The sequence below is a fragment of the Syngnathus leptorhynchus genome, chromosome 7, assembly GCF_054491065.1.
Source record: "Syngnathus leptorhynchus isolate UIUO chromosome 7, UIUO_Slep, whole genome shotgun sequence".
Lineage (NCBI taxonomy): Eukaryota > Metazoa > Chordata > Actinopteri > Syngnathiformes > Syngnathidae > Syngnathus > Syngnathus leptorhynchus.
Window position 1 is genome coordinate 15,909,458 of NC_141201.1, and position 263,361 is coordinate 16,172,818.

Genomic DNA, 263,361 nt, shown 5'->3' on the forward strand with positions numbered 1-263,361 from the left:
ACTCGACTCTTCATTGAATTTGTGGGGAAAAATAGTCACAAAAGCCCATATGGAGGAGATGTTGTGCCATTTGTGGTGTCCCTACATTTTTTGCCAAAGCATTATCAGATCTGATGTTAGGTATGCTCAAGTTCCTTAAAGAAATTTAATTTATGTCATGTCACTATATTTCTTCAGTTGTGAATTAAACGAATTCAAAGACAAAACCTGTAGCGTCATTCTGGGCAATTTATAATCTTGTTATTTGGGAGAATAAATGATCAGCACTCCAATTTCTGTCAAAATACCGAATTTAACACATTGAGAGAAGTAACAAACAAACATTGGAAATATAGTAGTTAAGATGAGACACTAAAATGCCACACCAAGCAGTTAAATAGTGTCAAATAAGGTTGTGCTTATTTCACTCCTATACTGCTCAGAGCCCATTGTGGGCATTATTGGATGCCATTTAGGTACTGTCTATCAGGTCTAAATTACTTTGTTGCCTTTCATAATAATGTAACTTGCGATTGTGTGTGATGAGAGTCACCCCGCTCACTCTTTGTTTGTACTTCTGCCCTCTAGGAAGAGATACAGATGCCTGCGCTCCCGCACCACCAGACTCAGGGACAGCTTCGTGCTCCAAGCTGTCCGGATCCTGAATTCCCTCCCCCCTCCACCCTCTGCTACATGACGTCCTGTTCTTTTGCGCTATGATCTGGCTGTCTGCTATTAGCGCGCTTGCTCCATTTTGCTGCTCTTATTTGTCTATTTATTTATTTATTGTTTATTATTTGGGTTATTTGCTTATTACTTATTTGTTGCTCTTGTCTGTTCGTTTTTACTCTTTGTGCTGTCTAGTCACCGTGGGACGGTGGGAAACGTAATTTTGATCTCTTTGTGTGCCTGGCATGTGAAGAAATTGACAATAAAGCGGATTTTGACTTTGACTTGTTTTTATTTATCCGCAATTTTGAGAAATGGCATATTGTTTTTATCTGAAGATGAAGAACGCAAACTCTGACATGGAATGTGCACATATGAAATCTTTGTTAAAAAGCAAAAGATAAATTAAAGACAGTTGACAACAACAAATATCCTTTAAGTAAGGCCTGTTACAAAAGGTCATAGATTTGTTACCTGAGATTGGATGTACTTTCAAAACCACGGATCAGTACTTCAATTTATCTCTTTGAAAACCAGAAATTATCCTCAGTGGAAATGACAGAGTAGTTTGATAAATGTTGTCTTAGAGGGGCAAATAGGGGAGGTGCTTTTTGCAAGGCAGGTGCAAAGCTTTTTGCATGAAGTAGAGGTAATTGATATGAGGTCATTGCGCTCTCAGCAAAATAGTTCAACACTGATGGAACTTTGTGAAACTATGTTCATTGATGCTATCTCAGTGTGAGTGAATAGTACTTCTGGAAGATTCAAAATTTTGAATCTCCATTCAGATCGTTCGCTCTGGAGTTCTGATAAATATGATCTCCTTTTACTTGTGTCCGATGCACTTCAGGGCTTCTGGAAAAAGCGAGAAAAAAATGCAATGCATCTTGGGTTGCCGACCCCTGTCCTCGACTATGTGCAGAATTATTAGGCAAGTGCGTATTTTGACCAAATGGTCATTTTTATGCATATTTTCCAACTCCATGGTGTACAAGCTTGAATGCTTACTCGATACAAGTCTATCAAGTGATATGTATGGATAAATATTGATATAAAATGAACTCCAAAACAAAAATAAATTAAAATTAACCTACTGCCAGTGTTATGAAGACACTTTCTTCAAGCAGTGGGACAGGAAAAAGTGTGCATCTTTCAAGAAGACCATTATTTTTATGCAGGACAAAGTTCTCCACTGTGTGGCTTGCTGGTAAAGGCCGTAAAGATGATATAATAAATACCTAAACTTGATTGAAAACTTGTAGCCCCTTCGTAAATGGAACAATTATGCTGAAAGAAAACAGTACAGCTCTGTGAACAATGTCTGGGAGGCTCTGGTTGTTGCTGCACAAAAGTTAATCATTAACAGATCATGAAGCTGACGGACTCCATTGATTTAAGACTTATAACTGCTGTTAAAAAGAAAGGTGGCTACATTCGTCACAGATTTTTTTAAATTCATGTCACTTTATAAATTTTGAGTTGTTTGTTTATTATACAGTGGAGCCTCGGTTTTTGAACGTCCCGATTCTCGAACAAATCTGTGTTTGAACAAAAAAAAATAAATCTAGATTTTTTTTATTCGGATGTCGGACGAAATTCGGTTGTCGAACCTCGGGAGATGAGCCGAGAGGACCCGCATTCCAACTGACTCCGTTCGATATTACATTCTCGTTACTCTGAGGATTGCATCAACTCTAATCATGCCTCCAAAGGAAGCAAGTGGGAGCAGTAAAGCCATCCTAAAACACAAATAAATAAAGACGCGTCACAACCACACTAGTGACACTCTGATGAAGGCGGAAGTACAAGCCGAAACATGTCAGGTAATGCAACCTAAAATATCTTGTTTGTGACAAAGGAACCAGTAAAATAGTTGACAAGTGAAAACAAAATGAACTTAGTACAAGTATTTGGATGATGTCCTCGTCCATGGCGGGTCCTTCCAGGCCGCTCTGAGGCTGGTGCTTGGGAGAATTGCGGCGGCTGGACTGAAGCTACATCCAGAAAAGTGCCACTTTATGCGGCGAGAGGTGTAGCTCCTGGGCCATCATGTAAACGGCGAAGGCATCAGCACGTTAGAGGAGAAGGTCAGTGCAATCAAAGACTGGCCAGTACCGAGAGACCAGAAGCAGCTTAAAAGCTTCTTGGGGCTGGCGTCCTACTACCTACGGTTCGTGAAAGGATTTTCTTGCATCAGCGCTCCTGTTCTCGCCCCACCGGATCCAGCGCTGTCTTTTGTGTTGGACACAGACGCTAGTAATGTCGGCATGGGGGGAGTGTTGTCGCAGGTGGCGCCAGATGGTGAGAGAGCGGTGGCCTACTTCAGCCGCACCTTCAGTAAGAGTGAACGCCGCTACTGTGTCACCAGACGTGGACTGCTGGCAGTTGTTTTGGCGGCACGTCACTTCAAATACTACCTGTGTGGCGTGCCATTCACCATCAGGACTGACCACACTGCCCTGCAGTGGTTAATGTCATTCAAGGAACCTGAGGGTCAAGTGGCACGGTGGCTGGAGGAGCTGCAGGCATTCCACTTCACTGTGGTGCATCGGGCTGAGGCTGCCTTTCCCGACGACCATGAGCTGTTGACCCCTGCACCTACTGCAACCGGCGGGATGCCAGGTAGTTGGATCTGTGTTCCGAGGGCGCTGCTGCAGGACCGTCGTGCTGCACCTTGGAAGCTGTGGATGCTGCGGAGTGGGCTGTGAAGCAGGAGGGGGACCGTGAGCTCGGCCCAGTGTGTCAGTGGGTTCAGAGTGGCAGGAGGCCACCCTGGGAGGGCGTGATGGACTCTCCGTTGCTACAAAGGGCCCGTGGAGCAAGTTCTCGGTGCTGCGCCTGAAGGATGGCGTGCTTCAGCGTGCGTGGAAGGAATCAGCCACCGGGGAGGAGAGGTGGAAGGTGGTGGTGCCCGGAGTTTTCCGAGAGGCGGTGCTGAGGGCCTGCCTCAGGGGCAACGGTTCGGGACACTTCGGCAGCGCGAAGACTCTCTGACGGCTGCGGCAAGGGGTCTTCTGGGGTCAGCATCGTCGAGACGTTGAGATCTTCTGCCGGCGTTGTATGTGCAGCCTACAAAGGGCCTCAGGACCAGTCGCACGCACCGCTTCAGCAACAGAGGGTTGGGGCGCCCATGGAAAGGGTTGCTGTGGACATCATGGGTCCTTTTCCCGTGACGGACAGAGGGAACCGTTATGTGCTGTGTGCGATGGATTACTTCACTAAGTGGCCAGAGACACGCACTTCCAGATCAGGAGGCAGAGACGGTGGCTGACGCGCTGCTGGAGGGCATGTTCTGTCAGTTTGGGACTGCTGAAATCAGCGCTATCACATCTCATGGGACTTTAACTTACTTGTCTCTTGGTTCGTTGCACTTTCCCGTCAATCTGCTGTTCGCAGACAAAGTAGGAGTAGGACTTTTAAGACTTTTAAGCCCAGTGAAGAATTCACTTTCAAGGACTTTCCTTATGAGGTTCTATTAATCTGGCTTGTTGACAGTTTGCAGCGCGTCGTCCTCCATCCACCAGTGACCAGGTATGTTGGGATCTGGGTCGTGGCACCAAAATGAGTTTCATAAATCATAAAATCAAAATAAATTCTCAACCCTATCATTTAGGCAAATGTCATTTTTCTCGAAATAATTCAGTTCTATTTATAGCAATTTAAAAATGCGCTCGTCATACATCGGTATGTAATATGCATGGGTGTGTGAGAACATTCATGTCAATATAGAGGCACTATATTGCATGAAGCATACTATGTACCTCTTTATGGAGTAATACCAAATGACTGTCTTGGCAGCACTGAGGTACTGTGCTGCAGCTGTGGAAACCTCTGCCAATTGCTCTGCAAGCCATCACTCATGCAGCCTGAGCAAGCCAACAGCTGACCACGCAACAAGGAGCACCATGCACACATGCACATTTAAAACTGACAAAAGAGTGATGTCATTAAATTTGACGGAACATGCTTTAACAGCTAAATTGGCCTAGTACTTTTGTGGTTGGTGTTAAGCCCACTTGTCTGCTGTGGGTTCTTTAAACATGCAAAGCAAGAAGTAGGAAACATAAATTTAAATTTATGACACAAGTTAAGCATACATCACAACATGTGTGCTGTAATGCTTTCCAAATCACTATTTGCCATGGTAACATTGTAACACTAACAACCTTGGCATCATTTTGTATGACATCATAGGCCAACAAAAAAAGTGATTTAAAACATGAATATCTTGTGTGCGCTGACATTTTCTGAACACCCGAAACAACCCTAATTCACTCAGCTCATGCTGGTACTGAACGAACTCTGGCGACCATCAACAATTGTGACAGACTGGTGACCAGCATTAGGAAGATGTGCCAAGCTGTTGTGGCTACATATGGATCTTTTGCACTCTACTGAGGTAAAATTGATAAAGGGCTACAATGTTTTCCCTCTACTGTAGGATAGTGGATTCATTCATTAGACAACGCAAAACTGTTTGAGTACCAGCACATGATTGGTTTTGGCACATTGATAATTAACACTATGCCAATTGGAGTTATTGAAGGTTTACATTTGGCTCCTTTATGAGCCATTACATTTTCATCGTGGACGGGTTTGGGTTTCCCTGTAATCCTAGGAGCTTGGTTTTCTGGAGCTTCATGGAAAAATCCCGTATGATGAAATCCGGACATGGGTTCCCTTCTCCCAGAGGTAGGTCACCGGGCCTGTGTCCAAATGCACATTCCATTGGGAGAAGGCCCCGGGGACGACCAGGGACAAGATGGACAGACTATGTTTTCTGGCTGGCCTAGAAACATCTTCCAAGCCAATTGGTCCTCTGAGGATGCCATCTGCTCTGCCCTCCACTCTGCCCTCACCCACTTGGAGAACAGAGACTCGTATGTGAGATTGCTGTTGGTGGACTTCAGTTCTGCATTCATCACCATTGTTCCACAGCGTCTCATCTGCAAACTCGACAAGCTGGGCCTGAGTACCTGCCTTTGCAACTGGCGACTGGACTTCCTCTGTCAGCGGCCTCAGGTAGTACGTGTTGGCGACAATTTCTCCGGCAGCATCACGCTGAGCACGGGGACCCCTCAAGGCTGCGTGCTCAGTCCGCTGCTCTTCACCCTGCTGACGCATGACTGCACCGCAACCTACAGCAGTAACTGCGTGCTGGAATATGCCGACGGCATGACTGTGGTGGGTCTCATCATCGGGGGCGACGAGACCCAATACAGGTCGGAGGTCAACCTTCTGGCCACGTGGTGCAGGAACAACAACCTCCTGCTGAACGTCAGCAAGACCAAGGAGATTGTTGTTGACTTCCGGAAGGGTCATGCCCAACACCTGCCGCTGACCATCGACGGTGCTGTGGTGGAGAGAGTGAGCAGCACTAGATTCCTGGGGGTCCACATCAGTGAGGACCTCTCCTGGACCACCAACGCTGCGTCACTGGCGAAGAAAGCTCAGCGCCGCCTGTACTTTCTGCGGAAACTCAGGCGAGCAAGTGCTCCTCCTGCCATCATGACCACATTCTACCGTGGCACCATTGAGAGCGTCCTCTCCAGTTGTATCACTGTGTGGGGTGGTGGCTGCACTGAATACAACATGAAGGCCCTGCAGCGCATAGTAAACACTGCTAGTAAGATCATTTAGGCTCCGCTCCCCTCCCTGAAGGACATTTACACCTCCCGTCTCAGAAATGCAATTTACAACGGGTTCGACGTCAGCATATGCGGAGCTTACGCGGCATTGTTTACATACCACTCCCCTCCCTGAAGGGCGTTTACGCCTCCCGTCTCACCCGCAAGGCGACCGCGATTGTGTGTGATGTTAGTCACCCTGCTCACTCTTTGTTTGATCTTCTGCCCTCTGGGAAGAGGTACAGATGCCTGTGCTCCCGCACCACCAGACTCGCCAACAGCTTCGTACTCCAATCCTGATCCTGAATTCTCTCCCCCCTCCACCCCGGCTTAAAGGAACAGAAGAGTTTGATCTTAAAGTAGTTCATTAGACATCCTGTGTATGAGAGTATGAAACTGTAAAGTGCTGAGTGTGTGACGGTGGAGACAAAACAAGATGTGTGCAAGGATGTGCACGAATGAAATGTTCCACAACAAACGATAACCCAGGAGCAGCAAGGAGGACAAGATGACCCAGGGGCAGCTGGTGGATAACAACTGGTGACCCTGTATGGAAAACTACAACCAGGAGGAGCGAGCAAGTGATTCTGCAGGAGAAGAAAGACCAATAAGAGCAAGCTAAAGTTAAATGCAGTATACACATAGCCAATAGAATAATGACAGAATGCCTTTGTTGATGTGCCATTTGCATATTGTGTAGTATAACTCATGGCTGGGCAACTCGGAAGTAGAGTACGTCTGCTGGTGGCAACAGAGGCGTACAGAGGTGTATTGAGAGGGACCCGAGACCCAGGTGATGTATTAAATTTGTGTGTTAGGAATAAATCCACTCGTGTGTGAAAATGCCGGCTTCCTGATACCTTTCTATTGCAGAACGAGCGCGCATATTGTTGGATGAGTGGCAGTTGGGTAAGGTCACAAATTGGAGTCAGATTAGTAACTTGAGTTTATGTTAAATTAGAAATTAATTCCAACAATTTATGGTGACCCCGACGTGATGCAAGAGATGTAAAAGAGTCTGGGACTCTAAAAGAAGTCTGGGACTTCGATAAAAACCACAAGAGTCTGGGACTCGGGGTCTGGGACCCACGTCCACACCAGGTGATGACCTGATAAAGACGCCACACGTCCGACCGTCTTTCCTCTTGGGCCCACAGTGAGACAAGGTAAGCAGATTCCTTTTCAAATTCTGCACATTGACAACGCTAAATTATAAGAGGTAGGATGAGCGGAACAGCAAAAGTGTGTAGTAGGGTATAAAATCTGGGATTTACCTACTAGAATAGTTTGGAACTATTCGCGGTTACGATACGGTTTAAAATCTGGGATTTACGTATCAGTACAATAGTGTGCACGTTAGTAGGGTATAAAATCTGGGATTTACCTACTAGAATAGTTTGGAACTATTCGTGGTTACGATACGGTTTAAAATCTGGGATTTACGTATCAGTGTGGAAGCGGTGTGAGTGTGAAAACTAAAATTGTTCTGCGTAAAAAGTGGTTGGGAGACACACGAGTGGATTTAAAGATGGCGAATAAGAGGAAGTGGGATAGTGGTCTCGGGTCCCTTCAAATTAAGGGTCCCTTCAAATTAAGGGTCCCCCAGGGTCCCTTCAAATTAAGGGTCCCTCAGGGTCCCTCTGTGGCACTTCAGACGAACGGACTGAAGTCTGGTCGGAGATTATGGGTCATTATGATAAACTGGAATCGCAGTTGATTAGTGTAATAAAAAGTAAGACAATTAAGAAGGAAAAAGAACGGTGTCAGAAGTTGTTTCTGAAATTAAACAAGGATGAATTGTTTCACGGAGAAAGAGCAAAATTAATATCCGAGATAGTCTAAAATGTAAAGATTGGAAAATAAGTGAAAGGCAGGATCCTGATCGAAATAAAAATCTAGATAAACGAATCAAACCCATGTAACAGAGTGGGAACCTGGCTGAGGAAAAAAAAAAAAAAAAAAAAGAAACGGAAATTAGCTTAAATGTACAGGAGATATTCGCGTTAAAAGGAAAAGTAAGAGAGAAACACTGAAGTTAAAATTTGCAAAATAAAAGGAAAATAATTACAAATAGCTTCTAAAAGTAAAATAGAGAATAAATCAGACAAGTAAGATGAGCAAAAAGGTGTTCTTAGTGTGCTCTTCGTGGTCTTTTATGTTGTGCGCCAAATGTGTGTGTAGCGTGTGTGTGCGTGCGTGTGCGCGCAGAGGATCCTCATGAATGAGTGTGTGGGTGTATGTGTGTGTGTGTGAGTGAGATGTGTGTCCTATGGAAGAAATTAGTCATGGAGAATGTTCAGGAGCCTGTTGAGCGATAATAGGGAAGTTGAGAAGTAGACGATGAGTATGTTTAAGTTGGTTGGAGAAACTAAGATGATCGAGGTGTGGCAGTAGAGAAAATAAGGTGTGTGGCAGTAGAGACTACAAAGTGTGTGACAGAAAGTGACTAGAAAGGTGGCTTGATAGGATGAGAATAAGAGACAACAAATGTTGTGTAGAAGACAGTGAAAGATGTTGAATGTGAACATGATGAAGGGGGAACAGTAAAGTAGGCCTGCCCTTTGAGAGGGTGAGATTGAGGACCGTGCCTGCGCGTAGTCGCGGGTCTGGGCTGTGCACGTGGGTCTGTGCTATGCTCGTGTGGGCGGTGGGCCGGCATCATGATTGTTGCAGGAAATGGCCAGCCTGTGAGCAATCAACATTGATGCCGCGTCCCCCCTCGCACGGGGGGTGCTATGGCTGCGGGTGAGGCAGAGAAAGTGTGAGTTTTTCAGAGAATGTTTGAAAAAGAGTGATGCACATTTGCATGAAGGATAAAAGGCGCTGATAAAAAAAAAAAAAAAAAGAGTATAACCAAAACGTCATCCTCTATGACGTTTGCGCAGCGTTATTTGTTGGTATTGTTTGTGAGCTGTGTCTCTGCTGTTTTTTGTGTTGTCTGTGTGCTGTCAGTATTATGTGTTAAAAGGATGAAATTGGCTAAAATAGGTAAATAAAAAGAATTTATTAGACTGTAGTCTATCTGATTTGCACCGCAAAACAAAAGCAATTTTGAAAGATGTGTCATATTAAATGATAATGTAATCGTATGTAGTAATACAACACCTTATATGGGTTCTCTAAGTTATATAAACATACATTTTGTAGAGCTTGTTTGACATGTGCTAAAGAGAATCCATAGGGTTATAATGCCTGATCATAATAGATGCATTCTCAAAATGGATTGAATTGTTTCAAAATTAACACTGAATGCCTTAACAGTGGCAAAAAACGTTATGTAAAGAAACAATGACGTTATTGCATGTTAGGTGGCCATCTTGGTTGCCGTTTTGTTAACTTTAACAATATGGTATTTGTGGGGACTAAGAGTCATAATGAATAGGGGAGAGATGAGTTGGCAATTTATATAGAACACTCCCAAAATTATGCTGCATTGTGTTGATTTAAAAAAGATCAATTTGGCCTTTGCAGTGTGATCCGCTGTGTTGCATCTGGCCTTGGAGAAAGTATGATGTTTATTTGTGTACTTTGTCAACAACCGATGTAGATGTTAACGAATGAAATTAATATCTAAAATGAATGTGGATTGAGACCACAGGTAAACACCCAGGCAGCTACCCTGAAGCTGAGATGATGTTCAGGACGGCGATGCTGAATGGCCTCCCAAATGAGGTGCAAGCGATTATGAGAATTGATCCAGACATTTTGATCTGTCCGGAACCGAGATTCAAGAGGCATTTGATACACCATTGCCGCATCTACATGGAAAAACCAAATAAAGATCAAAAGGAAACTGACGCTCTGGCGACTAGTTTGGTTAAACTACAGTTGGCGAAGTTGCATGGTGAGGCAAAACAAGAAAAGGTTAAACAAAAACAGATGTATCAGACTCCAGTGGGGGCTGGACGGGGCCGAGGCCAAGGGTTCCGTGGTGGATACAGAGGGCGTGATCGTGGCGCCCCCTGGGACGGGGGCGGAATTGGTTCGCTCCAGGGACTTGCTTTAACTGCGGGTCCCCTGATCACTGGGCACGAGATTGTAATGGCAACCCACCACCACCACCGGGGGCGGAGCAGCAGAACCAGCAAGCAGGGCCACCACACCAAAGGGGACCGCAGCAGCCTCGCCCGTGGCCACAGCCGAATCCACAGGGGCAGTATTACCACCAAGCTGACCCGTGGTACGGCCCGGACGAATAGGGGGGCCTGGGAAGCTCGGGAAGCACTGGCCAGGCAGAGCCAATGCTTCGGTTGACAGTGGCGGACACTCCGGTCCAGATGTTGGTGGACACTGGAGCAACACATTCATCGATCAACATGCCACTGCCAAGTACAGCGTTGTCGAAACGAGTTACAATGTTGGTCGGCTTCTCGGGACGTCCTCAGACTCTGCCCTTTACTCGGCCATTGAAAACGGAAATCACAAACACCGGACAGAAACTATATCATTCATATGTTCATGCAATGGACACACCCATCAATTTGATGGGCAGAGACATGTTGTCAGCATTGAGAGCCCAGATATTATGCGGCGAGAAGGGACTTACAGTGACATTTCCTGACGGACAGGTTCTGGAATGCTCCCAGCCTGTGACACCTCAGGGTCAGTGGTTGATGGCACCACTCCCCACAGTACCAGAAACGGCACGAATCTACTGGGCGAGATTGAATCCTGAGACTCCGTTTGGGGGAGGTGTCTACTCCACGTACCTCTTGTGGAAACCGTGGATCCAGGCATTAGCACCGTACCACCCCCCAGTGGATCCATTGCATTGCACTCTATATTATGATAGAGAATCAGATGAGATATATAGAGATGCGTTTGAAGAAATTGAGGGAGATGATTGGACATTACAATCACCATGCATCTTTGTGGGCCCCGAGGGGGTGGCAGCATATGTATTGACAGGGTCAACGGGAAGCGGTTCCTTCTGGTCATTGTGGATTCTTATTCACGCTGGCCGGAGGCGTATCCGTGTGCAAGGGAAGACACCACGTCAGTCATTAAAGCTTTGGTGAATCATTATATTCCAACACATGGTTTTCCTGCTTTAATCAGATCAGATAATGGGACACATTTTAACAACAAAGCAATGGCTAAAGTGGAGGCGCTGTTGGGGCTGAAGCATTGCTTTGGGTGTGTGTACCACCCCCAGAGCCAAGGCAAAGTTGAAAGGTTTAACAGGACTTTGAAAGACAAATTTGCTAAGATCATGGCTCAAACAAAAATGACGTGGTTGCAAGCTTTGCCCCTAGCCCTGTTGGTCGTCCGCCAAACTGTTCACAAAATAACAGGTTTTGCGCCATTCGAACTGTTGACTGGTCGCCTAATGCCAGGGCCTGCCTCCACCTTGGTCCCGCCGGCTGACGTACCGACACCTGATTTATCACACGCTGCATACTGGAAGTATCTTCATTCACTTGTATCCAGTGTGTCTACGCAGGTCGCAGACAAAGCGGTTGCAGATTCGTCGTCAGCATCACCGGAGTCGGACATCACTCCGTATGTCTACCTCCGGGTGCTTTCCCGGAAGTGGACTGAACCTCGCTGGAAAGGACCGTTTAGGGTTCTGGCTAGAACTTCACACGCCGTCCAATTGGAAACTAAAGGACAAAAGTGGTACCATTACTCACAGTTGCGCCAGGCCCCAGACTTTGTGCCTGCCAATGGTGAGCATAAAGGTTGACCGCCCGGACGGGCAGGTCAAGAGAGGGAACGTGACGATGGCGAGAATTGGATCAAAGTCGGACTCGAAACTGTCTGAACCAAGACGACGACGATGCAAATGTTTAACTTTATTGACTATTTTGCTTGCTGGCTTGTGCTTTGTGTGGACTATGTTGGCGTTTGAACATATGGTGCGGGATGACAGAAGTGATGGAGCGAAAGGAGAACGAGTGATGGTGTATCATTCCTGTAATGGAACGGTATGGTATGAAGCAGAGCAAGATGGTGGTAAAACGCTGACACAGACACAACAACTACTGCTAAATCTGAAGTGTAAACAACCGACACAGGTGAAAGCTTGGGTGACAATTTTCAACTGGACTCAACAATGGCTTGATTTGTTAGATAAATTGGACAATTATCAACCACGGTACCAGGACTGGGCCTTGGTACGCCCACAGGAAAGAAAAAGCCCATTTTTTACGGCAATGTTGCACAACAAAATTTCACCTGCCTAAAGTTAAATGGGACTGGCCCTGGGATTGGAAATATCCAGGAGTCATGGTGTAATGAAAATGTGTCTTTGCCAGGAGGAATCCCTCTCGCTCGTGCTGATGTTTGGCTGTGGTGTGGAGCGAAAAAAGAAAAGGGACATGCAAGAATGGTTGAATGCAGGAGACCCCACGTACATAGATGCAATTGGAGTTCCGAGAGGGGTCCCTGTTGAATACAAATTGGTGAATCAAGTGGCGGCAGGATGGGAGAGGATTTTCCTGCTCATTACAGTAAACAAAAATGTGGACCGGATTAATTATGTCCACTACAATGTCCAACGATTGGCGAACTTCACCACCTCGGCACTCCAGGCAGTGCATGAGCAATTAGCAGCCACGTCTCTTATGGCATTCCAAAATAGAATGGGTTTAGATATGGTGTTAGCGGAAAGAGGAGGAGTGTGTGGTATTTTTGGGGATCAGTGCTGTACTCTGATTCCCAACAATACATCTCCTGACGGTCGCCTTACTAAGGCATTGGAGGGTCTGCGCACGCTAAGTAACAAAATGAAGGAGCACTCAGGTGTGGACACCAGTTGGTACTCTGACTGGTTAAACGTCTTTGGCAAATATAAAAGCTTGATTGCATCAGTACTGATTTCTATCGCTGTGTTTGCCGCTATTATGGTGTTATGCGGATGTTGCTGTATTCCATGTATCAGATCATTAACTGTTAAGACAATTGAACGCACCTTGGGGCCACTCCCTCCGGGTGGCCAGTACATGATGATCCCTCAGAAGGACCCCCAGGAGGCGGAGACAGCTGTGGCCCTCCGAGAGTTCGGGATGTGAGTATGTGAAGGTGGCCTCAGGGACCTGAGGCCATGAGGAGGGAATGACATTTTCTACTGATTTTCTATTAGAATGAAATTTTTTACTGATTTTTAATTTTCTACTATTTTTTAATTGTTTACTGATTTTTAGCTTATGGCTATTGATTTTTAGCTCGTGTTTAACAATAAAACAAGGTATTCGAGTGATGACCTCAGTGGTCTGAGGTCATGAGAGGGAATAAAGGAACATGAGAGTTTGATCTTAAATTAGTTCATTAGACATCCTGTGTATGAGAGTATGAAACTGTAAAGTGCTGAGTGTGTGACGGTGGAGACAAAACAAGATATGTGTGCAAGGATGTGCACGAATGAAATGTTCCAGAACAAACAATAACCCAGGAGCAGCAAGGAGGACAAGATGACCCAGGGGCAGCTGGTGGATAACAACTGGTGACCCTGTATGGAAAACTACAACCAGGAGGAGCGAGCAAGTGATTCTGCAGGAGAAGAAAGACCAATAAGAGCAAGCTAAAGTTAAATGCAGTATACACATAGCCAATAGAATAATGACAGAATGCCTTTGTTGATGTGCCATTTGCTTATTGTGTAGTATAACTCATGGCTGGGCAACTCGGAAGTAGAGTACGTCTGCTGGTGGCAACAGAGGCGTACAGAGGTGTATTGAGAGGGACCCGAGACCCAGGTGATGTATTAGATTTGTGTGTTAGGAATAAATCCACTCGTGTGTGAAAATGCCGGCTTCCTGATACCTTTCTATTGCAGAACGAGCGCGCATATTGGTGGATGAGTGGCAGTTGGGTAAAGTCACAAATTGGAGTCAGATTAGTAACTTGAGTTTATGTTAAATTAGAAATTAATTCCAACAGGCTGCATGACATCCTGTTCTTTTGCGCTATATTCTGGCTGTCTGCTGTATGCACGCTTGCTCCATTTTGCTCCTCTTATTTATCTATTTATTTATTTATTTATTGTTTATTTATTTGGGTTATTTGCTTATTACTTATTCATCGCTCTTGTCTACTCGTTTTTACTCTTTGTGCTATTTGCTTGTATGTGTTGTGTAATGTGTCTAGTCACCGTGGGACGGTGGGAAACGTAATTTCGATCTCTTTGTGTGTCTTAACGTGAAGAAATTGACAATAAAGCTGACTTTGACTTTTTGACTTTGAAAGAACTGGACGAACAGCTGGAGAGAGGGAAGGCTTCAACGGGATTTGCACTGCCACGAAAAAGGAAGTTATGTCCATTTTTGCGCTCGGTGAACAGTGCCAGTCAATCCGAATATGGCCTTTGTGTCTGAGAACCTTTGACTGATGTGCCATGTCACTTTGATAATCTCTGTGAGAAGTTGAACATTTTCATTTTAAATGCAATCTTAAGGATTTGAAATCCCTCTTTCTTAATCCTGAATCTGGCTCACAATTGCAGGATACAGCTGGATACACTGCCAGTTATTTGAATCATGTTTGATTTTTAAGCACATACAGGCGTGCTTAAGATGTATGGCTTTATGATTCCATGCATTTTTGGGGGCTGCCATGATTCATACCCACAATGGGCTGGAGAGATTGTTTAGGTTACTTGACCCATATACACTGTGCAGAATCAGTAGGCAAATACAGTGGAGACACAGTTTTCGACCACAATCCGTTCCAGAAGGCTGTTCGAGAAGTGAATTTTTCGAATGGATCTGTTGGTGCGGTGGCGCGCCTATCAGAGAGATAGGCCAGGCCACTCAGGCCAGGAGTATGTGAGGAGGGAAAGACGATTGGTTTATATCAATTAACACCCGCCCCCACAGTCCGTATCAACCACACAGAGCACATGTGGAGGAAGGGGTGTGTTACTATGTCAGGTGCCGTTTGCTGTAGCTAGCAAGTGAGGATAATGGACTTCGAACTTGGTAAAAAAAAGAAGAAAGGTGGTACGGAGAGGGACAAAAAAAGAAAGGCACTGGTGGAGGACGTGGCCAAATGCAGAAAAGTTACGGATTTGTTCAGCCCCCCCCCCCCTTACACACACACACACACACACACACACACATATACACACACACACACACACACACACACACACACACACACACACACACACACACACACACACATGAATATTACATCAATAACACGTTTATCAAACCATCTGTGTCACTCCAATTCATTAAATCCATCGATCGTGCTTTATGTAAACAATGCAGCGTATGCGCCACATATGCTGACGTCGGACCCGTTGTACGTTGCATTTCTAATTATTCCACAGACCCATATAACGATATCTAAAGTATATTTCAAATAACTATCATATTAAAACAATATTATCAAACCATCTGTGTCACTCCAAATCATTAAATACATCAATCAAATTCCTCGTTCTTTATGTCAACAACGCCGCGCGTGGGCTTCAGAGATCTAGTATATAACTATATTGTAGCGTTAACAAAGTACCAGGAAAGACGTGGGTTTGGTAAACGGCTCTTTATTTAACAAAACAAGAGTTCAACGAGCCAACAACTACTGAACTTTCAGCCACGGAGGTGAAAGAAAGCTCCGTAGTGTGACCGGGCGTGCGTAAAAGCCATGTCATCCACCGTCCCCGGACAGCTCCCGTCGAGAAGGACCGGGCGTGCGTAAAAGCCATAATCGTTTTTCAAACCTTCTGTGTCACTCCAAATCATCAAATCCTTCAAACTCTTCGTCCTCCGTGTCACTTACAAACAAAGCCGCTAATGATGTCGGTAGTACGTGGGGCCCTTCGTCATCTTCGTCATCCCGTGATCGAATCCTTTGTCTTTTATGTAAAGAACCGCCGCGCGGCACGGGTGAGGTCACTTGCAGTTCAGATGACAGTAATCCCTTGCTACATCGCGTTTCATTTATCGCAGTTTTGCTACATCGCGGATTTTTTGAATTTTGAAAATTTGTAAAAATAATCACATATTAGTCGCTCCTGAGTATAAGTCGCCCCCCCACCCAAACTATGACAAAAAACGCAACTTATAGTTAAAAAATTACGGTATTTTGCTCCCCCCGTTTGAGAGATTTTGATATGTTTTTCCAGTACCACCCACAACAAAACCCAAAGAATGATTGTGTTCATGTGTGTGCGCACAAATGCGTTTGGTTTGTGCCCATGTTTTTAAGTGTGGGTGTGAACATGCACATGTGGGCAAGGCCAGGGTGGCCTGGTTACATGACTGACTCCTGGCCAGAAAAAATCTCCCAGTCTGAGCAGCACTTACTATTTCCAAATTCAAGCAAGTGTTCGAGTAAATGCAACGGGTTTGGAGATTAGGTCTTCCTTCTTATGAGCATTGCCAGTTCCCTGATGGATCATACCTGCCACGTCAAACTTCTTCCTGCTTCCTTGGGTAGAAAAGTTGTGCAACCTTCTTCAATACAAATTTCAGCCATTGAAACTAAACTTTGCCTTTCACATATATTAAAGTCAAAGGGATTTTGTGATGTCAGGAATGTATAATCGTTGTTAATTCATGCATTCGTTATCAATGTATCAGTGTCGTTATCTACCCCAAAAGAGAGCACTTGTGAAAAGAAAAACATCAGTGTTTCAATTTAATGTAATCACAAAGTGTCTACGTGAATATTTTTCAGTAATGCAAAAGCAGCAAAAATAATCCAGGAATTGTGTTCCCATCATTTCTCAAGGGCCAGGAATTTAATGTTTGTTGAGCAACAATACCCCAACTAAAGCACTTTCTGCAGTAAAAATACCAGTCAGTTTTTGGTGTGTTAAAGTCTTTTTTAACAAAGTCTGTAATCTCTTCCTTGTCACAGGTATAAATACAACACATTAGGCATGTCAAAAGTGACGACTATTTCCCTCTGCAGAAAGAAGTTTGCGGTGACTGTGAGGATGCTGTTAGGGTTTATAAACTATCTTGATCGTATGATTATGTTGAGATGTAGACTAGAATGATGAACCTTGTTTGAACCTTTTACCTTTCCTTGACCCTGAAAAGTTTAACCATTCAGTTGTTGAGACTTTCCAAATGGTGTGGAAACATCCTTGTTTAGATGCTCCACGAGGTTTTATTTCCACGACCTCGTAAAACAATAAACTGGGACCCTCTGCACTGATTGACCAGTTGCTGAGGTGACCACCAAACAGGCCAGATGTCACCCCCACCTTGGCCACTCTCACCCCCACCCTTCTTCTCTCAATAAATACTCTCTTGCATGAATCCAACGGCAGACTTTGTTCGAACATTGCTGTATCTACAGTAACGAACAAACTCTCCACTTGCAAGTGTTCAAAGGGCACACTGTCTCCCGTGTGGTTCTTGCAAAATAAGTTAGAGTCAGAACATCTCTAACATTTTGGTGCCGTGACCCGGATTCCAACATACCCACTGCTGATCGACGGAGGACGACGTGCTGCATTGTCGACAAGCCAGCGTCCATTAGGAGGACCTGGTAAAGAAAAGACCTGGCAAGAAAATTCTTCGCTGGGCCAGCATCTTAGGTCTGCCTTCGTCTGACAAGTGGATTGACGGGATCCGGCAGTGCAACGAACCAGGGGACAAGTAAGTTAAAGCCCTAAAATTGTGTAAACGCGTAAAAAGTTAAAGGTGCACAAGATACGGCTTTGGTTTGTCCGAGCTATGAGGTTTACGGTTTGGTTTGTCCAGGCTAAGAAACAGCTGGGGTTCTAGTCTCAGTGGAAGGAACAGGCTAAGAAAAAACAGAGCTTCTTTTTCTTAATTGGAGAAGGGCATAGATTCTTTTTTGTCCGTTTTTTCCCAGCTGTTTGGAAGGGTTATGCACCCATCCGAGATAGGCCTAAAAGTAAAAAAAGCGCTAAATTGTGTGGTTGAGTGTGTGACTGGTCGGATAACTTGACTAAGAGGCAATTTTGTTGAAGGGTCAATTTAATCCTGCATTGAGGATCCTCAAAAAAGAAAAACAAAAATTGAAAAAAAAATTGGAAAAATCTAAAAATACCAAGTTAAGATGGGAAATAAAAACGGTAAATCTCTAGCTCTTGAAGGAGATGAGAAGTACATGGCGAGTAGATTTCTTAATTGTATGCGATACATGCCAAAGCGGAAGAAAAAGTATGGAGTAGAAGGGAAGTTGAAAGTTGAAATGTGGGACGTAGTGGTAGATGTTTTGGAGGAGAGTGTGGCTAGGAAGCCAAAGGGATTGAGAAAGGAAAGAAAAGAGAGAGAGTTGCAATGTGCTAGAGTGTGGTTGAAAACTTCACAAGAGCGAAGAGAAGAAATTCAAAAGACCAAAAATGGAAAGATAAAAAGTGATGAGGCTGCCATTCCATTAAGATTTGAAAAAGAATTTAGGGTGCATAATGGCATCCCATTCAATGATGCAGCTGAGAGTGCTTATCAGCAACAGCTAAAAAATGCGCTCCTCACTGGTTCCCCCCCTGAATTAGACAACTGGGTGCGGAAACACTTGGTGGAAGCACACACTGCTTGTGTTACAACAACCATGCAGTGGGCCAGAGACGCTGACAAAGTGATCATGAAAGGCAAAAGTTCTGATGTATTTCATCTAGATGATGATAATCATCTAGATGAAAATGCAACAGTCTTCTTCCAAAGTTTCCAACGGGGCAGAGGAAGAGGTCAAAGCCAACAAAGTCGTAGGCCACCATACAATTCAAAATTCCCATCAGATTCTGACAACTGTTGGAACTGTGGGAAACGGGGACACTTTGCAAGAGAGTGTCGTCATGCAAAACAAGACCAATCAAAGGGTGGAGGAAGGGGCAGAGGAAAAGCCAAATTTTCAGCATAACGGGCTTCCTCCCCTTTGACCTCTCATGCTCCTACTTTTGGTTTAGAACATTTTTTTTTAGGTTATTAGAACTCCTGTACATGCAAGACGTATGACAATGCTGATTGTATGCCCAACGACAAATGACAAGGGGTCAAATTATGTGTGCACACTGAAGTTAAAATTTGCAAATCAAGTGGTAAAGAAATGAAACTTGTTTCTAAAAGATAAATAGAAAAATTAGAATGTGCTGTCCTCGCGTGCGTGGGTGGGACCATCTTCATGATCAACCGCAAGAAATGGCCAGCCTGTGACGAATCATTGATGCCAGGTCCCCTCCCCTCGCACCGAGAGCTGTGCATGTGTGTGCATATTTGTTAAACTGATAAAATTGGCTAAACCTGTGTGCAAAGAAATTTGTTAGACTGTGGTCTATCCAATTTGCACTGCAAAACAGAAACAATTTTGAAGAATAAAAATAAAAAAATACAAAAGAGAGGAAAAGAAAGAAATCTGTTTGTAGGCAGAAACTGGTTTACACTAGTGCTCATTAGTGTCTCACCCTGATGACAAATTCAAAAGACAGAGAAAACATGTTTTCTGGAATTGGATGAAGCAAAATTGTGGATTGCACACATTGCAAAACTAAATTTGAAAAAAAAAAATTATTTGTGTTGTAAGAGTCTACAAACCTCTATATTTTAGTTAAATCCGAGAGATTAAGTTGGTGAATTTAAAAAAAAAAAAAAAAAAAATCTGATTAATTCGCAAGCTGTTTTTTTTGTGTGTTGAGTTTTTCTTGGGGATTGGTGAATTGTTCTATCGGGAACATTAGGAATAATTACGAAAAGGGATTGTGTTGAGAATGGTATATGAATGTTGTGTGGAGGACTTGGATAACTTGAGACCAATGTGATGAAAAGACTCCTCTTTGGTGACTGTGTGTGAGATGCAAATGAGCAGGGACGAATGATTTCCTGAAAGAAAGGAAAATATAGGTTGAATGGTTGAAGTTGTTGGAGACTACTATGGGAAATTGGTAGAGCAACTTTGATGAAAGAGTGATTTTGTGCAAGTTAAATGCTAAGAAAACAAAAACAAAAAACCCAAAGAAAATGTTTTTGGATTGCTAATTACTAACGAAGCTATGAGGAAGTGGTGTGGGTGTTTAGAAGGGCACGCGCTTATGCGCTTCCCTGGCTCATCAAGATTTGTTTGACTGATCAAAGGAACCATTTGCTACAGGACTTAACTTCCAAATCTAACCGGGATCAGAGAATCTCCTTTAAACCAGGAGGCACCCCCTGTCATAAATGGTCTTTTGTCAGGAGGAATCTTTAGGAAGTGCTTGGATTCTCCTTGCAAGACTCCTGTTTTTCCAGTCCAAATGGCCAATAAAATTGATTGGCGAATGATACAAGATTTCCGAGTAGTAAATGAAGCAGCACCTAATGTGCCTGACCCACACACGCTTCTAAACACTTTTTAAGGCAGCAGCAATTGCGACACATGGGCCTTGCCATGTGTCGACAGGAGGGATGAGGTCCATCACACATCAACAATTCACTACCTTTGGTTTAGATCAGTCATGTCCAAAGTCCGGCCCGCGGGCCAATTGCGGCCCGTGGTCAAATTTCATCAGGCCCGCAGCCTCTGTGATAAAATCTTTAGTATGTGGCCCGCCGCCATTGTTGACCAGCGCTTTAATACACACGTACCAAAGCTATTTTATATTTATGCCGCAGAAATGTAATCTCGCGCGACCCGGCGTGATTTCACAGCGAGAACATGACTCCAGCTGTCCTGCTATGCGGAGCGTGGGCAAGTCAAATGCGGAAATAAACCCGTTGTAAAAAGGGTACGCGCGAACCGGCTGCGTGAACCCTGTGTGAAATGTTCATGAGGCGAAAATAATTTTAAACTCATGTAAATTTAAGGTATTTCATACAGTTTGTTCAATGTTATCGTATTTTATGTATTACTTATAACTCCTGTTTAAAATGTTCATGAGGCGAAAATAATTTTAAACTCATGTAAATTTAAGGTATTTCATACAGTTTGTTCAATGTTATCGGACTCTTCAGATATGAATGAAAGGCAGAATTTGTGTTTTTAGAGTTGTTCACATCTGCCTGAGTGGCTTAGATTTGGTTATTTTGTCATTTAAAAAATAAAGACAATTGGGAGAATGAAATTTGTTTTATAACAGTGTTTATTTGGATGAAATTGTAGTTAAAAAAATGTCCGAAAAAACTACTGGTCCCCGGGCCCCTTCACTTTATCAAATCTGGCCCTCCTTGCAAAAAGTTTGGACACCCCTGGTTTAGATGCTTACTTAATTTTTTTTGTAAAGCATGTCCTGTTTGTGTGAAACATAATCCACAAGGAAACATGAGATCTAAGAGAGGCTCATTTCCGAAACCAACTTACCCATTCCAAATCATGCACATGGATTTTATCGAACTCACACAAAGTGGACCTCACAAATACTGCCTAGTGATGATTGATGCATTTTCCAAATGGGTTGAAATAGTTCCATCTAAACGGGCAGATGCCTTAACAGTGGCAAAAGCCACTTGCAAAACCGTCATACCGGTTCATGGCATCCCGCAGATCATTTACAGTGACAATGGTCCACACTTTGTGAACCAAGTGGTACAAAACATGGCTGTACACCTTTATGGGTTATGCCAGATCTGGTTTTTATTATTTTCCTATTTCACCAAATTAAAGGTTTGTAGCAAAGTGTGGGCAAGTCGCTTTGTTTCTTACATTTATAGGTCCTATACATGTGCCTTGGTCCATGCATGACATGTATCTGAACATATAAGTGTGTCTGACCCCGTGAGAATGTGACGCTAATTTGGCATAAAATGACCTATTTCACAGTCTGTTAACTAAAGTTCACAAGACTCAACATGGCTCAACGGTCATGAAGATGATGTAAACTTTAAAAAAGAAAGCGGGGGCATAAATTCCTTACTGATGTCATCAGCAGTCACGGGATTGTTTTTCTTCTGAAGCCGTGAGTAAGTGGGCAGGTGCATGCATGCATACGTGTGAAAAGCTGATGTCTTGCACATTTTGGACCCCCCACAGTACCTCTACCTTTGCCAGACAATATCTTTCAGCAGACTGAGGCCTTGTTCTCTGCCAGGGATGCGGCCGTCTTGCCCCCATGCAAGGAGTTACCATGGTACTGAGATACACTGAAGCGAAACATTGTTGGTGTCTTCATAGTGTGGTGTTTGTACATTCCACAAAGCACTTTGTCTCAGCCAGGGAATTAACTGAGTCAATATTAAGGAGAGGAAAGCTACCCATCACTACATGCTCTCACTAAGCTGTATTTGTCGAAATGAAAAGGTCTTTGACAAACAATATGTCCTTCACACTAACACTACCCCTGCTGACATGATGAAAAAACAATTGGAAAATATACAGTATACTAGCCCAAGGGGATACTTGCAAAGGTCGGCGTCTTCTTCTATTTTTATGACTTGCACATTTCTTCTTTAAGCCTGGAAAACATTCCTTTCCAAGAATTGCCTGTATTTTCATTTTGTGGCGTAAGGTTGATCTGCATGAAACGTCAGCATGCAAGGGAAAACAAACAGTCAGACATAGAAGTCTTGACTTACGAGGTGTCAATCACTCGCGGGCACACTGGTGACCTGTTACATTGTTACCCCTAAAAAAAGCATCTCATTCAGAACGGACTGTTTTATTGGTGACTGGCGAGTATTGATCCCAGATAACGATATTAGGCCGATAGCGGCCTTTTTTTGTCGATACCAGCCTAAGGCAAAAAAATATTCTGTAAATCTCGTTTCGTAGTAGTTGGTTAGGACTATACTGCGACAAATTATCATCTGCATCAAAAAGAAAGGTCTTTGTTAATATTTTTGTCATTGTGTTAGGTGAACGTTTGGATAGAAAAAAAATACTGAAGGTTAGTTATTGGTGAGTCATAAAAGAGTGAGTAATAGTTTGGCAAAAAAAGTAGCAAAAACATTCCAAGTTGTTTGAAAATTGCGAAAATAGAGTGAATAAATGTACCACTTTGTGTGTGTGTGTGTTTGTGTGTGTGCGTGTGTGTGTTTGTGCGTGTGCGTGTGTTGTGTCCGCCATCTGTGCCCATGTGTATTGGAAGGCCACACAGCTCCGTGTGCTGCATTCGTGCTCCCGACCGAGCAGTCATGTTTATACAAAACAATAAGAGGATTTGCACACATATATGAACATGAAAAGGTGTACGTGTTTGTCTAACTTAACAAAATATGTACACGTTGCTGTTTCTGCCACTTCAGTCAGGATTGTATTCTAAACTTTGGTATAGAGTTCAAATCGATGTTTTCATCGAGCTTGGTGGAGGTGCGCGCATTGGCCAAGATCAGGTTTCATAACATTTTGAAGCAGAACATAATTTTTGTGTCATAAAGTAAAACATGCCACGAGTTCTCCCTCCCCTCTTTCATGTTTATGGAAGGTAAAGCTGTCCAAGTGGAACTCCCAATGAAGAAACGGATGACTCAGGATAGACACCACGTGCATCTTTTTGGACCAAGTTCAATGACTTTCTGTGAATGTCTGAAGTCTGTGATGAATGGAGTAAAGGTTGCCATTGTTTTCTTTTATTCTTTTTCACAGAGGTGCTACTAAGTGGACTTGTTGACAAATTGTAATGACTGAGCTGCTTTCTGCACAACAGTGGACAAACATGAAGGACAAAGGCATGGCTGTGTGGTCAAAACATGTCCCGCCATGCAATGCTGTATATGTGTCACTTTCAAACTAACACTTGGTGGATTCATTTTGTGTCTCTGACTTTCTGTCAAAATGTTTTTTTTTTTTTTTCCCCTGTCAGTCTTCAAATAGTTTACGCTCTGTCCAAAACTTTTTGAAAGTCAATCCCAATACGTCAAACCCTTTTCACTGAAGAATGTCTACATGCCCCTGTCTACAAACAGTTATAAATGATTCCTCCCATATTTTGTCACAGTTATGCTTGTGTTAGTTTTCCTCTTCTGAAGGATTCATATAATATGGAACATTAAAAAAAAAGAAAATTTTCACCAAACTGTTTTTTAACAATATATCAACAAAGATTCAAGATTCAGGAGTTTTTATTCGCCATGTTTGAGCGTGCCAAACAAGGAATTTGACTTCGGTACATCACAGCCTCTGTTCAACATTTAGGTGACTAACAACACTCGGGACATGTGAAAAATGACAAATATTCTCAAACATCCCCTGATCTTAAACTCCCGGGAGAGCAAGGAAAAACTCAAAACTCCAACTAGGGAAAATGAGAAACCTTGAGAAGAGACCACAGATGGGAGGGTCCCTCTTCCAGGATGACCAGGCTGCAATGGATGCATAGTACAAACAGTGTAGACAATTCACAAAAGGTGTGGAGATCAGGATGTTATTGCACAGCAATGACTCTGAGACTCGAAGAGTGGTGTGTTTTCATCAGAGCAACAGCATTCTATTCTGATGACAACCATGTCGCCAATGTACTGTATATACCTATATTTTAGAAAACATTTCAAGTTATGGGAGGCAAAGATCCTTAAAATGGATTAAAAGCTTCCTTTATTCCAGAACACAATGATTTTTTTTAGTCCTGCTGCAGTGTACCTCTTGCATGCTAAGCAAGTGCTAGTGTGGTGCGCTTGATGTTGACTACATTTAAAAAATCACATTCTGACACATTGTAATGACTCTAAAGTAAATGTTGCAAGCTGTGCATGCCATGTCCAATGGATTTGTAATTCAAATAACCTCCAAGATGTGTCAAACTATGTTTGATGCATGGAATGATGACTAAGTGCACTGAGTCCACTCTGGTTCTTGTTATGATGTTAGAGTGGCCAACTCATTCACAGCAGCATTCCTTTGCATATTCAGATCTCATCATTTTGCATCATAGTTTGTCTCTCACTGTACTAGTTTCAACCTTTATAGCAGGTAAAACTATCAGTCCTTTCCTGTCCCGTCCTGGCCTTTAGTCTCAGTACACTCGAATCCATTGTGGTTTACCTACCCCATTAAGATTGGTAAATTTGCCAGCTGACTATTTTTCATACTTGATGGTGATATTCAGTAACGGACAGGAAGAATGATAGAGACTACACAACAGGTCTGTCTTTTTGCCTGTGCGCATAAAAATGAATATGTTCCCATGTCTAATTGTTGCCATCCTGATTTTGAAACCTCCTATTGATGTAATCAATGAATAAATGAACACACATTTGGAAAAAGACCAGTGAGACTTCACATCCCATCACACATTTGAAGAAACTAAAGACTATAACTCATTGTGGTTAATCTTGGTTACATCAATATCAGTTTCAGAGTCACAATGATGCGAGTTTGTTACTTGAATTGCACATGTAAATCATGGGATTAAAATGATTATCATCTGCAAGTAAGTACTTTAGAAAGAATGTTTTATCTAACAGCAGAGAAAGGATTTATTCTGTGTGGTGATAACGCATTGCACATGAAGATGATGAGGACATTTTGGAACCGTCACATACAGGATTATGAAATTCTAATCTGATTTATAATCATGTCACATATATGGTTTGACTTTCAAAGCCATACTTATGCAATAACTATTCCACTGACTCACTGAGCTTGCAGGATTAGCATATACTTCTTGGAAAGGACTTCGCCCCACTAGGTCAATACCCTGGTTAAATCTTGAGTTTACATTTACCCTCTGACTCACGAAGGCCAGCCACAAGATTATGACCATTTACAAAATCTCTTGAGCTTCGATAAAAAAGACCTTTACATACCTCAAATTGTTGAATTTTGATCAAGACTGTCAACGAGTTATTGGTTTCAAGATACATATATTATTGTAGAAGTGCACTGCATCATACCACCATCCATCCATTAAACATAAAATGCGTGTTGGGAAAATGTAGAGATCTGGTAATTGAGTTTTTCCTCACTCTACCGCCTTGCAAGAACCACACTGTAGAGACAATATACCCATTTTTACATTTGCAAGCGGGGAGGGCCAGCATCACTTGATCACATCACAAAAGTGCTTGAAAGCAACTCCGAACTCTGCTCCCGCAGCAATCGTATTTATTCTCAACAAGGAAGATGGGGTGTGCAGAACATGTCTTTATCTTGTGAAAGTTTCAGATGGGGGTGTAAACTGGTTACAGCAAATTGCAGAGGTGATGTTTTCTCTATCTTTACAATGGTCAGTTAACAGATGTTTACACTCCCGGGTGGAGCCCAACTCAAGTTTACTGCAAGCACTTTCAGAATTAACAGTTCTAAATCAGCATTTCAAAATAATCATAAAATCTCTTCTCAAGGTTTCTCACTTCCCCTAGTCGGAGATTTGAGTTATTCCTTGCCCTCATGGGAGTTTAAGATCAGGGGATGGTTGAGAATATTGTCATTTGTCATTTTTACATGTCCTGACTTGTTAGTCACCTAAATGTTGAACAGAGACTGTGATGTAACAAAGTCATATTCCTTGTTTGGCACGCTCAAACATGGCGAATAAATTCTTCTTAAATCTTGAATCACTTTGCCTGAAATTAAACAATAAATTATAATTATTTAAACTATAAACATTCTTGACCAACTGCCATTTTATGCTGAAAAAAATAAATAAAATAAACATACACATTAAATTAAATAACAGTAATAAATAATATATATATTAATATATAATATATAAATAATAATAACAATAATAAATACTATTAAATTCAAAGTTATTAGCAACATTAACTCAGGAGCACAATATATAAAACGATTTAACCTACAAAGCAAAAATGAATAAAACAATTTGTGCTTCTTTTTAATCAAAACTTTGACAGTGTCTCCGGCAGCATCACGCTGAGCACGGGGGCCCCTCAAGGCTGCGTGCTCAGTCCGCTGCTCTTCACCCTGCTGACGCATGACTGCACTGCGACCTACGGCAGCAACCGCGTGCTGAAATATGCCGACGACACGACTGTGGTGGGTCTGATCACCGGTGGCGACGAGACTCACTACAGAACGGAGGTCGACCTTTTGGCCGCTTGGTGCAGGGACAACAACCTTCTGCTGAACGTCAACAAGACCAAGGAGATTATCATTGACTTCCGGAAGGGTCACGCCCACCACCTGCCGCTGACCGTCGACGGAGCTGTGGTGGAGAGAGTGAGTAGCACCAGATTCCTGGGGGTGCACATCAGTGAGGACCTCTCCTGGACCACCAACACTGCGTCGCTGGCGAAGAAGGCCCAGCGCCGCCTGTACTTTCTGCGGAAACTCAGGCGGGCAAGTGCTCCTCCCGTCGTCATGACCACATTCTACCGTGGCACCATTGAGAGCGTCCTCTCCAGCTGCATCGCTGTGTGGGGTGGTGGCTGCTCTGAGTACAACATGAAGGCCCTGCAGCGCATAGTGACCACTGCAAGTAAAATCATCGGGGCTCCACTCCCCTCCCTGAAGGAAGTTTACGCCTCCCGTCTCACCCGCAAAGCGGCTGCGATTGTGTGTGATGAGAGTCACCCCGCTCACTCTTTGTTTGTACTTCTGCCCTCTAGGAAGAGATACAGATGCCTGCGCTCCCGCACCACCAGATTTAGGGACAGCTTCGTGCTCCAAGCTGTCCGGATCCTGAATTCCCTCCCCCCTCCACCCTCTGCTACATGACGTCCTGTTCTTTTGCGCTATGATCTGGCTGTCTGCTATTAGCGCGCTTGCTCCATTTTGCTGCTCTAATTTGTCTATTTATTTATTTATTGTTTATTATTTGGGTTATTTGCTTATTACTTATTTGTTGCTCTTGTCTGTTCGTTTTTAATCTTTGTGCTGTTTGATGTGAGTGTTGTGTACTGTCTAGTCACCGTGGGACGGTGGGAAACGTAATTTCGATCTCTTTGTGTGCCTGGCATGTGAAGAAATTGACAATAAAGCGGACTTTGACTTTGATTATTATTTTTTTTCAATAAATGTCAATGTTGGCCCGCAACCTCGTTCAAGTTTCAAAGTTTTGCTCCCTGTGTGTTTGAGTGTGACACCCCTGGTCTATACTAGGACAAATGTATAGAGTGGACCAATGGAAGGAATCTGAACAAAGGAATACCCTCAACAGTGCTGTTCAAGACCCCATCGAAGAAATTGCTGATCGGGCACATCTCCCTAGACGCAGCTGGGGTGCCCTTAATAGGGCAAGATCAGGCGTATGTAGGACATTTTTATGCCATGGCCTTTAATTAACCTGTGGTGGCCAATTCGGCTGGAGTTTGTGTTTTCGTCCACCCCAAACTTAGGTGACACCCAAATTGATAACGGCTGTCTGGATTTTTCAGCGACAATCGGGATGAGGGAACCCTTAGTGTCCGCAAAAGTACTATCGTTCATCATCATTTGTCTTCGGGTTAACCATGCATCACCTAACCATGCATCACCTAAGAGTGTCTTTCCTTGTCATGTTAAAACAAAGCATAGCTACAAGCATTTTTTTTCTTGAACTGACATCACCCATCTGGTATGTTTTTAATGAGATGTGCAACTTTAGAGGCCATTTCAGTCCTACATACGGTGAAAATTCTCTCTTCATGTCAGTCCATGAAACACTCGGCAAAAATGTTAACCAGAGGGCAAACATGTCCCTGGAGCAGACAATATAACACTAATAGCGTTATGTCATAGATGTGTTGTTAGACGGAGTAAAAGATGAGAACACATTACAAAGAATGTGTGTATGAACTGTAATATACTGGCCATTGGCTTTTTTTCCCCAAAAATTTCTGTCTAAAGCAAACAGTACAGTAACTTTGAGTGTAAGGCATCTTTTGTATTGAATTGTAGCGCTGGGGTTTTACTTAATGTGGTTGGGCATCAGACAGTGGAAGAAATGTAAAGCCTCGCAATGTATTTTTAAATGATTTATAATTGAAAATAACTGCTGAAGGCAGGTTGCACCCTGCCAGAAGACATCACAAAACAAAACTCATCAAGAAGACCAAATATTACAGTTTGAAGACATACTATCTTGATCACATTTTGAGTCTGCTCACCGTATGACATATTTGTTAGTTTACAAATTAAAACATAAGTGTATGCGAGCTGATCTTCACTTCCACTCCATTGTTACTCAACAGCGGGCCTAATTTACATAATATCCACCCCCCACACACATTCTCCACCCATTACATGACCACTTCAATAAAGATCCAGAGCCGTTGTTAAGCGGCTGTCTGAATAATCATTCTGAAGCACGCAGAAACACGCATGCTCGGGGTGTGAAGCTGTCATATTTATCACCATTATTAAAATGTGACAACATGTAAAAGTTCCGCATTTTCGGGACGATAAGTCACAGTTTTTTCATAGTTTGGCCGAGGATGCGACTTATACTCAGGAGCAACTTGTGTGGCATTATTAACATATTATATCATTTCACATTTTAGTCTGACTGCCATTAGGTATCGGGATGAAATCCTGCACCAATAGTCAGACCCTACGCTGGTGCAGTAGGTCCTGGGTTCCTCCTGATCCATGACATTCCCGGCCTCATGTGGCAAGAGTATGCAGACAGTATATGGAGGATGAAGGAATTGACACAATTGAATGGCCCTCACGATCACCTGATCTAAACCCGAAAGAACACCTCTGGGACATAATGTTTCGGTCCATCAAACGCCGCCAGGTTGCTCCTCAGACTTTACAGGAGCTCACTGATGCCCTTAGACAGATCTTCGAGGACATCCCGCAAGACACCTTCCGTCGTCTCATTAGGAGCATGCCGCGACGTTGTCAAGCATGCATACAATCATGTGGGGGCCACACAAGATATTGAAAAGAATTTTGAGTTGCAGAAATCGAATTTAGGCAAAATGGACGAGCCTGCCACATCATTTTTTCACTTTGATTTTTAGGTGTCTATATACTGAGCCCTCTGTAGGCTGAAAACTTTTATTTCCATCAAAAGATGTGGCATCCTTTTGTTCCTGAGACATTAAACTGTCCATATCAGTATAGATATCCAACATTATTTTTTCACCATTGAAATCTGATGTGTTTTCAAAGTGTTCCTTTAATTTTTTTGAGCAGTGTAGTTTGCCAGGGAGCGGATATTCGCCAGATGAATTGATGGTAGGCAGAACGGAACCCTCGCTGCATCAGCTTCACAAGGGCTTCGGCGTGCTTGCCTTGCTGCCATCTTTGGCATGCTAGCTAGTAGAGCGCCGCCGCTCTGGCTAAAATCTCTGACATACAGTCTGGGTCAGAGAAAACTGGAGACAGTGGCCAGATCCCATTAAATACCACCTGTTGACTGACTGAAATCTTTATATATGCACAAACATAGTTGTTTAAGATGATCTGCATAATTTGTTAGTCTCTGTGGCTAAAACATTCAAATCTCATGTCATTTGAACATTACGTAAACACCATCACTCATCTATCTGGTATCTGATAATGGCGACCTAGTCAATTTTTTCTGAAATTGCTAAGTTTTCTAAACACGATACAATAAAGTGAGACAGTGCCTACAGCTGTAAATGTTTTTTTTTTTTTTATACAACGTACCGACTTTTTTCAGACAGTAATTTGTCCACTAATGAATCAAAGGGATGACGTAATTTAATGCAAGGCTGGAGTAAGACTGGGAGAAACAAAGTTGCCCTCATGAATGTCTTAGTATCTGTGCAATGTACTAGGAAATTATTATCATTAAAATGCCTCCCATGGAGCAATGATAGAGACTAACACACTCTAATGAGGCCTAATTCTGGGGTGTGTTTATTGCAGCTGTAATGGGAAGGTCAATGACACCTTTGATAAAACAGAACAGTTGTCAAACTCAACAACAAAGTGCTCTCAAACCTTCTGAACACAATCAGCCAGCCACATGATGTCATGCAGAAGGAGAAAGAAGACTATGGAAATTAAGTCAGCTGTCTAAATACAAGTTAATTACATGCTTCGTGTCTCATCCACATGGCAGTGCAAGAAACATAAAACATCCTTTGTTAAAAACACATCACCAATCACAATTCCAGAGACTGTGTGTATGCGTTAAGATGGAGTGTGTGACTGACAGACAAAAAATATAGCCAAACAATAGTAGTATATGACCAAATGTTTACCTTCTAATCATTTCAACCAAGTTTCCATGCACACATTTTGTCAAATAATTAATTTAACACAATGGTTAATGAAAGTATTGCATTCTAAGGAATAATTGTCAGCTGATGTTGGACCTTTAGGTTAGGGTTTGGGTCAGTCTTGGTATGATCACAGACGCCTGAGTCATTTTTAGGTATGTTCAGATTTTGACTTGCTTTTCATTTACATATTTCCACATGTTGCTGTGTGTGTGGCTGTGTGTGATGGGTGGAGTGTTTATCTCACAATGAAAGGGAAATGAGTGACAGAGGACAAGAGAAATCCCCTCCCCTTAATGCCAGAACCAGCACACTTGTTACTAGCCACACTGCATGTTGGCCAATGCTAACAGCTGCATTGCTCAAGTGAGTTTAATGATCGTTCATCATCCAAGCGCCCCACCCAGTCAATGTAGCCCAAAATCCCCTTTCTCACCCCCCCTACCCTCATCATTTTTCTCTCTCTCCGTTTCTTGAGCTGCACGTTCCAAGTAACAGAAGACTAATAAGACACACATGGAGTGCAGCCACGTGTTCATTTTGCTGCCTTGTCATGCGCTGAGCACTAACACCATCATTCTCATTTTCGATGACAACTCTGACATGTTTAGCCTTATAGTTGCTATACTCATGCCACTCTTTTGTACTCTTTTGCTTTCACATCGGCAATTACGTCATGTGTTTTTCTGTGATATTTTTTTAGCTGTGCACTGTGCCAATGTAAGATGACATTGCTCATTGCGTTTCATTGATGTTTGTGCTGTCATCTGTCATATTACATAACTGTAGAGATTACGTTGAGCCACTTTTGCTGCTCAATATGAATGTCTTTACTATTTCAGAGAGGATATTCCATAATATTAATTTTTCTTCACAATTAAGTACTGATGGAACTGTTTGGGCCAAATGTTTTCTTCTGCTTTGAACTTGTTTCATAGCTTGACACTTCTTTGCCCTTTAGACATATTGTTCAGAATCTTTGCTGATAATCAAATGAGACAGAAGAGGAATTTAATGTTAAATGAGTAATACTTCAATGACCAATCAGATAATCAGATTAATAGGGGCCAAAAGAGGGCATTAGTTGTGTCAATTTGAGCATGAACAAATGTTTGGCTGTTTTGTCAAAATCATATGCCTCCTCTGCCTTGTTGTCATGTAGGCTTAATTGAGCTCAAGCATTAGTCAGATTTTTACAAGTAATTTGTGATCAGAGGAATATTTGGTGGGGCAACTTAGAAACTATATGCCTTTAGAAAATGCAATGTAGCTATGGTATGCATGTGTTAAAACCGTGCTATAGCACAGATTAACCACTAACTTCTTCCAAATGTGCAGTGACACAGTGGAAGGTGACATCATCAATGCATAAACCATTTTGCGTTGGAGTTCTGCAGTGGAAAGTCCCTTGGTTTCTGTTTCTAGTGAGATGTGAACAAAATAATAACATGACACAAAAGACTGGCCTCTGACCTTGGCCACCTCAAGAGAGGCTGACTAAACATACAGACATGTTCCCACCATCCACTGCTGTACGTGTGTGAGTGCATGCATGCATGCGTGAGTACAAATGCCTACATGGATGTGTTCCCATCAAGTGGTCCCAGAGACTGCAACAGGTGCAGCTGATTAACAAATGCCCCTCTCTTAAAGGAATTTTGCGAGGGGGAAAAACATTATTCTGCTTCCGTCCCAGTGGGCATATTTGTTTTTAGTCCATTGGGCAACAGTCCAAGTAGAATAAGTAGATCTACAAAGACAAGTGTCACACCAAGCTCCAAACTTGACTCTGAAAATGACACAGATCTTCACTGAGTGGTAAAGGGAAATGTGCTTTCAGCAGTTAGCAAACATATTTTTCAAGGTTGTGTTAAACATATAATCATATCAATATAATATCTAGTATTGGAGTGCTTGTGTGGATTGGTGGGGGTGAGGAATGTGCAGGCACACTGCATGAACTTGTTTCTTCTAAGAGTTATGGAACAGGCCCAGGAAGGGAGTACGGGACGGTACGGAACGAAGGGAGTATGTTAGGTCTGAATATGATCAGACATTAAATCACATGCTGGAACAAAGAGGAGAAGACAACCAGGATGAGTTTACTCGCGAGGAGAACGATAGAGAAAGGAAGCTCAGTTACAATCTCCACCAGTTCTGAGTTCCTCCCCCACGTGCTCCTCCTTTTGATGTCTTGGATGCCCTGGCTACAGAGGCGTTGCTACACTAAAGGGAGGGGAGATAGTGGCTGTAGCAACGCTGATTAGCTAAGGAATGTAGTGTAGTGTGGATTGATCTTCTCGACCCCCACATTGGGAGTGCAGAGTCTGCTTTCTTCCCCCAACCAGTTGTCCTCTCCACAGGTGGCCGACTCCTGCTCGACTGTGATCAGATAACTTGAAGCACTTTGAATGTCGCTTACCTGTGGAACAACGCAACTAACCCCTTGCTAAGTTTAACTTCTTAGTAAACTAACACAACACATAATAATAATAATAATATCTAACCTTACTTAAACCTTTCAGCACATATTAAGTAAATGTAAGGTAACTGATATACAGTTCCTTAAACGAACATTGAGTAAATATGGGATAACTTTAATGTGACTTCTTCAAACTGTATATAACCAATTTTGATCATCTACAATCTATGAATCAAAGCTACAGTTAACTAAAAGGAATGAAGTCCCTTTAAACTGACAAAGAACATTTCGCCTATGCAAAGAAGCTCTGCTCATTGTCATTGAAGACTTCTTACAAAACAAACACAAAAGTAACATAAGGACAGGAAGGAAACATAAGGCTGACGGGGATCAAAAGACATTCCTTGAACCAAATAGAAAGCATTTAGTTTAAAGGAGAGTCGTAAACTCATAAAGATAAGGCCTCCTGGTCTGGCAGGCCAAGGCTTCCCCCGAGATTATTCCAACAGAGTACCAGACGATAACACCTCGAGGTCGGTGAACAAAGAACAATACCACGTCCAGGTGGTTGGGCTTCGAGAGGAAAACCCCCAACTCCTGACCACAGTGATGACACCTCGACGGGGAGGAGATGACCATCGACCAATCATCACACAATATTTTGCATGCTTTAATATTCATATTGTGTTTCTTTAAAACTGGGCAACCCGGAAGAATGTGTCGTCTTTTGGTGGTCACAGAAACACACGAGTTTTAGTGTGAGGGACCCGGGACCCAGGCCTGTATTAGTGCGCTTTGTTAGGAATAAACATTTGGTAAATTTGGTCTGATTGATCTACTGGTCTTCTCTTTGACAGAACGAACTCGCAAAATTGTTAGGTGCGCCAGTGTGTGGATTAGGACATAGAAACTTGTGTTAAGTGTTGATCGTAATTTGGAGTCAGATCAATAGCTAAAATCCGTATCCTAACAGTGGGTACAAACATTTTCAACAAATGGAAATTGAATATTCTCAAAAGAGTCAATATAGATAAAGAAAAGGTAATAACTGGTAACAGTGTACATGCAGAATTAGAGGCGAGCTTATAACAGTAAACCAGCTCTACCTCATGCCAAAAAGCCACTGCTCATCTCGCCCTCCTCCACTGTAGGCCAACGCCAGTGCAGCTTTCTTTGCCATGACAAGGAGCAGAGCTCATGGGAATACTAGTACAGTCTAATTTCTCTGGTAGGACGAACATCAAGGAGAGAAGTTTAAGACCAAATATTTTTTCTCTTCTTCTCCTGATCAACTATCCTCTTGTGAGGGATGTGTGAAGATGCATAATGTTATGTGGTTCACTTATATGTTTCTTGCTGAATTGGTTTGTTCTTTTCTTTTGGGCAGAAAATCTGTACCAAAATAGCACAATTTCTTCCCTTAACATTAATTGAATATATTTTACCTATATATACCTATATACTGTATTTCTGTTCCATTATTTTCCATGACGTTGATGTCATTTTCAATTTGATGAAAACAATATGCAGGTGGATTTGTGTATTTGGCTCAGGCCCTCTGAAAAAAAAAAAACACCAACTACAACGCAGCTCCCACCAAAAATAAAGTTTAAATAAATATAGTAAATAGTAATAAATTAAAAAATAAATTTGACACTTTTGCTCGATAGGATAGCTAAAGCATACACACATCAAGCATCATTCCCTTCTTTCGATCAAAATCAGCAAAGGTTTCTTTGATCAAAGGATCAAGATTATCCTGATCAACTATCCTCTTGTGAGGGATGTGTGAAGAGTTCATTGTCCCACCGAACTGTCATCTGTAAACATATTCAGTATTCACAATCGAAATTCCGTTTAAAGTCCCCAGTGCCAATGATCATCGTCACACACACATCTGGGTGTGGTGAAATTTGTCCTCTGCATTTAACCCATCCCCATGTGATTTTAATCCATCCTCTGGGGGAGGATTCCAACCCATAATGCTGAGTGCCAAGCAGGGAGGCAATGGGTTCTATTTTTATGGTCTTTAATATGACCCGGCCGGAGTTTGAACCCACAACCTTCCATTCTCAGGGCGGACACTCTACTACTAGGCCACTGAGCTGGTGAGCTGGTTTGTGTGTGATGTGGGCAACACTGGTCGGCCAAACCACGTGACGTTTAACAGAACAATAGCCTACTAAAATGCAACTTGACAAATGGAGCAGGAAAGGGTTGTGTTGAGTGTTCGTCTAACGTGTCTCACAAGTCATTTATCATAGTAAGACTAACTCAAAGAGCTTGCATCAACATACTTTACATAGTGGATAAAGCAACAGTGAGTCTAGCTTCTTTTAATCCTTCTTCTACTCTTTCGTCTTCTTTTTACTTTCCATCTGGATGCCTTGTGGCATCATCCTGCTCTTCACATGGTGCCACTTAGTACACTCTGCCAGACATCTGGTTTGGGAGAGGAGCCTCACAATTGTCTGTGGTGATGTTGTTATGTACGTGGCGTGCTGAGTTGGTCTCAAGTACACCATACATGATATGTAGAGGTGGGCTTCCTAATTTTTTGCTGATTGTGTATTTGGGTCTCTCACATTTTGTGTGTATTAGTCAAGCCCCACTTTAGCTCTGGAACAGAAAAAATTCTGGAACCGGGACCGGCTATCTCAAGGCTAGAAATCAGTTCTGCAAGTTTTTATCTCTTAAAACAAGTGTGGACTGTTACTACACTGAACCATCGCATTGTTTCTCTACTGTATCGACTCGAGTTGCATCATGTCAAAGTGAACCAAATCATATCAAACCATTCTGCCCTTCAAGATATTGTTATTCAATTGCGTCAAAATTTGCAAATCTATATACTGCATGTATCAAATTGGGCTTGTAACAGAGATTCCCAAACTGAGTTGACTCAGATAAGCATCACTCCCTCACTTCAATATTGTCCCTTGGCCCTAAGAGGCCACATAAAGTTGCCGAAGCAATATTTTTATTTTAGACAAGACTTTGGCTTAAGCACAAAAGTAGCAAATGAGCCATTCTAACGAATGAGTTTTTTTGCATAGAATGACCAAATACATGAAATATAGCCACAAGGCATAAATGCTGATAGCATGTTGACAGGAGAATACAGTCATTCAATGAAAACTTAAAAAGTAAACAAAACCCTAAATAATTTAGGTGACAGGACTGAGCTGTGATTTAACGCCCCCTGCCACTCCTACATCACTTCTGAATGATGTAACCCCATGGGAACCATGTAACTATTGCAACTATTCCAAGACTATCCAAGGTAGCAAGCAGTAAGTGAAAATCCACAAACACACAAAAAGTGTGAATTTGAACAAGTTGGTCAAGAAAACAAACTCAAAGTTGGAATAACAAGTAACGCAAATATGTGAGTTAAAAAAGACAAAAGAAATTTATAGGAAACTTATAACTTGAAAGAAATGTATAACTTATAAGATATATGAGGAACAAGTGCTGTTTTTCCACTGTTCAAAGTATAGTTTAATTTGAAAGTTAAATTTGGTCCTTAAATTTTTACATTATAAAATATGCAATCAGATGAATGTGCAGGACTCTTTTACTTAATAAATACATCGCAATGATTGGGGACAGTGATTCTTTGATTTACGAGTGCTCTGAGATGAGATACAAGACATCGATTGCCACATGGCCCATTTTTTGTTTTGATTTACTCGCAACAAAATTGAGACACAAGCACTAGATCATGACACTAAATTCCACAGCAGTTCTAAAAAGAGGCTTCTAAGATGAAGCTTTTAAGACAAAAGTTTCCAGTCAAACTAAACAAAGACAATGCGAATCCGAACCACATACCTGTCTGAAAAGTCTGCTAGTTTAATGCCAACACATACCACTTCTACACTATATAGTTATAGTATGTACACTTTTCACTTAGAAAACAGCCATTTAATGATTCTGTTTAGCAATTGAATATTTTACTTTTTTCCTCTCTTGGGGCCTTCACAGCTCCGAGAAAGTAACGATGAACCGAGTCAGTGATTTAAAACGTCATAAATACTCTTCATGGGCCTTTGACCTCTATTATACTTCAATACAGCCTTCGGGTTCGATTGCTGATCTTATTGGACTGGACACAAGAAGTTAATGACCATTATGGTAATATTTGAAGTGAAAGAACAATTTAGCATTTAAAAGTTTTGCTTGGATTTTATTTTTTAATCCAGAGATTAGCATTCTACAATTGGACGTTTAACAGACTACTTGATTTGTAGACTTTACTACTCCACAATAAGTGTAGAGGCGATTAGTCGACATATTCATGGCTCGAGGAGGAGGCAAATAAGAAATTTGGCAGAAATTAGTCCGTCATCTTAATTGATTTGAATTGTCCTCTATTTCCGGATATGCAGCTTTGATAAGTGAAGGAGAACCAGTAAACGGGAACAAAGCCAGCAGGATTTAGAGAATAGCGATTAAAGTGCAAGGAGACAGGGAATTATTCCACCGCACACAAAGAGGTCCGTGATTATTTGCAAACACCGCAAATTCACATCATGCAGTGGACCTTAACAATACAGAAGCTGCAGGACTAGAAAAAAACACCCTCCTCCAATTAATTAATTAACAAACTAACTAACTAACTAACTAACTAATTAACTAATTAATTAATTAGCTAATCATGTTTGTTATAGACATATCTTGACTGCCATACAAAACTTTAAACACTAGCGCTGATGCTAATGTTGCATTAAAGGGTAAGGCAAGCTGCTTCTGTACGTACTTCAATATAGTACCCCCACAGCACTGAGCAAGCTCTTGATGCTTGTGAATGCTGTATCGAGAAATAATTAGCAATAAAGAAACCAAAATCATTGTTTTGATCTTCTTTGGGCTCTAGGGATTTTCTGTCATCCCTCCCAAAATTTGTGAGGAGGAAGACTTCGATGGTTTCAGTGCACAGGAGGAAGATGAAGACGGCTCTCAGTGACTTTTACTGGTATTATTTTTTTTAACCAGCCTTGTTAGTGCTGTGCTACCGTGTTGCTGATTTTTTACCCCCGCGTCTCAGTGACTTTTACCTATATGTTTTTTTTAATCCAGCTCTATTAGTGCTGTGTTACTTCCGTGTTGCCGTGTTTGGAAAGAAATGTTAAGGTATGTTATTAAAACTTTAAAAAGGCTTTCTGTGTACCGTCTTTCTTTGTAAATAACTCGCGTGCACACTTCCGTGTTGCTGCGGTACTACTGCTGCGTCACAGGCAGCGTTTAGAAAGACATGTTAAAGTATGTTATTAAAACTTTAAAAAGGCTTTCTGTGTACTGTCTTTCTTTGTAAATAACTCATGCACACGTGCGGCTTATAGTCCGGTGCAGCTTATATAAAATAAAAACAAAAATATCCCCGAATTTTAGCTGTTGCTGTTTATAGTCCAGTGTGGCTTATAGCCCGAGAATTACGGTACATATCCATGATATATGGGCAATGGGAGTGAAAGTCATCAGTCTGAAAAACAAACACAATTTTATAAAATAGATACACGTGTTGTTTTCATCTGGTTCAGTGGAGGGAATTGCAGCTGACCTCCTCAGGTCAGAACACTTCATGGCCTTGAGCCCAAATAACTTTCAGTTAACCCCAAATTCACCTTCTCCGTGAACCTTCGCTTGCAATTACCTCTGATGGTTTAATGAGTCCTTAAAAGAAAGCCTAGAGAAAGAAAGCCTAACCTTCTTTCTTTCTTTCTTTCTTTCTTTCTTTCTTTCTTTCTTTCTTTCTTTCTTTCTTTCTTTCTTTCTTTCTTTCTTTCTTTCTTTCTTTCTTTCTTCACCCAATTTACCTGTGTACCATTATTCATTCATTCATTCATTCATTCATTGTCTAACAAATTTGGTTATTTATTCCTTCGAGCGTTTATTTGTCCATCCATCCATTTTCTGTGCCGCTTGTCCCGACGGGGGTCGGGGGCGTGATGGAGCCTATCCCAGCAGTCATCGGGCTGTAGGCAGGGGACACCCTGTACCGGTTGCCAGCCAATTGCAGGGCACACCGACACGAACAACCATCTGCACTCGCACTCATACCTCCGGGCAGTTTTTAGTGCTCAATCAGCCTATCATGGATGTTTTCGGGATGCGGAAGGAAACCGGACTGCCTGAAGAAAACCCATGCAGGCACCTTGAGAACATGCAAACTTCGCACAGGGAGGGCCGGAGGTGGAATCAAACCCGCACCCTCTGAACTGCGAGGCGGATGTGCTAACCACTGCGTCACCGTGCCGCCTCATTCGTTTGTTTGTTTATTTCTTTATCTATTCTTTATTTTATTTGTTTATTTTATTCATTCATTGTTTATTCTTATTTTCAGTGGTTTTGTGGTGCCCAAGTTAGAATATTTGATTATCTTTTTGACATTTAAAAATGAAAAAAAAAGAAAGCTATTCTTCTTTTCATGTGAGAATTCAAAAGAATGACGATTGAAATAATTTTAAACACAATTCCATTAGAATTCTATCCATTCATCTACTGTTCTTGTATGTATTGTTTTGTATATATATATAGGTCCCAGCACAAGTCTGGTGTGAGGGAGGTAGAGTCTATGTAAATCTGCGCAGAGGTGGGTATATCTTGTGTTGATATTTTCTCAGTGTGCACAGCATGGCAGATTAAAAAAGGATGTTTTGCGCCACTGTGGGCATGAACACAGCCATCTTAATTGTTTGCTAATCGAAGCGGCCCCTCTCATTCCTTTTAAATGTGGCACAGAGGTTTTCTGGAACCTCTACAGCCAATCATAATCCATTTCTGGATGAAACCTTTGAGTTGTTTAAACAATAAATTGTGCATTTGCCCTTTTTGAATGGAGAGGAATGGCAGAAATAGACAGAGCTCAAATCATTAAACTCATGTTTATTAATATTACGCTTTCACAAGGGCCACAACCGTACCAAAGTGCTTGACACAAAACATTAATGACACAATCAGAAATAATCAAACAAAATATTTTTCTCCAGTTGCAGTGTATTGGACCTGCCATTCTTCTTGTCTTATGATTATTGCTCCTCTGCGGAGGTCCGAGCACACTAGCTTTATCGTTTAAATTCATGATGACGCATATCTGAAATGGTCTAACAAAGGCAACAGCAGAAGTCACACTGATTTGCAGTTATGTAAAGTGTTGTGAATTCATGCATTGTGTTGGTTTTGTTCTTTGAACAAGGTGATGTTCATGCACGGCTCATTTTGTGCCCTAGTAAAAAACATCTGTGTCTTGAATTTGAAAAAAAAAAAAAATACATATCGTAATTTTCGGACTATAAGTCGCACCAGCCATAAAATGCACAATAAAGTGAAAAAAAACATATATAAGTCGCACCGGAGTATAAGTCGCACTTCTGGGGCAAATTTATTCGTCAAAATCCAACACCAAGAACAGACATGAACGAGCAACAACAGGCTAACGTGACATAAACACAAACAAAGAGCTGAGAACGGGCCTGACGTAACATTCAGAGTTATTCTAATAACTATTCCATAAATAACACGTTCATCAAACCATCTGTGTCACTCCAATTCATTAAATCAATCGATCGTCCTTTAAGTAAACAATGCCGCGTATGCGCGCCGTCTGACTTGTCGTGATTTGCATTTCTAATTATTCCACAGACCCATAAAACGATATATAAAGTATATTTCAAATAACTATCATATTGCAACAATATCAAACCATCTGTGTCACTCCAAATCATTAAATCCATCGATCAAATTCCTCGTCCTTTGTCAACAACGCCGCGCGTGGGCCCTGACGTCAGCCTCGTCGTTATTCCACAGATCTAGTATATAACTGTATTGTAGCGTTAACAAAGTACAAGCAAAGACATGGGTTTGGTAAACGGCTCTTTATTTAACAAAACAAGAGTTCAACGAGGCAACAACTACTAAACTTCCAGCCACGGAGGTGGAAGAGAGCTCCATAGAATAGCCATGTCCGAGCCCAGTCCACCGTCCCCGGACAGCCACCCGGCCGAGCGCCGGCCCCAGACTTCCATCCATGGAGGTGAAAGAAAGCTCCGTAGAGTATGACCGGGCGTGCGTAAAAGCCATGTCCGAGCCCCATCCACCGTCCCCGGACAGCCACCCAGTCGAGCGCCGCCCCCGACTTCCATCCACGGAGGTGAAAGAGAGCTCCGTCGCGTCGGACCGGGCGTGCGTAAAAGCCATAATAGTTTTTCAAACCTGTGTCACTCCAAATCATTAAATCCTTCAAACTCTTCGTCCTCCGTGTCACTTACAAACAAAGCCGCTAAAGATGCCGGTAGTGCGTGGGGCCCTTTGTCATCCCGTGATCGAATCTTTGTCTTCACCTTCACCTTCATCTTCTTCCGCTTATCCGGGGTCAGGTCGCGGGGGCAGCAGCTTTAGGTGGGACTCCCAGACCTCCCTCTCCCCAGCCACTTCCTCCAGCTCATCCCGGGGGATCCCAAGGCGTTCCCAGGTCAGCCGAGAGACGTAGTCTCTCCAGCGCGTCCTGGGTTATCCCCGGGGTCTCCAACCGGTGGGACATGCCCGGAACACTTCCCCAGGGAGGCGTCCAGGAGGCATCCAGATGAGATGCCCGAGCCACCTCATCTGGCTCCTCTCAATGTGGAGGAGCAGCGGCTCTACTCCGAGTCTCTCCTGGATGACCGAGCTTCTCACCCGATCTCTAAGGGAGAGCCCGGACACCCTGCGGAGGAAACTCATTTCAGCCGCTTGTATCCTGGATCTCGTTCTTTCGGTCACGACCCATAGCTCGTGACCATAGGTGAGGGTAGGTGCGTAGATCGACCGGTAAATCGAGAGCTTTGCCATTTGGCTCAGCTCTCTCTTCACCACGACGGACCGGTACAGAGTCCGCATTACTGCCGACGCTGCACCGATCCGCCTGTCGATCTCACGCTCCCTGCCCTCACTCGTGAACAAAACCCCAAGATACTTGAACTCCTCCACTTGGGGCAGGATCTCATCCCCGATCCGGAGAGGGCATTCCACCCTTTTCCGACCGAGGACCATGGACTCGGATTTGGAGGTGCTGACCCTCATCCCGACCGCTTCACACTCGGCTGCGAACCGCTCCAGTGAGAGCTGGAGATCACGGACTGAAGAAGCCAACAGCACCACGTCATCTGCAAAAAGCAGTGACGCGATGCTGAGGTCGCCAAACCGGACCCCCTCAACGCCTCGGCTGCGAACCGCTCCAGTGAGAGCTGGAGATCACGGACTGAAGAAGCCAACAGCACCACGTCATCTGCAAAAAGCAGTGACGCGATGCTGAGGTCCCCAAACCGGACCCCCTCAACGCCTCGGCTGCGCCTAGAAATTCTGTCCATAAAAATTATGAATAGAATTGGTGACAAAGGGCAGCCTTGGCGGAGTCCAACCCTCACTGGAAACGAATCCGACTTACTGCCGGAAATGCGGACCAAACTCTGGCATCGGTGATACAGGGAACGAACCGCCCTTATCAGTTGGCTCGGCACCCCGTACTCCCGAAGCACCCTCCAGAGAACCTCCCGAGGGACACGGTCGAACGCCTTCTCCAAGTCCACAAAGCACATGTGGACTGGTTGGGCGAACTCCCATGCACCCTCAAGGATCCTGCCGAGGGTGTAGAGCTGGTCCACTGTTCCACGGCCAGGACGAAAGCCACACTGCTCCTCCTGAATCCGAGGTTCGACCTCCCGACGGATCCTCCTCTCCAGCACCCCTGAATAGACCTTACCAGGGAGGCTGAGGAGTGTGATTCCCCTGTAATTGGAACACACCCTCCGGTCCCCCTTCTTAAAGAGGGGAACCACCACCCCAGTCTGCCAATCCAGAGGCACCGTCCCCGATGTCCACGCAATGCTGTAGAGGTGTGTCACCCATGACAGCCCCACAACATCCAGAGCCTTTAAGAACTCCGGGCGGATCTCATCCACCCCCGGGGCCTTGCCACCAAGGAGTTTTTTAACTGCCTCAGTGACTTCGACCTCCAAGATTGGAGAGTCCGCCTCAGAGTCCTCAGGCCCTGCTTCCACAATGGAAGGCGTGACGGTGGAATTGAGGAGGTCTTCAAAGTATTCCCCCCACCGACTCACGACATCCCGAGTCGAGGTCAGCAGCACACCATCTCCACTGTAAACAGTGTTGACCGTGCACTGCTTCCCCTTCCCGAGACGCCGGATGGTGGACAAGAATTTCCTCGAAGCCGTCCGGAAGTCATTCTCCATGGCCTCGCCAAACTCCTCCCACGCCCGAGTTTTTGCCTCAGCAACCGCCGAAGCCGCGTTCCGCTTGGCCATCCGGTACCTGTCAGCTGCCTCCGGAGTCCCGCAGGCCAAAAAGGCCCTATAGGACTCCTTCTTCAGCTTGACGGCATCCCTTACCGCCGGTGTCCACCAGCGGGTTCGGGGATTGCCGCCACGACAGGCACCAACAACCTTACGGCCACAGCTCCGGTCGGCTGCCTCAACAATGGAGGCGCGGAACAAGGTCCACTCGGACTCAATGTCCCCCGCCTCCCCCGGGACGTGGGAAAAGCTCTGCCGGAGGTGGGAGTTGAAGCTCTTCCTGACAGGGGATTCTGCCAGACGTTCCCAGCAGACCTCACAGAGCGTTTGGGTCTGCCAGGTCGGACCGGCATCTTCCCCCACCATCGGAGCCAACCCACCACCAGGTGGTGATCAGTTGACAGCTCCGCCCCTCTCTTCACCCGAGTGTCCAAAACATGCGGCCGCAAATCCGATGACACGACTACAAGGTCGATCAACGAACTGCGGCCTAGGGTGTCCTGGTGCCAAGTGCACACATGGACACCCTTATGCTTGAACATGGTGTTCATTATAGAAAATCCGTGTCGAGCAGAGAAGTCCAATAATAAAACACCGCTCGGGTTCAGATCGGGGGGCCGTTCCTCCCAATCACGCCCTTCCAGGTCTCACTGTCATTGCCCACGTGAGCATTGAAGTCACCCAGTAGAACGATGGAGTCCCCAGAAGGAGCGCTCTCCAGCACTTCCCGTCCCCCCACCCGAAGGCGGAGGGAGGCTACCCTCTCGCTCACCGGGGTGAACCCCAATGTGCAGGCGCCCAGCCGGGGGGCAATAAGTATGCCAACACCTGCTCGACGCCTCTCACCGTGGGCAACTCCAGAGTGGAAGAGAGTCCAGCCCCTCTCGAGAGGGCTTGTACCAGAGCCCAAACTATGTGTGGAGGCAAGTCCGACTATGTCTAGTCGGAACCTTTCTGCCTCACACACCAGCTCGAGCTCCTTTCCAGCCAGAGAGGTGACATTCCATGTCCCTAGAGCCAGCCTCTGCAGCCGGGGATCGGACCGCCAAGGTCCCCGCATTTGGCCGCCGCCCAGCTCACTATGCACCCGACCCCTTTGGCCCCTCCTATAGGTGGCGAGCCCATTGGAAGGGGGACCCACGTTTTCGTTTCTGGCTATGCCCGACCGGACCCCATGAGCGAAGGCCCGGCCACCAGGCGCTCGCCTCGAATCTTTGTCCTTTATGTAAACAACCGCCGCACTGCTAACGTCACTTGAAATTCAAATTATAGCAATCCCTTGCTACATCGCGGTTCGTTTATCATGGTTTCCCTTCTTATTTTATTTTTTTTATTTTGGAAAGTCGCTCCTCAGTATAAGTCGCCCCCCCCCCCCCCACCCAAACAAAGAAAAAAACGCGACTCATAGTCCGAAAATTACGGTAGTTTAAATTTTCACTAAAGAGGGGTTTGGTGAATGCACATCTGAAACTGGTGGGGTTCGGTACCTCTAACAAGATTAAGAACCACTGGACCTTCAAGGCATTTTTAGGTTTTTCTGTACTACAAAGCAGCTCTGTCAGATTAATAATGATAATTATCTAATAATCATTTATACACAATTTGACCATCACTTACTAAATTATCAACAATTAGAGACTTTAAAATAACTCAAGTATGTTTAAGGGAGGGGGACTATCAGTCCCAGCCCAAATGCAGGCTTGCTTGTAATTGCCGAAAAGTGTGTGTGCAATCCTCAAATATTCTTGAAACAAACATAGACTTTGAGAGCTAGATTGTAGCCTGCATGTGTAAACATATGTGTTAATTTGTTGCTCTGCTTGATTAATGGTGTTTTACTCTTGTCTGCAACAAAGTCTCAACACCATCATTCCAACATGAGCAGTCCTATTAAAGTCACAATTTTTAGAACAGTTTGACAAATGGAGACTGATTTCTCAGGAAGATAATATCATAAATACAGCAGAAGTCGATTGTAACGTGCAAATAAAGAAGGCAGGTTGTGGTTCTGAAAACAGCTGTGCACATTTGTTTAATGTTTAGTTGTTTAATGTGTGGGGTGGTGGCTGCTCTGAGTACAACATGAATGCCCTGCAGCGCATAGTGACCACTGCGAGTAAAATCATCGGGGCTCCACTCCCCTCCCTGAAGGAAGTTTACGCCTCCCGTCTCACCCGCAAAGCGGCTGCGATTGCGTGTGATGAGAGTCACCCCGCTCACTCTTTGTTTGTACTTCTGCCCTCTAGGAAGAGATACAGATGCCTGCGCTCCCGCACCACCAGACTCAGGGACAGCTTCGTGCTCCAAGCTGTCCGGATCCTGAATTCCCTCCCCCCTCCACCCTCTGCTACATGACGTCCTGTTCTTTTGCGCAATGATCTGGCTGTCTGCTATTAGCGCGCTTGCTCCATTTTGCTGCTCTTATTTGTCTATTTATTTATTTATTTATTTATTTATTGTTTATTATTTGGGTTATTTGCTTATTACTTATTCGTTGCTCTTGTCTGTTCGTTTTTACTCTTTGTGCTATTTGGTGTGAGTGTTGTGTACTGTCTAGTCACCGTGGGACGGTGGGAAACGTAATTTCGATCTCTTTGTGTGCCTGGCATGTGAAGGAATTGACAATATAGCGGACTTTGACTTGACTTTGAATAGCTGCAGTGGGGAATGCTTTCCACTCGCTATGATTTCTCCACTCACTGAATTCTCTAGACATCATTCATACATGTTCAGACTTGAAAAGCAGAGCTCCAATCACATTATCCTACTGTATCGGCCTGGGAGACTAGGAAAGTTGTAACACTTGTAGGGCTGCAACTTATTATTGTTTTAATAGCTGAGTAATCTGTTGATTGTTTTATTGAGTCCTTGATGAATTAGATTAAAAAAATACACGTTTGAATTTACATTCCTTTACCCAAAAACTGCATGCCCACAACCCTTGTGTGGATAAAGCAATTCGGAAGATGAATGAAGGAATGAGGATATTTCAGATGGGTAGTGGAGGAGATGCAGAAATGTAAATTGTTTCATTTATGGGTTTGTTGTGTAGATATTGTCAAAATATCAGCAATTAGTGTTTTGTTCTGAAACACCAAACAAACAGAATGGTCCTTTTTGACGGAGAACTACAGAAATTCAGCTGACCCAGAGACCATGGGGGTCAAATCTGAAATTTCCTGAATTGTATTTGAGATTAGGTAATTTTCCATGACATTTATTAGGAGACACGTGAAACAAGTTTGCATTGCAGTTTAAACAACCAAGGACACAAAAAAACCTGAAGTTAGACGCAAATGTTAAATGTCTCCAGTTTCCCCTAAAGGTCCAAATCACTCAGACAGGGCAGAGAGCAATGTTCACTCCCACTGTGACTGACTGATACATGTAACTGTAGTGTTACACAGTGTGGTGTGGTGTTAATGATATTGAATGGGACTGCACTGCGTTATGTCCTGACTCCGCTCTGTTTATTTATCGTCAACGCCTCCATGTGGCGAGTGAGAGGAAAATCCCTGAATCAGCACTTGGGTGTTATTGCCACCTGGCTGTAGAACTGTGGAACCCCCAAAACTGAACCGCTCCACATTAGTGTACTTAGCGTACTAATGCTGTGTCCGTTTTTATTTTTTATTTCTAATAAATAAGATATTCAAGTGTTTGCGCTGTGGACCAAATTCAATACATGTATTGGATGAGATATAAGCATGTTATTGTATAAAACAAAAACAAATGATGCCTTTCAAAAACAACAACGCTCAATTGTGATCTTTGAGTATTTAACATAATCGCTCATATTTATGTTTGAAAAATTTGCAACAGTGTAGAACTCTGCATAAAAAACAAATGCTGCCTTACAAACACAATAAGGCTCAATTTGCAACAGTTTCAAACTCAGTCTATGTTGAATTCATTGTATTTAAGAGCTGTTGTAATATGATAATGGCTCTACTGCATTGCAAATTACAATAACCACAAATACAAGACGAGTTTGGAGAGCAGTGCGTATTTAAAGTGTCTAATTATAAATAATACTGTAGATTTTTCCACCAGGTCGTTCAGTTAAATCACATTCTCATTGTAACCACAAGAGGGCCCTGTGGATCAAAACATGCCTGGATTGCTTTAATACACGGACGGTTTATGATTAAGTCAATGTATATACCGTATTGGGTGCAAAGCGTATTCGAATTATTACCTATGTAAAACTCACTGAACTTGAGAACATCATCTCAACACACTTTTTGCACATATCATGGTTGATTTATTTAAATTTCCATGATAATGTAAACAAGATATTTTGAAGAATTTGCAGATTATTTTCCGAGGCCTTGAATGCAGAAGGTTTGAAAAGCAGAAGGTTTGGGTTGCTTATGTTGAGCCTGGTAATCATTGACATGGCGCCATGCTTCTTGCATTTGCACAGATTCATTGCTCTAATTTCTGCATCTTGCAGACATAAGGAAACACTTTTTGAAGGCTTTGTGCCCAAAGCGTTGTCCTCAAAGGGCAGTTTGCACAAACACGCACGTCGTCTGAGATTCAGGCCAGGAAAACAGAATGAAAGTGTTGTGGCCCTTCAGAAAACAACCAGACAGCAAGACATGTCAGACAGTATGTGTGTGTGTGTGTGTGTGTGTGTGTGTGTGTGTGTGTGTGTGTGTGTGTGTGTGTGTGTGTGTGTGTGTGTGTGTGTGTGTGTGTGTGTGTGTGTGTGTGTGTGTGTGTGTGTGTGTGTGTGTGTAGAGGGGAGAACACGACGTGAGGGGATTGCATAACCCATTGAGGATAAAGAACATGTGATTTCCATATAAATCAGTCACCCTGTGCAGGCTGAAGCTTTTATTAAAAACAAGACTGAAAGGTTTTACAACACACCGTGCTAATAATAATGAAATGACATTGATGAGAAGAATAGTTTGTTTGAAAGTAAGCACTCATTTTATTTGGGCAACACCTCAGCTCCATTTAATAAGTAGTCTGCGGTTTTATCATATTGTATCACCTGGACATTCTAAGGAGGTTTTGAACATCCAGTGCTTTTTACTTTCCATTTCATAATCTTTGTGAGCATGACTAACAATTCAAAACATGTAGCCAAAGTGTTAAAATGTAAATAATGTTTGACAGCTCAACAGCATGACGCACTACTCGCACTGACTGTACTTATTAGGTCAAATAAACTCTGTCTTTCTCTTTTGTTCTTTGCCACTATATTTTTTTTACTGACTGCACAGAAAAGACTGCATAAAGGTACAATAGACGATGCGGACAGACAAGTGTAACCTCTGTCCAAGCATGCCAGACAATGTAGGTTATTAATGAATATACCGTAAGTATCATCAGACAAGCCCTAAGTTCCAGCAGCCCGGAGAGAAAACAGCAATTCCCAATGGGACCACAGTACAGCGACATACCTCCTGACCTGTCAGACACATCTCTATGAATAGTTTTCCTGGAATCTGAGCTCATCACGTGCACGAGAGACTTTTACTGGTACGGTTGCGCTTTTCAGCTCTCTCTTGTCTATATTAGGACCACTTGCTAACATTTGCTCATGTGTAATTATGGAAGCAGATGAAGCAAAACAAATCAGTATGCCTGCCAAACTAAACCTCTTCTGCAAAGGTGATCTTATCCAAAGTGCAGGGTTCAATATGTATCTTTGATTGTTTTGAAATTTCTTTTCATGTTCACACATCAGATCAAAACACAATACATTGGCATTACTGCTTTATTCAATCCGAAGGGTCATAAATTGGAGTTTGTACTCATTGAGAGTACTTATCCCCAAATAATTTTTGTGGTGATAGACCTGACCCTGAGCTTTAGGCAAAATGGGTAAACACACGTTGACCTCATAACTAATTTTAAAGCCCTTGTCAATTTGACATCAAACAGCATTATGATGCAACAAAGGACATTTTCTGTAATTGTTGTCAAGTTAGACACACCCATATTTAGTGGTCTGCTGTTCTGTTTCGGTTGGTTAATCAAAGAAAACAAATGGATGAAGATCTTCAATGATCTCGTTGTTGTTTATATTACTCCTGTGAAAGTGCGAATTTACATTTGCAGATTTTTTTTGTTTACTGAAAAATTAATCTCAGTGTTTTAGTTGTTAGCTAACATAATAAATTGTTTTGCCACATCTTGTGGCTTCTGGGGGCCAAGGGACTCTGTGATGAGGATTTTCATTTGACAAAGTGGAATTAATACATTAAAGTGTATATATGGCACACAAAAGTGTGCATTTTGGCATTCCAAACATCGCATCACCTGCAGCAAAGCTATGACAAAAATGTTCTGCACACCTGTACATGTACATGAACATTCAACTCTTCAGTTGATTTTTTAACGACATGATCACACGCAGTGCTATTGTAATCAGGGTATTCCATGTTCTTACTTCCTGTGAGATTAGATGCAATTAGAAACATTGGTCATAAATTGCAGTTTTTCTTTATGTTAATATGTAAATAATGTAATGTAATAATAATATGTCAAGTGACACCATATAACATTATTATAATCAAACACACGATCAGTAGTCACTAGCTGGATATGGGTACTTTAATTCACTTAAATTAGGATTCTGCACAGCAGTTATAAGGCAAAAAAAAGGAAAAGAAAAAACCACTTCATCAGAAAAAACATCCTGACACTAACCAGAAAGAATTTTTTATTGTTCTCTGGAAAGAACATTGTTGCTATTTTTGTGTAACACTGACTTTGACCTTGTATGAGGGTATGATTTACCAAACCTATGGAGTAGGAACCCAACAAACCAGATTCAGTTATTTTTGTATTTATTATTATTATTATTATTATTATTATTATTATTATTATTATTATTACTGAGCAACTGTCAGTGTAAAATAATGTAAACTACATTGTTGATTGTCAAGTAAACACACACAAATTTGGCAAAATGCGTATGATATAGCTCAAGCTCGCTGGATCATTTATTATCGGGTTAAGAACAATATGTTGATGTTAAGCCAGCACATGATTATATTTGAGTGGGTTTGGGTTCTGAGCGGGAATTGAATTTCCAGTGTGCATCTTGAACTGAAAAGGTTTGGGAAACCATGAGTGGGGGCAAGATGTGTAACAGTTCATTTGGGTTGTCTTCTCATGCCACGAGTTTTTCCGGGTTTTTGGAAAGGCTCTGCATCAAACTACTTTGAAAGCTTTGTTCTGGTAATTCAGGAACCAAAAACTCCACTAAAAGGTCACAGATGCTGTAAACCAGATGTCTAATAAAACAGAATACAGGAGTTTAATTAGTAATGGGAACAGCAATTGACTACTGAATAACTAGAATCAGATCATTAAACTTTAATTCACATGAGCCGTTTATCGAATTATTCAGTACTTAGGTCATCATGAAGTTCGCATTTACCTCATCGTCCACAGTATACAGTGAGTGGTCCACACTTACCTGTTAATATAGGGGTTTTGGAAGGAATCAAAGACAGACTCCCAACTGAGTTTGTACTTCTCGGAGCCGAGCAAATCTGTGACTATGTCTGTGAACACAAAGTCAAGGAAAGGAAATAAAATTGACTGCCTAAATTATTTTTATATCAAAGTATGGGAAGCCACCGTTCCTTGTGTACACTTGTGATTTGGGGTTGGCTATGAAAAAAACAGTGGTGTTGACTACAGCAGATTTGACACATTCAGGATTTATGTGGTCTATCACTGATAAAGTTTAAAAAAAAACAATCACCAATTGATTTACAAGGTGGGGAAATATGCCGTTTTAAATGACTTGTTTATTTCCTTCACTTGTGTATTACTGAGTATGAACAAAATTATTCCCAATTACGTTTTACCACGTTTAGCAATGTCTGCCATGCCAGTTGAAGATTCTTATCTAAAGACATACTGGAGCAGCCTACGAAGAGAGCACGAAAGTAAGCCTAGTGGTCATGAACCAGTATATTAGTTTTTCAGCATTAGCGAATTGCAAGAAAGTTTGAATTAAGCAATTCAAAGTTACCCAAGTGAGAAAATGCTCCCCTTGACACGTTTTTGGACACGAGTGTTAAATGGTATCTTCCTGGTCAGAAGGTCAAAATTGGAATCAAATGATTAGCTTGCTAACACTTTTTACATTAAATAAAGTTTTGAAATGTTTCAGACTAACAGATGTCAATCTTTCACTTGCCTTAATTTTCGTACTACAAGTCGCGTTTGTTTGGGTGGGGGGGGGGGGGCGACTTATACTCAGGAGCGACTTATATGTGATTTTTTCCACAAATTTTCAAAATTCAAAAATCCGCTATGTAGTGAAACCACGATTAAACAAACGGCGTGTAGCAAGGGATTACTGTCATTTGAACTGCAAGTGACGTCACCAGTGCCGCGCGGCGGTTGTTTACATAAAGGATTCCATCACGGGATGACGAAGGGCCCCACGTTTGAAGGATTTAATGATTTGGAGTGACACAAGGTTTGAAAAACGTATTTATGTTATAGTTATTTGATATATTTTATTTTGTGTAGCAACTTGTATATGTTTTTATCGTTACAGTTCAGTAGTTGTTGGCTCGTTGAACTCTTGTTTTGCGCAGCGTTGACATAAAGGACAAGGAATTTGATCGATGGATTTAATGATTAGGAGTAACACAGATGGTTTGATAATATTGTTGTTATATGATAGTTATTTGAAATATACTTTATATATCGTTATATGGGTCTGTGGAATAATTAAAAATGCAACTTACAACGAGTCCGATGTGAGCGGCGCATACGCTGCATTGTTTACATAAAAGACGATCGATGAATTTAATGAATTGGAGTGACACAGATGGTTTAATAAACGTGTTATTTTGTAATATGATACATGGTTGATTACATGGTCGCTAATAATCGATATGAATCTTTTCAGTCTGGGTTTAAAGCTAATCATTCCACTGAGACAGCACTTGCTAAAGTGACTAATGATCTCCTCTTAGCTATGGATTCAAATACTTCGTCGGTATTGTTACTACTAGATCTTAGTGCTGCCTTTGACACTGTTGACTTCAATATTTTGTTAGAGCGTCTTAAAGGTTGTGTTGGTATTTCGGGGTCAGCACTAGACTGGTTTCGTTCGTATCTATCAGACAGGACGCACCGAGTGGTCCATGGCAATGCGTCCTCTGAGCTCTATAAAGTTACGTGTGGTGTCCCACAGGGATCGGTGCTAGGACCACTTCTATTTAATATTTATATGACTCCGCTTGGGGACATAATACGTAAATATAATGTTAGTTTTCAATGTTATGCGGATGACACCCAATTATATATGCCATTATCAATGACAGATCCGCGGGACTGTTGTAATCTTGAGGCATGCCTTGCAGAGATCAAGCAATGGATGTCTCTCAACTTCCTTCGTCTGAACCCAGATAAAACTGAGATGTTGATAATTGGTCCAGCTCGTTATCAACATTTATTTAAGGAAACCGCTATAACTCTGGATAGCCGTATTATCACTCAGAGTGATACTGTAACTAATCTCGGGGTAATATTTGACCAAACGCTCTCCTTTCAACAGCATATTAAAAATATAACCAGAATAGCATTTTTTCACCTTCGTAATATTGCTAAGATTCGCCCAATCCTCTCGACCAGTGATGCCGAAATTATTATACATGCATTTATCACGTCGCGCCTGGACTACTGTAATGCATTATTCTCTGGTCTTCCCAAGTCCAGCATCAAAAGTCTACAGTTAGTGCAAAATGCTGCTGCGAGGCTGCTCTCACGGACAAGAAAATTTGATCACATTACCCCAATATTAGCCAATTTACATTGGCTCCCGGTCCATTTAAGATGTGACTTCAAAGTTCTTTTGTTAACCTATAAATCATTGCATGGCTTAGCGCCTTCATATCTCGTCGACTTAGTTGTTCCTTATGTTCCGTCTCGTAACCTTCGTTCGCAAAACGCTAGTTTTTTAGTGACACAGAGGGCCAAGAAAATGTCTGCAGGGGCTAGAGCATTTTCCATTCGGGCTCCAGAGCTCTGGAATGCCCTGCCAATGGATATTAGAACTGCTACCTCAGTAGAAACATTTAAGACACGTTTAAAGACGTATTTCTATGATGTGGCCTTTAACCTCTCCCCGACCCCACGACCCCACCCCTCCCCGGCTGGGGAGGTGGTTAGGTGACACCCATGCTGACGATGGCTATCTAGATTCTCGTGGACCAATTCACCATGAGGGAACTGCAGTGGAATACCCTCCTGGAGGACACTGCCAGGACAATCGAAGGCACCTCCGACAGCTCTTGGCTTTGGCCTGGGCATCCACTTTTTGGTTTCCATATGATGTATTTTATGTGCCCTCTTTGCATCCATTGCAGCCTGGTGATCCTGAAAGGGGGATCCTTCCATCTGTGGTCCCTTCTCAAGGTTTCTCATTTTTCCCCTTGTAGGGGTTTTTTGAGTTTTTCCTTGCCCTTTTGGGAGCCTAAGATCAGGGGATGCTTTGAGAATTATTGTCAATTGATTGTCTATGTGAAGCCCTTTGAGACTGCTTGTGATTTAGGGCTATACAAATAAACTTGACTTGACTTGACTTGACTAATACTTATTTGAATAACTCTGAATGTTACGTCAGGCCCGTTCTCAGCTTCTCGTTTGTGTATATGTCACGTTAGCATATCATATCGTTTACCCTGTTGTTGCTGGTTCATGTCTGTTCTTGGTGTTGGATTTTGACAAATAAATTTGCCCCAAAAGTGCGACTTATACTCCGGTGCGACTTATATATGTTTTTTTTCACTTTATTGTGCATTTTATGGCTGGTGCGACTTATACTCCAGAGCGACTTATAGTCCGAAAATTACGGTATATTTGTTTTGTAAAAGTTCTTCTCTAATAGTTCAAACAGTGGCACTTAAGGGTTAATAGTTATAACTTACTTGATTTAAAAATGTATATTTCCTGATGGTTTAGCAGACTTTGGCCCATCCACATTTAGGCTGAAAACTGCGACGTCAGACTGATATTAGCGTCAGAATAGTGTATTTCTTTATGTTAGTACATGCACTTGGTTTCCTCACAAATCAATGCAACTGTACTGTCTCCACATCAACTGTTATTTTTAACTATTTTAAAGTGGTCAAAAATAGCTCCAGAATAAATCTATGAAAGCTCTTGAATGTTGGAAATGTCTGAGAAGGGTTGTAAAAAGGCATTTTGTAAAAAGAGCATTAAGGGGCAATTACTATTTTTACTTACCGTATTTTCCGGACGATAAGGCGCACCTAAAAACCTATAATTTTCTCGAAAGCCGACACTGCGCCTTATAGTCCGGTGCGCCTTATATATGGACCAAATTCCTAAATTTAAACTAGCCCGAAGCATTGTGTCATGAAATCAATCATAAGTGGCCCGCTGAAGACTATGAATCATGAATCAAAAAGACTAAGGATCATTAGTTTGTAATTTGTTGCATCTAAAGTTGAAATAAAAAAGATAAAATGGGGAATGATTTGATTTGGATTAAAAATCTGACATGATGCATTAATGGTGCGGTTTATAGTCCGGTGCGCTTTATTTAAGGACAGACTTAAAGCCCCCCATTCTCAGGTACGAAATGGTCATGTGACAAGTTCCCGCCTCAGGTACGAAATGGTCATGTGACAAGTTCCCGCCTTTCCGGACAGTATAAAACAAGCTGACCTGGAGACAGGAGTTGTTGTTTCATCTGCTGCCGTGCCTTGTGTATTGACCGCCATTAAACAAGATCTTGCCAATAAAGAATCAACTCCAAACTCCACACCTTTGCTTTCCTGGCTCAACAACGGACATCCCGCACAACACGCAACATGAGCAAACAAAATACCTAAACGGGGTTTGTTATTGAAAAATTGTTAGCGGTCTTTTAAATTCTACCAAAATCAAAAAGTGCAGGGTGTCAACAGCATCTCGAATAGAGCGTTCAGAATTGCATATAAAAATAAAAATAAAGGTCTCTGAAGTTTTACATCAATCTCAATGGCTGTTGGATTAAAAAAACAATCAGTACTGTATGGGCCCGAATATAATATGACCCTGATTATAAGACGACCATCTCTTTTTCAAGACTCAAGTTTGAAAAAAGACCAAATTCAATTTTTATACAGAAAATAATAACAGTACATCTGAAATAAATTATTATAATATATTTGAGAGAAAAAGCATGTTATTTTGCCTCATTCAAATCATGCAAAAACTGTCTATCACATCTTAATATCTGAACATTTAAATATGTAAACTAAAGTGCAATCACATTTGTAAATGAATAGCTTCTGTTTTTTTAAATGCAAATAAACCTAGTGTTTCTCCATTTTCTGTTATTTCTTCTCTTATTTTCTACTCTTTTCTTTCCTACCGCTATTTTTTATTTTTCTTCTTTATGCTACTGCTATTTTTATTTTTATTCTTCGTGACAGGGGTTCGCTTTGGCATTTGCTTTAAAGATATCTGGCGCCATCTAGCGTTGTGAATGGGTATAATGTCTAGACCCCCGAATGTATGACAACCCCCACTTTTTCAGTCTTATTTCAATGCAAAAAACCACCATCTTATATTCACGCCAATACGGTATGTGCAAAAATTCCAAATATCACATCTAATAATCAGTTTGTACCGAAACAAAACTATTTGAAATGAGCTCATAAAAATCATAGCCAAGCAACAGAGCCTCATCCACACATCACTGCGGTGAAAACATGCAAGTGACAGTGTTGCAACTGTTATTTTGCAGTATTTGGATTGATTCCATTCGACCTTAGTGCTTCCACTATAGTAAAACTCAAATTGCGTACCTGGCAGAAGATTCATAAGACAATACAAGGCTTGATTCTTGGTGTTGTCCTTCTGCTGGTGACTTCGTTCTATTTGAGGTGAGGTGGGCAAAACTCCTCCTGGCCATATAGACTCCTGGATGACCTGAAGGTAATGGACCCAATACCTGGTACATGTCAGATTGGCCACATTCACATCCAGCCATCTGAAATTTGAAAATACACAAGAGGTTCTGGTTTGAAACATTGAAGAAAACTGGATTCTAGGTTAATCATATTTCATACCGTAGATTTTGGACTATAAGTCGCGTTTTTTTTCATAGTTTGGGTGGGGGGCCCGACTTATACTCAGGAGTTTTTACTTGATCATTAACACCTTACTGACTTACTAGTATAGTTGATCACTTGACATGTTATTTTCACTTTAAACCGCATGAGGGCGCACTATGGCTGTGGAATAATTGGAGCTTCACTGAATATGAGTTCCATTCACTGACTTCCGGCATCAGGAGATTTTATGATTTGGAGTGACACAGATGGTTTGATAAACTTGTCATCCATCCATCCATCCGTCCATCCATCTTCTTCCGCTTATCCGGGGTCGGGTCGCGGGGGCAGCAGCTTTAGGAGGGACTCCCAGACTTCCCTCTCCCCAGCAACTTCATCCAGCTCATCCCAGGGGATTGCAAGGCATTCCCAGGCCAACTGAGAGACATAGTCTCTCCAGCGCGTCCTGGGTCGTCCCCGGGGTCTCCTACCGGTGGGACATGCCCGGAACACCTCCCCAGGGAGGCGTCCAGGAGGCATCCTGATGAGATGCCCGAGCCACCTCATATGGCTCCTCTCAACGTGGAGGAGCAGCGGCTCTACTCCGAGTCTCTCCCGGATGACCAAGCTTCTCACCCTATCTCTAAGGGAGAGCCCGGACACCCTGCGGAGGAAACTCATTTCGGCCGCTTGTAACCTGGATCTCGTTCTTTCGGTCACGACCCATAGCTCGTGACCATAGGTGAGGGTAGGAGCGTAGATCGACCGGTAAATCGAGAGCTTTGCCATTTGGCTCAGCTCTCTCTTCACCACAGCGGACCGGTACAGAGTCCGCATTACTGCCAACGCTACACCGATCCGCCTGTCAATCTCGCGCTCCATCCTGCCCTCACTCGTGAACAAGACCCCAATATACTTGAACTCCTCCACTTGGGGCAGGATCTCATCCTCGATCCGGAGAGGGCATCCACCCTTTTCCGACCGAGGACCATGGACTCGGATTTGGAGGTTGTGACCCTCATCCCAACAGCTTCACACTCTGCTGCAAACCGCTCCAGTGAGAGCTGGAGATAACGGCCTGAAGAAGCCAACAGCACCACGTCATCTGCAAAAAGCAGTGACGCGATGCTGAGGTTCCCAAACCGGAACCCCTCGACGCCTCGGCTGCGCCTAGAAATTCTGTCCATAAAAATTATGAACAGAATCGGTGACAAAGGGCAGCCTTGGCGGAGTCCAACCCTCACTGGGAACGAATCCGACTTACTGCCGGAAATGCAGCATTTGATGATACAGGGACCGAACCGCCCTGATCAATTGGCTCGGGACCCCGTACTCCCGAATCACCCTCCACAGAACCTCCCGAGGGACACGCCTCAATGTCCCCCGCCTCCCCAGGGACGTGGGAAAAGCTCTGCCGGAGGTGGGACTTGAAGCTCTTCCTGACAGGGGATTCTACCAGATGTTCCCAGCAGACCCTCACAGAGGGTTTGGGCCTACCAGGTCGGACCGGCATCTTCCCCCACCATCAGAGCCAACCCACCACCAGGTGGTGATCAGTTGACAGCTCGCCCCTCTCTTCTTCAGTGTCCAAAACATGCGGCCGCAAATCCGATGACACGACTACAAAGTCGATCAACGAACTGCAGCCTAGGGTGTCCTGGTGCAAAGTGCACACATGGACACCCTTATGTTTGAACATGGTGTTCATTATAGAAAATCCGTGTCGAGCACAGAAGTCCAACAATAGAACACCGCTCTGGTTCAGATCGGGGGGGCCGTTCCTCCCAATCACGCCCTTCCAGGTCTCACTGTCATTGCCCACGTGAGCATTGAAGTCACCCAGTAGAACGATGGAGTCCCCTGAAGGAGCGCTCTCCAGCACTTCCTCCAAGGACTCCAAAAAGGGTGGGTACTCTGAGCTGCCGTTCGGTGCATAGACACAAACAACAGTCAGCACCCGTCCCCCCACCCGAAGGCAGAGGGAGGCTACCCTCTCGCTCACCGGGGTGAACCCCAATGTGCAGGCGCCCAGCCGGGGGGGCAATAAGTATGCCAACACCTGCTCGACGCCTCTCACCGTGGGCAACTCCAGAGTGGAAGAGAGTCCTGCCCCTCTCTAGAGGGCTTGTACCACAGCCCAAACTACCGTAATTTTGGGACTATTAGTCGCTCCGGAGTATAAGTCGCACCAGCCATAGAATGCACAATAAAGTGAAAAAAAACATATATAAGTCGCTCCGGAGTATAAGTCGCACTTTTAGGGCAAATGTATTTGTCAAAATCCAACACCAAGAACAGACATGAACCAGCAACAACAGGTTAAACGATACGGTATGCTAACGTAACATACACAAACGAGGAGCTGAGAACGGGCCTGACGTAACATTCAGAGTTATTCAAGTGAGTATTACATAAATAACACGTTTATCAAACCATCTGTGTCACTCCAATTCATTAAATCCATCGATGTGCTTTATGTAAAGTTTACATTGTAAACAATGCTGCAGTACGCGTATGCGCTGCATATGCTGACATCAGACTATTTGTTTATTTGTTTGCATTTCTAATTATACCACAGATCCATATAACGATATATAAAGTATATTTCGAATAACTATCATATTACAACAACATTATCAAACCATCTGTGTCACTCCATATCATTAAATCCATCGATCGTCTATTAGGTAAACAATGCAGAGTACGCTCGCCCTCGGATTCGTCGTGATTTGCATTTCTAATTATTTCACAGACCCATATAACGATATAGTATAAAGTATATTTTAAATAACTATCCTATAGTAACAATATTATCAAACCATATGTGTCGCTCCAATTCATTAAATCTATCGATCGTGCTTTATGTAAACAATGCTGCCTATGTGCTGCATATGCTGACGTCGGACCCGTTGCAAATTGCTTTTCTAATTATACCACAGACCCATATAACGGTAAATATAGTATATTTTAAATAACTATAATATTACAACAACATTATCAAACCAGCTGTGTCACTCCAAATCATTAAATCCATCGATCAAATTCCTCGTTCTTCATGTCAACAACGGCTGCATGTCGACGTGGGCTGCAGCGATCTCGTACATAACTATGTTGTAGCGTTAACAAAATACCAAGAAAGACGTGGGTTTGGTAAACGGCTCTTTATTTAACAAAACAAGAGTTCAACGAGCCAACAACTACTGAACATCCAGCAACGGAGGTGGAAGAGAGCTTCATAAATAGGACCGGGTGTGCTTAAAAGCCATGTCCGAGCCCCATCCACCGTCCCCGGACAGCCACCCGGCCGAGCGCCGGCCCCCAACTTTCATCCACGAAAGTGAAAGAGAGCTCCCGTCGAGAAGGACCGGGCGTGCGTAAAAGCCATCATAGTTTTTCAAACCTTCTGTGTCACTCCAAATCATTAAATCCTTCAAACTCTTTGTTCTCCGTGTCACTTACAAACAAAGCCGTTAATGATGCCGGTAGTACGTGGGGCCCTTCGTCATCTTCGTCATCCCGTGATCAAATCCTTTGTCTTTTATGTAAACAAGCCCCGCGCGGCACGGGTGACGTCACTTGCAGTTCAAATGACAGTAATCCCTTGCTACATCGCGGTTCGTTTTTCGCAGTTTCACTACATCGCGGACTTTTGAATTTTGAACATTTTTGAAAAAAATTACATGTAAGTCGCTCCTGAGTATAAGTCGCCCCCCCACCCAAACTATGACAAAAACTGCGACTTATAGTCCGAAAATTACGGTATGTGTGGAGGCAAGTCCGACTATGTCTAGTCGGAACTTTTCTGCCTCACACAACAGCTCGGGCTCCTTTCCAGCTAGAGAAGTGACATTCCATGTCCCTAGAGCCAGCCTCTGCAGCCGGGGATCAGACCGCCAAGGTCCCTGCCTTTGGCCGCCGCCCAGCTCACTTTGCACCCGACCCCTTTGGCCCCTCTTACAGGTGGTGTGCCCATGGGAAGGGGGACCAACGATTTTCTTTTCGGGCTATGCCCAGCCGGAACCCATGGGCGAAGGCCCGGCCACCAGGCCTGGGTCCAGAGAGGGGCCCCGGTGACCCGCGTCCGGGCGAGGGAAAACTGAGTCCATTTTTGTTTATCATCATAAGGGGCTTTGGTGAGCCGTGCTTTGTCTGGCCCCTCACCTAGGACCCTTTTGCGATGGGTGACCCTAACAGGGGCAAGAAGCCCCAGACAACATGGCTCTTAGGATCATAGGGGCACGCAAACCCCTCCACCACGATAAGGTGACGACTCACGGATGGGAATAGTTTATTTAGAGTAGCAACATCTTTGTTGTTAGATCTCAGTAGTTTCCGAGTAACTAGCAAGGCCGTGAAGGTGGGGGGGCGGCACGATCCAGGGCGCTTGCTTATAGCACTGCGTTGGCTCATATGTTGAGGTCTTGTTTTATAAAATAAAGAGCCGATTACCAAACCCACATATTGACTGGTACTCTGGTAATGCTACAATATAGTTATATACGCAGATCTGTGGAATAATTGGACCCATAACTGACAACGAGGCTGACGTTAACCGTTTTTTTTTTTTTTTAAGTGACACAGCGGAGTAAGATTCCGATGGATTTAATGATTTGGAGTGACACGGATGGTTTGTTAAATTTTTGTTTATAATACATTTATTTGAAATATCTAGTCTGATGTCAACAGCTGTTTGTGACAAGACAAAGATTCAGATGGATTCAATGATTCTGAGTGATACAGATGGTTTGATAAAATGGTTGTTTATATAATAGTTATTTGATATATAGTTTATATATCATTTTATTGGCCTGTGGAATAATTTGAACTGCAAATAAATGACGAGTCCAATGTCAGCGGCGCGCCGCACACGCGTCGTTGTTTACATAAAGGACAAAGAATTCGATTGATGGATTTAATAATTTCTCATGGGGGTAGTTCTGTTGGTTCTTCTTTCTAGTGTCGGTCACGATTGCTCAATTTAATGTCTTGACCTCAACCAACTTGAGCATGCTAATATGTCAGCAAGATTACGCAAACTTAAGCACTCATTTGTGTTCTGAAAGCAGTAAGTGCTTCTCATTGGGGTATTCTTTGAACTTTTCAAACTGTCTTTTCAAAAGTTGATGCTATCAAATCATGACCATGTCAAATGGAGGCCTTGACGATATCCCTGTTCCAGAACCTATTCTCAGGAGTTTCAGCATCCATTTGCAATAGCATGACGTTCTTGGTCATTAACACACCCCAAACAATTGTACTGACTGGGAATTTTAATGCAGTAAGTGCTTTTGTTGGGGTAATGTTGCTGCACACACATTAGGTTCCTGGCACTTGGGACATGGTGGGAACTCAATTCCTGGATGATATTTGCTGCTTTTGCATTGCTGAAAAATGTTCACGTAGTCACTTTGTGACGACCTCAAATTGAAACACCAAAGTTTTTCTTCTCACAAGTGCTTCCTTTTGGGGTTGTCGCGGCAGTGGATTTCTCAGAAAACGGCTGCTCACACTGTTAACGATTGCATGAACTGAAAACGATTAGAGCCATTCATTAACCGCAATACATTCAAACCTAAGCACCCACTGCAGTAAGTGCTTCTCGTTGGGGTAGTCCTGGTGACTTTCCAATCTTCCATTGGTCAAAATTGTTCAATGCAACGTATTGACCCCAACAAAGCTAAATTGTCAGCAAGATGACTCAAACCTAAGCACTCAACTGGTTTCTGAAAGCTGTAAGTTCTTCTCGTTGGGGTAGTCTTGGTGACTTCCCAAACGACCAATAGTCAAAATTGTTCAATGTAATGTCTTGACCCGAACCAAGCTAAATATGTCGGAGGGATTACTCAAACCTAAGCACTCACTTGTGTTCTGAAAGCAGTAAGTGCTTCTCGTTGGGGTCGTCCTGGTGACTTTCCAATCTACCATTGGTCAAAATTATTCAATGCAATGTCTTAAAGGAATATAAGAGTTTGATCTTAAAGTAGTTCATTAGACATCTTGTGTATGAGAGTATGAATCTGTAAAGTGCTGAGTGTGTGACGATGGAGACAAAACAAGATATGTGGGCAAGGATGTGCACGAATGAAATGTTCCAGATTAAACAATGACGCAGGAGCAGCAAGGAGTACAAGATGACCCAGGGGCAGCGGGTAGATAACAACTGGGGACCCTGTATGGAAAACTACAACCAGGAGGAGCGAGCAAATGATTCTGCAGAAGAAGAAAGACCAATAAGAGCAAGCTAAAGTTAAATGCAGTGTACACATAGCCAATAGAATAATGACAGAATGCCTTTGTTGATGTGCCATTTGCATATTGTGTAGTATAACTAATGGCTGGGCAACTCGGAAGTAGAGTACGTCTGCTGGTGGGAACAGAGACGTACAGAGGTGTATTGAGAGGGACCCGAGACCCAGGTGATGTATTAGATTTGTGTGTTAGGAATAAATCCACTCGTGTGTGAAAATGCCAGCTTCCTGATACCTTTCTATTGCAGAACGAGCGCGCAAATTGTTGGAAGAGTGGCAGTTGGGTAAGGTCACAAATTGGAGTCAGATTAGTAACTCGCGTTCAAGTTAAATTAGAAATATATTCCAACAAATTATGGTGACCCCGACGTGATGCAAGAGAGGTAAAAGAGTCTGGGACTCTAAGGAAGTCTGGGACTTCGGTAACCACAAGAGTCTGGGACTCGGGGTCTGGGACCCACGTCCACACCAGGTGACGACCTGATAAAGACGCCACACGTCCGACCGTCTTTCCTCTTGGGCCCACAGTGAGATAAGGTAAGCAGATTCCTTTTCAAATTCTGCACATTGACAACGCTAAATTACAAGAGGAAGGATGAGCGGAACAGTGAAAGTGTGTAGTAGGGTATAAAATCTGGGATTTACCTACTAGAATAGTTTGGAACTATTTGCGGTTACTATACGGTTTAAAATCTGGGATTTACGTATCAGTACAAGTGTGGACTTAGTAGGGTATAAAATCTGGGATTTACCTACTAGAATAGTTTGGAACTATTCGTGGTTACGATACGGTTTAAAATCTGGGATTTACGTATCAGTGTGAGTGTGAGTGTGGAAACTAAAATTGTTCTGCGTAAAAAGTGGTTGGGAGACACACGAGTGGATTTAAAGATGGCGGATAAGAGGAAGTGGGATAATGGTCTCGGGTCCCTTCAAATTAAGGGTCCCTTCAAATTAATGGAAGAAAAAGTAAGAAATAAGTGAAAGGCAGGATCCTGATTGAAATAAAAATCTAGATAAACGGATCAAACCCATGTAACAGAATGGGAACCTGGCTGAGAAAAAAAAAAAAAAAAAGAAGAAACGGAAATTATCTTAAATGTACAGGAGATATTCGCGTTAAAGGAAAAAGTAAGAGAGAAACACTGAAGTTAAAATTTGCAAAATAAAAGGAAAAGAATTACAAAAAGCGTCTAAAAGTAAAATAGAGAATAAATCAGACAAGTAAGATGAGCAAAAAGGTGTTCTTAGTGTGGTCTTTGTGGTCTTTTATGTTGTGCGCCAAACGTGTGTGTAGGGTGTGTGTGCGTGCGTGGGCGCGCAGAGGATCCTCGTGTGTGTGTGTATGTGTGGGTGTGTGAGTGAGATGTGTGTCCTATGGAAGAAATTAGTCATGGAGAATGTTCAGGAGCCTGTTGAGCGATAATAGGGAAGTTGAGAAGTAGACGATGAGTATGTTTAAGTTGGTTGGAGAAACTAAGATGATCGAGGTGTGGCAGTAGAGAAAATAAGATGTGTGGCAGTAGAGACTATAAAGTGTGTGACAGAAAGTGACTAGAAAGGTGGCCTGATAGGATGAGAATAATAGACAACAAATGTTGTGTAGAAGACAGTGAAAGATGTTGAATGTGAACATGATGAAGGGGAACAGTAAAGTAGGCCTGCCCTTTGAGAGGGTGAGATTGAGGAGCGTGCCTGCGCTTGCGCGTAGTCATGGGTCTGTGCTATGCTCGTGTGTGTGTGTGGTGGGCCGGCATCATGATTGTTGCAGGAAAAGGCCAGCCTGTGGGCAATCAACATTGATGCCACGTCCCCCCTCACACGGGGGGTGCTATGGCTGCGGGTGAGGCAGAGAAAGTGTGAGTTTTTCAGAGAAGGTTTGAAGAAGAGTGATGCACATTTGCATAAAGGATAAAAGGCACTGATGAAAAAATATAACCAAAACGTCATCCTCTATGACGTTAGCGCAGCATTATTTGTTTTTATTGTTTGTGAGCTGTGTCTTTGCTGTTTTTTGTGTTGTCTGTGTGCTGTCAGTGTTATGTGTTAAAAGGATGAAATTGGCTAAAATAGGTAAATAAAAAGAATTTATTAGACTGTAGTCTATCTGATTTGCAACGCAAAACAAAAGCAATTTGGAAAGATGTGTCAAATTAAATGATAATGTAATCGTATGTAGTAATACGTTATTGCATGTTAGGTGGCCATCAGGGTTGCGGTTTTGTTAACTTTAACAATATGGTATTTGTGAGAAGAGATGAGAGATTAGTTGGCAATTTATATAGAACACTCCCAAAATTATGCTGCATTGTGTTGATTTAAAAAGATCTATTTGGCCTTTGCAGGGTGAGCCACTGTGTTGCATGCATCTGGCCATGGAGAAAGTATGTTGTTTATTTGTGTACTTTGTCAACAACCAATGTAGATGTTAAAGAATGAAATTAATATCTTTAAAATGAATGTGGATTGAGACCACAGGTAAACACCCAGGCAACTACCCTGAAGCTAAGATGATGTTCAGGACGGCGATGCTGAACGGCCTCCCAAATGAGGTGCAAGCGATCATGAGAGTTGATCTGGACATTTGGTCTGTCCGGAACCGAGATTCAAGAGGCATTTGATACACCATTGCCGCATCTACATGGAAAAAGCAAATAAAGATCAAAAGGAAACTGACGCTCTGGCGACTAGTTTGGTTAAATTACAGTTGGCAAAGTTGCATGGTGAGGCAAAACAAGAAAAGGTTAAACAAAAACAGATGTATCAGACTCCAGTGGGGGCTGGACGGGGCTGAGGCCAAGGGTTCCGTGGTGGATACAGAGGGCGAGGTTAAGGCGCCCTCCCAGGACTGGGGCGGAATTGGTTCGCTCCAGGGACTTGCTTCAACTGCGGGGCCCCTGATCACTGGGCGCGAGATTGTAATGGCAACCCACCACCAGCAGGGGCGGAGCAGCAGAACCAGCAAGCAGGGCCACCACACCAAAGTGGACCACAGCAGCCCCGCCCGGGGCCACAGCCGAATCCACATGGGCAGTATTACCAAGCCGACCCGTGGTACGGCCCGGACGAATAGTGGGGCCTGGGAAGCTCGGGAAGCACAGGCCAGGCAGAGCCAATGCTTCGGTTGACAGTGGCAGACACTCCGGTCCAGATGTTGATGGACACTGGAGCAACACATTCATCGATCAACATGCCACGGCCAAGTACAGCGTTGTCGAAACGAGTTACAACGTTGGTCGGCTTCTCGGGACGTCCTCAGACTCTGCCCTTCACTCGACCATTGAAAACGGAAATCACAAACACCGGACAGAAACTATATCATTCATATGTTCATGCAATGGACACACCCATCAACTTGATGGGCAGAGACATGTCAGCATTGAGAGCCCAGATTCTGTGCGGCGAGAAGGGACTTACAGTGACATTTCCTGACGGACAGGTTCTGGAATGCTCCCAGCCTGTGACACCTCAGGGTCAGTGGTTGATGGCACCACTCCCCACAGTACCAGAAACGGCACGAATCTACTGGGCGAGATTGAATCCTGAGACTCCGTTTGGGAGAGGTGTCTACTCCACGTACCTCCTGTGGAAACCATGGATCCAGGCATTGGCACCGTACCACCCCCCAGTGGATCCATTGCATTGCACTCTATATTATGATAGAGAATCAGATGAGATATATAGAGATGCGTTTGAAGAAATTGAGGGAGATGATTGGACATTACAATCACCATGCATCTTTGTGGGCCCCGAGGGGGTGGCAGCATATGTATAGTTGTCGCCGAAGCAAGAGCAATGGTATCGAATGAGTGAGGAAGGTTTGCCTGTCACTGGCTGTGTCGCCAGGCCATGAGCCCCGCCAATTGGGGCCCATGGTGAAACGATTAACACAACAACATGACTGGATGATGACTGAGATTTCAGATGTGTGGCATTCGGCCGCAACCAAAAGTTACAGAATAATGGCAAAAATGGTAGATGAGTCAGACCTTGAATTGGTCTTCCTGGCCCGCCATCATGGGCGGGAACAGACGGACCATGAGTCTGCACAGGCGATGCTGGATCAAATGCCACAGACCTTGTGGTCACAGGGTCCATTCGATGTTGGTTTTTGTCATACGGTTCAGCCGATCCAATTGGAAGTTGATTGCTCCAGTCCGGTCCGCCGTCCTCAATATCGATGGCCGAAGGAAGCAGCCAAAGGTATGGAGGACACAGGGGCACAGTGCCTGCCAATGGTGGGCTTAAAGATTGACCGCCCGAACAGGCAGGTCAAGAGAGGGAATGTGACAATGGCGAGAATTGGATCCAAGTCGGACTCGAAAGTGTCTGAACAACGACGACGACGATGCAAATGTTTAAGTTTATTGACTATTTTCAGAAGTGATGGAGCGAAAGAAGAACGAGTGATGGTGTATCAGTCCTGCAATGGAACGGTATGGTAAGAAGCAGAGCAAGATGGTGGTAAGACGCTGACACAGACACAACAACTACTGCTAAATCTGAAGTGTAAACAACTGACACAGGTGAAAGCTTGGGTGACAATTTTCAACTGGACTCAACAATGGCTTGATTTGTTAGATAAATTGGACAATTATCAACCACGGGACAAGGACTGGCCCTGGGATTGGAAATATCCAGGAGTCATGGTGTAATGAAAATGTGTCTTTGCCAGCAGGAATCCCTCTCGCTCGTGCTGATGTTTGGCTGTGGTGTGGAGCAAAAGTGTTGTACGATAGGCTTCCCTCCAATGCCTCAGGTAAGTGCACCCTAGTAACGCTGATCATGCCAATTAGTGTGACAGCATTAGACGTGTCCAGAATAAATTGGGAAGGCGTTGGACGGTGGGGAAGAATCCCCTTCCTTGTGAGGAGGAAAAAGGACATGCAAGAATGGTTGAATACAGGAGACCCCACGTACATAGATGCAATTGGAGTTCCGAGAGGGGTTCCTGATGAATACAAATTGGTGAATCAAGTGGCGGCAGGATGGGAGAGTATTTTCCTGCTCATTACAGTAAACAAAAATGTGGACCGGATTAATTATGTCCACTACAATGTCCAACGATTGGCGAACTTCACCACCTCGGCACTCCAGGCAGTGCATGAGCAATTAGCAGCCACGTCTCTTATGGCATTCCAAAATAGAATAGGTTTAGATATGGTGTTAGCGGAAAGAGGAGGAGTCTGTGGTATTTTTGGGGATCAGTGCTGTACTCTGATTCCCAACAATACGTCTCCTGACGGTCGGCTCACTAAGGCATTGGAGGGTCTGCGCACGCTAAGTAACAAAATGAAGGAGCACTCAGGTGTGGACACCAGTTGGTACTCTGACTGGTTAAACGTCTTTGGCAAATATAAAAGCTGGATTGCATCAGTACTGATTTCTATCGCTGTGTTTGCTGCTATTATGGTGTTATGCGGATGTTGCTGTATTCCATGTATCAGATCATTAACTGTTAAGACAATTGAACGCACGTTGGGGCCACTCCCTCCGGGTGGCCAATACATGATGATCCCTCAGAAGGACCCCCAGGAGGCGGAGACAGCTGTGGCCCTCCGGGATGTGAGTATGTGAAGGTGGCCTCAGGGACCTGAGGCCATGAGGAGGGTATGAAATTTTGTGTTTAACAATAAAACAAGGTATTCGAGTGATGACCTCAGTGGTCTGAGGTCATGAGAGGGATTAAAGGAATATAAGAGTTTGATCTTAAAGTAGTTCATTAGACATCTTGTGTATGAGAGTATGAATCTGTAAAGTGCTGAGTGTGTGACGATGGAGACAAAACAAGATATGTGGGCAAGGATGTGCACGAATGAAATGTTCCAGATTAAACAATGACGCAGGAGCAGCAAGGAGTACAAGATGACCCAGGGGCAGCGGGTAGATAACAACTGGGGACCCTGTATGGAAAACTACAACCAGGAGGAGCGAGCAAATGATTCTGCAGAAGAAGAAAGACCAATAAGAGCAAGCTAAAGTTAAATGCAGTGTACACATAGCCAATAGAATAATGACAGAATGCCTTTGTTGATGTGCCATTTGCATATTGTGTAGTATAACTAATGGCTGGGCAACTCGGAAGTAGAGTACGTCTGCTGGTGGGAACAGAGACGTACAGAGGTGTATTGAGAGGGACCCGAGACCCAGGTGATGTATTAGATTTGTGTGTTAGGAATAAATCCACTCGTGTGTGAAAATGCCAGCTTCCTGATACCTTTCTATTGCAGAACGAGCGCGCAAATTGTTGGAAGAGTGGCAGTTGGGTAAGGTCACAAATTGGAGTCAGATTAGTAACTCGCGTTCAAGTTAAATTAGAAATATATTCCAACAGTCTTGACCCCAACCAAGCTAAATTGTCAGCAAAATTACTCAAACCTAAGCACTCAAGTGTGTTCTGAAAGCAGTAAGTGCTTCTCGTTGGGGTAGTTCTGTTGGTTTTTCCTTCTACCATTGGTGAAAATATTTCAATGCAATGTCTTGACCCCATCCAAGCCAAATTGTCAGCAAGATTACTCAAACCTAAGCATTCACCTGTGTTCTGAAAGCAGTAAGTGATTCTTGTTGGGGTAGTTTTGGTGACTTCCCAGTCTACCAGATTGCACAACTTCTCTACCCAAGGAAGCAGAAAGAAGTATGACGCAGCAGGTATGGGAACTGGTAATATTCATAGGAAGGAAGACCGGCTTTCCAAGTCTGTTGCATTGAGCCAACTCGAACACTTGCTTTAATTTGAAAACAGTAAGTGCTACTTGTTGGGGCAGTCAGACCGACGTATGATCGCCATGATTTGTGTCTATTGTGGCACTATGTGGATGTGATCTAAACCATATAGAATGGGGGGGGGGGGGGATGTATTTTAGAAATTTCCAGTTGAGCATCCTAAATTGTCAGCAGGATTACTCAAACCTAGGCACTCACTTGTGTTCTGAAAGCAGTAAGTGCTTCTCGTTGGGGGTAGTCCTGGCGACTTTCCAATCACGTTGGGTAAAATTGTTCAATGTAATGTCTTTAACCAAGCTAAATTGTCAGCAAGATTACTCAAACCTAAGCATTCACCCGTGTTCTGAAAGCAGTAAGGCGGACTTTACTTTCAATGGCTGAAATTTGTATTTAGGAAGACTGCACAACTTCTCTACCCAAGGAAGCAGAAAAAAGTTTGACGTGGCAGGTATGGTTCATCAGGGAACTGGCAATGCTCATAAGAAGGAAGACCTAATCTCCAGGTCCGTTGCATTGACCCAACTCGAACACTTGCTTGAAATGGAAAATAGTAAAGTGCTACTTGTTGGGGCAGTCAGACCGACATGATCTCCATGATTTGTGTCCATAGTGGCACTATATGGATGTGCCTTGAGAAATTTCCAGGTGAGCAGGCAAATACGTCAGCAAGGTTACTCAAACCTAAGGTGACGTTCCAATCTACCATAGGTCAAAATTGGTCAATGCAATGTCTTGACCCCAACCAAGCTAAATTGTCAGCAAAATGACTCAAACCTAAGCGCTCACCTGTGTTCTGAAAGCAGTAAGTGCTTCTCGTTGGGGTAGTTCTGTTGGTTCTTCTTTCTAGTGTCGGTCACGATTGCTCAATTTAATGTCTTGACCTCAACCAACTTGAGCATGCTAATATGTCAGCAAGATTACGCAAATTTAAGCACTCACTTGTGTTCTGAAAGCAGTAAGTGCTTCTCATTGGGGTATTCTTTGAACTTTTCAAACTGTCTTTTCAAAAGTTGATGCTATCAAATCATGACCATGTCAAATGGAGGCCTTGACGATATCCCTGTTCCAGAACCTATTCTCAGGAGTTTCAGCATCCATTTGCAATAGCATGACGTTCTTGGTCATTAACACACCCCAAACAATTGTACTGACTGGGAATTTTACTGCAGTAAGTGCTTTTGTTGGGGTAATGTTGCTGCACACACATTAGGTTCCTGGCCCTTGGGACATGGTGGGAACTCAAATCCTGGATGATATTTGCTGCTTTTGCATTGCTGAAAAATGTTCACGTAGTCACTTTGTGACGACCTCAAATTGAAACACTAATGTTTTTCTTCTCACAAGTGCTTCCTTTTGGGGTTGTCGCGGCAGTGGATTTCTCAGAAAACGGCTGCTCACACTGTTAACGACTGCATGAACTGAAAACGATTAGAGCCATTCATTAACCGCAATACATTCCTGACGTCCCCCTCCCTTTGACATTTAAATGTATGAAAAGGCGGAGTTTAGTTTCAATGGCTAAAATTTGTATTTAAGAAGACTGCACGACTTCTCTACCCAAGGAAGCAGGAAGACCTGCCCTCCAAGTCTGTTGCATTGACCCAACTCGAACACTTGCTTGAATTTGAAAATGGTAAGTGCTGCTTGTTGGGGCAGTCAGACAGACATGATCGCCATGATTTGTGTCCGTCGTGGCACTACACGGATGTGCCTTGAGAAATGTCCAGGTGAACACGCTAATATGTCGGCAGGATTACTCAAACCTAAGCACTCACTTGTGTTCTGAAAGCAGTAAGTGCTTCTCGTTGGGGTCGTCCTAGTGACTTTCCAATCTACCATTGGTCAAAATTATTCAATGCAATGTCTTGACCCCAACCAAGCTAAATTGTCAGCAAAATTACTCAAACCTAAGCACTCACGTGTGTTTTGAAAGCAGTAAGTGCTTCTCGTTGGGGTAGTTCTGTTGGTTTTTCCTTCTACCATTGGTCAAAATATTTCAATGCAATGTCTTGACCCGATCCAAGCCAAATTGTCAGCAAGATTACTCAAACCTAAGCATTCACCCGTGTTCTGAAAGCAGTAAGTGATTCTTGTTGGGGTAGTTTTGGTGACTTCCCAGTCTACCAGATTGCACAAAGCGTAGTCACTTTGTGACGACCTCAAATTGAAACACCAATGTTTTTCTTCTCACAAGTGCTTCCTTTTGGGGTTGTCGCGGCAGTGGATTTCTCAGAAAACGGCTGCTCACACTGTTAACGATTGCATGTACTGAAAACGATTAGAGCCATTCATTAACCGCAATACATTCAAACCTAAGCACCCACTGCAGTAAGTGCTTCTCGTTGGGGTAGTCCTGGTGACTTTCCAATCTTCCATTGGTCAAAATTGTTCAATGCAACGTATTGACCCCAACAAAGCTAAATTGTCAGCAAGATGACTCAAACCTAAGCACTCAACTGGTTTCTGAAAGCTGTAAGTGCTTCTCGTTGGGGTAGTCTTGGTGACTTCCCAAACGACCAATGGTCAAAATTGTTCAATGTAATGTCTTGACCCGAACCAAGCTAAATATGTCGGCAGGATTACTCAAACCTAAGCACTCACTTGTGTTCTGAAAGCAGTACGTGCTTCTTCTCGTTGGGGTCGTCCTGGTGACTTTCCAATCTACCATTGGTCAAAATTATTCAATGCAATGTCTTGGCCCCAACCAAGCTAAATTGTCAGCAAAATTACTCAAACCTAAGCACTCACGTGTGTCCTGAAAGCGGTAAGTGCTTCTCGTTGGGGTAGTTCTGTTGGTTTTTCCTTCTACCATTGGTGAAAATATTTCAATGCAATGTCTTGACCCGATCCAAGCCAAATTGTCAGCAAGATTACTCAAACCTAAGCATTCACCCGTGTTCTGAAAGCAGTAAGTGATTCTTGTTGGGGTAGTTTTGGTGACTTCCCAGTCTACAAGATTGCACTTCTCTACACAAGGAAGCAGAAAGAAGTATGACGTGGCAGGTATGGGAACTGGTAATATTCATAGGAAGGAAGACCGGCTTTCGAAGTCCGTTGCATTGAGCCAACTCGAACACTTGCTTGAATTTGAAAACAGTAAGTGCTACTTGTTGGGGCAGTCAGACCGACGTATGATCGCCATGATTTGTGTCTATTGTGGCACTATGTGGATGTGATCTAAACCATATAGAATGAGGGGGGGGGGATGTATTTTAGAAATTTCCAGTTGAGCATCCTAAATTGTCAGCAGGATTACTCAAACCTAGGCACTCACTTGTGTTCTGAAAGCAGTAAGTGCTTTTCGTTGGGGGTAGTCCTGGCGACTTTCCAATCACGTTGGGTAAAATTGTTTAATTTAATGTCTTTAACCAAGCTAAATTGTCAGCAAGATTACTCAAACCTAAGCATTCACCCGTGTTCTGAAAGCAGTAAGTGCTTCTCGTTGGGGTAGTCCTGGTGACTTTCCAATCTACCATTGGTCACAATTGTTCAATTAAATGTCCTGGATGGTATTTGCTGCTTTAGCATTCCTGAAAAATATTCACGTAGTCACTTTGTGATGACCTCAAATCGAAACACAGATGTTTTTCTTTTCACAAGTGCTTCCTTTTGGGGTTGTCTCTGCAGCGAAACTCTCAGGAGACAGCTGAAGGAATGGGGTCAAAAAACAAAAATCCAGCGATAGCGCGCTTCCCGCATTGTGGACCAAATCCTACACAGCTGAACTTGCAATGTCTTGACCCCAACCAAGCTAAATTGTCAGCAAAATTACTCAAAACTAAGCACTCACGTGTGTTCCGAAAGCAGTAAGTGCTTCTCGTTGGGGTAGTTCTGTTGGTTTTTCCTTCTACCATTGGTCAAAATATTTCAATGCATTGTCTTGACCCCATCCAAGCCAAATTGTCAGCAAGATTACTCAAACCTAAGCATTCACCCGTGTTCTGAAAGCAGTAAGTGATTCTTGTTGGGGTAGTTTTGGTGACTTCCCAGTCTACCAGATTGCACAACTTCTCTACCCAAGGAAGCAGAAAGAATTATGACGTGGCAGGTATGGGAACTGGTAATGCTCATAGGAAGGAAGACCTGCTTTCCAAGTCCGTTGCATTGAGCCAACTCGAACACTCGCTTGAATTTGAAAACAGTAAGTGCTACTTGTTGGGGCAGTCAGACCGACGTATGATCGCCATGATTTGTGTATGTTGTGGCACTATGTGGATGTGATCTAAACCATATAGAATGGGGGGGGGGAATGTATTTTAGAAATTTCCAGTTGAGCATCCTAAAGTGTCAGCAGGATTACTCAAACCTAGGCACTCACTTGTGTTCTGAAAGCAGTAAGTGCTTCTCGTTGGGGGTAGTCCTGGCGACTTTCCAATCACGTTGGGTAAAATTGTTCAATGTAATGTCTTTAACCAAGCTAAATTGTCAGCAAGATTACTCAAACCTAAGCATTCACCCGTGTTCTGAAAGCAGTAAGTGCTTCTCGTTGGGGTAGTCTTGGTGACTTTCCAATCTACCATTGGTCACAATTGTTTAATTTAATGTCCTGGATGGTATTTGCTGCTTTAGCATTCTTGAAAAATATTCACGTAGTCACTTTGTGATGACCTCAAATCGAAACACTGATGTTTTTCTTTTCACAAGTGCTTCCTTTTGGGGTTGTCTCTGCAGCGAAACTCTCAGAAGACAGCTGAAGGAATGGGGTCAAAAAACAAAAATCCAGCGATAGCGCGCTTCCCGCATTGTGGACCAAATCCTACACAGCTGTTCCCACTGACAACTACTGCATGAATTGACAACGATTATAGCCATTCATTAACCACAATACATTCCTGACGTCACGTCATCCCTTTGACATTTATATGAGTGAAAGGCGGACTTTACTTTCAATGGCTGAAATTTGTATTTAAGAAGACTGCACAACTTCTCTACCCAAGGAAGCAGAAAAAAATTTGACGTGGCAGGTATGGTCCATCAGGGAACTGGCAATGCTCATAAGAAGGAAGACCTAATCTCCAAGTCTGTTGCATTGACCCAACTCGAACACTTGCTTGAAATGGAAAATAGTAAAGTGCTACTTATTGGGGCAGTCAGACCGACATGATCTCCATGATTTGTGTCCATAGTGGCACTTTATGGATGTGCCTTGAGAAATTTCAAGGTGAGCAGGCAAATACATCAGCAAGGTTACTCAAACCTAAGCACTCACTTGTGTTCTCAAAGCACTACCTGCTTCTTCTCGTTGGGGTGGTCCTGGTGACGTTCCAATCTACCATAGGTCAAAATTGGTCAATGCAATGTCTTGACCCCAACCAAGCTAAACTGTCAGCAAAATTACTCAAACCTAAGCGCTCACCTGTGTTCTGAAAGCAGTAAGTGCTTCTCGTTGGGGTAGTTCTGTTTGTTCTTTTTTCTAGTGTCGGTCACGATTGCTCAATTTAATGTCTTGACCTCAACCAACTTGAGCATGCTAATATGTCAGCAAGATTACGCAAATTTAAGCACTCACTTGTGTTCTGAAAGCAGTAAGTGCTTCTCATTGGGGTATTCTTTGAACTTTTCAAACTGTCTTTTCAAAGGTTGATGCTATCAAATCATGACCATGTCAAATGGAGGCCTTGACGATATCCCTGTTCCAGAACCTATTCTCAGGAGTTTCAGCATCCATTTGCAATAGCATGACGTTCTTGGTCATTAACACACCCCAAACAATTGTACTGACTGGGAATTTTACTGCAGTAAGTGCTTTTGTTGGGGTATTGTTGCTGCACACACATTAGGTTCCTGGCCCTTGGGACATGGTGGGAACTCAATTCCTGGATGATATTTGCTGCTTTTGCATTGCTGAAAAATTTTAACGTGGTCACTTTGTGACGACCTCAAATTGAAACACCAATGTTTTTCTTCTCACAAGTGCTTCCTTTTGGGGTTGTCGCGGCAGTGGATTTCTCAGAAAACGGCTGCTCACACTGTTAACGATTGCATGAACTGAAAACGATTAGACCCATTCATTAACCGCAATACATTCCTGACGTCCCCCTCCCTTTGACATTTAAATGTATGAAAAGGCGTAGTTTAGTTTCAATGGCTAAAATTTGTATTTAAGAAGACTGCACGACTTCTCTACCCAAGGAAGCAGGAAGCCCTGCCCTCCAAGTCTGTTGCATTGACCCAACTCGAACACTTGCTTGATATTGAAAATGGTAAGTGCTGCTTGTTGGGGCAGTCAGACAGACATGATCGCCATGATTTGTGTCCGTCGTGGCACTACACGGATGTACCTTTAGAAATGTCCAGGTGAACACGCTACTATGTCGGCAGGATTACTCAAACCTAAGCACTCACTTGTGTTCTGAAAGCAGTAAGTGCTTCTCGTTGGGGTCGTCCTGGTGACTTTCCAATCTACCATTGGTCAAAATTATTCAATGCAATGTCTTGACCCCAACCAAGCTAAATTGTCAGCAAAATTACTCAAACCTAAGCACTCACGTGTGTTCTGAAAGCAGTAAGTGCTTCTCGTTGGGGTAGTTCTGTTGGTTCTTCTTTTTAGTGTCGGTCACGATTGCTCAATTTAATGTCTTGACCTCAACCAACTTGAGCATGCTAATATGTCAGTAAGATTACGCAAACTTAAGTACTCACTTGTGTTCTGAAAGCAGTAAGTGCTTCTCATTGGGGTATTCTTTGAACTTTTCAAACTGTCTTTTCAAAGGTTGATGCTATCAAATCATGACCATGTCAAATGGAGGCCTTGACGATATCCCTGTTCCAGAACCTATTCTCAGGAGTTTCAGCATCCATTTGCAATAGCATGACGTTCTTGGTCATTAACACACCCCAAACAATTGTACTGACTGGGAATTTTACTGCAGTAAGTGCTTTTGTTGGGGTATTGTTGCTGCACACACATTAGGTTCCTGGCCCTTGGGACATGGTGGGAACTCAATTCCTGGATGATATTTGCTGCTTTTGCATTGCTGAAAAATGTTCACGTGGTCACTTTGTGACGACCTCAAATTGAAACACCAATGTTTTTCTTCTCACAAGTGCTTCCTTTTGGGGTTGTCGCGGCAGTGGATTTCTCAGAAAACGGCTGTTCACACTGTTAACGATTGCATGAACTGAAAACGATTAGAGCCATTCATTAACCGCATTACATTCCTGATGTGCCCCCTCCCTTTGACATTTAAATGTATGAAAAGGCGGAGTTTAGTTTCAATGGCTAAAATTTGTATTTAAGAAGACTGCACGACTTCTCTACCCAAGGAAGCAGAAAGACCTGCCCTCCAAGTCTGTTGCATTGACCCAACTCGAACACTTGCTTGAATTTGAAAATGGTAAGTGCTGCTTGTTGGGGCAGTCAGACAGACATGATCGCCATGATTTGTGTCCGTCGTGGCACTACACGGATGTACCTTTAGAAATGTCCAGGTGAACACGCTAATATGTCGGCAGGATTACTCAAACCTAAGCACTCACTTGTGTTCTGAAAGCAGTAAGTGCTTCTCGTTGGGGTCGTCCTGGTGACTTTCCAATCTACCATTGGTCAAAATTATTCAATGCAATGTCTTGACCCCAACCAAGCTAAATTGTCAGCAAAATTACTCAAACCTAAGCACTCACGTGTGTTCTGAAAGCAGTAAGTGCTTCTCGTTGGGGTAGTTCTGTTGGTTTTTCCTTCTACCATTGGTCAAAATATTTCAATGCAATGTCTTGACCCGATCCAAGCCAAATTGTCAGCAAGATTACTCAAACCTAAGCATTCACCCGTGTTCTGAAAGCAGTAAGTGATTCTTGTTGGGGTAGTTTTGGTGACTTCCCAGTCTACCAGATTGCACAACTTCTCTACACAAGGAAGCAGAAAGAAGTATGACGTGGCAGGTATGGGAACTGGTAATATTCATAGGAAGGAAGACCGGCTTTCGAAGTCCGTTGCATTGAGCCAACTCGAACACTTGCTTGAATTTGAAAACAGTAAGTGCTACTTGTTGGGGCAGTTAGACCGACGTATGATCGCCACGATTTGTGTCTATTGTGGCACTATGTGGATGTGATCTAAACCATATAGAATGAGGGGGGGGGATGTATTTTAGAAATTTCCAGTTGAGCATCCTATATTGTCAGCAGGATTACTCAAACCTAGGCACTCACTTGTGTTCTGAAAGCAGTAAGTGCTTCTCGTTGGGGGTAGTCCTGGCGACTTTCCAATCACGTTGGGTAAAATTGTTCAATTTAATGTCTTTAACCAAGCTAAATTGTCAGCAAGATTACTGAAACCTAAGCATTCACCCGTGTTCTGAAAGCAGTAAGTGCTTCTCGTTGGGGTAGTCCTGGTGACTTTCCAATCTACCATTGGTCACAATTGTTCAATTTAATGTCCTGGATGGTATTTGCTGCTTTAGCATTCCTGAAAAATATTCACGTAGTCACTTTGTGATGACCTCAAATCGAAACACCGATGTTTTTCTTTTCACAAGTGCTTCCTTTTGGGGTTGTCTCTGCAGCGAAACTCTCAGAAGACAGCTGAAGGAATGGGGTCCAAAAACAAAAATCCAGCGATAGCGCGCTTCCCGCATTGTGGACAAAATCCTACACAGCTGAACTTGCAATGTCTTGACCCCAACCAAGCTAAATTGTCAGCAAAATTACTCAAACGTAAGCACTCACGTGTGTTCCGAAAGCAGTAAGTGCTTCTCGTTGGGGTAGTTCTGTTGGTTTTTCCTTCTACCATTGGTCAAAATATTTCAATGCATTGTCTTGACCCCATCCAAGCCAAATTGTCAGCAAGATTACTCAAACCTAAGCATTCACCCGTGTTCTGAAAGCAGTAAGTGATTCTTGTTGGGGTAGTTTTGGTGACTTCCCAGTCTACCAGATTGCACAACTTCTCTACCCAAGGAAGCAGAAAGAATTATGACGTGGCAGGTATGGGAACTGGTAATGCTCATAGGAAGGAAGACCTGCTTTCCAAGTCCGTTGCATTGAGCCAACTCGAACACTCGCTTGAATTTGAAAACAGTAAGTGCTACTTGTTGGGGCAGTCAGACCGACGTATGATAGCCATGATTTGTGTATGTTGTGGCACTATGTGGATGTGATCTAAACCATATAGAATGGGGGGGGGGAATGTATTTTAGAAATTTCCAGTTGAGCATCCTAAAGTGTCAGCAGGATTACTCAAACCTAGGCACTCACTTGTGTTCTGAAAGCAGTAAGTGCTTCTCGTTGGGGGTAGTCCTGGCGACTTTCCAATCACGTTGGGTAAAATTGTTCAATGTAATGTCTTTAACCAAGCTAAATTGTCAGCAAGATTACTCAAACCTAAGCATTCACCCGTGTTCTGAAAGCAGTAAGGCGGACTTTACTTTCAATGGCTGAAATTTGTATTTAGGAAGACTGCACAACTTCTCTACCCAAGGAAGCAGAAAAAAGTTTGACGTGGCAGGTATGGTTCATCAGGGAACTGGCAATGCTCATAAGAAGGAAGACCTAATCTCCAGGTCCGTTGCATTGACCCAACTCGAACACTTGCTTGAAATGGAAAATAGTAAAGTGCTACTTGTTGGGGCAGTCAGACCGACATGATCTCCATGATTTGTGTCCATAGTGGCACTATATGGATGTGCCTTGAGAAATTTCCAGGTGAGCAGGCAAATACGTCAGCAAGGTTATTCAAACCTAAGCACTCACTTGTGTTCTCAAAGCACTACCTGCTTCTTCTCGTTGGGGTGGTCCTGGTGACGTTCCAATCTACCATAGGTCAAAATTGGTCAATGCAATGTCTTGACCCCAACCAAGCTAAATTGTCAGCAAAATTACTCAAACCTAAGCACTCACCTGTGTTCTGAAAGCAGTAAGTGCTTCTCGTTGGGGTAGTTCTGTTGGTTCTTCTTTCTAGTGTCGGTCACGATTGCTCAATTTAATGTCTTGACCTCAACCAACTTGAGCATGCTAATATGTCAGCAAGATTACGCAAATTTAAGCACTCACTTGTGTTCTGAAAGCAGTAAGTGCTTCTCATTGGGGTATTCTTTGAACTTTTTCAAACTGTCTTTTCAAAGGTTGATGCTATCAAATCATGACCATGTCAAATGGAGGCCTTGACGATATCCCTGTTCCAGAACCTATTCTCAGGAGTTTCAGCATCCATTTGCAATAGCATGACGTTCTTGGTCATTAACACACCCCAAACAATTGTACTGACTGGGAATTTTACTGCAGTAAGTGCTTTTGTTGGGGTATTGTTGCTGCACATACATTAGGTTCCTGGCCCTTGGGACATGGTGGGAACTCAATTCCTGGATGATATTTGCTGCTTTTGCATTGCTGAAAAATGTTCACGTGGTCACTTTGTGACGACCTCAAATTGAAACACGAATGTTTTTCTTCTCACAAGTGCTTCCTTTTGGGGTTGTCGCGGCAGTGGATTTCTCAGAAAACGGCTGCTCACACTGTTAACGACTGCATGAACTGAAAACGATTAGAGCCATTCATTAACCGCATTACATTCCTGATGTCCCCCCTCCCTTTGACATTTAAATGTATGAAAAGGCGGAGTTAATTTCAATGGCTAAAATTTGTATTTAAGAAGACTGCACGACTTCTCTACCCAAGGAAGCAGGAAGACCTGCCCTCCAAGTCTGTTGCATTGACCCAACTCGAACACTTGCTTGATATTGAAAATGGTAAGTGCTGCTTGTTGGGGCAGTCAGACAGACATGATCGCCATGATTTGTGTCCGTCGTGGCACTACACGGATGTACCTTTAGAAATGTCCAGGTGAACACGCTAATATGTCGGCAGGATTACTCAAACCTAAGCACTCACTTGTGTTCTGAAAGCAGTAAGTGCTTCTCGTTGGGGTCGTCCTGGTGACTTTCCAATCTACCATTGGTCAAAATTATTCAATGCAATGTCTTGACCCCAACCAAGCTAAATTGTCAGCAAAATTACTCAAACCTAAGCACTCACGTGTGTTCTGAAAGCAGTAAGTGCTTCTCGTTGGGGTAGTTCTATTGGTTCTTCTTTCTAGTGTCGGTCACGATTGCTCAATTTAATGTCTTGACCTCAACCAACTTGAGCATGCTAATATGTCAGTAAGATTACGCAAACTTAAGTACTCACTTGTGTTCTGAAAGCAGTAAGTGCTTCTCATTGGGGTATTCTTTGAACTTTTCAAACTGTCTTTTCAAAAGTTGATGCTATCAAATCATGACCATGTCAAATGGAGGCCTTGACGATATCCCTGTTCCGGAACCTATTCTCAGGAGTTTCAGCATCCATTTGCAATAGCATGACGTTCTTGGTCATTAACACACCCCAAACAATTGTACTGACTGGGAATTTTACTGCAGTAAGTGCTTTTGTTGGGGTATTGTTGCTGCACACACATTAGGTTCCTGGCCCTTGGGACATGGTGGGAACTCAATTCCTGGATGATATTTGCTGCTTTTGCATTGCTGAAAAATGTTCACGTGGTCACTTTGTGACGACCTCAAATTGAAACACCAATGTTTTTCTTCTCACAAGTGCTTCCTTTTGGGGTTGTCGCGGCAGTGGATTTCTCAGAAAACGGCTGTTCACATTGTTAACGATTGCATGAAATGAAAACGATTAGAGCCATTCATTAACCGCAATACATTCCTGACGTCCCCCTCCCTTTGACATTTAAATGCGTGAAAAGGCGGAGTTTAGTTTCAATGGCTAAAATTTGTATTTAAGAAGACTGCACGACTTCTCTACCCAAGGAAGCACGAAGACCTGCCCTCCAAGTCTGTTGCATTGACCCAACTCGAACACTTGCTTGAGTTTGAAAATGGTAAGTGCTGCTTGTTGGGGCAGTCAGACAGACATGATCGCCATGATTTGTGTCCGTCGTGGCACTACACGGATGTACCTTTAGAAATGTCCAGGTGAACACACTAATATGTCGGCAGGATTACTCAAACCTAAGCACTCACTTGTGTTCTGAAAGCAGTAAGTGCTTCTCGTTGGGGTCGTCCTGGTGACTTTCCAATCTACCATTGGTCAAAATTATTCAATGCAATGTCGACCCCAACCAAGCTAAATTGTCAGCAAAATTACTCAAACCTAAGCACTCACGTGTGTTCTGAAAGCAGTAAGTGCTTCTCGTTGGGGTAGTTCTGTTGGTTTTTCCTTCTACCATTGGTCAAAATATTTCAATGCAATGTCTTGACCCGATCCAAGCCAAATTGTCAGCAAGATTACTCAAACCTAAGCATTCACCCGTGTTCTGAAAGCAGTAAGTGATTCTTGTTGGGGTAGTTTTGGTGACTTCCCAGTCTACCAGATTGCACAAAGCGTAGTCACTTTGTGACGACCTCAAATTGAAACACCAGTGTTTTTCTTCTCACAAGTGCTTCCTTTTGGGGTTGTCGCGGCAGTGGATTTCTCAGAAAACGGCTGCTCACACTGTTAACGATTGCATGTACTGAAAACGATTAGAGCCATTCATTAACCGCAATACATTCAAACCTAAGCACCCACTGCAGTAAGTGCTTCTCGTTGGGGTAGTCCTGGTGACTTTCCAATCTTCCATTGGTCAAAATTGTTCAATGCAACGTATTGACCCCAACAAAGCTAAATTGTCAGCAAGATGACTCAAACCTAAGCACTCAACTGGTTTCTGAAAGCTGTAAGTGCTTCTCGTTGGGGTAGTCTTGGTGACTTCCCAAACGACCAATGGTCAAAATTGTTCAATGTAATGTCTTGACCCGAACCAAGCTAAATATGTCGGCAGGATTACTCAAACCTAAGCACTCACTTGTGTTCTGAAAGCAGTACGTGCTTCTTCTCGTTGGGGTCGTCCTGGTGACTTTCCAATCTACCATTGGTCAAAATTATTCAATGCAATGTCTTGGCCCCAACCAAGCTAAATTGTCAGCAAAATTACTCAAACCTAAGCACTCACGTGTGTTCTGAAAGCGGTAAGTGCTTCTCGTTGGGGTAGTTCTGTTGGTTTTTCCTTCTACCATTGGTCAAAATATTTCAATGCATTGTCTTGACCCCATCCAAGCCAAATTGTCAGCAAGATTACTCAAACCTAAGCATTCACCCGTGTTCTGAAAGCAGTAAGTGATTCTTGTTGGGGTAGTTTTGGTGACTTCCCAGTCTACCAGATTGCACAACTTCTCTACCCAAGGAAGCAGAAAGAAGTATGACGTGGCAGGTATGGGAACTGGTAATGCTCATAGGAAGGAAGACCTGCTTTCCAAGTCCGTTGCATTGAGCCAACTCGAACACTCGCTTAAATTTGAAAACAGTAAGTGCTACTTGTTGGGGCAGTCAGACCGACGTATGATCGCCATGATTTGTGTATGTTGTGGCACTATGTGGATGTGATCTAAACCATATAGAATGGGGGGGGGGGATGTATTTTAGAAATTTCCAGTTGAGCATCCTAAAGTGTCAGCAGGATTACTCAAACCTAGGCACTCACTTGTGTTCTGAAAGCAGTAAGTGCTTCTCGTTGGGGGTAGTCCTGGCGACTTTCCAATCACGTTGGGTAAAATTGTTCAATGTAATGTCTTTAACCAAGCTAAATTGTCAGCAAGATTACTCAAACCTAAGCATTCACCCGTGTTCTGAAAGCAGTAAGTGCTTCTCGTTGGGGTAGTCTTGGTGACTTTCCAATCTACCATTGGTCACAATTGTTTAATTTAATGTCCTGGATGGTATTTGCTGCTTTAGCATTCTTGAAAAATATTCACGTAGTCACTTTGTGATGACCTCAAATCGAAACACTGATGTTTTTCTTTTCACAAGTGCTTCCTTTTGGGGTTGTCTCTGCAGCGAAACTCTCAGAAGACAGCTGAAGGAATGGGGTCAAAAAACAAAAATCCAGCGATAGCGCGCTTCCCGCATTGTGGACCCAATCCTACACAGCTGTTCCCACTGACAACTACTGCATGAATTGACAACGATTATAGCCATTCATTAACCACAATACATTCCTGACGTCACGTCATCCCTTTGACATTTATATGAGTGAAAGGCGGACTTTACTTTCAATGGCTGAAATTTGTATTTAAGAAGACTGCACAACTTCTCTACCCAAGGAAGCAGAAAAAAGTTTGACGTGGCAGGTATGGTCCATCAGGGAACTGGCAATGCTCATAAGAAGGAAGACCTAATCTCCAAGTCTGTTGCATTGACCCAACTCGAACACTTGCTTGAAATGGAAAATAGTAAAGTGCTACTTATTGGGGCAGTCAGACCGACATGATCTCCATGATTTGTGTCCATAGTGGCACTTTATGGATGTGCCTTGAGAAATTTCAAGGTGAGCAGGCAAATACATCAACAAGGTTACTCAAACCTAAGCACTCACTTGTGTTCTCAAAGCACTACCTGCTTCTTCTCGTTGGGGTGGTCCTGGTGACGTTCCAATCTACCATAGGTCAAAATTGGTCAATGCAATGTCTTGACCCCAACCAAGCTAAACTGTCAGCAAAATTACTCAAACCTAAGCGCTCACCTGTGTTCTGAAAGCAGTAAGTGCTTCTCGTTGGGGTAGTTCTGTTTGTTCTTTTTTCTAGTGTCGGTCACGATTGCTCAATTTAATGTCTTGACCTCAACCAACTTGAGCATGCTAATATGTCAGCAAGATTACGCAAACTTAAGCACTCACTTGTGTTCTGAAAGCAGTAAGTGCTTCTCATTGGGGTATTCTTTGAACTTTTCAAACTGTCTTTTCAAAGGTTGATGCTATCAAATCATGACCATGTCAAATGGAGGCCTTGACGATATCCCTGTTCCAGAACCTATTCTCAGGAGTTTCAGCATCCATTTGCAATAGCATGACGTTCTTGGTCATTAACACACCCCAAACAATTGTACTGACTGGGAATTTTACTGCAGTAAGTGCTTTTGTTGGGGTATTGTTGCTGCACATACATTAGGTTCCTGGCCCTTGGGACATGGTGGGAACTCAATTCCTGGATGATATTTGCTGCTTTTGCATTGCTGAAAAATGTTCACGTGGTCACTTTGTGACGACCTCAAATTGAAACACGAATGTTTTTCTTCTCACAAGTGCTTCCTTTTGGGGTTGTCGCGGCAGTGGATTTCTCAGAAAACGGCTGCTCACACTGTTAACGACTGCATGAACTGAAAACGATTAGAGCCATTCATTAACCGCATTACATTCCTGATGTCCCCCCTCCCTTTGACATTTAAATGTATGAAAAGGCGGAGTTAATTTCAATGGCTAAAATTTGTATTTAAGAAGACTGCACGACTTCTCTACCCAAGGAAGCAGGAAGACCTGCCCTCCAAGTCTGTTGCATTGACCCAACTCGAACACTTGCTTGATATTGAAAATGGTAAGTGCTGCTTGTTGGGGCAGTCAGACAGACATGATCGCCATGATTTGTGTCCGTCGTGGCACTACACGGATGTACCTTTAGAAATGTCCAGGTGAACACGCTAATATGTCGGCAGGATTACTCAAACCTAAGCACTCACTTGTGTTCTGAAAGCAGTAAGTGCTTCTCGTTGGGGTCGTCCTGGTGACTTTCCAATCTACCATTGGTCAAAATTATTCAATGCAATGTCTTGACCCCAACCAAGCTAAATTGTCAGCAAAATTACTCAAACCTAAGCACTCACGTGTGTTCTGAAAGCAGTAAGTGCTTCTCGTTGGGGTAGTTCTATTGGTTCTTCTTTCTAGTGTCGGTCACGATTGCTCAATTTAATGTCTTGACCTCAACCAACTTGAGCATGCTAATATGTCAGTAAGATTACGCAAACTTAAGTACTCACTTGTGTTCTGAAAGCAGTAAGTGCTTCTCATTGGGGTATTCTTTGAACTTTTCAAACTGTCTTTTCAAAAGTTGATGCTATCAAATCATGACCATGTCAAATGGAGGCCTTGACGATATCCCTGTTCCGGAACCTATTCTCAGGAGTTTCAGCATCCATTTGCAATAGCATGACGTTCTTGGTCATTAACACACCCCAAACAATTGTACTGACTGGGAATTTTACTGCAGTAAGTGCTTTTGTTGGGGTATTGTTGCTGCACACACATTAGGTTCCTGGCCCTTGGGACATGGTGGGAACTCAATTCCTGGATGATATTTGCTGCTTTTGCATTGCTGAAAAATGTTCACGTGGTCACTTTGTGACGACCTCAAATTGAAACACCAATGTTTTTCTTCTCACAAGTGCTTCCTTTTGGGGTTGTCGCGGCAGTGGATTTCTCAGAAAACGGCTGTTCACATTGTTAACGATTGCATGAAATGAAAACGATTAGAGCCATTCATTAACCGCAATACATTCCTGACGTCCCCCTCCCTTTGACATTTAAATGCGTGAAAAGGCGGAGTTTAGTTTCAATGGCTAAAATTTGTATTTAAGAAGACTGCACGACTTCTCTACCCAAGGAAGCAGGAAGACCTGCCCTCCAAGTCTGTTGCATTGACCCAACTCGAACACTTGCTTGAGTTTGAAAATGGTAAGTGCTGCTTGTTGGGGCAGTCAGACAGACATGATCGCCATGATTTGTGTCCGTCGTGGCACTACACGGATGTACCTTTAGAAATGTCCAGGTGAACACACTAATATGTCGGCAGGATTACTCAAACCTAAGCACTCACTTGTGTTCTGAAAGCAGTAAGTGCTTCTCGTTGGGGTCGTCCTGGTGACTTTCCAATCTACCATTGGTCAAAATTATTCAATGCAATGTCGACCCCAACCAAGCTAAATTGTCAGCAAAATTACTCAAACCTAAGCACTCACGTGTGTTCTGAAAGCAGTAAGTGCTTCTCGTTGGGGTAGTTCTGTTGGTTTTTCCTTCTACCATTGGTCAAAATATTTCAATGCAATGTCTTGACCCGATCCAAGCCAAATTGTCAGCAAGATTACTCAAACCTAAGCATTCACCCGTGTTCTGAAAGCAGTAAGTGATTCTTGTTGGGGTAGTTTTGGTGACTTCCCAGTCTACCAGATTGCACAAAGCGTAGTCACTTTGTGACGACCTCAAATTGAAACACCAGTGTTTTTCTTCTCACAAGTGCTTCCTTTTGGGGTTGTCGCGGCAGTGGATTTCTCAGAAAACGGCTGCTCACACTGTTAACGATTGCATGTACTGAAAACGATTAGAGCCATTCATTAACCGCAATACATTCAAACCTAAGCACCCACTGCAGTAAGTGCTTCTCGTTGGGGTAGTCCTGGTGACTTTCCAATCTTCCATTGGTCAAAATTGTTCAATGCAACGTATTGACCCCAACAAAGCTAAATTGTCAGCAAGATGACTCAAACCTAAGCACTCAACTGGTTTCTGAAAGCTGTAAGTGCTTCTCGTTGGGGTAGTCTTGGTGACTTCCCAAACGACCAATGGTCAAAATTGTTCAATGTAATGTCTTGACCCGAACCAAGCTAAATATGTCGGCAGGATTACTCAAACCTAAGCACTCACTTGTGTTCTGAAAGCAGTACGTGCTTCTTCTCGTTGGGGTCGTCCTGGTGACTTTCCAATCTACCATTGGTCAAAATTATTCAATGCAATGTCTTGGCCCCAACCAAGCTAAATTGTCAGCAAAATTACTCAAACCTAAGCACTCACGTGTGTTCTGAAAGCGGTAAGTGCTTCTCGTTGGGGTAGTTCTGTTGGTTTTTCCTTCTACCATTGGTGAAAATATTTCAATGCAATGTCTTGACCCGATCCAAGCCAAATTGTCAGCAAGATTACTCAAACCTAAGCATTCACCCGTGTTCTGAAAGCAGTAAGTGATTCTTGTTGGGGTAGTTTTGGTGACTTCCCAGTCTACAAGATTGCACTTCTCTACACAAGGAAGCAGAAAGAAGTATGACGTGGCAGGTATGGGAACTGGTAATATTCATAGGAAGGAAGACCGGCTTTCGAAGTCCGTTGCATTGAGCCAACTCGAACACTTGCTTGAATTTGAAAACAGTAAGTGCTACTTGTTGGGGCAGTCAGACCGACGTATGATCGCCATGATTTGTGTCTATTGTGGCACTATGTGGATGTGATCTAAACCATATAGAATGAGGGGGGGGGGATGTATTTTAGAAATTTCCAGTTGAGCATCCTAAATTGTCAGCAGGATTACTCAAACCTAGGCACTCACTTGTGTTCTGAAAGCAGTAAGTGCTTTTCGTTGGGGGTAGTCCTGGCGACTTTCCAATCACGTTGGGTAAAATTGTTTAATTTAATGTCTTTAACCAAGCTAAATTGTCAGCAAGATTACTCAAACCTAAGCATTCACCCGTGTTCTGAAAGCAGTAAGTGCTTCTCGTTGGGGTAGTCCTGGTGACTTTCCAATCTACCATTGGTCACAATTGTTCAATTAAATGTCCTGGATGGTATTTGCTGCTTTAGCATTCCTGAAAAATATTCACGTAGTCACTTTGTGATGACCTCAAATCGAAACACAGATGTTTTTCTTTTCACAAGTGCTTCCTTTTGGGGTTGTCTCTGCAGCGAAACTCTCAGAAGACAGCTGAAGGAATGGGGTCAAAAAACAAAAATCCAGCGATAGCGCGCTTCCCGCATTGTGGACAAAATCCTACACAGCTGAACTTGCAATGTCTTGACCCCAACCAAGCTAAATTGTCAGCAAAATTACTCAAACCTAAGCACTCACGTGTGTTCCGAAAGCAGTAAGTGCTTCTCGTTGGGGTAGTTCTGTTGGTTTTTCCTTCTACCATTGGTCAAAATATTTCAATGCATTGTCTTGACCCCATCCAAGCCAAATTGTCAGCAAGATTACTCAAACCTAAGCATTCACCCGTGTTCTGAAAGCAGTAAGTGATTCTTGTTGGGGTAGTTTTGGTGACTTCCCAGTCTACCAGATTGCACAACTTCTCTACCCAAGGAAGCAGAAAGAATTATGACGTGGCAGGTATGGGAACTGGTAATGCTCATAGGAAGGAAGACCTGCTTTCCAAGTCCGTTGCATTGAGCCAACTCGAACACTTGCTTGAATTTGAAAACAGTAAGTGCTACTTGTTGGGGCAGTCAGACCGACGTATGATCGCCATGATTTGTGTCTATTGTGGCACTATGTGGATGTGATCTAAACCATATAGAAAGAGGGGGGGGGGGTGTATTTTAGAAATTTCCAGTTGAGCATCCTAAATTGTCAGCAGGATTACTCAAACCTAGGCACTCACTTGTGTTCTGAAAGCAGTAAGTGCTTCTCGTTGGGGGTAGTCCTGGCGACTTTCCAATCACGTTGGGTAAAATTGTTCAATGTAATGTCTTTAACCAAGCTAAATTGTCAGCAAGATTACTCAAACCTAAGCATTCACCCGTGTTCTGAAAGCAGTAAGTGCTTCTCGTTGGGGTAGTCCTGGTGGCTTTCCAATCTACCATTGGTCACAATTGTTCAATTTAATGTCCTGGATGGTATTTGCTGCTTTAGCATTCCTGAAAAATATTCACGTAGTCACTTTGTGATGACCTCAAATCGAAACACCGATGTTTTTCTTTTCACAAGTGCTTCCTTTTGGGGTTGTCTCTGCAGCGAAACTCTCAGAAGACAGCTGAAGGAATGGGGTCAAAAAACAAAAATCCAGCGATAGGGCGCTTCCCGCATTGTGGACCAAATCCTACACAGCTGTTCCCACTGACAACTACTGCATGAATTGACAACGATTATAGCCATTAATTAACCACAATACATTCCTGACGTCACGTCATCCCTTTGACATTTATATGATTGAAAGGCGGACTTTACTTTCAATGGCTGAAATTTGTATTTAAGAAGACTGCACAACTTCTCTACCCAAGGAAGCAGGAAAAAGTTTGACGTGGCAGGTATGGTCCATCAGGGAACTGGCAATGCTCATAAGAAGGAAGACCTAATCTCCAAGTCTGTTGCATTGACCCAACTCGAACACTTGCTTGAAATGGAAAATAGTAAAGTGCTACTTGTTGGGGCAGTCAGACCGACATGATCTCCATGATTTGTGTCCATAGTGGCACTTTATGGATGTGCCTTGAGAAATTTCCAGGTGAGCAGGCAAATACGTCAGCAAGGTTACTCAAACCTAAGCACTCACTTGTGTTCTCAAAGCTCTACCTGCTTCTTCTCGTTGGGGTGGTCCTGGTGACGTTCCAATCTACCATAGGTCAAAATTGGTCAATGCAATGTCTTGACCCCAACCAAGCTAAACTGTCAGCAAAATTACTCAAACCTAAGCGCTCACCTGTGTTCTGAAAGCAGTAAGTGCTTCTCGTTGGGGTAGTTCTGTTTGTTCTTTTTTCTAGTGTCGGTCACGATTGCTCAATTTAATGTCTTGACCTCAACCAACTTGAGCATGCTAATATGTCAGCAAGATTACGCAAACTTAAGCACTCACTTGTGTTCTGAAAGCAGTAAGTGCTTCTCATTGGGGTATTCTTTGAACTTTTCAAACTGTCTTTTCAAAGGTTGATGCTATCAAATCATGACCATGTCAAATGGAGGCCTTGACGATATCCCTGTTCCAGAACCTATTCTCAGGAGTTTCAGCATCCATTTGCAATAGCATGACGTTCTTGGTCATTAACACACCCCAAACAATTGTACTGACTGGGAATTTTACTGCAGTAAGTGCTTTTGTTGGGGTATTGTTGCTGCACACACATTAGGTTCCTGGCCCTTGGGACATGGTGGGAACTCAATTCCTGGATGATATTTGCTGCTTTTGCATTGCTGAAAAATTTTAACGTGGTCACTTTGTGACAACCTCAAATTGAAACACCAATGTTTTTCTTCTCACAAGTGCTTCCTTTTGGGGTTGTCGCGGCAGTGGATTTCTCAGAAAACGGCTGCTCACACTGTTAACGATTGCATGAACTGAAAACGATTAGAGCCATTCATTAACCGCAATACATTCCTGACGTCCCCCTCCCTTTGACATTTAAATGCATGAAAAGGCGTAGTTTAGTTTCAATGGCTAAAATTTGTATTTAAGAAGACTGCACGACTTCTCTACCCAAGGAAGCAGGAAGACCTGCCCTCCAAGTCTGTTGCATTGACCCAACTCGAACACTTGCTTGATATTGAAAATGGTAAGTGCTGCTTGTTGGGGCAGTCAGACAGACATGATCGCCATGATTTGTGTCCGTCGTGGCACTACACGGATGTACCTTTAGAAATGTCCAGGTGAACACGCTACTATGTCGGCAGGATTACTCAAACCTAAGCACTCACTTGTGTTCTGAAAGCAGTAAGTGCTTCTCGTTGGGGTCGTCCTGGTGACTTTCCAATCTACCATTGGTCAAAATTATTCAATGCAATGTCTTGACCCCAACCAAGCTAAATTGTCAGCAAAATTACTCAAACCTAAGCACTCACGTGTGTTCTGAAAGCAGTAAGTGCTTCTCGTTGGGGTAGTTCTGTTGGTTCTTCTTTTTAGTGTCGGTCACGATTGCTCAATTTAATGTCTTGACCTCAACCAACTTGAGCATGCTAATATGTCAGTAAGATTACGCAAACTTAAGTACTCACTTGTGTTCTGAAAGCAGTAAGTGCTTCTCATTGGGGTATTCTTTGAACTTTTCAAACTGTCTTTTCAAAGGTTGATGCTATCAAATCATGACCATGTCAAATGGAGGCCTTGACGATATCCCTGTTCCAGAACCTATTCTCAGGAGTTTCAGCATCCATTTGCAATAGCATGACGTTCTTGGTCATTAACACACCCCAAACAATTGTACTGACTGGGAATTTTACTGCAGTAAGTGCTTTTGTTGGGGTATTGTTGCTGCACACACATTAGGTTCCTGGCCCTTGGGACATGGTGGGAACTCAATTCCTGGATGATATTTGCTGCTTTTGCATTGCTGAAAAATGTTCACGTGGTCACTTTGTGACGACCTCAAATTGAAACACCAATGTTTTTCTTCTCACAAGTGCTTCCTTTTGGGGTTGTCGCGGCAGTGGATTTCTCAGAAAACGGCTGTTCACACTGTTAACGATTGCATGAACTGAAAACGATTAGAGCCATTCATTAACCGCATTACATTCCTGATGTGCCCCCTCCCTTTGACATTTAAATGTATGAAAAGGCGGAGTTTAGTTTCAATGGCTAAAATTTGTATTTAAGAAGACTGCACGACTTCTCTACCCAAGGAAGCAGGAAGACCTGCCCTCCAAGTCTGTTGCATTGACCCAACTCGAACACTTGCTTGAATTTGAAAATGGTAAGTGCTGCTTGTTGGGGCAGTCAGACAGACATGATCGCCATGATTTGTGTCCGTCGTGGCACTACACGGATGTGCCTTTAGAAATGTCCAGGTGAACACGCTAATATGTCGGCAGGATTACTCAAACCTAAGCACTCACTTGTGTTCTGAAAGCAGTAAGTGCTTCTCGTTGGGGTCGTCCTAGTGACTTTCCAATCTACCATTGGTCAAAATTATTCAATGCAATGTCTTGACCCCAACCAAGCTAAATTGTCAGCAAAATTACTCAAACCTAAGCACTCACGTGTGTTTTGAAAGCAGTAAGTGCTTCTCGTTGGGGTAGTTCTGTTGGTTTTTCCTTCTACCATTGGTCAAAATATTTCAATGCAATGTCTTGACCCGATCCAAGCCAAATTGTCAGCAAGATTACTCAAACCTAAGCATTCACCCGTGTTCTGAAAGCAGTAAGTGATTCTTGTTGGGGTAGTTTTGGTGACTTCCCAGTCTACCAGATTGCACAACTTCTCTACACAAGGAAGCAGAAAGAAGTATGACGTGGCAGGTATGGGAACTGGTAATATTCATAGGAAGGAAGACCGGCTTTCGAAGTCCGTTGCATTGAGCCAACTCGAACACTTGCTTGAATTTGAAAACAGTAAGTGCTACTTGTTGGGGCAGTTAGACCGACGTATGATCGCCACGATTTGTGTCTATTGTGGCACTATGTGGATGTGATCTAAACCATATAGAATGAGGGGGGGGAATGTATTTTAGAAATTTCCAGTTGAGCATCCTAAATTGTCAGCAGGATTACTCAAACCTAGGCACTCACTTGTGTTCTGAAAGCAGTAAGTGCTTCTCGTTGGGGGTAGTCCTGGCGACTTTCCAATCACGTTGGGTAAAATTGTTCAATTTAATGTCTTTAACCAAGCTAAATTGTCAGCAAGATTACTGAAACCTAAGCATTCACCCGTGTTCTGAAAGCAGTAAGTGCTTCTCGTTGGGGTAGTCCTGGTGACTTTCCAATCTACCATTGGTCACAATTGTTCAATTTAATGTCCTGGATGGTATTTGCTGCTTTAGCATTCCTGAAAAATATTCACGTAGTCACTTTGTGATGACCTCAAATCGAAACACCGATGTTTTTCTTTTCACAAGTGCTTCCTTTTGGGGTTGTCTCTGCAGCGAAACTCTCAGAAGACAGCTGAAGGAATGGGGTCAAAAAACAAAAATCCAGCGATAGCGCGCTTCCCGCATTGTGGACAAAATCCTACACAGCTGAACTTGCAATGTCTTGACCCCAACCAAGCTAAATTGTCAGCAAAATTACTCAAACCTAAGCACTCACGTGTGTTCCGAAAGCAGTAAGTGCTTCTCGTTGGGGTAGTTCTGTTGGTTTTTCCTTCTACCATTGGTCAAAATATTTCAATGCATTGTCTTGACCCCATCCAAGCCAAATTGTCAGCAAGATTACTCAAACCTAAGCATTCACCCGTGTTCTGAAAGCAGTAAGTGATTCTTGTTGGGGTAGTTTTGGTGACTTCCCAGTCTACCAGATTGCACAACTTCTCTACCCAAGGAAGCAGAAAGAATTATGACGTGGCAGGTATGGGAACTGGTAATGCTCATAGGAAGGAAGACCTGCTTTCCAAGTCCGTTGCATTGAGCCAACTCGAACACTCGCTTGAATTTGAAAACAGTAAGTGCTACTTGTTGGGGCAGTCAGACTGACGTATGATCGCCATGATTTGTGTATGTTGTGGCACTATGTGGATGTGATCTAAACCATATAGAATGGGGGGGGGGAATGTATTTTAGAAATTTCCAGTTGAGCATCCTAAAGTGTCAGCAGGATTACTCAAACCTAGGCACTCACTTGTGTTCTGAAAGCAGTAAGTGCTTCTCGTTGGGGGTAGTCCTGGCGACTTTCCAATCACGTTGGGTAAAATTGTTCAATGTAATGTCTTTAACCAAGCTAAATTGTCAGCAAGATTACTCAAACCTAAGCATTCACCCGTGTTCTGAAAGCAGTAAGGCGGACTTTACTTTCAATGGCTGAAATTTGTATTTAGGAAGACTGCACAACTTCTCTACCCAAGGAAGCAGAAAAAAGTTTGACGTGGCAGGTATGGTTCATCAGGGAACTGGCAATGCTCATAAGAAGGAAGACCTAATCTCCAGGTCCGTTGCATTGACCCAACTCGAACACTTGCTTGAAATGGAAAATAGTAAAGTGCTACTTGTTGGGGCAGTCAGACCGACATGATCTCCATGATTTGTGTCCATAGTGGCACTATATGGATGTGCCTTGAGAAATTTCCAGGTGAGCAGGCAAATACGTCAGCAAGGTTACTCAAACCTAAGCACTCACTTGTGTTCTCAAAGCACTACCTGCTTCTTCTCGTTGGGGTGGTCCTGGTGACGTTCCAATCTACCATAGGTCAAAATTGGTCAATGCAATGTCTTGACCCCAACCAAGCTAAATTGTCAGCAAAATTACTCAAACCTAAGCACTCACCTGTGTTCTGAAAGCAGTAAGTGCTTCTCGTTGGGGTCGTTCTGTTGGTTCTTCTTTCTAGTGTCGGTCACGATTGCTCAATTTAATGTCTTGACCTCAACCAACTTGAGCATGCTAATATGTCAGCAAGATTACGCAAATTTAAGCACTCACTTGTGTTCTGAAAGCAGTAAGTGCTTCTCATTGGGGTATTCTTTGAACTTTTTCAAACTGTCTTTTCAAAGGTTGATGCTATCAAATCATGACCATGTCAAATGGAGGCCTTGACGATATCCCTGTTCCAGAACCTATTCTCAGGAGTTTCAGCATCCATTTGCAATAGCATGACGTTCTTGGTCATTAACACACCCCAAACAATTGTACTGACTGGGAATTTTACTGCAGTAAGTGCTTTTGTTGGGGTATTGTTGCTGCACATACATTAGGTTCCTGGCCCTTGGGACATGGTGGGAACTCAATTCCTGGATGATATTTGCTGCTTTTGCATTGCTGAAAAATGTTCACGTGGTCACTTTGTGACGACCTCAAATTGAAACACGAATGTTTTTCTTCTCACAAGTGCTTCCTTTTGGGGTTGTCGCGGCAGTGGATTTCTCAGAAAACGGCTGCTCACACTGTTAACGACTGCATGAACTGAAAACGATTAGAGCCATTCATTAACCGCATTACATTCCTGATGTCCCCCCTCCCTTTGACATTTAAATGTATGAAAAGGCGGAGTTAATTTCAATGGCTAAAATTTGTATTTAAGAAGACTGCACGACTTCTCTACCCAAGGAAGCAGGAAGACCTGCCCTCCAAGTCTGTTGCATTGACCCAACTCGAACACTTGCTTGATATTGAAAATGGTAAGTGCTGCTTGTTGGGGCAGTCAGACAGACATGATCGCCATGATTTGTGTCCGTCGTGGCACTACACGGATGTACCTTTAGAAATGTCCAGGTGAACACGCTAATATGTCGGCAGGATTACTCAAACCTAAGCACTCACTTGTGTTCTGAAAGCAGTAAGTGCTTCTCGTTGGGGTCGTCCTGGTGACTTTCCAATCTACCATTGGTCAAAATTATTCAATGCAATGTCTTGACCCCAACCAAGCTAAATTGTCAGCAAAATTACTCAAACCTAAGCACTCACCTGTGTTCTGAAAGCAGTAAGTGCTTCTCGTTGGGGTAGTTCTGTTGGTTCTTCTTTCTAGTGTCGGTCACGATTGCTCAATTTAATGTCTTGACCTCAACCAACTTGAGCATGCTAATATGTCAGTAAGATTACGCAAACTTAAGTACTCACTTGTGTTCTGAAAGCAGTAAGTGCTTCTCATTGGGGTATTCTTTGAACTTTTCAAACTGTCTTTTCAAAAGTTGATGCTATCAAATCATGACCATGTCAAATGGAGGCCTTGACGATATCCCTGTTTTGGAACCTATTCTCAGGAGTTTCAGCATCCATTTGCAATAGCATGACGTTCTTGGTCATTAACACACCCCAAACAATTGTACTGACTGGGAATTTTACTGCAGTAAGTGCTTTTGTTGGGGTATTGTTGCTGCACACACATTAGGTTCCTGGCCCTTGGGACATGGTGGGAACTCAATTCCTGGATGATATTTGCTGCTTTTGCATTGCTGAAAAATGTTCACGTGGTCACTTTGTGACGACCTCAAATTGAAACACCAATGTTTTTCTTCTCACAAGTGCTTCCTTTTGGGGTTGTCGCGGCAGTGGATTTCTCAGAAAACGGCTGTTCACATTGTTAACGATTGCATGAACTGAAAACGATTAGAGCCATTCATTAACCGCAATACATTCCTGACGTCCCCCTCCCTTTGACATTTAAATGCGTGAAAAGGCGGAGTTTAGTTTCAATGGCTAAAATTTGTATTTAAGAAGACTGCACGACTTCTCTACCCAAGGAAGCAGGAAGACCTGCCCTCCAAGTCTGTTGCATTGACCCAACTCGAACACTTGCTTGAGTTTGAAAATGGTAAGTGCTGCTTGTTGGGGCAGTCAGACAGACATGATCGCCATGATTTGTGTCCGTCGTGGCACTACACGGATGTACCTTTAGAAATGTCCAGGTGAACACACTAATATGTCGGCAGGATTACTCAAACCTAAGCACTCACTTGTGTTCTGAAAGCAGTAAGTGCTTCTCGTTGGGGTCGTCCTGGTGACTTTCCAATCTACCATTGGTCAAAATTATTCAATGCAATGTCGACCCCAACCAAGCTAAATTGTCAGCAAAATTACTCAAACCTAAGCACTCACGTGTGTTCTGAAAGCAGTAAGTGCTTCTCGTTGGGGTAGTTCTGTTGGTTTTTCCTTCTACCATTGGTCAAAATATTTCAATGCAATGTCTTGACCCGATCCAAGCCAAATTGTCAGCAAGATTACTCAAACCTAAGCATTCACCCGTGTTCTGAAAGCAGTAAGTGATTCTCGTTGGGGTAGTTTTGGTGACTTCCCAGTCTACCAGATTGCACAAAGCGTAGTCACTTTGTGACGACCTCAAATTGAAACACCAATGTTTTTCTTCTCACAAGTGCTTCCTTTTGGGGTTGTCGCGGCAGTGGATTTCTCAGAAAACGGCTGCTCACACTGTTAACGATTGCATGTACTGAAAACGATTAGAGCCATTCATTAACCGCAATACATTCAAACCTAAGCACCCACTGCAGTAAGTGCTTCTCGTTGGGGTAGTCCTGGTGACTTTCCAATCTTCCATTGGTCAAAATTGTTCAATGCAACGTATTGACCCCAACAAAGCTAAATTGTCAGCAAGATGACTCAAACCTAAGCACTCAACTGGTTTCTGAAAGCTGTAAGTGCTTCTCGTTGGGGTAGTCTTGGTGACTTCCCAAACGACCAATGGTCAAAATTGTTCAATGTAATGTCTTGACCCGAACCAAGCTAAATATGTCGGCAGGATTACTCAAACCTAAGCACTCACTTGTGTTCTGAAAGCAGTAAGTGCTTCTCGTTGGGGTCGTCCTGGTGACTTTCCAATCTACCATTGGTCAAAATTATTCAATGCAATGTCTTGACCCCAACCAAGCTAAATTGTCAGCAAAATTACTCAAACCTAAGCACTCACGTGTGTTCTGAAAGCAGTAAGTGCTTCTCGTTGGGGTAGTTCTGTTGGTTCTTCTTTTTAGTGTCGGTCACGATTGCTCAATTTAATGTCTTGACCTCAACCAACTTGAGCATGCTAATATGTCAGTAAGATTACGCAAACTTAAGTACTCACTTGTGTTCTGAAAGCAGTAAGTGCTTCTCATTGGGGTATTCTTTGAACTTTTCAAACTGTCTTTTCAAAGGTTAATGCTATCAAATCATGACCATGTCAAATGGAGGCCTTGACGATATCCCTGTTCCAGAACCTATTCTCAGGAGTTTCAGCATCCATTTGCAATAGCATGACGTTCTTGGTCATTAACACACCCCAAACAATTGTACTGACTGGGAATTTTACTGCAGTAAGTGCTTTTGTTGGGGTATTGTTGCTGCACACACATTAGGTTCCTGGCCCTTGGGACATGGTGGGAACTCAATTCCTGGATGATATTTGCTGCTTTTGCATTGCTGAAAAATGTTCACGTGGTCACTTTGTGACGACCTCAAATTGAAACACCAATGTTTTTCTTCTCACAAGTGCTTCCTTTTGGGGTTGTCGCGGCAGTGGATTTCTCAGAAAACGGCTGTTCACACTGTTAACGATTGCATGAACTGAAAACGATTAGAGCCATTCATTAACCGCATTACATTCCTGATGTGCCCCCTCCCTTTGACATTTAAATGTATGAAAAGGCGGAGTTTAGTTTCAATGGCTAAAATTTGTATTTAAGAAGACTGCACGACTTCTCTACCCAAGGAAGCAGGAAGACCTGCCCTCCAAGTCTGTTGCATTGACCCAACTCGAACACTTGCTTGATATTGAAAATGGTAAGTGCTGCTTGTTGGGGCAGTCAGACAGACATGATCGCCATGATTTGTGTCCGTCGTGGCACTACACGGATGTACCTTTAGAAATGTCCAGGTGAACACGCTAATATGTCGGCAGGATTACTTAAACCTAAGCACTCACTTGTGTTCTGAAAGCAGTAAGTGCTTCTCGTTGGGGTCGTCCTGGTGACTTTCCAATCTACCATTGGTCAAAATTATTCAATGCAATGTCTTGACCCCAACCAAGCTAAATTGTCAGCAAAATTACTCAAACCTAAGCACTCACGTGTGTTCTGAAAGCAGTAAGTGCTTCTCGTTGGGGTAGTTCTGTTGGTTCTTCTTTCTAGTGTCGGTCACGATTGCTCAATTTAATGTCTTGACCTCAACCAACTTGAGCATGCTAATATGTCAGTAAGATTACGCAAACTTAAGTACTCACTTGTGTTCTGAAAGCAGTAAGTGCTTCTCATTGGGGTATTCTTTGAACTTTTCAAACTGTCTTTTCAAAGGTTGATGCTATCAAATCATGCATCATGCGTCAAATGGAGGCCTTGACGATATCCCTGTTCCAGAACCTATTCTCAGGAGTTTCAGCATCCATTTGCAATAGCATGACGTTCTTGGTCATTAACACACCCCAAACAATTGTACTGACTGGGAATTTTACTGCAGTAAGTGCTTTTGTTGGGGTATTGTTGCTGCACACACATTAGGTTCCTGGCCCTTGGGACATGGTGGGAACTCAATTCCTGGATGATATTTGCTGCTTTTGCATTGCTGAAAAATGTTCACGTGGTCACTTTGTGACGACCTCAAATTGAAACACCAATGTTTTTCTTCTCACAAGTGCTTCCTTTTGGGGTTGTCGCGGCAGTGGATTTCTCAGAAAACGGCTGCTCACACTGTTAACGATGTACCTTTAGAAATGTCCAGGTGAACACGCTAATATGTCGGCAGGATTACTCAAACCTAAGCACTCACTTGTGTTCTGAAAGCAGTAAGTGCTTCTCGTTGGGGTCGTCCTGGTGACTTTCCAATCTACCATTGGTCAAAATTATTCAATGCAATGTCTTGACCCCAACCAAGCTAAATTGTCAGCAAAATTACTCAAACCTAAGCACTCACGTGTGTTCTGAAAGCAGTAAGTGCTTCTCGTTGGGGTAGTTCTGTTGGTTTTTCCTTCTACCATTGGTCAAAATATTTCAATGCAATGTCTTGACCCGATCCAAGCCAAATTGTCAGCAAGATTACTCAAACCTAAGCATTCACCCGTGTTCTGAAAGCAGTAAGTGATTCTTGTTGGGGTAGTTTTGGTGACTTCCCAGTCTACCAGATTGCACAAAGCGTAGTCACTTTGTGACGACCTCAAATTGAAACACCAATGTTTTTCTTCTCACAAGTGCTTCCTTTTGGGGTTGTCGCGGCAGTGGATTTCTCAGAAAACGGCTGCTCACACTGTTAACGATTGCATGTACTGAAAACGATTAGAGCCATTCATTAACCGCAATACATTCAAACCTAAGCACCCACTGCAGTAAGTGCTTCTCGTTGGGGTAGTCCTGGTGACTTTCCAATCTTCCATTGGTCAAAATTGTTCAATGCAACGTATTGACCCCAACAAAGCTAAATTGTCAGCAAGATGACTCAAACCTAAGCACTCAACTGGTTTCTGAAAGCTGTAAGTGCTTCTCGTTGGGGTAGTCTTGGTGACTTCCCAAACGACCAATGGTCAAAATTGTTCAATGTAATGTCTTGACCCGAACCAAGCTAAATATGTCGGCAGGATTACTCAAACCTAAGCACTCACTTGTGTTCTGAAAGCAGTACGTGCTTCTTCTCGTTGGGGTCGTCCTGGTGACTTTCCAATCTACCATTGGTCAAAATTATTCAATGCAATGTCTTGGCCCCAACCAAGCTAAATTGTCAGCAAAATTACTCAAACCTAAGCACTCACGTGTGTCCTGAAAGCGGTAAGTGCTTCTCGTTGGGGTAGTTCTGTTGGTTTTTCCTTCTACCATTGGTGAAAATATTTCAATGCAATGTCTTGACCCGATCCAAGCCAAATTGTCAGCAAGATTACTCAAACCTAAGCATTCACCCGTGTTCTGAAAGCAGTAAGTGATTCTTGTTGGGGTAGTTTTGGTGACTTCCCAGTCTACAAGATTGCACTTCTCTACACAAGGAAGCAGAAAGAAGTATGACGTGGCAGGTATGGGAACTGGTAATATTCATAGGAAGGAAGACCGGCTTTCGAAGTCCGTTGCATTGAGCCAACTCGAACACTTGCTTGAATTTGAAAACAGTAAGTGCTACTTGTTGGGGCAGTCAGACCGACGTATGATCGCCATGATTTGTGTCTATTGTGGCACTATGTGGATGTGATCTAAACCATATAGAATGAGGGGGGGGGGGGTGTATTTTAGAAATTTCCAGTTGAGCATCCTAAATTGTCAGCAGGATTACTCAAACCTAGGCACTCACTTGTGTTCTGAAAGCAGTAAGTGCTTTTCGTTGGGGGTAGTCCTGGCGACTTTCCAATCACGTTGGGTAAAATTGTTTAATTTAATGTCTTTAACCAAGCTAAATTGTCAGCAAGATTACTCAAACCTAAGCATTCACCCGTGTTCTGAAAGCAGTAAGTGCTTCTCTTTGGGGTAGTCCTGGTGACTTTCCAATCTACCATTGGTCACAATTGTTCAATTTAATGTCCTGGATGGTATTTGCTGCTTTAGCATTCCTGAAAAATATTCACGTAGTCACTTTGTGATGACCTCAAATCGAAACACAGATGTTTTTCTTTTCACAAGTGCTTCCTTTTGGGGTTGTCTCTGCAGCGAAACTCTCAGAAGACAGCTGAAGGAATGGGGTCAAAAAACAAAAATCCAGCGATAGCGCGCTTCCCGCATTGTGGACCAAATCCTACACAGCTGAACTTGCAATGTCTTGACCCCAACCAAGCTAAATTGTCAGCAAAATTACTCAAACCTAAGCACTCACGTGTGTTCTGAAAGCAGTAAGTGCTTCTCGTTGGGGTAGTTCTGTTGGTTTTTCCTTCTACCATTGGTCAAAATATTTCAATGCATTGTCTTGACCCCATCCAAGCCAAATTGTCAGCAAGATTACTCAAACCTAAGCATTCACCCGTGTTCTGAAAGCAGTAAGTGATTCTTGTTGGGGTAGTTTTGGTGACTTCCCAGTCTACCAGATTGCACAACTTCTCTACCCAAGGAAGCAGAAAGAATTATGACGTGGCAGGTATGGGAACTGGTAATGCTCATAGGAAGGAAGACCTGCTTTCCAAGTCCGTTGCATTGAGCCAACTCGAACACTCGCTTGAATTTGAAAACAGTAAGTGCTACTTGTTGGGGCAGTCAGACCGACGTATGATCGCCATGATTTGTGTATGTTGTGGCACTATGTGGATGTGATCTAAACCATATAGAATGGGGGGGGGGAATGTATTTTAGAAATTTCCAGTTGAGCATCCTAAAGTGTCAGCAGGATTACTCAAACCTAGGCACTCACTTGTGTTCTGAAAGCAGTAAGTGCTTCTCGTTGGGGGTAGTCCTGGCGACTTTCCAATCACGTTGGGTAAAATTGTTCAATGTAATGTCTTTAACCAAGCTAAATTGTCAGCAAGATTACTCAAACCTAAGCATTCACCCGTGTTCTGAAAGCAGTAAGTGCTTCTCGTTGGGGTAGTCTTGGTGACTTTCCAATCTACCATTGGTCACAATTGTTTAATTTAATGTCCTGGATGGTATTTGCTGCTTTAGCATTCTTGAAAAATATTCACGTAGTCACTTTGTGATGACCTCAAATCGAAACACTGATGTTTTTCTTTTCACAAGTGCTTCCTTTTGGGGTTGTCTCTGCAGCGAAACTCTCAGAAGACAGCTGAAGGAATGGGGTCAAAAAACAAAAATCCAGCGATAGCGCGCTTCCCGCATTGTGGACCCAATCCTACACAGCTGTTCCCACTGACAACTACTGCATGAATTGACAACGATTATAGCCATTCATTAACCACAATACATTCCTGACGTCACGTCATCCCTTTGACATTTATATGAGTGAAAGGCGGACTTTACTTTCAATGGCTGAAATTTGTATTTAAGAAGACTGCACAACTTCTCTACCCAAGGAAGCAGAAAAAAGTTTGACGTGGCAGGTATGGTCCATCAGGGAACTGGCAATGCTCATAAGAAGGAAGACCTAATCTCCAAGTCTGTTGCATTGACCCAACTCGAACACTTGCTTGAAATGGAAAATAGTAAAGTGCTACTTATTGGGGCAGTCAGACCGACATGATCTCCATGATTTGTGTCCATAGTGGCACTTTATGGATGTGCCTTGAGAAATTTCAAGGTGAGCAGGCAAATACATCAGCAAGGTTACTCAAACCTAAGCACTCACTTGTGTTCTCAAAGCACTACCTGCTTCTTCTCGTTGGGGTGGTCCTGGTGACGTTCCAATCTACCATAGGTCAAAATTGGTCAATGCAATGTCTTGACCCCAACCAAGCTAAACTGTCAGCAAAATTACTCAAACCTAAGCGCTCACCTGTGTTCTGAAAGCAGTAAGTGCTTCTCGTTGGGGTAGTTCTGTTTGTTCTTTTTTCTAGTGTCGGTCACGATTGCTCAATTTAATGTCTTGACCTCAACCAACTTGAGCATGCTAATATGTCAGCAAGATTACGCAAATTTAAGCACTCACTTGTGTTCTGAAAGCAGTAAATGCTTCTCATTGGGGTATTCTTTGAACTTTTCAAACTGTCTTTTCAAAGGTTGATGCTATCAAATCATGACCATGTCAAATGGAGGCCTTGACGATATCCCTGTTCCAGAACCTATTCTCAGGAGTTTCAGCATCCATTTGCAATAGCATGACGTTCTTGGTCATTAACACACCCCAAACAATTGTACTGACTGGGAATTTTACTGCAGTAAGTGCTTTTGTTGGGGTATTGTTGCTGCACACACATTAGGTTCCTGGCCCTTGGGACATGGTGGGAACTCAATTCCTGGATGATATTTGCTGCTTTTGCATTGCTGAAAAATTTTAACGTGGTCACTTTGTGACGACCTCAAATTGAAACACCAATGTTTTTCTTCTCACAAGTGCTTCCTTTTGGGGTTGTCGCGGCAGTGGATTTCTCAGAAAACGGCTGCTCACACTGTTAACGATTGCATGAACTGAAAACGATTAGAGCCATTCATTAACCGCAATACATTCCTGACGTCCCCCTCCCTTTGACATTTAAATGCATGAAAAGGCGTAGTTTAGTTTCAATGGCTAAAATTTGTATTTAAGAAGACTGCACGACTTCTCTACCCAAGGAAGCAGGAAGACCTGCCCTCCAAGTCTGTTGCATTGACCCAACTCGAACACTTGCTTGATATTGAAAATGGTAAGTGCTGCTTGTTGGGGCAGTCAGACAGACATGATCGCCATGATTTGTGTCCGTCGTGGCACTACACGGATGTACCTTTAGAAATGTCCAGGTGAACACGCTACTATGTCGGCAGGATTACTCAAACCTAAGCACTCACTTGTGTTCTGAAAGCAGTAAGTGCTTCTCGTTGGGGTCGTCCTGGTGACTTTCCAATCTACCATTGGTCAAAATTATTCAATGCAATGTCTTGACCCCAACCAAGCTAAATTGTCAGCAAAATTACTCAAACCTAAGCACTCACGTGTGTTCTGAAAGCAGTAAGTGCTTCTCGTTGGGGTAGTTCTGTTGGTTCTTCTTTTTAGTGTCGGTCACGATTGCTCAATTTAATGTCTTGACCTCAACCAACTTGAGCATGCTAATATGTCAGTAAGATTACGCAAACTTAAGTACTCACTTGTGTTCTGAAAGCAGTAAGTGCTTCTCATTGGGGTATTCTTTGAACTTTTCAAACTGTCTTTTCAAAGGTTGATGCTATCAAATCATGACCATGTCAAATGGAGGCCTTGACGATATCCCTGTTCCAGAACCTATTCTCAGGAGTTTCAGCATCCATTTGCAATAGCATGACGTTCTTGGTCATTAACACACCCCAAACAATTGTACTGACTGGGAATTTTACTGCAGTAAGTGCTTTTGTTGGGGTATTGTTGCTGCACACACATTAGGTTCCTGGCCCTTGGGACATGGTGGGAACTCAATTCCTGGATGATATTTGCTGCTTTTGCATTGCTGAAAAATGTTCACGTGGTCACTTTGTGACGACCTCAAATTGAAACACCAATGTTTTTCTTCTCACAAGTGCTTCCTTTTGGGGTTGTCGCGGCAGTGGATTTCTCAGAAAACGGCTGCTCACACTGTTAACGATGTACCTTTAGAAATGTCCAGGTGAACACGCTAATATGTCGGCAGGATTACTCAAACCTAAGCACTCACTTGTGTTCTGAAAGCAGTAAGTGCTTCTCGTTGGGGTCGTCCTGGTGACTTTCCAATCTACCATTGGTCAAAATTATTCAATGCAATGTCTTGACCCCAACCAAGCTAAATTGTCAGCAAAATTACTCAAACCTAAGCACTCACGTGTGTTCTGAAAGCAGTAAGTGCTTCTCGTTGGGGTAGTTCTGTTGGTTTTTCCTTCTACCATTGGTCAAAATATTTCAATGCAATGTCTTGACCCGATCCAAGCCAAATTGTCAGCAAGATTACTCAAACCTAAGCATTCACCCGTGTTCTGAAAGCAGTAAGTGATTCTTGTTGGGGTAGTTTTGGTGACTTCCCAGTCTACCAGATTGCACAAAGCGTAGTCACTTTGTGACGACCTCAAATTGAAACACCAATGTTTTTCTTCTCACAAGTGCTTCCTTTTGGGGTTGTCGCGGCAGTGGATTTCTCAGAAAACGGCTGCTCACACTGTTAACGATTGCATGTACTGAAAACGATTAGAGCCATTCATTAACCGCAATACATTCAAACCTAAGCACCCACTGCAGTAAGTGCTTCTCGTTGGGGTAGTCCTGGTGACTTTCCAATCTTCCATTGGTCAAAATTGTTCAATGCAACGTATTGACCCCAACAAAGCTAAATTGTCAGCAAGATGACTCAAACCTAAGCACTCAACTGGTTTCTGAAAGCTGTAAGTGCTTCTCGTTGGGGTAGTCTTGGTGACTTCCCAAACGACCAATGGTCAAAATTGTTCAATGTAATGTCTTGACCCGAACCAAGCTAAATATGTCGGCAGGATTACTCAAACCTAAGCACTCACTTGTGTTCTGAAAGCAGTACGTGCTTCTTCTCGTTGGGGTCGTCCTGGTGACTTTCCAATCTACCATTGGTCAAAATTATTCAATGCAATGTCTTGGCCCCAACCAAGCTAAATTGTCAGCAAAATTACTCAAACCTAAGCACTCACGTGTGTCCTGAAAGCGGTAAGTGCTTCTCGTTGGGGTAGTTCTGTTGGTTTTTCCTTCTACCATTGGTGAAAATATTTCAATGCAATGTCTTGACCCGATCCAAGCCAAATTGTCAGCAAGATTACTCAAACCTAAGCATTCACCCGTGTTCTGAAAGCAGTAAGTGATTCTTGTTGGGGTAGTTTTGGTGACTTCCCAGTCTACAAGATTGCACTTCTCTACACAAGGAAGCAGAAAGAAGTATGACGTGGCAGGTATGGGAACTGGTAATATTCATAGGAAGGAAGACCGGCTTTCGAAGTCCGTTGCATTGAGCCAACTCGAACACTTGCTTGAATTTGAAAACAGTAAGTGCTACTTGTTGGGGCAGTCAGACCGACGTATGATCGCCATGATTTGTGTCTATTGTGGCACTATGTGGATGTGATCTAAACCATATAGAATGAGGGGGGGGGGGGTGTATTTTAGAAATTTCCAGTTGAGCATCCTAAATTGTCAGCAGGATTACTCAAACCTAGGCACTCACTTGTGTTCTGAAAGCAGTAAGTGCTTTTCGTTGGGGGTAGTCCTGGCGACTTTCCAATCACGTTGGGTAAAATTGTTTAATTTAATGTCTTTAACCAAGCTAAATTGTCAGCAAGATTACTCAAACCTAAGCATTCACCCGTGTTCTGAAAGCAGTAAGTGCTTCTCTTTGGGGTAGTCCTGGTGACTTTCCAATCTACCATTGGTCACAATTGTTCAATTTAATGTCCTGGATGGTATTTGCTGCTTTAGCATTCCTGAAAAATATTCACGTAGTCACTTTGTGATGACCTCAAATCGAAACACAGATGTTTTTCTTTTCACAAGTGCTTCCTTTTGGGGTTGTCTCTGCAGCGAAACTCTCAGAAGACAGCTGAAGGAATGGGGTCAAAAAACAAAAATCCAGCGATAGCGCGCTTCCCGCATTGTGGACCAAATCCTACACAGCTGAACTTGCAATGTCTTGACCCCAACCAAGCTAAATTGTCAGCAAAATTACTCAAACCTAAGCACTCACGTGTGTTCTGAAAGCAGTAAGTGCTTCTCGTTGGGGTAGTTCTGTTGGTTTTTCCTTCTACCATTGGTCAAAATATTTCAATGCATTGTCTTGACCCCATCCAAGCCAAATTGTCAGCAAGATTACTCAAACCTAAGCATTCACCCGTGTTCTGAAAGCAGTAAGTGATTCTTGTTGGGGTAGTTTTGGTGACTTCCCAGTCTACCAGATTGCACAACTTCTCTACCCAAGGAAGCAGAAAGAATTATGACGTGGCAGGTATGGGAACTGGTAATGCTCATAGGAAGGAAGACCTGCTTTCCAAGTCCGTTGCATTGAGCCAACTCGAACACTCGCTTGAATTTGAAAACAGTAAGTGCTACTTGTTGGGGCAGTCAGACCGACGTATGATCGCCATGATTTGTGTATGTTGTGGCACTATGTGGATGTGATCTAAACCATATAGAATGGGGGGGGGGAATGTATTTTAGAAATTTCCAGTTGAGCATCCTAAAGTGTCAGCAGGATTACTCAAACCTAGGCACTCACTTGTGTTCTGAAAGCAGTAAGTGCTTCTCGTTGGGGGTAGTCCTGGCGACTTTCCAATCACGTTGGGTAAAATTGTTCAATGTAATGTCTTTAACCAAGCTAAATTGTCAGCAAGATTACTCAAACCTAAGCATTCACCCGTGTTCTGAAAGCAGTAAGGCGGACTTTACTTTCAATGGCTGAAATTTGTATTTAGGAAGACTGCACAACTTCTCTACCCAAGGAAGCAGAAAAAAGTTTGACGTGGCAGGTATGGTTCATCAGGGAACTGGCAATGCTCATAAGAAGGAAGACCTAATCTCCAGGTCCGTTGCATTGACCCAACTCGAACACTTGCTTGAAATGGAAAATAGTAAAGTGCTACTTGTTGGGGCAGTCAGACCGACATGATCTCCATGATTTGTGTCCATAGTGGCACTATATGGATGTGCCTTGAGAAATTTCCAGGTGAGCAGGCAAATACGTCAGCAAGGTTATTCAAACCTAAGCACTCACTTGTGTTCTCAAAGCACTACCTGCTTCTTCTCGTTGGGGTGGTCCTGGTGACGTTCCAATCTACCATAGGTCAAAATTGGTCAATGCAATGTCTTGACCCCAACCAAGCTAAATTGTCAGCAAAATTACTCAAACCTAAGCACTCACCTGTGTTCTGAAAGCAGTAAGTGCTTCTCGTTGGGGTCGTTCTGTTGGTTCTTCTTTCTAGTGTCGGTCACGATTGCTCAATTTAATGTCTTGACCTCAACCAACTTGAGCATGCTAATATGTCAGCAAGATTACGCAAATTTAAGCACTCACTTGTGTTCTGAAAGCAGTAAGTGCTTCTCATTGGGGTATTCTTTGAACTTTTTCAAACTGTCTTTTCAAAGGTTGATGCTATCAAATCATGACCATGTCAAATGGAGGCCTTGACGATATCCCTGTTCCAGAACCTATTCTCAGGAGTTTCAGCATCCATTTGCAATAGCATGACGTTCTTGGTCATTAACACACCCCAAACAATTGTACTGACTGGGAATTTTACTGCAGTAAGTGCTTTTGTTGGGGTATTGTTGCTGCACATACATTAGGTTCCTGGCCCTTGGGACATGGTGGGAACTCAATTCCTGGATGATATTTGCTGCTTTTGCATTGCTGAAAAATGTTCACGTGGTCACTTTGTGACGACCTCAAATTGAAACACGAATGTTTTTCTTCTCACAAGTGCTTCCTTTTGGGGTTGTCGCGGCAGTGGATTTCTCAGAAAACGGCTGCTCACACTGTTAACGACTGCATGAACTGAAAACGATTAGAGCCATTCATTAACCGCATTACATTCCTGATGTCCCCCCTCCCTTTGACATTTAAATGTATGAAAAGGCGGAGTTAATTTCAATGGCTAAAATTTGTATTTAAGAAGACTGCACGACTTCTCTACCCAAGGAAGCAGGAAGACCTGCCCTCCAAGTCTGTTGCATTGACCCAACTCGAACACTTGCTTGATATTGAAAATGGTAAGTGCTGCTTGTTGGGGCAGTCAGACAGACATGATCGCCATGATTTGTGTCCGTAGTGGCACTACACGGATGTACCTTTAGAAATGTCCAGGTGAACACGCTAATATGTCGGCAGGATTACTCAAACCTAAGCACTCACTTGTGTTCTGAAAGCAGTAAGTGCTTCTCGTTGGGGTCGTCCTGGTGACTTTCCAATCTACCATTGGTCAAAATTATTCAATGCAATGTCTTGACCCCAACCAAGCTAAATTGTCAGCAAAATTACTCAAACCTAAGCACTCACGTGTGTTCTGAAAGCAGTAAGTGCTTCTCGTTGGGGTAGTTCTGTTGGTTCTTCTTTCTAGTGTCGGTCACGATTGCTCAATTTAATGTCTTGACCTCAACCAACTTGAGCATGCTAATATGTCAGTAAGATTACGCAAACTTAAGTACTCACTTGTGTTCTGAAAGCAGTAAGTGCTTCTCATTGGGGTATTCTTTGAACTTTTCAAACTGTCTTTTCAAAAGTTGATGCTATCAAATCATGACCATGTCAAATGGAGGCCTTGACGATATCCCTGTTCCGGAACCTATTCTCAGGAGTTTCAGCATCCATTTGCAATAGCATGACGTTCTTGGTCATTAACACACCCCAAACAATTGTACTGACTGGGAATTTTACTGCAGTAAGTGCTTTTGTTGGGGTATTGTTGCTGCACACACATTAGGTTCCTGGCCCTTGGGACATGGTGGGAACTCAATTCCTGGATGATATTTGCTGCTTTTGCATTGCTGAAAAATGTTCACGTGGTCACTTTGTGACGACCTCAAATTGAAACACCAATGTTTTTCTTCTCACAAGTGCTTCCTTTTGGGGTTGTCGCGGCAGTGGATTTCTCAGAAAACGGCTGTTCACATTGTTAACGATTGCATGAAATGAAAACGATTAGAGCCATTCATTAACCGCAATACATTCCTGACGTCCCCCTCCCTTTGACATTTAAATGCGTGAAAAGGCGGAGTTTAGTTTCAATGGCTAAAATTTGTATTTAAGAAGACTGCACGACTTCTCTACCCAAGGAAGCAGGAAGACCTGCCCTCCAAGTCTGTTGCATTGACCCAACTCGAACACTTGCTTGAGTTTGAAAATGGTAAGTGCTGCTTGTTGGGGCAGTCAGACAGACATGATCGCCATGATTTGTGTCCGTCGTGGCACTACACGGATGTCCAGGTGAACACGCTAATATGTCGGCAGGATTACTCAAACCTAAGCACTCACTTGTGTTCTGAAAGCAGTAAGTGCTTCTCGTTGGGGTCGTCCTGGTGACTTTCCAATCTACCATTGGTCAAAATTATTCAATGCAATGTCTTGACCCCAACCAAGCTAAATTGTCAGCAAAATTACTCAAACCTAAGCACTCACGTGTGTTCTGAAAGCAGTAAGTGCTTCTCGTTGGGGTAGTTCTGTTGGTTTTTCCTTCTACCATTGGTCAAAATATTTCAATGCAATGTCTTGACCCGATCCAAGCCAAATTGTCAGCAAGATTACTCAAACCTAAGCATTCACCCGTGTTCTGAAAGCAGTAAGTGATTCTTGTTGGGGTAGTTTTGGTGACTTCCCAGTCTACCAGATTGCACAAAGCGTAGTCACTTTGTGACGACCTCAAATTGAAACACCAATGTTTTTCTTCTCACAAGTGCTTCCTTTTGGGGTTGTCGCGGCAGTGGATTTCTCAGAAAACGGCTGCTCACACTGTTAACGATTGCATGTACTGAAAACGATTAGAGCCATTCATTAACCGCAATACATTCAAACCTAAGCACCCACTGCAGTAAGTGCTTCTCGTTGGGGTAGTCCTGGTGACTTTCCAATCTTCCATTGGTCAAAATTGTTCAATGCAACGTATTGACCCCAACAAAGCTAAATTGTCAGCAAGATGACTCAAACCTAAGCACTCAACTGGTTTCTGAAAGCTGTAAATGCTTCTCGTTGGGGTAGTCTTGGTGACTTCCCAAACGACCAATGGTCAAAATTGTTCAATGTAATGTCTTGACCCGAACCAAGCTAAATATGTCGGCAGGATTACTCAAACCTAAGCACTCACTTGTGTTCTGAAAGCAGTACGTGCTTCTTCTCGTTGGGGTCGTCCTGGTGACTTTCCAATCTACCATTGGTCAAAATTATTCAATGCAATGTCTTGGCCCCAACCAAGCTAAATTGTCAGCAAAATTACTCAAACCTAAGCACTCACGTGTGTTCTGAAAGCGGTAAGTGCTTCTCGTTGGGGTAGTTCTGTTGGTTTTTCCTTCTACCATTGGTGAAAATATTTCAATGCAATGTCTTGACCCGATCCAAGCCAAATTGTCAGCAAGATTACTCAAACCTAAGCATTCACCCGTGTTCTGAAAGCAGTAAGTGATTCTTGTTGGGGTAGTTTTGGTGACTTCCCAGTCTACAAGATTGCACTTCTCTACACAAGGAAGCAGAAAGAAGTATGACGTGGCAGGTATGGGAACTGGTAATATTCATAGGAAGGAAGACCGGCTTTCGAAGTCCGTTGCATTGAGCCAACTCGAACACTTGCTTGAATTTGAAAACAGTAAGTGCTACTTGTTGGGGCAGTCAGACCGACGTATGATCGCCATGATTTGTGTCTATTGTGGCACTATGTGGATGTGATCTAAACCATATAGAATGAGGGGGGGGGATGTATTTTAGAAATTTCCAGTTGAGCATCCTAAATTGTCAGCAGGATTACTCAAACCTAGGCACTCACTTGTGTTCTGAAAGCAGTAAGTGCTTTTCGTTGGGGGTAGTCCTGGCGACTTTCCAATCACGTTGGGTAAAATTGTTTAATTTAATGTCTTTAACCAAGCTAAATTGTCAGCAAGATTACTCAAACCTAAGCATTCACCCGTGTTCTGAAAGCAGTAAGTGCTTCTCGTTGGGGTAGTCCTGGTGACTTTCCAATCTACCATTGGTCACAATTGTTCAATTTAATGTCCTGGATGGTATTTGCTGCTTTAGCATTCCTGAAAAATATTCACGTAGTCACTTTGTGATGACCTCAAATCGAAACACAGATGTTTTTCTTTTCACAAGTGCTTCCTTTTGGGGTTGTCTCTGCAGCGAAACTCTCAGAAGACAGCTGAAGGAATGGGCTCAAAAAACAAAAATCCAGCGATAGCGCGCTTCCCGCATTGTGGACAAAATCCTACACAGCTGAACTTGCAATGTCTTGACCCCAACCAAGCTAAATTGTCAGCAAAATTACTCAAACCTAAGCACTCACGTGTGTTCCGAAAGCAGTAAGTGCTTCTCGTTGGGGTAGTTCTGTTGGTTTTTCCTTCTACCATTGGTCAAAATATTTCAATGCATTGTCTTGACCCCATCCAAGCCAAATTGTCAGCAAGATTACTCAAACCTAAGCATTCACCCGTGTTCTGAAAGCAGTAAGTGATTCTTGTTGGGGTAGTTTTGGTGACTTCCCAGTCTACCAGATTGCACAACTTCTCTACCCAAGGAAGCAGAAAGAATTATGACGTGGCAGGTATGGGAACTGGTAATGCTCATAGGAAGGAAGACCTGCTTTCCAAGTCCGTTGCATTGAGCCAACTCGAACACTCGCTTGAATTTGAAAACAGTAAGTGCTACTTGTTGGGGCAGTCAGACCGACGTATGATCGCCATGATTTGTGTATGTTGTGGCACTATGTGGATGTGATCTAAACCATATAGAATGGGGGGGGGGGAATGTATTTTAGAAATTTCCAGTTGAGCATCCTAAAGTGTCAGCAGGATTACTCAAACCTAGGCACTCACTTGTGTTCTGAAAGCAGTAAGTGCTTCTCGTTGGGGGTAGTCCTGGCGACTTTCCAATCACGTTGGGTAAAATTGTTCAATGTAATGTCTTTAACCAAGCTAAATTGTCAGCAAGATTACTCAAACCTAAGCATTCACCCGTGTTCTGAAAGCAGTAAGTGCTTCTCGTTGGGGTAGTCTTGGTGACTTTCCAATCTACCATTGGTCACAATTGTTTAATTTAATGTCCTGGATGGTATTTGCTGCTTTAGCATTCTTGAAAAATATTCACATAGTCACTTTGTGATGACCTCAAATCGAAACACTGATGTTTTTCTTTTCACAAGTGCGTCCTTTTGGGGTTGTCTCTGCAGCGAAACTCTCAGAAGACAGCTGAAGGAATGGGGTCAAAAAACAAAAATCCAGCGATAGCGCGCTTCCCGCATTGTGGACCAAATCCTACACAGCTGTTCCCACTGACAACTACTGCATGAATTGACAACGATTATAGCCATTCATTAACCACAATACATTCCTGACGTCACGTCATCCCTTTGACATTTATATGAGTGAAAGGCGGACTTTACTTTCAATGGCTGAAATTTGTATTTAAGAAGACTGCACAACTTCTCTACCCAAGGAAGCAGAAAAAAGTTTGACGTGGCAGGTATGGTCCATCAGGGAACTGGCAATGCTCATAAGAAGGAAGACCTAATCTCCAAGTCTGTTGCATTGACCCAACTCGAACACTTGCTTGAAATGGAAAATAGTAAAGTGCTACTTATTGGGGCAGTCAGACCGACATGATCTCCATGATTTGTGTCCATAGTGGCACTTTATGGATGTGCCTTGAGAAATTTCAAGGTGAGCAGGCAAATACATCAGCAAGGTTACTCAAACCTAAGCACTCACTTGTGTTCTCAAAGCACTACCTGCTTCTTCTCGTTGGGGTGGTCCTGGTGACGTTCCAATCTACCATAGGTCAAAATTGGTCAATGCAATGTCTTGACCCCAACCAAGCTAAACTGTCAGCAAAATTACTCAAACCTAAGCGCTCACCTGTGTTCTGAAAGCAGTAAGTGCTTCTCGTTGGGGTAGTTCTGTTTGTTCTTTTTTCTAGTGTCGGTCACGATTGCTCAATTTAATGTCTTGACCTCAACCAACTTGAGCATGCTAATATGTCAGCAAGATTACGCAAACTTAAGCACTCACTTGTGTTCTGAAAGCAGTAAGTGCTTCTCATTGGGGTATTCTTTGAACTTTTCAAACTGTCTTTTCAAAGGTTGATGCTATCAAATCATGACCATGTCAAATGGAGGCCTTGACGATATCCCTGTTCCAGAACCTATTCTCAGGAGTTTCAGCATCCATTTGCAATAGCATGACGTTCTTGGTCATTAACACACCCCAAACAATTGTACTGACTGGGAATTTTACTGCAGTAAGTGCTTTTGTTGGGGTATTGTTGCTGCACACACATTAGGTTCCTGGCCCTTGGGACATGGTGGGAACTCAATTCCTGGATGATATTTGCTGCTTTTGCATTGCTGAAAAATTTTAACGTGGTCACTTTGTGACGACCTCAAATTGAAACACCAATGTTTTTCTTCTCACAAGTGCTTCCTTTTGGGGTTGTCGCGGCAGTGGATTTCTCAGAAAACGGCTGCTCACACTGTTAACGATTGCATGAACTGAAAACGATTAGAGCCATTAATTAACCGCAATACATTCCTGACGTCCCCCTCCCTTTGACATTTAAATGCATGAAAAGGCGTAGTTTAGTTTCAATGGCTAAAATTTGTATTTAAGAAGACTGCACGACTTCTCTACCCAAGGAAGCAGGAAGACCTGCCCTCCAAGTCTGTTGCATTGACCCAACTCGAACACTTGCTTGATATTGAAAATGGTAAGTGCTGCTTGTTGGGGCAGTCAGACAGACATGATCGCCATGATTTGTGTCCGTCGTGGCACTACACGGATGTACCTTTAGAAATGTCCAGGTGAACACGCTACTATGTCGGCAGGATTACTCAAACCTAAGCACTCACTTGTGTTCTGAAAGCAGTAAGTGCTTCTCGTTGGGGTCGTCCTGGTGACTTTCCAATCTACCATTGGTCAAAATTATTCAATGCAATGTCTTGACCCCAACCAAGCTAAATTGTCAGCAAAATTACTCAAACCTAAGCACTCACGTGTGTTCTGAAAGCAGTAAGTGCTTCTCGTTGGGGTAGTTCTGTTGGTTCTTCTTTTTAGTGTCGGTCACGATTGCTCAATTTAATGTCTTGACCTCAACCAACTTGAGCATGCTAATATGTCAGTAAGATTACGCAAACTTAAGTACTCACTTGTGTTCTGAAAGCAGTAAGTGCTTCTCATTGGGGTATTCTTTGAACTTTTCAAACTGTCTTTTCAAAGGTTGATGCTATCAAATCATGACCATGTCAAATGGAGGCCTTGACGATATCCCTGTTCCAGAACCTATTCTCAGGAGTTTCAGCATCCATTTGCAATAGCATGACGTTCTTGGTCATTAACACACCCCAAACAATTGTACTGACTGGGAATTTTACTGCAGTAAGTGCTTTTGTTGGGGTATTGTTGCTGCACACACATTAGGTTCCTGGCCCTTGGGACATGGTGGGAACTCAATTCCTGGATGATATTTGCTGCTTTTGCATTGCTGAAAAATGTTCACGTGGTCACTTTGTGACGACCTCAAATTGAAACACCAATGTTTTTCTTCTCACAAGTGCTTCCTTTTGGGGTTGTCGCGGCAGTGGATTTCTCAGAAAACGGCTGTTCACACTGTTAACGATTGCATGAACTGAAAACGATTAGAGCCATTCATTAACCGCATTACATTCCTGATGTGCCCCCTCCCTTTGACATTTAAATGTATGAAAAGGCGGAGTTTAGTTTCAATGGCTAAAATTTGTATTTAAGAAGACTGCACGACTTCTCTACCCAAGGAAGCAGGAAGACCTGCCCTCCAAGTCTGTTGCATTGACCCAACTCGAACACTTGCTTGAATTTGAAAATGGTAAGTGCTGCTTGTTGGGGCAGTCAGACAGACATGATCGCCATGATTTGTGTCCGTCGTGGCACTACACGGATGTACCTTTAGAAATGTCCAGGTGAACACGCTAATATGTCGGCAGGATTACTCAAACCTAAGCACTCACTTGTGTTCTGAAAGCAGTAAGTGCTTCTCGTTGGGGTCGTCCTGGTGACTTTCCAATCTACCATTGGCCAAAATTATTCAATGCAATGTCTTGACCCCAACCAAGCTAAATTGTCAGCAAAATTACTCAAACCTAAGCACTCACGTGTGTTCTGAAAGCAGTAAGTGCTTCTCGTTGGGGTAGTTCTGTTGGTTTTTCCTTCTACCATTGGTCAAAATATTTCAATGCAATGTCTTGACCCGATCCAAGCCAAATTGTCAGCAAGATTACTCAAACCTAAGCATTCACCCGTGTTCTGAAAGCAGTAAGTGATTCTTGTTGGGGTAGTTTTGGTGACTTCCCAGTCTACCAGATTGCACAACTTCTCTACACAAGGAAGCAGAAAGAAGTATGACGTGGCAGGTATGGGAACTGGTAATATTCATAGGAAGGAAGACCGGCTTTCCAAGTCCGTTGCATTGAGCCAACTCGAACACTTGCTTGAATTTGAAAACAGTAAGTGCTACTTGTTGGGGCAGTCAGACCGTCGTATGATCGCCATGATTTGTGTCTATTGTGGCACTATGTGGATGTGATCTAAACCATATAGAATGAGGGGGGGGGGGGGATGTATTTTAGAAATTTCCAGTTAAGCATCCTAAATTGTCAGCAGGATTACTCAAACCTAGGCACTCACTTGTGTTCTGAAAGCAGTAAGTGCTTCTCGTTGGGGGTAGTCCTGGCGACTTTCCAATCACGTTGGGTAAAATTGTTCAATGTAATGTCTTTAACCAAGCTAAATTGTCAGCAAGATTACTCAAACCTAAGCATTCACCCGTGTTCTGAAAGCAGTAAGTGCTTCTCGTTGGGGTAGTCCTGGTGGCTTTCCAATCTACCATTGGTCACAATTGTTCAATTTAATGTCCTGGATGGTATTTGCTGCTTTAGCATTCCTGAAAAATATTCACGTAGTCACTTTGTGATGACCTCAAATCGAAACACCGATGTTTTTCTTTTCACAAGTGCTTCCTTTTGGGGTTGTCTCTGCAGCGAAACTCTCAGAAGACAGCTGAAGGAATGGGGTCAAAAAACAAAAATCCAGCGATAGGGCGCTTCCCGCATTGTGGACCAAATCCTACACAGCTGTTCCCACTGACAACTACTGCATGAATTGACAACGATTATAGCCATTAATTAACCACAATACATTCCTGACGTCACGTCATCCCTTTGACATTTATATGATTGAAAGGCGGACTTTACTTTCAATGGCTGAAATTTGTATTTAAGAAGACTGCACAACTTCTCTACCCAAGGAAGCAGGAAAAAGTTTGACGTGGCAGGTATGGTCCATCAGGGAACTGGCAATGCTCATAAGAAGGAAGACCTAATCTCCAAGTCTGTTGCATTGACCCAACTCGAACACTTGCTTGAAATGGAAAATAGTAAAGTGCTACTTGTTGGGGCAGTCAGACCGACATGATCTCCATGATTTGTGTCCATAGTGGCACTTTATGGATGTGCCTTGAGAAATTTCCAGGTGAGCAGGCAAATACGTCAGCAAGGTTACTCAAACCTAAGCACTCACTTGTGTTCTCAAAGCTCTACCTGCTTCTTCTCGTTGGGGTGGTCCTGGTGACGTTCCAATCTACCATAGGTCAAAATTGGTCAATGCAATGTCTTGACCCCAACCAAGCTAAATTGTCAGCAAAATTACTCAAACCTAAGCGCTCACCTGTGTTCTGAAAGCAGTAAGTGCTTCTCGTTGGGGTAGTTCTGTTGGTTCTTCTTTCTAGTGTCGGTCACGATTGCTCAATTTAATGTCTTGACCTCAACCAACTTGAGCATGCTAATATGTAAGCAAGATTACGCAAATTTAAGCACTCACTTGTGTTCTGAAAGCAGTAAGTGCTTCTCATTGGGGTATTCTTTGAACTTTTCAAACTGTCTTTTCAAAAGTTGATGCTATCAAATCATGACCATGTCAAATGGAGGCCTTGACGATATCCCTGTTCCAGAACCTATTCTCAGGAGTTTCAGCATCCATTTGCAATAGCATGACGTTCTTGGTCATTAACACACCCCAAACAATTGTACTGACTGGGAATTTTACTGCAGTAAGTGCTTTTGTTGGGGTAATGTTGCTGCACACACATTAGGTTCCTGGCCCTTGGGACATGGTGGGAACTCAAATCCTGGATGATATTTGCTGCTTTTGCATTGCTGAAAAATGTTCACGTAGTCACTTTGTGACGACCTCAAATTGAAACACTAATGTTTTTCTTCTCACAAGTGCTTCCTTTTGGGGTTGTCGCGGCAGTGGATTTCTCAGAAAACGGCTGCTCACACTGTTAACGACTGCATGAACTGAAAACGATTAGAGCCATTCATTAACCGCAATACATTCCTGACGTCCCCCTCCCTTTGACATTTAAATGTATGAAAAGGCGGAGTTTAGTTTCAATGGCTAAAATTTGTATTTAAGAAGACTGCACGACTTCTCTACCCAAGGAAGCAGGAAGACCTGCCCTCCAAGTCTGTTGCATTGACCCAACTCGAACACTTGCTTGAATTTGAAAATGGTAAGTGCTGCTTGTTGGGGCGGTCAGACAGACATGATCGCCATGATTTGTGTCCGTCGCGGCACTACACGGATGTGCCTTTAGAAATGTCCAGGTGAACACGCTAATATGTCGGCAGGATTACTCAAACCTAAGCACTCACTTGTGTTCTGAAAGCAGTAAGTGCTTCTCGTTGGGGTCGTCCTGGTGACTTTCCAATCTACCATTGGTCAAAATTATTCAATGCAATGTCTTGACCCCAACCAAGCTAAATTGTCAGCAAAATTACTCAAACCTAAGCACTCACGTGTGTTTTGAAAGCAGTAAGTGCTTCTCGTTGGGGTAGTTCTGTTGGTTTTTCCTTCTACCATTGGTCAAAATATTTCAATGCAATGTCTTGACCCGATCCAAGCCAAATTGTCAGCAAGATTACTCAAACCTAAGCATTCACCCGTGTTCTGAAAGCAGTAAGTGATTCTTGTTGGGGTAGTTTTGGTGACTTCCCAGTCTACCAGATTGCACAACTTCTCTACACAAGGAAGCAGAAAGAAGTATGACGTGGCAGGTATGGGAACTGGTAATATTCATAGGAAGGAAGACCGGCTTTCGAAGTCCGTTGCATTGAGCCAACTCGAACACTTGCTTGAATTTGAAAACAGTAAGTGCTACTTGTTGGGGCAGTTAGACCGACGTATGATCGCCACGATTTGTGTCTATTGTGGCACTATGTGGATGTGATCTAAACCATATAGAATGAGGGGGGGGGATGTATTTTAGAAATTTCCAGTTGAGCATCCTATATTGTCAGCAGGATTACTCAAACCTAGGCACTCACTTGTGTTCTGAAAGCAGTAAGTGCTTCTCGTTGGGGGTAGTCCTGGCGACTTTCCAATCACGTTGGGTAAAATTGTTCAATTTAATGTCTTTAACCAAGCTAAATTGTCAGCAAGATTACTGAAACCTAAGCATTCACCCGTGTTCTGAAAGCAGTAAGTGCTTCTCGTTGGGGTAGTCCTGGTGACTTTCCAATCTACCATTGGTCACAATTGTTCAATTTAATGTCCTGGATGGTATTTGCTGCTTTAGCATTCCTGAAAAATATTCACGTAGTCACTTTGTGATGACCTCAAATCGAAACACCGATGTTTTTCTTTTCACAAGTGCTTCCTTTTGGGGTTGTCTCTGCAGCGAAACTCTCAGAAGACAGCTGAAGGAATGGGGTCAAAAAACAAAAATCCAGCGATAGCGCGCTTCCCGCATTGTGGACAAAATCCTACACAGCTGAACTTGCAATGTCTTGACCCCAACCAAGCTAAATTGTCAGCAAAATTACTCAAACCTAAGCACTCACGTGTGTTCCGAAAGCAGTAAGTGCTTCTCGTTGGGGTAGTTCTGTTGGTTTTTCCTTCTACCATTGGTCAAAATATTTCAATGCATTGTCTTGACCCCATCCAAGCCAAATTGTCAGCAAGATTACTCAAACCTAAGCATTCACCCGTGTTCTGAAAGCAGTAAGTGATTCTTGTTGGGGTAGTTTTGGTGACTTCCCAGTCTACCAGATTGCACAACTTCTCTACCCAAGGAAGCAGAAAGAATTATGACGTGGCAGGTATGGGAACTGGTAATGCTCATAGGAAGGAAGACCTGCTTTCCAAGTCCGTTGCATTGAGCCAACTCGAACACTCGCTTGAATTTGAAAACAGTAAGTGCTACTTGTTGGGGCAGTCAGACCGACGTATGATCGCCATGATTTGTGTATGTTGTGGCACTATGTGGATGTGATCTAAACCATATAGAATGGGGGGGGGGAATGTATTTTAGAAATTTCCAGTTGAGCATCCTAAAGTGTCAGCAGGATTACTCAAACCTAGGCACTCACTTGTGTTCTGAAAGCAGTAAGTGCTTCTCGTTGGGGGTAGTCCTGGCGACTTTCCAATCACGTTGGGTAAAATTGTTCAATGTAATGTCTTTAACCAAGCTAAATTGTCAGCAAGATTACTCAAACCTAAGCATTCACCCGTGTTCTGAAAGCAGTAAGTGCTTGTCGTTGGGGTAGTCTTGGTGACTTTCCAATCTACCATTGGTCACAATTGTTTAATTTAATGTCCTGGATGGTATTTGCTGCTTTAGCATTCTTGAAAAATATTCACGTAGTCACTTTGTGATGACCTCAAATCGAAACACTGATGTTTTTCTTTTCACAAGTGCTTCCTTTTGGGGTTGTCTCTGCAGCGAAACTCTCAGAAGACAGCTGAAGGAATGGGGTCAAAAAACAAAAATCCAGCGATAGCGCGCTTCCCGCATTGTGGACCCAATCCTACACAGCTGTTCCCACTGACAACTACTGCATGAATTGACAACGATTATAGCCATTCATTAACCACAATACATTCCTGACGTCACGTCATCCCTTTGACATTTATATGAGTGAAAGGCGGACTTTACTTTCAATGGCTGAAATTTGTATTTAAGAAGACTGCACAACTTCTCTACCCAAGGAAGCAGAAAAAAGTTTGACGTGGCAGGTATGGTCCATCAGGGAACTGGCAATGCTCATAAGAAGGAAGACCTAATCTCCAAGTCTGTTGCATTGACCCAACTCGAACACTTGCTTGAAATGGAAAATAGTAAAGTGCTACTTATTGGGGCAGTCAGACCGACATGATCTCCATGATTTGTGTCCATAGTGGCACTTTATGGATGTGCCTTGAGAAATTTCAAGGTGAGCAGGCAAATACATCAGCAAGGTTACTCAAACCTAAGCACTCACTTGTGTTCTCAAAGCACTACCTGCTTCTTCTCGTTGGGGTGGTCCTGGTGACGTTCCAATCTACCATAGGTCAAAATTGGTCAATGCAATGTCTTGACCCCAACCAAGCTAAACTGTCAGCAAAATTACTCAAACCTAAGCGCTCACCTGTGTTCTGAAAGCAGTAAGTGCTTCTCGTTGGGGTAGTTCTGTTTGTTCTTTTTTCTAGTGTCGGTCACGATTGCTCAATTTAATGTCTTGACCTCAACCAACTTGAGCATGCTAATATGTCAGCAAGATTACGCAAACTTAAGCACTCACTTGTGTTCTGAAAGCAGTAAGTGCTTCTCATTGGGGTATTCTTTGAACTTTTCAAACTGTCTTTTCAAAGGTTGATGCTATCAAATCATGACCATGTCAAATGGAGGCCTTGACGATATCCCTGTTCCAGAACCTATTCTCAGGAGTTTCAGCATCCATTTGCAATAGCATGACGTTCTTGGTCATTAACACACCCCAAACAATTGTACTGACTGGGAATTTTACTGCAGTAAGTGCTTTTGTTGGGGTATTGTTGCTGCACACACATTAGGTTCCTGGCCCTTGGGACATGGTGGGAACTCAATTCCTGGATGATATTTGCTGCTTTTGCATTGCTGAAAAATTTTAACGTGGTCACTTTGTGACGACCTCAAATTGAAACACCAATGTTTTTCTTCTCACAAGTGCTTCCTTTTGGGGTTGTCGCGGCAGTGGATTTCTCAGAAAACGGCTGCTCACACTGTTAACGATTGCATGAACTGAAAACGATTAGAGCCATTCATTAACCGCAATACATTCCTGACGTCCCCCTCCCTTTGACATTTAAATGCATGAAAAGGCGTAGTTTAGTTTCAATGGCTAAAATTTGTATTTAAGAAGACTGCACGACTTCTCTACCCAAGGAAGCAGGAAGACCTGCCCTCCAAGTCTGTTGCATTGACCCAACTCGAACACTTGCTTGATATTGAAAATGGTAAGTGCTGCTTGTTGGGGCAGTCAGACAGACATGATCGCCATGATTTGTGTCCGTCGTGGCACTACACGGATGTACCTTTAGAAATGTCCAGGTGAACACGCTACTATGTCGGCAGGATTACTCAAACCTAAGCACTCACTTGTGTTCTGAAAGCAGTAAGTGCTTCTCGTTGGGGTCGTCCTGGTGACTTTCCAATCTACCATTGGTCAAAATTATTCAATGCAATGTCTTGACCCCAACCAAGCTAAATTGTCAGCAAAATTACTCAAACCTAAGCACTCACGTGTGTTCTGAAAGCAGTAAGTGCTTCTCGTTGGGGTAGTTCTGTTGGTTCTTCTTTTTAGTGTCGGTCACGATTGCTCAATTTAATGTCTTGACCTCAACCAACTTGAGCATGCTAATATGTCAGTAAGATTACGCAAACTTAAGTACTCACTTGTGTTCTGAAAGCAGTAAGTGCTTCTCATTGGGGTATTCTTTGAACTTTTCAAACTGTCTTTTCAAAGGTTGATGCTATCAAATCATGACCATGTCAAATGGAGGCCTTGACGATATCCCTGTTCCAGAACCTATTCTCAGGAGTTTCAGCATCCATTTGCAATAGCATGACGTTCTTGGTCATTAACACACCCCAAACAATTGTACTGACTGGGAATTTTACTGCAGTAAGTGCTTTTGTTGGGGTATTGTTGCTGCACACACATTAGGTTCCTGGCCCTTGGGACATGGTGGGAACTCAATTCCTGGATGATATTTGCTGCTTTTGCATTGCTGAAAAATGTTCACGTGGTCACTTTGTGACGACCTCAAATTGAAACACCAATGTTTTTCTTCTCACAAGTGCTTCCTTTTGGGGTTGTCGCGGCAGTGGATTTCTCAGAAAACGGCTGTTCACACTGTTAACGATTGCATGAACTGAAAACGATTAGAGCCATTCATTAACCGCATTACATTCCTGATGTGCCCCCTCCCTTTGACATTTAAATGTATGAAAAGGCGGAGTTTAGTTTCAATGGCTAAAATTTGTATTTAAGAAGACTGCACGACTTCTCTACCCAAGGAAGCAGGAAGACCTGCCCTCCAAGTCTGTTGCATTGACCCAACTCGAACACTTGCTTGAATTTGAAAATGGTAAGTGCTGCTTGTTGGGGCAGTCAGACAGACATGATCGCCATGATTTGTGTCCGTCGTGGCACTACACGGATGTACCTTTAGAAATGTCCAGGTGAACACGCTAATATGTCGGCAGGATTACTCAAACCTAAGCACTCACTTGTGTTCTGAAAGCAGTAAGTGCTTCTCGTTGGGGTCGTCCTGGTGACTTTCCAATCTACCATTGGTCAAAATTATTCAATGCAATGTCTTGACCCCAACCAAGCTAAATTGTCAGCAAAATTACTCAAACCTAAGCACTCACGTGTGTTCTGAAAGCAGTAAGTGCTTCTCGTTGGGGTAGTTCTGTTGGTTTTTCCTTCTACCATTGGTCAAAATATTTCAATGCAATGTCTTGACCCGATCCAAGCCAAATTGTCAGCAAGATTACTCAAACCTAAGCATTCACCCGTGTTCTGAAAGCAGTAAGTGATTCTTGTTGGGGTAGTTTTGGTGACTTCCCAGTCTACCAGATTGCACAACTTCTCTACACAAGGAAGCAGAAAGAAGTATGACGTGGCAGGTATGGGAACTGGTAATATTCATAGGAAGGAAGACCGGCTTTCGAAGTCCGTTGCATTGAGCCAACTCGAACACTTGCTTGAATTTGAAAACAGTAAGTGCTACTTGTTGGGGCAGTTAGACCGACGTATGATCGCCACGATTTGTGTCTATTGTGGCACTATGTGGATGTGATCTAAACCATATAGAATGAGGGGGGGGGATGTATTTTAGAAATTTCCAGTTGAGCATCCTATATTGTCAGCAGGATTACTCAAACCTAGGCACTCACTTGTGTTCTGAAAGCAGTAAGTGCTTCTCGTTGGGGGTAGTCCTGGCGACTTTCCAATCACGTTGGGTAAAATTGTTCAATTTAATGTCTTTAACCAAGCTAAATTGTCAGCAAGATTACTGAAACCTAAGCATTCACCCGTGTTCTGAAAGCAGTAAGTGCTTCTCGTTGGGGTAGTCCTGGTGACTTTCCAATCTACCATTGGTCACAATTGTTCAATTTAATGTCCTGGATGGTATTTGCTGCTTTAGCATTCCTGAAAAATATTCACGTAGTCACTTTGTGATGACCTCAAATCGAAACACCGATGTTTTTCTTTTCACAAGTGCTTCCTTTTGGGGTTGTCTCTGCAGCGAAACTCTCAGAAGACAGCTGAAGGAATGGGGTCAAAAAACAAAAATCCAGCGATAGCGCGCTTCCCGCATTGTGGACAAAATCCTACACAGCTGAACTTGCAATGTCTTGACCCCAACCAAGCTAAATTGTCAGCAAAATTACTCAAACCTAAGCACTCACGTGTGTTCCGAAAGCAGTAAGTGCTTCTCGTTGGGGTAGTTCTGTTGGTTTTTCCTTCTACCATTGGTCAAAATATTTCAATGCATTGTCTTGACCCCATCCAAGCCAAATTGTCAGCAAGATTACTCAAACCTAAGCATTCACCCGTGTTCTGAAAGCAGTAAGTGATTCTTGTTGGGGTAGTTTTGGTGATTTCCCAGTCTACCAGATTGCACAACTTCTCTACCCAAGGAAGCAGAAAGAATTATGACGTGGCAGGTATGGGAACTGGTAATGCTCATAGGAAGGAAGACCTGCTTTCCAAGTCCGTTGCATTGAGCCAACTCGAACACTCACTTGAATTTGAAAACAGTAAGTGCTACTTGTTGGGGCAGTCAGACCGACGTATGATCGCCATGATTTGTGTATGTTGTGGCACTATGTGGATGTGATCTAAACCATATAGAATGGGGGGGGGGAATGTATTTTAGAAATTTCCAGTTGAGCATCCTAAAGTGTCAGCAGGATTACTCAAACCTAGGCACTCACTTGTGTTCTGAAAGCAGTAAGTGCTTCTCGTTGGGGGTAGTCCTGGCGACTTTCCAATCACGTTGGGTAAAATTGTTCAATGTAATGTCTTTAACCAAGCTAAATTGTCAGCAAGATTACTCAAACCTAAGCATTCACCCGTGTTCTGAAAGCAGTAAGGCGGACTTTACTTTCAATGGCTGAAATTTGTATTTAGGAAGACTGCACAACTTCTCTACCCAAGGAAGCAGAAAAAAGTTTGACGTGGCAGGTATGGTTCATCAGGGAACTGGCAATGCTCATAAGAAGGAAGACCTAATCTCCAGGTCCGTTGCATTGACCCAACTCGAACACTTGCTTGAAATGGAAAATAGTAAAGTGCTACTTGTTGGGGCAGTCAGACCGACATGATCTCCATGATTTGTGTCCATAGTGGCACTATATGGATGTGCCTTGAGAAATTTCCAGGTGAGCAGGCAAATACGTCAGCAAGGTTATTCAAACCTAAGCACTCACTTGTGTTCTCAAAGCACTACCTGCTTCTTCTCGTTGGGGTGGTCCTGGTGACGTTCCAATCTACCATAGGTCAAAATTGGTCAATGCAATGTCTTGACCCCAACCAAGCTAAATTGTCAGCAAAATTACTCAAACCTAAGCACTCACCTGTGTTCTGAAAGCAGTAAGTGCTTCTCGTTGGGGTAGTTCTGTTGGTTCTTCTTTCTAGTGTCGGTCACGATTGCTCAATTTAATGTCTTGACCTCAACCAACTTGAGCATGCTAATATGTCAGCAAGATTACGCAAATTTAAGCACTCACTTGTGTTCTGAAAGCAGTAAGTGCTTCTCATTGGGGTATTCTTTGAACTTTTTCAAACTGTCTTTTCAAAGGTTGATGCTATCAAATCATGACCATGTCAAATGGAGGCCTTGACGATATCCCTGTTCCAGAACCTATTCTCAGGAGTTTCAGCATCCATTTGCAATAGCATGACGTTCTTGGTCATTAACACACCCCAAACAATTGTACTGACTGGGAATTTTACTGCAGTAAGTGCTTTTGTTGGGGTATTGTTGCTGCACATACATTAGGTTCCTGGCCCTTGGGACATGGTGGGAACTCAATTCCTGGATGATATTTGCTGCTTTTGCATTGCTGAAAAATGTTCACGTGGTCACTTTGTGACGACCTCAAATTGAAACACGAATGTTTTTCTTCTCACAAGTGCTTCCTTTTGGGGTTGTCGCGGCAGTGGATTTCTCAGAAAACGGCTGCTCACACTGTTAACGACTGCATGAACTGAAAACGATTAGAGCCATTCATTAACCGCATTACATTCCTGATGTCCCCCCTCCCTTTGACATTTAAATGTATGAAAAGGCGGAGTTAATTTCAATGGCTAAAATTTGTATTTAAGAAGACTGCACGACTTCTCTACCCAAGGAAGCAGGAAGACCTGCCCTCCAAGTCTGTTGCATTGACCCAACTCGAACACTTGCTTGATATTGAAAATGGTAAGTGCTGCTTGTTGGGGCAGTCAGACAGACATGATCGCCATGATTTGTGTCCGTCGTGGCACTACACGGATGTACCTTTAGAAATGTCCAGGTGAACACGCTAATATGTCGGCAGGATTACTCAAACCTAAGCACTCACTTGTGTTCTGAAAGCAGTAAGTGCTTCTCGTTGGGGTCGTCCTGGTGACTTTCCAATCTACCATTGGTCAAAATTATTCAATGCAATGTCTTGACCCCAACCAAGCTAAATTGTCAGCAAAATTACTCAAACCTAAGCACTCACCTGTGTTCTGAAAGCAGTAAGTGCTTCTCGTTGGGGTAGTTCTGTTGGTTCTTCTTTCTAGTGTCGGTCACGATTGCTCAATTTAATGTCTTGACCTCAACCAACTTGAGCATGCTAATATGTCAGCAAGATTACGCAAATTTAAGCACTCACTTGTGTTCTGAAAGCAGTAAGTGCTTCTCATTGGGGTATTCTTTGAACTTTTTCAAACTGTCTTTTCAAAGGTTGATGCTATCAAATCATGACCATGTCAAATGGAGGCCTTGACGATATCCCTGTTCCAGAACCTATTCTCAGGAGTTTCAGCATCCATTTGCAATAGCATGACGTTCTTGGTCATTAACACACCCCAAACAATTGTACTGACTGGGAATTTTACTGCAGTAAGTGCTTTTGTTGGGGTATTGTTGCTGCACATACATTAGGTTCCTGGCCCTTGGGACATGGTGGGAACTCAATTCCTGGATGATATTTGCTGCTTTTGCATTGCTGAAAAATGTTCACGTGGTCACTTTGTGACGACCTCAAATTGAAACACGAATGTTTTTCTTCTCACAAGTGCTTCCTTTTGGGGTTGTCGCGGCAGTGGATTTCTCAGAAAACGGCTGCTCACACTGTTAACGACTGCATGAACTGAAAACGATTAGAGCCATTCATTAACCGCATTACATTCCTGATGTCCCCCCTCCCTTTGACATTTAAATGTATGAAAAGGCGGAGTTAATTTCAATGGCTAAAATTTGTATTTAAGAAGACTGCACGACTTCTCTACCCAAGGAAGCAGGAAGACCTGCCCTCCAAGTCTGTTGCATTGACCCAACTCGAACACTTGCTTGATATTGAAAATGGTAAGTGCTGCTTGTTGGGGCAGTCAGACAGACATGATCGCCATGATTTGTGTCCGTAGTGGCACTACACGGATGTACCTTTAGAAATGTCCAGGTGAACACGCTAATATGTCGGCAGGATTACTCAAACCTAAGCACTCACTTGTGTTCTGAAAGCAGTAAGTGCTTCTCGTTGGGGTCGTCCTGGTGACTTTCCAATCTACCATTGGTCAAAATTATTCAATGCAATGTCTTGACCCCAACCAAGCTAAATTGTCAGCAAAATTACTCAAACCTAAGCACTCACGTGTGTTCTGAAAGCAGTAAGTGCTTCTCGTTGGGGTAGTTCTGTTGGTTCTTCTTTCTAGTGTCGGTCACGATTGCTCAATTTAATGTCTTGACCTCAACCAACTTGAGCATGCTAATATGTCAGTAAGATTACGCAAACTTAAGTACTCACTTGTGTTCTGAAAGCAGTAAGTGCTTCTCATTGGGGTATTCTTTGAACTTTTCAAACTGTCTTTTCAAAAGTTGATGCTATCAAATCATGACCATGTCAAATGGAGGCCTTGACGATATCCCTGTTCCGGAACCTATTCTCAGGAGTTTCAGCATCCATTTGCAATAGCATGACGTTCTTGGTCATTAACACACCCCAAACAATTGTACTGACTGGGAATTTTACTGCAGTAAGTGCTTTTGTTGGGGTATTGTTGCTGCACACACATTAGGTTCCTGGCCCTTGGGACATGGTGGGAACTCAATTCCTGGATGATATTTGCTGCTTTTGCATTGCTGAAAAATGTTCACGTGGTCACTTTGTGACGACCTCAAATTGAAACACCAATGTTTTTCTTCTCACAAGTGCTTCCTTTTGGGGTTGTCGCGGCAGTGGATTTCTCAGAAAACGGCTGTTCACATTGTTAACGATTGCATGAAATGAAAACGATTAGAGCCATTCATTAACCGCAATACATTCCTGACGTCCCCCTCCCTTTGACATTTAAATGCGTGAAAAGGCGGAGTTTAGTTTCAATGGCTAAAATTTGTATTTAAGAAGACTGCACGACTTCTCTACCCAAGGAAGCAGGAAGACCTGCCCTCCAAGTCTGTTGCATTGACCCAACTCGAACACTTGCTTGAGTTTGAAAATGGTAAGTGCTGCTTGTTGGGGCAGTCAGACAGACATGATCGCCATGATTTGTGTCCGTCGTGGCACTACACGGATGTCCAGGTGAACACGCTAATATGTCGGCAGGATTACTCAAACCTAAGCACTCACTTGTGTTCTGAAAGCAGTAAGTGCTTCTCGTTGGGGTCGTCCTGGTGACTTTCCAATCTACCATTGGTCAAAATTATTCAATGCAATGTCTTGACCCCAACCAAGCTAAATTGTCAGCAAAATTACTCAAACCTAAGCACTCACGTGTGTTCTGAAAGCAGTAAGTGCTTCTCGTTGGGGTAGTTCTGTTGGTTTTTCCTTCTACCATTGGTCAAAATATTTCAATGCAATGTCTTGACCCGATCCAAGCCAAATTGTCAGCAAGATTACTCAAACCTAAGCATTCACCCGTGTTCTGAAAGCAGTAAGTGATTCTTGTTGGGGTAGTTTTGGTGACTTCCCAGTCTACCAGATTGCACAAAGCGTAGTCACTTTGTGACGACCTCAAATTGAAACACCAATGTTTTTCTTCTCACAAGTGCTTCCTTTTGGGGTTGTCGCGGCAGTGGATTTCTCAGAAAACGGCTGCTCACACTGTTAACGATTGCATGTACTGAAAACGATTAGAGCCATTCATTAACCGCAATACATTCAAACCTAAGCACCCACTGCAGTAAGTGCTTCTCGTTGGGGTAGTCCTGGTGACTTTCCAATCTTCCATTGGTCAAAATTGTTCAATGCAACGTATTGACCCCAACAAAGCTAAATTGTCAGCAAGATGACTCAAACCTAAGCACTCAACTGGTTTCTGAAAGCTGTAAATGCTTCTCGTTGGGGTAGTCTTGGTGACTTCCCAAACGACCAATGGTCAAAATTGTTCAATGTAATGTCTTGACCCGAACCAAGCTAAATATGTCGGCAGGATTACTCAAACCTAAGCACTCACTTGTGTTCTGAAAGCAGTACGTGCTTCTTCTCGTTGGGGTCGTCCTGGTGACTTTCCAATCTACCATTGGTCAAAATTATTCAATGCAATGTCTTGGCCCCAACCAAGCTAAATTGTCAGCAAAATTACTCAAACCTAAGCACTCACGTGTGTTCTGAAAGCGGTAAGTGCTTCTCGTTGGGGTAGTTCTGTTGGTTTTTCCTTCTACCATTGGTGAAAATATTTCAATGCAATGTCTTGACCCGATCCAAGCCAAATTGTCAGCAAGATTACTCAAACCTAAGCATTCACCCGTGTTCTGAAAGCAGTAAGTGATTCTTGTTGGGGTAGTTTTGGTGACTTCCCAGTCTACAAGATTGCACTTCTCTACACAAGGAAGCAGAAAGAAGTATGACGTGGCAGGTATGGGAACTGGTAATATTCATAGGAAGGAAGACCGGCTTTCGAAGTCCGTTGCATTGAGCCAACTCGAACACTTGCTTGAATTTGAAAACAGTAAGTGCTACTTGTTGGGGCAGTCAGACCGACGTATGATCGCCATGATTTGTGTCTATTGTGGCACTATGTGGATGTGATCTAAACCATATAGAATGAGGGGGGGGGATGTATTTTAGAAATTTCCAGTTGAGCATCCTAAATTGTCAGCAGGATTACTCAAACCTAGGCACTCACTTGTGTTCTGAAAGCAGTAAGTGCTTTTCGTTGGGGGTAGTCCTGGCGACTTTCCAATCACGTTGGGTAAAATTGTTTAATTTAATGTCTTTAACCAAGCTAAATTGTCAGCAAGATTACTCAAACCTAAGCATTCACCCGTGTTCTGAAAGCAGTAAGTGCTTCTCGTTGGGGTAGTCCTGGTGACTTTCCAATCTACCATTGGTCACAATTGTTCAATTTAATGTCCTGGATGGTATTTGCTGCTTTAGCATTCCTGAAAAATATTCACGTAGTCACTTTGTGATGACCTCAAATCGAAACACAGATGTTTTTCTTTTCACAAGTGCTTCCTTTTGGGGTTGTCTCTGCAGCGAAACTCTCAGAAGACAGCTGAAGGAATGGGCTCAAAAAACAAAAATCCAGCGATAGCGCGCTTCCCGCATTGTGGACAAAATCCTACACAGCTGAACTTGCAATGTCTTGACCCCAACCAAGCTAAATTGTCAGCAAAATTACTCAAACCTAAGCACTCACGTGTGTTCCGAAAGCAGTAAGTGCTTCTCGTTGGGGTAGTTCTGTTGGTTTTTCCTTCTACCATTGGTCAAAATATTTCAATGCATTGTCTTGACCCCATCCAAGCCAAATTGTCAGCAAGATTACTCAAACCTAAGCATTCACCCGTGTTCTGAAAGCAGTAAGTGATTCTTGTTGGGGTAGTTTTGGTGACTTCCCAGTCTACCAGATTGCACAAAGCGTAGTCACTTTGTGACGACCTCAAATTGAAACACCAGTGTTTTTCTTCTCACAAGTGCTTCCTTTTGGGGTTGTCGCGGCAGTGGATTTCTCAGAAAACGGCTGCTCACACTGTTAACGATTGCATGTACTGAAAACGATTAGAGCCATTCATTAACCGCAATACATTCAAACCTAAGCACCCACTGCAGTAAGTGCTTCTCGTTGGGGTAGTCCTGGTGACTTTCCAATCTTCCATTGGTCAAAATTGTTCAATGCAACGTATTGACCCCAACAAAGCTAAATTGTCAGCAAGATGACTCAAACCTAAGCACTCAACTGGTTTCTGAAAGCTGTAAGTGCTTCTCGTTGGGGTAGTCTTGGTGACTTCCCAAACGACCAATGGTCAAAATTGTTCAATGTAATGTCTTGACCCGAACCAAGCTAAATATGTCGGCAGGATTACTCAAACCTAAGCACTCACTTGTTTTCTGAAAGCAGTACGTGCTTCTTCTCGTTGGGGTCGTCCTGGTGACTTTCCAATCTACCATTGGTCAAAATTATTCAATGCAATGTCTTGGCCCCAACCAAGCTAAATTGTCAGCAAAATTACTCAAACCTAAGCACTCACGTGTGTTCTGAAAGCGGTAAGTGCTTCTCGTTGGGGTAGTTCTGTTGGTTTTTCCTTCTACCATTGGTGAAAATATTTCAATGCAATGTCTTGACCCGATCCAAGCCAAATTGTCAGCAAGATTACTCAAACCTAAGCATTCACCCGTGTTCTGAAAGCAGTAAGTGATTCTTGTTGGGGTAGTTTTGGTGACTTCCCAGTCTACAAGATTGCACTTCTCTACACAAGGAAGCAGAAAGAAGTATGACGTGGCAGGTATGGGAACTGGTAATATTCATAGGAAGGAAGACCGGCTTTCGAAGTCCGTTGCATTGAGCCAACTCGAACACTTGCTTGAATTTGAAAACAGTAAGTGCTACTTGTTGGGGCAGTCAGACCGACGTATGATCGCCATGATTTGTGTCTATTGTGGCACTATGTGGATGTGATCTAAACCATATAGAATGAGGGGGGGGGGATGTATTTTAGAAATTTCCAGTTGAGCATCCTAAATTGTCAGCAGGATTACTCAAACCTAGGCACTCACTTGTGTTCTGAAAGCAGTAAGTGCTTTTCGTTGGGGGTAGTCCTGGCGACTTTCCAATCACGTTGGGTAAAATTGTTTAATTTAATGTCTTTAACCAAGCTAAATTGTCAGCAAGATTACTCAAACCTAAGCATTCACCCGTGTTCTGAAAGCAGTAAGTGCTTCTCGTTGGGGTAGTCCTGGTGACTTTCCAATCTACCATTGGTCACAATTGTTCAATTAAATGTCCTGGATGGTATTTGCTGCTTTAGCATTCCTGAAAAATATTCACGTAGTCACTTTGTGATGACCTCAAATCGAAACACAGATGTTTTTCTTTTCACAAGTGCTTCCTTTTGGGGTTGTCTCTGCAGCGAAACTCTCAGAAGACAGCTGAAGGAATGGGGTCAAAAAACAAAAATCCAGCGATAGCGCGCTTCCCGCATTGTGGACAAAATCCTACACAGCTGAACTTGCAATGTCTTGACCCCAACCAAGCTAAATTGTCAGCAAAATTACTCAAACCTAAGCACTCACGTGTGTTCCGAAAGCAGTAAGTGCTTCTCGTTGGGGTAGTTCTGTTGGTTTTTCCTTCTACCATTGGTCAAAATATTTCAATGCATTGTCTTGACCCCATCCAAGCCAAATTGTCAGCAAGATTACTCAAACCTAAGCATTCACCCGTGTTCTGAAAGCAGTAAGTGATTCTTGTTGGGGTAGTTTTGGTGACTTCCCAGTCTACCAGATTGCACAACTTCTCTACCCAAGGAAGCAGAAAGAATTATGACGTGGCAGGTATGGGAACTGGTAATGCTCATAGGAAGGAAGACCTGCTTTCCAAGTCCGTTGCATTGAGCCAACTCGAACACTCGCTTGAATTTGAAAACAGTAAGTGCTACTTGTTGGGGCAGTCAGACCGACGTATGATCGCCATGATTTGTGTATGTTGTGGCACTATGTGGATGTGATCTAAACCATATAGAATGGGGGGGGGGAATGTATTTTAGAAATTTCCAGTTGAGCATCCTAAAGTGTCAGCAGGATTACTCAAACCTAGGCACTCACTTGTGTTCTGAAAGCAGTAAGTGCTTCTCGTTGGGGGTAGTCCTGGCGACTTTCCAATCACGTTGGGTAAAATTGTTCAATGTAATGTCTTTAACCAAGCTAAATTGTCAGCAAGATTACTCAAACCTAAGCATTCACCCGTGTTCTGAAAGCAGTAAGGCGGACTTTACTTTCAATGGCTGAAATTTGTATTTAGGAAGACTGCACAACTTCTCTACCCAAGGAAGCAGAAAAAAGTTTGACGTGGCAGGTATGGTTCATCAGGGAACTGGCAATGCTCATAAGAAGGAAGACCTAATCTCCAGGTCCGTTGCATTGACCCAACTCGAACACTTGCTTGAAATGGAAAATAGTAAAGTGCTACTTGTTGGGGCAGTCAGACCGACATGATCTCCATGATTTGTGTCCATAGTGGCACTATATGGATGTGCCTTGAGAAATTTCCAGGTGAGCAGGCAAATACGTCAGCAAGGTTATTCAAACCTAAGCACTCACTTGTGTTCTCAAAGCACTACCTGCTTCTTCTCGTTGGGGTGGTCCTGGTGACGTTCCAATCTACCATAGGTCAAAATTGGTCAATGCAATGTCTTGACCCCAACCAAGCTAAATTGTCAGCAAAATTACTCAAACCTAAGCACTCACCTGTGTTCTGAAAGCAGTAAGTGCTTCTCGTTGGGGTCGTTCTGTTGGTTCTTCTTTCTAGTGTCGGTCACGATTGCTCAATTTAATGTCTTGACCTCAACCAACTTGAGCATGCTAATATGTCAGCAAGATTACGCAAATTTAAGCACTCACTTGTGTTCTGAAAGCAGTAAGTGCTTCTCATTGGGGTATTCTTTGAACTTTTTCAAACTGTCTTTTCAAAGGTTGATGCTATCAAATCATGACCATGTCAAATGGAGGCCTTGACGATATCCCTGTTCCAGAACCTATTCTCAGGAGTTTCAGCATCCATTTGCAATAGCATGACGTTCTTGGTCATTAACACACCCCAAACAATTGTACTGACTGGGAATTTTACTGCAGTAAGTGCTTTTGTTGGGGTATTGTTGCTGCACATACATTAGGTTCCTGGCCCTTGGGACATGGTGGGAACTCAATTCCTGGATGATATTTGCTGCTTTTGCATTGCTGAAAAATGTTCACGTGGTCACTTTGTGACGACCTCAAATTGAAACACGAATGTTTTTCTTCTCACAAGTGCTTCCTTTTGGGGTTGTCGCGGCAGTGGATTTCTCAGAAAACGGCTGCTCACACTGTTAACGACTGCATGAACTGAAAACGATTAGAGCCATTCATTAACCGCATTACATTCCTGATGTCCCCCCTCCCTTTGACATTTAAATGTATGAAAAGGCGGAGTTAATTTCAATGGCTAAAATTTGTATTTAAGAAGACTGCACGACTTCTCTACCCAAGGAAGCAGGAAGACCTGCCCTCCAAGTCTGTTGCATTGACCCAACTCGAACACTTGCTTGATATTGAAAATGGTAAGTGCTGCTTGTTGGGGCAGTCAGACAGACATGATCGCCATGATTTGTGTCCGTAGTGGCACTACACGGATGTACCTTTAGAAATGTCCAGGTGAACACGCTAATATGTCGGCAGGATTACTCAAACCTAAGCACTCACTTGTGTTCTGAAAGCAGTAAGTGCTTCTCGTTGGGGTCGTCCTGGTGACTTTCCAATCTACCATTGGTCAAAATTATTCAATGCAATGTCTTGACCCCAACCAAGCTAAATTGTCAGCAAAATTACTCAAACCTAAGCACTCACGTGTGTTCTGAAAGCAGTAAGTGCTTCTCGTTGGGGTAGTTCTGTTGGTTCTTCTTTCTAGTGTCGGTCACGATTGCTCAATTTAATGTCTTGACCTCAACCAACTTGAGCATGCTAATATGTCAGTAAGATTACGCAAACTTAAGTACTCACTTGTGTTCTGAAAGCAGTAAGTGCTTCTCATTGGGGTATTCTTTGAACTTTTCAAACTGTCTTTTCAAAAGTTGATGCTATCAAATCATGACCATGTCAAATGGAGGCCTTGACGATATCCCTGTTCCGGAACCTATTCTCAGGAGTTTCAGCATCCATTTGCAATAGCATGACGTTCTTGGTCATTAACACACCCCAAACAATTGTACTGACTGGGAATTTTACTGCAGTAAGTGCTTTTGTTGGGGTATTGTTGCTGCACACACATTAGGTTCCTGGCCCTTGGGACATGGTGGGAACTCAATTCCTGGATGATATTTGCTGCTTTTGCATTGCTGAAAAATGTTCACGTGGTCACTTTGTGACGACCTCAAATTGAAACACCAATGTTTTTCTTCTCACAAGTGCTTCCTTTTGGGGTTGTCGCGGCAGTGGATTTCTCAGAAAACGGCTGTTCACATTGTTAACGATTGCATGAAATGAAAACGATTAGAGCCATTCATTAACCGCAATACATTCCTGACGTCCCCCTCCCTTTGACATTTAAATGCGTGAAAAGGCGGAGTTTAGTTTCAATGGCTAAAATTTGTATTTAAGAAGACTGCACGACTTCTCTACCCAAGGAAGCAGGAAGACCTGCCCTCCAAGTCTGTTGCATTGACCCAACTCGAACACTTGCTTGAGTTTGAAAATGGTAAGTGCTGCTTGTTGGGGCAGTCAGACAGACATGATCGCCATGATTTGTGTCCGTCGTGGCACTACACGGATGTCCAGGTGAACACGCTAATATGTCGGCAGGATTACTCAAACCTAAGCACTCACTTGTGTTCTGAAAGCAGTAAGTGCTTCTCGTTGGGGTCGTCCTGGTGACTTTCCAATCTACCATTGGTCAAAATTATTCAATGCAATGTCTTGACCCCAACCAAGCTAAATTGTCAGCAAAATTACTCAAACCTAAGCACTCACGTGTGTTCTGAAAGCAGTAAGTGCTTCTCGTTGGGGTAGTTCTGTTGGTTTTTCCTTCTACCATTGGTCAAAATATTTCAATGCAATGTCTTGACCCGATCCAAGCCAAATTGTCAGCAAGATTACTCAAACCTAAGCATTCACCCGTGTTCTGAAAGCAGTAAGTGATTCTTGTTGGGGTAGTTTTGGTGACTTCCCAGTCTACCAGATTGCACAAAGCGTAGTCACTTTGTGACGACCTCAAATTGAAACACCAATGTTTTTCTTCTCACAAGTGCTTCCTTTTGGGGTTGTCGCGGCAGTGGATTTCTCAGAAAACGGCTGCTCACACTGTTAACGATTGCATGTACTGAAAACGATTAGAGCCATTCATAACCGCAATACATTCAAACCTAAGCACCCACTGCAGTAAGTGCTTCTCGTTGGGGTAGTCCTGGTGACTTTCCAATCTTCCATTGGTCAAAATTGTTCAATGCAACGTATTGACCCCAACAAAGCTAAATTGTCAGCAAGATGACTCAAACCTAAGCACTCAACTGGTTTCTGAAAGCTGTAAATGCTTCTCGTTGGGGTAGTCTTGGTGACTTCCCAAACGACCAATGGTCAAAATTGTTCAATGTAATGTCTTGACCCGAACCAAGCTAAATATGTCGGCAGGATTACTCAAACCTAAGCACTCACTTGTGTTCTGAAAGCAGTACGTGCTTCTTCTCGTTGGGGTCGTCCTGGTGACTTTCCAATCTACCATTGGTCAAAATTATTCAATGCAATGTCTTGGCCCCAACCAAGCTAAATTGTCAGCAAAATTACTCAAACCTAAGCACTCACGTGTGTTCTGAAAGCGGTAAGTGCTTCTCGTTGGGGTAGTTCTGTTGGTTTTTCCTTCTACCATTGGTGAAAATATTTCAATGCAATGTCTTGACCCGATCCAAGCCAAATTGTCAGCAAGATTACTCAAACCTAAGCATTCACCCGTGTTCTGAAAGCAGTAAGTGATTCTTGTTGGGGTAGTTTTGGTGACTTCCCAGTCTACAAGATTGCACTTCTCTACACAAGGAAGCAGAAAGAAGTATGACGTGGCAGGTATGGGAACTGGTAATATTCATAGGAAGGAAGACCGGCTTTCGAAGTCCGTTGCATTGAGCCAACTCGAACACTTGCTTGAATTTGAAAACAGTAAGTGCTACTTGTTGGGGCAGTCAGACCGACGTATGATCGCCATGATTTGTGTCTATTGTGGCACTATGTGGATGTGATCTAAACCATATAGAATGAGGGGGGGGGATGTATTTTAGAAATTTCCAGTTGAGCATCCTAAATTGTCAGCAGGATTACTCAAACCTAGGCACTCACTTGTGTTCTGAAAGCAGTAAGTGCTTTTCGTTGGGGGTAGTCCTGGCGACTTTCCAATCACGTTGGGTAAAATTGTTTAATTTAATGTCTTTAACCAAGCTAAATTGTCAGCAAGATTACTCAAACCTAAGCATTCACCCGTGTTCTGAAAGCAGTAAGTGCTTCTCGTTGGGGTAGTCCTGGTGACTTTCCAATCTACCATTGGTCACAATTGTTCAATTTAATGTCCTGGATGGTATTTGCTGCTTTAGCATTCCTGAAAAATATTCACGTAGTCACTTTGTGATGACCTCAAATCGAAACACAGATGTTTTTCTTTTCACAAGTGCTTCCTTTTGGGGTTGTCTCTGCAGCGAAACTCTCAGAAGACAGCTGAAGGAATGGGCTCAAAAAACAAAAATCCAGCGATAGCGCGCTTCCCGCATTGTGGACAAAATCCTACACAGCTGAACTTGCAATGTCTTGACCCCAACCAAGCTAAATTGTCAGCAAAATTACTCAAACCTAAGCACTCACGTGTGTTCCGAAAGCAGTAAGTGCTTCTCGTTGGGGTAGTTCTGTTGGTTTTTCCTTCTACCATTGGTCAAAATATTTCAATGCATTGTCTTGACCCCATCCAAGCCAAATTGTCAGCAAGATTACTCAAACCTAAGCATTCACCCGTGTTCTGAAAGCAGTAAGTGATTCTTGTTGGGGTAGTTTTGGTGACTTCCCAGTCTACCAGATTGCACAACTTCTCTACCCAAGGAAGCAGAAAGAATTATGACGTGGCAGGTATGGGAACTGGTAATGCTCATAGGAAGGAAGACCTGCTTTCCAAGTCCGTTGCATTGAGCCAACTCGAACACTCGCTTGAATTTGAAAACAGTAAGTGCTACTTGTTGGGGCAGTCAGACCGACGTATGATCGCCATGATTTGTGTATGTTGTGGCACTATGTGGATGTGATCTAAACCATATAGAATGGGGGGGGGGGAATGTATTTTAGAAATTTCCAGTTGAGCATCCTAAAGTGTCAGCAGGATTACTCAAACCTAGGCACTCACTTGTGTTCTGAAAGCAGTAAGTGCTTCTCGTTGGGGGTAGTCCTGGCGACTTTCCAATCACGTTGGGTAAAATTGTTCAATGTAATGTCTTTAACCAAGCTAAATTGTCAGCAAGATTACTCAAACCTAAGCATTCACCCGTGTTCTGAAAGCAGTAAGTGCTTCTCGTTGGGGTAGTCTTGGTGACTTTCCAATCTACCATTGGTCACAATTGTTTAATTTAATGTCCTGGATGGTATTTGCTGCTTTAGCATTCTTGAAAAATATTCACATAGTCACTTTGTGATGACCTCAAATCGAAACACTGATGTTTTTCTTTTCACAAGTGCGTCCTTTTGGGGTTGTCTCTGCAGCGAAACTCTCAGAAGACAGCTGAAGGAATGGGGTCAAAAAACAAAAATCCAGCGATAGCGCGCTTCCCGCATTGTGGACCAAATCCTACACAGCTGTTCCCACTGACAACTACTGCATGAATTGACAACGATTATAGCCATTCATTAACCACAATACATTCCTGACGTCACGTCATCCCTTTGACATTTATATGAGTGAAAGGCGGACTTTACTTTCAATGGCTGAAATTTGTATTTAAGAAGACTGCACAACTTCTCTACCCAAGGAAGCAGAAAAAAGTTTGACGTGGCAGGTATGGTCCATCAGGGAACTGGCAATGCTCATAAGAAGGAAGACCTAATCTCCAAGTCTGTTGCATTGACCCAACTCGAACACTTGCTTGAAATGGAAAATAGTAAAGTGCTACTTATTGGGGCAGTCAGACCGACATGATCTCCATGATTTGTGTCCATAGTGGCACTTTATGGATGTGCCTTGAGAAATTTCAAGGTGAGCAGGCAAATACATCAGCAAGGTTACTCAAACCTAAGCACTCACTTGTGTTCTCAAAGCACTACCTGCTTCTTCTCGTTGGGGTGGTCCTGGTGACGTTCCAATCTACCATAGGTCAAAATTGGTCAATGCAATGTCTTGACCCCAACCAAGCTAAACTGTCAGCAAAATTACTCAAACCTAAGCGCTCACCTGTGTTCTGAAAGCAGTAAGTGCTTCTCGTTGGGGTAGTTCTGTTTGTTCTTTTTTCTAGTGTCGGTCACGATTGCTCAATTTAATGTCTTGACCTCAACCAACTTGAGCATGCTAATATGTCAGCAAGATTACGCAAACTTAAGCACTCACTTGTGTTCTGAAAGCAGTAAGTGCTTCTCATTGGGGTATTCTTTGAACTTTTCAAACTGTCTTTTCAAAGGTTGATGCTATCAAATCATGACCATGTCAAATGGAGGCCTTGACGATATCCCTGTTCCAGAACCTATTCTCAGGAGTTTCAGCATCCATTTGCAATAGCATGACGTTCTTGGTCATTAACACACCCCAAACAATTGTACTGACTGGGAATTTTACTGCAGTAAGTGCTTTTGTTGGGGTATTGTTGCTGCACACACATTAGGTTCCTGGCCCTTGGGACATGGTGGGAACTCAATTCCTGGATGATATTTGCTGCTTTTGCATTGCTGAAAAATTTTAACGTGGTCACTTTGTGACGACCTCAAATTGAAACACCAATGTTTTTCTTCTCACAAGTGCTTCCTTTTGGGGTTGTCGCGGCAGTGGATTTCTCAGAAAACGGCTGCTCACACTGTTAACGATTGCATGAACTGAAAACGATTAGAGCCATTCATTAACCGCAATACATTCCTGACGTCCCCCTCCCTTTGACATTTAAATGCATGAAAAGGCGTAGTTTAGTTTCAATGGCTAAAATTTGTATTTAAGAAGACTGCACGACTTCTCTACCCAAGGAAGCAGGAAGACCTGCCCTCCAAGTCTGTTGCATTGACCCAACTCGAACACTTGCTTGATATTGAAAATGGTAAGTGCTGCTTGTTGGGGCAGTCAGACAGACATGATCGCCATGATTTGTGTCCGTCGTGGCACTACACGGATGTACCTTTAGAAATGTCCAGGTGAACACGCTACTATGTCGGCAGGATTACTCAAACCTAAGCACTCACTTGTGTTCTGAAAGCAGTAAGTGCTTCTCGTTGGGGTCGTCCTGGTGACTTTCCAATCTACCATTGGTCAAAATTATTCAATGCAATGTCTTGACCCCAACCAAGCTAAATTGTCAGCAAAATTACTCAAACCTAAGCACTCACGTGTGTTCTGAAAGCAGTAAGTGCTTCTCGTTGGGGTAGTTCTGTTGGTTCTTCTTTTTAGTGTCGGTCACGATTGCTCAATTTAATGTCTTGACCTCAACCAACTTGAGCATGCTAATATGTCAGTAAGATTACGCAAACTTAAGTACTCACTTGTGTTCTGAAAGCAGTAAGTGCTTCTCATTGGGGTATTCTTTGAACTTTTCAAACTGTCTTTTCAAAGGTTGATGCTATCAAATCATGACCATGTCAAATGGAGGCCTTGACGATATCCCTGTTCCAGAACCTATTCTCAGGAGTTTCAGCATCCATTTGCAATAGCATGACGTTCTTGGTCATTAACACACCCCAAACAATTGTACTGACTGGGAATTTTACTGCAGTAAGTGCTTTTGTTGGGGTATTGTTGCTGCACACACATTAGGTTCCTGGCCCTTGGGACATGGTGGGAACTCAATTCCTGGATGATATTTGCTGCTTTTGCATTGCTGAAAAATGTTCACGTGGTCACTTTGTGACGACCTCAAATTGAAACACCAATGTTTTTCTTCTCACAAGTGCTTCCTTTTGGGGTTGTCGCGGCAGTGGATTTCTCAGAAAACGGCTGTTCACACTGTTAACGATTGCATGAACTGAAAACGATTAGAGCCATTCATTAACCGCATTACATTCCTGATGTGCCCCCTCCCTTTGACATTTAAATGTATGAAAAGGCGGAGTTTAGTTTCAATGGCTAAAATTTGTATTTAAGAAGACTGCACGACTTCTCTACCCAAGGAAGCAGGAAGACCTGCCCTCCAAGTCTGTTGCATTGACCCAACTCGAACACTTGCTTGAATTTGAAAATGGTAAGTGCTGCTTGTTGGGGCAGTCAGACAGACATGATCGCCATGATTTGTGTCCGTCGTGGCACTACACGGATGTACCTTTAGAAATGTCCAGGTGAACACGCTAATATGTCGGCAGGATTACTCAAACCTAAGCACTCACTTGTGTTCTGAAAGCAGTAAGTGCTTCTCGTTGGGGTCGTCCTGGTGACTTTCCAATCTACCATTGGTCAAAATTATTCAATGCAATGTCTTGACCCCAACCAAGCTAAATTGTCAGCAAAATTACTCAAACCTAAGCACTCACGTGTGTTCTGAAAGCAGTAAGTGCTTCTCGTTGGGGTAGTTCTGTTGGTTTTTCCTTCTACCATTGGTCAAAATATTTCAATGCAATGTCTTGACCCGATCCAAGCCAAATTGTCAGCAAGATTACTCAAACCTAAACATTCACCCGTGTTCTGAAAGCAGTAAGTGATTCTTGTTGGGGTAGTTTTGGTGACTTCCCAGTCTACCAGATTGCACAACTTCTCTACACAAGGAAGCAGAAAGAAGTATGACGTGGCAGGTATGGGAACTGGTAATATTCATAGGAAGGAAGACCGGCTTTCGAAGTCCGTTGCATTGAGCCAACTCGAACACTTGCTTGAATTTGAAAACAGTAAGTGCTACTTGTTGGGGCAGTTAGACCGACGTATGATCGCCACGATTTGTGTCTATTGTGGCACTATGTGGATGTGATCTAAACCATATAGAATGAGGGGGGGGGATGTATTTTAGAAATTTCCAGTTGAGCATCCTATATTGTCAGCAGGATTACTCAAACCTAGGCACTCACTTGTGTTCTGAAAGCAGTAAGTGCTTCTCGTTGGGGGTAGTCCTGGCGACTTTCCAATCACGTTGGGTAAAATTGTTCAATTTAATGTCTTTAACCAAGCTAAATTGTCAGCAAGATTACTGAAACCTAAGCATTCACCCGTGTTCTGAAAGCAGTAAGTGCTTCTCGTTGGGGTAGTCCTGGTGACTTTCCAATCTACCATTGGTCACAATTGTTCAATTTAATGTCCTGGATGGTATTTGCTGCTTTAGCATTCCTGAAAAATATTCACGTAGTCACTTTGTGATGACCTCAAATCGAAACACCGATGTTTTTCTTTTCACAAGTGCTTCCTTTTGGGGTTGTCTCTGCAGCGAAACTCTCAGAAGACAGCTGAAGGAATGGGGTCAAAAAACAAAAATCCAGCGATAGCGCGCTTCCCGCATTGTGGACAAAATCCTACACAGCTGAACTTGCAATGTCTTGACCCCAACCAAGCTAAATTGTCAGCAAAATTACTCAAACCTAAGCACTCACGTGTGTTCCGAAAGCAGTAAGTGCTTCTCGTTGGGGTAGTTCTGTTGGTTTTTCCTTCTACCATTGGTCAAAATATTTCAATGCATTGTCTTGACCCCATCCAAGCCAAATTGTCAGCAAGATTACTCAAACCTAAGCATTCACCCGTGTTCTGAAAGCAGTAAGTGATTCTTGTTGGGGTAGTTTTGGTGATTTCCCAGTCTACCAGATTGCACAACTTCTCTACCCAAGGAAGCAGAAAGAATTATGACGTGGCAGGTATGGGAACTGGTAATGCTCATAGGAAGGAAGACCTGCTTTCCAAGTCCGTTGCATTGAGCCAACTCGAACACTCACTTGAATTTGAAAACAGTAAGTGCTACTTGTTGGGGCAGTCAGACCGACGTATGATCGCCATGATTTGTGTATGTTGTGGCACTATGTGGATGTGATCTAAACCATATAGAATGGGGGGGGGGAATGTATTTTAGAAATTTCCAGTTGAGCATCCTAAAGTGTCAGCAGGATTACTCAAACCTAGGCACTCACTTGTGTTCTGAAAGCAGTAAGTGCTTCTCGTTGGGGGTAGTCCTGGCGACTTTCCAATCACGTTGGGTAAAATTGTTCAATGTAATGTCTTTAACCAAGCTAAATTGTCAGCAAGATTACTCAAACCTAAGCATTCACCCGTGTTCTGAAAGCAGTAAGGCGGACTTTACTTTCAATGGCTGAAATTTGTATTTAGGAAGACTGCACAACTTCTCTACCCAAGGAAGCAGAAAAAAGTTTGACGTGGCAGGTATGGTTCATCAGGGAACTGGCAATGCTCATAAGAAGGAAGACCTAATCTCCAGGTCCGTTGCATTGACCCAACTCGAACACTTGCTTGAAATGGAAAATAGTAAAGTGCTACTTGTTGGGGCAGTCAGACCGACATGATCTCCATGATTTGTGTCCATAGTGGCACTATATGGATGTGCCTTGAGAAATTTCCAGGTGAGCAGGCAAATACGTCAGCAAGGTTATTCAAACCTAAGCACTCACTTGTGTTCTCAAAGCACTACCTGCTTCTTCTCGTTGGGGTGGTCCTGGTGACGTTCCAATCTACCATAGGTCAAAATTGGTCAATGCAATGTCTTGACCCCAACCAAGCTAAATTGTCAGCAAAATTACTCAAACCTAAGCACTCACCTGTGTTCTGAAAGCAGTAAGTGCTTCTCGTTGGGGTAGTTCTGTTGGTTCTTCTTTCTAGTGTCGGTCACGATTGCTCAATTTAATGTCTTGACCTCAACCAACTTGAGCATGCTAATATGTCAGCAAGATTACGCAAATTTAAGCACTCACTTGTGTTCTGAAAGCAGTAAGTGCTTCTCATTGGGGTATTCTTTGAACTTTTTCAAACTGTCTTTTCAAAGGTTGATGCTATCAAATCATGACCATGTCAAATGGAGGCCTTGACGATATCCCTGTTCCAGAACCTATTCTCAGGAGTTTCAGCATCCATTTGCAATAGCATGACGTTCTTGGTCATTAACACACCCCAAACAATTGTACTGACTGGGAATTTTACTGCAGTAAGTGCTTTTGTTGGGGTATTGTTGCTGCACATACATTAGGTTCCTGGCCCTTGGGACATGGTGGGAACTCAATTCCTGGATGATATTTGCTGCTTTTGCATTGCTGAAAAATGTTCACGTGGTCACTTTGTGACGACCTCAAATTGAAACACGAATGTTTTTCTTCTCACAAGTGCTTCCTTTTGGGGTTGTCGCGGCAGTGGATTTCTCAGAAAACGGCTGCTCACACTGTTAACGACTGCATGAACTGAAAACGATTAGAGCCATTCATTAACCGCATTACATTCCTGATGTCCCCCCTCCCTTTGACATTTAAATGTATGAAAAGGCGGAGTTAATTTCAATGGCTAAAATTTGTATTTAAGAAGACTGCACGACTTCTCTACCCAAGGAAGCAGGAAGACCTGCCCTCCAAGTCTGTTGCATTGACCCAACTCGAACACTTGCTTGATATTGAAAATGGTAAGTGCTGCTTGTTGGGGCAGTCAGACAGACATGATCGCCATGATTTGTGTCCGTCGTGGCACTACACGGATGTACCTTTAGAAATGTCCAGGTGAACACGCTAATATGTCGGCAGGATTACTCAAACCTAAGCACTCACTTGTGTTCTGAAAGCAGTAAGTGCTTCTCGTTGGGGTCGTCCTGGTGACTTTCCAATCTACCATTGGTCAAAATTATTCAATGCAATGTCTTGACCCCAACCAAGCTAAATTGTCAGCAAAATTACTCAAACCTAAGCACTCACGTGTGTTCTGAAAGCAGTAAGTGCTTCTCGTTGGGGTAGTTCTGTTGGTTCTTCTTTCTAGTGTCGGTCACGATTGCTCAATTTAATGTCTTGACCTCAACCAACTTGAGCATGCTAATATGTCAGCAAGATTACGCAAATTTAAGCACTCACTTGTGTTCTGAAAGCAGTAAGTGCTTCTCATTGGGGTATTCTTTGAACTTTTTCAAACTGTCTTTTCAAAGGTTGATGCTATCAAATCATGACCATGTCAAATGGAGGCCTTGACGATATCCCTGTTCCAGAACCTATTCTCAGGAGTTTCAGCATCCATTTGCAATAGCATGACGTTCTTGGTCATTAACACACCCCAAACAATTGTACTGACTGGGAATTTTACTGCAGTAAGTGCTTTTGTTGGGGTATTGTTGCTGCACATACATTAGGTTCCTGGCCCTTGGGACATGGTGGGAACTCAATTCCTGGATGATATTTGCTGCTTTTGCATTGCTGAAAAATGTTCACGTGGTCACTTTGTGACGACCTCAAATTGAAACACGAATGTTTTTCTTCTCACAAGTGCTTCCTTTTGGGGTTGTCGCGGCAGTGGATTTCTCAGAAAACGGCTGCTCACACTGTTAACGACTGCATGAACTGAAAACGATTAGAGCCATTCATTAACCGCATTACATTCCTGATGTCCCCCCTCCCTTTGACATTTAAATGTATGAAAAGGCGGAGTTAATTTCAATGGCTAAAATTTGTATTTAAGAAGACTGCACGACTTCTCTACCCAAGGAAGCAGGAAGACCTGCCCTCCAAGTCTGTTGCATTGACCCAACTCGAACACTTGCTTGATATTGAAAATGGTAAGTGCTGCTTGTTGGGGCAGTCAGACAGACATGATCGCCATGATTTGTGTCCGTCGTGGCACTACACGGATGTACCTTTAGAAATGTCCAGGTGAACACGCTAATATGTCGGCAGGATTACTCAAACCTAAGCACTCACTTGTGTTCTGAAAGCAGTAAGTGCTTCTCGTTGGGGTCGTCCTGGTGACTTTCCAATCTACCATTGGTCAAAATTATTCAATGCAATGTCGACCCCAACCAAGCTAAATTGTCAGCAAAATTACTTAAACCTAAGCACTCACGTGTGTTCTGAAAGCAGTAAGTGCTTCTCGTTGGGGTAGTTCTGTTGGTTTTTCCTTCTACCATTGGTCAAAATATTTCAATGCAATGTCTTGACCCGATCCAAGCCAAATTGTCAGCAAGATTACTCAAACCTAAGCATTCACCCGTGTTCTGAAAGCAGTAAGTGATTCTTGTTGGGGTAGTTTTGGTGACTTCCCAGTCTACCAGATTGCACAAAGCGTAGTCACTTTGTGACGACCTCAAATTGAAACACCAGTGTTTTTCTTCTCACAAGTGCTTCCTTTTGGGGTTGTCGCGGCAGTGGATTTCTCAGAAAACGGCTGCTCACACTGTTAACGATTGCATGTACTGAAAACGATTAGAGCCATTCATTAACCGCAATACATTCAAACCTAAGCACCCACTGCAGTAAGTGCTTCTCGTTGGGGTAGTCCTGGTGACTTTCCAATCTTCCATTGGTCAAAATTGTTCAATGCAACGTATTGACCCCAACAAAGCTAAATTGTCAGCAAGATGACTCAAACCTAAGCACTCAACTGGTTTCTGAAAGCTGTAAGTGCTTCTCGTTGGGGTAGTCTTGGTGACTTCCCAAACGACCAATGGTCAAAATTGTTCAATGTAATGTCTTGACCCGAACCAAGCTAAATATGTCGGCAGGATTACTCAAACCTAAGCACTCACTTGTTTTCTGAAAGCAGTACGTGCTTCTTCTCGTTGGGGTCGTCCTGGTGACTTTCCAATCTACCATTGGTCAAAATTATTCAATGCAATGTCTTGGCCCCAACCAAGCTAAATTGTCAGCAAAATTACTCAAACCTAAGCACTCACGTGTGTTCTGAAAGCGGTAAGTGCTTCTCGTTGGGGTAGTTCTGTTGGTTTTTCCTTCTACCATTGGTGAAAATATTTCAATGCAATGTCTTGACCCGATCCAAGCCAAATTGTCAGCAAGATTACTCAAACCTAAGCATTCACCCGTGTTCTGAAAGCAGTAAGTGATTCTTGTTGGGGTAGTTTTGGTGACTTCCCAGTCTACAAGATTGCACTTCTCTACACAAGGAAGCAGAAAGAAGTATGACGTGGCAGGTATGGGAACTGGTAATATTCATAGGAAGGAAGACCGGCTTTCGAAGTCCGTTGCATTGAGCCAACTCGAACACTTGCTTGAATTTGAAAACAGTAAGTGCTACTTGTTGGGGCAGTCAGACCGACGTATGATCGCCATGATTTGTGTCTATTGTGGCACTATGTGGATGTGATCTAAACCATATAGAATGAGGGGGGGGGGATGTATTTTAGAAATTTCCAGTTGAGCATCCTAAATTGTCAGCAGGATTACTCAAACCTAGGCACTCACTTGTGTTCTGAAAGCAGTAAGTGCTTTTCGTTGGGGGTAGTCCTGGCGACTTTCCAATCACGTTGGGTAAAATTGTTTAATTTAATGTCTTTAACCAAGCTAAATTGTCAGCAAGATTACTCAAACCTAAGCATTCACCCGTGTTCTGAAAGCAGTAAGTGCTTCTCGTTGGGGTAGTCCTGGTGACTTTCCAATCTACCATTGGTCACAATTGTTCAATTAAATGTCCTGGATGGTATTTGCTGCTTTAGCATTCCTGAAAAATATTCACGTAGTCACTTTGTGATGACCTCAAATCGAAACACAGATGTTTTTCTTTTCACAAGTGCTTCCTTTTGGGGTTGTCTCTGCAGCGAAACTCTCAGAAGACAGCTGAAGGAATGGGGTCAAAAAACAAAAATCCAGCGATAGCGCGCTTCCCGCATTGTGGACAAAATCCTACACAGCTGAACTTGCAATGTCTTGACCCCAACCAAGCTAAATTGTCAGCAAAATTACTCAAACCTAAGCACTCACGTGTGTTCCGAAAGCAGTAAGTGCTTCTCGTTGGGGTAGTTCTGTTGGTTTTTCCTTCTACCATTGGTCAAAATATTTCAATGCATTGTCTTGACCCCATCCAAGCCAAATTGTCAGCAAGATTACTCAAACCTAAGCATTCACCCGTGTTCTGAAAGCAGTAAGTGATTCTTGTTGGGGTAGTTTTGGTGACTTCCCAGTCTACCAGATTGCACAACTTCTCTACCCAAGGAAGCAGAAAGAATTATGACGTGGCAGGTATGGGAACTGGTAATGCTCATAGGAAGGAAGACCTGCTTTCCAAGTCCGTTGCATTGAGCCAACTCGAACACTCGCTTGAATTTGAAAACAGTAAGTGCTACTTGTTGGGGCAGTCAGACCGACGTATGATCGCCATGATTTGTGTATGTTGTGGCACTATGTGGATGTGATCTAAACCATATAGAATGGGGGGGGGGAATGTATTTTAGAAATTTCCAGTTGAGCATCCTAAAGTGTCAGCAGGATTACTCAAACCTAGGCACTCACTTGTGTTCTGAAAGCAGTAAGTGCTTCTCGTTGGGGGTAGTCCTGGCGACTTTCCAATCACGTTGGGTAAAATTGTTCAATGTAATGTCTTTAACCAAGCTAAATTGTCAGCAAGATTACTCAAACCTAAGCATTCACCCGTGTTCTGAAAGCAGTAAGGCGGACTTTACTTTCAATGGCTGAAATTTGTATTTAGGAAGACTGCACAACTTCTCTACCCAAGGAAGCAGAAAAAAGTTTGACGTGGCAGGTATGGTTCATCAGGGAACTGGCAATGCTCATAAGAAGGAAGACCTAATCTCCAGGTCCGTTGCATTGACCCAACTCGAACACTTGCTTGAAATGGAAAATAGTAAAGTGCTACTTGTTGGGGCAGTCAGACCGACATGATCTCCATGATTTGTGTCCATAGTGGCACTATATGGATGTGCCTTGAGAAATTTCCAGGTGAGCAGGCAAATACGTCAGCAAGGTTATTCAAACCTAAGCACTCACTTGTGTTCTCAAAGCACTACCTGCTTCTTCTCGTTGGGGTGGTCCTGGTGACGTTCCAATCTACCATAGGTCAAAATTGGTCAATGCAATGTCTTGACCCCAACCAAGCTAAATTGTCAGCAAAATTACTCAAACCTAAGCACTCACCTGTGTTCTGAAAGCAGTAAGTGCTTCTCGTTGGGGTCGTTCTGTTGGTTCTTCTTTCTAGTGTCGGTCACGATTGCTCAATTTAATGTCTTGACCTCAACCAACTTGAGCATGCTAATATGTCAGCAAGATTACGCAAATTTAAGCACTCACTTGTGTTCTGAAAGCAGTAAGTGCTTCTCATTGGGGTATTCTTTGAACTTTTTCAAACTGTCTTTTCAAAGGTTGATGCTATCAAATCATGACCATGTCAAATGGAGGCCTTGACGATATCCCTGTTCCAGAACCTATTCTCAGGAGTTTCAGCATCCATTTGCAATAGCATGACGTTCTTGGTCATTAACACACCCCAAACAATTGTACTGACTGGGAATTTTACTGCAGTAAGTGCTTTTGTTGGGGTATTGTTGCTGCACATACATTAGGTTCCTGGCCCTTGGGACATGGTGGGAACTCAATTCCTGGATGATATTTGCTGCTTTTGCATTGCTGAAAAATGTTCACGTGGTCACTTTGTGACGACCTCAAATTGAAACACGAATGTTTTTCTTCTCACAAGTGCTTCCTTTTGGGGTTGTCGCGGCAGTGGATTTCTCAGAAAACGGCTGCTCACACTGTTAACGACTGCATGAACTGAAAACGATTAGAGCCATTCATTAACCGCATTACATTCCTGATGTCCCCCCTCCCTTTGACATTTAAATGTATGAAAAGGCGGAGTTAATTTCAATGGCTAAAATTTGTATTTAAGAAGACTGCACGACTTCTCTACCCAAGGAAGCAGGAAGACCTGCCCTCCAAGTCTGTTGCATTGACCCAACTCGAACACTTGCTTGATATTGAAAATGGTAAGTGCTGCTTGTTGGGGCAGTCAGACAGACATGATCGCCATGATTTGTGTCCGTAGTGGCACTACACGGATGTACCTTTAGAAATGTCCAGGTGAACACGCTAATATGTCGGCAGGATTACTCAAACCTAAGCACTCACTTGTGTTCTGAAAGCAGTAAGTGCTTCTCGTTGGGGTCGTCCTGGTGACTTTCCAATCTACCATTGGTCAAAATTATTCAATGCAATGTCTTGACCCCAACCAAGCTAAATTGTCAGCAAAATTACTCAAACCTAAGCACTCACGTGTGTTCTGAAAGCAGTAAGTGCTTCTCGTTGGGGTAGTTCTGTTGGTTCTTCTTTCTAGTGTCGGTCACGATTGCTCAATTTAATGTCTTGACCTCAACCAACTTGAGCATGCTAATATGTCAGTAAGATTACGCAAACTTAAGTACTCACTTGTGTTCTGAAAGCAGTAAGTGCTTCTCATTGGGGTATTCTTTGAACTTTTCAAACTGTCTTTTCAAAAGTTGATGCTATCAAATCATGACCATGTCAAATGGAGGCCTTGACGATATCCCTGTTCCGGAACCTATTCTCAGGAGTTTCAGCATCCATTTGCAATAGCATGACGTTCTTGGTCATTAACACACCCCAAACAATTGTACTGACTGGGAATTTTACTGCAGTAAGTGCTTTTGTTGGGGTATTGTTGCTGCACACACATTAGGTTCCTGGCCCTTGGGACATGGTGGGAACTCAATTCCTGGATGATATTTGCTGCTTTTGCATTGCTGAAAAATGTTCACGTGGTCACTTTGTGACGACCTCAAATTGAAACACCAATGTTTTTCTTCTCACAAGTGCTTCCTTTTGGGGTTGTCGCGGCAGTGGATTTCTCAGAAAACGGCTGTTCACATTGTTAACGATTGCATGAAATGAAAACGATTAGAGCCATTCATTAACCGCAATACATTCCTGACGTCCCCCTCCCTTTGACATTTAAATGCGTGAAAAGGCGGAGTTTAGTTTCAATGGCTACAATTTGTATTTAAGAAGACTGCACGACTTCTCTACCCAAGGAAGCAGGAAGACCTGCCCTCCAAGTCTGTTGCATTGACCCAACTCGAACACTTGCTTGAGTTTGAAAATGGTAAGTGCTGCTTGTTGGGGCAGTCAGACAGACATGATCGCCATGATTTGTGTCCGTCGTGGCACTACACGGATGTCCAGGTGAACACGCTAATATGTCGGCAGGATTACTCAAACCTAAGCACTCACTTGTGTTCTGAAAGCAGTAAGTGCTTCTCGTTGGGGTCGTCCTGGTGACTTTCCAATCTACCATTGGTCAAAATTATTCAATGCAATGTCTTGACCCCAACCAAGCTAAATTGTCAGCAAAATTACTCAAACCTAAGCACTCACGTGTGTTCTGAAAGCAGTAAGTGCTTCTCGTTGGGGTAGTTCTGTTGGTTTTTCCTTCTACCATTGGTCAAAATATTTCAATGCAATGTCTTGACCCGATCCAAGCCAAATTGTCAGCAAGATTACTCAAACCTAAGCATTCACCCGTGTTCTGAAAGCAGTAAGTGATTCTTGTTGGGGTAGTTTTGGTGACTTCCCAGTCTACCAGATTGCACAAAGCGTAGTCACTTTGTGACGACCTCAAATTGAAACACCAATGTTTTTCTTCTCACAAGTGCTTCCTTTTGGGGTTGTCGCGGCAGTGGATTTCTCAGAAAACGGCTGCTCACACTGTTAACGATTGCATGTACTGAAAACGATTAGAGCCATTCATTAACCGCAATACATTCAAACCTAAGCACCCACTGCAGTAAGTGCTTCTCGTTGGGGTAGTCCTGGTGACTTTCCAATCTTCCATTGGTCAAAATTGTTCAATGCAACGTATTGACCCCAACAAAGCTAAATTGTCAGCAAGATGACTCAAACCTAAGCACTCAACTGGTTTCTGAAAGCTGTAAATGCTTCTCGTTGGGGTAGTCTTGGTGACTTCCCAAACGACCAATGGTCAAAATTGTTCAATGTAATGTCTTGACCCGAACCAAGCTAAATATGTCGGCAGGATTACTCAAACCTAAGCACTCACTTGTGTTCTGAAAGCAGTACGTGCTTCTTCTCGTTGGGGTCGTCCTGGTGACTTTCCAATCTACCATTGGTCAAAATTATTCAATGCAATGTCTTGGCCCCAACCAAGCTAAATTGTCAGCAAAATTACTCAAACCTAAGCACTCACGTGTGTTCTGAAAGCGGTAAGTGCTTCTCGTTGGGGTAGTTCTGTTGGTTTTTCCTTCTACCATTGGTGAAAATATTTCAATGCAATGTCTTGACCCGATCCAAGCCAAATTGTCAGCAAGATTACTCAAACCTAAGCATTCACCCGTGTTCTGAAAGCAGTAAGTGATTCTTGTTGGGGTAGTTTTGGTGACTTCCCAGTCTACAAGATTGCACTTCTCTACACAAGGAAGCAGAAAGAAGTATGACGTGGCAGGTATGGGAACTGGTAATATTCATAGGAAGGAAGACCGGCTTTCGAAGTCCGTTGCATTGAGCCAACTCGAACACTTGCTTGAATTTGAAAACAGTAAGTGCTACTTGTTGGGGCAGTCAGACCGACGTATGATCGCCATGATTTGTGTCTATTGTGGCACTATGTGGATGTGATCTAAACCATATAGAATGAGGGGGGGGGATGTATTTTAGAAATTTCCAGTTGAGCATCCTAAATTGTCAGCAGGATTACTCAAACCTAGGCACTCACTTGTGTTCTGAAAGCAGTAAGTGCTTTTCGTTGGGGGTAGTCCTGGCGACTTTCCAATCACGTTGGGTAAAATTGTTTAATTTAATGTCTTTAACCAAGCTAAATTGTCAGCAAGATTACTCAAACCTAAGCATTCACCCGTGTTCTGAAAGCAGTAAGTGCTTCTCGTTGGGGTAGTCCTGGTGACTTTCCAATCTACCATTGGTCACAATTGTTCAATTTAATGTCCTGGATGGTATTTGCTGCTTTAGCATTCCTGAAAAATATTCACGTAGTCACTTTGTGATGACCTCAAATCGAAACACAGATGTTTTTCTTTTCACAAGTGCTTCCTTTTGGGGTTGTCTCTGCAGCGAAACTCTCAGAAGACAGCTGAAGGAATGGGCTCAAAAAACAAAAATCCAGCGATAGCGCGCTTCCCGCATTGTGGACAAAATCCTACACAGCTGAACTTGCAATGTCTTGACCCCAACCAAGCTAAATTGTCAGCAAAATTACTCAAACCTAAGCACTCACGTGTGTTCCGAAAGCAGTAAGTGCTTCTCGTTGGGGTAGTTCTGTTGGTTTTTCCTTCTACCATTGGTCAAAATATTTCAATGCATTGTCTTGACCCCATCCAAGCCAAATTGTCAGCAAGATTACTCAAACCTAAGCATTCACCCGTGTTCTGAAAGCAGTAAGTGATTCTTGTTGGGGTAGTTTTGGTGACTTCCCAGTCTACCAGATTGCACAAAGCGTAGTCACTTTGTGACGACCTCAAATTGAAACACCAGTGTTTTTCTTCTCACAAGTGCTTCCTTTTGGGGTTGTCGCGGCAGTGGATTTCTCAGAAAACGGCTGCTCACACTGTTAACGATTGCATGTACTGAAAACGATTAGAGCCATTCATTAACCGCAATACATTCAAACCTAAGCACCCACTGCAGTAAGTGCTTCTCGTTGGGGTAGTCCTGGTGACTTTCCAATCTTCCATTGGTCAAAATTGTTCAATGCAACGTATTGACCCCAACAAAGCTAAATTGTCAGCAAGATGACTCAAACCTAAGCACTCAACTGGTTTCTGAAAGCTGTAAGTGCTTCTCGTTGGGGTAGTCTTGGTGACTTCCCAAACGACCAATGGTCAAAATTGTTCAATGTAATGTCTTGACCCGAACCAAGCTAAATATGTCGGCAGGATTACTCAAACCTAAGCACTCACTTGTTTTCTGAAAGCAGTACGTGCTTCTTCTCGTTGGGGTCGTCCTGGTGACTTTCCAATCTACCATTGGTCAAAATTATTCAATGCAATGTCTTGGCCCCAACCAAGCTAAATTGTCAGCAAAATTACTCAAACCTAAGCACTCACGTGTGTTCTGAAAGCGGTAAGTGCTTCTCGTTGGGGTAGTTCTGTTGGTTTTTCCTTCTACCATTGGTGAAAATATTTCAATGCAATGTCTTGACCCGATCCAAGCCAAATTGTCAGCAAGATTACTCAAACCTAAGCATTCACCCGTGTTCTGAAAGCAGTAAGTGATTCTTGTTGGGGTAGTTTTGGTGACTTCCCAGTCTACAAGATTGCACTTCTCTACACAAGGAAGCAGAAAGAAGTATGACGTGGCAGGTATGGGAACTGGTAATATTCATAGGAAGGAAGACCGGCTTTCGAAGTCCGTTGCATTGAGCCAACTCGAACACTTGCTTGAATTTGAAAACAGTAAGTGCTACTTGTTGGGGCAGTCAGACCGACGTATGATCGCCATGATTTGTGTCTATTGTGGCACTATGTGGATGTGATCTAAACCATATAGAATGAGGGGGGGGGGATGTATTTTAGAAATTTCCAGTTGAGCATCCTAAATTGTCAGCAGGATTACTCAAACCTAGGCACTCACTTGTGTTCTGAAAGCAGTAAGTGCTTTTCGTTGGGGGTAGTCCTGGCGACTTTCCAATCACGTTGGGTAAAATTGTTTAATTTAATGTCTTTAACCAAGCTAAATTGTCAGCAAGATTACTCAAACCTAAGCATTCACCCGTGTTCTGAAAGCAGTAAGTGCTTCTCGTTGGGGTAGTCCTGGTGACTTTCCAATCTACCATTGGTCACAATTGTTCAATTAAATGTCCTGGATGGTATTTGCTGCTTTAGCATTCCTGAAAAATATTCACGTAGTCACTTTGTGATGACCTCAAATCGAAACACAGATGTTTTTCTTTTCACAAGTGCTTCCTTTTGGGGTTGTCTCTGCAGCGAAACTCTCAGAAGACAGCTGAAGGAATGGGGTCAAAAAACAAAAATCCAGCGATAGCGCGCTTCCCGCATTGTGGACAAAATCCTACACAGCTGAACTTGCAATGTCTTGACCCCAACCAAGCTAAATTGTCAGCAAAATTACTCAAACCTAAGCACTCACGTGTGTTCCGAAAGCAGTAAGTGCTTCTCGTTGGGGTAGTTCTGTTGGTTTTTCCTTCTACCATTGGTCAAAATATTTCAATGCATTGTCTTGACCCCATCCAAGCCAAATTGTCAGCAAGATTACTCAAACCTAAGCATTCACCCGTGTTCTGAAAGCAGTAAGTGATTCTTGTTGGGGTAGTTTTGGTGACTTCCCAGTCTACCAGATTGCACAACTTCTCTACCCAAGGAAGCAGAAAGAATTATGACGTGGCAGGTATGGGAACTGGTAATGCTCATAGGAAGGAAGACCTGCTTTCCAAGTCCGTTGCATTGAGCCAACTCGAACACTCGCTTGAATTTGAAAACAGTAAGTGCTACTTGTTGGGGCAGTCAGACCGACGTATGATCGCCATGATTTGTGTATGTTGTGGCACTATGTGGATGTGATCTAAACCATATAGAATGGGGGGGGGGAATGTATTTTAGAAATTTCCAGTTGAGCATCCTAAAGTGTCAGCAGGATTACTCAAACCTAGGCACTCACTTGTGTTCTGAAAGCAGTAAGTGCTTCTCGTTGGGGGTAGTCCTGGCGACTTTCCAATCACGTTGGGTAAAATTGTTCAATGTAATGTCTTTAACCAAGCTAAATTGTCAGCAAGATTACTCAAACCTAAGCATTCACCCGTGTTCTGAAAGCAGTAAGGCGGACTTTACTTTCAATGGCTGAAATTTGTATTTAGGAAGACTGCACAACTTCTCTACCCAAGGAAGCAGAAAAAAGTTTGACGTGGCAGGTATGGTTCATCAGGGAACTGGCAATGCTCATAAGAAGGAAGACCTAATCTCCAGGTCCGTTGCATTGACCCAACTCGAACACTTGCTTGAAATGGAAAATAGTAAAGTGCTACTTGTTGGGGCAGTCAGACCGACATGATCTCCATGATTTGTGTCCATAGTGGCACTATATGGATGTGCCTTGAGAAATTTCCAGGTGAGCAGGCAAATACGTCAGCAAGGTTATTCAAACCTAAGCACTCACTTGTGTTCTCAAAGCACTACCTGCTTCTTCTCGTTGGGGTGGTCCTGGTGACGTTCCAATCTACCATAGGTCAAAATTGGTCAATGCAATGTCTTGACCCCAACCAAGCTAAATTGTCAGCAAAATTACTCAAACCTAAGCACTCACCTGTGTTCTGAAAGCAGTAAGTGCTTCTCGTTGGGGTCGTTCTGTTGGTTCTTCTTTCTAGTGTCGGTCACGATTGCTCAATTTAATGTCTTGACCTCAACCAACTTGAGCATGCTAATATGTCAGCAAGATTACGCAAATTTAAGCACTCACTTGTGTTCTGAAAGCAGTAAGTGCTTCTCATTGGGGTATTCTTTGAACTTTTTCAAACTGTCTTTTCAAAGGTTGATGCTATCAAATCATGACCATGTCAAATGGAGGCCTTGACGATATCCCTGTTCCAGAACCTATTCTCAGGAGTTTCAGCATCCATTTGCAATAGCATGACGTTCTTGGTCATTAACACACCCCAAACAATTGTACTGACTGGGAATTTTACTGCAGTAAGTGCTTTTGTTGGGGTATTGTTGCTGCACATACATTAGGTTCCTGGCCCTTGGGACATGGTGGGAACTCAATTCCTGGATGATATTTGCTGCTTTTGCATTGCTGAAAAATGTTCACGTGGTCACTTTGTGACGACCTCAAATTGAAACACGAATGTTTTTCTTCTCACAAGTGCTTCCTTTTGGGGTTGTCGCGGCAGTGGATTTCTCAGAAAACGGCTGCTCACACTGTTAACGACTGCATGAACTGAAAACGATTAGAGCCATTCATTAACCGCATTACATTCCTGATGTCCCCCCTCCCTTTGACATTTAAATGTATGAAAAGGCGGAGTTAATTTCAATGGCTAAAATTTGTATTTAAGAAGACTGCACGACTTCTCTACCCAAGGAAGCAGGAAGACCTGCCCTCCAAGTCTGTTGCATTGACCCAACTCGAACACTTGCTTGATATTGAAAATGGTAAGTGCTGCTTGTTGGGGCAGTCAGACAGACATGATCGCCATGATTTGTGTCCGTAGTGGCACTACACGGATGTACCTTTAGAAATGTCCAGGTGAACACGCTAATATGTCGGCAGGATTACTCAAACCTAAGCACTCACTTGTGTTCTGAAAGCAGTAAGTGCTTCTCGTTGGGGTCGTCCTGGTGACTTTCCAATCTACCATTGGTCAAAATTATTCAATGCAATGTCTTGACCCCAACCAAGCTAAATTGTCAGCAAAATTACTCAAACCTAAGCACTCACGTGTGTTCTGAAAGCAGTAAGTGCTTCTCGTTGGGGTAGTTCTGTTGGTTCTTCTTTCTAGTGTCGGTCACGATTGCTCAATTTAATGTCTTGACCTCAACCAACTTGAGCATGCTAATATGTCAGTAAGATTACGCAAACTTAAGTACTCACTTGTGTTCTGAAAGCAGTAAGTGCTTCTCATTGGGGTATTCTTTGAACTTTTCAAACTGTCTTTTCAAAAGTTGATGCTATCAAATCATGACCATGTCAAATGGAGGCCTTGACGATATCCCTGTTCCGGAACCTATTCTCAGGAGTTTCAGCATCCATTTGCAATAGCATGACGTTCTTGGTCATTAACACACCCCAAACAATTGTACTGACTGGGAATTTTACTGCAGTAAGTGCTTTTGTTGGGGTATTGTTGCTGCACACACATTAGGTTCCTGGCCCTTGGGACATGGTGGGAACTCAATTCCTGGATGATATTTGCTGCTTTTGCATTGCTGAAAAATGTTCACGTGGTCACTTTGTGACGACCTCAAATTGAAACACCAATGTTTTTCTTCTCACAAGTGCTTCCTTTTGGGGTTGTCGCGGCAGTGGATTTCTCAGAAAACGGCTGTTCACATTGTTAACGATTGCATGAAATGAAAACGATTAGAGCCATTCATTAACCGCAATACATTCCTGACGTCCCCCTCCCTTTGACATTTAAATGCGTGAAAAGGCGGAGTTTAGTTTCAATGGCTAAAATTTGTATTTAAGAAGACTGCACGACTTCTCTACCCAAGGAAGCAGGAAGACCTGCCCTCCAAGTCTGTTGCATTGACCCAACTCGAACACTTGCTTGAGTTTGAAAATGGTAAGTGCTGCTTGTTGGGGCAGTCAGACAGACATGATCGCCATGATTTGTGTCCGTCGTGGCACTACACGGATGTCCAGGTGAACACGCTAATATGTCGGCAGGATTACTCAAACCTAAGCACTCACTTGTGTTCTGAAAGCAGTAAGTGCTTCTCGTTGGGGTCGTCCTGGTGACTTTCCAATCTACCATTGGTCAAAATTATTCAATGCAATGTCTTGACCCCAACCAAGCTAAATTGTCAGCAAAATTACTCAAACCTAAGCACTCACGTGTGTTCTGAAAGCAGTAAGTGCTTCTCGTTGGGGTAGTTCTGTTGGTTTTTCCTTCTACCATTGGTCAAAATATTTCAATGCAATGTCTTGACCCGATCCAAGCCAAATTGTCAGCAAGATTACTCAAACCTAAGCATTCACCCGTGTTCTGAAAGCAGTAAGTGATTCTTGTTGGGGTAGTTTTGGTGACTTCCCAGTCTACCAGATTGCACAAAGCGTAGTCACTTTGTGACGACCTCAAATTGAAACACCAATGTTTTTCTTCTCACAAGTGCTTCCTTTTGGGGTTGTCGCGGCAGTGGATTTCTCAGAAAACGGCTGCTCACACTGTTAACGATTGCATGTACTGAAAACGATTAGAGCCATTCATAACCGCAATACATTCAAACCTAAGCACCCACTGCAGTAAGTGCTTCTCGTTGGGGTAGTCCTGGTGACTTTCCAATCTTCCATTGGTCAAAATTGTTCAATGCAACGTATTGACCCCAACAAAGCTAAATTGTCAGCAAGATGACTCAAACCTAAGCACTCAACTGGTTTCTGAAAGCTGTAAATGCTTCTCGTTGGGGTAGTCTTGGTGACTTCCCAAACGACCAATGGTCAAAATTGTTCAATGTAATGTCTTGACCCGAACCAAGCTAAATATGTCGGCAGGATTACTCAAACCTAAGCACTCACTTGTGTTCTGAAAGCAGTACGTGCTTCTTCTCGTTGGGGTCGTCCTGGTGACTTTCCAATCTACCATTGGTCAAAATTATTCAATGCAATGTCTTGGCCCCAACCAAGCTAAATTGTCAGCAAAATTACTCAAACCTAAGCACTCACGTGTGTTCTGAAAGCGGTAAGTGCTTCTCGTTGGGGTAGTTCTGTTGGTTTTTCCTTCTACCATTGGTGAAAATATTTCAATGCAATGTCTTGACCCGATCCAAGCCAAATTGTCAGCAAGATTACTCAAACCTAAGCATTCACCCGTGTTCTGAAAGCAGTAAGTGATTCTTGTTGGGGTAGTTTTGGTGACTTCCCAGTCTACAAGATTGCACTTCTCTACACAAGGAAGCAGAAAGAAGTATGACGTGGCAGGTATGGGAACTGGTAATATTCATAGGAAGGAAGACCGGCTTTCGAAGTCCGTTGCATTGAGCCAACTCGAACACTTGCTTGAATTTGAAAACAGTAAGTGCTACTTGTTGGGGCAGTCAGACCGACGTATGATCGCCATGATTTGTGTCTATTGTGGCACTATGTGGATGTGATCTAAACCATATAGAATGAGGGGGGGGGATGTATTTTAGAAATTTCCAGTTGAGCATCCTAAATTGTCAGCAGGATTACTCAAACCTAGGCACTCACTTGTGTTCTGAAAGCAGTAAGTGCTTTTCGTTGGGGGTAGTCCTGGCGACTTTCCAATCACGTTGGGTAAAATTGTTTAATTTAATGTCTTTAACCAAGCTAAATTGTCAGCAAGATTACTCAAACCTAAGCATTCACCCGTGTTCTGAAAGCAGTAAGTGCTTCTCGTTGGGGTAGTCCTGGTGACTTTCCAATCTACCATTGGTCACAATTGTTCAATTTAATGTCCTGGATGGTATTTGCTGCTTTAGCATTCCTGAAAAATATTCACGTAGTCACTTTGTGATGACCTCAAATCGAAACACAGATGTTTTTCTTTTCACAAGTGCTTCCTTTTGGGGTTGTCTCTGCAGCGAAACTCTCAGAAGACAGCTGAAGGAATGGGCTCAAAAAACAAAAATCCAGCGATAGCGCGCTTCCCGCATTGTGGACAAAATCCTACACAGCTGAACTTGCAATGTCTTGACCCCAACCAAGCTAAATTGTCAGCAAAATTACTCAAACCTAAGCACTCACGTGTGTTCCGAAAGCAGTAAGTGCTTCTCGTTGGGGTAGTTCTGTTGGTTTTTCCTTCTACCATTGGTCAAAATATTTCAATGCATTGTCTTGACCCCATCCAAGCCAAATTGTCAGCAAGATTACTCAAACCTAAGCATTCACCCGTGTTCTGAAAGCAGTAAGTGATTCTTGTTGGGGTAGTTTTGGTGACTTCCCAGTCTACCAGATTGCACAACTTCTCTACCCAAGGAAGCAGAAAGAATTATGACGTGGCAGGTATGGGAACTGGTAATGCTCATAGGAAGGAAGACCTGCTTTCCAAGTCCGTTGCATTGAGCCAACTCGAACACTCGCTTGAATTTGAAAACAGTAAGTGCTACTTGTTGGGGCAGTCAGACCGACGTATGATCGCCATGATTTGTGTATGTTGTGGCACTATGTGGATGTGATCTAAACCATATAGAATGGGGGGGGGGGAATGTATTTTAGAAATTTCCAGTTGAGCATCCTAAAGTGTCAGCAGGATTACTCAAACCTAGGCACTCACTTGTGTTCTGAAAGCAGTAAGTGCTTCTCGTTGGGGGTAGTCCTGGCGACTTTCCAATCACGTTGGGTAAAATTGTTCAATGTAATGTCTTTAACCAAGCTAAATTGTCAGCAAGATTACTCAAACCTAAGCATTCACCCGTGTTCTGAAAGCAGTAAGTGCTTCTCGTTGGGGTAGTCTTGGTGACTTTCCAATCTACCATTGGTCACAATTGTTTAATTTAATGTCCTGGATGGTATTTGCTGCTTTAGCATTCTTGAAAAATATTCACATAGTCACTTTGTGATGACCTCAAATCGAAACACTGATGTTTTTCTTTTCACAAGTGCGTCCTTTTGGGGTTGTCTCTGCAGCGAAACTCTCAGAAGACAGCTGAAGGAATGGGGTCAAAAAACAAAAATCCAGCGATAGCGCGCTTCCCGCATTGTGGACCAAATCCTACACAGCTGTTCCCACTGACAACTACTGCATGAATTGACAACGATTATAGCCATTCATTAACCACAATACATTCCTGACGTCACGTCATCCCTTTGACATTTATATGAGTGAAAGGCGGACTTTACTTTCAATGGCTGAAATTTGTATTTAAGAAGACTGCACAACTTCTCTACCCAAGGAAGCAGAAAAAAGTTTGACGTGGCAGGTATGGTCCATCAGGGAACTGGCAATGCTCATAAGAAGGAAGACCTAATCTCCAAGTCTGTTGCATTGACCCAACTCGAACACTTGCTTGAAATGGAAAATAGTAAAGTGCTACTTATTGGGGCAGTCAGACCGACATGATCTCCATGATTTGTGTCCATAGTGGCACTTTATGGATGTGCCTTGAGAAATTTCAAGGTGAGCAGGCAAATACATCAGCAAGGTTACTCAAACCTAAGCACTCACTTGTGTTCTCAAAGCACTACCTGCTTCTTCTCGTTGGGGTGGTCCTGGTGACGTTCCAATCTACCATAGGTCAAAATTGGTCAATGCAATGTCTTGACCCCAACCAAGCTAAACTGTCAGCAAAATTACTCAAACCTAAGCGCTCACCTGTGTTCTGAAAGCAGTAAGTGCTTCTCGTTGGGGTAGTTCTGTTTGTTCTTTTTTCTAGTGTCGGTCACGATTGCTCAATTTAATGTCTTGACCTCAACCAACTTGAGCATGCTAATATGTCAGCAAGATTACGCAAACTTAAGCACTCACTTGTGTTCTGAAAGCAGTAAGTGCTTCTCATTGGGGTATTCTTTGAACTTTTCAAACTGTCTTTTCAAAGGTTGATGCTATCAAATCATGACCATGTCAAATGGAGGCCTTGACGATATCCCTGTTCCAGAACCTATTCTCAGGAGTTTCAGCATCCATTTGCAATAGCATGACGTTCTTGGTCATTAACACACCCCAAACAATTGTACTGACTGGGAATTTTACTGCAGTAAGTGCTTTTGTTGGGGTATTGTTGCTGCACACACATTAGGTTCCTGGCCCTTGGGACATGGTGGGAACTCAATTCCTGGATGATATTTGCTGCTTTTGCATTGCTGAAAAATTTTAACGTGGTCACTTTGTGACGACCTCAAATTGAAACACCAATGTTTTTCTTCTCACAAGTGCTTCCTTTTGGGGTTGTCGCGGCAGTGGATTTCTCAGAAAACGGCTGCTCACACTGTTAACGATTGCATGAACTGAAAACGATTAGAGCCATTCATTAACCGCAATACATTCCTGACGTCCCCCTCCCTTTGACATTTAAATGCATGAAAAGGCGTAGTTTAGTTTCAATGGCTAAAATTTGTATTTAAGAAGACTGCACGACTTCTCTACCCAAGGAAGCAGGAAGACCTGCCCTCCAAGTCTGTTGCATTGACCCAACTCGAACACTTGCTTGATATTGAAAATGGTAAGTGCTGCTTGTTGGGGCAGTCAGACAGACATGATCGCCATGATTTGTGTCCGTCGTGGCACTACACGGATGTACCTTTAGAAATGTCCAGGTGAACACGCTACTATGTCGGCAGGATTACTCAAACCTAAGCACTCACTTGTGTTCTGAAAGCAGTAAGTGCTTCTCGTTGGGGTCGTCCTGGTGACTTTCCAATCTACCATTGGTCAAAATTATTCAATGCAATGTCTTGACCCCAACCAAGCTAAATTGTCAGCAAAATTACTCAAACCTAAGCACTCACGTGTGTTCTGAAAGCAGTAAGTGCTTCTCGTTGGGGTAGTTCTGTTGGTTCTTCTTTCTAGTGTCGGTCACGATTGCTCAATTTAATGTCTTGACCTCAACCAACTTGAGCATGCTAATATGTCAGTAAGATTACGCAAACTTAAGTACTCACTTGTGTTCTGAAAGCAGTAAGTGCTTCTCATTGGGGTATTCTTTGAACTTTTCAAACTGTCTTTTCAAAAGTTGATGCTATCAAATCATGACCATGTCAAATGGAGGCCTTGACGATATCCCTGTTCCGGAACCTATTCTCAGGAGTTTCAGCATCCATTTGCAATAGCATGACGTTCTTGGTCATTAACACACCCCAAACAATTGTACTGACTGGGAATTTTACTGCAGTAAGTGCTTTTGTTGGGGTATTGTTGCTGCACACACATTAGGTTCCTGGCCCTTGGGACATGGTGGGAACTCAATTCCTGGATGATATTTGCTGCTTTTGCATTGCTGAAAAATGTTCACGTGGTCACTTTGTGACGACCTCAAATTGAAACACCAATGTTTTTCTTCTCACAAGTGCTTCCTTTTGGGGTTGTCGCGGCAGTGGATTTCTCAGAAAACGGCTGTTCACATTGTTAACGATTGCATGAACTGAAAACGATTAGAGCCATTCATTAACCGCAATACATTCCTGACGTCCCCCTCCCTTTGACATTTAAATGCGTGAAAAGGCGGAGTTTAGTTTCAATGGCTAAAATTTGTATTTAAGAAGACTGCACGACTTCTCTACCCAAGGAAGCAGGAAGACCTGCCCTCCAGGTCTGTTGCATTGACCCAACTCGAACACTTGCTTGAGTTTGAAAATGGTAAGTGCTGCTTGTTGGGGCAGTCAGACAGACATGATCGCCATGATTTGTGTCCGTCGTGGCACTACACGGATGTACCTTTAGAAATGTCCAGGTGAACACACTAATATGTCGGCAGGATTACTCAAACCTAAGCACTCACTTGTGTTCTGAAAGCAGTAAGTGCTTCTCGTTGGGGTAGTCTTGGTGACTTCCCAAACGACCATTGGTCAAAATTGTTCAATGTAATGTCTTGACTCAAACCAAGCTAAATTGTCGGCAAGATTACTCAAACCTAAGCATTCACTCGTGTTCTGAAAGCAGTAAGTGCTTCTCGTTGGGGTAGTTCTGTTGGTTCTTCTTTCTAGTGTCGGTCACGATTGCTCAATTTAATGTCTTGACCTCAACCAACTTGAGCATGCTAATATGTCAGCAAGATTACGCAAACTTAAGCACTCACTTGTGTTCTGAAAGCAGTAAGTGCTTCTCATTGGGGTATTCTTTGAACTCATAGATCACACATGGGGTCAAGACATTGCATTGAAATATTTTGACCAATGGTAGAAGGAAAAACCAACAGAACTACCCCAACGAGAAGCACTTACTGCTTTCAGAACACACGTGAGTGCTTAGGTTTGAGTAATTTTGCTGACAATTTACCTTGGTTGAGGTCAAGACATTGCATTGAATAATTTTGACCAATGGTAGATTGGAAAGTCACCAGGACGACCCCAACGAGAAGCACTTACTGCTTTCAGAACACAAGTGAGTGCTTAGGTTTGAGTAATCCTGCCTACATATTAGCGTGTTCACCTGGACATTTTTAAAGGCACATTCGTGTAGTGCCACGACGGACACAATGACCCAATATAACCAATGAATGAGTCAAAACCTTAAAAAAAATCTGGCATCTGAACCGCAAAAACCAACTCATCAAATAATAAAGACCAGATTTCCAGGGAATCATCTTTAACTTACCATTTTACTGACAAGCATGCTGTGTTAGCGTATGGTGAAAAAAAGAGAAGTAAGAAGTGCCAGTTGAAACACTGAACAAAATCATAGACTCCTGGAACTATTGCTGTTAAAATCCCGTCTGAAAGACCGTTAGTCATATGACAGGTAACAAATCAGGCCTCATCAAACCCAAACACAAATGGCTACACCAGGAAGCCTGCTAATACTGTAAATCAAAAACAGATACATGGTAATAAATATTTTTGGATGTGGTTAAATTGATGAGTGTGGGCTTTTCCTCAACTTTTTCAAGTCTGCAGCTGACTAAACAGTAAACTACCTGTTACTGCAAATTGATCTGGTCAACATGGTATTAGAAGAGACACAGTTGTGTTGTGTCTAAGGCCATTATTATCACACCTTGTTTTTTTTTCCTCCACTAATAAGCACCTTTTTACCATCCCAAGTTAATAAACGTGTGCATCGTGTAAAAAGAAACCATAACCAATTACTAAGACGACCAGCTCAGTGGCCTAGTAGTAGAGTGTCCGCCCTGAGACTGGAAGGTTGTGGGTTCAAACCCCGGCCGGGTCATACCAAAGACTATAAAAATGGAACCCATTGCCTCCCTCACCATTAAGGGTTAGAATTGGGGGGTTAGATCACCAAAATGATTACCGAGCACGACACCGCTGCTGCTCACTGCTCCCCTCTTCCCCAGGGGATGGATCAATATCACATGGGGATGGGTTAAATGCAGAGGACAAATTTCACCACACCCAGATGTGTGTGTGACGATGATCATTGGGACTTTTAACTTTAAATTAGACATTGCCTATAATTTGAGAAAAAAAAGCATGTTTATATGGCCCTAATATATAGCACAGTCCTTACAAGAACAGGCCTTCTACCTCAAGTTGGCGTATAACCACATACTCAGAAACGGGGTTTTGGGTTTTTTAGTTCAAAACCAATGTTATGGTCATTGACTACTTAGTACAGTTAGATGTCACATTATTTAAAGCAATTGAACCTCGAGCAAAAACTCAATGACTGAGAAACATCCCTCCAAATACTTCCAATAGTGAAGTAGAAACAGCGAAACAAACAGTGGGGAGAAAAAAAAACACTGAAGGATTGAGGTCATTCCCAAAGGACAACTGCTGACTTTGAATCCTACACTCATCCTCACCTAGGATATCAAGTTGTCATCAAAGACTCGCAGTCCAATTGGAAGTGTTTATGTGAGCATTAATATGCCATTTTAGGAAGTAAAAATAAAGAATCACGCAGTCATTTAGAGACAGGTGCAGAAGAGGAATGGGGCACCGCAGCACCATTTGAACTTCGGAGAGGATAAATATATTGTACTGGAAAGGAAGCAAACACACATTCCAACACAAAGCCAGAGAGGGGTAAACTGATATTCTTCCTACATAACTTGGAATTGAAACACTAAATAAGTTTACTATTAATTAACTAGATCGCTGATTAGATCTCAAATGTTGGGGGGGGGGGGGGGGGCTACAAAATGTTGAAACTAATTAAAGATTTGTTGATGTTTGTGCCAGGATTTGGAATCAGATTTAGGCAACTGTATTAGGTAATCACAGCCCATGCCAAAGGGGTTACTCTGAATACCATATTGTAAAATAAGGATCATAATAACAAGCCACATTGTCTCCACAGCTGCAATCAGTGTTCCTTGCTGATAGCATTCTAAGAAGACAAATTCCACCCATTCTTAAATGTAGAGGAGAAGATGCTCATGTGTGCTGTCTAACGATATGACAAATGAGAGGAAATATCTCTTTGTGACACACAAAGCTGTCACTGAAGCGCTGACAGACTGCTGCCTAATATAGGCGGGGTCAAACAAAAGCACAAGGCCCCGTCATGCTTGGCTGTTGGAACTATTTAAAATAGCGGACACCGTATCAAAATAAAGCAACAATATTTTGGTACTGATACCCTAGGGAGCATCAGGTCACACACTATTAGACTAGAAGGCCAGAAGTGGACGGCACTGTCGGCATATTAGTTTACTGGCAGCTATTTGACATACCTATCTAAACAAATGTTTGGGTAGTTTATCACGGGACAACTTATTCTAGGTCACTGGTGCTGTAATGTACAGACAGTGTTTCAGTGCAGTTTTTATTTTACAACAAATCTAAAATGAAGATCATAAAAGCATAAAAAATCAAAGCAATTTCCACGAACCTGGCTTCTTTTTGGAAAAACATTGCAGCGGCCACTAATTCAGTTTTCATCAACCCTATAAACTCTTCCAACACCCATAATGTCCGCTGTGTCTCTCTGGCTCGTAAACATCTTCCCTCTATGTGGAATCTTCACTAGGAAAAACGTTTTTTCAGGTCCCGACTTGGCAAAATCTATTGTCTGAGTTCAAACGTAGTTTCCAGCAATTTTCTTTGCTGAAAAAAAAAACCTTGAAAAAGCATCTATACTGGAAGCCAAGAATGATCCAACGTAAAAGTCAATCTGAATTGTCCTAAACATATTTTGTCCTTATTAAAATAGAATTTTTGTCATACATCTGGTTAGGAAGTCCGATGTGACAGCCCAGTAAGCACTGGTGAAATATTGTGGAATCTTCCAATGTTTAAGTTGCTCATCCCCGCTTTAAAGTGTTGCTTTCTGTATTAGTATCACAGACTTAATCTCATTTGGAAAAAAAAAACATTTGTGTCCACGTATACAATCATTAAGACTCTAAACATTTTGCTTTCAATGTTTAACCTTAATTTCTGGATGGAAGTTGCTATAAATGTAGCAGATAAGTTAAAATAATTCTCTAAACATGTCTAAGTATTATAAGTGTGGGCAAGTCAATTTTCAAAATGTTCATTTACTTTCACATTGAATTGTCATTTTTCAAATCCAATTTATTTCAAAATGTTCATTTATTTTCACATTTAATTGATATTGTTTTTTAAGTCCAATTTATTAGCCAAACCCAAAGAAGTATCTGAAGCAAAGCTAGGCTTCACTCAGTCACACTACATTTGCTCACTGTGGATTTTTTATTTATTTATTGGAACTCTGATGTGAATGATTACACAATTTATTAATGTTACTCAATTGTACATAATGTTATGTTAAAATTCAGAAACTGGTTATTATTATTTTATTCATTTGACTGAACCAGCTCAATATACAAGTATATTATTTGTTGGGAGTATAGTCTGACTATTTGCGATTTAGAAAATATACTTCTTACTAAATTAGTTTCTTCAATTAATATCACCTGTTAATAAGGGTCCCAAACAGCAACCTGATGGTCCTTTGAATGTTTTCAGTGCACAGCCAACTCCACTGCTCTCTCATGAGCAGACACAGGATGTTCAAAGTGATGTCAGCCAATGCCATCTCACCTGTGCCCGATGCATACGAAACAAAATTTTCCATTATTGATATCCCATCTAAATATAACAACACTGCTTCACATTGAACATGCCATTCAAAGGTATGATGGCTTACATGCAGCAGACGTAGCGTTGGTTTCTCTACTTTTACTTTAACACTGCCCTCTAGTGTAACAATTACAATACTGCATCTCTAACGATTAAACGTTTGAGATGAAGTACCGTAATTTTCGGACTATAAGTCGCTTTTTTTTCATAGTTTGGGTGGGGGGGCGACTTATACTCAGGAGCGACTTATATGTGGTTTTTTTTTTCAAAAAATTTACTTGATCATTAACACATTACTTACTAGTACAGTTGATCACCTCATATATTATTTTTAATACACTGAAAAAACGAATAAAGCAATTCACACTTTAAAGCACAATATTCAAGTTCATGAAACAAATAAACAAAACAAAAAAAAACAACTGAAAAAGAAATATAGTTATTGTCAAACTAAACTGAAGGAGGGTGATTTAAATTTCACCATTGGTCGTGACGCAACAACTGGGAGGGGAAAGCGCTGTTTTTTTGAGTTTTTAAAAAGCACAGGTCTGGTGAAGAGAATTTAGTGTGGTGATGTAAAAAAAAAAAAAAAAAAAAACAGTAGGGGCAGCAATGCAATTTAGGATGCAAGCTCTGCTTGTGATGGACAGCATGCGAGCACACATCACGCCAGACATGCAAATCACGAGTCCGACGGCGAATGATGATCGATGTATTTTATGATTTGGAGTGACAGATGGTTTGGTAATATTGTTGCTATATGATAGTTATTTGAAATATACTTTATATATCATTATATGGGTATGTGGAATAATTAGACATGCAAATCACGAGTCCGACGGCGCGCGTACACGGCATTGTTTACACGATCGATGATCGATGTATTTTATGATTTGGAGTGACACAGATGGTTTGATAAACGTGTTATTTATGTAATAATCATTTGAATAACTCTGAATGTTACGTTAGGCCCGTTCTCAGCCTCTCGTTTGTGTATGTCACGTTAGCATACCGTATCGTTTAGCCTGTTGTTGCTGGTTCGTGTCTGTTTTTGGTGTTGGATTTTGACAAATACATTTGCCGCAAAAGTGCGACTTATACTCCGGAGCGACTTATATATGTTTTTTTTTCACGTTATTGTGCATTTTATGGGTGGTGCGACTTATACTCCGGAGCGACTAATAGTCCGAAAATTACGGTATTGTTCCATAGTGTTTTGTGGAACTGGATTATGTATTTTAGGGATGTTCAAACCTTCTCCTCCAAGTGCTACATGAAGACAAATAGATGGATGTGAGGACCACTTTGACCTCTTTAATAATAGTTTGTAAAAACAAGTTAAAACAACTACATCAAGAAATTAGGTATTGTTTTCATATATATTAGTTACTTTAGAAAAATTGTGACATCCTAGCTGAATGTAGTTAAATGAAGCAAATATTTTAGGATTTTTCTGAATTTTGGGGTGGCCCACTAAATTAGATCCACCACTGCACTAAGCAGTAACTGAATCGCAAAAAAATTAAAAAATAAATAAATAAAAGCAAACTTCAAACTAAATTGCCAAAATCAAAAACAAAATGAGAGAAAACTTACATCTTTAAAGCATTTTTTACTTTTTTAAATAGTGCTGTGTTGTGTGTAAAATGTCATTTTTAGCATCAGCCACATGCCACTGAAACACAACTGGCAGGCCATAAATGTCCCATGGACTGTACTTTGGAAAAGCATTGCCAGGTGTGTCCAAAGAGGCCATCACGTGACATACGTTTTCATCAAATGGAGCGTCTGTCATTGCGCTGTTTGTGACTGGGGTTGTCAAATCCTTTCCCCCGCCTATCAAAGCCTCGTTTACAGTGTGTTTTGCGGGGTTTTATTTTACGGTCTAAGAGAAAACCTGGTATCCTAGAATGAAAGTAAACTGCCTTTCAAAATCATTCAATGGCACCAAAATGAGCGTGTTCACAAAAATGTCCACGGAGCAAAAATGTGCTCTACGTTCAGTTCACATTGGTTCAAAATATGAACGTGTTCATGAAACGCATTCAGGTACAACACTGACTGGTAATATGGCCAGGATCACACGAGGGCGGGGGCATAGCGGTTGAGTTGCGCATGCACGTCTCAGAAGGGAAACACCAAATAATTATTTGTCCTCGATTATATGAATTTAGAGATCGTTTGGAGCCAAAATCGTGATTATGATCATAATTCGATTAATTAAGCAGCCCTACATAATTGACTAATTAAACTAAAACTAACTAGGGAGGTAAAGGTGGAATTACAGGCATAACAACAATACCATTAAGTACCGTATTTTCCGGACTATAAATCACAGTTTTTTTCCATACTTTGGCCGGGGGTGCGACCTATACTCAGGAGTGACTTATGTGTGAAATTATTGTCACATTATATCATTTCACATGCTATTTTCACAGTACACCGCATGAGGGCGCTCTAGGCCTGCGGAATAATTGGAACTGAAACTGACGATGAGTCTGACGTAAGCCACATAGAAGAGAAAGCGCAGCATCTTCTACTTCCGGAGATAGCGGAGTTGTTTGTAAATGACACAGAGGATAAAGATTTTGTTGGATTTAATAATTTGGAGTGACACAGATGGTTCGATGAACTTGTTAGCATGTTATTATTTGAATAACTCTTTATATATTATGTCAGGCACATTCTCAGTTCCTTGTTTATGTGGTTATGTAACGTTAGCATAGAGTGCCGTTCAGCCTGTTGTTGCCTATTCTATTTTTTTTTTTCAAATTGTCTTTCAAGATGTTCTTAGTGTTGGATTTTATCAAATAAATTTCCCCCAAAAATGCGACTTATACTCCGTTGCAACTTATATATGTCTTTCTTCTTTATTATGCATTTTATGGCTGGTGCAACTTATACTCCGGAGCAACTTGTCCTCTGGAAAATACGGTAATTATTTTTATCTTTGTCTAGTTTTTGCATAGTTAACTTGTCCAAAGTGTTGATAACAACAATAATGCCATTACAATGGGAGCCCCACCCCCTTACCATGTCCTTGTCTTTGCTTTCTGATGGCACAGTCATTCTGTCTGTATTGTGTAACAACTGGACTGTCCCTGCAATTTGGCAAAGATGTGGCAGACAGATTCTCTTCTCTATAGATAACATTTTGCAGGTCCTCCAAAGACATCCCACTAAACACCTGTGAGTGTACAGCAAATGAAAAAAAAACATTACCAAACACTACACATTTTTAATGGTGTACCAAAACAATAAAATGCCACTGTGGAAAAGTCAAAATAATTTGTGGCTTACTGTATGAGTTTGTTCCAAGCTAAACAGGACAGGTGCTCTTGTATCAGAGCCATTCATAAATGGGATGCTTTTGCTGGAAAATTTCAGCCGTGACCTAAGAGGAAAAGAAAATCCTTTGTCATCTAATAATATTTTATGTTGACAGGTACACAAAATTGTATACTGTTACTGTTATGTAAGTATTAATGTGAATAAGCCTTAAGCCTTGGAAGAAAAAGTGAGTGAACGCTGGCGCGTATTGCTGCCGTTGCTCTTTGGACATTTTTAACGTTTTGCTTGATTTCCTGCAAAGTCTGCAGCAGATCACTAAACTTGGATGAATGTGGTACTCTTGGCTTTATTCTGGGTCAACTCTTAAGCGGACTTGTTTGTAGCACGTTTCCGTACACCGCTCAGCTGCTACCTGTGTGCTAGCTGGTCGCTGCTTCGCCGGTCCTGATCATCGTTTTCCTGTCTGGGCCGTGCATCATGCATATTAACAACCCTGCTGTGAGCTCCATGCTCTAGTGGACTACCCTGTTCGCCATATTTCATCCAGCGTCAACCCGGATTCATAACACAAACGCGGAGCTTCTCCAACTCCGGCACTGCCGGTTTGTTCCCCCACCTGCACTGTGAAGAGGGAGCAACAGCAATGTGGACCTGTTCTATTAGGGTGGACAATCTCTGTACAATATGATGCTCATATATGTACAATTCTTTTATCATTTTATGCAAACATAACTGCTCAATCAGAACACGAATACAACACACATAGGCAAACACACGCACACACTGGGGGGTGCCGCCCCCCACACTCAAGTACAAAATGGTCATGTGACAAGTTCCCGCCTCAGGTACGAAATGGTCATGTGACAAGTTCCCGCCTTTCCGGACAGCATAAAACAAGCTGACCTGGAGACAGAAGTTGTTGTTTCATCTGCTGCCGTGCCTTGTGTATTGGCCGCCATTAAACAACCCAAGATCTTGCCAATAAAGAACCAACTCTAAACTCCACAGGTTTGCTTTCCTGGCTCAACAACGGACATCCCGTACAACACGCAACAACTGCAACGCTTCCCGGACATGGCTCGCCGTCACCACCGGAGATTCATCCACCGTGGAGCTCGACGCAACTACCACATCAATGACTCCACTGCCATAAACACCATCTGGTCCTCCACCCGCCGCCATCCACCGAGAAACATTAAAAGGAAGGTTGATCAGTGTGCATTGGCTAGCCTAGCTAGGTTAGCTAATGCTTCCTGCTTGAACCAACACTGTGACGTCAAACTGGGACTAATCATTCGCTCCCTCACCGGCAAGGGACAACTGCTCCAGGACCTCCTCCTTGACTGCAAGTTTGACTTTCTGTGTCTGACTGAAACGTGGCAACATCCTGGTGACTTTTCTCAGTTAAACGAATCATGTCCACCTGGGTTTGTTTATATGTGCAAACCATGTCTCACCGGTCGAGGAGGAGGTCTCGCAATACTTCACCGTGAGACTTGGATCTGTTTTAGTGCCAGAGACCAGTTCTTTTGAATCTGTGGCTCTGCAACTAAATGGACCCGCACCAATTATTTTATCTAATATCTACCGCCCACCCAAACCAAATAAGGACTTTATTAATGAATTCACCACATTCCTCACATCTGCTAACTTTCATCCAACATCATTCTGCTAGGTGATTTAAATATCCACATGGACAACTCCAACACCACTCTCACTAAGGATTTTGCCTGGACAGTTTTGGACTTAAACAACACTTTAATTTCCCCACCCACACCAAAGGCCATATTTTAGATCTAGTCTGCTGCTCCGGTGTCACTCCTCTAAACTGCTCTTCTGCTGATCTGGGAACAGGCTTCTCTGATCATTTGTTAGTTTCTTTTAATCTTAGTCTCACACGGTCCAAAATTAAACAGTCACGTATCCTATCCTTCCGCAATATCAAAAACATCAATTTCGCAGATTTCACCACAGCCATTGGCAGTCTCCCTACCATCACCCCCCCCCCCCCCCCATACACCCCGGATCAGCTTGTTCGAGCAGCAGCTTACGACAATGGACTACAAACTCTGCTAAACTCTGCTAAACTCATTTGCCCCCCTCAAAACCCGAACAGTTTCTTTCCCCCAATCTGCTTCCTGGTTCTCCCTTCATCTATGTCAACTGAAAGCCAAAGGATGACAGCTGGAGCGGCTTTCTTGCAAAACTGGACTCACGATTCATAAACTGTTGTACCATACTCACATAATGCAAAATAAGGATGCAATTTCCTCCCCAAAATCACACTATTTTGCAGAGAAAATTACAGCTGGTGTGGGGAACACCAAAGTCTTGTTTTCCATGATTAATAATTCAACCCGCCCCCGTGACTCCCTCCCCCCACACTTCTACTCTACTGGTCACTGTAACACCCTGATGTCCTTTGACAATAAAATAGCCACTATGCACCAACAACTGACCTCTGACATGTCTAGCTGTTCATCTTCTTTCCTTCCTCATCCCACCCCCACCTCTCTTTCCTGCTTCCAACATCCCTCTGCTGCTGATCTATCTAAAGTCATTTGAAATTTAAAGCCATCTACATGTCAACTTGACCCTCTGCCTTCTCCCCTGATCTTAGCCTCCCTTCCCTCTCTGCTCTCCTTGATTACTGCCATCATCCATTTTTCCCTCACCTCTGGTTCTGTCCCTCTATCTTTCAAATCTGCTAAAGTCACACCAACTCTTAATAAACCTGGCTTAGACCCCAATATCATTGACCCATTTCCAACCTGCCATTTCTCTCCAAAATTCTCAAAAAAGTCGTTGCAACACCCACCTCACTAATAATAATCTATACGAACAGTTCCAGCCCGGTTTTCGCCCTCGACACAGTACAGAAGCAGTCCTTATTAAGATCACCAATGATCTCCTGATTGCAGCCGACTCTGGTGTCATATCCATACTCATTCTTCTTGATTTAAGTGCAGCTTTCGACACCATCTCTCACGCCATCCTCTTAGGAAGACTAGCCTCTATTGGACTGGTTGACACACCCCTGCACTGGTTTCATTCTTATCTCTCTGGCCATTCTCAATTTATCAAGTTAAAATCATTCACATCTCACCCCTCCCCCGTGTCCTCTGGTGTTCCCCAGGGTGCTGTCCTTGGTCCCCTTCTATTTATCATTTATCTCCTCCCACTTGGTCAGATTTTCCGTAAATATAACATTAATTTTTACTGTTACGCGGATGACACCCAGCTCTACGTCTCTTCAAAACCCCCTTCCAGCCTCCCCACCCTCCTCCCTCCTGTGTGCCTTCAAGAAATAAAATCCTGGTTCACCTCAAACTTCCTTAAACTAAACAGTGACAAAACTGAGGCAGTCTTCATAGGTTCCAAAGCTTCTCTCAACAAACAACCCTGTTTCACACTCACCATTGACGCCTCCTCGGTTTCCCCTTTCCGTAAATATAACATTAATTTTTACTGTTACGCAAATGACACCCAGCTCTACGTCTCTTCAAAACCCCCTTCCAGCCTCCCCACCCTCCTCCCTCCTGTGTGCCTTCAAGAAATAAAATCCTGGTTCACCTCAAACTTCCTTAAACTATACAGTGACAAAACTAAGGCAGTCTTCATAGGTTCCAAAGCTTCTCTCAACAAACAACCCTGTTTCACACTCACCATTGACGCCTCCTTGGTTTTCCCTTCCCCTCAGGCAAAGAGCCTGGGTGTCGTCCTTGATAGCACCCTATCATTCAGCACCCACATAAACAACACTATCCGTTCTGCCTATTTTCACCTCCATAACATTAATCGCCTCTGTTCATCACTCACCCCATCCTACGCTGCTATCCTAGTCCACTCTCTTGTCACCTCTCGTTTGGCCTATTGTAACTCCATCCTTGTCGGTCTCCCTCACAAACTCCTCCATAAATTGCAACTGGTCCAGAATGCTACTGCTCGCATTCTCACCGGAACCTCTGTCTACCATCATATCACTCCCATTCTACACCAACTTCACTGGCTCCCCAAAAAACAGCGCATTGATTATAAAATCCTCCTCCACACATTCAAGGCTATCCATAACCTTGCCCCTCCATACCTGTCAGACCTCCTTCACGTACACATTCCCACCCGGTCTCTCAGGTCTGCCTCCAATATCACCCTCACTGTCCCCCCATTTTATCTGTCAACTATGGGGGCCAGAGCCTTCAGTTGCTCTGCCCCTCGCCTCTGGAATTCCCTCCCCCTGGGCATCAGAAACATTGACTCCATCCAACTGTTCATATCCCACCTCAAAACCCACCTGTTTAGGCGGGTATTTGTCTCGTTTTATTACTCTGCTGCAGACTCTCTTCTTTTCTTATCTTTTCTTTTACTTGTGCCTGCTATTTTATGTGTTCGGTGACCTTGAGTGCCTTGAAAGGCGCCTTACAATTAAAATGTATTATTATTATTATTATTATTATTATTATTATTATTATTAATTCAAAGTCAATTTTACTATCAAACTACGTGTTTCATGTAAATATTAGTGTAGTCAAGTTCACATTCATGAGTGAACAGTACCCCCCAGCCCGCCCTAAATTTAAGGGAAATTGTATGTTTTGTTTGGGCTTCGTTTTTGCTGGTTTGTGTCGTAATTTCATTTAGATTCATTTGGAGCAGATTGGGGGCTGGGTGAACTCTAGATCAGAGGTCCCCCAACCACCTTGGTACTGGGCCGCCAAGCCGCACAGGAAAAAAAACTGGCGATTCTCTCCCAATTATATCTGTCAGTTCAGGTCAAGACTCTCGTCTCGGTAATGTGACGTCACCTCAGTCGAGCCCATGTAGCAAGCAAAAATGAGCAAGAAACAGAGATGTTTGGAAAGCTTCTTCAGAAAGGGAAAAAAGCCCAATGAGGAGACGAGAGAAGAAGAGGCTACGACTTCTAAGAAAAGGAAAGCTGCTTTTAAAAGAATTTCTGGAGTCCTACTTAAATATGGATTTATCGCCACAGATTACGCGCTAGGCCCACTCTGCATATGTGGCGACAGGCTAGCTAACGAGGCAATGAAGCCTTCAAAACTGCTTTGGCACATGGAGACCAAGCATCCTGCATTAAAAGACGAACCTTAACCACTTCGGGTGTCATTGTCTCTGATACACCTAGATGGGACCGGCTCGTTTCTGAGAAACAAGCTCAGTGTTCCCAATAATTCAACGTAATGGTGAGTTTTATTAATAAAATTTCATAAATAATAAATAAATAATTCTTAATAAATAGATCAACAAATAAATAAATCTGTCGTTCATACTTGTTTTCATGCCAGTCGTATAATTTTATTTCATCGTATGAAAATTCATTCATTCATTTTCTGAACCGCTTAGTCCCCACGGGGGTCGCAGGCGTGCTGGAGCCTATCCCAGCCGTCATCGGGCAGTAGGCGGGGGACACCCTGAACTGGTTGCCAACCAATCGCAGGGCACACAGAGACGAACAACCATTCGCACTCGCACTCACACCTAGGGACAATTTGGAGTGCTCAATCGGCCTATCAAGCATGTTTTTGGGATGTGGGAGGAAACCGGAGTGCCCGGAGAAAACCCACGCGGACACGGGGAGAACATGCAAACTCCACACAGGGAGGGCCGGAGGTGGAATCGAACCCGCACCCTCCTAACTGTGAGGCGGACGTACTACCCAGTGCACCACCGAGCCACCGAAACAGACTATTTCCCTTAACTTTTGCGTAGGCCCGGCTTCACGCAGGTGTGAACTGTGTGGACTACTTCAAAGATAAAGTGCAGGTGGCAGTATGGGTAGACGTGAAATGATGTCAGTACAGCATCGCAGAAATTATGCTTGCAGATCACAGCAACACCAGAGATAATAGACTGTCGAAAAAAAAAAGAGAGAGTCTGAAGAGTTAAAGAAGTCATCCCCAAAAGCTTCTTTGTAATCATGTTCTGTCCAGCATAACGATAATTGAAATAATTGTGGAATATAAATTAAACAGTCAAAATCAGTTTTTTTATCCATCTCAGGGGGCAGCCTTTTTGCCACTTGCTATCAACTGAAAATGACATCACAGATGCCCATGCTCAGGTCACAACCATTCACGGCTCTGGCAACTATGATGTCATTTTCAATCAACACCAAGTAGCAAAACGGCTGACCCCTGAGATGGATAAACACAGGTGAATTCTGCTACTTAACTCAGATTCGACAAATGCAATATTAATGAGAATGCCATGTGTAGACGAGTGGGGCACATACAACATATTGTTGAGAAAATTTGGGGGTTGACTTCACCTTTAGGAGGGGACAGTAGTACTGATTGAATACTGAGTTAGCTTCAAGCAATTGACAAATCCCTGCCTTATAATTACGTTTCTGTTCATGGCTTTGTCTTTCACTGATGGAGAGCAATACTCTAACTCACTTGTGGTAAGGAAACCATACCTTCTTTCAGAAGTGGGGCTACTATCCATCCATCCATTTTCTATACCGCTTGTCCCCACAGGGATCGTGAACATGCGAGCCTATTCCAGCAGTGATCGGGCAGTAGGCGGGGGACACCCTGAACCGGTTGCCAGCCGATCGCAGAGCAGAGGGTACTATCGCTTACCATTAAAACCTCAACTGCATTATGTCATTGCAAAATAACATGAGGGTTATTACTTGACTTTCCCCCACAAAGTGCACAAATATGTGCCGTTGCACAATCAGACCAACACAACATGAAATCTCAAGATTCTCCGATTAGCAAGTGGCTGACCAGGCCTTGTGCTAACTAACCAGTGGTTTGGCAATCCTATTTACAATTCACACCGTAATTAATATTGAACAATTTCCCACAGCAGAGCTGAATATCTCTCGCGGCACACTGGCACAGTGGTTGGGAAATACTGCTCTACAGAGAAGGAAGGTTGCAAATCTTATAATGCACGTCTCAACATTTATATTTGTTATGTTGAAGGCATTTGCTTTTTTTTATTTTTTTTTTCTGAAATCACATACTTGCTCTTTTTATCAGTATTAAGTTTCCCCCCATCCAGCTCGCCTTCTGTTTCATCAGTTGGGCTCTGAGGCTCTGAACGAGGAAATGCTGTCTTCAGAGTGTCCACGATTGCATTCACCACAATCTACATCGACACACAATATTACAAACAAGCAAACATTGCAGTATGTGCATTCATCAATCTCCTAATATTGCATCTACGACAAGTCAATCTAGTGATAATTATTTCAATGGCAAAATAAGGTGACTAATTAGCATTACTACCATACAAAGAAGTAGTGGACTGTCTAGCCAGACTACAGAACATTATCTTTAAATGAGTGTAATTAAATGTGTGTACTGCATGCATTTTTTACGGTGTGCACAGCAACTCTTCAGTTAAGGCCAATGCAATGAAATGACCACCGACAAACCTTGTCAATGCGGGAAACAATAAAAGGTTTCTTGACGAACGCAATCCGGGCATCTGTATTGAGCGCCAGAAACTCCTGCATCTGTTCACTGTTGGATATTTCAGGAATAGCACAAAGATGCTGGGGGAAATCAAAAACATGTTTGTTTGTTTTTTGTTGTTTTTTTTTTTTTCAGGAAAAACAAATAAACATTACATTGGGCTCGATTTAATCAAATATAAATGACTAAAACACCTTCAGAAAAGTCTCCAGCATTCCTTTTCTGGCCTCTATCTTGTCACTGTCCATGTTTCCAAAGGGCATGTCCGGGAATATTTTCTTTGGACCTTTTACACCTTCAAACAGTATAAATAGGAAATAATAAGATGTGGGCACATACTGTACATTTTGATGAGAAGCCCTAATTCAAAATCAAATACTCTTTTAAACCTACCTTTGATGAGTTTCTTTAGTTCTGTTCTCTCTTCCACGCGTGCTTGTAGGTTAAGAAATTCACTGTATCGTCTGTTGACCATATGGTAGGCCACTGGGTGAATGGAAGACGGACTTTCAAAACCTGAGTGCAATGTGTCTCCATCCTCTGAGAATGGCTGGATACGCTCTGGGTTATCACAACACATCGCCGTCTCATACTGAAAGACCAATAAAAAATACAGCTTGGCATAACTCTATATATGGTTTGGGGTCACCCAGACAATTTAGTAGTGTTTTCTGTGACAACACAATTGCAAAAGGCTTTTCAAGGGTTTCCTAATCATGCATTAGCCTTCTAACCAAATTAGCAAACACAATGGAACACTGGAGGGACGGTTGCTGGAAATGAGCCATTATACATGTATGTAGATATTGCATTAAAAACCAGACACCTGCATATATATATATATATATATATATATATATATATATATATATATATATATATACACACACACATATATATACACACACACACACACACACACACTACAGTTAACCTGTATCCCTATTCACTTTTTCTGAATTGTTTTGCGAATTCGCTATTAATTTTTTAATGATGTGAAATATGTGCATTGGCTTAGCTTCGGTATTTCAGGCTTGATGTTTTAACCTGTGTGTCTTTTTGACTGGCTGACAGAATTCAGCCTTCATTACTTTGGCAATGTCTCTGCCACACCTTGTACTTCTGGGAACTCCATGTAGGTTAGAGAGTAAGTGCTGAATACATCTGCACTGGAGGATAATCTGTTCTTATCATGTATGTATAAGTCTTTGTAAATATTTGGCAGTTCCCGGTAATTTTACTCTTTTTTTTTTTTTGTTGTTGTTGTTTTTGTTTTTGTTTCTCTCATCGTTTCATCTAAAAACGTTTGTTGCAATTGAACCATAATGAATGACGGGTTGTATTTCCTCACATCTGAACACTGACTATTTGTTGTTGTTGTTGCTACTGCTGTTTTATATGCCGTTCTTACCTTGATGGTGTAAAGAGTGTACGGGTGTGAACCAGTTCCACGGTGCTCCTTAGCTGTGATTGTGCCAGTAATGCGAAGGTTTTGGATAATTATCGGTCCGTCGGGGCTGCTTAGAGGCTCAAAACTGAATGAAGGCAAGGGAGACGAACCATGCAATGGGCTTATGACAGTTGGTTCATTGGTGTTCCCAATTGGTTCAACAACCAGAGGAAGCTCCTTTGCTTGGCTTTCTGAAGAGACGCTACCTTCACTTTCCAAGTTCTGAAGGCTGTTGACTGAGGGATTTTTTATTTCTTCCAATGAGCAATTTGAGTGCTCTGATGTCTCTGAATTCAACAAGACTATTGGGCAGAAAACATCTAATTGATTGGAACAAATACCCTCCAAGTCTTGACCCTTATTGCTTTCAATTCCACATTCCTTAGGTTGGTCATACAAAGCATCATCTTGTCCTATCATGACCAAGGAGTCGATGGAACTCAGTTTGTAGTTGCCTAATGGAGATTCTAAGTCGGAATCATTTTCTTGATAAAAGGAATTTGAGTTGATTCCACTCAAATAATTTCTTAAGGTCTGACTTGTCTCTTCAATATTGTTCTGTTGACAATAGACCTCCTCTGAATCCGTCTCATCGAGCATAGAGAGTTCAGGCAAGATGATATCTACAATATGTTCCCTTTCTGTTTGAGCTTTTGGAGTAGGGACATCAGCATTGCTTTGGTGGGCGTTAGTAGTCTCTTGTGGTAAAGTGAGCTCTAATTCGACACAGGGAAGCAGTACTGACAAATCCTGTGTCTCTTCTCTAAGCATCTCCCTTGATTTATTAGAACTGCCAAATATGTCTATCATGAAAAGATTCAACCAGTCAGGGTCAGACATTTTATCAAAAAGAGGGAGCAGGACATTGCAGGTGATGAGTTCTCCAACAACAAATCGTCCTGTGCCTGTTTCCAAGTGAGGCGGGGGTACTAAAACATGCAGCAATAAGTCCACCAGAGTTCTTGTGTAATTGACTTCCACTGTCTCGCTGGTCATAACACAATGAGGTGTGGTAACCCTGGAGTAGGCCTGCCATAATTTTTCCCTCTCACTATTCGCCTTTGTAATTGGATACCCCTGCCGCTGGGCAACCAGCTCCTTGGCTCGAAGGTAATCCTGCAGATGGCAGCCAAACATTTCCAAGATCCTCTGGCTCAGTCTCTGCAGCAATACAAAAGACCAATAAATGTGAATGGCCTATTGAGCTAGCCATACATCTTCAATCCCACTTATCAACCAGCTAGTTGCCACCTGGGTGGTGTTGTTTTTTAACAATTATAGTTACAAAATAATTGTTATGTACAGACAATTAATTTACAGTCTAAATTGAACAAATGGTGCATTTCAGTTTCATAGCCATCAATATTATTGCCACAGAATTCAATGCATTCCGTATTTGGGTATTAGATTACATTTGACAGAACTATGGTGAGTTACAGGCATAAAATTAAATGGTAGAAATGCATACTCTTATTACGTTTGCACAAAATGTACAACATTTTTGCATATAAGCCAAGTATATCCATTACCCAGCTATAGTGACTGTCTTACAAAATACCGATAGTACCTTTCTGTCTAATTGCTTTGCACGGATCTTCAGCTCCATGCCCATAGAAATCATAGCCTCTTGAACCTCCTTTTCAAAGCCACTCTCAGAGGAAACAGTCTTGTACCAAGAAGAAACAAAGTCCCTGATAATCTTCCTCACTGAATTGTGGATTTCTTGGTCCAAGTGATGCTCATCTTCCTGAGTGGAAAGAATCTGAAAATGAGCAACAAGTGAGAGAAATTGGAAGTGTAGTATTATATAAGGCCTTAAGTGTCAAAACAGGTTTGTGTGATATATTAAAAAAAAAAAAAAACAACAAGACAAAAAACTAGATGCACCCCATTTCACAAAAAATGTTAAACTGAGCTTCTGGCAATGTTCAAAACTAATTGATTACCGTAATTTTAAGTCACGTTTTTTTTCATAGTTTGGGTGGGGGGTGGGGGGGTGAGCGACTTATACTGAAGAGCGACTTATATGTGGATTTTTTTCACAAATTTTCACAATTACCCCCAAAAAATAAGTGAAACCGCGATAAACGAACCACGATGTAGCAAGGGGTTACTGTAATTTGAATTTCAAGTGACGTCAGCGGCGCGGCGGTTGTTTACATAAAGGACAAAGATTCGATCACGAGATGACGCAGATGACGAAGGGCCCCACGTACCACCGGCATAATTAGTGGCTTTGTTTGTAAGTGACACAGAGGACGAAGAGTTTGAAGGATTTAATGATTTGGAGTGACACAGAAGGTTTGAAAAACTATTATGGCTTTTACGCACGCCCGGTCCTACTCTACGGAGCTCTCTTTCACCTCCGTGGATGGAAGTCGGGGGCCGGCGCTCGGCCGGGTGGCTGTTCGGGGACGGTGGATGGGGCTTGGACATGGCTTTTACGCACACCCGGTCCTACACTACGGAGCTCTCTTTCACCTCCGTCAGCACAAATATGGCACCATTCAAACTGCCTATGATTAACCCCAAATAAAGATCAGATGCCCGAGTATATATTTTTTTTTTTTCATTTTTGTCATTGGAAGCCATGATCCGCAAAAACATTCCACAGCACAAGAGGTGTGTAATTTTTCAAAGCCATCAGTCTGGTGAAAGATACAAAACAATTTCCAAGATATTAAATAGTACATAGAACACAATGAAGACAGTCATCAAGTGGAGAAAATAGGAGCACCAGTTGCATCACTAAACTTGGTTGCCTTTCTAAAACTGATGGGGGAAAAAAACCAAGAAGAATACTGTTCAGGGAGGATACTAGGAGAACAGCAACAACATTGAAGCAATTGCAGGAATTTTTGGCCATTGAGCGCATCCAACAACAATTTTCCTTCACATTCAAATGTCAAGGACGATTGAGAAGAGTGTCATGAAAGAATCCTTACAGTATCTCACAAAAAGGAACAATCAAGCCCGAGTATAATTCACAAAAACGCTCTTAAAATGCCCCCCCCCTAATGAATGTAGGAGTAAAATGTCTCATCGGTCTCATAAAACAAACAGACCGTGTGGCGACTGTGGCTCAGGCAGTAGAGCGGGTTGGTTAGTAACCAGAGGGTTGGCGGTTCCACCCTAGCTCTGTCACAATCACATGTCGTTGTGTCCTTGGGCAAGACACTTCACACACCTTGCCTCCAGGTTGTCATTGTAAATGAGAAAATGTTCTCAATTTACTTACCTGGTTAAGCATTGAATTAAAAAAAAAAATCAATATTTTGGTACATTCCAGAAGGTTTGATGCATTTATAATTGAATACAATATCAAATGTTTAAAAAAAAATTGTTGCTTCCATCATATTTACTCATGAAATTTGTACTGGCCCACTCACGCCAGCGCCACTGAATTTTAGGGGACCTGGGACCTGTCAAGTGGCCCCAGGTAACCTGACCAGCATTTAAGTGTGCAGAATATTTTAATGCTATCTAGTGGTGAACAAACAGATTGCAAAAAAATAAATTCAAAGCGTGTGCATCACTTCACAAGCCTACCACCGATGTCTTTCGCAGAAGTGAAAGCAAAATGTCATCACATATGACTTCTAGTATTCCCTCAACTGATGAAGTGCATTGCAACACATGCTGTAATCATTGATCCAGCAAATTTCTGAGTGATTTGTCTCCTTTGGGTATCAGAGAGATGCCGGCAAAACATGTCAGCCTCCTGTGCATGTAATATAATTAGCAATTACTGGATCTACAATGATATTTTGTACATTGATGTTTGTTGGAATAATCTCGGGGGAAGCCTTGGCCTGCCAGACCAAGAGGCCTTATCTTTTACGAGTTTACGACTCTCCTTTGAACTAAGTACTACCTATTCAGTTCAGGGAATGTCTTTTGATCCCCGTCAGCCTTATGTATCCTTCCTGTCCTTATGTTACTTTTGTGTTTGTTTTGTAAGAAGTCTTCACTACCAATGAATAGGCGAAATGTTCTTTGTTTAGTTTAAAGGGACTTCATTCCTTTTAGTTAACTGTAGCCTTGATTCATAGATTGTAGTTGATCGGAACAGTTTTTCTTTGTTAAATGTTATATACAGTTTGGAGTAGTCACATATAAGTTATCCCATATTTACTCAATGTTCGTTTAAGGAACTGTATACCAGTTACCTGACATTTACTTAATATGTGTTGAAATGTTTAGGTAGGACTAGATATTCATTATTATTGTGTTGTGTTAGTTTACTAAGAAGATAAACTTAGCAAGGGTTTAGTTGCATTGTTCCACAGGCAAGCGGCATTCATCGTGCTTCAAGTTATCTGATCACAGTCGAGGAGGAGTCGGCCACCCATGGAGAAGACAACTGGTTGAGGGAAGATAACAGACTCTGCAATCCCAATGCGGGGGCCGAGGGCCGACAATTAAGTGCTAAATCAAACCACACTACATTCCTTAGCTAATCAGCGTTGCTACAACCACTATCTCCCCTCCCTTTAGTGTAGCAACGCCTCTGTAACCAGGGCAACCAAAACATTAAAAAGAGGAGCACGTGGAGGACGAACTCAGAACTGATGGAGATTGTAACTGAGCTTCCTTTCTCTATCGTTCTCCTCGCGAGTAAACTCATCCTGGTTGTCTTCTCCTCTTCGTTCCAGCATGTGATTTAATGTCTGATCATACTTAGACCTGACAATGTGATAGAACGTTTTTTTTTTTGCATATTACTGATTTTAATTGTGGGTTTTTAAAACAAATGAACAGTACAGAATCAAAACATTCTACACACTGTCCATTTAATGTATAACCCTGATTGTAATGTAAACTTGCTGTCAATTTTGCTTTTTATTAACTTGCATTGGGATTCATCAGAGAAGAGGGCCAATGGGATATATTGCTGTGAACAAATTAAAAGTATAACGCTTACTTATTTGGAGGAGTATATAAGTGATTATTTTTACCTGTTCCAGAGTGAAAAACCTCTCCAAGTGAATCACGCTGTTGGATTCCAGGATAGCCTGTGAGCCTAGCCACCCCCCAAGTACCACAAGCAGGCTGGTGAACACGCACAGCAGCCAGATGTTAACGAGCAGATGGAAAAGAACAAGCCAAGCCAACAGTACGCCAAGGCCCAATAAACATCTCTGTCCCAGCACCTCTGCCATACTGAGGGATGCTTGTCAACCATGCATCAGACCTAAAAAACAAGAGGGAGACACTATGAGTTGTGTATGGGTCACACACTGAAAAGAAAAAAACATTCTACCATCTTATATTGTGTGAGAAAAGCAGATATATTTTAAAAGTCAAAATACGAGGAGAATAAATTCACATCTCCTGGTGTCACTTTTTTTGTCAACTCCGAGTCCATTTTTCATACAAAGTAAGTTTTTGAAGAACGCATTAACATACCTTCCCTCAACCATCCGGCTGAGTTCCACGGCATTACTAGCATGGTAATAGCCGTTCCATAATCAATCGGTTTTGAACATCGAATGCCACAGTAAGCAAATCGATTGCCTATTTAAGCTTATTCGTTGCTTAAATGAGACTCAATCGCACGTGAACACAGACGAGGATCGTGTTATGCTCATTTTTAACGTTTTAATATTAAAATGTAACTAGTCGTTCCAATTGTAGTAGTGCAGCAGGTTAAATATGCGACGCGTTTATCTAAACTTGTGATGGTACATGTTAGATTTAAAAACCGTTATGTATCTAAATGTAATGTACTTTCACGTTAACACTGGCGAAGAAACGAAATGACGAAATATTAGTCAGGGGTCGAAAAATAAACTAACGTGGTTCCTTCATTGAATGGGTCAGAACGACACACATATTGCTTACCTTACAGCATGCTTAGTATACTTAAAACAGAACAACAGTAACATACAGTTTCAATCTCTCAATGAGCAAGACCCCTCTTGTGAGCTGTGTACTTCCTGTAGCGTGACGTCATTGCCGGATGAAACGCCCACTAAAAAATGTGTTCATTACATTACATTACATTACATACAATAATGTACGACCATTTATGTTTGGTAAACGCTGTTTTTATTGTACTGTATCCTGGATAATTTATGGTGTTTGAATTATTGACGATCTTCGTCAAATAAAGTTTAAATACTTGCAAAGTTTCGACTGCCGATTTTCAACCCTATATTCTGCCTGCTCCCTGATCTGTAATTTCTCCTGTTCATCTCCCCCGATGTTACAGTGACGTCAACAGTTTATATTGTAAGGAACGCACGCTGCACAGCGACAGCCGCAACGTGTTGCGTGTCTCCAGCGGCGCAAGCAGGTAGGCTCCATCTGAACGGCTGCTCTTGGTCTACTTAACATTAATGAAAGTCCATCCATCCATTTTCTGAACCGCTTAGTCCCCACGGGGGTCGCGGGCGTGCTGGAGCCTATCCCAGCCATCATCGGGGAGTAGGCGGGGGACACCGTGAACTGGTTGCCAGCCAATCGCAGGGCACACAGAGACGCACAACCATTCGCACTCGCACTCACACCCAGGGACCTCCGTGAAGCTGGCCCCCCACCCCACGCAAAATTTAAGGAAAATAGTCTGTTTCGTTTGTGCTTCGTTTATGCTGGTTTGAGCAGCAACATTTTTCGTTTGTGCAGCAACGATTTTCGAGTTATAAAACATTATTTTATAGGTCATCCAGAGTTCACCCCCCCCCCCCCTTTTCCTTCAAATGGACCCAAAATAGTACTGTTCGTTTGTGCTTCGTTTGTGCTGGTTTGTGCAGCAAAAAGTTTCGTTTGTGCTGCTCCGGCTTCGTAGATATTAGACATTTATTTTATCACAATGACGTCACCCAGCCCCCTATGCTATGTTTTTTTTAGTTATTACACATTTAATTTATAGCGATGACGTCACCGTATTTCGTCGCGAATGTCAATCCCCTGGAATGCTCCTGATGCAAGACGAATACAAGGTAAATATGTTCTTAGCCTTTTTTTTCCTTTTTAGCTTACAGAAAACTTTTACTGCGGGAAATGGCTTTTAGTGCGAGGATATTTCTGTAATTATGTTTTTATTGTGCTCATTGATTAATTTCCTTGTTATCAATAAGCCTATATGATCATTTATTTCAATTACATCTGACGTGAAAAAGGTTCATCGCAACCTAAATTACCTGGTGAGTCTGTCTGTTCCAAAACATTAATTAATGCAACAATTAATACATGTATGTGAAGTTGATGACAGCGAGAAAAAGAAACTTGAAAACGTGAAAAAATAACTTTATTTTTCAAAGGGAACCTTATCAACACTTTTTTTTCCAACAAATCAAAACAATGCATCACTGCACTGTGTAGAACACAGCATGTGGGAAGATCTTAGTATTTACTGATGCTGCTTTCACTCCACTTCCCAGGTCATTATAGATCTCCCAGGCATATGCAGTCCTCCTGCAGTATGCCACATAATGCCCAAGAGAATGAAATGAGTGAAGATGGGGAAAATGGGCTGTGCTGACTTGCAGGCTATAACCTCTCTAATCTTATTTGTTCAGTGTGGTTGACTCTTGAGCTGGTGTGGGAAAATCTTTCTCGAAGAACTTTAAAGCCACAAGGTCTCTCGTTAATATACGCAAATTCATACATACCAAACAGACAAGTTTTCCTGTTCACCTTCGTTTAGAGTCCAAATGTGTTAAAAGCTTAGCTCAGCAGGGACACTTGCATCCTCGGTCATGAGTAGGCGGTTGACAACTTATGAGACAATACCTCTGTTAAAGGTAAGTTAAATGCACACTTTGCCTTCTTTTGATTTGTGTGTCTGTCATCCAACGATATCTTTTGAACTTGCCATCATTTCACATTTCTTCATTATCTCGTAATTAATTATGTGCTTGTCTCTATAGGCTTCGTTTTCCTTTCACAAATTCCGCACAAGAAAGTCCAGACTGTGGAGTTCCATTGTCAAGATGATAACACACATGTCACTGTGCAAATTTTGTAAGTATTAAGCTGTGTAAGAAAGTAAAATCGAGCGCTTGAAAAAAAAAATATATATATACATATATATATATATATATATATATTTGACAACTCAAACTGACTTTTTCTTGGTCTGTCAGTTGCTGCAGTTCTATTGGGGGTTGTGGTGTTTGTAGTGAGCGGGATCACTGAAGACCCCCTGTATGATTGCCTTCAAGACACAGACTATAGTGAGCTCTTAGATATTGTGGATAAAGGACTACCTGCCACAAAGACACCTCAACACGTAGCAATTATTGGTGGGGGCATTGCTGGACTCACCGCTGCCAAGTTTTTGGAAGATGCTGGCCATAAGGTAAAGTGACGAAGCTCTCCATTGTGTCAAAGCACTTTTGCTTTATGTAAACGTGAGAAGGCTGATAATGTGACCCAATGCACGACAAGGTGACCATAATAGAAGCCAGTCACCGTATTGGAGGACGCATTGAGACCTTCAGGAACACAAGAGAAGGCTGGTATGCAGAATTGGGTGCCATGCGGATCCCCAGCTTTCAAAAGTGAGTGCTGCACCTTTTGACAATTTCATTTTGTTCGTTATAAATTTCTGATTGATTTTTTTCCAGACTTTTGCGTTTACATTTTAAAGTATAACGCTGACTTTTTTTGTGTGAAAACAAATAATAAATGTTCAATTCTCTTTGGATATTAAAGTATACCTGGGTGCTCAAAAGGAAAATATATTAAAAAGTGTGTCCAAACGCAATTTTTGTTACACTGGTTGTATTTAAGCAAGTTTATAATTAGCTTACCAAACTTATTTATCGAGATGCTCTGGACGCAGCCTGGAAGAAGGGTGCCGAAGGAAAGCCGTGACGCAGGTCCATTCACAGCTCTCTTTGCTTCGCTGCCTCTCAATATTTTCTTGGTTAAATTCTGACAATTGAGTCATTCTCGCAAATTTCCAAGGTTGATACTGATGGAAGGTGAAAAAATAATTGAATATATCCAACGTCGAGATGTCAAATGAGAATGCAGGAATGGCTGACGCGCTCGCTCATGTAGCAACAGAATCGTGGGTAGTGGGTCGTACTTCTACCTCAGTCAGGTGATTGTTGGGCCCCTCTTTGTGTACTGTGGGGACCACAGTATTGTGAATTCTCCACAGGTCCGAATGTGAGTGTGAAGGTTTACCGGGACCCTCAGAAAAAAATGAAACGATAGATAGAAGGTGCATTTGAGGCAGTCATATTATGTCAATAATGTTTTTTGTTGTTGTAAGTCTTACAACAAAGTCTTTTTACAAACATCTTACAATGTAAGACTTAGCGTAGATGAAGAGACCAAAATTAAAGAATTACAATTATAAATGTTGTACTTGAAATCAAATGCATAACTTCTACACCTTTACATTCTATCCTATGTAGAATTTGTTGTAACATATTCTATTTTTTACAGGATTCTGCTGTCCTTTGCTTCCAAATTGCAAATTCCCTTGAACCATTTTATCCAAGATGACAGGAACACCTACTTTTTACTAAATGGCAAACTTCATAAAAACTTTGCTGTGGCAAACAACAATGATGCGCTTAACTACACACTGACTGAGGGAGAAAGGGGGAAATCAGCTGCGCAGCTCTTCAGTGAGACTCTGTGGAAGGTTTGTTGACAGTCTGGGCTCTCTTTGAGTCAATCCAGTCATCAATTTTTTGTGGCGCTAATCCTATGCATGAAGGCTACCCAAACTGACTGACTGGTCACCAGTCCATCACAGGGCTGATAAATTGAAACAGCCGACCCTGAACATTCCTGCCATAATAATGTACTTTCAATTATAGTAGGCTCTTATTTCTTTCATTTTCACAATGAGAATAAGTTCTCATGTGATAAATATTTCAATCTTTGCACAGGTGAGAGATGATCTTCAAACAAATGGCTGCAGTGCAACCCTAGCAAAATATGATTCCTACGCAGTCAAAGTAAGGAGCATTTACAGCATATTAACTAGGTTAATCTAGTTGATTGTGACCAAAGAAAGATTAGAATTAATTCAAATAATTATTATCATTGTTTGTTTGGCAATAGGAATACTTGGTGAAAGAGGGCAATCTGAGTCGTGGTGCATTGCGCATGATTGGCGACATCTTGAATGAAAACAGCCTCTTTTACACCTCCATGAAAGAGATGTTGTACATCCAGTCCGACATCAATGACAACACTGAGTAAGAAAATATTTTGATAAGTAATATTTTATGTTGGAGATGTTTAATGTTTTCAATACAGACTGCAGTATATTCTATATTATACAATAAAATAGTGACATAGGATTTGACTGAATTGATGAATAGCGAGATTTACAATCAGAGGCCAAAAAAAATGTTTGGTCAAATGGTATTACATTAATTGTGAAAAAATGCTTGTACTATCTCAAGGTTTTTAAAAATGAACACAATTTGCAATTTTGATACTTTGGCAAGTAACATGAGCGATTTTGGGGGGGGGATCTGACCCCTGGGCCTTGAGCTTGACACCCATGGTCTGCAATGTTTTGATTGTTTCTTTTTAGAGTTGCACAGGATATATGTCACATAAATGATGTAAAACATTTTGAAATGGTTTATCTTGTCATTGTTCTACTTTGTATTACCACAAAAGCCTGTCATATGAACAGGGGTGTGTAGACTTTTTATACCCACTGTAGCTCATGTGCTCATACAGAAACAAGTAATGAATCATTTAAAACTCTGGATGCTTCCCAGGTACTTTGAAGTGACCGATGGCTTTGATCACCTCACAACGACTTTCTACAGGATGTTAAACGCCACAACCATCCTAAACTCCAAAGTGAAACTCATCAACCAATCAGGAGGCAGAAACGTGACAGTGTCATACCAAGATCTGCATAATCCAGGCTCCCTGACCAACTTGACGGTCGACCAGGCCCTGGTGACAGCCACAGCCAAGGCTACTCTCTTCATTGACTTCCAGCCAGTACTTTCTAGTGACAAGATGGAAGCCTTGCGCTCGGTTCACTACGTGAGCTCCACCAAAGTGATACTCAGCTTCAGGGAGCGCTTTTGGGAGAAAGAGGGCATCAGGGGAGGGAAGAGCATCACAGACCGACCGTCTCGCTTCATTTATTACCCCAGCCACGGTTTCCGAGGAACAGACGCGGGGGCCCTGCTAGCATCTTACACTTGCTCTGATGATTCCACCCTTTTTCAAGGCGTGAGCGAAGATGAGCTAAAAGCTGTGGTCCTTGATGACTTGGTTAAAATCCATGGTGCGGACATCAGGTCTCTTTTTACTGGCGGACTGGTGAAGAAGTGGGACTTGGACCCCTATAGCCTGGGAGCGTTTGCCCTTTTCACACCCTACCAGGGCCGCTATGCCAGAGACCTATTCCAAAGTGAGGGACGAGTGCACTTTGCAGGGGAACACACAGCTTTACCTCATGGCTGGATAGAAACTTCACTGAAATCTGCTCTTAGAGCAGCTAAAAATATTAATAGCCTCACAATTTAACCCTCGTTAATTGGGGAGGGTTTTTTTAAAATCCAGTCGAATGTTTTATTTCTGTCAAATGTGTTTCATAGATACATAAAGTTGTTGTATTTAAATGATTTGTATTCAAATATATCAGTAATCACTTTACAATGGCTGTTTGCTCTAACTTTCTAATCCAGAAATTTGAGAATTCATACACCGAAAATATTTCAGTCTACAGAATCAATTGTTAAACATGTTCCAGATGGTGATGATTTTATTTTATAGCAGGGATTATAATATGAAACTATGATGTCTAAGATTACATAAATTACAATGTGATATTTATAATGAGTATGTTAGTGACATTGATTTGACTTTACAATGCAGTTCACAAGATTAGACACGTACAATCACTTTAATTGAAGGCTTGTCCTTGTAAACATGAGTCATTTGTATCTTGACCATCCATTACGTTTACATGTGTTGTTATAGCAAACATTTACAACAGTTATACTGTACCTTAAAAGTTTCCAGATTTACAAAGGTAAGATCTGTATTTACCAATTTAGTGTGTCTTTTCTGTAGTAAATAAAAGTTTTACGTTGAGGCCACGAGTTATGTTGAGCAGAATCTTCCAGGAATCTAGTATTTGTAGAATAGGTTACGTGACAGTGCACTCTCTATCAATCAATCAATCAATCAATCAATCAATCAATCAATCAATCAATCAATCAATCAATCAAGTCAAGTTTATATAGCCCTAAATCACAAGCAGTCTCAAAGGGCTCTGTCCTCTGCATTTAACCCATCCCCATGTTTATTTTGATCCATCCCTTGGGGGAGAGGGGAGCAGTGAGCAGCAGCGGCGCCGCGCTCGGGAATCATTTTTGGTGATCTAACCCCCCAATTCCAACCCTTAAATGCTGAGTGCCAAGCAGGGAGGCAATGGGTTCCATTTTTATAGTCTTTGGTATGACCCGGCCGGGGTTTGAACCCACAACCTTCCAGTCTCAGGGCGGACACTCTACTACTAGGCCACTGAGCTGGTGGCCTCTAATATAACATTAAATGCTAGAGCTGTATAAAAGGTTATCCCGATGAAAACAATACATTTTGTCAGTTACATCAGGGTTATGTGTTAAAAACAACAATTACACTTTAGCTTCAGTTTGCATTAGTGCAAGAGATAAACTGAATTATTTGAGATGTGTTTCTAATACTTTAATTTCCTTATCATAAATTGACAATCGAAACTGCTTTCACTCCATCCATAAATCTCCTCTTTGGTCTTCTTCTTGACCTCCTGCCTGGTGGTTCCATCCTCAGCATCCTTCTACCAATATATTTACTATCCCTCCCCTGAACATGTCCGAACCATCTCAGTCTGGCCTCTCTGGCTTTATCTCCGAAACACCTAACATGCGCCATCCCTCTGATGTACTCGTTCCTGATCTTGTCCAATCGCGTAACTCCCAAAGAGAACCTCAGCATCTTCATCTCTGCCACCTCCAGCTCTGCCTTGTCTTTTCCCCAGTGCCAGTCTCGAAACCATGTAGCATTGCTGATCTCACAACTGTCTTGTACACGTTTTCCTTAATTTTTGCTGATACTCTTTTATCATACATCACCCCTGACACCTTTCTCCACCCGTTCCACCCTGCTTGGGTGTGCTTCACCTCTTTTCCACTCTCGGTCGCTCTGGACTGTTGACCCTAAGTACTTGAAATCCTCCACCTTCTGGATCTCTACTTCCTGTAGCCTCACCAGTCCACTTGGCTCATTCTCATTCACACACGTCTTTTTCCGGCTAATCGTCACTCCTCTCCTGTCCAGGGCGTTATGATTTCTAATAATTTACTAAACTATGATATACATGTACTGCATTATTTATTCATATGCAGGTGCCTTTGAACTGTTGAGGGAATTATACCCCAAAGCACATTCATTGGAGTTCTGTAGAGCTGGATTAAATAAATGTCTGATTTAGCTAAAGTTCATATATGGCATAAGCAATGATCAGTTCAACTGAAAACTATTAAGTATTCAGAAGTATGCATTTACACTCGGCACGTGTTAACATTAGACACCAGCAACAAAAACATTTTCAATAGGCAAGATGTTTTGAAAATGAATGTGTTATACTGGAGCATGGAGAATGGAAATGTGGAAAGAGAGCTTTGGCATGGATAATGACAAAATAGCACAAAAAAAACGTTAACCATGATTAATATTGTATTGAGTTCATTGTCAGACAAGACAGTTCACCATGACCTAGGAGATAAAGAAATGAGACGGTTTACACAAATTGGCACCAGCAAAAGTACAAGCACTGCCAAGGATTGGACAAAATGTAGCAGGCCATCTGGGTGAGGGGAGAACTAGACGTTAAAATATCAAAAAAAAAGGACAAGACTAATAGTCTCCACCTCTTGTTACGAAACCAAGTGAAGTGCATAAAAATGTGAGAGTTGTTTTATGGAACGTGGTCATTCCATGTCTTGGGGGGAACACGTGGCGCCGAACAGCCTTTTTCCTGAAAGCAGACTTAATGTAATTTAACTAATCTAGTGAGAGTCTGATTTATGTGGATATCTTTGTCCTTAGAAGAAAAAACAAACACGCGTTAAAGAAGTTGGACACAGGTAATTAGTAATGGTTGATGCAAGACGGAAGGTCCTCGTCTCCTATACATTAAAAGTTCTACGTAAATGAATCTTGACAAGATTTACTCTCTTACAATAACAGCCAGTTTACTGTTTAATGTTCATATTCAATGACCACTCCATTCAAACATTAAATGCTCACAAACATGCCTGACGGCAGCTCAGACACGGCACTCTTTGCATCCTAACATGTTAGCAACAAAAAAAAAAAAAAAAACATATGCAAATAGAGCCCATCAAAGGTATTTGCAGTCCATAATTCAATGAGTGCCTTTCTGCACCATTTGAGTGAAGCGGTTGGTGATGGTCAAGGTGGTGTCGATAAATCGCTCCACACAGCTCACAAGGCAAGTCTCTGTCCGGTAGTCTAATTTGGTTCCTGGGCTATCCACACACTTGTCCCAGCACACATCTGTGAAGTTGTGCACCTGAAACAGGCAGAAATTATGGAAATGTAAATTAGTAACATGACAAAAAACAAAAAACAGACGCAAGTACTTTCTTTTACAACTAAGTAGTATTAAGCATGTATGTAAATGTGACTTGCGTGTCAATGTTTTCAAATTGGACTGGTATGGAGCATCTTTTCAGTATAATTTACAGTGTATACACAATAACCTGAGTTACAATGTATTCAAAAGTATTTTTCCTTACACAGCAGTTTACAAAAACACAGTTCATACGTACACGAAATATTACTGCAAAGACGTACGTAACGTCCTTTCTAAAATAGTCCTAAAAGTACTCTATTACAGTGACACAAGATGGACTAGGCTAACTGTTGCAACAAATTTGTCGTTTGATTTGCACGGTTCCAACCGCCTTGTCAAAGATCTCCATGTGGTATTCGTGTTCATAGGGCTGCAGTGTTGGGTCCACGTTGGGATACAAACCTGGGCCTGGAACTGAGCCTTCTGCTGTTCGATGGCGATCAACCGCTGAAGCTCTGTCGCTTCCGCTTTCTCCGATGCACTGAGATTGTCAGAACCGTCCATTGCTGTTCTCAAGCTTATCTCAAATAGAGGGCAGTGCTTTTAAGTAACCATCGGTAGTGACCTTCTAACTGGCTGCGCATGCGCGCGATCACTACTTCACTTTTGCGTGGACGACGACGGACATACAAGTTGTGGGATGTGTCCCTTTACATCACTTGTGCCCCTCCGTCTTCTTTGTAAATCAGTTCCTCTCTGATTACGTGTAGCAAATTTATTAAAGCGCGTTAAATGATTCAAGAGAAAAACCTGTCAAAAAGCAACGTGATATTTCATTGTTGTAGAATACAATTTTTGGGAAGCACAATTAACTAATAAACAATTAATGGTTAGTTATTAAATATATAAACGTATTTTGGATCATATTTATGATTAGCTTTCAAAATTTGCTCTGATTAACGTTTAGTAGGCATAACTTTAGGCACGGTTTATCTCAACTCACGTAAGTTATCTTTGTATTAGGATGCCTCAGCAACAACTTCCGGGTAGCTTGTGATGACCTTGCTGGGTTGATCATCATGGCGGCTATCGTTCGGTTAAGTTCTGTTTGTCGCCGAGGACTTCATCGTAAGAATACGAGCCTAGTTTGCAATGTTCTGTCTGTTTTGAATTTGTTCGCGCATTAGGCAGACCTTTCAACAGCTATGCTGTTTAATAGTTGCCGTGTCGGATGGTTCTGATGTGTTGAAACATGCTACCCAGAAATCAGTGACGCTGTACTCAAGTTCATGACTTTAGTGAAGCGAGCTTTTTCCATATCATTTGAATCACCCTCTAAGGCATTTTATATCGCTGTATAGCAAGTTAACAACATTGACACTAATCAACTATTATAAGTGATCCGCGAATAGAGAAATATAGCGTTTCTGGAAAGATGTCAGGAATCTCAAGATAAATCATGAGACGACGTTCAATGTTAGGATTCATTTTTCATCCCGGCACAGATTACCGTTCTCAGAAAGGGTTTTTTATTGAGTGATCCGAGTGTTTCAAATACATGCACTGTGTAAACTAGAAGACTATGATTCACACCTTTGGAGCAATAATTGATGATTCTGTACTACATGTATCTAAATAAGTAGTATTTTATTTCGTGTGGCAAAGTAAGCAAGGTCAATGTATTCTCGGCAATTTAATTGCAATCCCCTTGGGCAGTGTTCAACTATTGGCTGGCAATGCTCATTTAAGTTTTCATCTAACTAGGTTCAAATCCTCCTCATTCAGATACAAGCATACAATTGCATTAGAAAATCATTGCATGTCTGTACGATATCCATATTGCATATGCCACTATCGTGATATTGTGTTTTTTTTAAATATATATTAGGAAGTGATAATCGAGCTAATCTCTGTAACAGAATATGTTTGTGTTCACTCTTTAAAACAGTTGTCTTAATAATGATCTGTTTTAAAACTGTGTTGATAATACATGCATTACTTTATATATATGTATTTATTTATTTTTTTCTTTCCCCCCCAGCTCTGATCTACCAAAGCACCTTGCTGGCAAGGCCGTTGGTGGTACCACACAAACATCAGGAGCAGACTTATCTACTCACTGCAAGGATCCATGCATCTCAAACCTTAAATGGTCAGTATACAAGTGCTGTCTGTTGTTGGAATTTATTTCTAATTTAACTTGAACGCGAGTTACTAATCTGACTCCAATTTGTGACCTTACCCAACTGCCACTCATCCAACAATTTGCGCGCTCGTTCTGCAATAGAAAGGTATCAGGAAGCTGGCATTTTCACACACGAGTGGATTTATTCCTAACACACAAATCTAATCCATCACCTGGGTCTCGGGTCCCTCTCAATACACCTCTGTACGTCTCTGTTCCCACCAGCAGACGTACTCTACTTCCGAGTTGCCCAGCCATTAATTATACTACACAATATGCAAATGGCACATAAACAAAGGCATTCTGTCATTATTCTATTGGCTATGTGTACACTGCATTTAACTTTAGCTTGCTCTTATTGGTCTTTCTTCTTCTGCAGAATCATTTGCTCGCTCCTCCTGGTTGTAGTTTTCCATACAGGGTCCCCTAGTTGTTATCTCCCCGCTGCCCCTGGGTCATCCTGTACTCCTTGCTGCTCCTGCGTCATTGTTTAATCTGGAACATTTCATTCGTGCACATCCTTGCCCACATATCTTGTTTTGTCTCCATCGTCACACACTCAGCACTTTACAGATTCGTACTCTCATACACAAGATGTCTAATGAACTACTTTAAGATCAAACTCTTATATTCCTTTAATCCCTCTCATGACCTCAGACCACTGAGGTCATCACTCGAATACCTTGTTTTATTGTTAAACACAAAATTTCATACCCTCCTCATGGCCTCAGGTCCCTGAGGCCACCTTCACATACTCACATCCCGGAGGGCCACAGCTGTCTCCGCCTCCTGGGGGTCCTTCTGAGGGATCATCATGTACTGGCCACCCGGAGGGAGTGGCCCCAACGTGCGTTCAATTGTCTTAACAGTTAATGATCTGATACATGGAATACAGCAACATCCGCATAACACCATAATAGCAGCAAACACAGCGATAGAAATCAGTACTGATGCAATCAAGCTTTTATATTTGCCAAAGACGTTTAACCAGTCAGAGTACCAACTGGTGTCCACACCTGAGTGCTCCTTCATTTTGTTACTTAGCGTGCGCAGACCCTCCAATGCCTTAGTGAGCCGACCGTCAGGAGACGTATTGTTGGGAATCAGAGTACAGCACTGATCCCCAAAAATACCACAGACTCCTCCTCTTTCCGCTAACACCATATCTAAACCTATTCTATTTTGGAATGCCATAAGAGACGTGGCTGCTAATTGCTCATGCACTGCCTGGAGTGCCGAGGTGGTGAAGTTCGCCAATCGTTGGACATTGTAGTGGACATAATTAATCCGGTCCACATTTTTGTTTACTGTAATGAGCAGGAAAATACTCTCCCATCCTGCCGCCACTTGATTCACCAATTTGTATTCATCAGGAACCCCTCTCGGAACTCCAATTGCATCTATGTACGTGGGGTCTCCTGTATTCAACCATTCTTGCATGTCCTTTTTCCTCCTCACAAGGAAGGGGATTCTTCCCCACCGTCCAACGCCTTCCCAATTTATTCTGGACACGTCTAATGCTGTCACACTAATTGGCATGATCAGCGTTACTAGGGCGCACTTACCTGAGGCATTGGAGGGAAGGAAGCCTATCGTACAACACTTTTGCTCCACACCACAGCCAAACATCAGCACGAGCGAGAGGGATTCCTGCTGGCAAAGACACATTTTCATTACACCATGACTCCTGGATATTTCCAATCCCAGGGCCAGTCCTTGTACCGTGGTTGATAATTGTCCAATTTATCTAACAAATCAAGCCATTGTTGAGTCCAGTTGAAAATTGTCACCCAAGCTTTCACCTGTGTCAGTTGTTTACACTTCAGATTTAGCAGTAGTTGTTGTGTCTGTGTCAGCGTCTTACCACCATCTTGCTCTGCTTCTTACCATACCGTTCCATTGCAGGACTGATACACCATCACTCGTTCTTCTTTCGCTCCATCACTTCTGAAAATAGTCAATAAAGTTAAACATTTGCATCGTCGTCGTCGTTGTTCAGACACTTTCGAGTCCGACTTGGATCCAATTCTCGCCATTGTCACATTCCCTCTCTTGACCTGCCTGTTCGGGCGGTCAACCTTTAAGCCCACCATTGGCAGGCACTGTGCCACTGTGTCCTCCAAACCTTTGTCTGCTTCCTTCGGCCATCGATATTGAGGACGGCGGACCGGACTGGAGCAATCAACTTCCAGTTGGATCGGCTGAACCGTATGACAAAAACCAAATGGACCCTGTGACCACAAGGTCTGTGGCATTTGATCCAGCATCACCTGTGCAGACTCATGGTCCGTCTGTTCCCGCCCATGATGGCGGTCCAGAAAGACCAATTCAAGGTCTGACTCATCTACCATTTTTGCCATTATCCTGTAACTTTTGGTTGCGGCCGAATGCCACCCATCTGGAATCTCAGTCATCATCCAGTCATGTTGTTGTGTTAATCGTTTCACCATAGGCCCCAATTGGCGGGGCTCATGGCCTGGCGACACAGCCAGTGACACGTGCGGCAAACCTTCCTCACTCATTCGATACCATTGCTCTTGCTCCGGCGACAACTGTACATATGCTGCCACCCCCTCGGGGCCCACAAAGATGCATGGTGATTGTAATGTCCAATCATCTCCCTCAATTTCTTCAAACGCATCTCTATATATCTCATCTGATTCTCTATCATAATATAGAGTGCAATGCAATGGATCCACTGGGGGGTGGTACGGTGCCAATGCCTGGATCCATGGTTTCCACAGGAGGTACGTGGAGTAGACACCTCTCCCAAACGGAGTCTCAGGATTCAATCTCGCCCAGTAGATTCGTGCCGTTTCTGGTACTGTGGGGAGTGGTGCCATCAACCACTGACCCTGAGGTGTCACAGGCTGGGAGCATTCCAGAACCTGTCCGTCAGGAAATGTCACTGTAAGTCCCTTCTCGCCGCACAGAATCTGGGCTCTCAATGCTGACATGTCTCTGCCCATCAAGTTGATGGGTGTGTCCATTGCATGAACATATGAATGATATAGTTTCTGTCCGGTGTTTGTGATTTCCGTTTTCAATGGTCGAGTGAAGGGCAGAGTCTGAGGACGTCCCGAGAAGCCGACCAACGTTGTAACTCGTTTCGACAACGCTGTACTTGGCCGTGGCATGTTGATCGATGAATGTGTTGCTCCAGTGTCCATCAACATCTGGACCGGAGTGTCTGCCACTGTCAACCGAAGCATTGGCTCTGCCTGGCCTGTGCTTCCCGAGCTTCCCAGGCCCCACTATTCGTCCGGGCCATACCACGGGTCGGCTTGGTAACACTGCCCATGTGGATTCGGCTGTGGCCCCGGGCGGGGCTGCTGTGGTCCACTTTGGTGTGGTGGCCCTGCTTGCTGGTTCTGCTGCTCCGCCCCTGCTGGTGGTGGGTTGCCATTACAATCTCGCGCCCAGTGATCAGGGGCCCCGCAGTTGAAGCAAGTCCCTGGAGCGAACCAATTCCGCCCCAGTCCTGGGAGGGCGCCTTAACCTCGCCCTCTGTATCCACCACGGAACCCTTGGCCTCAGCCCCGTCCAGCTCCCACTGGAGTCTGATACATCTGTTTTTGTTTAACCTTTTCTTGTTTTGCCTCACCATGCAACTTTGCCAACTGTAATTTAACCAAACTAGTCGCCAGAGCGTCAGTTTCCTTTTGATCTTTATTTGCTTTTTCCATGTAGATGCGGCAATGGTGTATCAAATGCCTCTTGAATCTCGGTTCCGGACAGACCAAATGTCCAGATCAACTCTCATGATCGCTTGCACCTCATTTGGGAGGCCGTTCAGCATCGCCGTCCTGAACATCATCTTAGCTTCAGGGTAGTTGCCTGGGTGTTTACCTGTGGTCTCAATCCACATTCATTTTAAAGATATTAATTTCATTCTTTAACATCTACATTGGTTGTTGACAAAGTACACAAATAAACAACATACTTTCTCCATGGCCAGATGCATGCAACACAGTAGCTCACCCTGCAAAGGCCAAATAGATCTTTTTAAATCAACACAATGCAGCATAATTTTGGGAGTGTTCTATATAAATTGCCAACTAATCTCTCATCTCTTCTCACAAATACCATATTGTTAAAGTTAACAAAACCGCAACCCTGATGGCCACCTAACATGCAATAACGTATTACTACATACGATTACATTATCATTTAATTTGACACATCTTTCCAAATTGCTTTTGTTTTGCGTTGCAAATCAGATAGACTACAGTCTAATAAATTCTTTTTATTTACCTATTTTAGCCAATTTCATCCTTTTAACACATAACACTGACAGCACACAGACAACACAAAAAACAGCAAAGACACAGCTCACAAACAATAAAAACAAATAATGCTGCGCTAACGTCATAGAGGATGACGTTTTGGTTATATTTTCTCATCAGTGCCTTTTATCCTTTATGCAAATGTGCATCACTCTTCTTCAAACCTTCTCTGAAAAACTCACACTTTCTCTGCCTCACCCGCAGCCATAGCAAAAAGTGGACATGATACACCAGATATCTAAATAAATATATTAATGTTATAACAAGCTGCTTTTTTTTTTTTTACCTGGCGTGAATTTGGGAAAATTCACATTTTAATATTCCATTGTTTGGCTTGAGCACTTTCATTGATCAGCTGCCATTTTTAATTTATTTAAGTCGTTTGGAAACATTTACTCCTCTGTGTAAAAATAACCCCCTAATTATTTCATTCACTGCTTTTACCAAGCAAATGTTTAAACATGTAACCCAGAAAACTCTTCTCCTTTTTTGTTTCTGAAGAGCTGAATAAGAAAACCCTTGAACCCTTATTTACTGAAAAATGACTTGTGACCCGTGTGAGGGGGGACGTGGCATCAATGTTGATTGCCCACAGGCTGGCCTTTTCCTGCAACAATCATGATGCCGGCCCACCACACACACACACACGAGCATAGCACAGACCCATGACTACGCGCAAGCGCAGGCACGCTCCTCAATCTCACCCTCTCAAAGGGCAGGCCTACTTTACTGTTCCCCTTCATCATGTTCACATTCAACATCTTTCACTGTCTTCTACACAACATTTGTTGTCTATTATTCTCATCCTATCAGGCCACCTTTCTAGTCACTTTCTGTCACACACTTTATAGTCTCTACTGCCACACATCTTATTTTCTCTACTGCCACACCTCGATCATCTTAGTTTCTCCAACCAACTTAAACATACTCATCGTCTACTTCTCAACTTCCCTATTATCGCTCAACAGGCTCCTGAACATTCTCCATGACTAATTTCTTCCATAGGACACACATCTCACACACCCACACATACACACGCACGCACACACCCTACACACACGTTTGGCGCACAACATAAAAGACCACAAAGACCACACTAAGAACACCTTTTTGCTCATCTTACTTGTCTGATTTATTCTCTATTTTACTTTTAGACGCTTTTTGTAATTCTTTTCCTTTTATTTTGCAAATTTTAACTTGTGTTTCTCTCTTACTTTTTCCTTTAACGCGAATATCTCCTGTACATTTAAGATAATTTCCGTTTCTTCTTTTTTTTTTTTTTTTTTTTTTTTTTTTTTTCTCTCAGCCAGGTTCCCATTCTGTTACATGGGTTTGATCCGTTTATCTAGATTTTTATTTCAATCAGGATCCTGCCTTTCACTTATTTCTTACTTTTTCTTCCATTAATTTGAAGGGACCCTTAATTTGAAGGGACCTTTAATTTGGAGGGACCCTTAATTTGGGGGGACCCTTAATTTGGAGGGACCCTTAATTTGGAGGGACCCTTAATTTGGAGGGACCCTTAATTTGGAGGGACCCTTAATTTGGAGGGACCCGAGACCATTATCCCACTTCCTCTTATCCGCCTTCTTTAAATCCACTCGTGTGTCTCCCAACCACTTTTTACGCAGAATATTTCTAGTTTCCACACTCTCACTCCCACTCACACTGCTTTCACACTGATACGTAAATCCCAGATTTTAAACCGTATCGTAACCACGAATAGTTCCAAACTATTCTAGTAGGTAAATCCCAGATTTTATACCCTACTAAGTCCACACTTGTACTAATACGTAAATCCCAGATTTTAAACCGTATAGTAACCGCAAATAGTTCCAAACTATTCTAGTAGGTAAATCCCAGATTTTATACCCTACTACACACTTTCACTGTTCCGCTCATCCTTCCTCTTGTAATTTAGCGTTGTCAATGTGCAGAATTTGAAAAGGAATCTGCTTACCTTATCTCACTGTGGGCCCAAGAGCAAAGACGGTCGGACGTGTGGCGTCTTTATCAGGTCGTCACCTGGTGTGGACGTGGGTCCCAGACCCAGAGTCCCAGACTCTTGTGGTTACCGAAGTCCCAGACTTCTTTAGAGTCCCAGACTCTTTTATCTCTCTTGCATCACGTCACCACTTTTCACACAAAAGAATTTTAGTTTCCACACTCACACTCCCACTCACACTGATACGTAAATCCCAGATTTTAAACCGTATCGTAACCACGAATAGTTCCAAACTATTCTAGTAGGTAAATCCCAGATTTTATACCCTACTAAGTCCACACTTGTACTAATACGTAAATCCCAGATTTTAAACCGTATAGTAACCGCAAATAGTTCCAAACTATTCTAGTAGGTAAATCCCAGATTTTATACCCTACTACACACTTTCACTGTTCCGCTCATCCTTCCTCTTATAATTTAGCGTTGTCAATATGCAGAATTTGAAAAGGAATCTGCTTACCTTGTCTCACTGTGGGCCCAAGAGGAAAGACGGTCGGACGTGTGGCGTCTTTATCAGGTCGTCACCTGGTGTGGACGTGGGTCCCAGACCCAGAGTCCCAGACTCTTGTGGTTACCGAAGTCCCAGACTTCTTTAGAGTCCCAGACTCTTTTACCTCTCTTGCATCACGTCGGGGTCACCATAAATTGTTGGAATTTATTTCTAATTTAACTTGAACGCGAGTTACTAATCTGACTCCAATTTGTGACCTTACCCAACTGCCACTCATCCAACAATTTGCGCGCTCGTTCTGCAATAGAAAGGTATCAGGAAGCTGGCATTTTCACACACGAGTGGATTTATTCCTAACACACAAATCTAATCCATCACCTGGGTCTCGGGTCCCTCTCAATACACCTCTGTACGTCTCTGTTCCCACCAGCAGACGTACTCTACTTCCGAGTTGCCCAGCCATTAATTATACTAAACAATATGCAAATGGCACATAAACAAAGGCATTCTGTCATTATTCTATTGGCTATGTGTACACTGCATTTAACTTTAGCTTGCTCTTATTGGTCTTTCTTCTTCTGCAGAATCATTTGCTCGCTCCTCCTGGTTGTAGTTTTCCATACAGGGTCCCCTAGTTGTTATCTCCCCGCTGCCCCTGGGTCATCCTGTACTCCTTGCTGCTCCTGCGTCATTGTTTAATCTGGAACATTTCATTCGTGCACATCCTTGCCCACATATCTTGTTTTGTCTCCATCGTCACACACTCAGCACTTTACAGATTCATACTCTCATACACAAGATGTCTAATGAACTACTTTAAGATCAAACTCTTATATTCCTTTAATCCCTCTCATGACCTCAGACCACTGAGGTCATCACTCGAATACCTTGTTTTATTGTTAAACACAAAATTTCATACCCTCCTCATGGCCTCAGGTCCCTGAGGCCACCTTCACATACTCACATCCCGGAGGGCCACAGCTGTCTCCGCCTCCTGGGGGTCCTTCTGAGGGATCATCATGTACTGGCCACCCGGAGGGAGTGGCCCCAACGTGCGTTCAATTGTCTTAACAGTTAATGATCTGATACATGGAATACAGCAACATCCGCATAACACCATAATAGCAGCAAACACAGCGATAGAAATCAGTACTGATGCAATCAAGCTTTTATATTTGCCAAAGACGTTTAACCAGTCAGAGTACCAACTGGTGTCCACACCTGAGTGCTCCTTCATTTTGTTACTTAGCGTGCGCAGACCCTCCAATGCCTTAGTGAGCCGACCGTCAGGAGACGTATTGTTGGGAATCAGAGTACAGCACTGATCCCCAAAAATACCACAGACTCCTCCTCTTTCCGCTAACACCATATCTAAACCTATTCTATTTTGGAATGCCATAAGAGACGTGGCTGCTAATTGCTCATGCACTGCCTGGAGTGCCGAGGTGGTGAAGTTCGCCAATCGTTGGACATTGTAGTGGACATAATTAATCCGGTCCACATTTTTGTTTACTGTAATGAGCAGGAAAATACTCTCCCATCCTGCCGCCACTTGATTCACCAATTTGTATTCATCAGGAACCCCTCTCGGAACTCCAATTGCATCTATGTACGTGGGGTCTCCTGTATTCAACCATTCTTGCATGTCCTTTTTCCTCCTCACAAGGAAGGGGATTCTTCCCCACCGTCCAACGCCTTCCCAATTTATTCTGGACACGTCTAATGCTGTCACACTAATTGGCATGATCAGCGTTACTAGGGCGCACTTACCTGAGGCATTGGAGGGAAGGAAGCCTATCGTACAACACTTTTGCTCCACACCACAGCCAAACATCAGCACGAGCGAGAGGGATTCCTGCTGGCAAAGACACATTTTCATTACACCATGACTCCTGGATATTTCCAATCCCAGGGCCAGTCCTTGTACCGTGGTTGATAATTGTCCAATTTATCTAACAAATCAAGCCATTGTTGAGTCCAGTTGAAAATTGTCACCCAAGCTTTCACCTGTGTCAGTTGTTTACACTTCAGATTTAGCAGTAGTTGTTGTGTCTGTGTCAGCGTCTTACCACCATCTTGCTCTGCTTCTTACCATACCGTTCCATTGCAGGACTGATACACCATCACTCGTTCTTCTTTCGCTCCATCACTTCTGAAAATAGTCAATAAAGTTAAACATTTGCATCGTCGTCGTCGTTGTTCAGACACTTTCGAGTCCGACTTGGATCCAATTCTCGCCATTGTCACATTCCCTCTCTTGACCTGCCTGTTCGGGCGGTCAACCTTTAAGCCCACCATTGGCAGGCACTGTGCCACTGTGTCCTCCAAACCTTTGTCTGCTTCCTTCGGCCATCGATATTGAGGACGGCGGACCGGACTGGAGCAATCAACTTCCAGTTGGATCGGCTGAACCGTATGACAAAAACCAAATGGACCCTGTGACCACAAGGTCTGTGGCATTTGATCCAGCATCACCTGTGCAGACTCATGGTCCGTCTGTTCCCGCCCATGATGGCGGTCCAGAAAGACCAATTCAAGGTCTGACTCATCTACCATTTTTGCCATTATCCTGTAACTTTTGGTTGCGGCCGAATGCCACCCATCTGGAATCTCAGTCATCATCCAGTCATGTTGTTGTGTTAATCGTTTCACCATAGGCCCCAATTGGCGGGGCTCATGGCCTGGCGACACAGCCAGTGACACGTGCGGCAAACCTTCCTCACTCATTCGATACCATTGCTCTTGCTCCGGCGACAACTGTACATATGCTGCCACCCCCTCGGGGCCCACAAAGATGCATGGTGATTGTAATGTCCAATCATCTCCCTCAATTTCTTCAAACGCATCTCTATATATCTCATCTGATTCTCTATCATAATATAGAGTGCAATGCAATGGATCCACTGGGGGGTGGTACGGTGCCAATGCCTGGATCCATGGTTTCCACAGGAGGTACGTGGAGTAGACACCTCTCCCAAACGGAGTCTCAGGATTCAATCTCGCCCAGTAGATTCGTGCCGTTTCTGGTACTGTGGGGAGTGGTGCCATCAACCACTGACCCTGAGGTGTCACAGGCTGGGAGCATTCCAGAACCTGTCCGTCAGGAAATGTCACTGTAAGTCCCTTCTCGCCGCACAGAATCTGGGCTCTCAATGCTGACATGTCTCTGCCCATCAAGTTGATGGGTGTGTCCATTGCATGAACATATGAATGATATAGTTTCTGTCCGGTGTTTGTGATTTCCGTTTTCAATGGTCGAGTGAAGGGCAGAGTCTGAGGACGTCCCGAGAAGCCGACCAACGTTGTAACTCGTTTCGACAACGCTGTACTTGGCCGTGGCATGTTGATCGATGAATGTGTTGCTCCAGTGTCCATCAACATCTGGACCGGAGTGTCTGCCACTGTCAACCGAAGCATTGGCTCTGCCTGGCCTGTGCTTCCCGAGCTTCCCAGGCCCCACTATTCGTCCGGGCCATACCACGGGTCGGCTTGGTAACACTGCCCATGTGGATTCGGCTGTGGCCCCGGGCGGGGCTGCTGTGGTCCACTTTGGTGTGGTGGCCCTGCTTGCTGGTTCTGCTGCTCCGCCCCTGCTGGTGGTGGGTTGCCATTACAATCTCGCGCCCAGTGATCAGGGGCCCCGCAGTTGAAGCAAGTCCCTGGAGCGAACCAATTCCGCCCCAGTCCTGGGAGGGCGCCTTAACCTCGCCCTCTGTATCCACCACGGAACCCTTGGCCTCAGCCCCGTCCAGCTCCCACTGGAGTCTGATACATCTGTTTTTGTTTAACCTTTTCTTGTTTTGCCTCACCATGCAACTTTGCCAACTGTAATTTAACCAAACTAGTCGCCAGAGCGTCAGTTTCCTTTTGATCTTTATTTGCTTTTTCCATGTAGATGCGGCAATGGTGTATCAAATGCCTCTTGAATCTCGGTTCCGGACAGACCAAATGTCCAGATCAACTCTCATGATCGCTTGCACCTCATTTGGGAGGCCGTTCAGCATCGCCGTCCTGAACATCATCTTAGCTTCAGGGTAGTTGCCTGGGTGTTTACCTGTGGTCTCAATCCACATTCATTTTAAAGATATTAATTTCATTCTTTAACATCTACATTGGTTGTTGACAAAGTACACAAATAAACAACATACTTTCTCCATGGCCAGATGCATGCAACACAGTAGCTCACCCTGCAAAGGCCAAATAGATCTTTTTAAATCAACACAATGCAGCATAATTTTGGGAGTGTTCTATATAAATTGCCAACTAATCTCTCATCTCTTCTCACAAATACCATATTGTTAAAGTTAACAAAACCGCAACCCTGATGGCCACCTAACATGCAATAACGTATTACTACATACGATTACATTATCATTTAATTTGACATATCTTTCCAAATTGCTTTTGTTTTGCGTTGCAAATCAGATAGACTACAGTCTAATAAATTCTTTTTATTTACCTATTTTAGCCAATTTCATCCTTTTAACACATAACACTGACAGCACACAGACAACACAAAAAACAGCAAAGACACAGCTCACAAACAATAAAAACAAATAATGCTGCGCTAACGTCATAGAGGATGACGTTTTGGTTATATTTTCTCATCAGTGCCTTTTATCCTTTATGCAAATGTGCATCACTCTTCTTCAAACCTTCTCTGAAAAACTCACACTTTCTCTGCCTCACCCGCAGCCATAGCAAAAAGTGGACATGATACACCAGATATCTAAATAAATATATTAATGTTATAACAAGCTGCTTTTTTTTTTTTTACCTGGCGTGAATTTGGGAAAATTCACATTTTAATATTCCATTGTTTGGCTTGAGCACTTTCATTGATCAGCTGCCATTTTTAATTTATTTAAGTCGTTTGGAAACATTTACTCCTCTGTGTAAAAATAACCCCCTAATTATTTCATTCACTGCTTTTACCAAGCAAATGTTTAAACATGTAACCCAGAAAACTCTTCTCCTTTTTTGTTTCTGAAGAGCTGAATAAGAAAACCCTTGAACCCTTATTTACTGAAAAATGACTTGTGACCCGTGTGAGGGGGGACGTGGCATCAATGTTGATTGCCCACAGGCTGGCCTTTTCCTGCAACAATCATGATGCCGGCCCACCACACACACACACACGAGCATAGCACAGACCCATGACTACGCGCAAGCGCAGGCACGCTCCTCAATCTCACCCTCTCAAAGGGCAGGCCTACTTTACTGTTCCCCTTCATCATGTTCACATTCAACATCTTTCACTGTCTTCTACACAACATTTGTTGTCTATTATTCTCATCCTATCAGGCCACCTTTCTAGTCACTTTCTGTCACACACTTTATAGTCTCTACTGCCACACATCTTATTTTCTCTACTGCCACACCTCGATCATCTTAGTTTCTCCAACCAACTTAAACATACTCATCGTCTACTTCTCAACTTCCCTATTATCGCTCAACAGGCTCCTGAACATTCTCCATGACTAATTTCTTCCATAGGACACACATCTCACACACCCACACATACACACGCACGCACACACCCTACACACACGTTTGGCGCACAACATAAAAGACCACAAAGACCACACTAAGAACACCTTTTTGCTCATCTTACTTGTCTGATTTATTCTCTATTTTACTTTTAGACGCTTTTTGTAATTCTTTTCCTTTTATTTTGCAAATTTTAACTTGTGTTTCTCTCTTACTTTTTCCTTTAACGCGAATATCTCCTGTACATTTAAGATAATTTCCGTTTCTTCTTTTTTTTTTTTTTTTTTTTTTTTTTTTTTTTTTTCTCTCAGCCAGGTTCCCATTCTGTTACATGGGTTTGATCCGTTTATCTAGATTTTTATTTCAATCAGGATCCTGCCTTTCACTTATTTCTTACTTTTTCTTCCATTAATTTGAAGGGACCCTTAATTTGAAGGGACCTTTAATTTGGAGGGACCCTTAATTTGGGGGGACCCTTAATTTGGAGGGACCCTTAATTTGGAGGGACCCTTAATTTGGAGGGACCCTTAATTTGGAGGGACCCTTAATTTGGAGGGACCCGAGACCATTATCCCACTTCCTCTTATCCGCCTTCTTTAAATCCACTCGTGTGTCTCCCAACCACTTTTTACGCAGAATATTTCTAGTTTCCACACTCTCACTCCCACTCACACTGCTTTCACACTGATACGTAAATCCCAGATTTTAAACCGTATCGTAACCACGAATAGTTCCAAACTATTCTAGTAGGTAAATCCCAGATTTTATACCCTACTAAGTCCACACTTGTACTAATACGTAAATCCCAGATTTTAAACCGTATAGTAACCGCAAATAGTTCCAAACTATTCTAGTAGGTAAATCCCAGATTTTATACCCTACTACACACTTTCACTGTTCCGCTCATCCTTCCTCTTGTAATTTAGCGTTGTCAATGTGCAGAATTTGAAAAGGAATCTGCTTACCTTATCTCACTGTGGGCCCAAGAGCAAAGACGGTCGGACGTGTGGCGTCTTTATCAGGTCGTCACCTGGTGTGGACGTGGGTCCCAGACCCAGAGTCCCAGACTCTTGTGGTTACCGAAGTCCCAGACTTCTTTAGAGTCCCAGACTCTTTTATCTCTCTTGCATCACGTCACCACTTTTCACACAAAAGAATTTTAGTTTCCACACTCACACTCCCACTCACACTGATACGTAAATCCCAGATTTTAAACCGTATCGTAACCACGAATAGTTCCAAACTATTCTAGTAGGTAAATCCCGCCATCATTTTGGTACCGTATTTTCACGTTCAAAAGGCGCACTGTAATAAAAGGCGCAGTCTCAGTTGTGTGCCATGACTGTGTTTAACACACACATAGGGCGCAACGGCTCATAGGGCCCAAGTTTTATATATACAATCCATGCCCACACTTACCCCTTTAACGTTTTCATGGCGCTCTCAACTACGGTTGGAGTCCCTTTGTCGTGCCTCCCGGAATGACAGCAAGCTTGGTGTTCATTGCTTCAATTGTTTTTTCACATCGGCTGTGACAACAGCACACACGGGGCAAAACCACGCCCACACTTCCCCCGTAAACGTTCTCATGGCAACAACACACACAAGTGTGCGTATTTAAAAATGAAGCGGGAGCAAAACTGAGTTTGGTATTCACATTTTTATTATCATCAATTAAACCCATCAAAGTCCTCATCCTCTGTTTCCAAATTGAACAGCAGCGCTAAATCTCCAACAGACATGCCAGGTTTACTTTCTTCACCGTCAGAGTCACTTTCCGTGCCGTGTGGCTCCTCGGATATGATGCTGGCTTTTACAAAAGCTCGAACAACAGTGCCAGCAGACATGTTAGCTTCATTTGCTTCACTTGTTTTTTTCTCATCGGCTGTGAGCTGGGCACGCATAGAGTCACATATCAACAGCAATGGTGATGCGTGGAAAAAAAAAACACCTGGTCTCCTTACATATGTTTGTGTGTATGTTTATAGATAACAATGAGACAGAGGACAACAGCGAGTGCTCAAGTGTGTGACTGTATTGAACCGACGCCCGTCCGTCATGACGTAACACAACACAGCAGGGCCGCTGGGGCATACCATTGTATGTGGGTGCGGGGGGTTTTCCACTCCCTCTAACATCTCCCCATATTTAGATGGTACCTTATACATTGCTTCAAGCTCCCGCAAAAAATATAAGAAACAAAACTGTTGTGCAGACCAAATTTGAATTAATTCATACTGCAAATCCACGCCCACAATTCTCCCTCTAACGTTCTCATGGCGCTCTTTAATACGTCTGCCTTACAACAACAACACACATAGGGACCATTGCATGATAGGACACATTAGCTGCACATTTTGAAGAAAATCTAAGACTTTTATCCAGGCCTAATAAACGTGAAAATACGGTAATGTTACTGTTGTGTGTCACTGTATTTTGTGCACTCAATGTGTTACTCTTATATGACTTTGTTCTTTAGTCCATTGGAATTTCTTGTGCCCTTCTCCTGACTTCTCCTAATTTTGAACAATGAGCTCCATCTGTTATGGCTTTTGCTGTAAGATGTAAGACTTCAAAAAATGTGAGGAAAAGATATCGGGATAATGGGACGTCTGCTGACTCCCATTTAACATAACTTTTGTATTTGGTTGTAAACACAACTGCATTTGTAGTTAGTAGAGGGTCATTTGTGGCACCAGATTATCTCACTTTTTTTATTTTTACCTCCCCACTCAACGATTTTGAAACAACTGACTTTGAAAAGGAAAACTTTCTTGAAAAAAAAAAATCAAATAAAACCCCCCAAATATGGCAATAATTGAATGTGCAGCATTCTCATGCTGCACTCTGTTCGTGACATTAAAATGTCATACAAAGGGATCACTGTAAATTGAACTTTTTACAATTTTCTAGTGTTAGAAATATATCTTGCTTCACTTCAACCCACCCATGATTCTATATGGCTGTGTGAAGCCATCCATGTTGTCCAGTGTAAATGAGTGTATTTGAATTGTGCCTGTTTCTTCTATTTTAAAGCGAGTGCCGACTCCAAAGCTGCCTCTCTGCACTGGACAGCTGAGCGAGTGCTGAGCATCCTGTTGCTGGCCATGGGGCCTGTTGCCTATTTTCACCCTGGCCCTGCTATTGACTACTCTCTGGCTGCTGCACTCACCCTTCATGGACACTGGTAAGGTGCAAAGAGCGGAACAAATTGGGAGTGGGAATCAAATATTAACCCACAGTGACACAATCGATTCCAACACACATTGATAAATGACATAATGGACTACGAATTACATTTCAGTACTAGAAAAGCATCTCAACCCCACCTTTTAAAAAAAAAAAAAAAAAAAAAAGAAACTATACCGCATAGTTTTGATAGTAGCACAAACCGGATTCGGTAGAAGTTGGGAAATTGTCTAAAATGTAAATAAAAACAAAATACAATGATTTGAAAATCCTTCCCGACCCATATTCAGTTGAATACACTACAAAGACAACATATTTAATGTTCAAATTGATAAACATAATTGTTTTTTGCCAAATAATAATTAGCTTTGAATTTCATGACTGCAACACGTCCAGTAGAAGTTGGGAAAGGTGGCAAAAATACTGAGAAAGCAGAGAAAAGCTCATCAAACACATATTTGGAACATCCCACATGTGATCAGGCTAATTGGGAACAGGTGGGTACCATGATTGGGGATAAAACGAGCCTCCCCAAACATGCTCAGTCATTCACAAGCAAGGATGGGGCAAGGTTCACCACTTTGTCCACAGCTGCGTGAGAAAATTGTTGAACAGTTTAAGAACAACATTTCCCATGGAATTTAGGGATTTCAACATCTACGGTACATAATATCATCAAAAGGTTCCGAGAATCTGGTGAAATCACTGCACGTAAGCGCCACGGCCGGAAACCAAGACTGAATGACCGTGACCTTCGATCCCTCAGACGGCACTACCTTAAAAACCGACGAGTGTGTAAAGGATATCACCAAATGGGCTCAGGAAAACTTTAGAAAACCACTGTCAGTAAATACAGTTCGTCACTACATCAGTAAGTGCTGGTTAAAACTCTTACCATGCAAAGCAAAAGCCGTTTATGAACAACATCCAGAAACGCTGCCGGGTTCTCTGGGCCCAAGCTCATGTAAAATGGACTGATGCACAATGGAAAAGTGTTTTGTGGTCTGATGAGTCCACTTTTAAAATTGTTTTTGGAAACACTGGATGTTGTGTCCTCCGGACCTAAGAGGAAGCGGACCATCCGGACTGTTATCAACGCAAAGTTCAAAAGCCAGCATCTGTGATGGTATGGGGTGACTTGCACTTCTGTGAAAGTTGAAAACTACATACAGATTTTGGAGCAACATATGCTGCCATCCAAGCGACGTCTTTTTCATGGACGCTGCTGCTTAGTTCAGTAATGCCAAGCCATATTCTGCATGTGCTACAACAGCGTGGCTTCGAAGTAAAAGAGTCCAGGGCCTCCCCTGGCCCGCTTGCAGTCCAGACCTGTCTCCCATTGAAAATGTGTGGCACATTATGAAGCGTAAAATAGGACAGGGAAGACCCCGGACTGTTGAACAACTGAAGTGGTTCATCAAGCATGAATGGGAAAGAATTCCACATGAAAAGCTAAGAGTCTTGTCTCTTCCAAAACGTTTGAGTGTTATTAAAAGGAAAGGTGATGTAATGAAGTGGTTAAAATGCCCTTTCCCAACTTCTACTGCACGTGTTGCAGCCATGAAATTCTAAGTGGATTATTATTTGAAAAATAAAAAAAAGTTTGAGTTTGAGCATTAAATATGTTGTCTTTGTAGTGTATTCAATTGAATATGGGTTGAAAGGGATTTTCAAATCATTGTATTTTGTTTTTATTTACATTTTACACAATTTCCCAACTTCAACCGAATCCGGTTTGTTTTTTAATAGCAGCCGCAGTGCTTTGTGGACAGTGTTTTTCTGATGGAAGGCGAGGGAACACATCCAATATGGCTGAACACCTGTCTGAATGGCATCCTCAATTTTACCAAAAATGCAAAGCTCGACAAGTTAAAATTGGACACGTAATAAGACAGTTCTATCACTATACTAAGTGAATTTTTTGTTCAGAATTTTCATTTTTTGAAAAACTAATGAGCCATTAAAAATTGCAAATACAGTGTACAATCCCCCAAATACAGAACTGGGGGTTGGATGACTACTGCCAATGCCAACATCAACAACAAAGGTATTTGACAATAAGACTTTGCTTTGGACTAAACCTTCATCTGACTCTCGGCAAGAAAGTGGGCCAGGATCATGTTTCAGTATGCTTAGCAAGGTTTCGGACAATGTCTGCCTTTTGCAAGTCAAACTGTGATGAGTGATTCATCCTTGGGCCTTGCTCAGGTCTGTTCAGCAAACATTTAACCGTCAAACCGAGAAAAGGAAGAAATCAAAAAAGGCCAGACAGTCATAGCACCGCTGTCAGCAGAAATCGGTCAAGTCCTGATAAGTTCCAGCTAGTTGCAGACCCGTAAAGATGCTTTGAGCTTAGTGTCTGAGCGATGTGCTGCTCCATCAGTTAGAGCAATCACTAGACAGCCTGGCAGGCGCAGGCCACAAATCCCAATCATGAGTGGTGATAAATCCTTCTAAGCCAAGGCCTTCGGGCCAGGTGGCTATCTTAGAAGGCCGGGTTACGTCCTCTTTGACCGCAACCAGTGAGACAAATATCCTCATGTCATTTGCTGGCGGCAGTGGTGCCATGAGGTGTAACATGACGGCGAGAGAGTTTCTTGCGTGTAGTCTGTGCCTAATCGGATTAGAAAGCTTCAGGCTCTGGAGAATGTCGGCAATAAGTGAACCCATGGAGGTCACCAACTTGGAGGGCAAAGGTGTCAAATTGTAACACTGCTCAAAAAAATTAAAGGAACACTTTGAAAACACATCAGCTTTCAATGGTGGAAAAAAAAGTTGGATATCTATACTGATATGAACAGTTTAATGTCTCAGGAACAAAAGGATGCCGCATCGTTTGATGGTAATAAAAGTTTTCAGCCTACAGAGGGCTCAGTGTATAGACACCCCAAAAATCAAAGTGAAAAAATGATGTGGCAGGCTCGTCCATTTCGCCTAAATTCAATTTCTGCAATTGAAAACTCTTTTCAATATCTTGTGTAGCCCCCACATGCTTGTATGCATGCTTGACTACGTCCCGGCATGCTCGTAATGAGACGACGGATGGTGTCTTGTGGGATGTCCTCCCAGATCTGTCTAAGGCAGGGGTGTCAAACTCATTTTGGTCTGGGGGCCGCATACAGCTTAATCTGATCGATCTCAAGGGGGCCAGACCAGTAACTCATTGCAAAATTACATAGAAGTAACAATAAGTCCACTTTTTTCTTTGTATTAGTGCAAAGGAGAAGAAGTAAATGATAAAATTGTTATATTAAATAAATTGTCCGTTTACTAAATATATTATGAACAACTTAAGAGTTTTTAAGAAAAGTATGTGCAATTTCAACAACACCTTTACTCAGTTTAACATTTATTTAAGTGCATTATGCATGAAAACTGATCACAGTGATTGTACAATGTTGCAAAACATTTAGTCACAGTTTTGTGGAACTTAAAAACACTGTCCTGCATGTTAAAATACATCAAACACATCAAAATTTAGAAATGATTTAAAACCCATTTTCCACATCTGGGAAGCAATTCTGAACACATGAATTGACTCCACACACTTGAAATCTTAAGTGGCAGCTGTTTTAAACAGAAATTTGTTTAAGTAAATTTGTCCCCTTCTTTGTTAATGCATAAAATGTATACATATAAAAAATAACTCACATACATAACATATGGCATGCATAAGAAATAATATTTTACTCAAAAAACTCTTCTGTTGTAAATCTGCTACTGACTAGCACTGACTTTCACAGCAATTACTACAGCAAACATCCACAGCTGTTTTTATAGTGCAACGTTGAAAGCAGCATTCCATAGGATTGCTCAGTATTTGCCCCTGAAACTTGGCATCTTTTAGCCTGCACAAGTGCATCAATATCAGGCATCATGTCCTGAGTAGCAGCCAATTTCAGAATCTCATTTAAGTGCTTATGTGTGAGCTTTGAGCGCAGCTTCGTTTTATTAATGTTCATTACTGAGAATGCTGTCATAATACTGTGTTACAATTTTTTTGCGTCCTTGCAACATTTTGTTCAGATTATTCAAGTGCTCTGTAATATCAACCATAAATGCAAGGTCCATCAGCCATAGTGGGCACTGTAATTCCTTAACAGGTTTTCCTTTTTTCTCCATGAATTGTCCGATTTCCCCACGTAGATCAAAGAAGCGCTTCAGCACAGCACCTCTGCTTAACCATCTTACCTCAGCCTTCAGCATGCAGTTTTTGACGAAGTCCTCCTCACAGTATGGCTTTGATGCTAATGCTATTTGGCTAGCAATTAGATAGCTGGCTTTCACCGCAGCATCACTGGCCTCTCGGCTCCGGGTGAAAACAGATTGCTGTTTCTACAGACTCACCAACATTTCATTTACCTTCTGTTTTCTCATTTCTCCGTGCAAGCGGTTGTATTTCTCACCATGCTGAGTTTCATTGTATTCCTTAAGCACCGAAACTTGCTGCATGCACACCAGGCACACAGGTTTCCCATTCACCTCCGTGAACATATAGGAAGAGGTCCATTTTTCCTGAAAAATCCGACACTCTGTGTCCACTTTTCTCTTTTTTGACAGTGACATTTCGCTGATGAGGGTGCCAGCGTCAACAGAAAAAGCGGGTAAAGGGATAGAACCAATCAGTGTTTCACTCTGCTGTTAGTTCCGCCGCAGCGCCCTAGCGGACAATATAGGAACTGCAGATTCAAAAGAAAATGAAGTTTATTCTTTTTTTTTTTTTTAATAATGCAGATTTATCCCCCGGGCCAGACTGAACCCCTTGGCGGGCCGGTTCCGGGCCAGACCAGTAACTCATTGCAAAATTACATAGAAGTAACAATAAGTCCACTTTTTTCTTTGTATTAGTGCAAAGGAGAAGAAGTAAATGATAAAATTGTTATATTAAATAAATTGTCCGTTTACTAAATATATTATGAACAACTTAAGAGTTTTTAAGAAAAGTATGTGCAATTTCAACAACACCTTTACTCAGTTTAACATTTATTTAAGTGCATTATGCATGAAAACTGATCACAGTGATTGTACAATGTTGCAAAACATTTAGTCACAGTTTTGTGGAACTTAAAAACACTGTCCTGCATGTTAAAATACATCAAACACATCAAAATTTAGAAATGATTTAAAACCCATTTTCCACATCTGGGAAGCAATTCTGAACACATGAATTGACTCCACACACTTGAAATCTTAAGTGGCAGCTGTTTTAAACAGAAATTTGTTTAAGTAAATTTGTCCCCTTCTTTGTTAATGCATAAAATGTATACATATAAAAAATAACTCACATACATAACATATGGCATGCATAAGAAATAATATTTTACTCAAAAAACTCTTCTGTTGTAAATCTGCTACTGACTAGCACTGACTTTCACAGCAATTACTACAGCAAACATCCACAGCTGTTTTTATAGTGCAACGTTGAAAGCAGCATTCCATAGGATTGCTCAGTATTTGCCCCTGAAACTTGGCATCTTTTAGCCTGCACAAGTGCATCAATATCAGGCATCATGTCCTGAGTAGCAGCCAATTTCAGAATCTCATTTAAGTGCTTATGTGTGAGCTTTGAGCGCAGCTTCGTTTTATTAATGTTCATTACTGAGAATGCTGTCATAATACTGTGTTACAATTTTTTTGCGTCCTTGCAACATTTTGTTCAGATTATTCAAGTGCTCTGTAATATCAACCATAAATGCAAGGTCCATCAGCCATAGTGGGCACTGTAATTCCTTAACAGGTTTTCCTTTTTTCTCCATGAATTGTCCGATTTCCCCACGTAGATCAAAGAAGCGCTTCAGCACAGCACCTCTGCTTAACCATCTTACCTCAGCCTTCAGCATGCAGTTTTTGACGAAGTCCTCCTCACAGTATGGCTTTGATGCTAATGCTATTTGGCTAGCAATTAGATAGCTGGCTTTCACCGCAGCATCACTGGCCTCTCGGCTCCGGGTGAAAACAGATTGCTGTTTCTACAGACTCACCAACATTTCATTTACCTTCTGTTTTCTCATTTCTCCGTGCAAGCGGTTGTATTTCTCACCATGCTGAGTTTCATTGTATTCCTTAAGCACCGAAACTTGCTGCATGCACACCAGGCACACAGGTTTCCCATTCACCTCCGTGAACATATAGGAAGAGGTCCATTTTTCCTGAAAAATCCGACACTCTGTGTCCACTTTTCTCTTTTTTGACAGTGACATTTCGCTGATGAGGGTGCCAGCGTCAACAGAAAAAGCGGGTAAAGGGATAGAACCAATCAGTGTTTCACTCTGCTGTTAGTTCCGCCGCAGCGCCCTAGCGGACAATATAGGAACTGCAGATTCAAAAGAAAATGAAGTTTATTCTTTTTTTTTTTTTTAATAATGCAGATTTATCCCCCGGGCCAGACTGAACCCCTTGGCGGGCCGGTTCCGGCCCGCGGGCTGTACGTTTGACAGCTCCTGCAAAGTCTAACGAGCAACCTGACGGCGTCTGATCGACCGAAATATTATGTCCCAAAGGTGTTCTATCAGGTTTAGATCAGGTGATCGTGAGGGCCATTCAATTGTGTCAATTCCTTCATCCTTCAGATACTGTCTGCATACTTGCCACATGAGGCCGGGAATGTCATGGATCAGGAGGAACCCAGGACCTACTGCACCAGCGTAGGGTCTGACCATGGGTGCAAGATTTCATCCCGATACCTAATGGCAGTCAGACTGCCGTTCTCTAGCCTGTAGAGGTCTGTTCGCCGGTCCATGGAAATGCCTCCCCAGACCATCACTGAGCCACCACCGAACCGGTCATGCTGAATGATGTTGCAGGCAGCATAGCGCTCTCCTTGGCTTCTCCAGACCCTTTCACGTCTATCACAGGTGCTCAGGGTAAATCTGCTCTCATCTGTGAAAAGCACAGGGCGCCAGTGGCGGACTTGCCAATTCTGGTGTTCTATGGCAAATGCCAATCGAGCTCCACGATGCTGAGTAGTGAGCATAGGGCACACTACAGGACGTCGTGCCCTGAGGCCACCCTCGTGAAGTCTGTTTCTGACTGTTTGGGCAATAACATTCACACCAGTAGCCTGCTGAAGGTCATTCTGTAGGGCTCGGGCAGTGCTCAACCTGTTCCTCCTTGCACAAAGCAGCGGATATCGGTCCTGCTGATGGGATGAGGACCGTCTACGGCCCTGTGCAGCTCTCCTAGAGTAACTGCCTGTCTCCTGGAATCTCCTCCATGCTCTGGAGATTGTACTGGGAGACACATCAAATCTTCTTGCAATAGCACGCATAGATGTGTCATCCTGGAGGAGTTGGACAATCTGCGCAACTTCAGGAGGGTTAAGAAATCGCCTCATGCTTCCAGTCAAGAGGAAGGAGCTTGAAATGGCCTCCACCTGCAAAACCAGTCCTGTTTTGGGGACCATCTCATTGTTGCCCCTCTAGTGTACCTGTTGTTAATTCCATCCACACCAATGCAGCTGAAAGTGATTAACAACCCCCTCTGCCACGTGCCTGACCAAAACCTTATCAGAAAAGTGTAATTCAATTCATGCCATACCCTGATAAAAAACTGTTCCTTTAATTTTTTTGAGCAGTGTAGTTGTTGTTTTTTCATTGTATAAGGCAAACATTGTGACAGACTGTAACATAACATTTAAAGTAATCCAATGGAAGGTTTGGGGCCAGATATTATAATTGTCTAACATGAACGAGAGGATAAGCGCTTCAAAAGATGAATGAAGGAATAAGAAATTAACTCCCACTTTTCACATTTTTGTCCTGTTAGGGGTCTCGGGCAGGTGTTGACAGATTACGTTCATGGTGACACCAAGATCAAAATAGCCAATGCGGGTCTCTTTCTCCTGTCCACGGTCACATTGGCCGGCCTTTGCTACTTCAACTACAACGACGTGGGCATCTGCAAAGCCATCACCCTGCTTTGGAGCAAATAATCATGGATATGGACTGGGGAACTCAGATGAATGACCCAAATATGTTTCATGTCAATTCCTATAAATATACAGCTTTGACAATATTTCCGGCGATTTACATGTGTGTAACTGTACTTCATATAAAAAAAAATTTTTTCCAACGGAATTACTGGTTGTTAAATTTCTTATCAGCAAGGAACATGTAATGAAGTGGGGCAATTTCTCGTCTGTACTGTCATATATTTTCGTGAATCATAGCTCACAAGGTTTCATATTTTTACACAAAACATCTGTCACATCGTACAGACCAGAATATTCTGACATCTAATTTATTTTTTCCACAAAAGGATTTTGTCTTCCGTGTAGATACCTTTTGATTTTTAATCCATCTGATATGTGCTATGTTGTTATATTTTAATGTTGAATTTGAGATGCTTCATATTGGTCAAAGGTTTATTGCCACCTTCCAACACAAAAATATGTACCGTAATTTTCGGACTAAAAGTCGCTCCGGAGTATAAGTCGCACCATCCATAAAATGCACAATAAAGTGAAAAAAAAAAACATATATAAGTCGCAATTTTGGGGCAAATTTATTTGTCAAAATCCAACACCAAGAACAGACATGAACCAGCAACAACAGGCTAAACGATACGGTATGCTAACGTGACATATACACAAACGAGGAGCTGAGAACGGTCCTGGCACTTACATCACTCATGCATGACAATTCCTTATGGCCTTTGAGTTGAACCCAGACTAAGCCCTCTGCTATTTGTCATTGTTGATACATTTTGCAGGATCGTTGATCAGAATTTTATAGTATTCATAAATAAGAATGCAAATAAAGGTATACCTAATAATAATTCATCTTGGCTTCACCTGACACAAAACCTATTGGTGTGACTTTGGGGGAAACCCCCTTTTGAGTTCCAGCATGTCTGCCAGTTTGAGTTTCACATATGAAAACTTGATTTAGCCCCATGGAACACACGGTTTGATCAAAACCAGGTTAAGAACCACTGTCATAGCTGCAAAATGAAATATTTACTACTCTGTTTATTTGTACTGTGCATCTGGAAAGTATTTATAGCATTTAGCATGCTATCAATCATGCATATACAAACAAGCAGTGTAAATTTACGTACAGTGGAGCCTCGGTTTTCGAACGTCCCGGTTCTCGAACAAATCGGTATTCGAACAAAAAAAATCGAGATTTTTTTGCCTCGGATGTCGGACGAAATTTGGCTGTCGAACCTCGCGAGATGAGCCGAGAGGACCTGCATGCCAACTGACTCCGTTTGTAATTACATTCTCGTTACTCTGAAGATTGCATCAACTGTAATCATGCCTCCCTCCAAAGAAAGCAAGTGGGAGCACGCTCTCCTAAAGCAATCCGATAGTGAGCGCCCGGCGCGCTGCAGTTGCGCGATTGGACCATATTAAGCTCCCTGCGCACTGAGGTCCACTTAAATTTTGGAAAGTACATCAGGACTTTAAAAATATTTTCTAAATTTCAGCGACCGCTCTGTCACAATAATGCAACCAGCGCGGTGCAGTTGCGCGCTCGGCGACGCGCTACGGTTGCGCGTTCAGCGGTGTGCTGCATTTGCGCGATGGCACAAAAATGAGCAAATGAAAAAAATGCTCATAAAAGGCGTTTTTTTGTTTTTTGGTTCAAACTGATTTTTTTTCTATTATTTGTAATGGGAAAACATGATTCGCAATTCGAACGATTCACTTCTCAAACAGCCTTCTGGAACGGATTGTGGTCGAAAACCGAGGCTCCACTGTATCATCAGATTTAAGATTATTCTAAATTTATTAAATTAAGAACCAAACAATTGGTCTGTTTCTTAAAACATGAAGAATTACTAAAGCCTGATCTCACATCGATCATCTTCTTCATGAGTTTTAAAGACCAACTTGAGATGAGAAGTATTATCTTTCATTGGCTGAAGACACAAGCACCCACGTGGGTAACGGGAGGACTCTAACATATATTTGTTTGTTCCAGTTAGTTGAATCATGTAGAACAAAGCTTCATGATTATCATCTTCAATATTGTCTGGAATATCCTGTGGTTAAAAAAAAAAAGCACATTGGGTTATTAATGGCTTGAAGATCAAATTGTGGCACAAAGACTCAAGACATTTCTATATATGGTTAATACTCACCATAGCCTTTGGGGAAATGTTTTGGTGGTCACAGCAAACTACAATCTTACAGCTGTTTCTAATCGAATACAGCATGGCAGGCAGGCCCTTCATAGATTTAAGACAGGATTTGTCATAAAATTGGAAAGTGAATTGGCAATCTAAAGACAAAAAAATGCTAATTAGATTTTTTGATATACCAGATAAATTTGTTCTGATATATACTATCATGGTGTCTGTAAATCTTAAACTACCATTTTAATTCATTAGGTAGTCAAGTTTTATTTTTATTTTTTTTTGGGGGGGGGTTGTTTTTACAGCTCATTTTCTTCTTAGTATGGTTTAACTGCAAAAAAAGGCAATCCCAATTCAGTTAATATCGATATCGTAATTTCCGGAGATGGTTTGATAAACGATGCCCTTTATGTAAACAACCGCTGCGCGGCACGGGTGACATCACTTGCAGTTCAAATGACAGTAATCCCTTGCTACATCGCGGTTCGTGTATCGCGGTTTCACTACATCGCGGGTTTTGAATTTAGAAAATTTGTGAAAAAAAATCACATATAAGTCGCTCCTGAGTATAAGTCGCCCCCCCACCCATACCATGACAAAAACCGCGACTTATAGTCTGAAAATTACATTACTAATCACAGTCACCTGCCTCTCATTACCTGTCGCGTATATAAGTCCTGTCTGCGTGTCATACCCCTGTCGGATTGTTCTCGTCTGTCGTTTCGTCTGTCGTCTCATCTGTCGTCCCGTCTGTCGTCCCGTCTGTCGTCTCGTCTGTCGTCTCGTTTGTCGTCGTCGTTCCTGTCTTTATCTTGTCTTTTTCTTCAGTTAGCCTTGTCCCTAGTCGAACTTCTTATAGTCTGTCTTTGATTTCTCCAATAAACCCTTGTCCAAGCTGCATTTGGTCACCCTGCTCCATTCCTTCCATGACAAAAACATTGCAATATGTGGTGGAATGATGCTAAATTATGAGAAATAAAATGATTAAATGAAATAAAAATGGTAAATTAATTATGATGATGATGTTGAATAAACTAAATGATTAAAATGATGTATTAAAATTAAATAAATAAACTAGAATTTGCAATTTCTGGAGAAATTGCGTGTGAAGGTGAAGAAGCTGAAAATATCTTGGGGAATGCTTTTTGCATTAGGTGCAAAATATGACAATTCTATTGAATGATTTGGGGAATGCTACAGAATTATGTTGAAACTTGGAACAGGTTGAATTTGGCAAATAATGAAAGAATTAGAAGGAAAAAGCAAATTTCATATGATTTGACGTGAATTTCAAAGTTATAAATTTCAAATTATTGTTCAGTGAGAAGTTGTAGAGTAGGTAGGCATAAGATGCATGAGCTAAATGTTGAAATGGGTTGAATTGGTGGCAAAATTAATAAATTAGAAAGGAAAAACGCTGTCAAATGAATGATGTATACATAAAGTGGGATTGAGCGTAACCTGTTGAAGTTGGAACAATACAAATAGGTTAAAAAAAAATTGGAAACTCCAGGTGAATATGTACATTGAGAGACAGCTTCTTCCCCTAGGCTGTTGCTCTGATGAACTCACACCACTCTTACAGTTTCAGAGTCATTGCTGTGCAATAACATCCTGCTGTCCACACCTTTTTTGGATTGTCTACACTGTTTGTACTATGTGTCCTCTCTGCATCCATTGCAGCCTGGTCATCCTGGAAAAGGGACCCTCCCATCTGTGGTCTTTTCTGAAGGTTTCTCATTTCCCCTAGTTGTAGTTTTGAGTTTTTCCTTGCCCTCCTGGGAGTTTAAGATCAGGGGATGTTTGCGAATTTGTCATTTTTCACACGTTCTGAGTGTTGTTAGTCACCTAAATGTTGAACAGAGACTGTGATGTACCGGAGTCAAATTCCTTGTTTGGCACGCTCAAACATGGCGATTAAAAACTCTTGAATCTTGAATTTTAGAAAAACCAAGAAAACCAGTAAGCGAGTAAAACCAGTACATACGCAAGAAATATTAGTCAACAGGAAAAAACAGTCAGCAAGATAGCTAGTAAGAATCAAGTCTGAATCTGTTCTTATTCGGCATAACACAACATCTGCATGACAACTTAATATCCACCAGGTGTCAATGCTGGGCGGCAGTTATTAGGCATAAGATGAACAGTTTAAAGTTAGAACATGTCGAAAAAGACATTCCTGTCCACAAAGTCCAGTGGAAAATAAGGATGCTGAGGACAAAGATACTGCTGCTTTGACGTTGGGGATGTCTGAATAATCTGCAGCAAAATCAAAAACAACACCAAAAATAATTCCTCTATCCACATTAAAAGTAAAATAACATTGAGTTTCTTTAAAAGTTGAAAGAATTACATTGCATGTCCAATGAAAAAAAATGCACATCTCTTCAAACTTGTTATAAATGTAAGGTAAAATGGTAAAAAGGTAAAATACCATATACTATACATTAAAATCATATACTATACATTAATACCATTAACTACATATTAAAACAAAACTATAGCTACGGTATTTGCTATTAACAAAATAGTTAACTGGGTCACCTAAATCGGCAGATGAGGTTGCTGGTAATGATTTTCAACATCCACGAGGTGTCAGTGCTGAGCGACACAAGCAACAGATTGGGAATGTATTCGCAATAATTTATTAAAACGGGTCACCAAAATCCACGGATGACTTTGCTGTAATGGTTATAGCCACTAGGTGTCAGTGTTGAGCGACAGAATTAAGATAGGGAACGTATTTGCAATGGAAATATAATAAACTGGGTCACCTAAATACGCAGATGACTTTGCTGGTAATGATTTTCAACATCCACCAGGTGCTGAGCGACAGAATCAACAGATAGTTGAACACTGCTTATCACCCAACATATTGAACATTTAGCAAAGTTTAGTAAAGACCTAGTTACTTTTTTTTCTGGTTTTTGTTTCAGCTTATGTGGTTATCAAGACAACCCATGAAAGGAAAACTAAATATGTCCGAAGAAGTTGTATTTTCTAGGAATAGTTAATAATAATTTATCATAATTAAAAAAAGTATTTGACGAATATGGGACGAAAAAAAATTAAAGGATCTAATTGAATTGATACAACTAATACATTTAATATAATGACGCAACACAATTTATACACGGACAACTAAATATAAGTAAATGGTGAGATATATTATTATAATTTTGATTAAATTAATTCAATTTAATAAAAAAAATAAACAATGACTTTTGTGCATTTAACTTTAAACTTTAATAATCAAACACTTTGAACACAACAACAAACCAGTAACAAGAATAACAAGAATAGAACAAAAAATAAAACACAATTACCATTTAAAACCCTCTGGGGGAAAATTGGGTCCATCGGGGAATCTTTCGTTCCACTGAATCAGTGGAACTTTTTTCAAATTGTTGGTGGCATCGACAAGTTCAACATGCTCGCCTTTAATTTTAAAAGCGACAGCATGAAATAAGTCTTGGTCCAGTTCCTGCGTAAAGAAATTTCATGACAATTAATCATGTGTTTAAAACACCACGAGAAAACATGATGGATGGATGGATGGATGGATGATGGATGGATGGATGGATGGATGGATGGATGGATGGATGGATGGATGGATGGAAGAAACAGCCACCTTGAAGTGTGGAAGTGCCAGCATGCTCCGTCCCTGGAAGTCAGTGCCACCTCTGTGGCTGGATGGATGGATGGATGGATGGATGGATGGATGGATGGATGGATGGATGGATGGATGGATGGATGGATGGATGGATGGATGGATGGAAAAAACAGCAATCTCCATGGCTGGAGGTATGGAAGTTCCACCTCCATGGAGGTATGGAAGTGCCACCTTCGTGGCTGGAGGAATGGAAGTGCCTGCCACCTCCGTGGCTGGAGGTGTGGAAGTGCCAGCCAGCCATCTCCGTGGCTGGAAGTATGGACGTGCCTGCCACCTCCGTTGCTGGAAGTCAGAGCCACCTCCGTGTCTGGAAGTAAGTGCCACCTCCGTGCCTGGAAGCAAGTGCCATCTCCTTGGCTGGAAGGATGGATGGAAGAAAGAGCCACCTCCGTTTGGTTAGATCACCAAATGATTCCCGAGCGCGGCACCGCTGCTGCTCACTGCTCCCCTCTCCCCCAGGGAATGGATCAAAATCACATGGGGATGGGTTAAATGCAGAGGACAAATTTCAACACACCCAGATGTGTGCGTGACGATGATCATTGGGACTTTGGGACTGGAACTTTAAGAAAGAGCCACCTCCGTCGCTGGAAGTTAGAGCCACCTCCGTGGCTGTAAGTCAGTGCCACCTCCGTGCCTGGAAGCAAGTGCCACCGCCGTGGCTGGAAGGATGGATGGAAGAAAGAGCCACCTCCGTTGCTGGAAGTCAGAGCCACCTCCGTGGCTGGAAGTAAGTGCCACCTCCGTGCCTAGAAGCAAGTGCCACCTCCGTGGCTGGAAGGATGGATGGAAGAAAGAGCCACCTCCGTGCCTGGAAGCAAGTGCCACCTCCGTGGCTGGAAGGATGGATGAAAGAAAGAGCCACCTCCGTGGCTGGAAGTGTGGAAGTGCCAGCATGCTCCGTGCCTGGAACTCAGTGCCACCTCCGTGGCTGGATGGATGTATGGATGGAAATAAGTGCCACCTCTGTGGAGGTATGGAAGTGCCTGCCACCTCCGTGGCTGGAGGTATGGAAGTGCCTGCCACCTCCGTGGTTGGAGGTATGGAAGTGCCACCTCCGTGGAGGTATGGAAGTGCCTAATACTTCCGTGGCTAGAGGTATGGAAGTGCCACCTCCGTGGAGGTATGGAAGTGCCTGCCACCTCCGTGGCTGGAACTGTGGAAGTGCCTGCCAACCACCTCAGTGGCTTGAAGTATTGAAGTTCCAGCCATCTTCGTGGCTGGAAGTATGGAAGTGCCAGCTCCGTGGCTGGAGGTATTGAAGTGCCACCTCCGTGGCTCTAAATGGGCAAGTGCCAGCCACCTCCGTGGCTGGAAGTGTGGAAGTATGGAAGTGCCACCTCCGTGGCTGGAGGTATGGAAGTGCCAGCCAGCCACCTCCGTGGCTGGAAATATGAAAGTGCCACCTCCGTGGGTGGAGGTATGAAAGTGCCAGCCAGCCACCTCCGTGGCTGGAAGTATGGAAGTGCCAGCCACCTCCGTGGCTGGAAGTGTGGAAGTGCCACCTCTGTGGGCCTGCCGCTCAACCACGCCGGCCCAGAGTTCCAGCCGATCGGCTTCACTCTCTCACAGGCCCCGCCTGGAGGTCCCCAGGCCACCCCTGGTACCTCAACTACCGAGGCCAGCCGCTCAACCACGCCGGCCCAGAGTTCCAGCCGCTCTGCTTCACTCTCTCACAGGCCCCGCCTGGAGGTCCCCAGGCCACCCCTGGTACCTCAACTACCGAGGCCAGCCGCTCAACCACGCCGGCCCAGAGTTCCAGCCGCTCTGCTTCACTCTCTCACAGGCCCCGCCTGGAGGTCCCCAGGCCACCCCTGGTACCTCAACTACCGAGGCCAGGCGCTCAACCAAGCCTGCGCAGAGTTCCAGGCGCTCGGATGCGCCCAGACCATCTCCTGCACTTAGAAAATATTCACCGAGTCGGCTGGGACCTCCGGGCGGAGACCGGCATTTTTCGGCATTCTGGGCCGACCCGAGAACCGGCGGTGGGCGGACGCCAAAGCCACGCAGAGCCGGTGGCACCTAGAAAATAATCCAAAAGTTTTTCATGACCTCCAGGGGGAGACCGACATTTTAAGTCATGCGTGGCCGACAGGGGAACCAGCGCGGAGCGGACACGTTAGCTCGGAAGAGCCGGTAGCACTTAGAAAATATTCTGTCTCTTGAGCTCCAGGGGGAGACCGACGTTTTTCGTCATGCGTGGCCGACAGGGGAACCAGCGTGGAGCGGACATTTGTTGCTCTGGCATGGCTGTGAGCCCCTCTCCCCCCCCCCTACTCGTTCTATGTTTTGGAAATCAGGGTGAAAGGTAATGAGTACAATAACTAAGGGGACCAACTCATTGTACTCTAGTGCACCTAAAGACCAACGTTGGTACTGCTCCCCTGGTACCTAAACGTTTACCCCTGGTACCTAAACGCATCCCCCGGTACCTAAACGCATCACACCTGGAACCTAAACGCATCACCCCTGGTACCTAAACGCATCACCCCTGGTACATAAACGCATCAACCCTGGTACCTAAACGCATCCGCCCTGATACCTAAACGCATCAACCCTGGTACCTAAACGCATCACCCCTGGTACCTAAACGCATCACCACTGGTACCTAAATGCATCACCCCTGGTACCTAAACAACCAGGCCCGCTGTCGCGAGCGATGCCCGGGCAGAGTTCCAGCAGCTCGGCTTGGCATTTTTACCGGGCCCTGGAGGATTTTTCGACTTCCAGCTGGAAGTAGAGAGGCCAATTTTCAGCAATATCAAGCCGTGTGAGAGTTCCAGGCGGCCGGCTAAGCATTTTTACCGGGCCATGGATGAATTTTTGGACTTCCAGCTGGAAGGACCAAGGCCGAATTTCGACTAATTGACGCCGACCCAGGCTTCCAGAACCTCGGCCAAGCACTTTTACCGGGCCATGGATGATTTATTGGACTTCGAGCTGGAAGTACCGAGGCCGAACTTCGACGAATTGACGCCGACCCGGGCTTCCAGAACCTCGGCCAAGCATTTTTACCGGGCCATGGATGAATTTTTGGACTTCCAGCTGGAAGTAGAGAGGCCGAACCTCGACTAAATGACGCCGACCCGGGCTTCCAGAACCTCGGCTAAGCACTTTTACCGGGCCCTGGTTCTTTTTTTTAGACTTCCAGCTGGAAGTAGAGAGGCCGAATTTCGACAGATTGACGCCGAACCGGGCTTCCAGAACCTCGGCTAAGCATTTTTACCGGGCCGTGGTTCTTTTTTCGAACTTCCAGCTGGAAGTACCGAGGCTGAATTTCGACTAATTGACGCCGACCCAGGCTTCCAGAACCTCGGCTAAGCATTTTTACCGGGCCATGGATGAATTTTTGGACTTCCAGCTGGAAGTACCGAGGCCAAATTTCGACTAATTGACGCCGAAACGGGCTTCCAGAACCTCAGCCAAGCACTTTTACCGGGCCATGGATGAATTTTTGGACTTCCCGCTGGAAGTACAGAGGTCGAATTTCGACGAATTGACGCCGACCCAGACGGCTTTTTGGGTAAGATCACGCCGAACCAGGCTTCCAGAACCCCGGCCAAGCACTTTTACCGGGCCATGGATGATTTATTGGAATTCCAGCTGGAGGTGAGGAGCGGCTTTTTGGGCAAGATCACGCCGAACCAGGCTTCCAGAACCTCGGCTAAGCACTTTTACCGGGCCCCGGTTCTTTTTTTGGACTTCCAGCTGGAGGTGAGGAGGGACTTTTTGGGCAAGATCACGCCGAACCAGGCTTCCAGAACCTCGGCCAAGGCACTTTTACCGGGCCCTGGTTCTCTTTTTTTGGACTTCCAGCTGGAGCTGAGGAGCGGCTTTTTGGGCAAGATCAGGCCGAACCAGGCTTCCAGAACCCCGGCCAAGCACTTTTACCGGGCCCTGGTTCTTTTTTTGGACTTCCAGCTGGAGCTGAGGAGCGGCTTTTTGGGCAAGATCAGGCCGAACCAGGCTTCCAGAACCCCGGCCAAGCACTTTTACCGGGTCCTGGTTCTTTTTTTGGACTTCCAGCTGGAGCTGAGGAGCGGCTTTTTGGGCAAGATCACACCGAACCAGACTTCCAGAACCCCGGCCAAGCACTTTTACCGGGCCCTGGTTCTTTTTTTGGACTTCCAGCTGGAGCTGAGGAGCGGCTTTTTGGGCAAGATCACGCCGACTTGGGCTTCCAGGACCTCGGCCAAGCACTTTTAACGGGCCCTGGAGGATTTTTTCCACTTCCAGCTGAGGGTGGCCTCCGTGGTCAAGTGCCAGGCTGGCCCAGGCTTCCGGGACCTGGCAGCCACCCCGTGTGAGAGTTCCAGGCGGCCGGCTAAGCATTTTTACCGGGCCATGGATGAATTTTTGGACTTCCAGCTGGAAGGACCAAGGCCGAATTTCGACCAATTGACGCCGACCCAGGCTTCCAGAACCTCGGCCAAGCACTTTTACCGGGCCATGGATGATTTATTGGACTTCCAGCTGGAAGTACCGAGGCCGAATTTCGACGAATTGACGCCGACCCGGGCTTCCAGAACCTCGGCCAAGCATTTTTACCGGGCCATGGATGAATTTTTGGACTTCCAGCTGGAAGTAGAGAGGCCGAACCTCGACTAAATGACGCCGACCCGGGCTTCCAGAACATCGGCTAAGCACTTTTACCGGGCCCTGGTTCTTTTTTTTAGACTTCCAGCTGGAAGTAGAGAGGCCGAATTTCGACAGATTGACGCCGAATCGGGCTTCCAGAACCTCGGCTAAGCATTTTTACCGGGCCATGGTTCTTTTTTCGAACTTCCAGCTGGAAGTACCGAGGCTGAATTTCGACTAATTGACGCCGACCCAGGCTTCCAGAACCTCGGCTATGCATTTTTACCGGGCCATGGATGAATTTTTGGACTTCCAGCTGGAAGTACCGAGGCCGAATTTCGACTAATTGACGCCGACCCGGGCTTCCAGAACCTCAGCCAAGCACTTTTACCGGGCCATGGATGATTTATTGGACTTCCAGCTGGAGGTGAGGAGGGACTTTTTGGGCAAGATCACGCCGAACCAGGCTTCCAGAACCTCGGCCAAGGCACTTTTACCGGGCCCTGGTTCTTTTTTTTGGACTTCCAGCTGGAGCTGAGGAGCGGCTTTTTGGGCAAGATCAGGCCGAACCAGGCTTCCAGAACCCCGGCCAAGCACTTCTACCGGGCCCTGGTTCTTTTTTTGGACTTCCAGCTGGAGCTGAGGAGCGGCTTTTTGGGCAAGATCAGGCCGAACCAGGCTTCCAGAACCCCGGCCAAGCACTTTTACCGGGTCCTGGTTCTTTTTTTGGACTTCCAGCTGGAGCTGAGGAGCGGCTTTTTGGGCAAGATCACACCGAACCAGACTTCCAGAACCCCGGCCAAGCACTTTTACCGGGCCCTGGTTCTTTTTTTGGACTTCCAGCTGGAGCTGAGGAGCGGCATTTTGGGCAAGATCACGCCGACTTGGGCTTCCAGGACCTCGGCCAAGCACTTTTAACGGGCCCTGGAGGATTTTTTCCACTTCCAGCTGAGGGTGGCCTCCGTGGTCAAGTGCCAGGCTGGCCCAGGCTTCCGGGACCTGGCAGCCACCCCAGCCAGCGCACTTTGTAAGCACAGCAGCCACCCCTGCCAGCGCATTTTTTACGTTGGCATTAATTTTGACCTAAAAGACAAAGTCTGATTTTTTTTCTACCACTCGGGGGGCCTTTTTGCACGCCAAACACCGGCACCGGCACCATAAGTTCGCGAGGTGCCGAGTGCGTCGGCGCAGATTCTGCGACGGAGTAATGCTTCCCTCTAGCGGACAATCGGCGGTAGGTGAAATGCGCACTCGGACGCCTCTTTTCTTTTCCTTCCAGTGAAACTTTGTCAACATTCTGCGAGCTGCTGGCTTCCAGAACCTCAGCCAAGCAGGTGGAGGATTTTTTCCACTTCCAGCTGGAGGTGAGGAGGGACTTTTTGGGCAAGATCACGCCGACTTAGGCTTCCAGAACCTCGGCCAGGCACTTTTACCGGACCCTAGAGCTTTTTTTGGAGTCCAGCTGGAGGTGAGGAGGGGCCTTTTGGGCAAGATCACGCCGACTTGGGCTTCCAGAACCACGGCCAAGCACTTTTACCAGGCCCTGAATCTTTTTGTGGACTTCCAGCTGGAGGCGAGCAGCGACTTTTGGGCAAGATCACGCCGTCTTAGGCTTCCAGAACCTCGGCCAAGCACTTTTACCGGGCCCTAGAGCTTTTTTTGGAGTCCAGCTGGAGGTGAGGAGGGACTTTTTGGGCAAGATCACGCCGACTTGGGCTTCCAGAACCTCGGCCAAGCACTTTTACCGGGCCCTGTATCTTTTTTTGGACTTCCAGCTGGAGGTGAGGAGCGACTTTTCTCGCAAGAGCACGCCGTCTTAGGCTTCCAGAACCTCGGCCAAGCAGTTTTACCGGGCCCTGGATCTTCTTTTGGACTTCCAGCTGGAGGTGAGGAGGGCCATTTTCGGGCAAGATCACGCCGACCTAGGCTTCAGGGACCTCGGCTAAGCATTTTCACCGGGCCATGGAAGTCCCAGGGAACTTTTTTATTTTATTTTTTCAAGATGGCGCGTGCACACGCAGCGGCCTCTCTCCGTCCCAACCGATCTGTGTTTTGTTAATTTAATAAGTATTTGTCAGACATTTTTATGCGCTCATCTGGTCGTACCACGTTGTGCTACAAGTACAGCAGGCAGGTTCTGCTCGACATCGGCGAAAGCGAGTTTTGCGGCGTTTTGGACTTTAAAGTCACTGGGGACTACTCCGGCCTGAATCATCGCCGGACTCGTCTGCTACTCCTTCCCCGGACAAGCAGCGTCGGAAGCGGTGTGCGAGGAGGCAGAAGAGGGGATGGCGCGGAGGCGTCCGGGCCAGGCTAGCGGCGAACCCAACTCGCCCGGCCGTGCCTTCCATTCTTCTGGCGAATGTCCGTTCGCTGGAAAACAAGATGGATTACATTCGTCTGCTGAGATCCACGAACCGGGCAGTGGGTAACTGCTGTGTGCTCGTGTTCACTGAAACCTGGCCGGAATGTCAACATTCCGGACTCTGCTGTGCAGCTGGAGCGGCTAGCGTGCTATCGAGCGGACCGGGCAATTGAAAAAGGAGGAAAATCGCGTGGAGGAGGTATATGTGTCTACATCCGCGACAAATGGTGCCGGGACTCTGTAGTGGTATGCAGACACTGCTCGCCACTGGCGGAGTTTGTGATCGCTAAGTGCCGTCCTTTTTACCTACCAAGGGAGTTTACTGCGATTCTGCTTGTCCCGGTCTACATCCCACCTTCCAACGTTGGAAGTGACAGGATCACGGCCCTTAATGAACTGTATCAGGCTGTCAGTGATCAGCAAACGGCGCACCGTGACAGTCTCATCATCTTCGCTGGTGATTTTAATCATGCTGACCTGAAGTCTGTCTTTCCAAAGCTTCACCAGCATGTTACTTTTCCAACGCGTGGTGGCAGCTTCCTGAACTTGATCTACACTGCACACAAAGGAGCTTTCAAGGCCACCCCCCTCCCCAACATCGGACTTTCTGACCACGTCACCGTTCTGCTTACCCCCGCGTACAGACAGAGAGTGAGAACTTCCAGGAGACAGAGAGTGAGAACTTCCAGGCCGGTTCGCAAACGAGTTAGGGTGTGGCCTGAGGGGGCCTCTGATGCTCTTCGGGACTGCTTTGGCACTACTGACTGGGAAATGTTTAAGCAGGCAGCCACTTGCGACAATCGGACGGACATTGAGGAGTATGCTGACTCTGTGACCTCTAACATCGCTAAGTGCATTGATGATGTGACCCTCACGAAGTACGTCGTCACTCGGGCTAACTGGAAGCCATGGCTGACAGGGGCTGTCCTCGGGCTGCTGAGGGCCAGAGACAAAGCCTACAGGGCTGGGGATGAAGCGGGCATGAGATCAGCTAGGGCGAAACTGTCCCGGGGCATCAAATATGCGAAAGAGGTGTTCTCTTCCAAGATTAATGCCCACTTCAAGGACAGCGGGGATGCTCGGGTCCTGTGGCGAGGCATTCAGACCATCACGGACTACAAGCCCGCGCCGCAGAGATGCGAGGGCGACGTCCCTCTGCTCAACGGACTGAACAGCTTCTTTGCTCGCCTCGACGCACAGAACGACACTTGCCCCCTGAAGACCCCTCCCCATCCGGACGAGCAGCCCCTGTGCCTCTCTGCCATTAGCGTGAGGAGGACGCTTGCTGCTGTCAACACCCGTAAGGCGGCGGGCCCGGACAACATCCCGGGACGGGCGCTGAAGGACTGCGCTGAGGAGCTGATGGATGTCTTCACGGACATCTTTAACATTTCCCTGCGGCAGGCCGTCGTCCCATCATGCTTCAAGGCTGCCACCATCATACCTGTGCCGAAAAATCCTGCTCCTTCCTGCTTCAATGACTACCGCCCTGTGGCACTGACCCCCATCGTCATGAAGTGCTTTGAGAGGCTTGTCCTGGCGCACGTCAGATCTGTTCTTCCCCCCACCGTGGACCCCTTCCAGTTTGCCTTCCGACCCAATCAGTCCTCTGAGGATGCCATCTGCTCTGCCCTACACTCTGCCCTCACCCACCTGGAGAACAGGGACTCGTTTGTGAGATTGCTGTTTGTGGACTTCAGCTCTGCATTCAACACCATTGTTCCACAGCGTCTCATTTGCAAACTTGACAAGCTGGGCCTCAGTACCTCCCTTTGCAACTGGCTACTAGACTTCCTCTGTCGAAGGCCTCAAGTAGTGCATGTGGGCGACAATGTCTCCGTCAGCATCACGCTGAGCACGGGGGCCCCTCAAGGCTGCGTGCTCAGTCGGCTGCTCTTCACCCTGCTGACGCATGACTGCACTGCGACCTACAGCAGCAACCGCATGCTGAAATATGCCGACGACACGACTGTGGTGGGTCTGATCACCGGTGGCGACGAGACTCACTACAGATCGGAGGTCGACCTTTTGGCCGCATGGTGCAGGGACAACAACCTTCTGCTGAACGTCAACAAGACCAAGGAGATTGTCATTGACTTCCGGAAGGGTCACACCCGCCACATGCCGCTGACCGTCGACGGTGCTGTGGTGGAGAGAGTGAGCAGCACCAGATTCCTGGGGGTGCACATCAGTGAGGACCTCTCCTGGACCACCAACACTGCGTCGCTGGCGAAGAAGGCTCAGCGCCGCCTGTACTTTCTGCGGAAACTCAGGCGAGCAAGTGCTCCTCCCGCCATCATGACCACATTCTACCGTGGCACCATTGAGAGCGTCCTCTCCAGTTGCATCGCTGTGTGGGGTGGTGGCTGCTATGAGTACAACATGAAGGCCCTGCAGCGCATAGTGACCACTGCGAGTAAAATCATCGGGGCTCCACTCCCCTCCCTGAAGGAAGTTTACGCCTCCCGTCTCACCCGCAAAGCGGCCGCGATTGTGTGTGATGTGAGTCACCCCGCTCACTCTTTGTTTGTACTTCTGCCCTCTAGGAAGAGATACAGATGCCTGCGCTCCCGCACCACCAGACTCAGAGACAGCTTCGTGCTCCAAGCTGTCCGGATCCTGAATTCCCTCCACCCTCTGCTACATAGCAGACAGCCAGATCATAGCGCAAAAGAACAGTCTCCTGTTCTTTTGCGCTATGATCTGGCTGTCTGCTATTAGCGCGCTTGCTCCATTTTGCTGCTCTTGTTTGTCTATTTATTTATTTATTTATTTATTGTTTATTTGGGTTATTTGCTTATTACTTATTCGTTGCTCTTGTCTGTTCGTTTTTACTCTTTGTGCTATTTGATGTGAGTGTTGTGTACTGTGTCTAGTCTCCGTGGGACGGTGGGAAACGTAATTTCGATCTCTTTGTGTGCCTTGGCATGTGGAGAAATTGACAATAAAGCGGACTTTGACTTTGACTTCCAGCTGGAGCTCAGGGGGGCTTCCGTGGTCAAGTGTCACGCCGGCCTAGGCTTCCAGGACCTCGGCTAAGCATTTTCACCGGGCCATGGAAGTCCCAGGGGACTTCCAGCCTGAGCTCAGGGGGGCTTTCATGGTCAAGTGTCACGCCGGCCTAGGCTTCCAGGACCTGGCAGCCACCCCAGCCAGCGCACTTTGTAAGCACAGCAGCCAACCCAGCCAGCGCACTTTGTGCATTTTTTATGTTGGCATTAATTTCTACCTAAAAGACAGTCTGTTAATTTTCTACCACTCGAGGGGCCTTTTAGCACGCCAAACACCATTCCCCAGCACCATAAGTTCGGCAAGAGCCGAGTGCGCTCGCGTCGATTCTGCGATGGAGTAATGCTCCCCTCTAGCGGACAATCAGCTGTAGGTGAAATGCGCACTTGAACGCCTCTTTTCTTTTCCTTCCAGTGAAACTTTGTGAACAATCTACGAGCCGCTGGCTTCCAGAATCTCGGCCAAGCACTTTTACCGGGCCCTGGAGGATTTTTTTGACTTCCAGCTGGAGGTGAGGAGGGCCTTTTTGGGCAAGATCGCGCCATCTTAGGCTTCCAGAACCTCGGCCAAGCACTTTTACCGGGCCCCGGAGGATTTTTTGGACTTCCAGCTGGAGCTCAGGGGAGCTTCCATGGTCAAGTGCCAGGCCGGACTAGGCTTCCAGGACCTCGGCTAAGCATTTTCACCGGGCCAGTCCCAGGGAACTTCCAGCTGAGGGGGGCTTCCATGGTCAAGTGCCAGGCCGGCCCAGGCTCCCAGGACCTCGGCCAAGCACTTTTAACGGGCCCTGGAGGACTTTTTCCACTTCCAGCTGAGGGGGGCTTCCATGGTCAAGTGCCAGGCCGGCACAGGCTTCCGGGACCTGGCAGCCACCCCAGCCGGCGCACTTTGTAAGCACAGCAGCCACCCCTGCCAGCGCATTTTTTACGTTGGCATTAATTTCGACCTAAGAGACAAAGTCAGATTTTTTTCTACCACTCGGGGGGCCTTTTAGCACGCCAGAGACCGGCCCCGGTACCATAAGTTCGCTAGGTGCCGAGTGCGTCGGCGCAGATTCTGCGACGGAGTAATGCTTCCCTCTAGCAGACAATCGGCGGTAGGTGAAATGCGCACTCGGACGCCTCTTTTCTTTTCCTTCCAGTGAAACTTTGTCAACATTCTGCGAGCCGCTGGCTTCCAGAACCTCGGCCAAGCAGGTGGAGGATTTTTTCCACTTCCAGCTGAAGGTGAGGAGGGACTTTTTGGGCAAGATCACGCCGACTTAGGCTTCCACAACCTCGGCCAAGCACTGGAGCGAGTGCCAAGCAAGGATGGATGGATGGATGGATGGATGGATGGATGGATGGATGGATGGATGGATGGAAGGAAGAAAGAGCCACCTCCGTGGCTGGAAGTCAGAGCCACCTCCGTGGCTGGAAGTCAGAGCCACCTCCGTGCCTGGAAGTCAGAGCCACCTCCGTGCCTGGAAGTGTGGAAGTGCCAGCATGCTCCGTGCCTGGAAGTGTGCAAGTGCCAGCCACCTCCGTGGCTGGAAGTGTGGAAGTGCCAGCCAGCCACCTCCGAGGATGGAAGTGTGGAAGTGCCAGCCAGCCACCTCCGTGGCTGGAAGTGTGGAAGTGCCAGCCACCTCCGTGGCTGGAAGTGTGGAAGTGCCAGCCACCTCCATGGCTGGAAAGAGAGAGTAAGACAATGCAGCTTCCTTTGATGTCTATTGTTATGCAAATGTAGCAGGTGTATATGCTAATGAGTGTGACATCCTTGTGATACATCCGGTCAGGTGTCACATCCTGATATGGCATCCTTGTGTGACATCCGGTCAGGTGTCCCATCCTGGGTCAGGTGTCACATCCGGTCAGGTGTTCTATCCTGGTGTCACATCGTGTTGTGACATCCCCTGATGTCAGACAGAAAGGTGCCATCTCGTGGGGTCAGGTGTCACATGGTGATGCTCGTCTCATCCTGGGTCAGGTGTCACATCCGGTCAGGTGTTCTATCCTGGTGTCACAGCGTGTTGTGACATCCCCTGATGTCAGACAGAGGCGTAATCTTGTGCGTCAGACAGAAAGGCGCCAGCTTGGCCAGTCTTCCTGGTTGTCGCGGGGGGAGATCGCCCTATTGGTTGTCGCGGCCGGAGGCATGTCTGGGCATGTATTTTTTACTTTACCAAGCTATTTTAGCTATCGCCATATTGGTCATGGTTAATGTTACGCTAGTGTACATGCTAAACATGCTAATGTGTTTGATGGCCTGGTGGTGCATGTATTGGGGTATCACCAGTCAATGTGTAAATGGATGAAGACAAGCCTTCTCTGTTTTAGCAGAGTGTTTTTTGCATCACATAACCCCGGAGGTGTGACATCTCCCCCCAGCCAAGTTTGAAGGGCTGATGAAGACAAGCCCCTCCGCCAATCATTAGCTTTAGCAGAGTGTTTTCGCATCACATGACCCCGGGGGGTGTGCTCTTTTCCGCCCGCCAAGTTTGAAGTTAGTTTGGGACAGACAACCATCAATCATTTGAGAGAGCAGACCGGCGCAGAAGCTTTGATCAGCTGAGTCGGAGAGTGCTGAATACTGTACCGAGATGGTTAAAGGTGGGTGTTGCTAGTTTTTTATATATATATATATTTGTTAAGGTTTGTCTTCGACCCCAAACGCACGACACAGCGGAAGTGAGACTTAGCCTTCAAAGGCGTGTTTATTTCTCAGAGTACAAGACAAGCCAGTCTAGGAGAACTCAGGAAATAAAGGCAACAAAGGTAAGTCTCTTTAGTCTCTTGAAAAATCCACACAGGAAAAACTCGGGGGGGACTAGACTTGTAATTCACAAAAAGAAATCCACAGAAAGTCAGGAATTACCACAGGTGAGAGGAGGCTTGTAATCCAAATCGAGAAGGAATCCAGCAGCAGCAGCTAGAGAGAGATCCTCACACTGGAGCTGACAACACGAACCTGCAACTGGTGACTGGGAAGCGATCCTCACCCTGGAGCTGATAACACGAACCTGCAACTGGTGACTGGGAAGAGATCCTCACCCTGGAGCTGACAACATGAACCTGCAACTGGTGACTGGGAAGCAGGCAGCTATATACCAGCCCTGCTGAGCTGATCAGCTGCAGGTGGTTAATTGCTGATTGGCCTCAGGTGCGAGGTGAAGCACCTCTGGTCCTGGAAGGAGGCTTAGAGAGGCGGGTCCTAACAATATTAATACATTAAGCTTATCAGGCACTAAGGTTATTTGTAAAAACATGATGTAATGTTTATGTATTGTGCCATAGATATCATCGTTTATATGTTCATGATCCTCGTAAGTAAATGATTTATGAGTTTATTTACATGAATATATTAGTCTTATTTTTTCTACTTTATAATACTTTTTTTTTTCATTCACCTACAGCCCCATTCAACGATGATCTTAGCGGGGTTTTTCTTCCACAATCAGACTACGGTGGGTGAATGTGGTATTCATCTAGGGTTGTTAATATAAATGCTACTGGTTTGAGATTTATTTTATGTATGTACCAGACCTCATAGCCGCCGCCGAAGAGGATATCAGAAAAAACGGGCTGCCGACAGAAGCTGATTCAGAAACAGCACAGACATTAGCAGACGTCTCTCAACGGCGTTTCGAAATACCTGAGCCGCAGGAGTCAAGCGCACCAGAGTCACGTGCTAGCATTGGGCCTTGTGCAGGCCGGCAGGAGGTGGAGCCGGAAGCGTTGACGGACACAGAATTGGCGGATGCTTTAACTGCATACGAAGGTGTGAACCACCCTCACGAATCGGCAAACAAAGTTAAAGGTATACTTTTTTATATGTTATCATTCGACTAACTATTTTTTTTTTTGCTATTATAGCGGTTTTACTGATTTTAAATATCTACCCTCCAGCCAAACGCCGTTTCACGAGTCGTGGGGTTCAAAAGGAAAGGAGGAGGAGCCGCTGGGCCGCCATCTACAGTAATCCCTCCTACTTCGCGGGGGTTACGTTCCAGACCCACCCGCGAAATGGGAATTTCCGCGAAATAGAAACTAGATTTTTTTTAGCTATTCTTGGAAGATATTCTATTTTTATCGCTGACATCAACCAGCTCGCTGCTAGGGGACTTTCATATCAATGGACTGTGCGCTCCGCATTCATGCCTTAGCGACGAGACTAACAGTGTATTGCTATGTCCAGATGAAGGCCACCGCCGGTGGAGAGTGTTATATCTTTACTATTTTCCAGGTTCTGATGTAGCAAGCATGGTTTGGACAACGACGTGATGGATACTGCTTTATTCCTTTCATCACAGTCAGTTCACTGGCCGTACATCACAACACTGAACGTCCCCGAAGCTCCCCCTCCCACATCCGGGGTTTTCCCACTACGGAACATGAGTTAGTCCAAAATATACAACATCTAAATATACAACAGAGAGAACGCCCTGAAGTCACATGTGACGATAAAGTATACTGTACTGACTCTTTAATTTATTCATTTCAAAACAAGAAAACGACTTTTAAACATAAGCTATCATTATTAAAGGAAAATGAAGAAACTCAAGTGGCCGCGAAACCTCGTGAAATGATGAAATTTCTGCGATAAAATCATTAATTTATTTTTGAAAACCCGCGATACAGCGAAGCCGCGATAGTTGAAGCCGCGAAGTAGGAGGGATGACTGTACAACGCGAGCCATCAGACCAACAGCGCGCGAGAGTCAGCACGCGAGGGTCATCACCATAAGAATAGAAGACGAGAGTGTGGTGGTAACTGCATTTACAAAAGTCGACTCCAAGAGTCTTTTAGGGTTATACGAATCCTGACGAAATTGGCTGAATCAACATAGATCACTGTTTGTACTATTTCTGTTGTGTTTTTTTAAAGAAATATAATGGAGCGTTGTAACCTGTCGTCAACAGAGTCAGATTTCCTAACAAGCATGAATGAAATAGATTTGCAACCATGTTCTGAAACGGGCACAAACCAAAGAAGTGACGCATCTGAGTTAGATTTGCTTAGCGTTAACAATGATATTGATTTGCTATCGGCTGATGCGTCTGACGATCATGTGTCGGATCTGCTCTTGGTTCTCAACAATATGAATGCTGCTGTGTCGGGGGGTGAGAGCCCCCTAACCCCCGATATGCTTACCCATTTACAAGCTGTCGTAGATGATTTGAACAATCAAAGTCTGAATGAAGGTAGACAGAGTCCTACACCGATCCCGCCACAATTGGTAGAAATTATAGAGGAATTAAACAACCATGCTAATGATAACAACGGCCGTATCAGTCCTTATATTCCTATGCACCTGCTAGCTATGATCAGAAATCTAAATACACAGCCCATGGTTGACCAGTTGCCCGTTAATCCTGTTGACCCTCTTCTATCTGCTATCGATGTCGACACACCAACATTTCAACACATGCCTCACCAACCTAGCAACTGTTCTGTAATAATTGATCATCAAATAGAGGCTATCGATGCCGACACATCAACATTTCAACACATGCCTCACCAACCTAGCAACTGCTCTGTAATAATTGAGCATCAAATAGATGCTATTGATGCTAATGATGAGAACACACACCCAGATATGTTTGTGAATAATGTCAATTCCCAACAAGGTGGTTCTGTTGTAGTTAGCAGACCGCATTTCAATAATGTGGAGGTAAGGAACCAGCTAAATATACCATCACAAACGAACATCAATGATTTTGCAACCTTATACCTCCAGATTGAGGATAAGATCGATGATGTCATGCATGAGGTGGATAGGCTGGCACAGCAAGATGACGTGATTCAGGTTGAGTTAGTGGGTGGTAATGAGAGACCTCATATCTACCGTCAAAAGAGTGACATAAACTCTATCAGAGATAATGTAACAGACATGCTCGAACGTCTAGCTCAATCAAACACAGAGCTTCTTGCAGACGACAGCTTAGAGCTTGTTGTGCAAATGGTCACACCATTACAAGGTGGTGGTGGAATGCGGCGCAGGCTGGTAAACAGTACCAACAGAGAAATTTTGAGGTTGAAAAAACGGCATTTACACATACCCCGTAACAAAGACAACAAGCTATGTTTTGCTTTGTCGCTAACCTATCTGCTAAATAACACACTAACAGCAAAACAGGCCACAAGACATGCACGACTTTTACACGAGAGTGTAGGGTTGAATTGCCAGACACCTGTGAGTCTAGGCCCTAGACTCTAGGGGATGTCCACAAATTTGAAAAAGATCCTCAAACGGAAAATAATTGTAATGTATCGAAAAGAGGATTGTCGTCCGATGACTTTTTTTGACACGCGTTACCCAACATCAGATGAAGACACTTTATTTGTCTTACTACTCGAGGGTCATTTCTATGGTGTGAAAGCTATAGAGGCATTTGTTGGTCATGCTTACTTTTGCAGACATTGCTATAAGGGGCACGAGAATTGGCATCAACACCGTTGTGCAGGGCATTGTGATGTTTGTCTCGACCCGTTTTGTAAAGAAAAGCGGCTTAAGCAAATCATCTGCCCTGACTGTAACAAAACTTGTCGTAATGAGGAATGCTTTGCCAAACATAAAGAGGCCCGGGTGGCGAATCGTATGAGCAACTGCAGCTCATACAAAAAATGCATCCAATGTGGTCTGCAATATTATGTGAAAGCTGATGGCACAGGTGTTAAACATCGCTGCCCTGTTAACAGGTGTACTGTCTGTGACGAGGTTTTGAGTCAAAACGATGCTCTGTTAAACCCTCGTGTGTTACATTCAGCCCATCAAGCCTCATCCACCTTGCAAAGATGTAGTCTACTACGATTTTGAAACCTATGTAGATACAGATGGTTTCCACAAACCTTTTCTCATCTGCTGTAAATCAAATAGATTGGAGAAACATTGGTTTGGTGACGAATGCGTTGATGATTTTCTTAGTTTTTTTCGAAACCCCCGGTTTAAACAAACGACATTTGTTGCGCATAATGCGAGAGGTTTTGATTCATACATCTTGATAAAGAGAATGCTCGAACTCGGTATCAAACTTGACATGCTAATGCAAGGGAGTAAAGTTCTGTCATTTGTCGATTTAGACATGAAATCTCGATATATAGACTCTCTCTCATTTCTGACCATGCCCCTAAGTGCAATGCCTAAGGCCCTCGGGTTTGAAGATAAATCAAAGGGGTATTTTCCGCACAAATTCAGCTCTTTAGAACATCTAAACTATGTAGGGTGTTACCCTGACCGTGCACACTACGGTGTCGATCGGATGTCACCCTCTCAACGAGCTAAGTTTGATGAATGGTACGACAATGAAGCTAATGATGTGTTCGATTTTGCTAAACAGGCGATAGCCTATTGTAAGAATGATGTTGACCTGTTAATGTTGGGGAGTGAGAAATTCAGGGGTGAGTTTTTTTAAGCCACAGGAACAGATCCATTCAAAGCTGTGACAATTGCGTCGGCGTGCATGAATGTTTTTCGCGCTAACTTCCTCACCCCTCAAACACTAGCCATCGCACCTTCAGACACCTATATGCGTCAGTATAAAGCCTTCTCACATGATGCTATACAATACCTGCTATGGATCATGCATAGCCAGAATATTCACATCAGACATGCGTTGAACGGAGGTGAGGTCAAGATAGATAAGTACACTGTGGACGGTTATACCGAAATTGGCGGTGTAAAAATAGTGTTTGAGTATTTTGGTTGTTATCACCATGGCTGTTCAGAATGCTACGATCTCACCAAAATATGCCCGACAACAAAACGCCCCTTTCAGGAGAGGTTTGATAGCACCCAAAAGAAAATTCAGGAACTACAGCTTAAACAGGATGTGCACCTTGTAATCATGTGGGAGCACGAGTGGTTGCAGATGAAAAAGGTGAACATACAGGTGAAGGAATTCCTGAAAAAGGCCAAATTCCCCACACCTCTCAAGCCGAGGCAGGCCCTCTTTGGAGGTCGAACAAACGCGTTCGTTTTAAGATACACAGCAGAACCTGACGAGCGTGTGTTGTATGTTGATGTAACGTCATTATACCCTTACATAAATAGCACAGGCATCTATCCCATCGGGCATCCGACGATTATCCATGATGGTTTTAAAGACCCCAGATCGTATTTCGGCTTCATCAGCGCCACAGTCAACCCACCACGTGGTTTGTATTTGCCGATCTTACCCTTCAAAACAGCTAAAGGTAAACTTGTCTTCACACTGTGTCGTACATGCGCTGAGCTCAATAATCAACAAACAGCATGTAGACATGATGATGATCAAAGATCGTTAACAGGTGTTTGGACAACCCCTGAATTTGTTAAGGCACTTGACCTTGGCTACACGGTTGCAAGTATTACAGAAGTATGGCACTACACAAGAGCAAGCGACACAATTTTTCAGGGTTATATGCGTACATTTCTTAAAGGTAAACAAGAGTCTTCAGGTTATCCGGCTCACGTGGTCAACCAAGCTGATAGACAAAAATACATAGAAAATTACGCAACTCACCAGGGTATCCAGCTCGACCCTTCTAAAATTGCTGTAAACCCAGGAAAAAGTGTCAAAACTCTGTCTTAACAACTTGTGGGGTAAGCTCGCGCAGCGTGAGAACATGGCAAACACCAAAATTGTGACAAAATCTGAGGAGTTTTTTGAACTTCTGTTTTCAGGCCTGTACGACGTGAAGTTTTTCCACCTCATTAGTGAAAAGCTTTCGATTGTACAGTATTGTCTCCACACAAACACAGAGATACCTGCGTCAAAAACATCAAATGTGGCTGCAGCGTGTTTCACGACAACCTATGCACGCTTGAAAATGTATAGCTATTTGGAGGTTTTACAGAGGAGAGTGCTTTACACCGACACCGACAGCATCGTGTACACTGTGAAACTGGGTGAAAGTGTTCCTCCTCTAGGGGATTATCTGGGTGATTTGACAGATGAGCTCTCGAATGACACCATTCAAGAATTTGTCTCTGCAGGGCCAAAAACATACGCTTACAGAACGAGGGAGACAGGTCGCGTTGTAATGAAGGTTAAGGGGATCACGCAGACTCACGAGAGCGGTCAAAACATCAATCTCGATAGCATGCTCGGTTTGGTTCAGGGTTACATTGACACAACAGGTGCACACTCAGATGTGCTATACGCCCCCCAACACAGCATTGTTCGTGATAAGAGGGGGTTTCATCTCAGAAACACGTCATTCTCCAAACGGCTTCGTGTGGTCTATGATGAAAGGAGGTTACTCGAGCGAGGCACCACTGAACCGTTTGGTTATTGACAACTCTCTATCCATATGTGTGTGTGTGTGTGTGTGTGTGTGTGTGTTGAGAAAAAAAACTGATAATATTGTTTGGGTCTACACATCATATCAACGGACATCATTACACTACTGACCCTGTCACTTCCAGCTGGAGCTCAGCAGCGGCTTTTTGCACAAGATCCCGCCGGGTTAGGCTTCCAGGACCTCGGCTAAGTAATTCTAACGGGTCGCCCGGTTCTTTTTTGATCCAGCCCGGTTCTTTTTAAACTTCCAACTGGAGCTCAGCAGCGGCTTTTTGCACAAGATCACGCCGTGTCAGGCTTCCAGGACCTCGGCTAAGCAATTTTAACGGGTCGCCCGGTTCTTTTTTTGAACCAGCCCGGTTCTTTTTTTTATCCAGCCTGGTTCTTTTTACACTTCCAGCTGGAGCTCGGGAGCGGCTTTTTGCACAAGATCACGCCGTGTTAGGCTTCCAGGACCTCGGCTAAGCAATTTTAACGGGTCGCCCGGTTCTTTTTTGAACCAGCCCGGTTCTTTTTTTTATCCAGCCTGGTTCTTTTTACACTTCCAGCTGGAGCTCGGGAGCGGCTTTTTGCACAAGATCACGCCGTGTTAGGCTTCCAGGACCTCGGCTAAGCAATTTTAACGGGTCGCCCGGTTCTTTTTTTTATCCAGCCCGGTTCTTTTTTTATCCAGCCCGGTTCTTTTTACACTTCCAGCTGGAGCTCGGGAGCGGCTTTTTGCACAAGATCACGCCGTGTTAGGCTTCCAGGACGTCGGCTAAGCAAATTTAACGGGTCGCCCGGTTCTTTTTTGATCCAGCCCGGTTCTTTTTTTTATCCAGCCTGGTTCTTTTTACACTTCCAGCTGGAGCTCGGGAGCGGCTTTTTGCACAAGAACACGCCGTGTTAGGCTTCCAGGACCTCGGCTAAGCAATTTTAACGGGTCGCCCGGTTCTTTTTTGATCCAGCCCGGTTCTTTTTTTATCCAGCCCGGTTCTTTTTACACTTCCAGCTGGAGCTCGGGAGCGGCTTTTTGCACAAGATCACGCCGTGTTAGGCTTCCAGGACGTCGGCTAAGCAATTTTAACGGGTCGCCCGGTTCTTTTTTGATCCAGCCCGGTTCTTTTTTTTATCCAGCCTGGTTCTTTTTACACTTCCAGCTGGAGCTCGGGAGCGGCTTTTTGCACAAGAACACGCCGTGTTAGGCTTCCAGGACCTCGGCTAAGCAATTTTAACGGGTCGCCCGGTTCTTTTTTTTATCCAGCCCGGTTCTTTTTTTATCCAGCCCGGTTCTTTTTACACTTCCAGCTGGAGCTCGGGAGCGGCTTTTTGCACAAGATCACGCCGGGTTAGGCTTCCAGGACCTCGGCTAAGCAATTTTAACGGGTCGCCCGGTTCTTTTTTGATCCAGCCCGGTTCTTTTTTTTATCCAGCCCGGTTCTTTTTACACTTCCAGCTGGAGCTTGGGAGCGGCTTTTTGCACAAGAACACGCCGTGTTAGGCTTCCAGGACCTCGGCTAAGCAATTTTAACGGGTCGCCCGGTTCTTTTTTGATCCAGCCCGGTTCTTTTTTTTATCCAGCCCGGTTCTTTTTACACTTCCAGCTGGAGCTCGGCAGCGGCTTTTTGCACAAGATCACGCCGGGTTAGGCTTTCAGGACCTCGGCTAAGCAATTTTAACGGGCCGCCCGGTTCTTTTTTGATCCAGCCCGGTTCTTTTTTTTTATCCAGCCTGGTTCTTTTTACACTTCCAGCTGGAGCTCGGGAGCGGCTTTTTGCACAAGATCACGCCGTGTTAGGCTTCCAGGACCTCGGCTAAGCAATTTTAACGGGCCGCCCGGTTCTTTTTTTTATCCAGCCCGGTTCTTTTTTTATCCAGCCTGGTTCTTTTTACACTTCCAGCTGGAGCTCGGGAGCGGCTTTTTGCACAAGATCACGCCGTGTTAGGCTTCCAGGACCTCGGCTAAGCAATTTTAACGGGTCGCCCGGTTCTTTTTTGATCCAGCCCGGTTCTTTTTAAACTTCCAGCTGGAGCTCAGCAGCGGCTTTTTGCACAAGATCACGCCGGGTTAGGCTTCCAGGACCTCGGCTAAGCACTTCTAACGGGTCGCCCGGTTCTTTTTTTGAACCAGCCCGGTTCTTTTTACACTTCCAGCTGGAGCTCAGCAGCGGCTTTTTGCACAAGATCCCGCCGGGTTAGGCTTCCAGGACCTCGGCTAAGTAATTCTAACGGGTCGCCCGGTTCTTTTTTGATCCAGCCCGGTTCTTTTTAAACTTCCAACTGGAGCTCAGCAGCGGCTTTTTGCACAAGATCACGCCGGGTTAGGCTTCCAGGACCTCGGCTAAGCAATTTTAACGGGCCGCCCGGTTCTTTTTTTGATCCAGCCCGGTTCTTTTTACACTTCCAGCTGGAGCTCAGCAGCGGCTTTTTGCACAAGATCACGCCGGGTTAGGCTTCCAGGACCTCGGCTAAGCACTTCTAACGGGCCCTGGTCCACCCCTGCCAGCGCATTTCAAAACTTGGCATTAATTTCGACCTAAGAGACGAAGTCTGATTTTTTTCTACCACTTGGGCGGCCTTTTTGCACCCAGAACACCCGCACCGGCACCATAAATTCGAAGGGTGCCGAGTGCGTCGGCGCAGATTCTGCGACGGAGTGACACTTCCCTCTTGTGGACATTCGGCGGTAGGTGAAATGCGCACTCGGTCTTCTCTTTTCTTTTCCTTCCAGTGAAACTTTGGCAACATTCTGCGAGCTGCTGGCTTCCAGAACCTCGGCCAAGCAGGTGGAGGATTTTTTTCCACTTCCAGCTGGAGGTGAGGAGGGACTTTTTGGGCAAGATCACGCCGACTTAGCAAGCAAGGTGGAAGTGCCAGCATGCTCCGTGGCTGGAAGTGTGGATGTGCCAGCACCCTCCCTGCCTATGGAAGTGTGGAGCTCCAGCACCCTCCCTGCCTATGGAAGTGTGGAGCTCCAGCACCCTCCCTGCCTATGGAAGTGTGGAGCTCCAGCACCCTCCCTGCCTATGGAAGTGTGGAGCTCCAGCACCCTCCCTGCCTATGGAAGTGTGGAGCTCCAGCACCCTCCCTGCCTATGGAAGTGTGGAGCTCCAGCACCCTCCCTGCCTATGGAAGTGTGGAGCTCCAGCACCCTCCCTGCCTATGGAAGTGTGGAGCTCCAGCACCCTCCCTGCCTATGGAAGTGTGGAGCTCCAGCACCCTCCGTGCCTATGGAAGTGTGGAGCTCCAGCACCCTCCCTGCCTATGGAAGTGTGGAGCTCCAGCACCCTCCGTGCCTATGGAAGTGTGGAGCTCCAGCACCCTCCGTGCCTATGGAAGTGTGGAGCTCCAGCACCCTCCCTGCCTATGGAAGTGTGGAGCTCCAGCACCCTCCCTGCCTATGGAAGTGTGGAACTCCAGCACCCTCCCTGCCTATGGAAGTGTGGAGCTCCAGCACCCTCCCTGCCTATGGAAGTGTGGAGCTCCAGCACCCTCCCTGCCTATGGAAGTGTGGAGCTCCAGCACCCTCCCTGCCTATGGAAGTGTGGAGCTCCAGCACCCTCCCTGCCTATGGAAGTGTGGAGCTCCAGCACCCTCCCTGCCTATGGAAGTGTGGAGCTCCAGCACCCTCCCTGCCTATGGAAGTGTGGAGCTCCAGCACCCTCCCTGCCTATGGAAGTGTGGAGCTCCAGCACCCTCCCTGCCTATGGAAGTGTGGAGCTCCAGCACCCTCCGTGCCTATGGAAGTGTGGAGCTCCAGCACCCTCCCTGCCTATGGAAGTGTGGAGCTCCAGCACCCTCCCTGCCTATGGAAGTGTGGAGCTCCAGCACCCTCCCTGCCTATGGAAGTGTGGAGCTCCAGCACCCTCCCTGCCTATGGAAGTGTGGAGCTCCAGCACCCTCCGTGCCTATGGAAGTGTGGAGCTCCAGCACCCTCCCTGCCTATGGAAGTGTGGAGCTCCAGCACCCTCCCTGCCTATGGAAGTGTGGAGCTCCAGCACCCTCCCTGCCTATGGAAGTGTGGAGCTCCAGCACCCTCCCTGCCTATGGAAGTGTGGAGCTCCAGCACCCTCCCTGCCTATGGAAGTGTGGAGCTCCAGCACCCTCCCTGCCTATGGAAGTGTGGAGCTCCAGCACCCTCCCTGCCTATGGAAGTGTGGAGCTCCAGCACCCTCCCTGCCTATGGAAGTGTGGAGCTCCAGCACCCTCCCTGCCTATGGAAGTGTGGAGCTCCAGCACCCTCCCTGCCTATGGAAGTGTGGAGCTCCAGCACCCTCCCTGCCTATGGAAGTGTGGAGCTCCAGCACCCTCCGTGCCTATGGAAGTGTGGAGCTCCAGCACCCTCCCTGCCTATGGAAGTGTGGAGCTCCAGCACCCTCCCTGCCTATGGAAGTGTGGAGCTCCAGCACCCTCCCTGCCTATGGAAGTGTGGAGCTCCAGCACCCTCCCTGCCTATGGAAGTGTGGAGCTCCAGCACCCTCCCTGCCTATGGAAGTGTGGAGCTCCAGCACCCTCCCTGCCTATGGAAGTGTGGAGCTCCAGCACCCTCCGTGCCTATGGAAGTGTGGAGCTCCAGCACCCTCCCTGCCTATGGAAGTGTGGAGCTCCAGCACCCTCCCTGCCTATGGAAGTGTGGAGCTCCAGCACCCTCCCTGCCTATGGAAGTGTGGAGCTCCAGCACCCTCCGTGCCTAAGGAAGTGTGGAGCTCCAGCACCCTCCGTGCCTATGGAAGTGTGGAGCTCCAGCACCCTCCCTGCCTATGGAAGTGTGGAGCTCCAGCACCCTCCGTGCCTGGAGCTACGGAGCTATGGAGCTATGGAAGTATGGTGCTATGGAGCTATGGAGCTCTGGTGCTATGGAGCTATGGAGCTCTGGTGCTATGGAGCTATGGAGCTCTGGAGGTATGGAGGTATGGAGCTATGGAGCCCTGGAGCTCTGGAGGTATGGAGCTATGGTGCTATGGAGCTCTGGTGCTATGGAGCTATGGAGCTCTGGTGCTATGGAGCTATGGAGGTATGGAGCCACCAGCCAGCACCCTCCGTGGCTGGATCAATGGAAGTGTTTTAGGTACCAGGCAGCCAAAGGGCCGAGGCCTCACGCTCGACCACGCCGGCGCAGAGTTCCAGCCGCTCGGATAAGCTCTGTCACTCACCCGCCGCGCAGCCACCGGTAACGGGGAAATGTCGCCGCCTTGTGGACACGCCCTTGTAAATGAATGGGCTTTCGCACTTAGTGCAATTTTCGCCAGCTCCGTGGCTGCAAGTATGGAGCTATGGAGCCACCAGCCAGGCTGGAGCTCTGGAGCTCTGGCAGTATGGAGCTATGGAGCTATGGAGCTATGGAGCTCTGGTGCTATGGAGCTATGGAGCTCTGGTGCTATGGAGCTATGGAGCTATGGAGCTCTGGAAGTATGGAGCTCTGGTGCTATGGAGCTATGGAGCTCTGGTACTATGGAGCTATGGAGCTCTGGAGGTATGGAGCTCTGGAGGTATGGAGCTATGGAGCCCTGGAGCTCTGGAGGTATGGAGCTATGGTGCTATGGAGCTATGGTGCTATGGAGCTCTGAAGCCATGGAGCTCTGGTGCTATGGAGCTCTGGAGCTCTGGAGGTATGGAGCTCTGGAGGTATGGAGCTATGGAGCCCTGGAGCTCTGGAGGTATGGAGCTATGGTGCTATGGAGCTCTGAAGCCATGGAGCTCTGGTGCTATGGAGCTATGGAGCTCTGGTGCTATGGAGCTTTGGAGGTATGGAGCCACCAGCCAGCACCCTCCGTGGCTGGATCAATGGAAGTGTTTTAGGTACCAGGCAGCCAAAGGGCCGAGGCCTCACGCTCGACCACGCCGGCGCAGAGTTCCAGCCGCTCGGATAAGCTCTGTCACTCACCCGCCGCGCAGCCACCGGTAACGGGGAAATGTCGCCGCCTTGTGGACACGCCGTTGTAAATGAATGGGCTTTCGCACTTAGTGCAATTTTCGCCAACTCTCTGACTGGAGCTATGGAAGTATGGAGCTATGGAGCCACCAGCCACCCAGGCTGGAGCTATGGAGCTCTGGAGGTATGGAGCTCTGGTGTTATGGAAGTATGGAGCTATGGAGCTATGGAAGTATGGAGCTATGGAGCTATGGAGCTCTGGAAGTATGGAGCTATGGAAGTATGGAGCTATGGAGCTCTGGAGGTATGGAGCTATGGAGCCCTGGAGCTATGGAGCCCTGGTGCTATGGAGCTATGGAGCTCTGGTGCTATGGAGCTATGGAGCTCTGGTGCTATGGAGCTATGGAGCTCTGGAGCTATGGTGCTATGGAGCTCTGAAGCCATGGAGCTCTGGTGCTATGGAGCTCTGGAGCTCTGGAGGTATGGAGCTCTGGAGGTATGGAGCTCTGGAGGTATGGAGCTCTGGAGGTATGGAGCTATGGAGCTATGGAGCTCTGGAGGTATGGAGCTATGGTGCTATGGAGCTCTGAAGCCATGGAGCTCTGGTGCTATGGAGCTCTGGAGCTCTGGAGGTATGGAGCTCTGGAGGTATGGAGCTATGGAGCCCTGGAGCCCTGGAGCTATGGAGCCCTGGAGCTATGGAGCCCTGGAGCCCTGGAGCTATGGAGCCCTGGAGCCCTGGAGCTATGGAGCCCTGGAGCTATGGAGCTATGGAGCTCTGGTGCTATGGAGCTATGGAGCTCTGGTGCTATGGAGCTATGGAGCTCTGGTGCTATGGAGCTATGGAGCTCTGGTGCTATGGAGCTATGGAGCTCTGGTGCTGTGGAGCTATGGAGCTCTGGTGCTATGGAGCTATGGAGCTCTGGTGCTATGGAGCTCTGGTGCTATGGAGCTATGGAGCTCTGGTGCTATGGAGCTATGGAGCTCTGGTGCTATGGAGCTATGGAGCTCTGGTGCTATGGAGCTCTGGTGCTATGGAGCTATGGAGCTCTGGTGCTATGGAGCTCTGGAGCTCTGGAGGTATGGAGCTATGGAGGTATGGAGCCACCAGCCAGCACCCTCCGTGGCTGGATCAATGGAAGTGTTTTAGGTACCAGGCAGCCAAAGGGCCGAGGCCTCACGCTCGACCACGCCGGCGCAGAGTTCCAGCCGCTCGGATAAGCTCTGTCACTCACCCGCCGCGCAGCCACCGGTAACGGGGAAATGTCGCCGCCTGGCGGACACGCCCTTGTAAATGAATGGGCTTTCGCACTTAGTGCAATTTTCGCCAACTCTCTGACTGGAGCTATGGAAGTATGGAGCTATGGAGCCACCAGCCACCCAGGCTGGAGCTATGGAGCTCTGGAGGTATGGAGCTCTGGTGCTATGGAAGTATGGAGCTATGGCGCTATGGAGCTATGGAGCTCTGGAAGTATGGAGCTATGGAGCTCTGGAGGTATGGAGCTATGGAGCCCTGGAGCCCTGGAGCTATGGAGCCCTGGAGCTATGGAGCTATGGAGCCCTGGAGCTATGGAGCCCTGGAGCTATGGAGCTATGGAAGTATGGTGCTATGGAGCTATGGAGCTCTGGTGCTATGGAGCTATGGAGCTCTGGTGCTATGGAGCTATGGAGCTCTGGAGGTATGGAGGTATGGAGCTATGGAGCCCTGGAGCTCTGGAGGTATGGAGCTATGGTGCTATGGAGCTCTGGTGCTATGGAGCTATGGAGCTCTGGTGCTATGGAGCTATGGAGGTATGGAGCCACCAGCCAGCACCCTCCGTGGCTGGATCAATGGAAGTGTTTTAGGTACCAGGCAGCCAAAGGGCCGAGGCCTCACGCTCGACCACGCCGGCGCAGAGTTCCAGCCGCTCGGATAAGCTCTGTCACTCACCCGCCGCGCAGCCACCGGTAACGGGGAAATGTCGCCGCCTTGTGGACACGCCCTTGTAAATGAATGGGCTTTCGCACTTAGTGCAATTTTCGCCAGCTCCGTGGCTGCAAGTATGGAGCTATGGAGCCACCAGCCAGGCTGGAGCTCTGGAGCTCTGGCAGTATGGAGCTATGGAGCTATGGAGCTATGGAGCTCTGGTGCTATGGAGCTATGGAGCTCTGGTGCTATGGAGCTATGGAGCTATGGAGCTCTGGAAGTATGGAGCTCTGGTGCTATGGAGCTATGGAGCTCTGGTGCTATGGAGCTATGGAGCTCTGGAGGTATGGAGCTCTGGAGGTATGGAGCTATGGAGCCCTGGAGCTCTGGAGGTATGGAGCTATGGTGCTATGGAGCTATGGTGCTATGGAGCTCTGAAGCCATGGAGCTCTGGTGCTATGGAGCTCTGGAGCTCTGGAGGTATGGAGCTCTGGAGGTATGGAGCTATGGAGCCCTGGAGCTCTGGAGGTATGGAGCTATGGTGCTATGGAGCTCTGAAGCCATGGAGCTCTGGTGCTATGGAGCTATGGAGCTCTGGTGCTATGGAGCTTTGGAGGTATGGAGCCACCAGCCAGCACCCTCCGTGGCTGGATCAATGGAAGTGTTTTAGGTACCAGGCAGCCAAAGGGCCGAGGCCTCACGCTCGACCACGCCGGCGCAGAGTTCCAGCCGCTCGGATAAGCTCTGTCACTCACCCGCCGCGCAGCCACCGGTAACGGGGAAATGTCGCCGCCTTGTGGACACGCCGTTGTAAATGAATGGGCTTTCGCACTTAGTGCAATTTTCGCCAACTCTCTGACTGGAGCTATGGAAGTATGGAGCTATGGAGCCACCAGCCACCCAGGCTGGAGCTATGGAGCTCTGGAGGTATGGAGCTCTGGTGTTATGGAAGTATGGAGCTATGGAGCTATGGAAGTATGGAGCTATGGAGCTATGGAGCTCTGGAAGTATGGAGCTATGGAAGTATGGAGCTATGGAGCTCTGGAGGTATGGAGCTATGGAGCCCTGGAGCTATGGAGCCCTGGAGCTCTGGTGCTATGGAGCTATGGAGCTCTGGTGCTATGGAGCTATGGAGCTCTGGTGCTATGGAGCTATGGAGCTCTGGAGCTATGGTGCTATGGAGCTCTGAAGCCATGGAGCTCTGGTGCTATGGAGCTCTGGAGCTCTGGAGGTATGGAGCTCTGGAGGTATGGAGCTCTGGAGGTATGGAGCTCTGGAGGTATGGAGCTATGGAGCTATGGAGCTCTGGAGGTATGGAGCTATGGTGCTATGGAGCTCTGAAGCCATGGAGCTCTGGTGCTATGGAGCTCTGGAGCTCTGGAGGTATGGAGCTCTGGAGGTATGGAGCTATGGAGCCCTGGAGCCCTGGAGCTATGGAGCCCTGGAGCTATGGAGCCCTGGAGCCCTGGAGCTATGGAGCCCTGGAGCTATGGAGCCCTGGAGCTATGGAGCTATGGAGCTCTGGTGCTATGGAGCTATGGAGCTCTGGTGCTATGGAGCTATGGAGCTCTGGTGCTATGGAGCTATGGAGCTCTGGTGCTATGGAGCTATGGAGCTCTGGTGCTATGGAGCTATGGAGCTCTGGTGCTATGGAGCTATGGAGCTCTGGTGCTATGGAGCTCTGGTGCTATGGAGCTATGGAGCTCTGGTGCTATGGAGCTATGGAGCTCTGGTGCTATGGAGCTATGGAGCTCTGGTGCTATGGAGCTCTGGTGCTATGGAGCTATGGAGCTCTGGTGCTATGGAGCTCTGGAGCTCTGGAGGTATGGAGCTATGGAGGTATGGAGCCACCAGCCAGCACCCTCCGTGGCTGGATCAATGGAAGTGTTTTAGGTACCAGGCAGCCAAAGGGCCGAGGCCTCACGCTCGACCACGCCGGCGCAGAGTTCCAGCCGCTCGGATAAGCTCTGTCACTCACCCGCCGCGCAGCCACCGGTAACGGGGAAATGTCGCCGCCTGGCGGACACGCCCTTGTAAATGAATGGGCTTTCGCACTTAGTGCAATTTTCGCCAACTCTCTGACTGGAGCTATGGAAGTATGGAGCTATGGAGCCACCAGCCACCCAGGCTGGAGCTATGGAGCTCTGGAGGTATGGAGCTCTGGTGCTATGGAAGTATGGAGCTATGGAGCTATGGAAGTATGGAGCTATGGAGCTATGGAGCTCTGGAAGTATGGAGCTATGGAGCTCTGGTGCTATGGAGCTATGGAGCTCTGGTGCTATGGAGCTATGGAGCTCTGGTGCTATGGAGCTATGGAGCTCTGGTGCTATGGAGCTATGGAGCTCTGGTGCTATGGAGCTCTGGTGCTATGGAGCTATGGAGCTCTGGTGCTATGGAGCTATGGAGCTCTGGTGCTATGGAGCTATGGAGCTCTGGTGCTATGGAGCTATGGAGCTCTGGTGCTATGGAGCTATGGAGCTCTGGTGCTATGGAGCTCTGGAGCTCTGGAGGTATGGAGCTATGGAGCTATGGAGGTATGGAGCCACCAGCCAGCACCCTCCGAGGCTGGATCAATGGAAGTGTTTTAGGTACCAGGCAGCCAAAGGGCCGAGGCCTCACGCTCGACCACGCCGGCGCAGAGTTCCAGCCGCTCGGATAAGCTCTGTCACTCACCCGCCGCGCAGCCACCGGTAACGGGGAAATGTCGCCGCCTGGCGGACACGCCCTTGTAAATGAATGGGCTTTCGCACTTAGTGCAATTTTCGCCAACTCTCTGACTGGAGCTATGGAAGTATGGAGCTATGGAGCCACCAGCCACCCAGGCTGGAGCTATGGAGCTCTGGAGGTATGGAGCTCTGGTGCTATGGAAGTATGGAGCTATGGAGCTATGGAAGTATGGAGCTATGGAGCTATGGAGCTCTGGAAGTATGGAGCTATGGAGCTCTGGTGCTATGGAGCTATGGAGCTCTGGTGCTATGGAGCTATGGAGCTCTGGTGCTATGGAGCTATGGAGCTCTGGTGCTATGGAGCTATGGAGCTCTGGTGCTATGGAGCTCTGGTGCTATGGAGCTATGGAGCTCTGGTGCTATGGAGCTATGGAGCTCTGGTGCTATGGAGCTATGGAGCTCTGGTGCTATGGAGCTATGGAGCTCTGGTGCTATGGAGCTATGGAGCTCTGGTGCTATGGAGCTCTGGAGCTCTGGAGGTATGGAGCTATGGAGGTATGGAGCCACCAGCCAGCACCCTCCGTGGCTGGATCAATGGAAGTGTTTTAGGTACCAGGCAGCCAAAGGGCCGAGGCCTCACGCTCGACCACGCCGGCGCAGAGTTCCAGCCGCTCGGATAAGCTCTGTCACTCACCCGCCGCGCAGCCACCGGTAACGGGGAAATGTCGCCGCCTGGCGGACACGCCCTTGTAAATGAATGGGCTTTCGCACTTAGTGCAATTTTCGCCAACTCTCTGACTGGAGCTATGGAAGTATGGAGCTATGGAGCCACCAGCCACCCAGGCTGGAGCTATGGAGCTCTGGAGGTATGGAGCTCTGGTGCTATGGAAGTATGGAGCTATGGCGCTATGGAGCTATGGAGCTCTGGAAGTATGGAGCTATGGAGCTCTGGAGGTATGGAGCTATGGAGCCCTGGAGCCCTGGAGCTATGGAGCCCTGGAGCTATGGAGCTATGGAGCCCTGGAGCTATGGAGCCCTGGAGCTATGGAGCTATGGAGCTCTGGTGCTATGGAGCTATGGAGCTCTGGTGCTATGGAGCTATGGAGCTCTGGTGCTATGGAGCTATGGAGCTCTGGTGCTATGGAGCTATGGAGCTCTGGTGCTATGGAGCTATGGAGCTCTGGTGCTATGGAGCTATGGAGCTCTGGTGCTATGGAGCTATGGAGCTCTGGTGCTATGGAGCTATGGAGCTCTGGTGCTATGGAGCTATGGAGCTGGTGCTATGGAGCTATGGAGCTCTGGTGCTATGGAGCTATGGAGCTCTGGTGCTATGGAGCTCTGGTGCTATGGAGCTATGGAGCTCTGGTGCTATGGAGCTATGGAGCTCTGGTGCTATGGAGCTATGGAGCTCTGGTATTATGGAGCTCTGGTGCTATGGAGCTATGGAGCTCTGGTGCTATGGAGCTCTGGAGCTCTGGAGGTATGGAGCTATGGAGGTATGGAGCCACCAGCCAGCACCCTCCGTGGCTGGATCAATGGAAGTGTTTTAGGTACCAGGCAGCCAAAGGGCCGAGGCCTCACGCTCGACCACGCCGGCGCAGAGTTCCAGCCGCTCGGATAAGCTCTGTCACTCACCCGCCGCGCAGCCACCGGTAACGGGGAAATGTCGCCGCCTGGCGGACACGCCCTTGTAAATGAATGGGCTTTCGCACTTAGTGCAATTTTCGCCAACTCTCTGACTGGAGCTATGGAAGTATGGAGCTATGGAGCCACCAGCCACCCAGGCTGGAGCTATGGAGCTCTGGTGCTATGGAGCTCTGGTGCTATGGAGCTATGGAGCTCTGGTGCTATGGAGCTATGGAGCTCTGGTGCTATGGAGCTATGGAGCTCTGGTGCTATGGAGCTCTGGTGCTATGGAGCTATGGAGCTCTGGTGCTATGGAGCTATGGAGCTCTGGTGCTATGGAGCTATGGAGCTCTGGTGCTATGGAGCTATGGAGCTCTGGTGCTATGGAGCTCTGGTGCTATGGAGCTATGGAGCTCTGGTGCTATGGAGCTATGGAGCTCTGGTGCTATGGAGCTATGGAGCTCTGGTGCTATGGAGCTATGGAGCTCTGGTGCTATGGAGCTATGGAGCTCTGGTGCTATGGAGCTCTGGAGCTCTGGAGGTATGGAGCTATGGAGGTATGGAGCCACCAGCCAGCACCCTCCGAGGCTGGATCAATGGAAGTGTTTTAGGTACCAGGCAGCCAAAGGGCCGAGGCCTCACGCTCGACCACGCCGGCGCAGAGTTCCAGCCGCTCGGATAAGCTCTGTCACTCACCCGCCGCGCAGCCACCGGTAACGGGGAAATGTCGCCGCCTGGCGGACACGCCCTTGTAAATGAATGGGCTTTCGCACTTAGTGCAATTTTCGCCAACTCTCTGACTGGAGCTATGGAAGTATGGAGCTATGGAGCCACCAGCCACCCAGGCTGGAGCTATGGAGCTCTGGAGGTATGGAGCTCTGGTGCTATGGAAGTATGGAGCTATGGAGCTATGGAAGTATGGAGCTATGGAGCTATGGAGCTCTGGAAGTATGGAGCTATGGAGCTCTGGTGCTATGGAGCTATGGAGCTCTGGTGCTATGGAGCTATGGAGCTCTGGTGCTATGGAGCTATGGAGCTCTGGTGCTATGGAGCTATGGAGCTCTGGTGCTATGGAGCTCTGGTGCTATGGAGCTATGGAGCTCTGGTGCTATGGAGCTATGGAGCTCTGGTGCTATGGAGCTATGGAGCTCTGGTGCTATGGAGCTATGGAGCTCTGGTGCTATGGAGCTATGGAGCTCTGGTGCTATGGAGCTCTGGAGCTCTGGAGGTATGGAGCTATGGAGGTATGGAGCCACCAGCCAGCACCCTCCGTGGCTGGATCAATGGAAGTGTTTTAGGTACCAGGCAGCCAAAGGGCCGAGGCCTCACGCTCGACCACGCCGGCGCAGAGTTCCAGCCGCTCGGATAAGCTCTGTCACTCACCCGCCGCGCAGCCACCGGTAACGGGGAAATGTCGCCGCCTGGCGGACACGCCCTTGTAAATGAATGGGCTTTCGCACTTAGTGCAATTTTCGCCAACTCTCTGACTGGAGCTATGGAAGTATGGAGCTATGGAGCCACCAGCCACCCAGGCTGGAGCTATGGAGCTCTGGAGGTATGGAGCTCTGGTGCTATGGAAGTATGGAGCTATGGAGCTATGGAAGTATGGAGCTATGGAGCTATGGAGCTCTGGAAGTATGGAGCTATGGAGCTCTGGTGCTATGGAGCTATGGAGCTCTGGTGCTATGGAGCTATGGAGCTCTGGTGCTATGGAGCTATGGAGCTCTGGTGCTATGGAGCTATGGAGCTCTGGTGCTATGGAGCTCTGGTGCTATGGAGCTATGGAGCTCTGGTGCTATGGAGCTATGGAGCTCTGGTGCTATGGAGCTATGGAGCTCTGGTGCTATGGAGCTATGGAGCTCTGGTGCTATGGAGCTATGGAGCTCTGGTGCTATGGAGCTCTGGAGCTCTGGAGGTATGGAGCTATGGAGGTATGGAGCCACCAGCCAGCACCCTCCGTGGCTGGATCAATGGAAGTGTTTTAGGTACCAGGCAGCCAAAGGGCCGAGGCCTCACGCTCGACCACGCCGGCGCAGAGTTCCAGCCGCTCGGATAAGCTCTGTCACTCACCCGCCGCGCAGCCACCGGTAACGGGGAAATGTCGCCGCCTGGCGGACACGCCCTTGTAAATGAATGGGCTTTCGCACTTAGTGCAATTTTCGCCAACTCTCTGACTGGAGCTATGGAAGTATGGAGCTATGGAGCCACCAGCCACCCAGGCTGGAGCTATGGAGCTCTGGAGGTATGGAGCTCTGGTGCTATGGAAGTATGGAGCTATGGCGCTATGGAGCTATGGAGCTCTGGAAGTATGGAGCTATGGAGCTCTGGAGGTATGGAGCTATGGAGCCCTGGAGCCCTGGAGCTATGGAGCCCTGGAGCTATGGAGCTATGGAGCCCTGGAGCTATGGAGCCCTGGAGCTATGGAGCTATGGAGCTCTGGTGCTATGGAGCTATGGAGCTCTGGTGCTATGGAGCTATGGAGCTCTGGTGCTATGGAGCTATGGAGCTCTGGTGCTATGGAGCTATGGAGCTCTGGTGCTATGGAGCTATGGAGCTCTGGTGCTATGGAGCTATGGAGCTCTGGTGCTATGGAGCTATGGAGCTCTGGTGCTATGGAGCTATGGAGCTCTGGTGCTATGGAGCTATGGAGCTGGTGCTATGGAGCTATGGAGCTCTGGTGCTATGGAGCTATGGAGCTCTGGTGCTATGGAGCTCTGGTGCTATGGAGCTATGGAGCTCTGGTGCTATGGAGCTATGGAGCTCTGGTGCTATGGAGCTATGGAGCTCTGGTATTATGGAGCTCTGGTGCTATGGAGCTATGGAGCTCTGGTGCTATGGAGCTCTGGAGCTCTGGAGGTATGGAGCTATGGAGGTATGGAGCCACCAGCCAGCACCCTCCGTGGCTGGATCAATGGAAGTGTTTTAGGTACCAGGCAGCCAAAGGGCCGAGGCCTCACGCTCGACCACGCCGGCGCAGAGTTCCAGCCGCTCGGATAAGCTCTGTCACTCACCCGCCGCGCAGCCACCGGTAACGGGGAAATGTCGCCGCCTGGCGGACACGCCCTTGTAAATGAATGGGCTTTCGCACTTAGTGCAATTTTCGCCAACTCTCTGACTGGAGCTATGGAAGTATGGAGCTATGGAGCCACCAGCCACCCAGGCTGGAGCTATGGAGCTCTGGTGCTATGGAGCTCTGGTGCTATGGAGCTATGGAGCTCTGGTGCTATGGAGCTATGGAGCTCTGGTGCTATGGAGCTATGGAGCTCTGGTGCTATGGAGCTCTGGTGCTATGGAGCTATGGAGCTCTGGTGCTATGGAGCTATGGAGCTCTGGTGCTATGGAGCTATGGAGCTCTGGTGCTATGGAGCTATGGAGCTCTGGTGCTATGGAGCTCTGGTGCTATGGAGCTATGGAGCTCTGGTGCTATGGAGCTATGGAGCTCTGGTGCTATGGAGCTATGGAGCTCTGGTGCTATGGAGCTATGGAGCTCTGGTGCTATGGAGCTATGGAGCTCTGGTGCTATGGAGCTCTGGAGCTCTGGAGGTATGGAGCTATGGAGGTATGGAGCCACCAGCCAGCACCCTCCGAGGCTGGATCAATGGAAGTGTTTTAGGTACCAGGCAGCCAAAGGGCCGAGGCCTCACGCTCGACCACGCCGGCGCAGAGTTCCAGCCGCTCGGATAAGCTCTGTCACTCACCCGCCGCGCAGCCACCGGTAACGGGGAAATGTCGCCGCCTGGCGGACACGCCCTTGTAAATGAATGGGCTTTCGCACTTAGTGCAATTTTCGCCAACTCTCTGACTGGAGCTATGGAAGTATGGAGCTATGGAGCCACCAGCCACCCAGGCTGGAGCTATGGAGCTCTGGAGGTATGGAGCTCTGGTGCTATGGAAGTATGGAGCTATGGAGCTATGGAAGTATGGAGCTATGGAGCTATGGAGCTCTGGAAGTATGGAGCTATGGAGCTCTGGTGCTATGGAGCTATGGAGCTCTGGTGCTATGGAGCTATGGAGCTCTGGTGCTATGGAGCTATGGAGCTCTGGTGCTATGGAGCTATGGAGCTCTGGTGCTATGGAGCTCTGGTGCTATGGAGCTATGGAGCTCTGGTGCTATGGAGCTATGGAGCTCTGGTGCTATGGAGCTATGGAGCTCTGGTGCTATGGAGCTATGGAGCTCTGGTGCTATGGAGCTCTGGAGCTCTGGAGGTATGGAGCTATGGAGGTATGGAGCCACCAGCCAGCACCCTCCGTGGCTGGATCAATGGAAGTGTTTTAGGTACCAGGCAGCCAAAGGGCCGAGGCCTCACGCTCGACCACGCCGGCGCAGAGTTCCAGCCGCTCGGATAAGCTCTGTCACTCACCCGCCGCGCAGCCACCGGTAACGGGGAAATGTCGCCGCCTGGCGGACACGCCCTTGTAAATGAATGGGCTTTCGCACTTAGTGCAATTTTCGCCAACTCTCTGACTGGAGCTATGGAAGTATGGAGCTATGGAGCCACCAGCCACCCAGGCTGGAGCTATGGAGCTCTGGAGGTATGGAGCTCTGGTGCTATGGAAGTATGGAGCTATGGCGCTATGGAGCTATGGAGCTCTGGAAGTATGGAGCTATGGAGCTCTGGAGGTATGGAGCTATGGAGCCCTGGAGCCCTGGAGCTATGGAGCCCTGGAGCTATGGAGCTATGGAGCCCTGGAGCTATGGAGCCCTGGAGCTATGGAGCTATGGAGCTCTGGTGCTATGGAGCTATGGAGCTCTGGTGCTATGGAGCTATGGAGCTCTGGTGCTATGGAGCTATGGAGCTCTGGTGCTATGGAGCTATGGAGCTCTGGTGCTATGGAGCTATGGAGCTCTGGTGCTATGGAGCTATGGAGCTCTGGTGCTATGGAGCTATGGAGCTCTGGTGCTATGGAGCTATGGAGCTCTGGTGCTATGGAGCTATGGAGCTGGTGCTATGGAGCTATGGAGCTCTGGTGCTATGGAGCTATGGAGCTCTGGTGCTATGGAGCTCTGGTGCTATGGAGCTATGGAGCTCTGGTGCTATGGAGCTATGGAGCTCTGGTGCTATGGAGCTATGGAGCTCTGGTATTATGGAGCTCTGGTGCTATGGAGCTATGGAGCTCTGGTGCTATGGAGCTCTGGAGCTCTGGAGGTATGGAGCTATGGAGGTATGGAGC

The 263,361-nt window shown here is 44.1% G+C and overlaps 5 protein-coding genes and 1 long non-coding RNA gene across 8 annotated transcripts; 3 read left to right on the forward strand and 3 right to left on the reverse strand.

Moving 5' to 3' along the window:
- Positions 1-46,225: 46,225 nt before the first annotated feature.
- Positions 46,226-186,994, reverse strand: snx19b (sorting nexin 19b). 3 transcript variants are annotated; one of them, XM_085916874.1, is made up of 14 exons: positions 186,882-186,994; positions 185,996-186,231; positions 182,605-182,784; positions 180,999-182,198; positions 179,981-180,179; positions 179,782-179,882; positions 179,548-179,667; positions 179,134-179,258; positions 172,152-172,245; positions 171,885-172,038; positions 168,686-168,812; positions 56,710-56,894; positions 51,342-51,429; positions 46,226-51,156 (listed from the first exon to the last, which is right to left on the reverse strand). In XM_085916874.1, exons 2-14 carry the CDS (start codon positions 186,197-186,199, stop codon positions 51,033-51,035), a joined length of 2,901 nt encoding a protein of 966 aa, XP_085773000.1. In that variant the 5' UTR covers positions 186,200-186,231; positions 186,882-186,994; the 3' UTR covers positions 46,226-51,032. The 3 variants fall into 3 exon arrangements, with proteins under 3 accessions (XP_085773000.1, XP_085772998.1, XP_085772999.1); XM_085916872.1 differs by having other exon boundaries at positions 182,605-182,799; XM_085916873.1 differs by having other exon boundaries at positions 182,605-182,799; positions 186,928-186,952.
- A 918-nt stretch (positions 186,995-187,912) lies between these two features.
- On the forward strand, positions 187,913-193,084 carry il4i1 (interleukin 4 induced 1). The gene is made up of 8 exons (XM_085916876.1): positions 187,913-187,981; positions 188,912-189,005; positions 189,128-189,342; positions 189,432-189,544; positions 190,443-190,644; positions 190,895-190,963; positions 191,070-191,206; positions 191,744-193,084. Exons 1-8 carry the CDS (start codon positions 187,955-187,957, stop codon positions 192,507-192,509), a joined length of 1,623 nt encoding a protein of 540 aa, XP_085773002.1. The 5' UTR covers positions 187,913-187,954; the 3' UTR covers positions 192,510-193,084.
- A 1,608-nt stretch (positions 193,085-194,692) lies between these two features.
- On the reverse strand, positions 194,693-196,321 carry timm8b (translocase of inner mitochondrial membrane 8 homolog B (yeast)). The gene is made up of 2 exons (XM_085916927.1): positions 196,030-196,321; positions 194,693-195,564 (listed from the first exon to the last, which is right to left on the reverse strand). The coding sequence occupies exons 1-2, from the start codon at positions 196,129-196,131 to the stop codon at positions 195,397-195,399; spliced, it is 270 nt and encodes an 89-aa protein (XP_085773053.1). The 5' UTR covers positions 196,132-196,321; the 3' UTR covers positions 194,693-195,396.
- A 253-nt stretch (positions 196,322-196,574) lies between these two features.
- sdhdb (succinate dehydrogenase complex, subunit D, integral membrane protein b) lies at positions 196,575-226,857 on the forward strand. Its single transcript, XM_085916926.1, has 4 exons — positions 196,575-196,695; positions 197,609-197,719; positions 213,021-213,171; positions 220,938-226,857. Exons 1-4 carry the CDS (start codon positions 196,647-196,649, stop codon positions 221,101-221,103), a joined length of 477 nt encoding a protein of 158 aa, XP_085773052.1. The 5' UTR covers positions 196,575-196,646; the 3' UTR covers positions 221,104-226,857.
- LOC147054894 (interleukin-18-like) lies at positions 222,675-223,563 on the reverse strand. The gene is made up of 4 exons (XM_085916448.1): positions 223,557-223,563; positions 223,260-223,399; positions 223,058-223,160; positions 222,675-222,685 (listed from the first exon to the last, which is right to left on the reverse strand). Exons 1-4 carry the CDS (start codon positions 223,561-223,563, stop codon positions 222,675-222,677), a joined length of 261 nt encoding a protein of 86 aa, XP_085772574.1.
- A 10,694-nt stretch (positions 226,858-237,551) lies between the features above and the next one.
- LOC147054895 (uncharacterized) lies at positions 237,552-241,842 on the forward strand. The gene is made up of 3 exons (XR_015066789.1): positions 237,552-240,323; positions 240,401-240,676; positions 240,766-241,842. It is a non-coding gene; the product is annotated as an uncharacterized LOC147054895 (long non-coding RNA).
- Positions 241,843-263,361: the final 21,519 nt, after the last annotated feature.

What these genes read in the sequence shown, in the direction of transcription:
- snx19b (XM_085916872.1), bottom strand. Translation starts at nt 186,199, where the DNA reads ATGGCAGAGGTGCTGGGACAGAGATGTTTATTGGGCCTTGGCGTACTG. An exon ending in GGTTTTTCACTCTGGAACAG is followed by an intron (nt 182,800 to 185,995) that starts GTAAAAATAATC and finishes GCTCATTTTCAG; the next exon opens with ATTCTTTCCACTCAGGAAGA. An exon ending in TGCTGGAGACTTTTCTGAAG is followed by an intron (nt 179,668 to 179,781) that starts GTGTTTTAGTCA and finishes GATTTCCCCCAG; the next exon opens with CATCTTTGTGCTATTCCTGA.
- il4i1 (XM_085916876.1), top strand. Translation starts at nt 187,955, where the DNA reads ATGCTCCTGATGCAAGACGAATACAAG. An exon ending in CATGTCACTGTGCAAATTTT is followed by an intron (nt 189,006 to 189,127) that starts GTAAGTATTAAG and finishes TTGGTCTGTCAG; the next exon opens with TTGCTGCAGTTCTATTGGGG. An exon ending in TCAGTGAGACTCTGTGGAAG is followed by an intron (nt 190,645 to 190,894) that starts GTTTGTTGACAG and finishes ATCTTTGCACAG; the next exon opens with GTGAGAGATGATCTTCAAAC.
- timm8b (XM_085916927.1), bottom strand. Translation starts at nt 196,131, where the DNA reads ATGGACGGTTCTGACAATCTCAGTGCATCGGAGAAAGCGGAAGCGACA. An exon ending in AGGCTCAGTTCCAGGCCCAG is followed by an intron (nt 195,565 to 196,029) that starts GTTTGTATCCCA and finishes TGCCTGTTTCAG; the next exon opens with GTGCACAACTTCACAGATGT.
- sdhdb (XM_085916926.1), top strand. Translation starts at nt 196,647, where the DNA reads ATGGCGGCTATCGTTCGGTTAAGTTCTGTTTGTCGCCGAGGACTTCAT. An exon ending in TGCATCTCAAACCTTAAATG is followed by an intron (nt 197,720 to 213,020) that starts GTCAGTATACAA and finishes TCTATTTTAAAG; the next exon opens with CGAGTGCCGACTCCAAAGCT. An exon ending in CTCACCCTTCATGGACACTG is followed by an intron (nt 213,172 to 220,937) that starts GTAAGGTGCAAA and finishes TTGTCCTGTTAG; the next exon opens with GGGTCTCGGGCAGGTGTTGA.
- LOC147054894 (XM_085916448.1), bottom strand. An exon ending in ACATTTCCCCAAAGGCTATG is followed by an intron (nt 223,161 to 223,259) that starts GTGAGTATTAAC and finishes TTTTAACCACAG; the next exon opens with GATATTCCAGACAATATTGA.